Source organism: Heloderma suspectum, chromosome 2 (assembly GCF_057233095.1).
Source record: "Heloderma suspectum isolate Gila_16-S chromosome 2, 16-S_ref, whole genome shotgun sequence".
In the NCBI taxonomy this organism is placed as follows: Eukaryota; Metazoa; Chordata; class Lepidosauria; order Squamata; family Helodermatidae; genus Heloderma; species Heloderma suspectum.
The window spans coordinates 394,284,772-394,571,705 of NC_139459.1; the positions used below are offsets into that span (position 1 = coordinate 394,284,772).

Below are 286,934 nucleotides of genomic sequence, written 5' to 3' on the forward strand. Positions count from 1 at the left end.
AGCTTGGCTATGACACTCCTTTGCTACAACAGATTTGTGAGTTAGTGGCTGCCAGTGTGTTTCTAGGAATGCTTCAGAGTCCTGGTTATGACCTATGAAGCCCTAAATTACTTTAACGTGGTTTCCTTTACTTTAACGTGGTCTCCCCAGTTCAGTGGCATTCAACCTGCCCTGGAGGGGGTTGCATTCCCCCTGAACACAGCTGAAGGCAGGCAGCGTAAGGGTGCTCCTGGATCCATCACTGTCACTTCAGGCCCAGTTAGCCTGTGTGGCCAGGAATGCCTTCTATCAGCTGGGATTGATTCACCAGCTGTGACCCTATCTGGACAGAGATAGGCTGCCGACAGTTATCCACACTCTGGTAATCTCCCGGTTGGATTACTGCAATGTGTCGTACGTGGGGCTAGCTTTGAAGACTGTGCAGGAACTTCAGTTGGTTGAAAATAGAGCTGCTAGGTTAGCAACTGGGATTGGCTGATTCACTCCCTGTTTTGTCAGCTGCACTGGCTTTCAGGCCATTTCCACACCCAATTCAAAGTCTTGGTGTTGAGCCTTAAAGACCTAAATAGCTTGGAACTACAGTAGCGAAAGGCACATCTCCCGCATTGACCTGCTCAGACACTTAGGTCATCATCAGAGGCACTCCTCCAGGTGTCCCCACCAGAGGAAGCAAGGCTGGTGGCCACAAGAGAGGGCCTTCTCAGTGGTGGCACTCCACTTAGGGAATTAACTCCCCAAAGAGGTTCACCTGGCACCTACGTTGTTCTATTCTGGGTGCCAAGCAAAGACTTTCCTCTTCTTCCAGGCAGGTTAGAGACCTCAGTCAAGGTTATTATGGCTGTTTCATTTCTGTGCTCTTTACTGCTTTGCATTATATTGTATTCTTTTAAATACCTGTCTTGTATTTCATATTTCAATCTCTTCTATAGAATTTAGTTTTTTACTATGTTTAGAGAACATTAGTTATGGGGCAGATGAGAAATAGAATGAATCAGTGAATGAATAAAATAAAATGCATGAGACAAAGCGACAGTTCCTTCCCAGTTAGCTTACAGTAAGAAAACACTGGAAGGATGAATACAGGATAGCACAATGGGAGAGATGCACAGAGATGGGTTTGAAACAACTGCTGTTTCTGAAGGTGTGAGCAGTGGAGTGGAGCAGGTTGGAAACACCCAGAAGGCGTGTTTGTGGTCCTGAGGTCCATGGCTTGAGCTGTCGGTTGGAGCAGCTGACGTCTGGATTTCAGCAAGCAAGAGGTCCTGCTCCGATGAAGAGCCAAACACTAACTAACACTTTTTCCTTCATCTTTCTTGAATCTATGCTTAGCCCCTGCCTCATTCTAGGTGTGTGGAAAGCTGTCACCCGGGATTCTTCAAGGTGCTTCAGGAAGGGAAGCCAGTTTGCTGCTATGACTGTTTTCCCTGTGCAGAAGGGACCATCTCCACCAAGGAAGGTCAGTGACTCTCGAGGAAAGAGCGGCCCCTGGGGAAGAGAGCAAAGATTCACCCAGGCATTTTTAGGGGGAGCGTTTTGGCATTTGTTAACTTGGATCCTTTCTTGTTGTGTTTATTTTTTTAATATCCACGATTTATCCCCTCTACTCAGCGCTGGTTAGCCCTCATCTGGAGTATTGTGTCCAGTTCTGGGCACCGCACTTGAAGAAGGATGCAGACAAGCTGGACAGGGCTCAGAGGAGGGCAACAAAGATGATCAGGGGACTGGAAACACAGCCCTCTCAGGAGAGACTGAAAGAACTGGGCATGTTTAGCCTTGAGAAGGGAAGACTGAGGGGAGATAGGATAGCGCTCGCCAAGTACTTCAAAGGTTGTCACAAAGAGGAAGGCCAGGATCTCTTCTCGATCATTGCAGAGTGCAGGACACAGAATACTGGGCACAAGGAATAGGAAGCCAGATTCCGGCTGAACATCAGGAAAACCTCCTGACTGTTAGAGCAATACAACAATGGAACCAATGTTTTATGTTTCCTGTGACTGTGTGCGGTGTGCGGTGTAGTGCAAAAGGAGAAGCATGTTTAGGTATTTGAGTTTTTTGTGTGGACCAGGTATGAATCTTTTGCTTCCACGAAAGCATGGGCATGATTTCCACAGAGATATGGAGTAAGAAAAAGGACTTGGCACTGCTATACCTCAGACAGATTTCTTTGACTGTGCATATGTGTCTACTTGCAAAAATGTCAAGTGCGGGTTCAGTACTGAGGGCAGAGCAGACAGGCAACTACAGACAGTGAGCTTGATGAGGTCTTGTTCTTGGGTATAAGCTTGAAGCCTGGAAAATATATTTGATGAAATGTTAAAAAAGAGAAGAAAAAGACTATGGTTGTCTGAGGTAGTTTTGACACTTGCTCTTTGCAGATGCAGAACATTGCAGCAAGTGTCCAGAGGATCAGCATCCAAATAAGGACCGAGATCAATGTATCCAGAAGATCATAACCTTCCTGTCCAATGAAGAACCTTTGGGGATCATCTTGGCTTCCTTTGCCCTATTCCTCTCCCTAATTACAGGCATTGTGCTAGGAATTTTCATTCAATACCTCAAGACTCCCATAGTCAAAGCCAACAACCGGGACCTCTCCTACATTCTCCTCGTCTCCCTGCTGCTTTCCTTCCTGTCCTCTTTCCTGTTCATTGGGTGGCCAAGGAAGGTGACCTGCCTGCTCCGGCAAACGGCCTTCAGCATCATCTTCTCAGTTGCCGTCTCTTCACTGCTGGCAAAAACAATCACCGTGATACTGGCCTTCTTGGCCACAAAGCCAGGGAACAGGGTGAGGCGATGGCTGGGGAAAACTCTGGCCAACTCCATTGTCATTTCCTCTTCCAGTGTCCAAGTTGTCATCTGCTCCATCTGGCTGGGCATCTCTCCACCCTTCCCAGACTCTGACATGCACTCCCAGCCTGGGCAGATCACCCTGCAATGCAATGAAGGGTCCGTCACCATGTTTTACACTGCCCTTGGCTACATGGGCTTCCTGGCTGCCAGCTGCTTCACGGTGGCTTTCCTAGCCAGGAAGCTGCCCGGAGCTTTCAATGAAGCCAAGCTGATCACCTTCAGCATGCTGGTCTTTTGCAGCGTCTGGGTGTCCTTTGTGCCCACCTATCTGAGCACCAAGGGGAAATACATGGTGGCCGTGCAGGTCTTCTCTATCCTGGCCTCCAGTGCTGGCTTGCTGGGCTGCATCTTTATTCTCAAGTGCTACGTTATTGTATTCAGGCCTGATCTGAATACAAAGGAGCATCTCAGGATGAAAACAGAAGTCGAAATCTGATTCTTATAGCACTGTTTGAGGGGGTTGTCATATAGCATGCATCTGATTTCCCCTCTCCCCCCCCCATGTGTTTCAGATCATATGTCATTATTTCTTGAGAAATCTTTATCTCTTGCTACTTTTCTGTTTCTTGGCACTGAGTAATAGCTATACAGTTCTCTTTTTAATTTACAGTGACAAACAAACACAACAGATTCAAGTTTCGTTGTTGACAGAGGGTAGTGCATTTCACATTTTCCCCCTGTGGGCATTGTGCATCACAGCATACATGCCTGGGCCCAATTCAAGTATTCTCCCCCTGGTGTTTGAGCTCATCGCATCCCATATTGATATGCATGGCAGAGGGAACTTTTCCGTACCCCTCCTCGACATGCAAAGGCAATGGAGAAGTTGAGTGGATAAGTGTATGGACCAGACCTTTTGGCAACCCTGACATTGTGCTCTCAGGTAGTCCAAACGAAGCCTAGGAGCCATGGCCTCTCATTAACTGGAATGGGTAGTCCATCCTACTATATACCTCTGTAATCTTTTTTTCTCCAGACCACCTGATTATTTGATTGTTTGTACCATGTGATACTTAGCCCATTTTATTTTTATTTAGAATACTTCTGTACCGTTGAATATATTAAAATCTCTAAGCAGTTTATATTACAATGCAACATAAACAAAAATACAAATAATTAATGGCAATCAGAGACATCGCATCATCATAAGAGTTGAACAAGGAGGTAACAGAGTCCCTCACAGGTCAAGAAAAGACTTGTGAATAAGTGCATTTTCAAAAGGCGTTGAAAACTTGCCACCATTTCTGCCACTCACATCACATGTGGGAGAGGATTCCAAAGAGTGGGTGCCACCGCTGAGAAGGCCCACTCACATACTGCTTCCTGGTGATTTTCCATTGGCTGCAGAATGACCAGTAAGCTCTCCACAGAAGATCTCAGGGGTTGACTAGGTATAGATAAGGGTAGGTGGTCAGCTGTGTACGCTGGCCCTGAGTCGTTCAGGGGTTTTCTGTCAGCACTGAAACTTTGCATATGGCTCAGGAAGGAAAGGACCTCGGTGCAAATCTTTTAAGATGGGTGTATTATTTGTATAGCTGGGTGCTCCACTGAGGATCCTACCTGCTGCGTTTTGCACAGGCTGCATTCTCAAAACCGGGCACAAGGGCAGCCTGCTGTAGAGCACATTACAGTAGACCACATCATAATAGACTAACCGTGAGGTGAGGGGTATATGGATTACAGTGCCTGGCTATCTCAGGCCAGGAATGGCCATAGTTGGTGCACCAGCCGAAGCTGCAAATGGGTGCCCTGAACTCCCAACTCACAACTCACAGAGTGGTCAATGGTATCCAAAGCCATGGAGAAAACGAAAAAATAAACGGGGGTCGCATGCCCCATGTCCTTCTGCCAAAGAAGGTCTTCCATCAGGGTGACCAAGACCAATTCCATTCCAAGACTGGGCCTCAACCCAGGCAGGAATGGATCAAGATCATCAGTTTCATCCAAGATCACCTGCAGCTGAGATGTCACCAGTCTTTCAGCCTTGCTCAAAATGGGGTATTTCTGAACACGCAATAATATAGTTTTCTGGGTGAAGGGATGTGCTTTTCAGGAGTAGTCACACCACCACTTTCAGCGCAGCAGGGGCTACACCATCCTGCAGCGATATGTTCGCCACTCCCCTAAGCAAACCCGTCAGTCCATCATGGCTCCCTCCATCAAGGTAGTCCACCTTCTCGGGGTTTAAAAAGTGAAACTGATCCCACAGCACAGAACAATGCAATGCACTGGACAATTCAGCAGACGCTGTACTGATTGCGGTGTTCAAGTCAGTATGGAGGTGAGCAATTTTATCCTCAAAACCTTTGGCAAACTCATCACAGCAGGTCTCAGAGGGTGGCAGCCCTGGATTCAGTCCAGTAGATGACAGCGAGCACTGAACCCCTCAAAAGGGGCAGCTGAATGGTTATTCAAGGATGCATTGGAGGCAGCAAAGTAAGCCTTCTTCGCTGCCTTCACCGACACGTGTGATTATGCCCTTTCAGGTGTGTTCCGTCACCCTCATGAAGAGCCTTAGGCCTCTGACATTCCAGCTTGTTTCATTGTTTGAAGCTCCTCAGTAAACCAGGGAGCTGTCCGGATACCATAGGGTCTAAGAGGGCATTCAGGAGCGATTGCGTTGATGGCCAGTCAAACCGATCTACTCCATATCATGACAAGTGCTTCAACAGGATGGCCAGCTTTGGCTACTGGAAAATCTCATTCAGGAATCCCACGGATTCCAGAGGTCTCTGGGGCCAGACTGTCTTAGTGCCTCTGCTGCCTCAACAGGGCACCGCGAGAGCATACTACACCAGGATGTGCGGTCACCATCACAATGGAGTGATGTCCATCCCCCCATATCCAGACCACCCTCCTCACAGCCCTGAGACAAAGGCCAGATCTCTGAGGTGCCCTCCCTATGTGCCACACTGATGACAAACTGAGACCACACCATGGAGGTTGTCATGGAGGCCCTGAAGTCTCCCGGAAACATGGAGCTCCTGTGGTTCATGATGCTATCCCCTGGTCCTTCCAGCCTGGCCTGGTGCTGAACAGGGTATCCAGGTGGACAATGCTGGGTCAGGTCTACACTGCCCAGCTAATCCACCCGGGATGCTGTAACGGACACCAGGTCAGTTCCGTCGTCCAGGATCAAATCATGGATGACTCTGAGTATGAATCGACCTGGTGTTCACCAACAGCACAACCAGACTAGAAGGTACAGTAGCCAGGCCACCGGGAACCTGCAGGAGAGGAGAGGAAGCCATGAGGGGAAATCACATCGCCATCTAGCTCTTCCACCACTTGAAAAGATCCTCTGCCTATAATACTGGACTGTCCCTTACCAGTGACCACCATTATAGGAATGCCCCCCTTCACTGTTTCCAGGAGCCTGGTTCAGCTGCTCCCTCCTGCAATGCAGGTCAAAAAGTTGAGCCCCAACTAGGAGCTTTTGCAAACATCTTTTCTCCAGCTGCACATGCAGCCGCAGAGAGAGTTCAGGATAACGCAGAGGTGAAGCTACTTCACCTCCTTATAATTATAAAATAAATCACAGTGATTGATCCTTCTTCTGCTCTCCAGAGCTCCAGGGATTTTCCACCGAAGAGGGTCTTTGACATAAACATCGGAATAGAGAGCAGCAACAAAGTGCAAGGAGAGGCACATAAATGCCCCCGATGCCACTGGGAGCTCGGGACGAGGCTGAGGGCAGGCAGGGGCTGTACCGCTGTTCTTGCTCTCATCCCCTTTGGATGTGTTGCCACGGCTGGGCTCCACCTGTACAAGGGAAGCTGCTGCACCCGCACTCACAAGGCAGGTGACTTTGCCGGGCACACGGAGGATGACCTTGCTGCTGATCCTTCTGCTGCTGCTGCTGGTGCTGCTGTTGCCCCATGCCAGCTGTGGGATCCTGAGGGAAGAGTGCCCTTTAACTCTGGCAAAGGATGACACATACCCCCTGAATCATTACAGGCCAGGAGACCACCTCATCGCTGGGGTCATCCCTGCCACCGAGGTTCGCTTTGATGGACACAGCTTCACTCTGGCTCCCTCTGTCCGAAGTCGTAACTGGCAAGTCCTTTTGCGGTGATGGAGCTAGCGCTACCTCACACTTTTCTGGTTCTACGAGCTCCAGTCATCCTGCAGTCCCAGGGACTAGGCCTGTTATGTGGTACTGTTGCAGAACCCAGAGTCAGAGAGACCACGGAGTGAAGGAAAAAGAGATTCTTTATTTAACGCGCGGGCTTAAGGCTGGAATCATTTCCAAAGAGCCAGAAGCCCCGAAATACATCAGCACATTGTTTTTATAGACATTGTGACACATATGAAACAGCTCCTCCTCCCCCTCCCGCGTGGGGTTGCAGTCCTCAACATTTCTTCTTCTAGCACCATTGTTTATAATACAAGAACTGGGTTATAGGGTAGCCATGATAAGGAGAGAACAGAAGAGAACAGCAGAGAACAAGATATACAATTGTATGACCTTTGACAAGATAAGGAATTCCTGTGTCTCGTCAGCTTACAACAATATATTCAAGGGAGAAAGAGCTCAGCAAGAACATGAAGCATGAGACTGCATGAGGCTACTTAGTCTGACCCCCGATATGGCTGCTCTTAAATGCATAATTTCCCTCTTAAATGCATAATTTCATTCCAGTTATAGCATTTCTGATAAATGTTGGGCTAAATGGGTTTTATACCATACATGTTACCCATGAGGCAACACAACACTAGCAAGCATTTTTAGCATAGGCTAGAAGTGTTTGGTTCTCAGGCACAGCTTCCTGTAAACAACTTCACTTCCCAAAGTTCTTGATAACACTTTTATTTATTAGTATGGGAAGACAATTTTTTTCTCTTTCTTTTGCTTTCTTTTTCTTTGCTGATCTGCCTGTATTGCAGATCATGTTTCAAACTTTTTATATAAAACTTTCTGCTCCATGCACCAGCCTTGTCTCTTTATTTGTCTTTTTCAAGTTAAACTCACTCACTTAAACCTTTCTGCCTTACACTAGTCCCAATGACACACATTTGGGATAGGCTCTTCTTCTCCTTCTAGTTACATTTTCTTCATCTTAAAGAACTATTACATTATTGTGGCTACTTTACCCCAGGTAATAAGCTCCAGGCACAATCAGCTGCTTTTAATTTACCCTGGGGGCAACTATGGCCACGCTTCTTTTCTACAAATGTTTTTTTTCTTTGCCTCTTGCCTTTTCTTTCTTCTTTTTTTCCTCCCTTCTCTATCTGTCTTCTACTTTCTCTATTTCCTTCTTTTTTACTTGCTTTTGTCTTTCTTTCCTTGTCATCCATTGGGAACCACACTTAGTATTATTTGGAGTTGCAACTAACACTAATCTGCAAATATCACATATATTTTATGATATCTAAGAAATCATAAAATATACACAACAAACTTTTTCCTGCAATTTAACACAATGAATGGAAAACACTTTTTGCATGGTAAGGCATGATGGAGCAGATCCAGCAATCATACTGGTCTTCTGGCTGAAAGCTCAGGGCCCATTAAAATCAAGGGACGGGCATACTTACACACGCAAAGAGTTCTAGGTCACCATTTTTGCATCGGCAACTCTATGCTGCATGAGTTCTGGCAGAAGGAAATCTAAAAGTCATAGATCAAACTCAGCCTGCTGTACACTGAGCTGACTACAAACACAGACACACGGTCCACAGCGATGAGAGTTCAAGTTTATCAAAAGCTTCACAGCACTGTCCATGGCAAGTCTTTGACAATTTAAAATTTTAGTCCATGTGCAGAGTGTCTCTAAAAAGCCCAGACAATGATGGAGGCAAACAGAGAAGGCTCTGGGCAATGAAGATGCGATGTTTCCAGCAAAGGCTCTCCACTTCTGCATCAGTTTAAAAAGGGGAAGTGTGGCCCTACACCCCTTCTGACAGACAAGGGCCTTTAACTTTTTAGCAAGGCCTCTGTCTAAACAGAGCGGCACAGCTCAGCTCTCTAGCCATGACGCTTTAACTTGGGCAACTCCTCTGTAAATTTTATTCTACTTCTGTCAGGTTCTCACAGACATTTTAAAAACTTACTCTTTTTTTTTCTCTTCTAACCAGGTACACGAAAGCACTGAAACACTGAGTGCCGAAACTCAGGACGCTGGGGGGTGATGGGCATCGCCTTATACTTGCATTTTTCAGGCAGCCATTAATCTTCAGGGAGGCGGTGGGGTGATTTGCAGGACTTCAGAGGCAAGCTTCCCAGTTTGTTTGTATTTGTAAATCCCAAGCTTAAAACAGGACATGATGAGGTACAGGGCAGCTAAATCTTTGCTTTGGCACGGGCAACAAATAACTCGGGTCAGCTTTCTTCGCTGGGGTCTCAAACAGGAAAACAGTCTTAATTTAAAGTTGTAACATCACTGACAGCGTCAGCCAGCCAGCTACACAGATCTCATTGTTTTTTAAGACAGTTGCTCCAATATCTTCTTTTCTTCTCAATCAGGTTGGGTCTCCCAGCTTACACAGTTTATTGCAGCTTCCAGGAGCATGGTAGTAGCGTGATTTTGGCTTGGCCAGGAACATGCTGTCTGGTTTTTCGGTCTCTTCAGCACACACACTTAGGCAGTGTAACACTGGACAGTGAGATTTCTTCATTGCAGGGAATCTCACGGCAAAAGCTTAATGGTTACGCTCTTTAGAAATCATATAGCTGATGGTCAGTAGCTACAGGCTCTATGCAATTCTAACACAGTTCAAAGCTAAACACGGTTACCTTGACAGAGATCTTCAACATGGTCTCTCCGCTTCATTCTGCTTTGGGACAGTCTTATGGCACACTTTTCACTCGGAGAGGGGTCTAGCCTGTGCTCTGGGGGCTGATTCTTCACCTTTATTTTCTATTTTGCCTTCATCTTCTGGGTCTTCATTTTCAGTTTCCATTTCTTAGGGAGTTCATCTCAATTAGGCGAGGTGATGATGTTGCACAACTCAGAACGTTGTGGGCAATTTTCCTGCCCCCCCTCTCTCGGCGCGCTAGGCTAACAGCTACTTCTTCGGCCTTACACTCCCACGCTCCCACGCTTTGTTAAAAGCCAGACTGTCCTGCAACATTTTTCTAATTAACAGCCTCAGATCTTGTTCTTTTTTTCTCAGCTCGACCTTGAGCTTTTTGCTGTTTTCTCTCTCTATTCTGAATCTTTTTTAAAAAACCTTTTTCCTTCTTTGTTTGACATACATCTCAAGGGGGTGCAAGGTTTGCTTCCCCCACCACCCATAGCCTCCCTCCTAAATTGAAGACAGACACAATTAGGGAATGGGAATTGGTCAGTGAGTGAGGGGTCTCACTGGCCGACACAAGAGGATTTTTCACACCACGCACTTTGCTACTGGCCTGGGCACCCGGACGGTCAACGGTATGCGTCAGAAACCGCAGTAGCCACTCACACAATCATCATTCTCTCCACTGCATCCATATGTCCCTGCCACCCACTTTTCCCACTTTTTACCAGAGCGGAAAGCGGCTTCCCCAGCTTCCTCAGCTTCCTACTGAGTACTGGCGTGCTGGGTACTGGCGCCCACTCGGGGGTGTGATCAGGCCCCCCTTCTACCCGCAAGGAGTAGGTTCTTTTGTATATGTATACCACCAACCTTCTTCATGAGGCGGGGCCCTCTTTTTTTCTGCCCAGTGGCCTTTCTCCCTAAAGGCAGGGCCCTCTTTTTCCCATATACTTGCCTTTCTCCTGAAGGCTTCCAATGTGGGTTTCAACTCAATTGCAGCTGCGATACAGGCAGGGCTCAAGTTCCTTCCTCCGCTTCCCAGGGTTCTCTTGCTGCTCGCTGCCATTTGGGCGATCCCGGCGCAGGCTTTCTCCCATTCACCCGACAAAAAGGTCGGTGGCGCCAAGAAAGGGAGGCATGCGCCGAGCTCGTCTTCCCGGTGCGGCGATCAAGAGCAGGCAACTGCCACCTGTCTGGCTCAGAGCCTGCCACATCTGAGTCACGGCACCATTTATGTTGCAGAACCCAGAGTCAGAGAGACCACGGAGTGAAGGAAAAAGAGATTCTTTATTTAACGCGCGGGCTTAAGGCTGGAATCATTTCCAAAGAGCCAGAAGCCCCGAAATACATCAGCACATTGTTTTTATAGACATTGTGACACATATGAAACGGCTCCTCCTCCCCCTCCCGCGTGGGGTTGCAGTCCTCAACATTTCTTCTCCTAGCACTATTGTTTATAATACAAGAACTGGGTTATAGGGTAGCCATGATAAGGAGAGAACAGAAGAGAACAGCAGAGAACAAGATATACAATTGTATGACCTTTGACAAGATAAGGAATTCCTGTGTCTCGTCAGCTTACAACAATATATTCAAGGGAGAAAGAGCTCAGCAAGAACATGAAGCATGAGACTGCATGAGGCTACTTAGTCTGACCCCCGATATGGCTGCTACAGTACCTGATCAATCCCTATAACGTTTCACCTTTGGGGGAAGATGCGGGCGATGCAGCAAGGCTAAGGCCTGCTCAGGGACCTTTTGAACTGCAAAAGATCACAACGTATGACAGGCCCATGAGTGCTCTCTGCCCTCCCTTCGGTGTGCAGAAGAAACACCCTCTTCTCCTTAAAACAAAAAACCCTCTGAAAAGAGGCAGGAGGCCTCTGCTAATGTCTCACCCCAACTCCCTTGGTATTCTTCGTGCAACCAGTCAGAGCACTGCTTCTCCCAGCTCTACACCACACACACACACACACACACACACCTGACATCACTCTCTATTGAGACTGGAGATATTAATGACTGTGTTTGATTCGCCCCTTTCCTGTGGCGGAGGAGGACCAAATCCATGGCGAGACTCATCCGCCTGTTTTCCTCTGTTTTCACACAAGGCATCTGTTCTTTCTGGTTTACTCTCAAGCCTGCGCAATCATAGGAGGGCAGGGTTTTGGGGAGCAAATGGCACAGCACAGAATAGACAATCACCAAAGGGATACCAGCAGGAGGGAGGCTGCACGGAGGGGCGGTGAGTCGGTGGTTAGTGCGGCTGGTCCGTCACAGACTCTGAAGGTCCGAATCTTTGGAATCAGGCCTCATTTGAGTCTGCAGCGGATTTCTCCCGCATCCCCAGGCAGAGGAAAGAAGCTGCTATGACTTTACTTGTTCTTCAGTCCATGGGAACACAGCGGATCCCAGCAGCTTACCTAGTGCTGAACTCTGAAACTGCTCTCTCTGCGCCTCTTCCTCGTGCTCCGTCCCATTACGGACTCTTCACTCACCCTCTCCAAGAGGCACAGCAGGGGAAAGCAGAGGGAGCAGCTACAGCAGACAGCACTCTGGCTTGTTTTCTCATGCTGGGCAGCACGGCAGATTCGTAAAAGGCGAGATGACAGAGAACAGGCAATGCCAACACTCGCAAGGAACCAGACCCACTAGCAAGGAACCGGGCATCGTACGCTGGGGCCCCACAGCATCTGGGCAGGGGACTCTGTTCCAGGGAGGTGGCACGTGATTGCATCTCAGCTCTTAACACACGTGTGTCCTCGTGTGTGTGTACATACACATACACACACTCAGAGTCCACGTGCAGAGTCCACACCTGTATGCCTGATACATGTCTCGAACCAGTGGACAAACGATGGATGTAATCATTAAAAGAGGGATAACACCCAGCTGATCATAGCAAATGGGCATATCTGTAATACTTTCCGCATTTCAAAGCACAAATTGAACACTAACAACTACAGATCGGGGATGGAATTGAATTGCCACCCCCCACCCCTACAAGGCTCATGGAAATAAGTTCTTTTCAAAAATGCATACAGACACACACACCTACACACACTGAGATGTGCCAGTTGCAAGCTGCAAAGTCCGTCACAAACCCTGGAACGTAGGGCAGTGCTATTATGACAGAATTCAATTCAAGTGAACAGGACAGAAAACTCAATAACCGCAACAGAAAAGACAGGGCAGATTACTTGAGAAGAAACGGCAAGTGAAGTTATGGTACTCCTCACGTTTCTCTTTTTTTTTCTCTCTCTCTCTCTCCCTCCCTCCCTCTCTCTCTCTCTCTCACACACACACACACACACTCACAAACACATGCCCCGATGGATGTGCACAATAGATGTGTGTCCACTGGGTTACTCACAGCCATACATTACTACTGGGAAAACCATAGCTTTGATTAGACGGACCTTTGTCGGCAAGGTGATGTCTCTGCTTCTTACTATGCTGTCTAGGTTGGCCATAGCTTTCCTCCCAAGGAGCAAGCGTCTTTTAATTTCATGGCTACAGTCACCGTCTGCGGTGATCTTGGAGCCCAAGAAAGTAAAATCTGTCACTGCTTCCATTTCTTCCCCTTCTATATGCCAGGAAGTGATAGGGCCAGATGACATGATCTTAGTTTTTTTAATGTTGAGTTTCAAACCAGCTTTTGCACTCTCCTCTTTCACCCTCAACAAGAGGCTCTTGAGATCCTCTTCGCTTTCTGCCATTAGGGTGGTATCGTCTGCATATCGGAGGTTGTTGATAATTCTCCCGGCAATCTTAATTCCGACCTCTGATTCATCCAACCCGGCATTTCTCATGATGTACTCTGCATATAAGTTAAATAAGCAGGGTGACAATATGCAGCCTTGTCGTACTCCTTTCCCACTTTTGAACCAATCGGTTGTTCCATCTCTGGTTCTTACTGTTGCTTCTTGACCCTCGTACAGGTTTCTCAGGAGACAGGTAAGGTGGTCTGGTACTCCCATCACTTTAAGAATTTGCCACAGTTTGTTGTGATCCACACAATCAAAGGCTTTAGCGTAGTCAATGAAGCAGAAATAGACGTTTTTCTGGAATTCTCTTGCTTTCTCCATGATGCAGCGAATGTTGGCGATTTGATCTCTAGTTCCTCTGCCTCTTCGAAACCCAGCTTGTACTTCCGGTAGTTCTCGGTTCGCATACTGCTGAAGCCTAGCTTGTAGGATTTTGAGCATCACCTTGCTGGCATGTGAAATGAGCGCAATTGTGCGGTAGTTTGAACACTCTTTGGTGTTGCCCTTCTTTGGAATTGGAATGTAAACTGACCTTTTCCAGTCTTGTGGCCACTGTTGAGTGTTCCAGATTTGTTGGCATATTGAATGCAGCACTTTAACAGCATCATCTTTTAGGATTTTAAATAGCTCGGCTGGAATACTGTCATCTCCGCTAGCTTTGTTGTTACTAATGCTTCCTAAGGCCCACTTGACTTCACTCTCTAGGATGTCTGGCTCAAGTTCAGTGACCGCACTATCATGGCTATCAGGGACATTCAGATCTTTCCTGTATAGTTCTTCTGTGTATTCTTGCCACCTCTTCTTAATCTCATCTGCTTCTGTTAGGTCCCTGCCTTCTTTGTCCTTTATCATGCCCGTCTTTGCACAAAACGTTCCCTTGAGATCTCCAATTTTCTTGAAGAGATCTCTAGTCTTTCCCATTCTGTTGTTTTCCTCGATTTCTTTGCATTGTTCATTTAAGAAGGCCTTCTTGTCTCTCCTTGCTATTCTCTGGAACTCTGCATTCAGTTGGGTATATCTTCCCCTTTCTCCTTTGCTTTTCACTTCCCTTCTTTCGTGAGCTACTTGTAAAGCCTCATCAGACAGCCACTTGGCTTTCTTGCATTTCTTTTTCTTTGGGACGGATTTCGTTGCTGCCTCCTGAACAATGTTACGGACCTCCGTCCATAGTTCCTCAGGCACTCTGTCTATCAGGTCTAATCCCTGAAATCTATTCCTCACGTCCACTGTATATTCATCAGGGATATGATTTAGGTCATACCTGAACGGTTTAGTGGTTTTCCCTACGTTCTTCAATTTAAGCCGAAATTTTGTAAGAAGCAGCTCATGATCTGAGCCACAGTCAGCTCCAGGTCTTGTTTTGACTGACTGTATGGAGCTTCTCCATCTTTGGCTGCAAAGGACATAATCAATCTGATTTCGATATTGACCATCTGGTGACGTCCATGTGTAGAGTCGCCTCTTGTGCTGTTGGAAAAGAGTGTTTGCTATGATCAGCGTGTTCTCTTGGCAAAACTCTATTAGCTTTTGTCCTGCTTCATTTTGTACACCAAGGCCATGCCTGCCTGTTATCCCGGTGATTTCTTGACTTCCTACTTTAGCATTCCAATCCCCTATGATGAAGAGGACATCTTTTTTTGGTGTTAGTTCTAGAAGGTGTTGTAGGTCTTCATAGAACCGATCAACCTCAGCTTCTTCGGCCTCAGTGGTTGGGGCATAGACTTGAATTACTGTGATGTTGAATGGTTTGCCTTGGATTCGTACTGAGATCATTCTATCATTTTTAAGATTGTACCCCAGTACTGCTTTTCCCACCCTTTTGTTGACTATGAGTGCTACTCCATTTCTTCTAAGGGATTCTTGCCCACAATAGTAGATATGATGGTCACCTGAATTAAATTCGCCCATGCCTGTCCATTTTAGTTCGCTGATTCCCAAGATGTCGATGTTCAATCTTGCCATCTCATGTTTGACCACCTCCAGCTTACCTTGATTCATTGATCTGACATTCCAGGTTCCTAAACAATATTGTTCTTTACAGCATCGGATTTTCTTTTCACCGCCAGACACATCCACAGCTGAGTGTCCTTTCGGGTTTGGCCCAGCCGCTTCACTCTTTCTGGCGCTACTTGGAAATACCCTCTGCTCTTCCCCAGTAGCATATTGGACACCTTCCGACCTGAGGGGCTCATCTTCCGGCGTCATCTCTTTTAGCCTTGTGATACGTTCCATGGGGTTTTCTTGGCAAGAATACTGGAGTGGGTTGCCATTTCCTTCTCCAACAACAACAACAACAACAACAACAACAACTGGGTTACTTCCAAATTTATCAGCTCAGTGCTCCGTTTTAGCACAGGCACATCTTCTCACTCCTCCCCTTCTGACTAAACCACACAGCACCATGTGGTCCATTTCATGAAACTTTTGAATGCTTACTTTATAAAACAACTTTATTGACACCGGAACAAAACAATTCCCCCATCCCAACACCCCCAACCCATGGGCAGTTCTGTTTTTGGCTATGGCTCCAGATCAGTGCAAACTTGAGAACAGTTCTGGTGCTTAAATTCAGCACTTCGTATTGCCTCAAAAGGCCTGTGGACTCAAACAATCCGGAACGGAATAGGATATTTGCACTCAGATCAGGCTGGTGATGTGCTGCATAAATTTTTACAGGGAAAAAAGTACAAGATACTGGCATATCCTCTCCTTCTTGTTTGCAATTCAAGACATCAACCGGAATCCCCGGCTCTTACCCAACATCACCCTGGGCTACGACATCTATGACAACTACTTTGACGACAGCCTGACTTCTGATGCCTTGATAGACCTCTTCTCTACTGGCCAGGCAAATGTGCCAAACTACAGCTGTGGAAGGCGGAAGCACCTGCTGGCTGTCCTTGAAGGGACCGACTCTGAGAACTCCATCCAGAGTTCGAGCATGTTGGGCATCTACAAAATCCCACAGGTAGGGACGGGGAGGGTGGCGGGTTGCAGACCGAGTCTCATTCCACTTTGCAAAGTCTCAGGAAACTTGTGACAGACACTGGTTTGAAAGAGTGTTGTAGTGATTTGAAATAGATTCCATTTCTCATTGGGGATAAATGCACATCTTTTCTTTTCTAGCCTATCACGGGGGCGTGTTTTTTTTTTTTTTACTTTTTCTTTCGCGGCCGGGCGAGGCGAGGCACCTCCTCCCCGGCCTGAATTTCGGGGGGAGAAGCGAAGCGCCTCCCCCCCCCCACCGCGAAGCAAGCTGCGAGACGAGGTAAGTGACTTTCGAGCACTCCTAGCAATGTCACCAATTGTGCTTGTTCACAAATTGTCCTTCGTAATTTGTAATCTGGGGAGGGTAGAGTGCATGGGACCAGCAAAGATGCCCCAAATTGTCTTAAACCACAGTGTACAAGTTTTATCAGTAGTAATAGTTCTTCTACTCAACATGACTGAAAAAAAGCCGTACATTTTGCTTCCAAAATGAGCTTTCTCCATGAATTGGTTTGTGTTATGATATCCACCCATTTGAATGTCAGCCCAGTTGGAAAAGAGAAGATACTCTGCACATCCTATTTTTTATTTTAGTCTAAGGCAGGGCCAGGACTACTGGTCTATTCAGGAACTGTGATTGCAAAGTGTTCACCAACTTTTTTTCCAAAGGCAGTGTTGACAAAGGGATGCTTTTGTGCATTCCGTTTAAAGTGTTCCTTCTCCCTCAAACTTTCATCAATGCTTCTGAAATTTTCAGGGAATGTAAAGCCTTCACCTCTGTCTGGTACCAGAAAATTTCAGAAGGATTGGTCAAACCATTTTGATTATACAAAGGTTGGCACAACCCATCCCCCAGTCACCAAGTGAGATTTACAAGTGAGATGACCAATACGTGTGTTCGGAATTGCAGTCTTCAGGATTTGTCTTTCCTTCCTTTTTAAAGGGAGGGGTGGTCAGCGAGGCGTCCTGTATGATTCTGTCATTTCCTTTGCGACTGAGAGCAGTATGCGGGGGGGGGGGAGCCACCTTTCCCCCACTTGCCCTGAGCCAGAGCCATCCAATATGGCACTGGTCTTGACTCCTGCCACATCTCCCCACCTACTACCCCCTCTCACAGAGACACACAAATACACAAACTCCACCTGCACTCGGGGCATCATGGGAGGAGCAGCATCAGCCCCTCCCTCCTCGCTCTCTGATACAGCTCATTCAAAACAATACAATCCAAGTTGGGAGAGCATGGCCGTTGCCCCAAGCAACTGCTGGAAGGATTAGCGTCGCCCATTGAAGCCTGCCTGTGAGGCAAAACAAATAAAAACAAACCCAAACAGAAAGAGAAAAAAGGAAAGTGGGGGGATGCAGGTAATGACGGTCTCTAAGAATGAACTTTTTAGAACATTAAAAATTTTAATTGCATGAAAATGAGTGCTGTGCCAAAAATTCTGATTCTTCTTTTTTCAGCATTTTGTGCAGGTGTGTGTGGGGGGGAATAAAAATCTGGCAAAAGAGACTGGAGAGGTCAGAATTTTGAGTAACTTTCTCCTTGAGGAAGAGGACAGGATTTCCCCTTACCTTTTAAACTGTGGTGGCGGCTGAGGATTTTCTTTCTATTTTGTAATTGTTTTCCTTTAAAAAGCCCACACACACACACACACACACACTTGTAGCTCCCCAGCACACTATAGAGAGAGTCTTCTCCAGCCCAGCAGCTCTTTCTGAACTCCAATGAGGCCACATGACTGCACCCTCTCCTACAGGCATTCAGGAAGGGCTCCTGTGCTGTAGAAACTCTGAAAAGCACGAAGAAATGAGACTTTTGGAGGTTTACAAAAAGTCTCTTCTTCCTTGAAACAACATAAAGCAAGCAAGATAAGACTTTTTCTAAAGCTCCAAAAGTCCCATTTGTTCTTGTTTGCAACAGCCTGCGACTCTTTGCAAAGCTTCTACAGACCAGGAATTCTTCCTGAATGCCTATAGGAGAGGGTGAGGCCATGTGGTCCCATGGCAGTTCAACAAGAGCTGCTAGGCTGGACAAGAACAATAGGAGACTGTTTGGCACGGAGCCAAGAAACACAGATTTTTGCTATTAAAATTTGGACTTTGAACTTTTTCACAGGTTCAAAATTTTCTACACATCTACACTGCTCAAGCTTCTGTTTAAATGAAAAAATGAAGAAAATTGGCCTGGTAGATCTCTAGCAATAAGCGTTACACTACCATACACACATATATATATATATATATATATATATATATATATATATCTGTGTGTGTGTGTGTGTGTGTGTGTGCGCGCGCGCGCGCGCCAACATTATGATTATTTGTAATGTTTCTGTTGCATTTTCTTAAAATATTGTTATATCGCAGTTTGATATCTTGTAAATTATCTCTATTGTTTTCCTTTGTTATGTTGTGAGCCACTTTGAACACAATTTTGTGGAAACGCAGCATACAAATAAAAAACAAGATGATGGTGTTTTTCCCCATCATTATGAGCCACTTTAGATTTAACAAATATTTGAGCTTTGATCTGAAACAAAAAAGCCCGCAACTAGTCTCCTCCTTCCCTTGCCAGGTCACCTATGCATTTGTTTCTCATGTTCTAAATGATAAAACACAGTTCCCGTTTTTCTACCGAATGGTGCCCAAAGACGGAATGCTGAATTTGGGGACTGTCAAACTGCTTCTGCATTTCAAATGGATGGCGGTTGGTCTTATTACTCCAGACACGGACATTGGAGAGAGGTTCATGAGCACATTGAAACCTGTGCTCATCAGGAATGGTGTTTGTGTTGTTTTCTCACAAGCCATCAAAGGACTGAAGAAAAATTCCATGACATCCAACTATGGTTCGTTTCAGACTTGGAAACAAGCCAATGTGTTTATTTACTATGCAGAGACTAATATCTTCATACAGGGAATACTCTTCCTACAAAGAGCAACTGAATTATGGATGAAACCCATTTCAGGGAAGGTCTGGATCATAACAGCTTTGTGGGACATCGCTGTCGAGTTGATGTACAATGAATATTTTGCAAAGCACGTCCATGGAATGTTTTCCTTCTTTATCCAGGCAAATACAGGGACAACATATACTGACATTCAAAGATCTTTCTTTACTGCTGAAAACATTTGGAATGAAGCATATCAGTGTTACTGTTCAAAGCATGCATTGCCTGTGTTGTCTGCAAAAGGCTGGAAAAGATGCACAGAGAATCAGAAACGGAGGGCTCTGAGCCAAGAGTACATTGATAAGCTCCTGTCTCTAGACAGCTACATCATTTACAACACTGTCCAAGCCGTGGCCCACGCCTTAGATGCTGCTTATTCATCCAGATCCAAGAGGAGGTGGAGGGAAGGTGGAGAGAGTTCAGAAGTTCAGAGGCTACAGCCATGGCAGGTATTCCATTGTGCAATTCCAGGATAATTGTCTTGGGATTCTGGGAAATCTCAAATGTACTGGTAAGATGAAATTTCGTTTAGCGTATCCAACAGTGAATCTCCCTGTTTTGGTCTCTCTTTTTGTCCCCCTACAACAGTTTCAAAAGACTCAGTCAACCAGATATCAGATCCCATGACTGGCAGAACTCCTCTGGCTCTGCAGAGTCCCATTTCCCATGCTCCACTGCTGTACTACGTCTCCCTGTATGGAGTTGCGTTAGGCAAGGGTTTGGCCCTGACTGTCCCTGAGTGGGCATCTCCTTTGTGGAGATAGCTCCACTGCGGTGATTCATTCCCTCCGTTAAGCTCCCACCTTTTCCTGTGCAAGTGTGTGCATTCCTAGACTCTGAACGAGGGGTCTGGGTGGCTCATGTGATGTTGATCAGAGCATATTCACTTAGCAAAACCTTTTGGTTTAACATGTTGCGTTGAGGGCTTTCCATGTTCACTCAACCTCCAAAAAGCAGCAAAATTGCAGCTGCTAAGGACTAGGGACTTAACCGAAGAGTGACTTTGGCAATGTGCACAATGGCATAATATCGTCTGCTGCGGTGAGTTCCAGCTTCAACATTACCTTAAAGCTGGATGGCTGTCAATAGACTGGTGGACCCAAGGCCCAGATTGGTCTGTTCACTGTGCAACAGACACTTCCATTCCATATTACAAGGACTCAAGTGGCAACCAATACCATCACCATAGAATAAGGGAGATGAAGGTACCTTGAATGTCCGGGTCTAGGACTCAGAAGTACCTGGAGGCCTCCGTAACTGACTGTTGGTTATAGAACTACTGCTCCCTGATAACTGGGAGAAGGACCAGAATGCTGCTGCTCTGTTCTGTGGACTTTAGTCATCCTCCTCAGGACCCCTCTTTTCTGTCTCTGTCTTTCCCTCTTCAGTTTCTTCAGTATCTCTTTCCCCAATCTCTGTCTCTTTCTCTCTCCTGAGAAATCCTCACATTTATTTATTTATTCATTCATTCATTCATTCATTCATTTGATGGATTTGATCTGTACCCGGCCTTTCTACCAAGAAAATGGCAATCAAGGCAGCTTACAACCATAGGAACGAAAAATATTAAAAATAAAGGAAATGGCAACCCACTCCAGTATTCTTGCCAAGAAAACCCCACGGAACGTATCACAAGGCTAAAAGATATGATGCCGGAAGATGAGCCCCTCAGGTCGGAAGATGTCCAATATACTACTGGGGAAGGGAAGAGGGTATTTCCAAGGAGCGCCAGAAAGAGTGAAGCGGCTGGGCCAAAGCCGAAAGGACACTCAGCTGTGGATGTGTCTGGTGGTGAAAAGAAAATCCGATGCTGTAAAGAACAATATTGTTTAGGAACCTGGAATGAAAGATCAATGAATCCAGGTAAGCTGGAGGTGGTCAAACATGAGATGGCAAGACTGAACATCGCCATCTTGGGAATCAGCGAACTAAAATGGACAAGCATGGGCAAATTTAATTCAGGTGACCATCAAATCTACTATTGCAGGCAAGAATCCCTTAGAAGAAATGGAGTAGCACTCATAGTCAACAAAAGGGTGGGTAAAGCAGTACTGGGGTACAATCTTAAAAATGATAGAATGATCTCAGTACGAATCCAAGGCAAACCATTCAACATCACAGTAATTCAAGTCTATGCCCCAACCACTGAGGCCAAAGAAGCTGAGGTTGATCGGTTTTATGAAGACCTACAACACTTTCCAGAACTAACAACAAAAAAAAGATGTCCTCTTCATCATAGGGGATTGGAATGCTAAAGTAGGAAGTCAATAATCACCAGGATAACAGGCAAGCATGGCCTTGGTGTACAAAATGAAGCAGGACAAAGGCTAATAGAGTTTTGCCAAGAGAACGCGCTGATCATAGCAAACACTCTTTTCCAACAGCACAAGAGGCGACTCTACACATGGACATCACCAGATGGTCAGTATCGAAATCAGATTGATTATGTCCTTTGCAGCCAAAGATGGAGAAGCTCTATACAGTCAGTCAAAACAAGACCTGGAGCTGACTGTGGCTCACATCATGAGCTGCTTCTTGCAAAATTTCGGCTGAAATTGAAGAACGTAGGGAAAACCACTAAACCATTCAGGTATGACCTCAATCATATCCCTTATGAATATACAGTGGAGGTGAGGAATAGATTTCAGGGATTAGACCTGATAGACAGAGCGCCTGAGGAACTATGGATGGAGGTCCGTAACATTGTTCAGGAGGCAGCAACTAAATTCATCCCAAAGAAAAAGAAATGCAAGAAAGCAAAGTGGCTGCCAGATGAGGCTTTACAAGTAGCTGAGGAAAGAAGGGAAGCGAAAAGCATAGTAAGAAGCAGAGACATCACCTTGCCGACAAAGGTCCGTCTAATCAAAGCTATGGTTTTCCCAGTAGTAACGTATGGCTGTGAGAGCTGGACTATAAGGAAGGCTGAGCGCCGAAGTATTGATGCTTTCGAACTGTGGTGCTGGAGAAGACTCTTACAAGTCCCCTGGACTGCAAGGAGGTCAAATCAGTCCATCCTAAAGGAAATCAACCCTGAGTGCTCATTGGAAGGACAGATACTGAAGCTGAAGCTCAAATATTTTGGCCACCTAATGTGAAGAGAAAACTCTCTGGAAAAGACCGTGATGCTGGGAAAGACTGAAGGCAAAAGGAGAAGGGGATGGCAGAGGATGAGATGGCTAGATAGCATCACTGATGCAATGAAAATGGACTTGAGCACGCTCCGGGAGAGAGCGCAGGACAGGAAGGCCTGGCGTGCTATGGTCCATGGGGTCACGAAAAGTCGGACACGACTGAACAACTGAACAACAACAACAAAAACAATACTACAACAAATACATTAAAAACACAATTAAAACACAAGAAAGGAATAAACACAGCACTGAATGCAACAGACCAGCTTACATGCCAAAGACTACATGAATAAAAATGTATTTGCCTTCTGGCAGAAAGACAGCAGAAAGGGAGGCAAGCTAAACTCCCTCAGCAGGAAGTTACACAACCTACTAGTAGCCACCAAGAACACCCTCTCCTTTGTCACCAACAAACATACCTCTGAAGGTAGAAGAACCAAAGCAAAGCATCTCCTAAACATATGAAAACCCAAGCTGGTTTGTCTGGGAAAAGGTAGTCTTACAATTAGGGATGGGAGAGAAATCCTTCATGGACCCCAGTGAGGTCGGATTCACAAGAATCCAGCCCCCCGGAGTCCATGGAGGCTCGGAAGGCTTACCTCCACCTCCTGGAGAAATTTTCGCTGGCTAGATCCTCCCTGCCAGCCGGCTCCAGAATGCCAGCGATACGGCCACCAATGCCAACTGTAAATGGCTGCATTTACCTTAAACTGAGGCCTTTAGGCTGCAAATGGCGTCCTGGACACCATTTGCATCCGTGTTTTTAATTAATGCGATAGGTGCTGCATTCAATATGCCAACAAATCTGGAACACTCAACAGTGGCCGCAAGACTGGAAAAGGTCAGTTTACATTCCAATTCCAAAGAAAGGCAACGCCAAAGAGTGTTCAAACTACCGCACAATCGCGCTCATTTCACATGCCAGCAAGGTGATGCTCAAAATCCTACAAGCTAGGCTTCAGCAGTATGTGAACCGAGAACTACCGGAAGTACAAGCTGGGTTTCGAAGAGGCAGAGGAACTAGAGATCAAATCGCCAACGTTCGCTGGATCATGGAGAATGCAAGAGAATTCCAGAAAAACGTCTATTTCTGCTTCATTGACTATGCTAAAGCCTTTGATTGTGTGGATCACAACAAACTGTGGCAAATTCTTAAAGTGATGGGAGCACCAGACCACCTTATCTGTCTCCTGAGAAACCTGTACGAGGGCCAAGAAGCAACAGTAAGAACCACACATGGAACAACCGAGTGGTTCAAAATCGGGAAAGGAGTATGACAAGGCTGCATATTGTCACCCTGCTTATTTAACTTATCTGCAGAGTACATCATGAGAAACGCCGGGTTGGATGAATCACAGGTCGGAATTAAGATTGCCAGGAGAATTATCAACAACCTTCGATATGCAGACGATACCACCCTAATGGCAGAAAGTGAAGAGGATCTCAAGAGCCTCTTGTTGAGGGTGGAAGAGGAGAGTGCAAAAGCTGGTTTGAAACTCAACATTAAAAAAACGAAGATCATGGCATCTGGCCCCATCACTTCCTGGCATATAGAAGGGGAAGAAATGAAGCAGTGACAGATTTTACTTTCTTGGGCTCCAAGATCACCGCAGACGGTGACTGTAGCCATGAAATTAAAAGATGCTTGCTCCTTGGGAGGAAAGCTATGGCAAACCTAGACAGCATAGTAAGAGGCAGAGACATCACCTTGCCGACAAAGGTCCGTCTAATCAAAGCTATGGTATTCCCAGTAGTAACGTATGGCTGTGAGAGCTGGACTATAAGGAAGGCTGAGCGCCGAAGAATTGATGCTTTCGAACTGTGGTGCTGGAGAAGACTCTTACGAGTCCCCTGGACTGCAAGGAGGTCAAATCAGTCCATCCTAAAGGAAATCAACCCTGAGTGCTCATTGGAAGGACAGATAATGAAGCTGAAGCTCAAATATTTTGGCCACCTAATGCGAAGAGAAAACTCTCTGGAAAAGACCCTGATGCTGGGAAAGACTGAAGGCAAAAGGAGAAGGGGACGACAGAGGATGAGATGGCTAGATAGCATCACCGATGCAATGAATATGAACTTGAGCACACTCCGGGAGAGAGCGCAGGACAGGAAGGCCTGGCGTGCTATGGTGCATGGGGTCACGAAGAGTCGGACACGACTGAACAACTGAACAACAACAACAACAACAACAACGCAAATATGCTCCAGGTAAGGGGGTTTCGTGCACCCCTACTTACCACCACCTCTTTGAGGCAAGATGGACTCAAAGCTTGCTATAAAGAGGGGTTCACCACTACCCTTACCCACATACTCATCACCCCTCCCCCTAGCTGCGTTTATATGCCAGGACGGGTCAGGATTCTGCACACAAGGGTTAGGCCTCACCTCTCCAAATATTCTGTCCACAGCTCCTGTACAAATGGAAATGTATCCAGTATAAGTGGACCTAGATAATCCAGCTCATCCAGAAATCCCTAGAATCCAATGCTACAGCACCTTGTTCAAGAATGGGATATTGGCGACTGACCAGAAATTATCAGTCCAGTGGGGTTCAGTGAGCTTCTTTTTCTTTGTTAACAAAGCTCTTACCACCACCTCTTTCAGGCAAGATGGAGTCAGATGAGGAAAGGGCTGGGTGTGCCTGATCTCGTCTTATCTCGGAAGCTAAGCAGGGTCAGCCCTAGTTAGTACTTGGATGGGAGACCACCTGGGAATCAGGCTTCCTGCACTGAGGAGGGGGTTGGACTCGATGGTCTTGTAGGCCCCTTCCGACCCTATGATTCTATGAAACCTTGCTATGAAGAGGTGTTCCCCACTACCCTTACCCACTCAGACAGTGTCCCCCCTCCCCACAACTGCTTTCATAAGTCAGGAAGGGCAAGAATTCAGCACACAAGTGGCAGGCCTCATGCCTCTAAGTATCCTGTCCACTGTCACTGTACACATGGAAAAAGATACATGTTAAGTGGAGACACCGTAGCCAGAGTTACACCCGCAAGATGTTTATCAACACTTGTGTTCCACGTCTGTGCAGATATGATTGCCTTTATCTACAAAGTGTGGCACAAAAAATTTCACAAACAGACTATCAAGTGGTCAACCTCTTCCCATGGGCCTTGGGCCACCCAAATCATCAGTTGACTACCCAACTGATAGGCCTTGGACCACCCACAACATCTCGGTTGGGAGATTCTGTGTAGAAGTGGTGGAGACGTACAATGGCTTTGCCGCTTTCACACCCAACGACTAGGTTTGCAGAGGAGTTTTCCAGCAACATTTCTTTTGGCAACATCATATTTGTTTTACCAACTGCAGTTCCCTGACAGCTGATTTAGCACCAGTACATGGGAACCTTTAGAAAGTGTTTCAAGACACATCTTTACAACTTAGCCTTTTAAAGAGAATTAAACCTGAAATGGTGAGAACTGAGATGTTCACCTAGGTTTCTAAATGCTGGTGTTTCCCCTGTCTTCCTAGCTTCATCCTTTCCTGAGAAACTCCCAGTTCTACAATACTTCTGTGGATGGGGTGTATTTGGACGAGAATGGAGACCTGGCAGCCCACTTTGACATTGTGAACTGGGTGGTGTTCCGCAACAGGTCTGTAATAAGAATGAAATTTGGGAGTTTAGAAAGACGGGGATCTCAAGATCTCAAGATGACCATCAACCAGGATGCGATTGTGTGGCCCAAATGGTTTGGCAAGGTGGGGAAAACCATTTGCTTCGTCTCATTGTATTTACTGCCTCTGAAGCTGTAATCACTGGGACTTGCTGTACGTGGGGATGCCTTTAAAGTGTGTTTGGAAACTTCCACTGCCTAATTACGCTGCAGCCAGCTGAGCAGCTTGGCTATGACACTCCTTTGCTACAACAGATTTGTTAGTTAGTGGCTGCCAGTGTGTTTCTAGGAATGCTTCAGAGTCCTGGTTATGACCTATGAAGCCCCAAATTACTTTAACGTGGTTTCCTGAAGGACTGCCTTCTCGCATGCCTGGGTTTTCATATCCTTGGGAGGGGCCTTTCCGGGGCCAGTGTTAAGGGTAGGCATGGCGGGGCATCTGCAGAGAATCCACAGCCCATCACAGGCCCATCTGCTTCACCACTGCAACCTGTTTGTTCACCTTTTTCTCACACACAGACAATAGTGGTGTCTGGGCCAGAGTAGCGACTTGCTCTCGGTCTCTCCGCTTGCCCAGCAAGCTAGTGGTAGCAATGATGAGAAAGAGGATGAGGAGAATTAGCGGCTGGTGACAATGGTGGTGAGAAGATGATGGAGCGGGCCTAGTGAGGGTGTTTTGCCCGAGGGCCCTCAAAAACCTGGACAGCATAGAGTCATAGACTCATAGAAGAGTCTACACAGCCCAAAAGAGCATTTGCCTATTTGGCAGCCACATCACATTGTTGGCTCATCTTCAGCTTGTGATCGACAACGATTCCAAGATTCTTCTCGCTTGTAGTATTGTTGAACCAAGTATCCCCCATCTTGTAAGTGAGCATTTGGTTTCTTTTTCCTCAGTGCAAAACTTGGCATTTACCCCTATTAAATGTCATGCTGTTGTTTTCAGCCCAGCGCTCCAGTCTATCCAGTTCATTTTGAATTCTGTTTCTGTCCTCCAGGGTATTAGCTATCCCGCCCAATTCTGTGTCATCTGCAAATGTGATCAGCATTCCCTGCACCTCCTCCTCCAAGTCATTCATAAAAATGTCACAGAGCACTGGGCCCATGACTGAGCCCTGCAGTCTCCACTCCTTACCTCTCCCCAGTTTGAGAAGATCCCATTGATAAGCACTTTTTCAGTCCAATTCTGTAGCCAACGGTGGATCCACCTAATAGTTGTTTCATCTAGCCCACTTGGAGCTAGTTTGCTAATCAACTTCTCTTGGGCATGTTCTCGAAAGCTTTGCTGAAGTCGAGGTGTATGATGTCCACAAGGGAGGTGACTTGATCCAAAAATGAGATCAGCTTCGTCTGGCAGGACTTGTTCTTCACAAATCCATGTTGGCTTCGAGTCATCACTGCATTGTTTTCACGGTGCTTACAACTTGAAATGGTACTGGGGCTTTCTCTCTGCCTCATCAACATGCCTCCTTGGGCAAAGCTGTGTGGAAAAGCAGGGTATCCATTTAAATAATACACAAACAAACAAACAATTTCTTGAACACCACCTGAATCACTGTTTGAGCAGGCCAATGGCTGGATGAGGGCTACAAAACCGAACCTCAATTCTGACAAGAAGGAAGTGCTTTTAGCAGGTGGCTTGTCTCCCCAGTTCAGTGGCATCCGACCTGCCCTGGAGGGGATTGCACTCCCCCTGAAGGCACGGAGCGTAAGGGTGCTCCTGGATCCATCACTGTCACTTCAGGCCCAGTTAGCCTGTGTGGCCAGGAACGCCTTCTATCAGCTGGGATTGATTCACCAGCTGTGACCCTATCTGGACAGAGATAGGCTGCCGACAGTTATCCACACTCTGGTAATCTCCCGGTTGGATTACTGCAATGCGTCGTACGTGGGGCTAGCTTTGAAGACTGTGCAGGAACTTCAGTTGGTTGAAAATAGAGCTGCTAGGTTAGCAACTGGGATTGGCCGATTCACTCCCTGTTTTGTCAGCTGCACTGGCTTTCAGGCCATTTCCACACCCAATTCAAAGTCTTGGTGTTGAGCCTTAAAGACTTAAATAGCTTGGAACTACAGTAGCGAAAGGCACATCTCCCGCATTGACCTGCTCAGACACTTAGGTCATCATCAGAGGCACTCCTCCAGGTGTCCCCACCAGAGGAAGCAAGGCTGGTGGCCACAAGAGAGGGCCTTCTCAGTGGTGGCACTCCAATTAGGGAATTAACTAACCAAAGAGGTTCACCTGGCACCTACGTTGTTCTATTCTGGGTGCCAAGCAAAGACTTTCCTCTTCTTCCAGGCAGGTTAGAGACCTCAGTCAAGGTTATTATGGCTGTTTCATTTCTGTGCTCTTTACTGCTTTGCATTATATTGTATTCTTTTAAATACCTGTCTTGTATTTCATATTTCAATCTCTTCTATAGAATTTAGTTTTTTACTATGTTTAGAGAACATTAGTTATGGGGCAGATGAGAAATAGAATGAATCAGTGAATGAATAAAATAAAATGCATGAGACAAAGCGACAGTTCCTTCCCAATTAGCTTACAGTAAGAAAACACTGGAAGGATGAATACAGGATAGCACAATGGGAGAGATGCACAGAGATGGGTTTGAAACAACCGCTGTTTCTGAAGGTGTGAGCAGTGGAGTGGAGCAGGTTGGAAACACCCAGAAGGCGTGTTTGTGGTCCTGAGGTCCATGGCTTGAGCTGTCGGCTGGAGCAGCTGACGTCTGGATTTCAGCAAGCAAGAGGTCCTTCTCCGATGAAGAGCCAAACACTAACTAACACTTTTTTCTTCATCTTTCTTGAATCTATGCTTAGCCCCTGCCTCATTCTAGGTGTGTGGAAAGCTGTCACCCAGGATTCTTCAAGGTGCTTCAGGAAGGGAAGCCAGTTTGCTGCTATGACTGTTTTCCCTGTGCAGAAGGGACCATCTCCACCAAGGAAGGTCAGTGACTCTGGAAGAAAGGGCGGCCCCTGGGGAAGAGAGCAAAGATTCACCCAGGCATTTTTAAGGGGAGTGTTTTGGCATTTGTTAACTTGGATCCTTTCTTGTCGTGTTTATTTTTTTAATATCCACGATTTATCCCCTCTACTCAGCTCTGGTTAGGCCTCATCGGGAGTATTGTGTCCAGTTCTGGGCACCGCACTTGAAGAAGGATGCAGACAAGCTGGACAGGGCTCAGAGGAGGGCAACAAAGATGATCAGGGGACTGGAAACACAGCCCTCTCAGGAGAGACTGAAAGAACTGGGCATGTTTAGCCTTGAGAAGGGAAGACTGAGGGGAGATAGGATAGCGCTCGCCAAGTACTTCAAAGGTTGTCACAAAGAGGAAGGCCAGGATCTCTTCTCGATCATTGCAGAGTGCAGGACACAGAATACTGGGCACAAGGAATAGGAAGCCAGATTCCGGCTGAACATCAGGAAAACCTCCTGACTGTTAGAGCAATACAACAATGGAACCAATGTTTTATGTTTCCTGTGACTGTGTGCGGTGTGCGGTGTAGTGCAAAAGGAGAAGCATGTTTAGGTATTTGAGTTTTTTGTGTGGACCAGGTATGAATCTTTTGCTTCCACGAAAGCATGGGCATGATTTCCACAGAGATATGGAGTAAGAAAAAGGACTTGGCACTGCTATACCTCAGACAGATTTCTTTGACTGTGCATATGTGTCTACTTGCAAAAATGTCAAGTGCGGGTTCAGTACTGAGGGCAGAGCAGACAGGCAACTACAGACAGTGAGCTTGATGAGGTCTTGTTCTTGGGTATAAGCTTGAAGCCTGGAAAATATATTTGATGAAATGTTAAAAAAGAGAAGAAAAAGACTATGGTTGTCTGAGGTAGTTTTGACACTTGCTCTTTGCAGATGCAGAACATTGCAGCAAGTGTCCAGAGGATCAGCATCCAAATAAGGACCGAGATCAATGTATCCAGAAGATCATAACCTTCCTGTCCTATGAAGAACCTTTGGGGATCATCTTGGCTTCCTTTGCCCTATTCCTCTCCCTAATTACAGGCATTGTGTTAGGAATTTTCATTCAATACCTCGAGACTCCCATAGTCAAAGCCAACAACCGGGACCTCTCCTACATTCTCCTCGTCTCCCTTCTGCTTTCCTTCCTGTCCTCTTTCCTGTTCATTGGGCGGCCAAGGAAGGTGACCTGCCTGCTCCGGCAAACGGCCTTCAGCATCATCTTCTCAGTTGCCGTCTCTTCACTGCTGGCAAAAACAATCACCGTGATACTGGCCTTCTTGGCCACAAAGCCAGAGAACAGGGTGAGGCGATGGCTGGGGAAAACTCTGGCCAACTCCATTGTCATTTCCTCTTCCAGTGTCCAAGTTGTCATCTGCTCCATCTGGCTGGGCATCTCTCCACCCTTCCCAGACTCTGACATGCACTCCCAGCCTGGGCAGATCACCCTGCAATGCAATGAAGGGTCCGTCACCATGTTTTACACTGCCCTTGGCTACATGGGCTTCCTGGCTGCCAGCTGCTTCACGGTGGCTTTCCTAGCCAGGAAGCTGCCCGGAGCTTTCAATGAAGCCAAGCTGATCACCTTCAGCATGCTGGTCTTTTGCAGCGTCTGGGTGTCCTTTGTGCCCACCTATCTGAGCACCAAGGGGAAATACATGGTGGCTGTGCAGGTCTTCTCTATCCTGGCCTCCAGTGCTGGCTTGCTGGGCTGCATCTTTATTCCCAAGTGCTACATTATTGTCCTGAGGCCTGATCTGAATACAAAGGAGCATCTCAGGATGAAAACAGAAGTTGAAATCTGATTCTTATAGCACTGTTTGAGGGGGTTGTCATATAGCATGCATCTGATTTCCCCTCTCCCACCCATGTGTTTCAGATCATATGTAATTATTTCTTGAGAAATCTTTATCTCTTGCTACTTTTCTGTTTCTTGGCACTGAGTAATAGCTATACAGTTCTCTTTTTAATTTACAGTGACAAACAAACACAACAGATTCAAGTTTCGTTGTTGACAGAGGGTAGTGCATTTCACATTTTCCCCCTGTGGGCATTGTGCATCACAGCATACATGCCTGGGCCCAATTCAAGTATTCTCCCCCTGGTGTTTGAGCTCATCGCATCCCATATTGATATGCATGGCAGAGGGAACTTTTCCGTACCCCTCCTCGACATGCAAAGGCAATGGAGAAGTTGAGTGGATAAGTGTATGGACCAGACCTTTTGGCAACCCTGACATTGTGCTCTCAGGTAGTCCAAACGAAGCCTAGGAGCCATGGCCTCTCATTAACTGGAATGGGTAGTCCATCCTACTATATACCTCTGTAATCTTTTTTTCTCCAGACCACCTGATTATTTCATTGTTTGTACCATGTGATACTTAGCCCATTTTATTTTTATTTAGAATACTTCTGTACCGCTGAATATATTAAAATCTCTAAGCAGTTTATATTACAATGCAACATAAACAAAAATACAAATAATTAATGGCAATCAAAGACATCGCATCATCATAAGAGTTGAACAAGGAGGTAACAGAGTCCCTCACAGGTCAAGAAAAGACTTGTGAATAAGTGCATTTTCAAAAGGCGTTGAAAACTTGCCACCATTTCTGCCACTCACATCACATGTGGGAGAGGATTCCAAAGAGTGGGTGCCACCGCTGAGAAGGCCCACTCACATACTGCTTCCTGGTGATTTTCCATTGGCTGCAGAATGACCAGTAAGCTCTCCACAGAAGATCTCAGGGGTTGACTAGGTATAGATAAGGGTAGGTGGTCAGCTGTGTACGCTGGCCCTGAGTCGTTCAGGGGTTTTCTGTCAGCACTGAAACTTTGCATATGGCTCAGGAAGGAAAGGCCCTCGGTGCAAATCTTTTAAGATGGGTGTATTATTTGTATAGCTGGGTGCTCCACTGAGGATCCTACCTGCTGCGTTTTGCACAGGCTGCATTCTCAAAACCGGGCACAAGGGCAGCCTGCTGTAGAGCACATTACAGTAGACCACATCATAATAGACTAACCGTGAGGTGAGGGGTATATGGATTACAGTGCCTGGCTATCTCAGGCCAGGAATGGCCATAGTTGGTGCACTAGCCGAAGCTGCAAATGGGTGCCCTGAGCTCCCAACTCACAACTCACAGAGTGGTCAATGGTATCCAAAGCCATGGAGAAAACGAAAAAATAAACGGGGGTCGCATGCCCCATGTCCTTCTGCCAAAGAAGGTCTTCCATCAGGGTGACCAAGACCAATTCCATTCCAAGACTGGGCCTCAACCCAGGCAGGAATGGATCAAGATCATCAGTTTCATCCAAGATCACCTGCAGCTGAGATGTCACCAGTCTTTCAGCCTTGCTCAAAATGGGGTATTTCTGAACACGCAATAATATAGTTTTCTGGGTGAAGGGATGTGCTTTTCAGGAGTAGTCACACCACCACTTTCAGCGCAGCAGGGGCTACACCATCCTGCAGCGATATGTTCGCCACTCCCCTAAGCAAACCCGTCAGTCCATCATGGCTCCCTCCATCAAGGTAGTCCACCTTCTCGGGGTTTAAAAAGTGAAACTGATCCCACAGCACAGAACAATGCAATGCACTGGACAATTCAGCAGACGCTGTACTGATTGCGGTGTTCAAGTCAGTATGGAGGTGAGCAATTTTATCCTCAAAACCTTTGGCAAACTCATCACAGCAGGTCTCAGAGGGTGGCAGCCCTGGATTCAGTCCAGTAGATGACAGCGAGCACTGAACCCCTCAAAAGGGGCAGCTGAATGGTTATTCAAGGATGCATTGGAGGCAGCAAAGTAAGCCTTCTTCGCTGCCTTCACCGACACGTGTGATTATGCCCTTTCAGGTGTGTTCCGTCACCCTCATGAAGAGCCTTAGGCCTCTGACATTCCAGCTTGTTTCATTGTTTGAAGCTCCTCAGTAAACCAGGGAGCTGTCCGGATACCATAGGGTCTAAGAGGGCATTCAGGAGCGATTGCGTTGATGGCCAGTCAAACCGATCTACTCCATATCATGACAAGTGCTTCAACAGGATGGCCAGCTTTGGCTACTGGAAAATCTCATTCAGGAATCCCACGGATTCCAGAGGTCTCTGGGGCCAGACTGTCTTAGTGCCTCTGCTGCCTCAACAGGGCACCGCGAGAGCATACTACACCAGGATGTGCGGTCACCATCACAATGGAGTGATGTCCATCCCCCCATATCCAGACCACCCTCCTCACAGCCCTGAGACAAAGGCCAGATCTCTGAGGTGCCCTCCCTATGTGCCACACTGATGACAAACTGAGACCACACCATGGAGGTTGTCATGGAGGCCCTGAAGTCTCCCGGAAACATGGAGCTCCTGTGGTTCATGATGCTATCCCCTGGTCCTTCCAGCCTGGCCTGGTGCTGAACAGGGTATCCAGGTGGACAATGCTGGGTCAGGTCTACACTGCCCAGCTAATCCACCCGGGATGCTGTAACGGACACCAGGTCAGTTCCGTCGTCCAGGATCAAATCATGGATGACTCTGAGTATGAATCGACCTGGTGTTCACCAACAGCACAACCAGACTAGAAGGTACAGTAGCCAGGCCACCGGGAACCTGCAGGAGAGGAGAGGAAGCCATGAGGGGAAATCACATCGCCATCTAGCTCTTCCACCACTTGAAAAGATCCTCTGCCTATAATACTGGACTGTCCCTTACCAGTGACCACCATTATAGGAATGCCCCCCTTCACTGTTTCCAGGAGCCTGGTTCAGCTGCTCCCTCCTGCAATGCAGGTCAAAAAGTTGAGCCCCAACTAGGAGCTTTTGCAAACATCTTTTCTCCAGCTGCACATGCAGCCGCAGAGAGAGTTCAGGATAACGCAGAGGTGAAGCTACTTCACCTCCTTATAATTATAAAATAAATCACAGTGATTGATCCTTCTTCTGCTCTCCAGAGCTCCAGGGATTTTCCACCGAAGAGGGTCTTTGACATAAACATCGGAATAGAGAGCAGCAACAAAGTGCAAGGAGAGGCACATAAATGCCCCCGATGCCACTGGGAGCTCGGGACGAGGCTGAGGGCAGGCAGGGGCTGTACCGCTGTTCTTGCTCTCATCCCCTTTGGATGTGTTGCCACGGCTGGGCTCCACCTGTACAAGGGAAGCTGCTGCACCCGCACTCACAAGGCAGGTGACTTTGCCGGGCACACGGAGGATGACCTTGCTGCTGATCCTTCTGCTGCTGCTGCTGGTGCTGCTGTTGCCCCATGCCAGCTGTGGGATCCTGAGGGAAGAGTGCCCTTTAACTCTGGCAAAGGATGACACATACCCCCTGAATCATTACAGGCCAGGAGACCACCTCATCGCTGGGGTCATCCCTGCCACCGAGGTTCGCTTTGATGGACACAGCTTCACTCTGGCTCCCTCTGTCCGAAGTCGTAACTGGCAAGTCCTTTTGCGGTGATGGAGCTAGCGCTACCTCACACTTTTCTGGTTCTACGAGCTCCAGTCATCCTGCAGTCCCAGGGACTAGGCCTGTTATGTGGTACTGTTGCAGAACCCAGAGTCAGAGAGACCACGGAGTGAAGGAAAAAGAGATTCTTTATTTAACGCGCGGGCTTAAGGCTGGAATCATTTCCAAAGAGCCAGAAGCCCCGAAATACATCAGCACATTGTTTTTATAGACATTGTGACACATATGAAACAGCTCCTCCTCCCCCTCCCGCGTGGGGTTGCAGTCCTCAACATTTCTTCTTCTAGCACCATTGTTTATAATACAAGAACTGGGTTATAGGGTAGCCATGATAAGGAGAGAACAGAAGAGAACAGCAGAGAACAAGATATACAATTGTATGACCTTTGACAAGATAAGGAATTCCTGTGTCTCGTCAGCTTACAACAATATATTCAAGGGAGAAAGAGCTCAGCAAGAACATGAAGCATGAGACTGCATGAGGCTACTTAGTCTGACCCCCGATATGGCTGCTCTTAAATGCATAATTTCCCTCTTAAATGCATAATTTCATTCCAGTTATAGCATTTCTGATAAATGTTGGGCTAAATGGGTTTTATACCATACATGTTACCCATGAGGCAACACAACACTAGCAAGCATTTTTAGCATAGGCTAGAAGTGTTTGGTTCTCAGGCACAGCTTCCTGTAAACAACTTCACTTCCCAAAGTTCTTGATAACACTTTTATTTATTAGTATGGGAAGACAAATTTTTTCTCTTTCTTTTGCTTTCTTTTTCTTTGCTGATCTGCCTGTATTGCAGATCATGTTTCAAACTTTTTATATAAAACTTTCTGCTCCATGCACCAGCCTTGTCTCTTTATTTGTCTTTTTCAAGTTAAACTCACTCACTTAAACCTTTCTGCCTTACACTAGTCCCAATGACACACATTTGGGATAGGCTCTTCTTCTCCTTCTAGTTACATTTTCTTCATCTTAAAGAACTATTACATTATTGTGGCTACTTTACCCCAGGTAATAAGCTCCAGGCACAATCAGCTGCTTTTAATTTACCCTGGGGGCAACTATGGCCACGCTTCTTTTCTACAAATGTTTTTTTTCTTTGCCTCTTGCCTTTTCTTTCTTCTTTTTTTCCTCCCTTCTCTATCTGTCTTCTACTTTCTCTATTTCCTTCTTTTTTACTTGCTTTTGTCTTTCTTTCCTTGTCATCCATTGGGAACCACACTTAGTATTATTTGGAGTTGCAACTAACACTAATCTGCAAATATCACATATATTTTATATCTAAGAAATCATAAAATATACACAACAAACTTTTTCCTGCAATTTAACACAATGAATGGAAAACACTTTTTGCATGGTAAGGCATGATGGAGCAGATCCAGCAATCATACTGGTCTTCTGGCTGAAAGCTCAGGGCCCATTAAAATCAAGGGACGGGCATACTTACACACGCAAAGAGTTCTAGGTCACCATTTTTGCATCGGCAACTCTATGCTGCATGAGTTCTGGCAGAAGGAAATCTAAAAGTCATAGATCAAACTCAGCCTGCTGTACACTGAGCTGACTACAAACACAGACACACGGTCCACAGCGATGAGAGTTCAAGTTTATCAAAAGCTTCACAGCACTGTCCATGGCAAGTCTTTGACAATTTAAAATTTTAGTCCATGTGCAGAGTGTCTCTAAAAAGCCCAGACAATGATGGAGGCAAACAGAGAAGGCTCTGGGCAATGAAGATGCGATGTTTCCAGCAAAGGCTCTCCACTTCTGCATCAGTTTAAAAAGGGGAAGTGTGGCCCTACACCCCTTCTGACAGACAAGGGCCTTTAACTTTTTAGCAAGGCCTCTGTCTAAACAGAGCGGCACAGCTCAGCTCTCTAGCCATGACGCTTTAACTTGGGCAACTCCTCTGTAAATTTTATTCTACTTCTGTCAGGTTCTCACAGACATTTTAAAAACTTACTCTTTTTTTTTCTCTTCTAACCAGGTACACGAAAGCACTGAAACACTGAGTGCCGAAACTCAGGACGCTGGGGGGTGATGGGCATCGCCTTATACTTGCATTTTTCAGGCAGCCATTAATCTTCAGGGAGGCGGTGGGGTGATTTGCAGGACTTCAGAGGCAAGCTTCCCAGTTTGTTTGTATTTGTAAATCCCAAGCTTAAAACAGGACATGATGAGGTACAGGGCAGCTAAATCTTTGCTTTGGCACGGGCAACAAATAACTCGGGTCAGCTTTCTTCGCTGGGGTCTCAAACAGGAAAACAGTCTTAATTTAAAGTTGTAACATCACTGACAGCGTCAGCCAGCCAGCTACACAGATCTCATTGTTTTTTAAGACAGTTGCTCCAATATCTTCTTTTCTTCTCAATCAGGTTGGGTCTCCCAGCTTACACAGTTTATTGCAGCTTCCAGGAGCATGGTAGTAGCGTGATTTTGGCTTGGCCAGGAACATGCTGTCTGGTTTTTCGGTCTCTTCAGCACACACACTTAGGCAGTGTAACACTGGACAGTGAGATTTCTTCATTGCAGGGAATCTCACGGCAAAAGCTTAATGGTTATGCTCTTTAGAAATCATATAGCTGATGGTCAGTAGCTACAGGCTCTATGCAATTCTAACACAGTTCAAAGCTAAACACGGTTACCTTGACAGAGATCTTCAACATGGTCTTTCCGCTTCTTTCTGCTTTGGGACAGTCTTATGGCACACTTTTCACTCGGAGAGGGGTCTAGCCTGTGCTCTGGGGGCTGATTCTTCACCTTTATTTTCTATTTTGCCTTCATCTTCTGGGTCTTCATTTTCAGTTTCCATTTCTTAGGGAGTTCATCTCAATTAGGCGAGGTGATGATGTTGCACAACTCAGAACGTTGTGGGCAATTTTCCTGCCCCCCCTCTCTCGGCGCGCTAGGCTAACAGCTACTTCTTCGGCCTTACACTCCCACGCTCCCACGCTTTGTTAAAAGCCAGACTGTCCTGCAACATTTTTCTAATTAACAGCCTCAGATCTTGTTCTTTTTTTCTCAGCTCGACCTTGAGCTTTTTGCTGTTTTCTCTCTCTATTCTGAATCTTTTTTAAAAAACCTTTTTCCTTCTTTGTTTGACATACATCTCAAGGGGGTGCAAGGTTTGCTTCCCCCACCACCCATAGCCTCCCTCCTAAATTGAAGACAGACACAATTAGGGAATGGGAATTGGTCAGTGAGTGAGGGGTCTCACTGGCCGACACAAGAGGATTTTACACACCACGCACTTTGCTACTGGCCTGGGCACCCGGACGGTCAACTGTATGCGTCAGAAACCGCAGTAGCCACTCACACAATCATCATTCTCTCCACTGCATCCATATGTCCCTGCCACCCACTTTTCCCACTTTTTACCAGAGCGGAAAGTGGCTTCCCCAGCTTCCTCAGCTTCCTACTGAGTACTGGCGTGCTGGGTACTGGCGCCCACTCGGGGGTGTGATCAGGCCCCCCTTCTACCCGCAAGGAGTAGGTTCTTTTGTATATGTATACCACCAACCTTCTTCATGAGGCGGGGCCCTCTTTTTTTCTGCCCAGTGGCCTTTCTCCCTAAAGGCAGGGCCCTCTTTTTCCCATATACTTGCCTTTCTCCTGAAGGCTTCCAATGTGGGTTTCAACTCAATTGCAGCTGCGATACAGGCAGGGCTCAAGTTCCTTCCTCCGCTTCCCAAGGTTCTCTTGCTGCTCGCTGCCATTTGGGCGATCCCGGCGCAGGCTTTCTCCCATTCACCCGACAAAAAGGTCGGTGGCGCCAAGAAAGGGAGGCATACGCCGAGCTCGTCTTCCCGGTGCGGCGATCAAGAGCAGGCAACTGCCACCTGTCTGGCTCAGAGCCTGCCACATCTGAGTCACGGCACCATTTATGTTGCAGAACCCAGAGTCAGAGAGACCACGGAGTGAAGGAAAAAGAGATTCTTTATTTAACGCGCGGGCTTAAGGCTGGAATCATTTCCAAAGAGCCAGAAGCCCCGAAATACATCAGCACATTGTTTTTATAGACATTGTGACACATATGAAACGGCTCCTCCTCCCCCTCCCGCGTGGGGTTGCAGTCCTCAACATTTCTTCTCCTAGCACTATTGTTTATAATACAAGAACTGGGTTATAGGGTAGCCATGATAAGGAGAGAACAGAAGAGAACAGCAGAGAACAAGATATACAATTGTATGACCTTTGTCAAGATAAGGAATTCCTGTGTCTCGTCAGCTTACAACAATATATTCAAGGGAGAAAGAGCTCAGCAAGAACATGAAGCATGAGACTGCATGAGGCTACTTAGTCTGACCCCCGATATGGCTGCTACAGTACCTGATCAATCCCTATAACCTTTACACTGCTTCCTATGGGGTCTCCAGGCCGGTTCTCTGAAGGTTTCAGAGCCGGTAACCTTTGTACAGAGCCGGTTCTCTGTACAAAGGTTTCACCTTTGGGGGAAGATGCGGGCGATGCAGCAAGGCTAAGGCCTGCTCAGGGACCTTTTGAACTGCAAAAGATCACAACGTATGACAGGCCCATGAGTGCTCTCTGCCCTCCCTTCGGTGTGCAGAAGAAATACCCTCTTCTCCTTAAAACAAAAAACCCTCTGAAAAGAGGCAGGAGGCCTCTGCTAATGTCTCACCCCAACTCCCTTGGTATTCTTCGTGCAACCAGTCAGAGCACTGCTTCTCCCAGCTCTACACCACACACACACACACACACACACCTGACATCACTCTCTATTGAGACTGGAGATATTAATGACTGTGTTTGATTCGCCCCTTTCCTGTGGCGGAGGAGGACCAAATCCATGGCGAGACTCATCCGCCTGTTTTCCTCTGTTTTCACACAAGGCATCTGTTCTTTCTGGTTTACTCTCAAGCCTGTGCAATCATAGGAGGGCAGGGTTTTGGGGAGCAAATGGCACAGCACAGAATAGACAATCACCAAAGGGATACCAGCAGGAGGGAGGCTGCACGGAGAGGCGATGAGTCGGTGGTTAGTGCGGCTGGTCCGTCACAGACTCTGAAGGTCCGAATCTTTGGAATCAGGCCTCATTTGAGCCTGCAGCGGATTTCTCCTGCATCCCCAGGCAGAGAAAAGAAGCTGCTATGACTTTACATGTTCTTCAGTCCATGGGAACACAGCGGATCCCAGCAGCTTACCTAGTGCTGATCACTGAAACTGCTCTCTCTGCGCCTCTTCCTCGTGCTCCGTCCCATTACGGACTCTTCACTCACCCTCTCCAAGAGGCACAGCAGGGGAAAGCAGAGGGAGCAGCTACAGCAGACAGCACTCTGGCTTGTTTTCTCATGCTGGGCAGCACGGCAGATTCGTAAAAGGCGAGATGACAGAGAACAGGCAATGCCAACACTCGCAAGGAACCAGACCCACTAGCAAGGAACTGGGCATCGTACGCTGGGGCCCCACAGCATCTGGAACGGACAGTGCAGCGGACTCTGTTCCAGGGATGTGGCACGTGATTGCATCTCAGCTCTTAACACACGTGTGTCCTCGTGTGTGTGTACATACACATACACACACTCTGAGTCCACGTGCAGAGTCCACACCTGTATGCCTGATACATGTCTCGAACCAGTGGACAAACGATGGATGTAATCATTAAAAGAGGGATAACACCCAGCTGATCATAGCAAATGGGCATATCTGTAATACTTTCCGCATTTCAAAGCACAAATTGAACACTAACAACTACAGATTGGGGATGGAATTGAATTGCCACCCCCCACCCCTACAAGGCTCATGGAAATAAGTTCTTTTCAAAAATGCATACAGACACACACACCTACACACACTGAGATGTGCCAGTTGCAAGCTGCAAAGTCCGTCACAAACCCTGGAACGTAGGGCAGTGCTATTACGTCAGAATTCAATTCAAGTGAACAGGACAGAAAACTCAATAACCGCAACAGAAAAGACAGGGCAGACTACTTGAGAAGAAACGGCAAGTGAAGTTATGGTACTCCTCACGTTTCTCTTTTTTTTTCTCTCTCTCTCTCTCCCTCCCTCCCTCTCTCTCTCTCTCTCTCTCACACACACACACACACACACACACTCACAAACACATGCCCCGATGGATGTGCACAATAGATGTGTCCACTGGGTTACTTCCAAATTTATCAGCTCAGTGCTCCGTTTTAGCACAGGCACATCTTCTCACTCCTCCCCTTCTGACTAAACCACACAGCACCATGTGGTCCATTTCATGAAACTTTTGAATGCTTACTTTATAAAACAACTTTATTGACACCGGAACAAAACAATTCCCCCATCCCAACACCCCCAACCCATGGGCAGTTCTGTTTTTGGCTATGGCTCCAGATCAGTGCAAACTTGAGAACAGTTCTGGTGCTTAAATTCAGCACTTCGTATTGCCTCAAAAGGCCTGTGGACTCAAACAATCCGGAACTGAATAGGATATTTGCACTCAGATCAGGCTGGTGATGTGCTGCATAAATTTTTACAGGGAAAAAAGTACAAGATACTGGCATATCCTCTCCTTCTTGTTTGCAATTCAAGACATCAACCGGAATCCCCGGCTCTTACCCAACATCACCCTGGGCTACGACATCTATGACAACTACTTTGACGACAGCCTGACTTCTGATGCCTTGATAGACCTCTTCTCTACTGGCCAGGCAAATGTGCCAAACTACAGCTGTGGAAGGCGGAAGCACCTGCTGGCTGTCCTTGAAGGGACCGACTCTGAGAACTCCATCCAGAGTTCGAGCATGTTGGGCATCTACAAAATCCCACAGGTAGGGACGGGGAGGGTGGCGGGTTGCAGACCGAGTCTCATTCCACTTTGCAAAGTCTCAGGAAACTTGTGACAGACACTGGTTTGAAAGAGAGTGTTGTAGTGATTTGAAATAGATTTCATTTCTCATGGGGGATAAATGCACATCTTTCTTTTCTCACACTCTCATCTCCACCCAAATGGTTCTTTTGAAATTTCTAGGGATGTATGAAAGTGACTTACCTGTTCGCAGATTCTGTTCACGGTGGGGGGGGGGTGCTCCGTCCTTCCCCCCGGAATCCTTGACGGGGGGGGGAGGCGATCTGGTCCTCCCCCCCAGAATCCTGCCTGGCCAGCTCTGCTCCATGGCGGCTCCACGGAGCAGCCGGTCAGGGGCGTCCGCAGCCAGACTTCTGGCCACAGACGAGCTGCTGTGGACAGAAATGGTGGCTGCCGTAGCGGCCGCCATTTTCGTCCTTTCAGGCTGCCGTGATAGGCTACGTAAGTATTTATGTAGCCTACCACGGCATGCCCCCCCCCAAAAAAAATGGCTTACGCAAATGGCGGCAACTGCGGCAGCCGCCATTTGCGTTCCCTATTTTTCGCCATTCTAGCCTATGTAAATATTTATGTAGGCTATTACAGCGAAAAAGAAAGGGAACTGCAAATAGCATAGTGGGCGCTATTTGTGTTTCTTTTTTTTTCACCGTAATTGCTTACGTAAATATTTACGTAGGCTAGAACGGCGAAAAATAGGGAACACAAATGGCGGCCGCCGTAGCCGCCGCCATTTGCGTACGCTGGTGTTGTTGTTTTTTATTGGTTTGCCGTGATAGGCTTACTATCAGTAATAGTAAGTAGTAAGTAGATAGTAATCTGATAGTATTACTATCAGATAGTAAGTGATAGACTTACGTAGCCTATCATGGCAAAGACCAGAATGCAAATGGCAGCCGCAGCAGCTGGTCAAAAGACCAGCCGCTGAAGCCGCCGCTGGAGCTGCTGCCATCTGGAACATCCTCCCCAGGTACGTCTCATCCCAGGGGGAATCCGCAGGGGGCGGGGGGTGGCAGGCCGTTCCGCCACAGATTTCAGCCTCACTGAAATCCGTGGTGGAATTCTCCGCCATCCCTAGAAATTTCTAAACAATACAAATGATCTGTTTATTAGAGGATGAATGGACTTCACATAAACAGCAATCTGTCGCTTAAACTGGGTTGAACTCAGTGGGAAAAAGCCACCTATCACCTGTGCAGTGCGACCCTAGATATATATTCAGTGGTCCAAAAACCTCCCAGTTTAAAAGACCAGGGTTACGGCTAATTCATGGTGGCTTGAAATCCAAAAAATAGAAGGGCTGATGCCTTAACAGACGTGCCATGTGATCAGCGTTGATGTTGTGCAATGTCACAAGTGAGATTTCCAAGTGAGATGATGAATGCGTGTGTTCGGAATTGCAGTCTTCAGGATTTGTCTTTCCTTCCTTTTTAAAGGGAGGGGTGGTCAGCGAGGTGTCCTGTATGATTCTGTCTCTGTGTATAATAGGGATGTTGGAGAAATCCATGACAGATCCAAATGTATTCAGGTTTCTGTGAATCTGATTTGTGGATTTTACAGTGGACATGTTTTTCTGAGCCTCGCTGATTCTGTGATTTGTGCAAACTTGCCGTTGTGCATGTGGCTATCCTATGGAGGTTGGGTGGAACACAGAGGGTTAGACGCACCATTTCACGTGTCTGGCCAGTGCTTCAGAGAACCGGCCTGGAGACCCCATAGGAAGCAGTGTAAAGGGGCTTCTGTGGTGTTCCTGCCCTGCCCCTGGGAACACCCCGTTTTTGCCCTCTTCACACTCTGTTTTATGGGCACAGACAGGCATCTGCCACTGTTCTCCCCACGCAGGCTATGAGTAGGAGGGGCAGGGGCATGGAGGAGTAACTGGGGCTTGAAGCAGGGCTGGAAATCTCTCCCCCTCCAGGTGCGAGATAGGGAAGGAGCTGTTACGGCACCCACCATGTGGAAAACCCTCCCTCCTGGAGTTCGGGCAGAACATGTGACATCTTTTAAGCGCCTCCTGAAAACACACTTGTTCACCCAGGTTTTCCCTGGGCTGTAAATGAATTATGCCACTCCATTATACAGCTCTGTGATTTTTGTTATTCTAGTTGGTAGTGTTTTTAATGCTGTGTTTTAATGCTGTGTTTTAGTGCTGTGTTTTAAAGCTGCGTTTTTAATATTGCATCTTAATCATGTGAACTGCTGAGAGATTTTATTATATTCAATATTGTATACATACCACAAATAGTTAAATAAATAAATAAATCAGGAACTGTGAGAGACAATGCAGGTGACATCTGAGAGAGACGAAGATTCCCACAAGAGGTGTAACTTCCAACCTGTGCTTGTAGGCTGATTGTGGAGAACCTTCATGGGGAATGTAGATTTATGTATATCGGTTAATATTTTTGCAATGTGCTTTATTCTCTCACCTGTTTAGTGCTCAGTTGTTGGACCAGTTTAGTTTATATGTACTGTTTTGTTGGATACTAGTGTAAAGCCCATGTCACCACGGGCACCAGTAGTCTGAGAATGCTTGGACGTTTGGTCATTTCCTTTGTGACTGAGAGCAGTATGGGGGGGGGCATCTTTTCCTCACCTGCCCTGACCCAGAGCCATCCAATATGGCACTGGTCTTGACTCCTGCCACATCTCCCCACCTACTACCCCCTCTCACAGAGACACACAAATACAAAAACTCCACCTGCACTCGGAGCATCATGGGAGGAGCAGCATCAGCCCCTCCCTCCTCGATCTCTGATACATCTCATTTGAAACAATTCAATCCAAGTTGGGAGAGCATGGCCGTTGCCCCTAGCAACTGCCCCAAGGCCTAGCATCACCCCTTGAAACCTGCCTGTGAGGCAAAACAAATAAAAACAAACCCAAACAGAAAGAGAAAAAAGGAAAGTGGGGGGATGCAGGTAATGAAGGTCAAAAACGTGTGATGTCAGATCAGGCATTGTTTTGGAGGGAGCAAATAAACCATCCTGAACCATAGAGCAAGAGGAGACTATTTGATGCAGAGCCAAGAAACACAGTGTTTTGCTATTAAACTTCGAGATTTGAACTTTTTAGAACATTCAAAATTTTAATTGCATGAAAATGAGTGCTGTGCCGAAAATTCTGATTCTTCTTTTTTCAGCATTTTGTGCAGGTGGGCGGGGGATAAAAATCTGGCAAAAGAGACTGGAGAGGTCAGAATTTTGAGTAACTTTCTCCTTGAGGAAGTGGACAGGATTTCCCCTTACCTTTTAAACTGTGGTGGCAGCTGAGGATTTTCTTTATATTTTGTATTTGTTTTCCTTTAAAAAGCCCACACACACACACACTTGTAGCTCCCCAGCACACTATAGAGAGAGTCTTCTCCAGCCCAGCAGCTCTTTCTGAACTCCAGTGAGGCCACATGACTGCACCCTGTCCTACAGGCATTCAGGAAGGGCTCCTAGGCTGTAGAAACTCTGAAAAGCACGAAGAAATGAGGCTTTTGGAGGTTTACAAAAAGTCTCTTCTTCCTTGAAACAACATAAAGCAAGCAAGATAAGACTTTTTCTAAAGCTCCAAAAGTCCCATTTGTTCCTGTTTGCAACAGCCTGCGACTCTTTGCAAAGCTTCTACAGACCAGGAATTCTTCCTGAATATCTATAGGAGAGGGTGAGGCCATGTGGTCCCATGGCAGTTCAACAAGAGCTGCTAGGCTGGACAAGAACAATAGGAGACTGTTTGGCACGGAGCCAAGAAACACAGATTTTTGCTATTAAAATTTGGACTTTGAACTTTTTCACAGATTCAAAATTTTCTACACATCTACACTGCTCAAGCTTCTGTTTAAATGAAAAAATGAAGAAAATTGGCCTGGTAGATCTCTAGCAATAAGCGTTACACTACCATATATATATATATGTGTGTGTGTGTGTGTGTGTGTGTGTGAACATTATGGTTATTTGTAATGTTTCTGTTGCATTTTCTTAAAATATTGTTATATCGCAGTTTGATATCTTGTAAATTATCTCTACTTTTTTCATTTCTGATGTTGTGAGCCACTTTGAGCACAATTTTGTGGAAACATAGCATACAAATAAAAAACAAGATGATGGTGTTTTTCCCCATCATTATGAGCCACTTCAGATTTAACAAATATTTGAGCTTTGATCTGAAACAAAAAAGCCCGCAACTAGTCTCCTCCTTCCTTTGCCAGGTCACCTATGCATTTGTTTCTCATGTTCTAAATGATAAAACACAGTTCCCGTTTTTCTACCGAATGGTGCCCAAAGAAGGAATGCTGAATTTGGGGACTGTCAAACTGCTTCTGCATTTCAAATGGATGGCGGTTGGTCTTATTACTCCAGACACAGACATTGGAGAGAGGTTCATGAGCACATTGAAACCTGTGCTCATCAGGAATGGTGTTTGTGTTGTTTTCTCACAAGCCATCAAAGGACTGAAGAAAAATTCCATGACATCCAGCTATAGTTCGTTTAAGACTTGGAAACAAGCCAATGTGTTTATTTACTATGCAGAGACTAATGTCTTCATACAGGGAATATTCTTTATACAAACAGCAATTGAATTATGGATAAAACCCATTTCAGGGAAGGTCTGGATCATAACAGCTTTGTGGGACATTGCTGTCGAGTTGATGTATAATGACCATTTTGCAAAGCACATCCATGGAATGTTTTCCTTCTTCATCCAGGCAAATACAGGGACAAAATATATTGACATTCGAAGATCTTACTTTACTATCGAAAACATTTGGAATCAAGCATATCAGTGTTACTGTTCAAAGCATGCATTGCCTGTGTTGTCTGCGAAAGGCTGGAAAAGATGCACAGAGAATCAGAAACTGAGGGCTCTGAGCCAAGAGTACATTGATAAGCTCCTGTCTCTAGACAGCTACATCATTTACAACACTGTCCAAGCCGTGGCCCACGCCTTAGATGCTGCTTATTCATCCAGATCCAAGAGGAGGTGGAGGGAAGGTGGAGAGAGTTCAGAAGTTCAGAGGCTACAGCCATGGCAGGTATTCCATTGTGCGATTCCAGGATAATTGTCTTGGGATTCTGGGAAATCTCAAATGTACTGGTAAGATGAAATGTCGTTTAGCGTATCCAGCAGTGAATCTCCCTGTTTTGGTCTCTCTTTTTGTCCCCCTACAAAAGACTCAGTCAACCAGATACCAGATCCCATGACTGGCAGAACTCCTCTGGCTCTGCAGAGCCCCATTTCCCATGCTCCATCTCTGTACTAAGTCTCCCTGTATGGAGTTGCGTTAGGCAAGGGTTTGGCCCTGACTGTCCATGAGTGGGCATCTCCTTTGTGGAGATCACTCCACTGTGGTGATTCATTCCCTCCGTTAAGCTCCCACCTTTTCCTGTGCAAGTGTGTGCATTCCTAGACTCTGAACGAGGGGTCTGAGTGGCTCATGTGATGTTGATCAGAGCATATTCACTTAGCAAAACCTTTTGGTTTAACATGTTGCATTGAGGGCTTTCCATGTTCACTCAACCTCCAAAAAGCAGCAAAATTGCAGTTGCTAAGGACTAGGGCCTTAACCGAAGAGTGACTTTGGCAATGTGCACAATGGCATAGTATCGTCTGCTGCGGTGAGTTCCAGCTTCAACATTACCTTGAAGCTGGATGGCTGTCAATAGACTGGTGGACCCAAGGCCCAGATTGGTCTGTTCACTGTGCAACAGACACTTCCATTCCATATTACAAGGACTCAAGTGGCAACCAATACCATCACCATAGAATAAGGGAGATGAAGGTACCTTGAATGTCCGGGTCTAGGACTCAGAAGTACCTGGAGGCCTCCGTAACTGACTGTTGGTTATAGAACTACTGCTCCCTGATAACTGGGAGAAGGACCAGAATGCTGCTGCTCTGTTCTGTGGGCTTTAGTCATCCTCCTCAGGACCCCTCTTTTCTGTCTCTGTCTTTCCCTCTTCAGTTTCTTCAGTATCTCTTTCCCCAATCTCTGTCTCTTTCTCTCTCCTGAGAAATCCTCACATTTATTTATTCATTCATTCATTTGATGGATTTGATTTGTACCCGGCCTTTCTACCAAGAAAATGGCAATCAAGGCAGCTTACAACCATAGGAACGAAAAATATTAAAAATAAAGGAAATGGCAACCCACTCCAGTATTCTTGCCAAGAAAACCCCATGGAACGTATCACAAGGCTAAAAGAGATGACACCGGAAAATGAGCCCCTCAGGTCGGAAGGTGTCCAATATACTACTGGGGAAGAGCAGAGGGTATTTCCAAGGAGCGCCAGAAAGAGTGAAGCGGCTGGGCCAAAGCCGAAAGGACACTCAGCTGTGGATGTGTCTGGTGGTGAAAAGAAAATCCGATGCAGTAAAGAACAATATTGTTTAGGAACCTGGAATGAAAGATCAATGAATCCAGGTAAGCTGGAGGTGGTCAAACATGAGATGGCAAGACTGAACATCGCCATCTTGGGAATCAGCGAACTAAAATGGACAAGCATGGGCGAATTTAATTCAGGTGACCATCAAATCTACTATTGCGGGCAAGAATCCCTTAGAAGAAATGGAGTAGCACTCATAGTCAACAAAAGGGTGGGAAAAGCAGTACTGGGGTACAATCTTAAAAAACGATAGAATGATCTCAGTACAAATCCAAGGCAAACCATTCAACATCACCATAATTCAAGTCTATGCCCCAACCACTGAGGCCGAAGAAGCTGAGGTTGATCGGTTCTATGAAGACCTACAACACCTTCTTGAACTAACACCAAAAAAAGATGTCCTCTTCATCATAGGGGATTGGAATGCTAAAGCAGGAAGTCAATAAGCACCGGGATAACAGGCAAGCATGGCCTTGGTGTACAAAATGAACCAGGACAAAGGCTAGTAGAGTTTTGCCAAGAGAACACGCTGATCATAGCAAACACTCTTTTCCAACAGCACAAGAGGTGACTCTACACATGGACATCACCAGATGGTCAGTATCGAAATCAGATTGTTTATGTCCTTTGCAGCCAAAGATGGAGAAGCTCTATACAGTCAGTCAAAACAAGACCTGGAGCTGACTGTGGCTCAGATCATGAGCTGCTTCTTGCAAAATTTCGGCTGAAATTGAAGAACATAGGGAAAACCACTAAACCATTCAGGTCTGACCTAAATCATATCCCTTATGAATATACAGTGGAGGTGAGGAATAGATTTCAGGGATTAGACCTGATAGACAGAGTGCCTGAGGAACTATGGACGGAGGTCCGTAACATTGTTCTGGAGGCAGCAACTAAATTCATCCCAAAGAAAAGAAATGCAAGAAAGCAAAGTGGCTGTCGGATGAGGCTTTACAAGTAGCTGAGGAAAGAAGGGAAGTGAAAAGCATAGTAAGAAACAGAGACATCACCTTGCCAACAAAGGTCCGTCTAATCAAAGCTATGGTTTTCCCAGTAGTAACGTATGGATGTGAGAGCTGGACTATAAGGAAGGCTGAGCGCCGAATAATTGATTCTTTTGAACTGTGGTGCTGCAGAAGACTCTTACAAGTCCTTGGACTGCAAGGAGGTCAAATCAGTCAATCCTAAAGGAAATCAACCCTGAGTGCTCATTGGAAGGACAGGTACTGAAGCTGAAGCTCAAATATTTTGGCCACCTAATGCGAAGAGAAAACTCTCTGGAAAAGACTGTGATGCTGGGAAAGACTGAAGGCAAAAGGAGAAGGGGATGGCAGAGGATGAGATGGCTAGATAGCATCACTGATGCAATGAATATGGACTTGAGCACACTCCGGGAGAGAGCGCAGGACAGGAAGGCCTGGCGAGCTATGGTCCATGGGATGACGAAGAGTCGGACACGACTGAACAACTGAACAACAACAACAACAATAATACAACAAATACATTAAAAACACAATTAAAACACAAGAAAGGAATAAACACAGCACCGAATGCAACAGACCAGCTTACATGCCAAAGACTACATGAATAAAAATGTATTTGCCTTCTGGCAGAAAGACAGCAGAAAGGGAGGCAAGCTAAACTCCCTCAGCAGGGAGTTACACAACCTACTAGTAGCCACCAAGAACGCCCTCTCCTTTGTCACCAACAAACATACCTCTAAAGGTAGAAGAACCAAAGCAAAGCATCTCCTAAACATATGAAAACCCAAGCCGGTTTGTCTGGGAAAAGGTAGTCTTACAATTAGGGATGGGGGAGAAATCCTTCATGGACCCCAGCGAGGCCGGATTCACAAGAATCCACCCCCCGGAGTCCACGGAGGATCGGAAGGCTTACCTCCACCTCCTGAAGAAATCCTCGCTGGCCAGATCCTCCCTGCCACCAATGCCGTATCGCTGGCTGGGCGGATTGACTGAGGCCAGAAATGGCATCTGGGACGCCATTTGCGGCTGTAAAGACCTTAGTTTAAGGTAAATGCAACTGTAAATGGCTGCATTTACCTTAAACTCAGGCCTTTAGGCCGCAAATGGCGTTCTGGACACCATTTGCATCCGTGTTTTTAATTAACGCGATAGATTACGCAAATATTCTCCAGGTAAGGGCGTTTTTTGCCCCCCTACTTACCACCACCTCTTTGAGGCAAGATAGACTCAAAGCTTGCTATAAAGAGGGGTTATTTCAGGCAAGATGGAGTCAGATGAGGAAAGGGCTGGATGTGCCTGATCTCGTCTTATCTCGGAAGCTAAGCAGGGTCAGCCCTAGTTAGTACTTGGATGGGAGACCACCTGGGAATCAGGCTTCCTGCACTGAGGAGGGGGTTGGACTCGATGGTCTTGTAGGCCCCTTCCGACCCTATGATTCTATGAAACCTTGCTATGAAGAGGTGTTCCCCACTACCCTTACCCACTCAGACAGTGTCCCCCCTCCCCACAACTGCTTTCATAAGTCAGGAAGGGCAAGAATTCAGCACACAAGTGGTAGGCCTCATGCCTTCAAGTATCCTGTCCACTGACACTGTATAAATGGGAAAAGATCCATGATAAGTAGAGACACCAGAGCCAGAGTTACACCCGCAAGATGTTTATCAACACTTGCATTCCACGTCTGAGCAGATATGATTGCCTTTATCTACAAAGTGTGGCACAAAAATTTCACAAACAGACTATCAAGTGGTCAACCTCTCCCCATGGGCCTTGGGCCACCCAAATCATCAGCTGAATACCCAGCTGATAGGCCTTGGACCACCCACAACATCTCGGTTGGGAGATTCTGTGTAGAAGTGGTGGAGACGTACAATGGCTTCGCCGGTTTCATACCCAAGGACAAGGTTTGCAGAGGAGTTTTCCAGCAACATTTCTCTTGGCAACATCATATTTGTTTTACCAACTGCAGTTCCCTGACAGCTGATTTGGCTCCAGTCCATGGGAACCTTTAGAAAGTGTTTCAAGACACATCTTTACAACTTAGCCTTTTAAAGAGAATTAAACCTGAAATGGTGAGAATTGAGATGTTCACCCAGGTTTCTAAATGCTGGTGTTTCCCCTGTCTTCCTAGCTTCACCCTTTCCTGAGAAACTCCCAGTTCCACAATTCTTCCATGGATGGGGTGTATTTGGACGAGAATGGAGACCTGGCAGCCCACTTTGACATTGTGAACTGGGTGGTGTTCCGCAACAGGTCTGTAATAAGAATGAAATTTGGGAGTTTAGAAAGACGGGGATCTCAAGATCTCAAGATGACCATCAACCAGGATGCGATTGTGTGGCCCAAATGGTTCGGCAAGGTGGGGGAAACCATTTGCTTCATCTCATTGTATTTACTGCCTCTGAAGCTGTAATAACTGGGACATGCTGTACGTGGGGCTACCTTCAAAGTGTGTTTGGAAACTTCCGCTGCCTTAGAATGCTGCAGCCAGCTGAGCAGCTTGGCTATGACACTCCTTTGCTACAACAGATTTGTTAGTTAGTGGCTGCCAGTGTGTTTCTAGGAATGCTTCAGAGTCCTGGTTATGACCTATGAAGCCCTAAATGACTTTAACGTGGTTTCCTGAAGGACCGCCTTCTCGCATGCCTGGGTTTTCAGATCCCAAGATCCCTTGGGAGGGGCCTTTCCGGGGCCAGTGTCAAGGGTAGGCATGGCGGGGCATCTGCAGAAAATCCACAGCCCATCACGGGCCCATCTGCTTCACCGCTGCAACCTGTTTGTTCACCTTTTTCTCACACACAGACAATAGTGGTGTCTGGGCCAGAGTAGCGACTTGCTCACGGTCTCTCCGCCTGCCCAGCAAGCTAGTGGTAGCAATGATGAGAAAGAGGATGAGGAGAATTAGCGGCTGGTGACAATGGTGGTGAGAAGATGAGGGAGCAGGCCCAGTGAGGGTGTTTTGCCCAAGGGCCCTCAAAAACCTGGACAGCATAGATCCATAGACTCATAGAAGAGTCTACGCAGCCCAAAAGAGCATTTGCCTTTTTGGCAGCCACTTCACATTGTTGGCTGATATTCAGCTTGTGATCGACAACGATTCCAAGATCCTTTTCGTTTGTAGTATTGTTGAACCAAGTATCCCCCATCTTGTAAGTGTGCATTTGGTTTCTTTTTCCTAGGTGCAGAACTTGGCATTTATCCCTATTATTAGGGTATTATCAGGGTATTAGCTATCCCGCCCAATTCTGTGTCATCTGCAAATTTGATCAGCATTCCCTGCACATCCTCCTCCAAGTCATTCATAAAAATGTCACAGAGCACTGGGCCCAGGACTGAGCCCTGCAGTCCCCACTCCTTAAAGGTAAAGGAAAAGGTAAAGGTGTCCCCAACCAGTCGTGTCTGACTCTAGGGTGCAGTGCTCATCCCCGTTTCTAAGCCGAAGAGCCAGCGCTGTCCGAAGGCGCTTCCGTGGTCATGTGGCCGGCATGACTGAACACCAAGGTGCACAGAACACTGTTACCTTTCCCGCCGAGGCGGCACCCATTTATCTACTTGCAATTTCTTCCTTTCAAACTGCTAGGTTGGCAGAAGCTGGGACTGAAAACAGGAGCTCACTCTGTCACGCAGCACTCGGGTCTCGAACTGCTGACCTGCCGACCTTCCAGTCTGCAGTTCAGCGTCTTAACCACTAAGCCACCGCGGTCCCATCCCCACTCCTTACCTCTCCCCAGTTTGAGAAGATCCCATTGATAAGCACTTTTTCAGTCCAATTCTGTAGCCAACAGTGGATCCACCTAATAGTTGTTTCATCTAGCCCACTTGGAGCTAGTTTGCTAATCAAGTTATCTTGGGCATGTTCTCGAAACCTTTGCTGAAGTCAAGGTGTATGATGTCCACAAGGGAGGTGACCTGACCCAAAAATGAGATCAGATTCGTCTGGCAGGACTTGTTCTTCACAAATCCATGTTGGCTTCAAGTCATCACTGCATTGTTTTCACGGTGCTTACACCTTGAAATGGTACTGGGGCTTTCTCTCTGCCACATCAACATGCCTCCTTGGGCAAAGCTGTGTGGAAAAGCAGGGTATCGATTTTAAATATACACAAACAAACAATTTCTTGAACACCACTTGAATCACTGTTTGAGCAGGCCAATGGCTGGATGAGGGCTACAAAACCAAAGCTCAATTCAGACAAGAAGGAAGTGCTTTTAGCAGGTGGCTTGTCTCCCCAGTTCAGTGGCATTCAACCTGCCCTGGAGGGGGTTGCATTCCCCCTGAACACAGCTGAAGGCAGGCAGCGTAAGGGTGCTCCTGGATCCATCACTGTCACTTCAGGCCCAGTTAGCCTGTGTGGCCAGGAACGCCTTCTATCAGCTGGGATTGATTCACCAGCTGTGACCCTATCTGGACAGAGATAGGCTGCCGACAGTTATCCACACTCTGGTAATCTCCCGGTTGGATTACTGCAATGCGTCGTACATGGGGCTAGCTTTGAAGACTGTGCAAGAATTTCAGTTGGTTGAAAATAGAGCTGCTAGGTTAGCAACTGGGATTGGCTGATTCGCTCCCTGTTTTGTCAGCTGCACTGGCTTTCAGGCCATTTCCACACCCAATTCAAAGTCTTGGTGTTGAGCCTTAAAGACCTAAATGGCTTGGGACTACAGTAGCGAAAGGCACATCTCCTGCATCGACCTGCTCAGACCCTTAGGACATCGTCAGAGGCACTCCTCCAGGTGTCCCTACCAGAGGAAGCAAGGCTGGTGGCCACAAGAGAGAGGGCCTTCTCAGTGGTGGCACTCCAATTAGGGAATTAACTCCCCAAAGAGGTTCACCTGGCACCTACGTTGTTCTATTCTGGGTGCCAAGCAAAGACTTTCCTCTTCTCCCAGGCAGGTTAGAGACCTCGTTCAAGGTTATTATGGCTGTTTCATTTCTGTGCTCTTTACTGCTTTGCATTATATTGTACTCTTTTAAATACCTGTCTTGTATTTCATATTTTAATCTCTTCTATAGAATTTAGTTTTTTACTATGTTTAGAGAACATTAGTTATGGGGCAGATGAGAAATAGAATGAATCAGTGAATGAATAAAATAAAATGCATGAGATAAAGTGACAGTTCCTTCCCAATTAGCTTACCGGATGAAAACACTGGAAGGATGAATACAGGATAGTACAATGGGAGAGATGCACAGAGATGGGTTTGAAACAACTGCTGTTTCTGAAGGTGTGAGCAATGGAGTGGAGCAGGTTGGAAACACCCAGAAGGCGTGTTTGTGGTCCTGAGGTCCATGGCTTGAGCTGTCGGCTGGAGCAGCTGACGTCTGCATTTCAGCAAGCAGGAGGTCCCGCTCTGATGAAGAGCCAAACACTAACTAACACTTTTTCCTTCATCTTTCTTGAATCTATGCTTAGCCCCTGCCTCATTCTAGGTGTGTGGAAAGCTGTCACCCAGGATTCTTCAAGGTGCTTCAGGAAGGGAAGCCAGTTTGCTGCTATGACTGTTTTCCCTGTGCAGAAGGGACCATCTCCACCAAGGAAGGTCGGTGACTCTCGAGGAAAGAGCGGCCCCTGGGGAAGACAGCAAAGATTCACCCAGGCATTTTTAGGGGGAGCGTTTTGGCATTTGTTAACTTGGATCCTTTCTTGTTGTGTTTATTTTTTTAATATCCACGATTTATCCCCTCTACTCAGCGCTGGTTAGCCCTCATCTGGAGTATTGTGTCCAGTTCTGGGCACCGCACTTGAAGAAGGATGCAGACAAGCTGGACAGGGCTCAGAGGAGGGCAACAAAGATGATCAGGGGACTGGAAACACAGCCCTCTCAGGAGAGACTGAAAGAACTGGGCATGTTTAGCCTTGAGAAGGGAAGACTGAGGGGAGATAGGATAGTGCTCGCCAAGTACTTCAAAGGTTGTCACAAAGAGGAAGGCCAGGATCTCTTCTCGATCATTGCAGAGTGCAGGACACAGAATACTGGGCACAAGTGACAGGAAGCCAGATTCCGGCCGAACATCAGGAAAACCTCCTGACTGTTAGAGCAATACAACAATGGAATCAATGTTTTATGTTTCCTGTGACTGTGTGCGGTGTAGTGCAAAAGGAGAAGCATGTTTAGGTATTTGAGTTTTTTGTGTGGACCAGGTATGAATCTTTTGCTTCCACGAAAGCATGGGCATGATTTCCACAAAGATATGGAGTAAGAAAAAGGACTTGGCACTGCTATACCTAAGACAGATTTCTTTGACTGTGCATATGTGTCTACTTGCAAAAATGTCAAGTGCGGGTTCAGTACTGAGGGCAGAGCAGACAGGCAACTACAGACAGTGAGCTTGATGAGGTCCTGTTCTTGGGTATAAGCTTGAATCCTGGAAAATATATTTGATGAAATGTTTAAAAAGAGAAGAAAAAGACTATGGTTGTCTGAGGTAGTTTTGACACTTGCTCTTTGCAGATGCAGAACATTGCAGCAAGTGTCCAGAGGATCAGCATCCAAATAAGGACCGAGATCAATGTATCCAGAAGATCATAACCTTCCTGTCCTATGAAGAACCTTTGGGGATCATCTTGGCTTCCTTTGCCCTATTCCTCTCCCTAATTACAGGCATTGTGCTAGGAATTTTCATTCAATACCTCGAGACTCCCATAGTCAAAGCCAACAACCGGGACCTCTCCTACATTCTCCTCGTCTCCCTGCTGCTTTCCTTCCTGTCCTCTTTCCTGTTCATTGGGCGGCCAAGGAAGGTGACCTGCCTGCTCCGGCAAACGGCCTTCAGCATCATCTTCTCAGTTGCCGTCTCTTCACTGCTGGCAAAAACAATCACCGTAATACTGGCCTTCTTGGCCACAAAGCCAGGGAACAGGGTGAGGTGATGGCTGGGGAAAAGTCTGGCCAACTCCATTGTCATTTCCTGTTCCAGTGTCCAAGTTGTCATCTGCTCCATCTGGCTGGGCATCTCTCCACCCTTCCCAGACTCTGACATGCACTCCCAGCCTGGGCAGATCACCCTGCAATGCAATGAGGGGTCCGTCACCATGTTTTACACTGCCCTTGGCTACATGGGCTTCCTGGCTGCCATCTGCTTCACGGTGGCTTTCCTAGCCAGGAAGCTGCCCGGAGCTTTCAATGAAGCCAAACTGATCACCTTCAGCATGCTGGTCTTTTGCAGCGTCTGGATGTCCTTTGTGCCCACCTACCTGAGCACCAAGGGGAAATACATGGTCGCCGTGCAGGTCTTCTCTATCCTGGCCTCCAGTGCTGGCTTGCTGGGCTGCATCTTTATTCTCAAGTGCTACGTTATTGTATTCAGGCCTGATCTGAATACAAAGGAGCATCTCATGATGAAAACAGAAGTCGAAATCTGATTCTTATAGCACTGTTTGGGGGGGTTGTCATATAGCATGCATCTGATTTCCCCTCTCCCCCCCTATGTGTTTCAGATCATATGTAATTATTGCTTGACAAATCTATATCTCTTGCTACTTTTCTGTTTCTTGGCACTAAGTAATAGCTATACCGTTGTCTTTTTTATTTACACTGACAAACAAACACATCACATTCAAATTTCGTTGCTGACAGAGGGTAGTGCATTTCACATTTTCCCCCTGTGGGCATTGTGCATCACAGCATACATGCCTGGGCCCAATTCAAGTATTCTCCCCCTGGTGTTTGAGCTCATCGCATCCCATATTGATATGCATGGCAGAGGGAACTTTTCCGTACCCCTCCTCGACATGCAAAGGCAATGGAGAAGTTGAGTGGATAAGTGTATGGACCAGTCCTTTTGGCAGCCATGACATTGTGCTCTCAGGTAGACCAAACGAAGCCTAGGAGCCATGGCCTCTCATTAACTGGAATGGGTAGTCCATCCTACAATATACCTCTGTAATCTTTTTTTCTCCAGACCACCTGATCATTTGATTGTTTGTGCCATGTGATACTTAGCCCATTTTATTTTTATTTATATTTCTATACCACTGAATATTTTAAAATACCTAAGCTGTTTATATTAAAATACAACATAAAATAAAAAGATAAAATAATAAATACAAACAATTAAAGGCAATCAGAGACATCCCATCATCATAAGAGTTGAACACGGAGGTAACATTGTCCCTCACAGGTCAGGAAAAGACTTGTGAATAACTGCATTTTCAAAAGGCGTTGAAAACATGCCACCATTTCTGCCACTCACATCACACGTGGGAGAGGATTCCAAGGAGTGGGTGCCACTGCTGAGAAGGCCCACTCACATACCGCTTCCTGGTGATTTTCCATTGGCTGCAGAATGATCATTAAGATCTCCTCAGAAGATCTCAGGGGTCGACTAGGTATAGATAAGGGAAGGTGGTCAGCTGTGTAAACTGGCCCCGAGTCATTTAGGGGTTTGTCTGTCAGCACCGAAACTTTGCATATGGCTCAGTAAGGAAAGGCCCCTGGTGCAAATCTTTTAAGACGGGTGTATTATGTGTATAGCTGGGTGCTCCACTGAGGATCCTACCTGCTGCGTTTTGCACAGGCTGCATTCTCAAAACCGGGCACAAGGGCAGCCAGGTCATGATATCATGGGTTTTATTGTCATATTGCTCTAACAGTCTGGATGTTTTTCCTGATGTTCAGCTGGAATCTGGCTTCCTATAACTTGAGCCCATTATTCCGTCTCCTGCATTCTGGGATGATCGAGAAGAGATCCTGGCCTTCCTCTCTCTGACAATCTTTCAAGTACTTGAAGAGCACTATCCTATCTCCCCTCAGTCTTCTCTTCCCAAGGCTAAACATGCCCAGTTCTTTCAGTCTCCCTTCATAGGCTTTGTTTCCAGTCCCCTGATGGCAGGGGTCTATGGCAGGATCAAGACTACTGGTATATTCAGGAATTTGGACTGCAAAATGTTCACCAACATTTTTTCCAAAGACAGTTTTGACAAAGGGATGCTTTTGTGCATTCTGTTTAAAGGCTTCTTTCTCCCTCAGTGGTCCTGAAATTTTCAGAGTATATAACATCATCACTTCTTTCTGGCACCTGAACGTTTCAGAAAGACTTTTGAACCATTTCGATTTTATGAATGCTGAAACAACCCAACCCCCAGTCATCATTTAACATGTTGGAATGCTCAGTTTCTTGAAGCATGTTAACATAACTGTCACTGCTGTAACAGTTATTATACACACACACACGTACTTGGAATTAAGTCAAATTCAGCTGAAGTGAGATTTAGTACCTAATAAATGTGTATAGAATTGCAGCCTTCGAGGTATTTCGTTCTTTCTTTTTTAAAGGGAGGGATGGCCAAGGAGCCTCGCTGGGTGATTCTAAGTCAACTTTCTCTGTGTATAATAAGGATGTTGGAGAAATCCATGAGGGATTCAAATGAGTTCAGGTTTCTATGAATCTGAGCGGCAGAGTTTGCAGTAGACAATCTTTTTCGGAGTCTTGCTGATTCTGTGAACTTGTGGACTGTTTTTTTGCTTTTGCAGGGGATTAATGCTAATGCGCACTTGTGCATATGTGCATTTACACTAATGTGCATTAACACTAATTCACGACTGCACATTTGTCAACAGGAACAAAGCTCCATACGCACCCAAAAAAAAAGCCTGATTCCATCAATGAGCGGACAATGAAACAAAAGACACTTGACAATCTGCAAAACACATAGGCAATAGATTTAACAAAATCCAAACATCTCTAGTGTATAAGAGCATTACAGTCCACTTTGGCTTGGCCACTAAATATCTGTGTTAATGGACAGGATGTCCCCTGCTGGACCATGGACTGCAAAGGAATCATCTGACTACACACCCACCCCAACCTATAGCAGAGAAAGTAAAGAGGGGTGCTCAGGGACCCCAGAGGAGTGGAGGTCGGGAAAGGGAAAAGTAAACTAGTTTGCTGATGTAGGTCAGACTTAATAATCAAGTGTGCTCCTGTTCTGGGTTGTGAGTCATGGTACATTAAATATGGCTGGGATTGTGGGATGAACAGTGGAGAACTGTGCAGAAACAGGCAACTAAAATTATCAAGGGGCTGCAGCATCTCCCCTATGAGAGAAGGTTACCACGGCTGGGATTGTTTAGCTTGGAAAAAAGGGGAGACATGATAGAAGTGTACAAAGTTAGGCATGGGGTAGAGAATGCAGATAGGGAGACATTTTTCTCCCTCTCTCAAAATACTAGAACACCATGGGGTCACCCCACGAAGCTGATTGGTGGGAGATTCAGGACAGATATAAGGAAGGGCTTCTTCACACAGTGCATAGTTCAACTATGGAACTCGCTACCACAGGATGTAGTGATGGCCACCAATTTGGATGGCTTTAAAAGTGGGTTAGATAGATTCCTGGAGGAGAAGGCTATCAATGGCTACTAGTTCTGATGGCTATGTGCTACCTCCCATACCAGTGGCAGTGAGCCTATGTACACCAGTTGCTGGGGAACATGGCTGGGAGGGTGCTGTTGCACTCATGCCCTGTTTGTGGGTTCCTGGTTGACAGCTGGTTGGCCACTGTGTGAACAGAATGCTGGACTAGATGGACCTAGGGTCTGTTCCAGCATGGCTCTTCTTATGTTCTTAACTTGCTTGCAATATAAAGCTACAGGAGAGGCTCTGTAGTTAAGGGCTTCATCATTTTTCAGCGTTCTGTCATTATAAAGCTTGAAAATGTTATTCATTAGAAAATGAAGACATTGCATTCTACCAGTATGAGATTCAGCACAGAGGATTTTCTAGTTCAGAAGCATAATTTGACCACATTTCAGAAATATACCATGAAGAAAGGCTGAGTTATGCAGGCTTGGGCCATTTCCACTGAGGTCTACTGATAGGGGCCCCAATTAGGGATATACGAAAGTCACTTACCTGGTCCCGCAGCTTGCTTCGCGGTGGGGGGGAGGTGCTTCGGTTCTCCCCCTGAAGTTCAGGCTGGGGGGGGGAGGTGCCCCACCTCGCCCGGCCAAAATTCAGGCCCGGGGGGGAGGCGCCCCGCCTCGCCCGGCTGAAATTCAGGCCAAGGAGAAGTGCTTCGTCTCCCCGGCCGCGAAATAAAAAAGTGAATGTAAAAAAAAAACACACACACACGTGATAGGCTATGTAATGATTTACGTAGCCTATCACAGCTAGATTTCCAAAGTCAGCCACGATAGGCTACGTAAATCGTTACGTAGCCTATCACGGGTGACTTTGAAAAAAAAAAGCGCGTACGCAAATGGCGGCGCCCATGGGAGCCGCCATTTGCGTTCCTTATTTGGGCCCGGGTAGTCTACGTAAAGATTTACGTAGACTACGGTGAAAATAAGGGCAACGCAAATAGCAAAAGATGAAATTTTCTGAAGTAAATCCATTTGTGAATCTCCCTTCGTTGGTCCCTCTGTTTGTCCCCTTACACTGGCTTCAAAAGATGCGGTCTGCCAGATATCAGTCACCATCAGTGGCACAACCCCTCTGTCTATGCAGAGGCCCATTTCCCATGCTCCACCACTGCACGAAGACCCCCTGTCTGGAGTTCCCATGGGCAAGGGAGATGGCTCTGAATGTTTGTGACTGGGCAACTACTTTGATGCCATCTGGCTCCACTGTAGCACTTCATTCCCTCTGTCAGGTTCCTACCTTTTTCTGTGCAAGTCTGTGTATTCCTAGACCCCATACTAGGTGTCTGGATGACTCATATAATGATGCTGACCAGAGCATATGCAATTAGCAATAAATATTTGGCTTGACATATTGTGTTAAGAACTTTCCATGTTCACTCAAACTCCAAACTGCAGGGAAATTACAGCGTTTAAAGGCCAGGCCCTTAAAAGATGCATTACTTATGCAATATGCATATGGTATGGAATCCTATGTTGTTGTTAGTACTAGCTGCACCATTACCTTGGAGCTTGGTGGGTGTCAGTGGCAGAGCAGTGGACCGAAGTCCAGATTGGTCAATTCAGTGGAATAGACACAAGGAGTCTATGCAACTGATGCTATCATGCAACTGAAACTTCCATTCCACATTACAAATACTCGATTGGTGACCAATATCATCCACATAGAAGGAGAGCATGGAAGGGACTTTGAAGATCTGTAGTTGTACAGTCCAGGAAACAGAAGTAACTGTGGGCCTCAGTTATAGACCACTGGTTATAGAGCTACTGCTCCCTGATAACTGGGAGAAGGACCAGAATGCTGCTGCTCTGTTTCCTGGTCTTTACTGATCCCCCTCAGGGCCCCTCTTTTCTGTCTCTGTCTTTCCGTCTTCACAGTTTCCTCAGTATCTCTTTCCCCGATCTTTGTCTCTTTTTCTCTCCTGACAGTCCTCAGAGAATCAGTCCTCACATGTATTTATGTATGTATTTATTGATTTGATTTGATTTGATTTGATTTGTATCCAGCCTTTCTACCAAGAAACTGGCGATCAAGATGGCTTACAGCCATAGGAACTAAAATACATCAATAAAACTTTGATCAAAATAATAACACAACAAATAGATTAAAAACACAAATAAAAGCACAACAAGAACAGAATGAAAACAGCACCGAACCCAAACGACCAGCTTATGTTCCAAAGGGCTACAAGAATAACAACATATTTGCCTGCCAGCAGAAGGACATTTATTTATTTATTTATTCATTCATTCATTCATTCATTCTTTCATTTCATTTCTATACCGCCCAATAGCTGAAGCTCGACATCAAAGAGGGACCCAACCTAGCCTCCTTTGGCAGGGAGTTACACAACCTGGGAATAGGGCCTCTTGAAAACAGATTAAAACCCAGGCAGGCTTGTATGGGAGAAGAGTCTTACCACCACCCCTTTGAGGCAAGATGGAATCAAACTTTGCTATAAAGAGGGGTTCACCACTACAATTAAAATGCAATCTAATGGGGATAGTCTACCGCCTCTGAACTCGGAGGTGACCGACTATCCAATGCAGGGTGGGTGGAGCGCTGAGGGGGACTTCTCCACGCTCCAGCTGCCCTGCATTAGCGGCTAGATGGCTGATTTTGGCTGTCTAGCCAGGGCAGGTAGGTAGGAGGAGGGGAGGCCAGATGGCACATAGGAAGCATCGTAATGATGCTTCTGCTGTCCCCTCCCCACCAACCCCAGGAATGCCCCCTTTTTCCTTGCTCCACACTGCTCTTACAAGTGTGGAGCCAGGGATGAACTGCACCTCTTACAACCTGGTGGGGGTGGGGACAGGGAGGCGGTTTTCTGGAAACCAACGTCGGAGAGCTGGCTCCGAGGCCAGTTCCCTTAAACTGAAAACTCCTATGGCCATCTAGCCACTGTCTAGCAGCCATAAGATTGCACCTTTACTCACCTAGTGAGACACACACACCCCAGCTGCTTCTATATGCCAGGAGGAGCAAGGATTCAGCACACAAGTGGTAGGCTTCACCTCTCCAAGGACCCTGTCCACAGCCTCTGGCCATACATATTGAATAGTATCCATTACAAGTGGAGAAGCTGGGGCCAAAGTGACACCAGCAAGATGTGTATCAGCTATGGCATCTGTGTTGACACAGATATGTTCTGCAAAGTGTCACACAAATTGGTCACAACAGGCTATCAAGTGGTCAACTTCTTCTCATGGGCCAGAACATAATAGGCCCTTGACTGCCCAAAAAAGTTCAGTTGGGCAACTCTATGCAGATGCAATGCTGGTGAAGAAGTACAATGGCTTTGCCTCCCTCTATTGCCCCTGCAGTAGGCTCTGAACTCTTAATTTAGAGGTGCCAAGAAAGTGAAAAATCAGATCCAGGTTTACTGATAAAGGAGTACTTTATTGAGTAACTTACAGCACACAGGCATACCCAAAGGTTGGATCAGACAGCTTCTCTGAACCAAGAGCCATGGGGTACAATGGATCTTATACCATACATGTTAGCAATGAGGGAGCAAAATAGCAGCAAGCACCCCCTAGCATTCATTCCCAGCATAGACTAGAAGTGTTTGGTTCTCAGGATAGCCACCTGCAGCTTTAAGATAAACAAACGTTGCTTCCCAGGCACATCTGGATATCGGCCTTTTGACTCATCTCAGCATGCTCAGAGGCCTACTAGCAAGGGAATTGCACCAGTAATGAACTTAAGCAAGGCATTATGGATCTCTAGGCCCCTCTAACACTACAGGTGACTTGGTTACACTCCTGGGGCCAATACACTCCCTCACTGCCATGGAGTAGGCTTTCAAAGGAGTTCTAGCCCACGAGTGAACAGACTGTTCCAAGTTTTCCACCAATGTCGCTCTAATCATTGCATTCCTTTTATTGCCCATGGCTCCCCGGAAAACCAGGCAGCTTATTTGGCTCCAATCCAAGGGAGATGATTCTCAGGAGTGATCATGTCAACCACCTTAGCCATTTCCCCAATTCTGAGGACAACCAGGACTTTGGCAGAAAAGCCTGCTGAGGTGACAAGAATATCTCCTTTTACACAGTCCAGTCAGAATCTCTCTATCTTGGCTCATCAAGATCAAAAAGGGTTGAAATGCTGGCATTTCACCAGGGGGCTGCACTCCCACTCCATTCTTTTCCCTCTCCCATCCCACAAATTTGAGCATATCTACTCCATAGACAGCAGATAGCTTCTTCACACAGAGCTTCTTCACACGGAGCTTTTATCTTGCTGTTGAAACTGGTTACTCACAGAAGTTTGCAGGCCCTTTAGATGACGTCATTAACCTCCAGGACATCTCCTGCACTGAATGACCTTTATTCCATTTTTTAAAAAGATCGGAGATAATGAGCTATCAAATTACCCCACTTGAGTTCCACTTGAGTTCCCTTGTGAAAAGGGAAATGCGGCAATAAGAGGAGCTGGACCACAGCGCCATCTAGTGGCTCTATAGTGAAACACATGGAAGGCTCAGATAAGGGAGGAAAGGAGGGGGGAAAGGTGGTGGGGAGAAAGAAAGCATGTATAAAGGCAGTCCATTGTGATTCTGCATTTAAAATGGAAGCAGAAAGCCCTGTTTTAAATGCAAGATTTCAAGCTGGTGTAGAGATGCTCAAAAATGAGTTGAGAAAACACACATTTTTCGAATCCTACAAATATTATTTTTTATTTTTTTTATTCATTATATTTGTAAACCATCCAATAACCAATGTTCTCTGTGGTGTCCCACAAGGTTCTATCTTGTCTCCCATGTTGTTTAATATCAACATGAAACCACTGGATTTCATGGTGGAGCTTTGGAGAAAAGCGCAACCAATATGCTGATGACACCCAACTCTCTTGCTCTTTGCCACTTGCACCAGTTGCCAGTTCCTTTCCAGGCTCAATTCAAGTGTTGATCATAAGCTTTAGAGCCCAAAATGGCTTAGGACCTGGCTATCTAAGGGACCGCCTGTCTTGCTATGAAGTGCCTGGCGATTAAGATCTGTAGGAGAGGCCCTTTTGAGGGCACGTTTACCCGCAAAGGCCCATCTGATGGTCAAGTCTTGATGTCTTTTTAGCAGATATATAAATAATATAAAAGTTAAAGACCAAAAAGTATTAAAATGTTAAAAATAAATAATAATAAATAAATGTTAAATGACACACACAGCCACTCCAGTCTAGAACCAGCCATGAGCCAAAGAAGATTCAAACCTGAAATGGTCAGAACTGAGATGTCCAGCCTGTTTTCTAAATGCTGATGCTTCCCCTCTCATCCTAGCTTCATCCTTTCTTGAGAAAGTCCCAATTCTACAATACATCTGTGGATGGAGTGTATTTGGATGAGAATGGAGACCTGGTAGCCGACTTTGACATTGTGAATTGGGTGGTGTTTCCCAATAAGTCTATTGTTGGAGTGAAATTTGGGACTTTCGAAAGACAGAGATCTCAAGACTTCAAGACAACAATCAACCAGGATGCCATTGTGTGGCCTGAATTGGTCAACAAGGGGGGAAACCATTTGGTTCATCTCACTGTATTTACTGATTCTGAAGCTGTAATAACTGTAACCCTCCAGGGTCCATAAGGAGCAAAGTAGTTACTTCCCCTTGTGCAAATTTGTAGGACAAGCCTCCCAATGAGCTCCCTTTGTAGCCTGTTGCTGCCCTTGATCGCAGTAACAGAGGGGCGAAAGAAACACACACACACACCAATGTACTCATTTGTAAGACAGGCCTCCCAACAAGCCCCAAGCCTCATTGAACACAGTGGGTGTTACTTCTGAGTAGACACTATTTGGTTTGACTGGGAAACACAGGGACGGGAGACAGGAAACACCCCTTGACTGGGGTCACAGTGAAAGGCACACAGCTGGACAGGGCTAGCAAAGCTGAGCTAAATGCGGGCGTTTGGGCATACAACAACTACACCAAGGAGAACTCGACTTAAGGGAAAGAATCGGACTTTAAGCAGTCTCAGGAAATCCGTTTTTTCCCTGATAAGCTCCAGGGTGGCTGCAGGGTGGCCATGACATCATCTGTCCCTAATGACCTCCACACGTAGCCGGCTCGGAGTAAATCACTGGTGGAAACACCCCCCTCCAGGTGAATCTCAGATACATCTAGCTTGTTAGGGAAACATGCTAGTTGGATGGAGTGAGAATTACTCAGCTCACAGGTGCCTGCCCCAATGAGCTTACAATTTAACATTCCACGCAGGGCAAATAACAGAGGGAGTGGAGACAGGTGTGAACAAGGAGCAATATGCTGTATCAGCAACAAGTGCTCATGCCTGGATACAGACCTCAGCATAAACCAAATTAAAACTGGAGCAAGAGACCCCATAGATCTTTCTAGCTCTCTGTCTCTTCTCCAGAGATAAATTGGGCCTAGCTAACACATGTTCCTTAATCTCTCTTGTCTCTATGCTTAGCCCCTGCCTCATTCTAGGTGTGTGGAAAGCTGTTGCCCTGGATTCTTCAAGGTGCTTCAGGAAGGGAAGCCAGTTTGCTGCTATGACTGTTTTCCCTGGGTGGAAGGGACCATCTCCACCCAGGAAGGTGGGTGACTCTGGAGGAAAGGGTGGCCCCTGGGGAAGAGAAGAAAGATTCACCCAGCCATTTTCAGGGAAAGTGTTTTGGCATGTGTTAACCTGGATCCTTTCTTGTCTTGTTGGTTTGTAATATCCACAATGTATTTCATGAAATGAATCGCTTAATCATATTTAACAGAATAGGGGCAGTCTCATTTTTCACACAAAAGAAGAGTGAGGCCCAGCAGGGATGACTTTTGTCCTGTGTGAAGTGAGTGTGCTTTAGCATATCTCAGAAATGCCGTAGGCAAAACACGGGCAGATGGGAGGAGGCAGCAAGTCAGGAGATTGTGACCTCTCAGTGTGGACACTTGGAAGAAAAGATTCCTAAAAACCAGTGGCTGAATGCCCCCTTTTGATCCCTAGTCCTCAGTTTAAGCATTAAAATACATACACTTGGATTTAAAATATGGACGTATTTTCAAAAGTTGTCTGCGAAACTACGCACTACATTAAATGCATAGTGTCTACATGACCCTAGTATTTATATTAACTCCAGTGTAAGTGTGTGGGGCCCATGTGTGTGTGTGTGTGTTGTGTCTCCTGTTTGACTGTCAGGTCTGAATGAGTCAGTGAGTGAGTCTGTCCCTGTCTTAAGTGAGTGAGTGTTTGTGAGAGAGTTTCCCTGTTTGTTTATGTTTCCTATGACTGTGTGCTGTGTACTATAAATGGAGAAGCATGTGTACATATTTGAGTTCTCCATTTATTTATTTAAAAAAGATTCTTGGCCTCCTTTCAGGGCAGAAGACCTTCCAAGGTGGCTCACAGCAATAAAATGCATAAAAACAGTTAAAATATTAAAAGTGATAAGAGGGGCATGGACCATGTATTAGTCTTTTGCTTCCAGGAAAGCATGGGGCATGATTTCTGCTAAAATATGTAGTAAGAAAAAGATTGTGGCACTGATATACATGAAATAGCTTTCTTTGACTGTGCGTGTATGTCTGAATGCACAAATGTCAAGTGTGGGTTCAGTACTGCAGGCAGAGTAGGCAGGCTACGACAAATGGCTAGTTTGATGTGGTCCTGTTCTTGGGTATGAGCTTGACTCCTTAAAAATATATTTGAGGGAATGTTTAAAAAGAGGAGAAAAAGACTGTTATGGATGTCTGAGGTTGTATTTACACTTGCTCATTGCAGATGCAGACCATTGCCTTAAGTGTCCAGAAGACCAGCATCCAAACAAAGACCGAGATCAATGTGTCTCCAAGATGATAGTCTCCCTGTCCTATGAAGAACCTTTGGTGATCATCTTGGCTTTCTTTGCCCTATTCCTCTCCCTAATTACAGGCTTTGTGTTAGGAATCTTCATTAAATACCTCAAAACGCCCATAGTCAAAGCCAACAACTGGGACCTCTCCTACATTCTCCTCGTCTCCCTCCTGCTTTCCTTCTTGTCCTCCTTCCTCTTCATTGGGAGCCAAGGAAAGTGTCCTGCCTTCTCCGACAAACAGCCTTCAGCATCATCTTCTCAGTTGCTGTCTCGTCACTGTTGGCAAAAACAATCACCGTGATGCTGGCCTTCCTGGCCACGAAGCCAGGGAATAGGGTGAGGAGATGGCTGGGGAAAAGTTTGGCCAATGCCACTGTCATTTCCTGCTCTGGTATTCAAGCTGGTATCTGTACCATCTGGCTGGGAGTCTCTCCACCCTTCCCAAACTCTGACATGCACTCCCAGCCTGGACAGATTGTCCTGCAATGCAATGAAGGATCCATCACCATGTTTTACACTGCCCTCAGCTACATGGGCTTCCTGGCTGCCATCTGCTTTATGGTGGCTTTCCTAGCCAGGAAACTTCCCGGAGCCTTCAATGAAGCCAAGCTGATCACCTTCAGCATGCTGGTCTTTTGCAGTGTTTGGGTGTCCTTTGTGCCCACCTACCTGAGCACCAAGGGGAAATACATGGTAGCCGTTCAGGTCTTCTCTATCCTGGCCTCCAGTGCTGGGTTGCTGGGCTGCATCTTTATTCTCAAGTGCTACATTATTGTACTGAGACCAGATCTGAATACAAAGGAGCATCTCATGATGAAAACAGAAGTAGAAATCTGATTTGTACGGAACTGTTTTTCAGGGTTGTCTGTTGCCAATAGTCAGTGGTTCTTTTTATGATTCAGAAAACAATGAAAATTCTAATGGGTGAAGGCTAAAGATTTTATTAAACAGAAGCAAATTAGCCTAGCAGATTTTATTAAACAGAAGCAAATTAGCCTAGCAGAAGAAGCATAACATAATTGCTACCATCATCATGTTCTGCTTCTTCTGCAAGGCTAATTCTTCTGCTAGATTGCTACAACCTCTTTCAGAGCAAAATTATAGGCTTGCATCCCTACAGTTGACTGAGGATCAAAATATGACAATGGATGTGACTCCCATACCTGCTTCTCCTTATTCAGCACCTTTCTGTATCAGCCTCTGTCAAAATCCTCACACTGGGAGTGACTCACGGATTCAGATACTATTCTGCTCATAATAATCCCGTTCTGGAGCTAGTCAAGTTATTTGGAGAACGTTTGGCAGTAACCCAGCATAGATAACTCCATCTCAGCTACTCTGGCTAATCTTGAGATCTTGCCAGAGGTTTATCTACTAGCTTCTCAAGCTGTACTGTCTCAAACAGATAATTAGCCTTTGGAACTAATGAGAAGAAGAATCAAGGCTAACCAGCAAAAGCAGCAGTCCCTGGAAGTCTAGAATGGAGAAGGAGTGACTTGTTGTACACCACTAATTCATTGAAATAACAACAGTCTCCATCATTTCCAGTACATTCCATCCCTTAGTGTACACCATTCTCCTTCATATGGCTTATTATTCTTTATCATTTCCTTCTGTCATATGAGAGCTCATCTTCCTGCTTCAAAGCTTGGGTCGCTGAAGTAACTGCATTTAGCTATTCACTTTAATAACATCCATATAATTCTTATTAACACTAGGGAACTATTCTTTCTATAATAAAGCTTATCTTTCACAGACAGGCAGACAAATGTGGTGGCTGCATTATCTTTGGCTGGTGCCATATACACTTGGACTCCTGTGTCAAAATCACTTGTTGATAAGACCCTGAGGAAGTAACCAGCAGGTAGGGGTAGGTCTGTACAGGAATAAGGAATAACAACCACAGCCACATCATTCTACCATATACAGGTAGGGATGTTAGAGAAATCCAGCCTCCAGAATCCTCAGTGGGATGGCCCCACTTACCTCCGCTCCAGGAGGATTCCGCGCGGAACAGCTCTCGGCTGCTTGCTTAACCAGAGCCGTTTGCCTCCGCGCCAATCACCATTTTTTTAAAAAAAAATTGTGTCATCTGCAAATGTGATCAGCATTTCCTGCACCTCCTCCTCCAAGTCATTAATAAAAATGTTGAAGAGCACTGGGCCCAGGACTGAGCCCTGCGGTACCCCACTCGTTACCTCTCCCCAGTTTGAGAAGGTCCCACTGACAAGCACTCTTTGAGTCCGATTCTGTAGCCAACTGTGGATCCACCGGATCGTTGTTTCCTCTAGCCCACTTTGAGCTAGTTTGCTCATCAGGATATCATGGGGCACTTTGTCGAAAGTATTGCTGAAATTGAGGTATATGATGTCCACAGCATTCCCACAGTCCACAAGAGAGGTGACCTGATCCAAAAATGAGATCAGAGTAGTCTGGCAGGATTTGTTCTTGACAAATCCATGTTGGCTTCGAGTCATCACTGCATTGTTTTCAAAGTGACCACAGACTGATCGCTTTATCATCTGCTCCAGAATTTTCCCAGGGATTGATGTCAGACTGACTGGTCTGTAGTTCCCAGGTTCCTCCTTTTTACCCTTTTTGAAGAGAGGGACAACGTTAGCCCTCCTCCAGTCATCTGGCACTTCACCCATCCTCCATGATTTCTCAAAGATAATAGACAGTGGTTCTGAGAGCTCTTCTGCCAGTTCCTTTATTACTCTAGGGTGCAGTTCATCTGGCCCTCAAGATTTGAAGTCATTCAAAGTAATGAGGTGTTCCTTGACATTATGCCTATCGATCTCAAGCTGCAATCCTGCCCCTTCTGCCCTCTTTCAGGAGAAGACTGAGCCAAAGTAGGAACTGAGCACCTCTGCCTTTCCTTTGTCATCTGTTATCATTTTGCCATCCTTATTTAATAGCTGAACCACCATTTCTTTCCTCTGTCTTTTACTATGCACGTAGCTGAAGAAAGCCTTTTTGTTGCTTTTAGCATCCCTCGCTAACCTCAGCTCATTCTCAGCTTTAGCCTTCCTGACGCCATCCCTGCAATTCTGTGCTACCTGCCTGTACTCTTCCTCTGTTGCTTGGCCTTCTCTCCACTTCCTATATGTGTACTTTTTTTTTTTTTTCAGGTCATCCCTAAGCTTTTTGTGAAGCCACATTGGCTTCTTCTGTTGTCTTGGACTCCTTTTCTTGTTAGAGTCGCTTGCCATGGGACCTTACTTATCATTGTTCTGAGTTTATTAAAATCAGCTTTCCTAAAATCCAGGGTATGCATTTGGCTACACTCGGCTTTTGCTTTCTTTAGAACCAAGAACTCAAGTATAACGATTGCTTTCCCCCAAAGTTCCTGTAACTGCTACTTTATCCACTAAGTCATCTCTGTTGGTTAGTATCAAGTCAAGGATAGCCAATCCTCTAGTTCCTTCCTCTACTTTCTGTAGGAGAAAGTTATCTGCCATACAAGTCAGGAATTTCCTGGAGGGGCCATGTTTTGCAGAATTTGTCTCCCAACATGTATCAGGGAAATTGAAGTCCCCCATTACTATTACATCATGGTTCCTTGAAACGTTGGCTAATTGCTTTTCAAAAGTTTCATCATTGTCTTCTCCTTGATTGGGCAGCTGGTAGTAGACTCCAACTGCTAGGTTCCTTTTATTCTTTGCTCCACTTATTTTAACCCAGATACTCTCAATGGGGCTACCAAGCTCGTCCTCTGTATTTCTGTGCAGAGATATGTATTTTTCACATATAGTGCAACCCCACCTCCCTTTCTGTTCCTCCTGTTCATTTTGAACAAGTTATATCCTTCTATTGCTGTATTCCAGTCATGAGAGTCATCCCACCAAGTCTCAGTTACACCTATCAAGTCATAATTTCCCTCCTGTATTTAGAGTGCAAGTTCATTCTGTTTGTTTCCAATACTCTGGGCATTAGTATATAGACATCGAAGACCATGTGCTTCATGGTCTGGCTTTCTTCCTACATGTGTCTGAAGACTATTATTGGGTACTATTAGAGCTGTTCTCTCTGTTGCAGTGCATGAGCCTTCGTCCATTGTTACCCCAACTTTACGTCTCCCTTCCCCATAGCCTTCAGTTTAAAGCCCTCCTGATGAAGTACTTCATGCTGTGGCCAAACACATTCTTCCCGGCTCTTGCGAGGTGCAACCTATCCCTTGCCAACAGCCCATCTTCCAGGACGTATAGCCCGTGGTCCCAGAATCCAAATCTCTCTCGTCGGCACCACCTTCGTAGCCAGTCATTCACCCGGAGTATTTTTCGTTCCCTTTCTATCCCTCTTCTAACTACTGGAAGGATGGATGAGAAAACTATCTGGGCCCTAAAGTTCTTGAGCTTCCTTCCCAAAGCTTCAAAGTCTGACGTGATCTCTTCGTAGCTCCGCTTGGTTGTATCATTTGTTCCCACATGGATGAGAAATGATACTATGTTTTATCCTTTTTAATTTGCTTCCTTTTTATTACTATCATTATTATGAGACTTTGATTAGTAACATTTTTGGCTGGCTAAATTGTTAAGCTTTACTATTATATGTTAACTTAAGGGCATTATATAGTTATTGGAAATGAATTGTATGCTTGCTCCCTTGCAATAAGACTGATGATATGATACTGAAATTGATTGCCTATGCTGTACTGAATTGTAATATTGGCAATGTTATAGGTATAATTTTTAAGTAGAATGAGATTTGAAGTTTGTGTGTAATGGAGTTTAAATTTCATCCCTTTAAGTAAATTTTTATATCTTTTTCTTTTTTTGCTTTCTTCTTCCTTTTCCTTCTTCTGCTCTTCCTTTTTTGTTATTGCCGTGTCCTGTTAAGAATACTGTATTGTTGGAAACTGTAGATAATGATTAGATTGTTGGTATTGTTTATTTCCACAAGACTGGAAAAGGTCAGTTTACATTCCAATTCCAAAGAAGGGCAATGCCAAAGAGTGTTCAAACTACCGCACAATTGCGCTCATTTCACATGCCAGCAAGGTGATGCTCAAAATCCTACAAGCTAGGCTTCAGCAGTATGCGAACCGAGAACTACCGGAAGTACAAGCTGGGTTTCGAAGAGGCAGAGGAACTAGAGATCAAATCGCCAACATTCGCTGCATCATGGAGAAAGCAAGAGAATTCCAGAAAAACGTCTATTTCTGCTTCATTGACTACGGTAAAGCCTTTGATTGTGTGGATCACAACAAACTGTGGCAAATTCTTAAAGTGATGGGAGTACCAGACCACCTTACCTGTCTCCTGAGAAACCTGTACGAGGGTCAAGAAGCAACAGTAAGAACCAGACATGGAACAACCGATTGGTTCAAAATTGGGAAAGGAGTACGACAAGGCTGCATATTGTCACCCTGCTTATTTAACTTATATGCAGAGTACATCATGAGAAATGCCGGGTTGGATGAATCAGAGGTCAGAATTAAGATTGCCGGGAGAATTATCAACAACCTCCGATATGCAGACGATACCACCCTAATGGCAGAAAGCGAAGAGGATCTCAAGAGCCTCTTGTTGAGGGTGAAAGAGGAGAGTGCAAAAGCTGGTTTGAAACTCAACATTAAAAAAACTAAGATCATGTCATCTGGCCCTATCACTTCCTGGCATATAGAAGGGGAAGAAATGGAAGCAGTGACAGTTTTTACTTTCTTGGGCTCCAAGATCACCGCAGACGGTGACTGTAGCCATGAAATTAAAAGACGCTTGCTCCTTGGGAGGAAAGCTATGGCCAACCTAGTCAGCATAGTAAGAAGCAGAGACATCACCTTGCCGACAAAGGTCCGTCTAATCAAAGCTATGGTTTTCCCAGTAGTAATGTATGGCTGTGAGAGCTGGACTATAAGGAAGGCTGAGCGCCGAAGAATTGATGCTTTCGAACTGTGGTGCTGGAGAAGACTCTTACGAGTCCCCTGGACTGCAAGGAGGTCCAATCAGTCCATCCTAAAGGAAATCAACCCTGAGTGCTCATTGGAAGGACAGATAATGAAGCTGAAGCTGAAATATTTTGGCCACCTAATGCGAAGAGAAAACTCCCTGGAAAACCCTGATGCTGGGAAAGACTGAAGGCAAAAGGAGAAGGGGACGGCAGAGGATGAGATGGCTAGATAGCATCACGGATGCAATGAATATGAACTTGAGCACGCTCCGGGAGAGAGCGCAGGACAGGAAGGCCTGGCGTGCTATGGTCCATGGGGTCACAAAGAGTCGGACACGACTGAACGACTGAACAACAACAACAATTGTTTATTTCATTTATAAAGATTAAAAAATAGAATAAAAGTATTTTAAAAAAGAAAAGAAATGGAGCATGGAGACAGGGAAAATAGGGAGGGGGAGGGGAAGAGACCGTGGAAGCTGCTTTACACAAATTTGTATCTGGTCTCAGGCCCTTTCCCTCGCCCTCCCCAAAGCCATGCCTCGATGCCTCTGCAGAGGATAAACGGCAGCCTCCGATTTCGGAGGCTGGCCACTATCCAGATAGGATTATCTGGATAATCGCCCCCGCTGGAGGAACTGCACCCCCACAGACATAGTTACATCTTTGGGGTGCTATAAGGTTACTCTACCACTGTCAGGTGTAGCCTTCATTGGCACTGCACCATAAGGTTGGATTTTCCATACCTTAAGATGGTTGTAGGTGCCACTGACACAGTGTGATCGTATTTTTCTATTTTTCTTCAAGTTGTCTTTCGAATGTCTCCTCATATCCACTTATATTTCCTTTATATCTTATATTATGACTTTCATTAATTTCTCTCATTTCTTTAATCCACCTTGACTTGGTTTTTGTCAATGAAAATTGCTTTCCACTATAACTCCCCTTCATGGATCACTGCCTTGTTGTGGCGAAGGGGCTTGCGTAACTCAGTGAAGCCATAAGCTATGCCGTGCAGGGCCACCAAAGACGGACAGGTCATGGCAGAGAGTTCTGACAAAATGTGGTCCACTGGAGAAGGAAATGGCAACCCACTCCAGTATTCTTGCCAAGAAAACCCCATGGAACGTATCACAAGGCTAAAAGAGATGACGCCGGAAGATGAGCCCCTCAGGTCGGAAGGTGTCCAATATGCTACTGGGGAAGAGCAGAGGGTATTTCCAAGTAGCGCCAGAAAGAGTGAAGCGGCTGGGCCAAACCCGAAAGGACACTCAGCTGTGGAGGTGTCTGGTGGTGAAAAGAAAATCCGATGCTGTAAAGAACAATATTGTTTAGGAACCTGGAATGTCAGATCAATGAATCAAGGTAAGCTGGAGGTGGTCAAACATGAGATGGCAAGATTGAACATCGACATCTTGGGAATCAGCGAACTAAAATGGACAGGCATGGGCGAATTTAATTCAGGTGACCATCATATCTACTATTGTGGGCAAGAATCCCTTAGAAGAAATGGAGTAGCACTCATAGTCAACAAAAGGGTGGGAAAAGCAGTACTGGGGTACAATCTTAAAAATGATAGAATGATCTCAGTACGAATCCAAGGCAAACCATTCAACATCACAGTAATTCAAGTCTATGCCCCAACCACTGAGGCCGAAGAAGCTGAGGTTGATCGGTTCTATGAAGACCTACAACACCTTCTAGAACTAACACCAAAAAAAGATGTCCTCTTCATCATAGGGGATTGGAATGCTAAAGTAGGAAGTCAAGAAATCACCGGGATAACAGGCAGGCATGGCCTTGGTGTACAAAATGAAGCAGGACAAAAGCTAATAGAGTTTTGCCAAGAGAACATGCTGATCATAGCAAACACTCTTTTCCAACAGCACAAGAGGCGACTCTACACATGGACGTCACCAGATGGTCAATATCGAAATCAGATTGATTATGTCCTTTGCAGCCAAAGATGGAGAAGCTCTATACAGTCAGTAAAAACAAGACCTGGAGCTGACTGTGGCTCAGATCATGAGCTGCTTCTTGCAAAATTTCGGCTTAAATTGAAGAACGTCGGGAAAACCACTAAACCATTCAGGTCTGACCTAAATCATATCCCTGATGAATATACAGTGGAGGTGAGGAATAGATTTCAGGGATTAGACCTGATAGACAGAGTGCCTGAGGAACTATGGACGGAGGTCCGTAACATTGTTCAGGAGGCAGCAACGAAATCCATCCCAAAGAAAAAGAAATGCAAGAAAGCCAAGTGGCTGTCTGAGGACGCTTTACAAGTAGCTCACAAAAGAAGGGAAGCGAAAAGCAAGGGAGAAAGGGGAAGATATACCCAACTGAATGCAGAGTTCCAGAGAATAGCAAGGAGAGACAAGAAGGCCTTCTTCAATGAACAATGCAAAGAAATCGAGGAAAACAACAGAATGGGAAAGACTAGAGATCTCTTCAAGAAAATTGGAGATCTCAAGGGAACGTTTTGTGCAAAGACGGGCATGATAAAGGACAAAGAAGGCAGGGACCTAACAGAAGCAGATGAGATTAAGAAGAGGTGGCAAGAATACACAGAAGAACTATACAGGAAAGATCTGAATGTCCCTGATAGCCATGATAGTGCGGTCACTGAACTTGAGCCGGACATCCTAGAGAGTGAAGTCAAGTGGGCCTTAGGAAGCATTAGTAACAACAAAGCTAGCGGAAATGACAGTATTCCAGCCGAGCTATTTAAAATCCTAAAAGATGATGCTGTTAAAGTGCTGCATTCAATATGCCAACAAATCTGGAACACTCAACAGTGGCCACAAGACTGGAAAAGGTCAGTTTACATTCCAGTTCCAAAGAAGGGCAACGCCAAAGAGTGTTCAAACTACCGCACAATTGCGCTCATTTCACATGCCAGCAAGGTGATGCTCAAAATCCTACAAGCTAGGCTTCAGCAGTATGTGAACCGAGAACTACCGGAAGTACAAGCTGGGTTTAGAAGAGGCAGAGGAACTAGAGATCAAATCGCCAACATTCGCTGCATCATGGAGAAAGCAAGAGAATTCCAGAAAAACGTCTATTTCTGCTTCATTGACTACGCTAAAGCCTTTGATTGTGTGGATCACAACAAACTGTGGCAAATTCTGAAAGTGATGGGAGTACCAGACCACCTTACCTGTCTCCTGAGAAACCTGTACGAGGGTCAAGAAGCAACAGTAAGAACCAGACATGGAACAACCGATTGGTTCAATATTGGGAAAGGAGTACGACAAGGCTGCATATTGTCACCCTGCTTATTTAACTTATATGCAGAGTACATCATGAGAAATGCCGGGTTGGATGAATCAGAGGTCGGAATTAAGATTGCTGGGAGAATTATCAACAACCTCCGATATGCAGACGATACCACCCTAATGGCAGAAAGCGAAGAGGATCTCAAGAGCCTCTTGTTGAGGGTGAAAGAGGAGAGTGCAAAAGCTGGTTTGAAACTCAACATTAAAAAAACTAAGATCATGGCATCTGGCCCCATCACTTCCTGGCATATAGAAGGGGAAGAAATGGAAGCAGTGACAGATTTTACTTTCTTGGGCTCCAAGATCACCGCAGACGGTGACTGTAGCCATGAAATTAAAAGACGCTTGCTCCTTGGGAGGAAAGCTATGGCCAACCTAGACAGCATAGTAAGAAGCAGAGACATCACCTTGCCGACAAAGGTCCGTCTAATCAAAGCTATGGTTTTCCCAGTAGTAATGTATGGCTGTGAGAGCTGGACTATAAGGAAGGCTGAGCGCCGAAGAATTGATGCTTTCGAACTGTGGTGCTGGAGAAGACTCTTACGAGTCCCCTGGACTGCAAGGAGGTCAAATCAGTCCATCCTAAAGGAAATCAACCCTGAGTGCTCATTGGAAGGACAGATACTGAAGCTGAAGCTGAAATATTTTGGCCACCTAATGCGAAGAGAAAACTCCCTGGAAAACCCTGATGCTGGGAAAGACTGAAGGCAAAAGGAGAAGGGGACGGCAGAGGATGAGATGGCTAGATAGCATCACGGATGCAATGAATATGAACTTGAGCACGCTCCGGGAGAGAGCGCAGGACAGGAAGGCCAGGCGTACTATGGTCCATGGGGTCACGAAGAGTCGGACACGACTGAACGACTGAACAACAACAATAACTCCCCCCCCCCTTGCTTGTAGTAGATAAATCTCCTGGACTCCAAGTGCTACAATGTGCTCTTGTTTTCTTTTGCAATGTAACAAATGTGGTGAGAAAAGAAATAGAATGCCCCCAAAGTTTGACCCTGAATACAAGCCTGAATTGCAAACATCCCGAAATGTATTCTGTGACCCACGGTATCTGAGTGTGAATTTAGAACACTATGAAATGTAAAAAGGTCGACATTCTAAACCGGTCTGTGTCATGCAAATAGCCCAGATCAGGAAGGGGAGGTGTGAATGGAGAATGGATGGTTTTATTGCAGGAGGGCCAGATGGGGGTGCTCGGGTACCTGCTGAAGATTGCCAAAGTATCAGTTACTGGTACTTTGGCAATCCGGAGCAGTGGAAGCTGGTGACTCCAACATCAACGGGGCTTTGAGAGCCAGTGTGGTGTAGTGGCTAGAGTGCTGGACTGGGAGTCGGGAGATCTGGGTTGTAGTCCCCACTCGGCCATGGAAGCTCACCGGGTGACTTTGGGCCAGTCACAGACTCTCATCCCAGCCCACCTCACAGGATTGTTGTGAGGATAAAATGGAGGAGGAGGATTATGGGTTAAGGGTTCCTTCAGGAGGAACAAAAGGTGGAATATGAATGTAATAAATAAAATAATAAAATAATACAGGCTCTGCATTCAGTTGCACCTGAGAATTTCATTGAAGATGTTGACCACGTTTTCCCTTTCATGGAATCATAGAAGTGTAGAATAGTAGGGTTCGAAGGGGCCTACAAGGCCAAGGCCAACCCCCTTTCACACTTATAGTCCCTCATTTTCATGTATTCATGGGATAACTTGGAAGACAAAAGGCGGGATGTAAATGTAATAAATAAATAAATAAATAATATGAATCCGCTCCGGGTTTCCGTCGGAACCAGCCCGAACTCCCACGGAGCTCTCCGGGGTGCTGAACCCGCGTTAGTATTATTTATTGCGTTTCTATACCGCCCCACCAGCCGAACCACTCCGGGCAGCTTGCAGCGATTGACGGGATTGCGTGCAGCACCCTGGAGAGCTCCTTGAGCCTTCTGACTGGTTCTGGCCGAAACCCCGGCCGGGTTCACCGCCCCACTGGCGTGGGAGCCGCCAGCCGCCACTGCTCCAGCTTTCCCGAGAGGTGGGATGGCGGAGAGTGTGTGGGGGGGGGAGAGGGAGAGGAATAGCTCCCCCAGTTCGTCTCCCTTCGCCCCTCTAGGGAGGCAGGCAGGCGGAAGGTATAAAAAGAGAGAGTCAGAAAGACCAGAACAGTAACAGCAGAGTCAGGGAGAATAGAGCCTGAAGGGAGAGCAGGAAAAAGCAGCCTGGAAAAGTCTAAGTACAGCTAGGGTAAAGGAACTTTACCTCCTCCCATATGTGCCTGCCCGGACCTTAAGATCATCATCAGCGGCCCTTCTCCGTGAGCCCCTGCCAAAGGAAGTGAGGCGGGTGGCTACTAGGAGGAGGGCTTTTTCTGTTGTGGCACCCCGGCTCTGGAATGAGCTCCCTAGTGAGGTTCGCCTGGCGCCTACATTGTACTCCTTTCGGCGCCAGATGAAGACCTTTTTATTTTCCCAGGCATTTTAGCTTTCTAAATTTTTATCTTTGCTGTTTGAAATCTGTATTTTAAACTCCTGCACTGCTGCTAGGTTTTATTGTGGTTGTATTGTTACATTGTGGTTTTAATGTTCTGTATATTTTAAATTGTTTTATTGTGTGCTGTTTGGTTTTAGTTTTTGTGAACCGCCCAGAGAGCTTCGGCTATTGGGCGGTATAGAAATGAAATAAATAAATAAACAAACTTGCATTTTGCAACTTTTATTTTCTCCCAGCGCCTTTTGTATCGCTCGGCTCTATGGTGTAAATGCCTCCGTTGTGATTCACTTGCTGTCATTTACCAGCACACTGTTGTGGCTAAACCCTGTGTACAGAGTGTCAGTCACCCCGCTCCTACAGCCTAAAATCCACATTATGAGGAAGGGAAAGGAAGCGCAGCTCAAGGAGGCAAGCGTCCCTTACGGAGTTGTTCAGGAGCTGCGCCCTCTGCAGCAACCCGGTCCCCCCTTCTGCCGGAAGGCCTCCCGCAGCGAGCCGAAGGGTTAAAGCGAGAGAGCGCCCGTTCCTAGAAGGGCCCCTGGAGCGAGAAAGAGCGCAGGCGGCCGCTCACTTCCGGCCCCTCCCCGCCCCGTGGGAAAGTAGGCTGGGATTTTCCCACGCGCGGCCGCCGCTCCGCTGCGCGGCAGCCGGTGAGTTGCGGAGCGCTCTGGGGGCCTCAGGGATGGGAGCGGGGCGGAGGAGCTGAGCCTGGGCGCCCCAAAAGGCGGGCCGGGCGCTGCTCAGCGGGGCGGGAAGCGGGACCCCTCCGCACAGCGGGCCTCGCGGGGGCCGTCAGCCCCCGCTTCAGCCGCCTGGATCGTTTTGCGGTCTGCACGTCGACATTTTGTGGGCCGTGTTTTGCTCCGATGCTGTGTTGTGTGATGGTGTAGCGTGTACTGGCGGGGGGGGGGGGGGAATTGTGACCCGCCCAGAGAACCGCCGGGCAGTATAGAAACGTAATTAATAATAACAGTCATTAATAATTAATTGAATATAATTGATAATTAATTTATATTTATTTATTTATTTATTTATTGCATTTATACCCCGCCTTTCTCCCTCTCGCAAGGAACTCAAGGCGGCTCACATTATCCTCCTCCTCACCGTTGTATCCTCACAACAACAACCCTGTGAGGTAGGTTGGGCTGAGAGTCTGTGACTGGCCCAGAGTCACCCAGTGAGCTTCCATGGCCAAGTGGGGACTAGAACCCGGATCTCCCGGCTCCCAGTCCGTCACTCTCACCACTACACTACACTGGCTCTCTTGAATGCAATTAATAATAACAGTAATTAATAATGAATTAAATGTAACTGATAATGACAGTAATTAATAATGAATTAAATGTAATTAATAATTAATTGGATGCAATTAATAATAACAGTAACACGCAGGCTGGAGACCCAGATGAGCTGGACCAGCGGCACCTTGGCAAATACCGCTGATGCCAGAAACAGTGGGATGTGTTCAAGGCACCGGAGATCGAGAGCCGTATTTTACAAACGAAGCCCCCTGCATTGTTAACGTTCTATTAACGGATTTCCTGCCAAACCACGTTTCTAACGACGACGAACTCAGAAGTTCGTCCGATGCTCCATCTCCCAATTGCTGAACAATTTCGACAAGAAAATGACCCCACCCCCCCACCCCAAATGATACTACTGAAATGAAATGAAGAATCTTGGAGGGGGGTAACCTTGAGTGGATTTTTGCATGGGAGGATTGAGTATTCCATTAAGAACATAAGAAGCGCCCTGATGGATCAGACCAGGGTCCATCTAGTCCAGCTTTCTGTTCGCACAGTGGCCGACCAGCTGTGGACCAGGAACCCACAAGCAGGGCATGAGCGCAACAGCACCCTCCCGCCCATGTTCGACAGCAACTGGTGTACACAGGCTCACCACCTCTGGTCCTGGAGATGGCACATAGCCATCAAGCCTAGTAGCCAGTGATAGCCTTTTCCTCCAGGAATTTGTCCAACACTCTTTTAAAGCCATCCAAATTGGTGGCCATCACTACAACCTGTGGTAGCAAGTTCCATAGTTGAACTATGCACTATGTGAAGGAGTTCCTCCTTTTATCTGTCCTGAATCTCCCACCAATCAGTTTCATAGGATGACCCCATGGGGTTCTAGTATTTTGAGGGAGAAAAATGTCTCCCTATCCACATTCTCCGCACCATCCATACTTTTGTACACCTCTATCATGCCTTCCTGTACCCTCCTTTTTTCCAAGCTAAACTATCCCAGCTTCTGTAACCTTGTAACTTTCCCTCCTAGGGGAGATGCTCCATCCCCTCGATCATTTTAGTTGCCCTGTTCTGCACTTTTTCCAGCCCTGCAATGTCTTTTTTTAGGTATGGTGACCAGAACTGTACACAGTACTTGAAGTGTGGCCACACCATAGGTTTGTATAGGTGCAGTATGATATTGACAGTTTTAGCCTCAATTCCTCTTATCATTATGCCTAACATGGAGCTTGCCTGAGTTGATTGAAAGAAACGTTTAGGTATTTATTGTTAACATTTATATACTGCCTTATCAGCTAAAAAGCCATCAAAGTGGTCTACAAGAGCCTTCCCTGACTTGATGCCCTCCAGGTATTTTGGACTCTTAACTACTACCAGCCCCATGCAGCTGGAATGCTGGGCGTTGTAATCCAAAACATCTGGAGGGCACTGGGTTGTGGGGGGCTGGAGTCTCTTTTTATTTATTTATTTATTTATTTATTTTCTATACCGCCCAATAGCCGAAGCACTCTGGGTGGTCCACGACCATTAAAACCTCAAAGTACATAATAAAATACAATATAAAATGTAAAAAAAAAAAATTAAACTGCAGTCTAACAGCACAAATCCAAATAAGACCTAGCAGCACTGCAGGGATTGAAAATACAATAACAGATTTGAAACAACAGAGCTGAAAGGCTATAGAATCCATGTTCTAGTATCTTTTCTGAGCAATAAACAATATACTGCAAAAGCTGTATATTTGCAATAAACAATATACTGCAAAAGCTGCCCAAAATGCTAATTTCTGAGCTAGCCAAAGCCAACAACATGCACAAGTCATATTGTTCTGGACAGGATTGAGGCAATAAACCACAAAACATCCACAGAAGCCACATTTTGGTACCTATTCCAGGCAATAAACAATATTCTGGGGATTGGGGGGGGGAGCCCTGGAAGTGAACTGGAATGTGGAATCCATGGAAGTTTTGTGGCTTACTAGAACATTCCCATCTGGTCCAGTGGTGAGTTTGGTTGGCTGAGATAGCCAGGAAGGTGCTGTACCTTACCGCTTTTCTGGAATACAGTTTATTGCCTGGAAGAAAGAGAAGATTCTGTAAAATTGTTGTGGCTTACTAGATTTTTCCTATTTAGTCCTGTGTCACCAGTGACATTTTTCTGGAATACTGCTGTTGGCCAGGAACAGAAAGTGGAATGTGGATTCTATGAACACTTTGTGGCTTATTGCATCAGTCTCATCTAGTCCTTTGTGGCAGGTAAATTGGCTTGATTTGACTTTCTCAAAAGATGGTATTCCAGCACATTTTCACAGTATATGGGGTGGGGTTGCTTAGAACAGATAACAGAATGTCATTTTGTGGAGGGTTTTTGGCATATGGCATCAATCCTATCGACTGAGATGGGAATTTGATTGGTTTGGCTAACTCAGACGTTGGCATTCCAAGTTGTTATTATGAAATAGGGTTATCTTCTTTTGAGCTTAAAGCAGGGGTGGGCAACTTGTGGCCCTACATATATTTTGGTCAACAGCTCCCAATGGAGGCAAGTAAATAGTGGGGTCCCACAGGGATCTGTATTGGGACCAAAGCTTTTCAACTTACTCATAAATGATCTGGAATTAGGAGTGAGCAGTGAAGTGGCCAGTTTTGCTGATGACACAAAATTATTTAGGGTGTTTATGGCAAATGCGGTTCTATGTAAGCAAGCATAAAGTGATGCAGTTGGGGCACAAAATCCCAACTTCAAGTATAAGCTGATGGGATCTGAGCTAGCAGCGACCGACCAAGAAAGAGATCTTGGGATTGTGGTGGACAGCTCAATGAAGATGTCAACCCGGTGTGTGGCCGCTGTAAAAAGGGCAAATTCCGTGTTAGGCATAATTAGGAAGGGAACTGAGAATAAAACTGCCAATATTGTACTGCCTTTATACAAATCTATGGTGCGACCACGCTTGGAATATTGTGTACAGTTCTGGTCACTGCACCTAAAAAGGGACATTGTAGAGTAGGAAAAAGTAAAGAGAAGGGCAACTAAAATGGTCAAGGGGCTGGACCATCTCCCCTATGAGGGAAGGTTACAACAGCTGGGTTTGTTTAGCCTGGAAAAAAGGAGCGTAAGGGGGGACATGATAGAGGTATACAGAATTATGCATGGTGTGGAGAATGTGGATAAGGAGACATTTTTCTCCCTCTGTCATAATACTAGAACCCAAGGTGATCCCATGAAGCTGATTTGTGGGAGATTCAGGACAGATAAAAGGAAGGACTTCTTCACATGGCACATAGTTAAGCTACGGAATTTGCTACCACAGGATATAGCGATGGCCACCAATTTGGATGGCTTTAAAAAGGGATTGGACAAATTCATGGAGGATAGGGCTATCAATGGCTACTAGTCCTGGAGGCTATATGCTACCTCCTGAGGCAGTATGCCTATGTACACCAGTTGCTGGGGAACATGGGTGGGAGGGTGCTGTTGCATGCATGCCCTGCTTGTGGGTTCCTGGTCCACAGCTGGTTGGTTGGAACAGAATGCTGGACTAGAGAGACCCTTGGTTCAGTCCAGCAGGGCTCTTCTTATGTTCTTATGATCCCTTACCATTGGCAGTGTTGTCTAGGGCTGATGGGAGTTGTAGGCCAAAACATTTGGAGTGGCACAACCTGCCCACCCCTGGCTGAAATATAGAGTGGAGATTTGAATGTAGGTCGAAAACCAACACTCTACCTGCTATACACACTGCCTGTCTAAAATTAGCATCTGACTTGCGCCCAAGACAGCTGACTCCATTGTTTGTTATTGCTTATGCTCTTTTTCCAGCAGGGATCTCCGGGGAATATAAATTGCTCTCCCTCTCCATTTTATCTTCACGACAGCTTGGTGAGGTAGCTTAGGCTGGGAGGGACTGACTGGCCTAGGTCACCGAGCAAGCTTCACAGCTGAGCAGGGAATTGGACCCGAGTCTTTCCAGTTTAAGTCCTCCATGCTAACCATGATGCCACACAAGGAAATGAAATATAAGATACGTGGAACCCTTTCTCAACTAGTGGAGTGATATCGGTGGAACATCCCAGGTTGTCACGACTTTGCACTGGAATGGAAACAGAAATTATGCAGCGAGCTCAGGTATGGCACAGATTATCTGGGAGGTGAAAGGTGTGTCTTTGTTGTGGGGTTCTTCTTTGGCATGGGCTCAAAGAATGTTCATTTTTTTAAGTGTATGGGTTTTCCAGAAAATTTTGAATTGGATTTTTCTCTTATGGAAAGTAGGGTAATTTGCACTGGCTAATTTGCCTAGGGTAATTTGCGTTGCAAAAATCTTCTGATGTCCCAGAGAGCGACCTACTTATTTTTACTTTTATTTAGTAAACAGCAAAGATTAAAAAGTACTCAGTGTTGTTATTTTTTTTGTTTGTCCCACTACAAGACAAAATATTGGACCTGAAATATATGCAGGAAAAATTAAAGCACATTTTATGAGAATTAATACTATAATTATGCTATGTAGAACATTTCATTGGAGTTTCCAAGATGTACTTCTCTTACATTGTTCAAATTTAAGGAAAAAAGCAAAGGCACTGAAAACTCTTGACACACCGATAAATTTCAGCAGCCCAAAGAACTGTGCATGGTATGTTGACAGCCACGTATCAACCACTTTGAAACCTCCAATGTTGCCTAATATTTTATTTTCAGTTGGCAGCCAGTCATTGTTACTAATGAACTTGGGAAATGGAAAGTTTTCTGCTAAAAATAAAAGCCCTGGAAAATTTTCTGCCCTGTTATCACTGATCTTCTGATTTTCTGCCCCATATCTTCTGGTCTGCCCCTGGATTCAGAAGACTTTGAACTGCTCTGGTGTTGTCATATGATTTGCCTCCTGCAGAAAATCAGCACGTTTCTCCCTTTTCACTGTGACTACTACTACTTTTGGAGTGTAAAATCCGGAGGTGAATTTCCCGGCCCTCCCTGGGCATCTTTGTGAGAAGATAATCTTCTCTTTCAGGATCCCATGTCTTTTGAGGAGGTGGCTGTCCATTTCACCAAGGAGGAGTGGGCTCTGCTGGATCCCAGCCAAAGACACCTGTACAGGGATGTCATGCTGGAGAATTACGGGAACTTGGCATTTCTGGGTAAGGCTCTCCCTTTGATTCCAAGGTGCTCTAGGGAGGAATCGACACAGTAACGTGACCAGGGGTTTTATGGTGAACAGCAATCACGGAGCAAAGCCTTTAGCTCCTCTTGGCTCAGCTGATGTGCCATCTCAAAATACCGATCAGCAATCATTCCATCTGGTGAGGGAGATTGATGGGGGTTCACAAAGTACACCTGGGCTTGGTAGCCAAGCATTCTTTCTACTAGCCAGCTGTGAAGTTCAGTTCTCACATGATAGCTTAATAACACTACATATACATATATTGTCACCTGCAGGGGTGCAAAATTTCAGGCCTGGCGGTGAAATCTGGCTTGCCTGGGACTCCAGTCCTGCCTTCTGGCCCCACCCGTTCCCCCTGGCCCCACCCCTTTTCCTCCAACCACTCATCATTTGGTGGCTTCCTGGGTTATGTGCAGTTCCCCACCACCCCCATTCTGTAAGGTTGGATTCTGTCTTCTAAGGCATAGTTACAGGGCAGTAAGAGCTTTATGCTAAAATATGCTGATATTTTGGACATTTTTACCCCACCCTTTTCGCCTTTGGCCCATCCCCCTTTTATTTATTTATTTATTTCTGTGCCACCCAATAGTCAAAGCTCTCTGGGCTGTTCACAAAAATTAAAAACACAAAGTGCAGCATTATATACATACATACATAACATACATATATATATATATATATATATATATATATATTTGTTGTTGTTCGGTCGTTCAGCCGTGTCCGACTCTTCGTGACCCCATGGACCATAGCACGCCAGGCCTTCCTGTCCTGCGCGCTCTCCCGGAGCGTGCTCAAGTCCATATTCATTGCATCGGTGATGCTATCTAGCCATCTCACCCTCTGCCGTCCCCTTCTCCTTTTGCCTTCAGTCTTTCCCAGCATCAGGGTCTTTTCCAGGGAGTTTTCTCTTCGCATTAAGTGGCCAAAATATTTGAGCTTCAGCTTCAGTATCTGTCCTTCCAATGAGCACTCAGGGTTGATTTCCTTTAGGATGGACTGATTTGACCTCCTTGCAGTCCAGGGGACTCGTAAGAGTCTTCTCCAGCACCACAGTTTGAAAGCATCGATTCTTCGGCGCTCAGCCTTCCTTATAGTCCAACTCTCACAGCCATACGTTACTACTGGGAAAACCATAGATTTGATTAGACGGACCTTTGTCGACAAGGGGATGTCTCTGCCTCTTACTATGCTGTCTAGGTTTGCCATAGCTTTCCTCCCAAGGAGCAAGCGTCTTTTAATTTCATGGCTACAGTCACCGTCTGCGGTGATCTTGGAGCCCAAGAAAGTAAAATCTGTCACTGCTTCCATTTCTTCCCCTTCTATATTCCAGGAAGTGATGGGGCCAGATGCCATGATCTTCGTTTTTTTAATGTTGAGTTTCAAACCAGCTTTTGCACTCTCCTCTTTCACCCTCAACAAGAGGCTCTTGAGATCCTCTTCGCTTTCTGCCATTAGGGTGGTGTCGTCTGCATATCGGAGATTGTTGATAATTCTCCCAGCAATCTTAATTCCAACCTGTGATTCATCCAACCCGGCATTTCTCATGATGTACTCTGCATATAAGTTAAATAAGCAGGGTGACAATATGCAGCCTTGTCGTACTCCTTTCTCAATTTTGAACCACTCGGTTGTTCCATGTCTGGTTCTTACTGTTGCTTCTTGACCCTGGTACAGGTTTCTCAGGAGACAGGTAAGGTGGTCTGGTACTCCCATCACTTTAAGAATTTGCCACAGTTCGTTGTAATCCACACAATCAAAGGCTTTAGCATAGTCAATGAAGCAGAAATAGACATTTTTCTGGAATTCTCTTGCTTTCTCCATGATCCAGCAAATGTTGGCAATTTGATCTCTAGTTCCTCTGCCTCTTCGAAACCCAGCTTGTACTTCCGGTAGTTCTCGGTTCGCATACTGCTGAAGCCTAGCTTGTAGGATTTTGAGCATCACCTTGCTGGCATGTGATATGAGCGCAATTGTGCGGTAGTTTGAACACCCTTCATGGATCACTGCCTTGTTGTGGCGAAGGGGCTTGCGTAACTCAGTGAAGCCATAAGCTATGCCGTGCAGGGCCACCCAAGACGGACAGGTCATGGCAGAGAGTTCTGACAAAATGTGGTCCACTGGAGAAGGAAATGGCAACCCACTCCAGTATTCTTGCCAAGAAAACCCCATGGAACGTATCACAAGGCTAAAAGATACGATGCCGGAAGATGAGCCCCACAGGTCGGAAGGTGTCCAATATGCTACTGGGGAAGAGCAGAGGGTATTTCCAAGTAGCGCCAGAAAGAGTGAAGCGGCTGGGCCAAACCCGAAAGGACACTCAGCTGTGGATGTGTCTGGTGGTGAAAAGAAAATCCGATGCTGTAAAGAACAATATTGTTTAGGAACCTGGAATGTCAGATCAATGAATCAAGGTAAGCTGGAGGTGGTCAAACATGAGATGGCAAGATTGAACATCGACATCTTGGGAATCAGCGAACTAAAATGGACAGGCATGGGCGAATTTAATTCAGGTGACCATCATATCTACTATTGTGGGCAAGAATCCCTTAGAAGAAATGGAGTAGCACTCATAGTCAACAAAAGGGTGGGAAAAGCAGTACTGGGGTACAATCTTAAAAATGACAGAATGATCTCAGTACGAATCCAAGGCAAACCATTCAACATCACAGTAATTCAAGTCTATGCCCCAACCACTGAGGCCGAAGAAGCTGAGGTTGATCGGTTCTATGAAGACCTACAACACCTTCTAGAACTAACACCAAAAAAAGATGTCCTCTTCATCATAGGGGATTGGAGTGCTAATGTTAATTAACTAACATTAGCAATGTTAATGCTAATGAAGAAATGGAAGCAGTGACAGATTTTACTTTCTTGGGCTCCAAGATCACCGCAGACGGTGACTGTAGCCATGAAATTAAAAGACGCTTGCTCCTTGGGAGGAAAGCTATGGCCAACCTAGACAGCATAGTAAGAAGCAGAGACATCACCTTGCCGACAAAGGTCCGTCTAATCAAAGCTATGGTTTTCCCAGTAGTAATGTATGGCTGTGAGAGCTGGACTATAAGGAAGGCTGAGCGCCGAAGAATTGATGCTTTCGAACTGTGGTGCTGGAGAAGACTCTTACGAGTCCCCTGGACTGCAAGGAGGTCAAATCAGTCCATCCTAAAGGAAATCAACCCTGAGTGCTCATTGGAAGGACAGATAATGAAGCTGAAGCTCCAATATTTTGGCCACCTAATGCGAAGAGAAAACTCCCTGGAAAAGACCCTGATGCTGGGAAAGACTGAAGGCAAAAGGAGAAGGGGACGGCAGAGGATGAGATGGCTAGATAGCATCACGGATGCAATGAATATGAACTTGAGCACGCTCCGGGAGAGAGCGCAGGACAGGAAGGCCTGGCGTGCTATGGTCCATGGGGTCACGAAGAGTCGGACACGACTGAACAACAACAACAATTGAACACCCTTTGGCATTGCCTTTCTTTGGAACTGGAATGTAAACTGACCTTTTCCAGTCTTGTGGCCATTGTTGAGTGTTCCAGATTTGTTGGCATATTGAATGCAGCACTTTAACAGCATCATGTTTTAGGATTTTAAATAGCTCGGCTGGAATACTGTCATCTCCACTAGCTTTGTTGTTACTAATGCTTCCTAAGGCCCACTTGACTTCACTCTCAAGGATGTCCGGCTCAAGTTCAGTGACCGCACTATCATGGCTATCAGGGATATTCAGATCTTTCCTGTATAGTTCTTCTGTGTATTCTTTCCACCTCTTCTGAATCTCATCTGCTTATGTTAGGTCCCTGCCTTCTTTGTCCTTTATCATGCCCGTCTTTGCTCAAAACGTTCCCTTGAGATCTCCAGTTTTCTTGAAGAGATCTCTACTCTTTCCCATTCTGTTGTTTTCCTCCATTTCTTTGCATTGTTCATTTAAGAAGGCCTTCTTGTCTCTCCTTGCTATTCTCTGGAACTCTGCATTCAGTTGGGTATATCTTCCCCTTTCTCCCTTGCTTTTCGCTTCCCTTCTTTCCTCAGCTACTTGTAAAGCCTCATCAGACAGCCACTTGGCTTTCTTGCACTTCTTTTTCTTTGGGATGGATTTCGTTGCTGCCTCCTGAACAACGTTACGGACCTCCGTCCATAGTTCCTCAGGCACTCTGTCTATCAGGTCTAATCCCTGAAATCTATTCCTCACCTCCACTGTATATTCATCAGGGATATGATTTAGGTCAGACCTGAATGGTTTAGTGGTTTTCCCTACGTTCTTCAATTTAAGCCGAAATGTTGCAACAAGAAGCTCATGATCTGAGCCACAGTCAGCTCCAGGTCTTGTTTTTACTGACTGTATAGAGCTTCTCCATCTTTGACTGCAAAGGACATAATCAATCTGATTTCGATATTGACCATCTGGTGATGTCCATGTGTAGAGTCGCCTCTTGTGCTGTTGGAAAAGAGTGTTTGCTATGATCAGCGTGTTCTCTTGGCAAAACTCTATTAGCTTTTGTCCTGCTTCATTTTGTACACCAAGGCCATGCCTGCCTGTTATCCCGGTGATTTCTTGACTTCCTACTTTAGCATTCCAATCCCCTATGATGAAGAGGACATCTTTTTTTGGTGATAGTTCTAGAAGGTGTTGTAGGTCTTCATAGAACCGATCAACCTCAGCTTCTTTGGCCTCAGTGGTTGGGGCATAGACTTGAATTACTGTGATGTTGAATGGTTTGCCTTGGATTCGTACTGAGATCATTCTGTCATTTTTAAGATTGTACCCCAGTACTGCTTTTCCTACCCTTTTGTTGACCATGAGTGCTACTCCATTTCTTCTAAGGGATTCTTGCCCACAGTAGTAGATATGGTGGTCACCTGAATTAAATTCGCCCATGCCTGTCCATTTTAGTTCGCTGATTCCCAAGATGTCGATGTTCAATCTTGCCATCTCATGTTTGACCACCTCCAGCTTACCTTGATTCATTGATCTGACATTCCAGGTTCCTGAACAATATTGTTCTTTACAGCATCGGATTTTCTTTTCACCACCAGACACATCCACAGCTGAGTGTCCTTTCGGCTTTGGTCCAGCCGCTTCACTCTTTCTGGCGCTACTTGGAAATTCCCTCTGCTCTTCCCCAGTAGTATATTGGACACCTTCCAACCTGAGGGGCTCATCTTCTGGCGTCATCTCTTTTAGCCTTGTGATACGTTCCATGGGGTTTTCTTGGCAAGAATACTGGAGTGGGTTGCCATTTCCTTCTCCAGTGGACCACATTTTGTCAGAACTCTCCTCCGTGACCTGTCCGTCTTTGGTGGCCCTGCACGGCATAGCTTATGGCTTCACTGAGTTATGCAAGCCCCTTCACCACAACAAGGCAGTGATCCATGAAGGGGACATATATATATAGTGCTGCTAGTGCTGCTAGGTTTTATTCTGGCTGTACTGTTCTATTGTGGTTTTAAGCTATATATATATATATATATATATATATACACACACACACACACACACACATACATACATATATATATACACACACACACACACACATATATATATATATATATATATATAGAAAGCTTAAAACCACAATAGAACAGTACAGCCAGAATAAAACCTAGCATCACTGCAGAGATTTAAAATACAGAGTTAAAACACCAGAGCTAAAAGATTAGGAAGCTAAAATGCTAAAATACTGGGAGAATAAAAGGGTCTTCACCTGGCGCTGGAAGGAATACAACATAAGCGCCAGGTGAACCTCTCGAGGGAGCTCATGCCACAGCCGAGGTGCCACAGCAGAAAAGGCCCTCCTGGTAGCCACCCGCCTCACTTCCTTTGGCGGGGGCTCCCGGAGAAGGACTCCTGAGACTGATCTTCGGGTCTGGGCAGGCACATATGGGAGGAGGCAATTTTTTTGACTTCAGTCCCACCTATCACTGGGATGATGATGATTTGCTAGATTTATATACCACTGTCCATATTCAAAACACATCTCTAAGCAGTTTACAAGAAAATTAAAAATATTAAAACACGATATATAGGCCTTAAAATACAATTAAAAGGCATAATACTACAACATTTATATAAGGCATGAATAGAAGCATTAAAACCACTAGCACACATAATTACAAATAAGCTGACTGGACAGCACACTCACTCAGGGAAGGCCTCTGTAAGGAAGTGGGTTTTTAACTGGGACCTAAAACATGTTATAGTTGGTGCCTCCCACATACCAGTGAGGAGGTCATTCCATAAATTGGTGCCACCATAGAGAAGACCCGCTTCCTGGTTGCTGCAAGATGGCAGTCTGCAGGTCATGGTACCGCTAACAAGATTTCCTCCCCTGATGTTAATGCTCGCACAAGTCTGTATTGGGGAAGGCCAGTGTGGTGTAGTGGCGAGAGTGCTGGACTGGGAGCCGGAAGATCCGGGTTCTGGTCCCCACTCAGCCATGGAAGCTCACTGGGTGACTTTGGGTCAGTCACAGACTCTTGGCCCAGCCTACCTCACAGGGTTGTTTTTGTGAGGATAAAATGGAGAGGAGGAGGATTAGGAATGCCACCTTGAGTTCCTTGCAAGAGGAAAAAAGGCAGGATATAAATGCAATACACAAATAAATGAAAGGCGATGTCCAAACTGTTCAGGGCTTTAGATGCTAACAGCAAGACCTTGTACATGGCTTGGTAGGTAGCCAGAGCAGTTGCACACCTCCCACCTCCCCCACCAGAGCTTCTCCAAAATGGAATTCAGCCCTCGGGATGAATGAGGTTCTACATCTCTGGTCTAATGAAACTGATTAACTTACGTAAGGTTGGGCTTTACCTTCTCAGTGGTACAGCCAGGTAGTTGTAGACTCTGGTCTTACAGCCTCCTCCCCCTCCCCTGCACTTTTGGACAGTCACGTTGTGAGGCGCACAACTAACATTTCCCTTCTTCCTTCCTGCTCACTGGCGTTCCATGTTCTACAAGCGCTGTTACATTCCTTACATGTTAGAGCAAAGAACTAAACAAAAACCTGTTTGCTAACCCGGATAAAAAATAAATAACTTGAGCGTGTGTGCGATTTCGCATTGTAATTAGGGGTGCACGAAAGTCACTTACCTGGTCTCTCAGCTTGCTTCGCGGTGGGGGGGAGGCACTTCGCTGCTCCCCTCAAAGTTCAGGCCGGGGGGGGGGGAGGCTTCCCTCCTCTCCCGGCCGAAATTCAGGCCGGGGAGAAGCGCCCTGTCTCCCCGGCCGCGAACTTCAAAAGAAAAAAAAAGGGAAAAAAACACCCCTGTGATAGGCTACGTAACGATTAACGTAGCCTATCACGGCTAGATCTGCAAAGTCAGCCGTGATAGGCTACGTTAATCGTCATGTAGCCTATCACGGGTGACTTGGGGGGGGGGGGAAGCGCGTACGCAAATGGCGGTCCCCATTTTTTTTTTAAAGTCACCCATGATAGGCTATGTGACGATTGACGTAGCCTATCACGGCTGACTTTGCAAATCTAGCCGTGATAGGCTACGTAACGATTAACGTAACCTATCACAGGGGCGTGGTTTTTTTTTTTACTTTGCTTGTAATGGCGGCGGCGGCAGCCGGTCAAAAGACCAGCTGCCGCCCCTGACGAAGACCCGACAAACCGCCGCTGGGACCCGCCGCCGGGAGGGACGTTCGTGAAAGTTAAGTCCCATCCCGGGGGGGGGGCCGGGGGGGCGGAGAAGTTCTCCCCGAACAACCTTCAGAGGACCGAATGCGTTGGCGCTCGGCTCCCCGAAGTTTCGGGGAGAAATTCTCCCCCATCCCTAATTGTAATTACATTCCCAACGCATTTCGACACTTGGTCTTTATCAAAGGAAAAACCTGTTAGGAATTTAACTGGTGCAGCTGTGCCTTTTTTTACTTTATTTTCCAGCCTTACAGATGTTTTTTTCTGGTCCCTATTGGCACTCTTGTTGGAATACAACGTACCCAACTCACCCTCAACATAGACTCACTACGGTGGTCCTATAATTTATGGATTTAATTTATTACATTTCTGTACCGCCCCACAGCCGAAGCTGTCTGGGCGGTTTACAAAAGTTACAGCGTTAAAGTACAATATAGAAAGTTTAAAAGCCATTTACATAAAAGCACATGGGCAATATGCACAAACAACATATAACCGAAAACAACTTTGAACTAAAAACAAGGTAACTAAAAAAAATCCAACAATAAAACTACACAGCTTAAAAACAGTATACAAAAGTCAGCAAAAGGAAACTGTGGCTGGCCCAAAGACATCCAGTGAGCTTCATGGCTGAATGGAAACTAGAACCCAGGTCTCCCAGGTCCCAGCCCAACACTCTAACCACTACTCCACGGTGGCTCTCTGACCACAGCAGCACACTTAAAACATAGCCCCATCAGGAATGCAGGAGTAAAGTGGACTTTGCTTTTCCTGCCCTGAAGTACTTGGGAGTGTGTACCATTTCATTGTAGAAAATATATTTTCCAAGGAATAATAATAAAATGAGCATCTGTAACCACCCTAGGGAAGTCCGTTGCTGGGAAATACGGTTCTTTTTTGGCTTGACGGAGTTCTGTGGCATGTTTAACTTGCTTTGCATCTGCAAGCCAAGCTGTAGGCTGTTTCCTGAACTCCAGGAACTTTTTCGCATTTGGGGGGAAAGGTGCTGCGATTGGCACAAATGTCTGAGCAGTTTGCACAAATCATGCAACTTCGGCCGTGGTTTGTGCAAATTCGGGTATGATTTGCACAAATTGTAGAACCTTTCCGCCCCCAAAGTGCGCAAAATTCCCAGAAGATCTGAATTAGACCAACTCACCACATATCGCGTTGGGTGCCACAGCAGGAACCAAGACGAAGTCTGGGGGAGCCAAACCTAGGAAAACCAGTCAAACTCCACCCCCCAAATGGATTTCTCCAACATCCCTACCCCATGCACATTCCCAGTTGGCTGCCCCAACTGTAAAACATATTTAAAAATAAGAAAGGATGCTGTGGCAAGCCAGTGCTGGACCAGGAATTGACACTAGGCCTGTTTGCTGCTGCCTGTATCACCTTCCCCTCTCTGGGTGTTTGTTTGGGGGCCTCCTGGGATGAGGGGCCCTGGCCTTCAGGCCCCAAAGTCAGCCCTCGCTGCACCACTGTACCATCTGTACCTTCTAGGTTGATGAACCCAAGATTGGGTTGGGGGCGGGGAGAGACCAACCTTTTAATTTGTGATGCATTTCCACAGTTTGAGGTAGAAAATACATAAGATGCCAATCTGTGGTGGGCCCAGAAAGGCTTTGGAGAAGCAAATTTGGAACAGACTGTTCAAGGTGGGGGAGGGAGAAGAGTGATGGGCAGAGACCGGAAAGCCCATCTGGGCATGATGACAGAGTGTGTGGGGTGGAATTCATGGGGTCGACCTCACTTGAGGATTTCTAGATCTCAGCCAGCTAGGGATGGGCAGATTCCCTACCTGCTGGTCCAGCCAGGAATCCACCCTTGCGGGGAGGCGATCCATCCCCCCCCCCCCCCCCGGAATCCTCTTCGGCCAGCTCCACTCCACAGCAATTCCGCGGAGCCGCCGGCCGGCTCTGAAGTGCCAGTGATACGGCTGCCATTGACATATCGCTGGCTGAGGGGTATTGACTGCGGATGCCATTTGCGTCCCTGCTTTTTTTTCACGCGATAGATGTGTTCACTGAGAATTTGCATCTGTGTTTTCACGTGTTAGATGTGCGTATGAAGGATGAAAGTCTTGCAGTCTGCTTTGTCTCCCTTACAGGCAGCGGAATGGCATTAGCGTCATGTTCTGGATCATCTCCTCCTTGGGGCGGAGTAGAAACCGCTACTCCGCAGCTGGCCAAGGTAAGAGGAGGGGCGAAATCATAAGGATGCTGTGGAAGGGACAGCATAGATGCCTCCATTTCTTTACTAGCCCACTTGAAGGATCTTGCACCTTTCCTGTGGCTGCATGGTATCAAAGCATACCCACCCAGAAGGCTGGGAGCACCACTGACATTCTCGTCAGAACTCAATATTGGCATGGCAATCTAATGTTTGGACCCACCAAATAAGATTGTTAAACTATGGAACTCGCTACCACAGGATGTAGTGGTAGCCGCCCATTTGGATGGCTTTAAAAGGGGGTTGGACAGATTCCTGCAGGAGAAGGCTATCAGTGGCTACTAGGCTTGATGGCTATGGGCTACCTCTGGTACCAGAGGCAGTGAGCCTGTGTACACCAGTTTCTGGGGAACATGGGTGGGAGGGTGCTGTTGCGCTCATGCCCTGCTTGAGCGTTCTAGGCCGACAGCTGGTTGGCCACTGTGTGAACAGAATGCTGGACTAGATGGACCCTGGGTCTACATAGCTGTTCTTATGTTGTTAGGTTCGTGAGGGAGCAAACTCTTGAGTCACCTAGAAGACGGATGTTTTTGTGATGAGCATAATATTGTCTCTTCTTCGTGATGGCTGTAATTAACGAATCCTTTAAATATCTGTCAATATTTGACCAGACAAATGATAGTTGTTGTTTTCCAATGACACAAACAACAATCCCACATGAAACTTTGGCTCCTGCTGAAAAAGATCTAGCTACTTTGCCCACAGTTCTCATTTCTGATTATGAGCAAATGTGATGTATGCTGTGGGTGGAATTACCTGTGTGGAGAGGATATTTTTTTCTTCCTCTTTCAGAGTCCCGTGACTTTCGCGGAGGTGGCTATGCATTTCACCAAGGAGGAGTGGGCTCTGCTGGATCCAGGCCAAAAGGGACTGTACCTGGACGTCATGCTGGAGAATTACAGGAATGTGGCCTCTCTGGGTAAGAGATCCCTTTTGCCCTTATTTGATATTGCTGAAAGTGAGAATGGCCGTTCAACACGGTATCGCGACGGTGGGAAGCTGTGGCCCTCTGGGATATTGGTGAACTCCTGTTCGCATCACGCTACACCACTGACCAGGCTTCCTAGCTCTGCTGTGAGGAATTCCGCTGTGGATGCTGGTGGTCAAGCCGCATGCCCTGACCATCCCTGTGTTCCTTTGTCTTACATAGGAAATTGGATGGCTGATCGGGGGGTTGCACAAGACCCTGCTGGCGGGTGATTGTGTGCGTTCTCTCTGTCCTTCTTTCGACCACTGGGATTCTCAGTTATTTATTTAACTGTGGACTGCTCAGATTGCTTTGGCTATTCAGCAGTATAGAAATGTAATAATTAAATAAGGGCATAATCCTATCGAGATAGTTGGTCGCCTCCGACCTCCTCTGAAGTCTGAGGCAACCGCCTATCCAACGCAGGGCAACTGAAGCATGGAGGAGAGGATTCCCCCTGTGCTCCAGCTTCCCTGCAGGTCGGCTTAGTTGCCCAATTTCGGGCGTCTAAGCATGGCTTCGGGGAGGGGGCGGGAACAGGGCTGGAGGCAGCATAGGAAGCTGTCTAAAACAGCCTCTGCAGTCTCCTCCCCTCCCTGCCCCCAGGAATGCCCCGTTTTCGCCCACTCCATGCTCCGTGTTACAAGCACGGAGAAGCATGGAGGGGCAGCTGGCACGGTTCTCTCTGTGCCGGCTATGAGGGGGAGGGGAGCACGGTTTCCCAGCTCCGGGCTCATCACTTATAAACAGATAGCACACTCGTAGACAACGTATATCTAAAACACTGTTTAAATAATCAACCAAAAACAATCCAGGACCTAAGAACTCACTATATGCCGCCAAGTGCCTGAGAGAAAAGGGCAGTTTTAATCTGGCGATGAAAAGAAGACAATGTTGGCTCCAGGCAGGCCTCAGGGAGATCATTGCATAATTGGGGGGCCACCAACGAGAAGGCCCTCTCCCTTGTTGCCATCCTCCAAGGCTCCCCCAGAGGAGGCTTCTGGAGGAGGCCCTTAGACGCTGAGCATAGTGTATGGGTTGCAGCTTGAGCAGCATTTTGCTCAAGCTGCAGCTTCCGAACCATCTTCAGAGGCAGCCCCGCATAGAGCACGTTGCAGTAATCTAACTTGGAGGTTACCAGGGCATAGACGACTGAAGTTATCAGTGTCCGGATAGGGATATAGCTGGGCCACCAACCAAAGCAAGTAGAAGGCACTCCATGCCACTGAAGCTGCTTGAGCCTCAAGTGAGAAAGATGGCTCCAGGAGGACCCCCAGGCTATGACTGTTGGCTGTCTTTCGCCAAAGGGCTGTCCCTTTAAAGATCTGAATTCTTCAACAAGCGATAGGGGAGGAGTAGGTAGGCTCAGGAACTATGTAAGGGCTCAGTCAGCACCCAGCCCTTGTGGAAACAAGTTCTCTCTTCTTCCCTGGGATGTGTTTCTGACCTGTTTCTTGATTCCTAACCCTTCCACTTAACCTTTGAGCAGATACATAGTCCCTGACTATCTGTTATTTCTGGCTGTACCCGACTGCTGCCTGATCTGCTCCATCCAGAGGCCTCCACAGGCTGACCCTTATTTATTTATTCTGAGTATTTTTATGCCGCTTCTCAGCCAAAAAGACTCCCAGGGTAGGGATGTCAGGGGAAGCCGTCCGGGAAGTGAAGTTCGCTGGGCTTTCATCAGCTCTGCCCCCCACCCCGGTCTTTGGCTCGCTTATGCCACCTGAGTTAAGAGGTGGCTTAACTCAATTTGCGAGTTGGGCCAGCTCATGGATATTCACCCCCCACACACTTAAATAGAGCTTTGTACAAATTGTGCAACTGCAATTTGTGAAATTTGTGCAAATTGCAGCTGTAATTTGTGCAAATTAAGCAAATTGTGGCCACAATTTGCGCAAATGCCTATTTAAGGGGAAAAAACAGAAAAGTTCCCAGATTTCAGGAAAGGCCTACAGCTCGGCTCGCGAATGCAAGCTGAGCCGTGCAGGCAGTGGGGATCCATTGGGTGCAAAAAGAGCCAGATGTAGACATGATAGACATCCCCGTCCCAGGCCACCTTACATATAATCATTTAAAAAAAGAATGTTCCTGTCTGTGGGCTTACCATCAGAAAAGATCTGACTTACAAAGAAGGTGTGGGGAGGGAAGAGAGGGAAATACTAATTCTTTCAGCAGGGCTGGTAAAATGGCCCTGCTTGTCCCTCTCATCTTCCTCAGTACAGCCTGCTGAAACAGACTAAAGTTTCCCACAAAGAGGTTCATTAGCTCTCCTGGGAAGCAGGGAATAAAGACAGGAACCCTCTGCTGTTGTTACCACTGAGTGAGTGGTATGCAGTTGCTGCAACTGAACCTGGAGGCTGTGAACCAGTGGCATTCGTATATGTGGAATTCCCCAGCATGCAATTCACTGGGTCACCTTTTATTATAATTGTTTATTTATTTATTGCATTTATATCCTGCCTTTTTTTCTCTTGCAAGGAACCCAAGGCAGCATTCATAATCCTCCTCTCCATTTTATCCTCACAAAAACAACCTTGTGAGGTAGGGTGGGCTGAGAGTCTGTGACTGGCCCAAAGTCACCCAGTGAGCTTCCGTGGCCAAGTGGGGACTAGAACCTGGATCTCCCAGCCCCCAGTCCAACACTCTTGCCACTGCACCACCCTGGCTTTTACACTGAACTATCCCCAGTGGCCCCCAAGATCTCTTTCCTGCTTTATCATGGCCACTTCAGATCCCATCAGTGTATTCCAGCCTTCCCCAGCCTGGTGCCTTCCAGATGTTTTGGACTACAATTCCCATTAGCCCCAGCCAGCATGGCCAACAGTCAGGAATCCTGGGTTCTGTTATAGTTCAACTCATCTGGAAGGCACCAGGTTGGGGACATCTGGGCTAGAATCCAACATAAGTTCTACTTTGAGTAGACCCATTGACATGAATGGGAATATATTTATTGATTTCATTTCTATACCTCCCAATAGCCAAAGCTCTTTGGAAGGTTCACAAAAATTAAATGCACAAGTACAACATAGAACAATATGAAACAATATAAAATATGAAAGCTTAAAGCTACAGTACAAAAGTACAGCCAGAATAAAACCTAGCAGCAATGCAGAGATTTAAAATACAGATTTAAAACACCAGAGCTAAAAGACTAGAGTGCTAAAATGCTGGGAGAATAGAAAGGTCTTCACCTGGTGCCAAAAGGAGTACAATGTAGGTGCCAGGCGAACCTCTCGAGGGAGCTCATTCCGGGGCGCCACAGCAGAAAAGGCCCTCTTCCTGGTAGCCACCCACCTCACTTCCTTTGGCAGGGGCTCCCCGAGAAGGGTTCCTGAGGATGATCTTAGGGTCTGGGCAGGCACATATGGGATGAGGCGGTCCTTCAGATAACCTGGCCCCAAGCCTTTAAGGGCTTTGAATGTTGATATGAGCACTTTGTATCAGGCCCAGACATGGACTGCCAGCCAGTGCAGCTGGAAATGTACCGGCGTAATGTGATCTCGTTGGCCAGTCCCCGTTAACCGTTAGTCGTGACTTAAGTTAGTCATGACTAAGTGAAATTCTGTTCATTTCAATGGGTCTACTCTAAGTAGGACTTGTGTTGGATTCTATCCGTGGTGTATACAGAGATGAGACTGCCAGAGGTGGAGGAGGACGCATGGCCTCCCAGCTAAGACTTCTTTGTCGTGTGCTGAGACCTGGCTGAAAGAAACTTGACTGGTATCACCTCTGTGACTGATCTCTTATCTTGCATTTCGACCCGAGTTTTGTGACATGTAGACACTGGACGAGACCAGTAGTTCTTATTACACGCCATTTGCAAGATTTTGATAGAAGAACCTATCCTTTCCTCCTATTGCCATCTAGGAGGCCTGGGTATTTTCTGATCAGAAGTAATGCAGCTCATTGTTTTCTCCCAACCTAGCTCCCAAGCCTGGCCTCATCTCCTGGCTGGAAGAAGGGGAAGATACATTTGTCCAGGATTCAGCAGACAGAGAGGGATCAGCTGGTAGCTGCTTAGGTACGTGGTGGGAAGTAAGGGATGGATTCTGGGTTCAGGGATGGCTCCCAGCACAGCCGGGGGATGCTTTTCATTGTATTTTAATTCATCCAGGGTGGGTTTCCCTCTTCTAGTGGCAAGTTCACATCTAGCCCACAGTGTCTCCCTCCTTCCTAGTCCTTCATAGGAAGGAAGGCTGAAACCTTCAGTGGGGCCAGTTCCAAGTTTAAGAGAGGTGTGGGCAAAGTGCCCTTTGCTGGGCACCTTCCTCCTGCCTGCAGCCTCCAAGCATTGCCAGATGGCTGGGAGCTGCCATTTTAAGTCCCCGCAGTGCCCCCTCGTGGTGCAGTGGAGGGGCATTGTGGGAAATTAAAACGGCAGCTAGATCCAGAATTGGAGCCCTGGTTCAGGATGAGGATGACAGGGGCTGGTGCCAGCCCTGTTGATCCAGACTGAAACCAGTGCAAAGAATTAATGCCCCTTTGGGGATTTTAAGGATTAATGCCGCTTCTGGGATTGTAAGGATTAATGCCCCTTCAGGGATTTTCTGCTTTGTTAAAATGGGTGGGGAGTTTCCAGGATTCTGTCCCCAAACTCATATTAACTCATATTTCTCTTCAAAGCTTTATAATTATTTTTTTCTGTTGAGGTCATCTTACTTCCTAATTCCTTCTTTGTCTCTTCCAGTTATTAGCATTTTAACCTTCTAGACTTTTAGCTTTGCTGTTTTAAAACTGTATTTTAAATCCTTGCACAGCTGCTAGATTTTATTCTGGTTTTATTCTGGTTGCATTGTTATACTTTGGTTTTAATGTTTTATATATTTTATATTGTTTTATTGTGTATAGAAATGAAATAAATAAATTTTATTTATTGCATTAATTTATTGCATTCATATCCCGCCTTTTTTCCTCTTGCAAGGAACCCAAGGCGGCTTGCATTATGCTCCTTTTCCTCCACAGGGCAACAGCCCTGTGAAGTGGGTTGGGCTGAGAGTCTGTGACTGGCCCAAAGTCACCCAGTGCACTTCCACGGCTGAGTGGGGACTAGAACCCGAATCTCCTGGCTCCCAGTCCAAAACACACTCACCACTTACATCACACTGGCTCTGATTTGTCAATCCTATCTCAAATTGTTGAGCAAATCCTAGCTGCATATTTGCTGTTGTAAAATAGAATTGTAACACTCATTTTCCCTTTTACTACCTTTTATTCATTCTCTCCTTTAACCTTTACATAACTTACGATGCGATCCCATACCCACTTTCCAGGGAGTAAGCCCTAATAGATTCAGTAGGGCTTAGTTTTGAGTAGACATGTATAGGATTGCACTGTTAATCCCATACATCCATTCCTTCTCACCCTATATAATTCCCCCCACCCCATACACACACGCAGTTCTCACATTCCATCTAAATTATATCAATCCAAACCTTGACTGTCATTTGTTTATTTTATTTATTTATTACATTTCTGTATCGCCCAATGGCTGATGCTCTCTGGGCAGTTCACAACAATACTTACGAATACCTGAGTCTCCCTTGGGAGTCTCTTCATGTCAGGGTTGCCTCTGAGTGCAGGGAGTGGCAGAGTAGTTCAGTTTCTGAAGAAGAACCGCAAAACATGGGAGAGGAAGTTTCCCAAGCTTGTCCAGACATGAATAGGCAAACTCCTCAGGTTTCAAATGCCCAGCTGGTTGGAGAAGGCCCCTCTTCACACACACACACACACACACACACACACACACACCCCATGAGAGATAGCAAACAGGGAGAGGCAGGGCTTGGAGAGCCTGAATTCTTAGACACCAGGCGCAGAGCCAAGAGAGAGATGGCTGGGGTGGAGCTTAGGCAGTGTGCCCGACTGGCCTGGCGTGAACAGCTGCGCCTAGAGGCCTCACGAGAGAGAGGGAGATCTCCCCCACCCCACCCCTTAGGTTAGGATACTGAGCCCGCCTTTTCTTCGAACGGTGGGTGACTTTCTTTTGATCCCCTTGAAGGCATTTCCTTTGTAGACTGAGAGTCACTGAGAATTTGCATCTGTATGACCCATTGAGGCAATGGATTGAAAGCCATGGATTGAAGCCTTCTTGTCTGTGTTTGATTTGGCATTTGAAGTTTGCAGTAGGGGCAAAAGGAATCCTAACACTTCATCTCTTTCCCTCTTTATTTCTTCTTTTAAAGTTTACCACTTTCTGTACTTTTTCCTTCCTTTCCTTTCTTCACAGATCAAGTGCTAGGTTGATGGTAAAAAAAAAAAAAAAAAATTAAGCAGCAGTCAAACGATCTGCGCCCTCTGCTGATGTTCGCACCAAATGGGTGTGCCAGAGAGGTGCGCCCCATCTGTCTTCTTTCTTGCAGTGCCCTGGGACCGGTGTACTCCTCAGCATTGGTGCACTGTATTTATAGATCTTACCTTCTTAATCGGCTCAGTTGCGTGAAGTTGCCCCAGAACACTGGGAAAATGCACACACAAAATGATGCCCCAGCACCTAGAAAATCTCCCATCCCCCTCCAATCATTTTCTTCTCTGTTAAGTCCAAATAACAGTTTATTGAGGTTATTCCCCTGGATTGCGGATCTGTTCTTCCTTGATCAATTTTTTTTTTCTTTTGATCTCTTCAGGTGATGAGAGGGGGAGTAATGAAGAGGGTGAGGAGCAGAGAATGAAAACAGAAGAAAAACCATCATGGGAGAACAAGGCCATTTCTTTTGAAGAGGCTGAATTACTTGTAATTCCAATGGTAGAAGAATGTTGTGAAGAAAGCAAAGTAAACATTCACAGTAACAGGGAGACGCTGCTGATATGCTCTGGGTGTGGAAAAAGCGTAAGTCAGCAGAGTTATCTTACTGAACATCACATAGGAGATAAAATATATAAATGCTGGGAGAGTGAAAACCTGTTTAGTCATACCATAAGCCTTGCCTTATATCAAAGAAATCCTGTAGGGGAGAAGGCCTATAAATGTCTGGAGTGTGGAAAAAGCTTCTGCTGGAACTCAAACCTTAAAAGACATCAAAGAATTCATACAGGGGAGAAGCCCTATAAATGCTCGGAGTGTGGTAAGCAATTCCGCTGCAAATCAGATCTTAATTCGCATCGGAGAATCCACACAGGGGAGAAGCCCTACACATGTTTAGTGTGCGGAAAGAGCTTCCATCAGAACTCATACCTTAAGTCGCATCAAAGAATTCACACAGGGCAGAAGCCTTATAACTGTTCAGAGTGTGGAAAGAGCTTCGGTCGGAGCACATACCTTAAAACGCATCAAAGGATTCACACAGGGGAGAAGCCATACAAATGCTGCGAGTGTGGAAAGAGCTTCAGTCGCAGGTCAGATCTTCGTTCACATAAACGAATTCATACTGGTGAAAAGCCATATAAATGCTCAGAATGTGGAAAGAGCTTCTGTCGGAGCACAGTCCTCAAAGTACATCAAAAAATTCATACGGCAGAGAAAACATATATAGGCTCGGCATATGCAAAGCCATTCGGTCATAGCATAAGTCTTGCCGTATATCAAAGAAGCCACACATGGGAGAGGAACTATAAATGTTCAGAGTGTGGAAAAAGCTTTAACTGGCACTCAAACCTTAAAAGACATCAAATAATTCACACAGGGGAAAAGCCCTATAAGTGCTCTGAGTGCGGAAAGCAATTCAGACGCGGCTCGGACCTTAAATTGCATCAAAGGATTCACACAGGGGAGAAGCCCTTTACATGCTCTGTGTGTGGAAAAAGCTTCAGTGATAGTAGAAGGCTTAAATGGCATCATATAATTCACACAGGTGAGAAGCCCTATAAATGTTTAGAGTGTGGAAAAACCTTTTGTCACCGCCCGTACCTTAAATCCCATCAGAGAATTCACACAGGGGAAAAGCCCTATAAATGTCCTGAGTGTGGAAAGAGTTTCAGTCATACCATAAGCTTTAAATGGCATCAAAGAATTCATACAGGTGAGAAGCCATATAAATGCTTGGAGTGCGGAAAGAGTTTCAGTCATAGCATAAGCCTTACCTTTCATCAAAGAACCCACACAGGGGAGAAGCCCTATAAATGTTTAGAATGTGGAAAAAGCTTCTGCTGGAGCTCGAACCTTAAAAGGCATCAAATAAATCACAAAGAGGAGAAGCCCTATAAATGCTCTGAGTGTGGAAAGCAATTCAGTTCCAAGTCAGATCTTAACTTGCATCAAAGAGTACACACAGGGGAGAAGCCCTATAAATGTTCAGTGTGTGGAAAAAGCTTCTCTCAGAGCACATATCTTAAATCACATCAAAGAATTCACACAGGGCAGAAGCCCTATAAATGCTCAGAGTGTAAAAAGAGTTTCAGTCACAGCTCACACTTTAGTGCACATCAAAGAATCCACACTGGAGTGAAGCCCTATACATGCTCAGTGTGTGGAAAAAGTTTCAGTCAGAGCTCACACTTCAATGCACATCAAAGAATTCACACGGGTGAAAAGCCCTATAAATGCTCAGTGTGTGGAAAGAGCTTCAGTCAGAGCACACACTTTAAAAGACATCAAAGAATTCACACAGGGGAGAAGCCCTATCAATGCTCAGTGTGTGGAAGGCAATTTAGTCGCAAGTCAGACGTCCAGTCGCATCAAAGAATTCATACTGGCGAGAAGCCGTATAAATGCACTGAATGTGGAAAGAGCTTCAATCGCAACACAGATCTTAAATCACATCAACGAATCCACACAGGAGAGAAGCCCTATAAATGCTTAGAGTGTGGACAGAGTTTCCGTCACAGTTCACATTTTAATGCGCATAAAAGAATCCACACAGGGGAGGAGCCCTGTAAATGTTTAGAATGTGGAAAGTGCTTTAGTCGGAGCACACACCTTAAAATGCATCAAAGAATCCACACAGGGGAGAAGCCACATAAATGTTCTGAGTGTGGAAAGCAGTTCCGGCGCATGTCAGACCTTCAGTTACATCATAGAATCCATACTGGCGAGAAGCCATATAAATGCTCAGAGTGTGGAAAGAGCTTCAATCAGAGTACGCTCCTTAAAAGACATCAAAGAACCCATACTGGGGAGAAGCCTTATAAATGTTCAGAGTGTGGAAAAAGCTTCAGTGATAGCAGAATCCTTAAAGTGCATCAAAGAATTCACACAGGGGAGAAGCCATATACATGCTCAGAGTGCGGAAAGAGCTTCAGTCAAAGTGCACCCCTTAAAAGACATCAAAGAATTCACACAGGGGAGAAGCCGTATACGTGCTCAGAGTGTGGAAAGAGCTTCAGTCACAGCGCACCCCTTAAAAGACATCAAAGAATTCACACAGGGGAGAAGCCCTATACATGCTCAGAGTGTGGAAAGAGTTTTGGCCACAGCACACACTTTAAAATACATCAAAGAATTCACACAGGAGAGAAGCCCTACCAATGTTCAGAGTGTGGGAAGAGTTTCAGTCACAGCACACACCTTAAATCGCATCAACGAATTCACACAGGGGAGAATCCATACAAATGCTTAGAGTGTGGAATGAACTTCCGTCATAGCAGGAGTCTTAAATCGCATCAGAGAGTACATGCAGTGGGAAAGCATGCAGATCCTAGCAATGAGTGAAATGTGGGAAGATCTTCAAATGGAATGCAACCCTTTTGAAAGATTCAAACTCAGTTATCTAAATATTTGGGGGAGTGGGTTCTTTTTCCCAGTTGAACCTTAACAAGCAATACAGAAGTCACACACAAGGGACCCACTGTTTAACCGTTCAAACTGCGCTAGAAACTTCTGTCAACATGACATTCAGCTGGAACCAGCATGTTGCAGGAAGTCTTACCTGTCTTGTTACTGAGGAACCCACTGCTCACCTGTGACTAATAAACGTTGACTCCCACTGGTGACTCTGTGAGGCCAAACTGCCACAAAGGTGTGTACAGGGCATATTTTTGTAAACCAATGTGACTTCATTTTGAAACGTATCACTATATTGGGAGTGGGTTTTTCAGTCAAACTCTTGCACTGAGAGCATTTTTTAAGTCTATGCTGCCAGCTTTTTGCAATGATGTTTGTTTAAATGATGTGAGTTCGGCTGCTTCTTCATCTAGTCTTTGTCCAGAATTGCTCCTCGGCCTTTTGAATGCAAGGTTGGCTGAGGCCTCTGGTGCTTTGGCTCCAGGCTGCGCTCTTTGGCTCCGGGCTGCGCTCTTTGGCTCTGGGCTGCGCTCTTTGGCTCCAGCCTCCCAGCCACCCATATAAAAGGAAGCAGGAAGAGGCTGCTGGCAGGCTGATCAGCCACTTCTCCTTGAGGCTTGCTTCCTGTGTATATAAGCGTCTGATTTTGCGTGCTTTGCCTGGCTCTCCCTGATGAGCCATTTGGTCCACTTGTCTGTTTGCCCTTCGCTTGCCCCTCCACTGAGCAAGTCAGATCAGTGTGTGTCCTGAGTAAATGAGATGGGCATAAGTGGAGAAAGGTGTATGCCTCTGAGTTACCGGAGGGTAGTATCCGACAGTGTCATTCCAGAAACTCAAATAGTGCCAGCAGAGCTCCCCGGCATCTTTCTGTTGCGCAAGGGGTTGTCCATTATGCTTGGGCAACCAGTTACATGATGGGTTGTGCAAATGGAATGTGCAACCAGCGTTATCTGCCAGTGTGGTGAGAGCCGGTGTGGTGTAGTGTTGGGCTGGGCCACGGGAGATCCAGGTTCTAATCCCCACTCGGCCATGAAGCTCACTTGGGTGGCTTTGGGGCAGTCACTGACTCTCAGCCTAACCTACCTCACAGGGTTGTGGTGAGGATAAAATGGAGCAGAGGAGGACCATGTAAGCCACCTTGGGTTCCTTGCAAGAGGGAAAAAGGTGGAATATGTTTAGCCTTGAGAAGAGAAGACTGAGGGGGGATAGGATAGCGCTCTTCAAGGGCTTGAAAGGCTGTCACAGAGAGGAAGGCCAGGGTCTCTTCTCGATCATCCCAGAGTGCAGGACACAGAATAATGGGCTCAAGTGACAGGGAGCCAGATTCCGGCTGAACATCAGGAAAAACGTCCTGACGGTTAGAGCAACATGACAATGGAACCGATTCCCTAGGGAGGTGGTGGGCTCTCCCACACTGGAGGCATTCAAGACGAGGCGGGACAGCATCTGTCAGGGATGCTTTGACTTGGATTCCTGCATTGAGCAGGGGGTAGGACTCAATAGTCCTATAGGCCCCTTCCAACCCTACTATGATTCAATGAATATAAGTGTAATAATAAATAATAATAAAATGCAGTAACCAATAACCCAGTCGCACACAGATTGCGTAAGTGTGATGCACAACTGCTTGCAGAACCGCACTTGTGCAAACCTAACTTTAGTTGGATTCTTCTCTTGCGCATAGTTTGGAACATGGTTTCCACTACTGCAGTGTCATTTCTGATAACAGAAAGACCCGGTTGGATACTGCCCAGTAATTAATAAAGTACTTTCTCCCACTTATACGTTTGGTAAATCTGGGTGGGAAAGTGCCTTATAATGTTTCCTCTTTAAATCGGCCTGGAATCCATATGAGGAAAAACAGTATGAAGTGTGCATTGGCTTGCAGCCTTTGTCTTGATCCCCCCCTGCATTCCCAAACAAAAACTCAGTTCAACTATTTTGGACTATTGGGAAAAATCTTCATGATTATACAGGACATAAAAGTAAGATAGAATAATGTTTCCATTTTGTTGACTGAATATAGACAGATAGGTCTAAATATTGCTAATAAACATAGGTTGGGGCAGGCAACATGGCCTTCCAGACATTTTGGACTACAACTCCCATCACCCCTCACTATTGGCTATGCCGGCTAGGGCTGGTGGGAATTTTCGGACAAAATGTCCTCAGGGCCGTAAGTTGCCCACCACTGACATAGGTACATCAGATCTAAATTGGGTTAGAGCAGTGGAAAATCTCCTGGACCACATTTCAATGCAGAATGTTCTGGAGAACCCACATCACTGGTGCTTATGTGCAGAAGTGGATATTTTCTAGAGCTAACAAGGAACTTTGTCAGAAGGCCAGCCTCCTCCCATTTCCTCCCTCCCCACCCCCTTACATGAGTCATCAATATGTCCAAAATGTTCATTCAACAAATACGGGGCAGGAGGGTGGACCCTGATAAACTCCAGCTCCTATTTTCATTTGAACTTTGTTTTCCCCCTCTCTCTGGGCGTTTTCCATAAAATAGCGTGATTTTGGAGAATAGTTTTTCTCTGTTAGTACTTCACACAGCATATAGCGAAGCTAGAGAAGTCACTTCCACAAGATGTACTGATGGCCACCACTTTGGAGGACTTTAAAAGGGAACTGGATGGACATATGCCTGGAGGAGAAGGCTGCTAGTCCTCATGGCTCTATGCTACCTCCAGTATCGGGGCAGTATGCCTATGTATACCAGTTGCTGGAGAACATGCGTGGGAGGGTGCTGTTGCACTCGTGTCCTGCTTGTGGGTTTCCCTTGGGCAGCTGGTTGGCTACTGTGTGAACAGAATGCTAGACTAGATGGACCCTTTGTCTAATCCAGCTTGGCTCTTCTGATGTTCTTACGTTCTGTTTTGATGGTCCAGAGGGATGAGTCCAAGCCCCCTGAGCTGTCTGACAGCTCCAGTTCTGAATCAGAGTTGGAACAGCTAGATCAAAGCCTGCGGGAGGAACTTTCCCCAGAGTCCCAAGGCATTGACAAACAGAGGGCCCAGGCCAAGTCGCTGCCTCCTCCCTCCACTGTGAGAACTCAAGTTTCCAAGGAGGAGGAGGAGGAGGAGGGGCATGACTTGAGAGACACTTGGGAGCATCACAAGGCAAAGTGGGCAAAGTCAGGGATGGGGCTCAGATGCTCCTCCAGAGTATCCACTCTTGGAAGCCAACATAGGAGGCTAAGGGAGGGGTGTCACTGCGAGGCAAGTTTGGCCATGAGGTTGATGGGCAAAGTGTTGGCAACTTCATGACCCTCTGGTTCGTCTTCTCAGTTTGGAGGTCAAAGATTAGTCACTTGGAGGCTGTGGCAGTCTGAGAGCTTCCGTGAATCTGTGTTTGTAGAAAGGCTATTCTTTAGCAAAATTAAGTGATAGCCTGAAGCTTTGATTCTCTGTGGTGTTGATTGTGAAAGGGGAGGACAATCTATTTGTGATAAGGGGCCAGGGCTGCCTGTAATTACTCTAGCTGCCCATTCTTGATAGCTCAGAGGAACACCAGGTTTTTTTACTCTTCTGTTCTACTCATAGAAACAGGCTCTGCCTGTAAGCTGCTCTTATATGTGAGTTGTTAGAAGGATTTTAGGTTTTATGTTAAGTGAGTGCTAGCTAGTAAAATGTGTGTTTAATTTCATTTAAAAGCAGCATCTCATTTTTGAACCTGTATTTGTTTTAGCTCTTTAATAAATGAACTTTAATTGGAGCTCTGCAGTTGACTGAGTTTCTTTGCAAAGCCTCTGGACCAGAGCGTTTTTTGTCATGGGTTGTTTTCTGCAAACAGGCCTCCCTGAGAACCCATGCCTTGTAGTAGGGCGCCTTGTTCTCAGGGTGGATTTGTGACATCTGAACCCAGCAGGTGACTTTATCGTGGGTTGTCAGGAATGGCTTGAGAACCAGCTGGCAAGAGTGGCAAAATCCCCTGCCATTCCTCATGATCTCACTAGTGCTGCCGCCATTCTCCCTCCTCCCTTCTCAGCACCCTCTGCCTCAGGACGGATTTTTAATTCTTTTTTTCACAGAAGAAAGGAACTGGAGTGTGCCCCAAACCCGTTTGCAATTTTTTCCAGTCCTGTGCAAGTGTGCAGGAGGTAATGTCCACTGCTAGGAAATTTGCACAAATTCCCCCTTACTGCTCTGCCATGACGTTTGCACAATTTTCCTCTTAGTTTTACTGCTCTGCCTTGAAATGTCTGCAATTTCCCCCTCAGTTTTACTTCTTACCTTGACATTTGTGTATGTTTAACAATCCCGCTCAGTGCTCTGTAACCCATATGTTAGCTAGCAACGGAGACTAGCAGAGGGAAGCAACAAGCATGAAGTAGAGGCAGGTGTTATTACTTCAGTAGAATGTGAAGCAGCCTTTAAAAAAAACCAGTTGTTTGCTTGCAAGGGAAACACCCAAGTGCAGGATGAAGTTGACAAGGATTTTCAAAGAGGGGGATATTTAACTTAGCTAAACAGTGGTCAGGCGGTCTTGCGCACTTGCTCAAGACACGGGGGTGGGGGATAATTGCAATCACGTTCCCACATTCATAAGGGCTCAGAAATTTACATTCTCTGCGATATCATGCAGGAGTGTGAGCAGGATGAGTTTTATTTGGGAAGTGCTGAAGTGGAGGATGAAACTGAAAAGGACACCGACAAGAGGCGGATATGGCTATGCTGGGCTCAATAGCGGACAACGGTCTTGCAGTCGTGTGCACTTGCATAAGAGCCCAGGGGAAAAAATGCAGACGTGTTCCCGCATTCATAAGGGCTCAGAAACTTAAATCCCGTTGGTGATCTGATGCAGGAAGGGGGGAGTTTCCCTCACGCGCCAGCAACCCCAGTGGACCATGTGCAGAAAGGGTGCTGATGCAGGGAATGAGGAAACAAGGATTTCTGTTGCAAAGGCCCCTGGGATATGTGCCAGCAGTGGCCGCGAGGATGGAGAGGGACTGAGGGAGAAACAAGCCATTCCAAGCCATCAAGTGGACAATTAGCTGAGTGCTAATTAATAGCTGAAACAGCTATGGATCCACCTAATTGTAGCATTGTCCAACGCACATTTTACCATCTTGTCAACAAGGATATCATGAGAAACGTTGTCAAATGCTTTGCTGAAATGAAGATATATTATGTCCAGAGTATTCTCATGATCTACTAAACGAGTAATGTTAAATCATATACAAGAAAATGTAATGAACCTTAACAAACTGAGGGTTTAATGTCTACCTCGTCTCATCGAGCCTCAAAACAGGTAACTATTTTCCATGGCAGGGACTAAGCAATGAGATCTATGAAGAGTAAACTGCTCCTGAGTAGGTGCAGAGTTCATTTTCTTCATCTCTGACTAGCGAGATAGAATCAATGTTCATCAGGGATTAGGGCTGAGCTGGTCAACATGGGACATACACAGCCTTGGACCTTATCCCCTTGGGGTCATCAGTATGGCCCATGGCACCATTTCCTCTGCTCTGCACCATTGAATCCATTTCAAGGCGAAGAAATGGCGCAGCTGGTAGGCTGGTTCACTTACTCATAAGTAGATTTGCTGCTGAAATGACCCCGCTCCCCATTAAAAACCCATCATGTGCTTTTGAGGCAAGCTTGCAGTGAATCAAAGTTCCGAACAGTTCAGATGTGACTTCAGGAAGGGAACTCCGAGCAGGTCAGTGTCTTGGAACATGTTCTCTCCTGCCTTTCCTGTGATCCCATTCCCAGGATATACTCCAGGGAGTAAAATATTTGCAGTCAGAAATGAGCATCAAGATAAGGAGGTGGCAGACTCAGTGTTTAGACTGAAAAGTGAGGAAAGCACCCTCTGGAGGTTCACTATATGGGGAGTGAGTTCCTCCCTCTCATTTGGGTTTCACATCCTCTGGATTATGGGAAAGGACATCTGGATTAGATGCTCCTTCTGGACACTGAAATCCGTTTTCCTACACTGGCCAATTAGGAAGGATGCTTGTACCAACCTCCAGCCCCAAGACAGATGTCAGAAGAGGAAGAGGGGCATTCACAGACTTTGTGGGACTAGCTCCACACCCTCCTACAAATTTGTAGGAACAGTCCTGAGAAACTGGCTTTGACAATGATGGAGGGAAGCCTGGGTACAGGGCCAATAGGGAGAGCAGAAATATCAGTGAGGAGGGGGCTGCATTGAATGCCCTTTTCTGGAGTAATAGCTGGAGAATCAGTCACATAGTAAAGACCAAAGGCAGGTAGAGGCGTGTGGTAGGTAGGGATGTCAGAGAAACTGCAACTAAAAGGTTAGTGAGACAGGCCTTACCTTTGCCAAAGCCATGCTGATACTTCTTCGACAGGACTTGTCCTTTTGTATGCTTGATAATTTTAACTTTAATAAAACTTCCCACCAATTTACCCAGAATAGGCGTTAAGCGATCTGAAGTGTTCCAGGAACTATAGTGCAACCACACTAATGTGCACCAACTAATGCAGCTTAGTGCATTTGCTCAAGTATACATTAGCACTAATGTGCACCTGTAAATTAGTGTTGTTGCACATTAGTGCAAGTAGAACGAAATTCTGCTTTAAAAAAATCCGGTTCCATCAATGAGTGGATGATGGAACGAAACGCACCTGACGATCTGTGAAACAGACAAAATGGGTTTAACCAAATCCATACAACCCCAGTGGTGTGTGTAGAAGTACTTTCTTTTATCTGTCCTAAATCTCTTGCCATTGAGGTTCATGGGATGATGCCAAGTTCTAGTATTATGAGAGAAGGAGAAAATCGTGGTCCTATCCACTTTCTCCACACCATGCATAATTTTCTACACCTCTATCATGTTAACCCCTTACCTTTTCCAAGCTAAACAATCCCAGCTGTTGTAACCTTCCCTCATAGGGGAGATGCTCCAGCACCTTGAACATTGTAGTTGTTCTTTCTGCAGCTTTTCCAATTCCAATTACACTCACCATTTTTCAGTCCTCTGATACACAGGCTAATCATAGGACAGGCTTAAAGGAATAATTTCACATTTGGAAGAATAGAGGAATAATTTCACAGAGGAATAATTTCACATTTGAGTTCTCTAAGAGCTCTTAAATGAATAACATCTGGATCCAATGATTTGTTTGTTTTCAATGTGTCCCCACTAGAAAGGTCTTGAAAGTCTTGAAAGGTCTTAAAATGTGTCCCCGCTAGAAAGGTCTAGAAAGTCATCTCTTGTCACCACTATTTGCCTCAGTCCTTCAGACTCCCTGAAAATATCAGTACGGGCACAGCAATCTGCCCTATGACTTCTGCAGTGAAGACTGATGGAAAGAATTCATTCAGCTTCTCTGCAATCTCCTTATGTTCCTGTAGTACTCCCTTGTTATCGAGCAGTCCAATCACCTCCTTTGCCATTTCCCTGCCTCTGTTGTATATAATTAATTTTGTTGTTATTGTTGCTGTAATTGTTATCAGCAATAAAAGGTAAGAGTGGGGTTACTCACTGGATGCTGTGCTGTACCCATCTTCCTGCCGTTTCTCTGCAGAGACAGAATCAGAGTGTCAGAAGTAGAAAGGTCCTCTGGAGATCATCCAGTACCACGCCCCTAGCTTACGGAAAGCTCTTGAACCCTAAACCCTCATCAGCCGCTTCTACACTCTCCCTTTAACAAGCTCAAGCAAGCAACCTGGGTAAGAATACTTCGGGTGCAATCTTATCGGGATGCCCATCAGCCTCAGAACTCGGAGGCTGACGGGCATCCTATGCAGAGTGGAAGAAGTGCAGAGGCGGTCTTTGCCTCCTTGCTCCTCCCGCTCTGCATTTTTGCTAGATGGGCATTTTTGCCCATCTAGTTTGATATGATAGTTTGGATTCCTGGATCTGCGGTCAGAGACAGCACTCCAACCTCGGACCCAGGAATCCAAGCTCCTTGCCCCCTGCCCCCCCTCACAGCTGGCAAGGAGAGAACCTCACTGGTTGCCTCTCTGAGCTCACAAAAGCGAGGGGTGGGGAAAGGAGCGGTTCTTTGGGTGGGGAGGAGACTGGGAAAATGGGGATACAAGCTATCCCCAGCCCTCCCCATCCTCCTTCCCTCCCCCTCCGCAGAGCCCTAACTAGATGGGCAAAAATGCTCATCATCTCTTGGGGCTGATGAGTAATCGCTGTTCTCTCTGCAGCTGCAATCTGTGTCTATGTGTGCTCCCAAAGAAGGTGCCATGGTGTAGGGTCTTCTCTGTTTTATCCCCCATATTTTTGAATTCCCTCCTGTTATGAGACTGAGAGGGGAGATGACATTCCTCCTGGTGAACCCCTTCTTTGCAAAGGTTCCCCAGGAAAAGAATTACTGATAAGTTGTCACCCATCAGGATGAACCTCCCAATGCACCCTAGTCTGTCCAGCTCCTTGGAGAGTTTCTGAGCATACAGAGAGTTCTGAGAGAGCATGTTGGCCTCCAGATAGATGGTATATGGAAAAGCTCCAGAGCGAGTGAGTTAACCATTCTTTTCTGGGGATCTCGGTTCAATAAAAGCCAATCCCTTAGCAGAGACTGATGGTTGTTTTGTCCAATGATGGGATAGCCACCATTTTTTATGTCAGTGGTTTAGCCAGCCAATTAGAAAACTACTTAGTAGCTGGACCCACCTTCTTAACAACGATAAACTTACATCTCAATAGCCCCGTGTTGTTGGAACTAGTCAGTTTATTCTAAAAAAAAGAGAGCTAAGATTATGAGATAAGCCTATTCCGGTTGCCAGGCAAGGTGTCAACTCACCAGATGCTATAGGGGTTCTCTTGAACGATAGCGAAAGTAAGGGTTTTTTCACACCTCCCCTCCAAGATTCGCCAGCCGCTGGCATTACGCCTCCCTCTTTAAAGAGGTGTTCAAAAAAACTGATCCAGTTCCCTGGTGGAGCATCCGTTCCCAGAAGGAGTGGGATTAGGACTACTGTTCCCAGCACCCCCAGTGCCACTTGTGTTGGCTTCCATCAGAGAGGAGGCCTTCTGAGCCTGACCCCTCTCAGCTTTCCACGTGCAGGGAGACTTTTGTTTCGTTGAAGTGAGGGCCGATTGATACGTTCAGCCCTCTCTTCAGCTGCTGTCTAAAATCAAGTAGTTTAGCAGTCCCCTCACCATGGGAGCCAGCCTGCTTCCTCCCCTGCAGTCTCTCATTGGACTCCTCCCAGGCCACGTCAAGGGACTCCTGCAGGCCGGAATGCTCCAAGTGGCACCAGAAGTGGTCCCTGTCCTTGGGGCTGACCTGGATGCTGAGCCAGGTTTGGTAGGTCCCATCCGAGTTGGGGATAACACCCCCATGGAGGGTCTCCTGCTCCAAGAACTTCCTGTCCTTCCAGATGGTCTTGATCTCCTTGGGGTAGAAACCATCAGCCCGGCAGACAAGGGTCTTCAAGCTGTCGTTGCCCACCTTGTGTGCTGCCTTCACTGCTGGGGGCTCTGTGGAAATAGAAACATTGGTCTGTGTTAAGGCAGTGGCTGGGAGAAGACAGATTTTGCACAATCACAGCATTAAGGGATCCCATGTGATCATCTCGTTCAACCCATGGTTCTGAGATGGGACGGGCTGTTCAGGAGCAGGCTATCCTAAGAAGTGAAAAGCTCCGCAGAAGGGGATCACACAGCCTCCATCAGCATCTCGACAACTAGTGTATCCTCAGCTCACCCAGCGAGCTCTTTCTGGACTTTTGGGAGAACATCACCAGGAATCCTCCCTGGCCGAATTGGTTCAGTTCTCTGCACGCTGAAGGCCATCACAGCTCAACAATGTCAACCAACATCATGTTTGTTTATATAGTACATTTATATCCTCCCCGCCACCCCAAATAGGGAATGGTAGTAGCTGGTAGTAGCTGGGAAAAGACCCTTGTCTAAAACTCTGGACAGCCGCTGCCAATCCGTGTAGACGATACTGAGCTAGATGGACCACTGGGATCATATATGATCCTTTCTTTTGTGATGGATCTCAAAGCAGCATAGATGAGGCTGCCATGTGATCCTGCATCCAAGTTAGAAATGTGAACTGAAATGTAAAATCCAGTGGTGGCCAGTGGCGCCAATTTCGGTGGGGCTGTGAATCCATTCTGGATTTAAAAGCTACGAACCTGGACCTGAACCTTTGATGAAAGACAGCCAACAGTCTGTCCCCACCACCACTACCCACCAGCATTACGGCTCCAGTCCTTGCTTGCTCATACTGGTCCCTTCCCCCTTCTAGAAAGGCTGCTGTGCTCTGCCCTCACCAAGCAACCTCCCCATGACCTTCCCCTAACCCAGAATGAAGCCATATAAGTTGGGGGGTGTTTGGAAGAAAAGGCTTCCCATCTCCTCCTCCTAGCCAACCCCAAGCGGCCTTTCCACTAATTTTCTCCATGGGGCTGATCAGATTCAAGGGGGGCACTGCCGAACATGGCTAACCTCACCGTCCCCAGATGCTGTTGCCTCTACATCTTTGAAAAACATATAGCGGCCCTTTCAGCTTCCTCTTTACCTATTCCCACTTCTTTTAAACGTTTCCTCTTTTGAGGTCAAAGGTGCCTGTTTAGACTTCACTGGCAATTTTCCAGTTACGTATAACTTAAATTTGACAGCACTGTGGTCACTGCTTCTAATCACTTTACTGCGTTTTTCAGAACCACTGAGCTATTGTCCCTCCGTTTCTTAAGGGTGCAATCCTATGCATGTTTAGTCAGAAGAAAAAAAAAAGCCCGAAAACACACAGCATTCCCTGGCCAGCCATGCTGGCTGGTGAATAGTGGGAGTTGTAGGACCTTTTTTTCCTTTTTAAACATCCATAGAATTGAGCCTGAAATCTCAGTAAGTAAATTAAACCTCGGTACATAGGACTTTTTCTGCCTGAACATATATAGAATTGGGCCTGAAATCTCAGTAAGTAAGGAGCTGGGGGGGGGGCACTGCTTTCACCTGTCTGCAAATATATTTTGTTATGTTCATATGCTTTCTGTGACTTCTGTGATGTTAGCATGTAACTGAGGCCAGACCTATGCCTTGCATCATATAATTACGAGCCCATCGAGGTAACGCTATATCCCTCTTGTGCGTTTATACCTCATAGGACACACAATGACATCTTATAATTACGATGGGCTCGTAATTATATGATGCAAGGCGTAGGTCTGGCCTCAGTTACATGCTAGAAAGCATATGAACATAAGAAAATATATTTGTGGTATTTTGGATAATGTGGAATAAAAAGCTGGAAATAACACTACAAAAGTGACATGTCGAATGTGCAAGGTGCCCCAACAGCTATCAGTGCACTTCAATACCGCTATAAAGCAGCAGTGCGGATCTAGCCTGAGTAGGCCAGAAGCCTAGCTTTGTTGCTGTGTGTTCGGCCTAAAACAGTTGGATTGCTTATGAAGGCAAGGCTCCAAGGTTTAAAACAAAAGGAGAGAAACGAGAACTTTGTTTGGATCCCTCGAATGGGTCGGCAAAGGTGACTGGCCTGTTCCATAAGGAACACGATTGGCCAGGAGATTTAGGGCGCGATCCTATGCATGTTTAGGCAGGAAAAATAAGTCCTACAATTCCCAGCAGGCCCCAGCCAGCATCCCTGGCTGGACAGATGCTGAGAACCGGAGGACTTTTTTCAGTCTAAACATGCATAAGATTGCACCCTTACAAAGAGTAGCCTGTTAGGGTCAGCTAGAGTTGGTCAGTGACATGGGGTGGGAGTTATTTATTTCTAACATGTATTATTATTATTATTATTATTATTATTATTATTATTATTATTATTACTTATTGCATTGATACCCCGCCTTTTTTCCTCTTGCAAGGAACCCAAGGCGGCTTACATTATCCTCTTCCTCTCCATTTTATCCTCACAACAACAACCCTGTATGGTAGGTTGGGCTGCGAGTCTGTGACTGGCCCAAAGTCACCCGGTGAGCTTCCGTGGCCGAGTGGGGACTAGAACCCGGATCTCCCGGCTCCCACTCCAACACTTTCGCCACTGCACCACGCTGGGCATTAGTGGTGGCCGGCTGTGCTCTGAGCTGGGAAAAGAGGAAACCAATCTGAGAACATTTTTCTGGAGGGAGACCTCGAATCCAGAGGAGGAAGCCGGGCTGTGCGAGTGATTGTTCAGGCAGACAGCAGAGCCCAGCCGCGGGGGGATTCAGTCGGGGGTCTGACCAGGGGTGACTTCAGCATGAGTCCCACGGAAGCTCACCAGGTGACTGTGGGCCAGTCACAGACTCTCAGCCCAGCCCACCTCACAGGGCTGTTGTTGTGAGGACAAAATGGAGGAGGATTATGTACGCCGCCTTGGGTTCCTCAAGGAGAAAAAAAGGCAGGACATAAACATAATAAATAAGTAACTCCCACCCCATGTCACCGACTGACTCGAGCTGACCCCAACAGGCTATTCTTTTTAAGGGTGCAATCTTATGCATGTTTGGACTGAAAAAAGTTCAGGATCATTATTCCAGAAGCAGCAGGAGATCAGCGCACTGTGCAGAAACTTGAGGTGATTTCTCACCCCCACTTATCACTCAAAGTGCATCTGAGAGCTCCTTGATCTTAGAATTGTCTTCCTGAAATTTCTCATTAGAGGGAACCAGAGTCATGAGTGTTTTTGCTGTAGTATAGATGGATGCTAAAATCTTCTTAAGACCTTCCAGCCTTGAAATTTTTTTAAGGCCTTCCAGCCTCGAAATAAATTTATTTGTTTGTTTATTTATTTATTTGCCACCCATCTGGCTAGCTACCCGGCCACTCTACCCAGTGTACCATACAAGTAACAACACCAAATACAACATAATCGACCAAACAACATTGCTCTTAAAAACCCTGACCCACCACAAATGCCCACCTGAACAGCCAGGTTTTCAAAGCCCGGCAGAAGCTCATCAAGGAGGGGGCATGGCGGAGGTCACTAGGGAAGGAATTCCACAGAGTGGGGGCCACCACAGAAAAGGCCCTCTCCCTAGGCCTCACCAGCCTACCTGTCCTGGCTGATGGGACAGACAGAACGCCTTCCGAGGCCGATCTCATTATATATATTGGATAACATCCACATATTCTTTCTTAGGGAGGGAGTTGAATGAGTTAATCATTTGCACTTCCATTGAGTCATCCAGAGTAGGTGTGACTGTTTACAAGGAGTTGGCTTAGAAGGAGGAGGTAAGTCTGGTGTTTTAGCAGCCAGAGGAGCAGGTGTTACATATTTCTGATGAACACTAGTCCTTTCGAGGTTAACCTTTTGAGTAACTGAAGGGCAAGATGACATATCATAGAAACACCCTCATTATCTACTTGCTTGCCCAATTTATGAGGACTTAAGAACAGCCTTGTTTAGAGATTTAAACCTGCCACTAGGCAGATCTGTTAGGTATTTAATTATTTAATTATTTTTATTGGGGACAGGTCCCCTCATGTTTCTGAAAAGGTGGCCCTGCTTTGCTTTTAAAGCAGCAATTTTAAGGGGGAAAGTTTGTGATAAGTCACAATGTCTTGATGAGCAATCCTTTCTTTCTCAGAACGCTCAGTTTTATTATTATTTTAACTGACCAATGTGTTTTACTCTGTTCTTTGTCTTTGATGTGTTCTGTTTTTGTAATGGCTTCTGCTACACAAAATAAACTATATTTGAAGTACATCATAGAACACCCTCGTAGGCCCTATTTGGATGGTAGAAAGAAAAAAAAGTCATCTTTACCAGCAAAGATGGAAAGGCAGCTTGCTTGCAAGTTAACAAGACACTTGTAGGCTGCAGGGCTTTGTAGCCCTTCATCGGCAGACAAATCATTATAATAAGGGTGGACTCATATAAGTTGGCTCAAAGAGGAATTAATGCCTCTTCCTGGCTCCTGCTGGCCCCTGTTAATGCCATTGACATGACTTGGTTAGTTTTCAGAGTGCAAAAATAATTTACTTTATATTTCATTTCATTTATTAGCCAAAGCTGTCTGGGCAGTTCACAGAAATTAAAAACCATTAAAATACATTATATAAAATATAAAAACCATTCACATAATGACATAAAACAAATAACACATACACAACAACAACATATATTTAAAACAATCAGCCAGAGACAATCAAGAGACTCATTATACGCTGCCAAATGCCTGAGAGAAGAGGGCAGTTTTAACCTGGTGCCGAAAAGATGACATTGTTGGCTCCAGGCGGGCCTCGTCAGGGAGATTATTCCATAAATGGGGAGCCACCACCAAAAAGGCCCACTCCATAGGAATTCAAAAATGAAGCAGCAGGAAAGTTGAACAAAACTTGAATAGCTGTCCCTGTGATTTCAATTTACCCAGGACCACTCAGGTGATCAAGCTGAGAGGTTTGGGATCTTATGAGGAGGAGGAGAACACGCACACAACCAATGTAGATGAAAGAAAAGGAGATTTACTGAAATAAAAGAAATAAGCAAAAGTAGAACCTCCCCAAAGAGTTGCATGCTCTCTGAAGCTTAAGAGGTTGCGCGCCTCTTAGGCAAGAGCTTCACACAAAACAGTCCTCAAGAAGTTGCACCCTTCATGGTCAAAACATTGTTACCCCAATGTAGTGCATTAAATGACTAAATATACAGTTAGTCCCTGTTTGTTGCTCAGCTCCAGATTGGTATATACCAAAACCCACTGAGGCAACAGTGATACAGTGTCAGCCAAGCCCAATCCTAAGCCTGCTGTCTTATATCCCAAACCCAAACGGTTAAGTATGTCAGAACAAAGATAACTGCGCCTTATCTAAGCCCCGGACAGTAAAATCCTTTCCCTGAATTCTACCCAACACATACTCACCACACGCTATCAAGTACTTGGCCAGAGCACTTAATACATGTCCCGTGCATCGAGGGTACTGTTGGTATGTGCACATACAAACAGTCCAGATGCAACCACGCCCCTCCTGAACACTGGCAGATTCAGAGGTTTTATACCCTTTTCCCTTGTTGGGGCTCATGAGATCAAAGACGGGTTCAGTATGATCTGAATACATCATGTTCCTAATTTCCAGGATTGATGTTTGTTGAAGACGGACTGACATCTCCTTCCGACCCCCCAACATTTCTCAAGGTTGCTCCTGTGGTCATAACGTGCCGTCCTCTTTTATTGGCCCATTTCCATCTTCTGTAACTGATACTTTGGCAATCTTCAGCACATATCCGAGCACCCCCATTTGGCCTTCCTGCAATAAAATCATTCATTCTCCATTCACACCTCCCCTTCCTGACCTGGGCTAGAATACTTCATATGCACATGACATGGAATGGTTAAAAGTTAACCTTTCCACATTTCATGATGTTCTCAATGGACCCTTAAATGTTTTGGGATGTTTACAATCCAGGCTTGTATTCAGGGTCAAACGTTGCATTCTATTTCTTTTCACACCACATTTGTTACATTGCAAAGAAAACAAGAGTTCATTGTGGCGCCTGAAGTCCCCAAGGTTATCTACTAGGAGCAGGGAGAGAAGTTATAGAGGGAAGCCATCTTCATTGACAAAAATCAAGTAAAGGTGGATTTAAGAAATGAGAGGAATTAATAAAAGTGATATTAGAAGTAAGATATAAACTTAACTATTTAAGGGAAATATATGTAGATGTAAGGAGATGTAGGGAAGACAACATGAAAAAAATAAAATCACACTGTCATCCCCTCTTCCCAGGAAGAGCTGCCTGCTTTTTCTCCCTCTCTTCCGTTCCCTCTCTCTCTCCCTCCCTCTCTTCTGCCTGCCTGCAGGAGTTTAGCACTGTGGTCCCCAGTGGAGGTTGGTGGCTGGTATTTCAGTGGGGTTATACATCTGCTCTGGGCTTCAGTCAGAACTCTAAAGGAGGCATCCCCAAAATGGGTTCAGCACCTTGGAGAGCTCCTTTAGAGTTCTGGCTGGTTCTGACTGAAACCTAGAGCGGATTCACTGCCCTGCTGGTATCTGTTTGCCTTTCTCCACCCTAGCCCAGCTCGCCCAACCATCAGGGTTAATGGGAGAGAGTCAGGATGCCTAGAAAGGCGCTGAAATGGCCACTTCCTCTTCCATCACTGGGCAGAACCCTCCCCTCCAAAGCATCCTGCGGATGCAAAGTACATTTTTGGTGCAAAGGGAGCCCAAGGACTGGCAGGCAGGGAGATGCGAGGGGAGAGCAGGAGAAATGAAAGGGGACAACAGTCACTGAAAGGGGACAACGAAAAGCAGGAAAGCAGCTGTGGATCAGTGGGAGAGGATGCCTGACGTCCCACCCTTCCAAGAGAAAGCGGCCTTTTTAGGTGACCCACACCTTGTCGTTCTTTTCTTCCTCTCTGCTAAGCCAGAGAGGGTCTTGGCTGCACCGTCTTGGCGACTGTGAACTTGGAAGCGATGAAATGGGCTTCCAACCAGTTTGTGTGGGTAGCCTAGGACTGGAAATGTGAAAGGGATCTGGTAGATGACTTTGGGGTGGGGGGAGAGGGGGAAAGAGACAGCTGTCGTGGGCAGGGGAGGGGCTCGGGAAAGCATCTTGCTGCTTGGGGTGTTTACTACCTGCACAGAGGAGGACGTGAGGCCTTTGCGAGACGTGGTCTCTTTGCCCCAGATTCAGCCAGTCCTTGCTTCGGGGAAGAATTTGGCAGTGGAGGAAGGAGTTCCTTCGAGGCCTGCTGGAGGCTAAGATGGAGCGGGAAGTAAAGATGGAACAGCAACACGTAGCTGGCCATGAGGGAGGAAGTGGCCCCTGTGGCATTTGGACTGGGCGCAGTGCGGATCTCTGGGAAAGAAGAGTGCAGGAGAACCTGGGTGGGAGTAACACCAACTCAGATGCAGAGTGCCGGCGCTTCAGGGGGTTCTGCTCCCAGGAGGCCGAGGGGCCCCGAGAGGCCTGCAGCCGACTCCACCACCTTTGCCGCCAGTGGCTGAAGCCAGAAAGACGCACGAAAGCTCAGATGCTGGACCTGGTGGTCCTGGAGCAGTTCCTGGCCGTCCTGCCCCCGGAGATGGAGAGCTGGGTCAGGGAGTGTGAAGCAGAGACCAGTTCCCAGGCGGTGGCCCTGGCAGAAGGTTTCCTCCTCAGCCAGGCAGAGAAGATGAAGAAGGGAGAGCAGGTGAGAGCATTTCATCCTGATCATTCCCAGGGACTGGATATCATCCAAGGAATCGTTGTCCCAGCCCCTACTCCACTGAGGGCCCTCCTTAGGAGACACTTGACGTGATTTGTGAAGTTCCTGAGAAGGATGGGATTCTCCTTTGAACAGGACAGGATTAACATTTAAGAACACAAGAAGAGCCATACTGTGGGTCCATCTAGTCCAGCATTCTGTTCACACAGTGGCCAACCAGCTGCCCGTGGGAAACCCACAAGCAGGACATGAGCACAACAGCACCCTCCCGCCCATGTTCCCCAGCAACTGGTGTATATAGATAGGCATACTGCCTCTGATACTGGAGGTGGCACATGGCTGTCATGACTAGTAACCTTATCTTCCATGAAGATAGCCTTATCTTCCATGAATTTCTCCAGTCCCCTTTTAAATTTGTCCAGGCTGGTGACCATCACTGTGTCTTGTGGTTGCAAATTCTATAGTTCAGTTAAGTCCTGTGTAAAGAAGTTTTGTGCTGGATTTAATCTCTCCTGCATCTCCCACCATTCAACTTCGTGGGATGGCCCCATTGGGTTCTAGTATTCTGAGGGAGAAAAACGTCTGTCTACCCCTTTTTTCCACGTAGGCATGATTTTATACCTTACTCACCTTTTTCCTAGAGTAAACAGTCCCAGCCATTATCACTATTCCTCATTGGGGAATTGCTCCAGCCCCCTGATCGTTTTAGTTGCCCTTTCTGCACTTTTTCCAGCTCTACAGTGTCTTTTTTTTTAGGTGTGGTGACGAGAACTGTACACATTATTCCAAGTGTGGTCACACTATAGATTTGTATAGGGGCAATATGATGTTGGCTGTCTGCTATACTAACATTAGAACTTGCGGAGACACTGGGAACATCTGGGAGGCAGTTTGAGATGCCCAGTCCTAGTCCTCTTCTAATTCTAGGGTCCAATTCGGCCCAATCCATAGATGTGCTCACCTGCCAAAGACATATCTGCAAGTGTGTTGTGGGGCTTGGGAGGTAGGATAAATTTAGAAGGCAGCCCAAGTTCAAAGAGATTGGGAAATGCTCCCCTTGGCTTTGGCCTGCCCTGTTCCTTTCCTAATCTCTCTTCTACCTTCCCTCCAGGGCACCTCAGTCCTGCTTCAGGTGCAAGAGCCTCCAGACGTGGCCACAGATCTCCCTGCACCAGAGGGCGCTGCGTCAGACCCCAGACAGAGGCCACTGGTCAGCTGGATGGTTCAGGATGGTTACGAAGAGGCCATCTCACTGGGTAAGGAGAAATGGGCCACCTCTCAACAAGGTCTCTCTCTCCCAACTGAGCCTGGAATCTATGGGCTGCTTTGATGTGTCCCTTGGGCCTGTGTGGAAGGAGATATTTCTCTCCAGCCTCTCTAACATATTTAGGGCACAGTCCTATCGAGAGAGACGTCAGCCTCCAAACTTGGAGGCTGACGCCTATCCGATGCAATTCAAGCAGAGCCCAGAGGGGATCCTCTCCTCCGTGCTCCAGCTGCCCTGCTTTTATGGCTAGCATTGTCGGGGAGGGGGAGGGAAGCCGCCCAGAGACCTGATAGGAAGCCATCTAAAGTGGCTTCCACAGTCTCCTCACCTCTTGGCCCCCAGGACCGCCCCCTTTTCACCCCCTCCATGCTCTGTTTATGAGCACAGAGATGCTGGTGGGGCGGAGAGAACCACACCAGCTATGAGGGGGCAGTGGAGGAGGCGGGAAACATGGTTTCTGTAAACTGACGTTGGACGACCTCATTTTCCAAAAACTGAAAAATCCTATGGTTGTCTAGACAGTGTCTGGTGGCCATAGGATTGCTGTCTTAAAAAGGAGTTTTGTTTCAATAGATTAGGACTACAAACATCCAAAGCGGTACTTTGACATTTACTCAGAGACAATGTAGAGAAAGATTGATTAAAACTGTATTTAATCTACCCAGAAATGTTGGTTATTGGGAGGATTAATAATGATGGTAACAACAACAACAACGATTTCACTCAAGGAACTAAACTGTAAAGTGTTCTTGAATTATATAATACTCTCCCACCTTCTTTGTCTTTCTCTTAGGAAATGGAATGACACTCAGAGAGGGTGAAATGATACCAGGGGTTCCTTCTAGGCCTTGTTCCCTTTGGGGTGGCAGACGTACGGTTGCTACGCAATCAGATCAGGTAAGGGAAGGATCATCAAGGGTCCCCTGGAAATCTCCCTGGCCTGGCCTGAAAGGATCTGTTTCTTTCCTTCAGTCTAAGCTGCAGAGTAAGATAGCTTTGCACATTACTGAGGAATCCTTGTATCTGGCACAAGGACCTCCAGCCAATTCACCTTTACTGTCTTCATTTATTGTTATGTCAGCTGCTAGGACAAAATGTCTGTTTCTTCTGTCAGGGTCTGGTGAGCTTTGAAGAGGTGGCTGTGCATTTCACGGAGGAGGAGTGGGTTCTTCTGGATCCAGGCCAGAGGGCTCTGCACAGGGATGTCATGGAGGAAAATTATGGGAATCTGTCTTCTCTGGGTAAGTCTCCCTCTTTCCTTTGGTCGGTACAACCTGGAAGGAGGAATTGCAGCTATACTTTGTCTTCATCGGTGCACTGAGGGGAAGTCATTGAGGACAACAATGATTGTTTGGTGTTCCTGGGAGACTGTGTTACACCTGAAGCCCACAAGGCAATGTATTTAAAACTAGTGGTCATAAAAACATAAGAAGAGCCATGCTGGATCAAATCCAGGGTCCATTTAGTCCAGCATTCTGTTCACACAGTGGCCAACCAGCTGTCGACCAGGAACCCACAAGCAGGGCATGAGCGCAACAGCACCCTCCCGCCCATGTTCCCCAGCAACTGGACTACATAGGCTCACTGCCTCTGGTTCTGGAGGTAGCACACAGCCATCAGGACTAGTAGCCCTTGATAGCCTTTTCTTCCAGGAATTTGTCCAACTCCCTTTTAAAGCCATCCAAATTGGTGGCCATCACTACTTCCTGCGGTAGCGAGTTCTATAGTTTAACTCTGCGCTTTGTGAAGAAGTCCCAAAGGATGGAAAGCCACCTCAGATTGCTCTCTTATTTGACAAAATAATCCCAACATTTGGATCAGATTTGATCTCGCTCCAGTGATCTTATAGTGCTGACCAGTGTCAGGAAACAAACTGGGAAAGTTTGTTTAGGGACGAATGATGAAGCCATGCAGACTCAGCAGTGAGATATGGGAGCTGTGTATAAATGGGAAAATAGTAATGATGGGGTGGGGGGATTTACCAGACAAATGTGGAAATGTAAGTACAGAAACAATGGGATACATTTTTCTCCCTCTCTCAAAATACTAAAATCCATAGGTCATTCCATGAAGATGATTGGTAGGAGATTCAGGACAGATAAAAGGAAGGACTTCTTCACACAGCGCAGAGTTGAACTATGGAACTCACTTCCACAGGATGTAGCGATGGCCACCAATTTGGATGGCTTTAAAAGGGGGGTGGACAAGTTCCTAGTAGAAAAGTCCATCAATGGCTGCTAGTCCTGATGGCTATGCCACCTCCAGGATCAGAGGCAGTATGCACCAGTTGCTGGGGAACATGGGCGGGAGGGTGCAGTTGCACTCATGTCCTGCTTGTGGGTTCCCAGTCGACAGCTGGCTGGCTGCTGTATGAACCGAATGCTGGACTAGATGGACCCTTGGTCTGATCCAGCATGGCTCTTCTTACATTCTTATAAATGACTAGAGAGTACAATGCAGATATAACTGTAGCCGCTATTTACACAAAAATAATTAACTAAAATAATACTTTGCGGGATGGACGGGGGAATAGAATGGAGTGTGAGTGCAGCCCCCTGATAGAATAGTAGCTTCTCAGCCCTTTTTGGCCCTGATAAGCCACTGCAGGGAGATTTTGAGGGACCTAGAAAAAGAAGAAAAGTCCTGAGGAGGCTGAGGGGAGACCAGGAAAGTTACCAGTCAGCAGTGCCTCCATAACCAGTGGTCAATAACTGAGGAGGCCGGTGGCTCCAATGTCTGTGGGGCTGTGAATCCGTTCTGGGTTTCAGTCAGAACCAGTCAGAATGCTAAAGGAGCCATCCAGGGTGCTGAACTCAATCCCGTCGATCTCTGTTTGTTGCCCAGGGAGCTTCAGCTATGGGCAAGTACAGAAATGTAAATGATGATGATGCTGATAACAACACCAACAACAGCAACAACAATAATATGGGTTCAGAGCCTTGGATAGCTCCTTTAGAGTTCTGACTGGTTTTGACTGAACCCCAGAATGGATGCACAGCCCCACTGAAATCAGAGTTGCCGGCCTCCACTGGGGAGAGAGAGAGAAGCTAAGGGCTAATGCCACCGCCTGCCTTCCCAGAGAGGCAAAGGGATGTGAGCGGAGTGGGGGCATTTCCTCTCTCTGTCCCCACCCTGCCATTCCATTTCTTGGGAAAGCTGGAGCAGTGCAGGCAGGTGGTTCCAATTCATTCATTCATTCATTTCATTTCTATACCGCCCAATAGCCGAGGCTCTCCAATGTCAGTGGGGCAGTGAATCCACCCCTTGGCTTCAGTCAGAACCAGTTAGAACTCTAAAGGAGCTCTCCAAGGAGCTGAGCCCTATATATTCTGATATCGTATTTGCTCCTTTATGAAAACTGTGGCTCGGCAGAGCGTATTTATGAAGGTTGGCGCAGGAGTCCCGCATCTGGGAAGCTAAGCAGGGTCAGCCCTGGTTCGTACTTGGATGGGAGACCGCCTGGGCATCGGGCTTCCTGCACTGAGCAGGGGGTTGGACTCAATGGTCTTGTAGGCCCCTTCCGACCCTATGATTCTGTGATTCTAAGAGGCATAAACTAGAATGCGAAGACTTCTGTGGCAAATATTTGTCATAGCATTCTACATTTTGTGAAATGTCCTGCTAAAACAAGATGAAGAGTGGTATATGCATATTTTCAGTACCTAAATAAATAAATATGCTAGTGACTATCCTGGCTAGAAGGGGGAAATCAGTTTTGTTGTTCAGAGTCCCAGTATGATCTCTGATGGTGTGAGTTATGGTTGTGTATAAGCCCCAACCACAAACTATTTTAATTTTTGGAAACTCCCAGAATCTATGTTGATGGCCTCTCTGCTACACTTCAGTAAGACCATTCTGATTCCTCTGCAGCCGGCACTTTTTAAAATGGCACTTATAAGAAATCTAGCTGCTATTTCTTGCCCTTTGCAGTTTTAAGGACCTTGCTGCCACTCATATTAACCTGACTGATCTTGACTCTGCCTTCAGTCTAGACTTAGTCATTCTTACAGAAGACCAACTGAAATTATAGTGAAAGTTTTAATTTAAGCCCCATTTGATTTCAGTGGGTCTACTCTAAACAAGATGAAGTTTGGATCCAATCCATTCTGTTTTAATTGTTGATCCTGTTGATTTTGTAATGCATTTAATGTTTCAGTGGCTGCCTCAAGGCTCTGGAACTCCCTTCCTAGGGAGGTGTGAGCGGTACCCTCCTTGATAGGTACGCGCAGACATGTAAAACCCTTTTTGTTCTGGCAGACCTTTGGGGATAGCTAGTCTGTCTGGACCTATGAGAATACGACGGACAGATACTATGGTTATATTTCTTGTTGTCTTTTAACATTTTGATATTTTATACAATTGTAATACTATTGACAATTTAATTAAATTTTTAGCTTTTAACTTCTGTATACTTTTATTTATAGGTTTTAACTGTACAAGTTTTAATGTTGTAAAGCCGCCTTTGCAACATTAGGTGGGATATAAATATAATAACAACAAAGGCGGGATATAAATATTATAATAATAATAATAATATTATATTTATATCCCACCTTTTCCCCAGTATTGGGGAAAAGGCAGGATATAAATATAATAATAATAATAATAGTTTTCATGTAAAATAATTCAAATGGATTCTTTGTTGTGCCAGCTATATTATGTTTTAGAAACAGTTGCTACTACTCTATTATTGTAATGATGCTTTGATATAGATATAGATATAGATATAGATATAGATAGATATAATTTTTATTTTTTTATTATTACATTTCTATCCTGCCTTTTTTCCTCTTTGAGGAACCCAAGGTGGCGTACATGATCCTCCTCCTCTCCATTTTAGCCTCATAACAACAACCCTGTGAGGTAGGTTGGGCTGAGAGTCTGTGACTGGCCCAAAGTCACCCAGTGAGCTTCCATGGCCAAGTGGGGACTAGAACCCAGATCTCCTGGCTCCCAGTCCAACACTCTCACCAACAGCAGTTCATTGGGTTTATTCTCTGATTTGAAGATCTGTTCTTTCCTGATCAGATTTTTGTTTTGATTCCTTCAGATGATGGGAGGGAGAGCAATAAAGATGGTGAACAACAGAGAACAAAAACTGAAGAAAAACAGACAAAATCCATTGCTTTTGAAGGGGATGAATTCCTTGACATTCCAATACTAGAAGAATATTGTGAAGAAAGCAAAAGCAATATTAACAACAAGGAAAAACGTTTGAAATGTCCTGAGTTTGGACAGCGTTTCAGTCAGCTGATAAACCTTACTAATCCTCAAAGAAATCGCACAGAAGATAAAGCATATAAATGCTTGGACTGTGGAAAGAAATTTAGTCGCAGCTCAGACCTTAACTTGCATCAAAGGTTTCACACAGGAGAGGATCCTTGTAAATGTCTGGTGTGTGGAAAGAGCTTCCGCCAAAGTCAATATCTTAAATTGCATCTAAGGATCCACACAGGGGAGAAGCCCTATAAATGTTCAGAGTGTGGAAAGCAATTCAGTAGAAGGTCACACCTTAACTCCCATCACAGAATCCATAGAGGTGAGAAGCCCTATAAATGTTCTGTATGCGGGAAGAGCTTTCATCGCAACACACACCTCAACTTGCATCAAAGAATCCACACAGGAGAGAAGTCCTACAAATGCTCCGAGTGTGGAAAGAGTTTGATTGATAGCAGAAGCCTAAAATCACACAAAATAATGCACACAGGGGAGAAGCCCTATAAATGCTCAGAGTGTGGTAAGGGTTTCATTCATAGTCAAAGCCTTGCCTTTCATCAAAAAACCCACACAGGGGAAAAGCCCTATAAATGCCTAGACTGTGGAAAAAGTTTCATCCGGAAGTCAGTCCTTAAAACACATCAACGAATTCACACTGGGGAGAAACCTTACAAATGTTTGGAGTGTGGGAAAAGCTTCAGCCAGAGCATAAGTCTTGTCGTACATCAAAGAAACCACACAGGGGAGAAGCCTTATAAATGTGCAGAGTGTGGAAAAAGCTTTAGCCATGGTTCACACCTTAAATCCCATCAAAGAATTCACACAAGGGAGAAGAAGCCCTATAAATGCTCAGAGTGTGGAAAGAGTTTCAGTGACAGGAGAAGCCTAAAATCACATCAGAGTGTACTCAAAGGCAAGGAACCATATAAATGCTCAAGAGTTTGTAATGAGCTTCCAGCTCACATCAGAGTAAACACACAAGGGACACACCTTATTAAATAAACAAAGAAACATTTGATATAACAGGTTGTTTTAAGAGCTTTCCATGTTCACTTAGGGAGCAATCCTATGGCTGCTAGACGGCCATAGGATATCTTGTTTTCTGGGAACTGACCTCAGAACCTGCACTCCAAGATCAGTTCCTGGACAACTGACCTCCCCCCACTTCTGGCAGTGCGGAACAGGCCCGTCCCTCGGGCTCACAAGAGGAGCGTGGAGTGGCCAAAAAGGGGCGTGTCTGCGGGCGTTCCGGGGCAGGGAGGGCAGAAATGCCTGTACGACGTATCCAATGTGTTGTCAGGCAGCGCCCTGCCCCACACCACCCTCCCGTGACTAGACAGCCACACTTGGCAGTCTAACTGAAAATGCAGGGCAGGAGAAGTGTGGAGGGAACGATCCCCTCCGTGCTTCTCCTGCCCTGCATTGGATGGGCGGCCGCCTCCGAGTTTGGAGGCAGCCGCCTATCTGGATAGGATTACGCCCTAACGCACCAAAATGGCAGGAAAGTACAGCTATCAAGGGCTGCACCCTTAAGGGCGCAATCCTATGGCCACTCGTCAGCGGCTAGATGGCCGTAGGATAGGTCGGTTCCTGGAAACCAACCTCAGAGCCCGCACTCCGAGGTCGGTTCCTTGAGAACCGACCTCCACCCCCTCCCGTGCTGCCTCGTAGGCAGCACAGAACGGCCCCGCGCTCAGAGGAGGAGTGTGGAGCAGCAAAAATGGAGCGTTCCTGGGGGTGTGCCGGAGCGGGGAGGGCAGAAGTGCCATTCCGACGCTTCCTATGCATCAGCCAGCGTCTGCCCCCACCCCCAGCCTGCTCTGCCTTCCCGCGGCTAGACAGCCCAAATCGGCTGTCTAGCCATGAATACGGGGCAGCTGAAACACAGAGGGACAGTCCCCAATGCTTTCCTCCTGCCCTGCATTGGATAGGTGGTCGCCTCTGAGTTTGGAGGCGGCCGCCTATCCAAACTCAGGATCACGCCCTAAGAGATGCATTATTTAGTAGTATGTATGTTGCGGTTAGTTCCAGCTTTGCCACTACTTTGGAGTGGATAGCTGTCAGTGGCAGAGCGGTAGGCCCAAGTCCCAGATTTGTCCGTCCGTCAGAATAGAGACATGGAGTCTATGTAACTGAAGCAATCATGGTACTGAAGCCATCAGTGCACCTTACAAGTAACGAACTGGTAACCAACACCATTCAAGACACGGGAAAGATTCAGACTTCGGATTTCGTACGATACTGCCCTGTACTGTATAATCAAATTCCAAACTTAATCCAATGTAAGTCATAGAGAAGGACTGAAGTAACTGGCCATTTACTAAAAGATCTTACCATTTATTAGGTAAGTAATTAGGTCAGGCGATGTGTGTAATGGACTCTGAACAATTGCACGTACTTTATGTAGTATTTCTCTTCTTAATCTCCCATTGAAATCTTGATGTCCATCATAAAGTCACCTGCGTGGGGCGGAGGGTACCTTGAGAGGAAGGGGCCACAGATCTTGGAGAGGAACACATTTCAAGATGAGGTATGACAAAGGAACCAGCAGTACATATAAAAACTGGTTCTCTATTCTTTATTATGGGTCTGCTCTTTAAAAACAAATAATCACATTTGGGGGGCTCAGAACCTGGCAAGGAAATACACTGTCTGGTCTGGAAACCTACTGAACGAAATGTTCTGTTGACTGTTTTAGGAGGAAATTCCATGCTGCACATATTCAAAAGTCTAGAAGTCGAGGTGGGGGAATCACGGGTTGCATATCGCAGAGCTGGGCCCTGGCACAGGTAATGAGTCCTACAATGCTGCTCCAAAGCTGAAGCGCATAATGGTACACAACATCCTGCTACCCCTATGCACCAGGAAGAGCTCAAGATTAGTCTTTGTCCTGCATCCTCAATTGGGTTAAAGGAAAGATGCTTTAAAATGCTTTACCTGTAGCAAGGGATTGGACTAGATAACCTTCAAGTTGCCTTCCAACTCCTATTATTCCACATAAATTGAATTGGTTGGCAGTTGGAAGGTTGTATAGCTTCAGTTGTATGGACTCCATGTGAACAGACAATTCTGGGACTTCGGTCCACCACTCTGCCACTGAGAGCCCTCCAGCTCCAAGGTTGTGATGAAGCTTTAACTAACCACAGCATAGGAGATCGTATCATAAGCATATCGCCTAAACAATGTGTCTGTAAAGGGCGTGGCCTTTATCTGCTGTAATTTCATGGTGTTTTGGAGCAGTACTGAATATGGAAACCCCATAACACATGTTAAAGGTTTTTTGTTTATTGAATTTCATTATGTCTCTAGAAGGCCGTGTCTCCAGTGCTCTGATCAGACAAACTTGACACTGGAAATGAGTAGCTCATTGGAAAGAAATCAGACACCATTTGGAAGGGTAAGAATTCACATATAACTCATCTTATGCCTGCTAAGTGGCTAATTTATGAAGGGCGCAATGCTGTGGCTGCTAGACAGCATCTAGACAGCCATAGGATTTTTCAGTTTCTGGGAACTGAGCTCAGAGCCAGCGCTCTGAGATCAGTTCCCAGAAAACTGACTCCCCACCCCTTCCCCCGCCGCCTTGTAGGAGGCACAGTTTGTCCCCGGCTCTGCGCTTGTAAGAGTGGCTGAAAAGGGGGCGTTCCTGGGGGCAGGGAGGGGACCGTGGAAGCACCATCATGACACTTTCTATGCACTGTCTGGCCTCCCCGCCACCCCCGCCCTCTGAGGCGCCCCAGTTAGCCAGCCGAACACCTAGCTGCAAATGCAGGGTGGCCAGAACACGAAGGAGAGGATCCCCTCTGTGCTGTTCCCACCCTGCATTGTCTAGTCGGCCCACTTTAAGTTTGGAGGCAGCTGACTATCCCCATAGGATTGCACCCTAAGTGGAAAATCAAGAATCCCAAAATCTGATGAAGATGTCCCAGGGAGTTCACAACATATCTGAACGCCCCCCCCCCCGATGTTTTTTGAATTCCTCTTGTTGTTGAATTGGTATAGGAAATAATATCTAAGCCACGCCATATGGGAAGGCAACAGGAGCTTTGAACTCTGCACTCTGAAAGCTATAATAATACGCTGTGGTATCTAAAAAACATAGCCTCTGAGAGTGGAACGTGATTCATTTCTGCAGCAAAACCTACCACACACTCTTAATCCCTTCTCCAAGGATCATTCTTTGGGTCATAGAGGATAACAGAAACATACATCATGTAAGAGAATGCACGGTTAACAGTCACCGGTATATCAGAAATCCTGAAGTTTAACTCGGAGGAAGTACAAGAGAAAATTCGGCTCCTCCCGAGACGTTATAGTTAATGCATACATCGCTGGAGACTGGTGGCTCCAAATTTGGCGAGGCTGTCAATCCATTCTGGGTTTTAGGCAGGGCCGTCCAGAACTATAAAGGAGCTCTCCAAGGTGCTGAGCCCTACCCCCCAAATAGAGCCTTTTAAAGTTCCGGCTGGTTCTGGCTAAAATCCAGAATGGATTCACAGCCCCACCGAAATTGGAGACACCGTCCTCCAGCGGCATACATTCGCTTGTCAGCATTCCAATAGCTGGGTAGGGGAGGAAGCTCCTGCTTGGCATGCAGAATGTCCCAGGTTCGATCCCCAGCTCCTCCAGGTAGGGCGAGGAAAGCACCCTGCCTGAAAGCCTGGAGAGCCGCTGCCAGTCCGTGCTGACAATACTGGGCTCGATGACCCAATGGTCAGTATAAGGCAGCTTCCTAAACCGCCGAACCGAGGCAAACCTGAGGTAAATTTGAGGGCTGAGAGATTCACCCTCACAAATAGATCACTGGTGTGGAGAGGGAGGAAGAGGGAAAAGCTATACTAGAATCCTGTGCGGGTTTACTCAGAAGGAAGTCTTTCCGAACATAGAAGGACATGTCCATTCGTTTACACGCATGTACCCAGCTAATGATGTGTGTGTGTGTGTGTGTGTGTGTGTTTCAGAACCGTCCTGCAAGTTGGAAATACTGCAGGGCTATTGTTATCGGTGTTGTGCCAGTGTTTGTAAGGATCTGTGATAAAGTGCATGCAACAGACTCTGGCGAATGAAGAGTTTTCATAGGAGGGGCCATCTGCCCCTTAAAGATGGTGTGGGAATAAGAAACCCTTCTTCTTGTTGGCTGTTCCTGCCAAGATGGCTGATTGTCGTCAAGAGGCTCTAGGCCTCCGCTGTTTTATGCTCAAATGCATAGCTGAAGTTATTTCCTGTGAGCTGTGTCTTCTCAGGATGGAAGCCAGGGAACACTTGTGGATCTCTCTATCAGTGGGATCCTAAGCACCCATGCTGACAAGGGGGAGATGTGTAAATGTGGAGACAGCATCTCCTTCTCTCTCTTTTTTGCCTGGATCCCATTCCATCTCATCTGTGCTTCTCAGGGATGGGGTGGAACTCTCCATGTTGAGCTTTGGCCTTCTGATGCGTTGGTACCTGCCGCACCACTTTTGCCACACGGTTTATACTCCACTGACATAATCCCAAACATTTTTGGTGGGACAGAAGATGTTTATGCAGCCAGAGAGGTGGAAAATGGCACCTGCTCATTGGTCCCTGACAGACAGAACACTGGAGGTAGGAGAGGGGAAAGGGGAGTCTTGACGTAAGGCATACTCAGAAGTAAATGCTATGCCTGTGGCAGGTTTCTCAGAAGTAAGCCCTGCTGACAGGGCTGGACAAGTTCCTGGAATCGTCTCCCATCCCATGTTTTCTTACTCTGAGTCTAGCACAATTTGGACTTTGTTGAATAGGACTGACTGTCTAGTAAGTCAGGATAGAATTGCAGTCTCCAATTCCAAGTATAAGCTGATGGGATCTGAGCTAGTGGTGACTGACCAAAGCAATCTTGGGGTTGTGGTGGGCAGCTCGATGAAAATGTGAACCCAGAATGTCAGGGTCCCCTTGACCCCTTCCTTCCTCAGGCACTCACAAACACACAAAAAGAGAGGCTTCAGTCTCAGGCCTTTAATTCATTATTCACCGGTTCATTACAGATGCAAATCCTCGAAGACTCTCTGGCTGCAAAGGGATGCCTCCAGGGGATTCAGATGGGATCACCGAAAGTTGCCCGCAGTCTGAAAGGGCGGCTGTCTGGCTAGGCTAACTTAGGTAGGGAGGTCCCACCCTTCCAATGATGGTTCCCTACGTCGCCTCTCACGCATCGCTAACCGGTTTGAATGTCCAAGCTCTGCCCCGATGCTTCCCTTTAAGCTCTGCATCTCCGCCTGCCATCCCTTAGGTCACAGACCTCAAGCCCCGCTTCCTCCTCCCCGCTGCTTCTCACCGAGGGGGGCGAAGGGGGAAGCTTCGTGCCCGGCCATCTGGGAGCTGGTAACCGGAGAAGCTCGCCTGTCCGTAACTGAACTGGCTTGTGAAAAAACCTCCCCCAGGCCTGGCTGCTCCTCTTCTGAATCTGAGCTGCTAACTCTCTCCCTGCGCTCAGAATCAGTCCTGACACAGTGTGCAGCTGCTATGAAAAAACAAATTCCATGTTAGAGAGTGTCGGCTGTTGGGTGGTATAGAAATGAAATGAATTGAATAAATAGGAATAATTAGGAAGGGAATTGAGAATAAAACTGCCAATATCATACCGCCCCTATACAGTTCTATGGTGTGACCACACTTGGAATACTGTGTCCAGTTCTGGTCACCATACCTAAAAAAAGATATTGTAGAGCTGGAAAAAGTGCAGAAAAGGGCAACTAAAATGATCCAGGGGCTGGAGCATTTCCCCAATGAGGAAGGTTGCAACAGTTGGGATTGTTTAGTTTGGAAAAAAAGGAGGGTAAGGGGGGACATGATAGAGGTGTAAAAAATTATGCATTGTGTAGAGAATGTGGATAGGGAGACATTTTTCTCCTTCTGTCATAATACTAGAACCCAAAGGGGTCATCCCATGAACCTGACTGGTGAGAGACTGAGGAGAGATAAAAGGAAGGACTCCTTCCTAGGGGTGTACGAAACCCCGCTTACCTGGCTCCGCCGGGTTCCACAGGTAGGGGGAGGCGATCCGTTCCTCCCCCCAGAATCCTCAACAACGGGGAGGCGATCCGTTCCTCCCCCCCGGAATCCTGACCGGCTGGCTCCGCTCCATGGCCAGGCTGCAGAGCCACCACCCAGGCTAACTGGCAGTGGGGCATCTAGCCGCTGCTGGGCTGGTGCGGACACAAATGGCGTCCTGTGTAGGGGACACCATTTACGTTCCTACACCGGCCCGTGATAGGCTATGTAAATATTTACGTAGCCTATCGCGACTAAAGCAGAGAAGCATATGGTGTCCCCTACGCCATTTGCATTCCCGCTTTAGCCGTGATAGGCTACGTAAATATTTACGTAGCCTATCACGGCAAAAAAAAAGGGAACGCAAATGGCAGCAGCTATGGTGGCCGCCATTTGCGTTCCCTTTTTTAGCTGTGATAGGCTATGTAAATATTTACGTAGCTTATCACGGTGAAAAAGGGAACGCAAATGGCGGCCACAGTAGCCGCTGCCATTTGCGTTCCCTTTTTTTGCCGTGATAGGCTACATAAATATTTATGTAGCCTATCAGAGCCTCCACAGGGATGCAAATGGCGTCCCTGCATTAGCCATGATAGGCTACGTAAGTATTTACGTAGCCTATCACGGCCATTCGAAAGACGCGAATGGCGCCTGCAGACGCGGCTGCCATTCAAGGAGCACCGGAACGGCCGACCAAGGTAGGCTCCATTCCAAGCCCATTTCGTGGGGTGAGGAGGGCAGGGGGCTTCGTTCTGCCATGGATTTCAGGGGATCCGTGGCAGAATTCTCCGCCATGCCTATTCTTCACACAGCACATAAACTGTGGAATTTACTACCAGAAGACATAGTGATGGCCACCAATTTGGATGGCTTTAAAAGGGGGTTAGACAAATTCCTGGAGGATAAAGCTATCAGTGGCTGCTAATTCTAATGGCCATGTACTACCTCCGGTATCAGAGGCAGTATGCCTATGTACACCAGTTGCTGGGGAACATGGGCAGCAGAGTGCTGTTGCACACATGCCCTGCTTGTGGCTTGAGCAGCTGTTTGGCCACTGTGTGAACAAAATGCTGGACTAGATGGACCCTTGGTCTGATCCAGTGTGGCTCTTCTTATGTTCTTATCGAGGTGAAATTAATTTATGGAGAGCAGCTAAGATGTATGTAGCCAATAACTGGGGGGAAAGTAATGCTCCACTCATTTCAGAACACTGTTTAAAGATATGGCATGTTGTGGTCATTTCTAAGATCATTTTTTTCTTTTTGAGAAACCAAAGGAGGGTGGAATTTATGAGGGATTTATGAGAAGGTAGATTTTGTTTTTTAAGGCCGCGGTGGCTTAGTGGTTAAGATGCTGAACTGCAGACCAGAAGGTCGGCAGGACAGCAGTTCGAGGCCCGAATGCCGCGTGACGGAGTGAGCTCCTGTCTTCAGTCCCAGCTCCTGCCAACCTAGCAGTTCGAAAGCAAGAAACTGCAAGTAAATAAATAGGTACCGCCTCAGCGGGAAAGGGAACAGCGTTCCGTGCACCTCGGTGTTCAGTCATTCCGGCCACATGACCACGGAAGCGTCTTCGGACAGCGCTGGTTCTTCGGCTTAGAAACGGGGATGAGCACCGCACCCTAGAGTCGGACACGACTGGTTGGGGACACCTTTACCTTTTTTTTTTTTTTAGATTTTGTTTGTAGCATATTGGAATAACAATGTTCAGGATACTATTCAACGTGTTGTATTTTTTCTTTGCTCTGATTTACTATTCTTTTCATGCAAAGAATTCATATAAAAATAATTTTAAAATGTGGGGTGAAAGAAAATCTGTCAGATTGTTAATCCTGGCCTGTCATTCATGGAATCCACCCCTAAGCAAAATATTCATAGTGAGATTGTGGCTGTGTGCATGTGTGTGTCTAAAGAACAAAATCCCCCAAACAAGTATTTTGTTTCAGTGTTCATTTTGATATTTCAGAATTCAAATAAAGTTCCAAATGTTATTTATAAATGTCTTTGTAACAATCACATTCCCATAAACCCCCTTCCCCCATAGCAATTCCCTTCCTCTCCCCTTTGACTATGCTTCTCCCTATATTGACTTCTCTGCGTGCGCGCGCGCGCACACACATCCACCAGGGAATATCATGAAGAGCCACCTCTCTATTGAGTCCAGCCTCCCTTTCGCCATCTGCAATGCAAAGGAAGAAAAAGTTGTACATGAGATCTTGGGCTATTAGTACTCCTGTTCACTCATCACAACAGACACACATATTTAAAGATTTCAGACCTGTAAATATTTTAGAATTGTGCACTTCCAATGTAAAACCACCAGAACAGGATCTGAATTTCAGGATCTGAAATTTCAGAAACAGGATCGGAATTTCAAGATTTAGGGCTGAAGGACCAAGGCAAAATGTGGGTGCATAAGCAAGCACAGTTTATGACATTGCACAACATCATTACTGATCACAGGACATGTCTGTGATGGCATCAGCCTACAAGCTTTCCTGGCTTTGTAGAGTTTCAGGCAACATAAGATAGCCTTCACTCTGGTCTTAAACTGGCAGGGTTTTTTGCTCATTGACTTAGGGCGCAATCCCATGCATGTTTAGACAGAGAAAAGGCCTACAACTCCTAGCATTCCCCAGCCAGCCATGGGGAATGCTGGTAGCTGTAGGCCTTTTCTCTGTCTAAACATGCATAGGATTGCACCCTTAATCATAGAATCATATAATAGTAGGGCTGGAAGGGGCTTATAAGACCATTGAGTCCAACGCCCTGCTCAGTGCAGGAATCCAAGTCAAAGCATCCCTGACAGATGGCTGTCCAGCCTCATCTTGAATGCCTCCAGTGTGGGAGAGCCCACCACCTCCCTAGGCAATTGGGTCCATTGTCGTATTGCAGTAACAGTCAGGAGGTTTTTCCTGATGTTCAGCCGGAATCTGGCTTCCTTTCACTTGAGCCCATTATTCCATGTCCTGCACTCCGGGATGATCAAGAAGAGACCCTGGCCATCCTGTCTGTGACAACCTTTCAAGTCCTTGAACAGCACTATCCTATCTCACCTTGTCTCTTCTCACTAATGATTTAGTCAGTTCCTGTTCCCTGCTTTGTGGTGGTGCTGCCAATGAAGTTTTATTCACTATTTGCTTGTCACTATTTTATTAGAGCAAAATTGTCCTGTTTCATTATAAAAGGAAATTAAGAAGGAAAAAATGGTAATTAAAGCCCAATCTAATAGGGAAGATGTAGAATCATAGAATAGTAGGGTTGGAAGGGGCCTACAAGACCATCAAGTCCAACCCCCTGCTCAATGCAGGAATCCAAATCAGAGCATCCCCACAGATGGCTGCCTAGCCTCGTCTTGAATGCCTCCAGGGTGGGAGAGCCCACCACCTCCCTAGGTAATTGGTTTCATTGTCGTATTGCTCTAACAGTCAGGAAGTTTCTCCTGATGTTCAGCCAGAATCTGGCTTCCTGTAACTTGAGCCCACGATTCCTTGTCCTGCATTCTGGGATGATAGAGAAGAGATCCTGGCCTTCCTTTCTGTGACAACCTTTCAAGTACTTGAACAGCGCTATCCCTGATCATCTTTGTTGCCCTCCTCTGAACCCTCTCCAGTTTGTCTGCATGTAACTAATGAAGGAGAAATGCAGATTGCAACAGTATATGTGTTTACCAGGGAGTATGTCCCATAGAACTCAGTGAGACTGACATCTCAGTAGGCACATGCAGGTTTGCAAAGCAAGAGGCTGTTCATCAGGAACCCTGCTTCTGTGCTAAATAGGAAGCAACAGAAAGGGCAGAACCTCCTAGCTGCTAATTTATGTTGCTGGAGACATTTACTGAACAGAACTGACTTTGAGTAAACGTAGGAGGATCTTGGACATGGGGGAAGGACACTGCAGGTTCATGCTATATTAATTCACAAATGCCATCAGACAGGGACAATACAGTTCCATATTTATTTAAAGGATTTTCATACTGCCCTTCAACCATATTTCAGGGGTGGTTTACAAAACAATAGAATCACAATAGAATGAAACACCAATGTGTGCATTCAGAAATGAAGCAGCAACAGCAGCAGGGAGTTTAAATAGCTCAATTTAAAAGGTTAGAAGACAAAGTGAGGAATATTTAGGAAGTACCAGGATTAAGAAGGCCCCTCCCATCCCCCTTCCCAACAAGCGATGCCTCTCTCTCTCTCTCTCTCTCTCTCTCTCCCTTTCTGCATGCCCAGAGGAGTTTAGCCTTCATCTCATCTCATCATCACAAAATTTTGATTTGTCAAAAACAAGTCCTGCCAGATGAATCTGATCTCATTTTTTGATCAAGTCACCTCCCTTGTGGACCGTGGGAATGCTGTAGACATCATATACCTCGACTTCAGCAAAGCTTTCGACAAAGTGCCCCATGATATCCTGATGAGCAAACTAGCTCGAAGTGGGCTAGATGAAACAACGATCCGGTGGATCCACAGTTGGCTACAGAATCGGACTCAAAGAGTGCTTGTCAGTGGGACCTTCTCAAACTGGGGAGAGGTAACGAGTGGGGTACCGCAGGGCTCAGTCCTGGGCCCAGTGCTCTTCAACATTTGTATTAATGACTTGGAGGAGGAGGTGCAGGGAATGCTGATCACATCTGCAGATGACACAAAATTGGGAGGGATAGCTAATACTTTGGAAGACAGAAACAGAATTCAAAGTGATCTGGATAGACTGGAGCGCTGGGCAGAAAACAACAGCATGACATTTAATAGGGACAAATGCCAAGTTCTGCAACTAGCAAAAAGAAACCAAATGCACAGTTACAAGATGGGGGATACATGGCTCAACAACACTACAAGCGAGAAGGATCTTGGAATTGTTGTCGATCACAAGCTGAATACGAGCCAACCATGTGATGTGGCTGCAAAAAAGGCAAATGCTCTTTTGGGCTGCATTAATAGAAGCATAGCTTCCAAATCCCGGGAAATACTAGTTCCCCTCTACTCAGCACTGGTTAGGCCTCATCTGGAGTACTGTGTCCAGTTCTGGGCACCTCACTTTAAGAAGGATGCAGACAAACTGGAGAGAGTTCAGAGGAGGGCAACAAAGATGATCAGGGGACTGGAAACGAAGCCCTATGAAGAGAGACTGAAAGAACTGGGCATGTTTAGCCTTGAGAAGAGAAGACTGAGGGGAGATATGATAGCGCTCTTCAAGTACTTGAAAGGTTGTCACAGAGAGGAAGGCCAGGATCTCTTCTTGATCATCCCAGAGTGCAGGACACGGAATCATGGGCTCAAGTTACAGGAAGCCAGATTCTGGCTGAACATCAGGAGAAACGTCCTGACTGTTAGAGCAATACGACAATGGAACCCATGACCCAGGGAGGTGGTGGGCTCTCCCACACTGGAGGCATTCAAGACGAGGCTGGATAGCCATCTGTCAGGGATGCTCTGACTTGGATCCTGCACTGAGCAGGGGGTTGGACTCGATGGCCTTGTAGGCCCCTTCCAACCCTACTATTCCATGATTCTGTGATTCAGTGGAGGCTGAGATGAAGTGGGGCAGTGAACACTGGGTTTCAGCCAGAACACTAAATGAGCCATCCATTTCATTTATTATATTTCTATTCTGCCCCATAGCCGAAGCTCTCTGGGCAGTTCACTAACTTAAAAAACATTAAAATTAGGGATGTCAGAGAATTTCTCCACGAATCTCAGGGAGGCCGAATGCCAGCGCATTTGGCCCCCCGAAATTGGTGGAGAAACAGTCTGCCCCCCCCCCCCGGGACGGGACTTACCTTGCTTGAATGTCCCTGGCGGCGGCGGCTCCAGCGGTGGTTCGGCGGCAGTTCAGTGGCGGCAGCAGCAGCGGCCTGTCTTCTGACTGGCTGCCGCTGCCACCATTTCCAAGTAAAAAAAACAAACGTGATAGGCTACGTAAAGATTTATGTAGCCTATCATGGCTAGATTTTTAAAAAACACCGTGATAGGCTAGGTAAATCTTTACGTAGCCTATCACGGCTGACTTTGGGGGGGGGGGAAGCGCGTACGCAAATGGTGGCGCCCATGGGCACCGCCATTTGCATTCCTTATTTTGGCACGTGTAGTCTACGTAAACATTTACGTAGACTACGGTGAAAATAAGGGGAACACAAATAGCGTTCCCCTTATTTTCGCCGTAGTCTACGTAAATGTTTACGTAGACTAGATGTGCCAAAATAAGGAACGCAAATGGCGGCACCCATGGGCGCCGCCATTTGCGTATGTGCTTTTTTTTTTTTTTTAAGTCAGCCGTGATGGGCTACGTAAAGATTTATGTAGCCTATCACGGCTGACTGCAGGGACGCAAATGGCGGCAGCTACTACGGCCGCCACCATTTGGGTCCCGGCAGGAGATGAGGTTTTGCGGCTGGAGGGACGGGGCGCCTCCCCCCGCCGGCCAGAATTGCAGCAGGGAGGGATGGGGCGCCTCCCCCCCCGGCCAGAATTTCGGGGGGGAGGGACGGAGCGCCTCCCCCCCACCACGAAGCAAGCTTCAGTATCAGGTAAGTGACTTTCGTCCATCCCTAATTAAAATAGAATCACAGAATGGTAGGGTTGGAAGAGGCCTATAAGACCGCTGAGTCCAACCCCCTGCACAATGCAGGAATCCAAGTCAGAATTATTATACAAAATATAAAAAAAACCATTCACATAATGACATAAAACAAATAACACATACACAACAACAACATATATTTAAAACAATCAGCCAGAGACAGTCAAGAGACTCATTATACGCTGCCAAATGCCTGAGAGAAGAGGGCAGTTTTAACCTAGCGCCGAAAAGATGACAATGTTGGTGCCAGGCAGACCTTGTCAGGGAGATTATTCCATAAATGGGGAGCCACCACTGAAAAGGCCCTCTCCCTTGTTGATGCCCTCCAAGCCTCCCTTGGAGGAGGCTCCCTGAGGAGGGCCTTAGATGCAGAGCTTAGTGTATGGGTCAGTTCATGCCGGGAGAGTTGTTCTGTCAGGTACCGTGGTCCCAAGCCATGTAGGGCTTTATGGGTCAAAACCAGCACTTAGAATTGGGCTTGAAAGCATGTAGGCAGCCAGTGCATATAGCATGTAGGCTATCCAAGGTGCTGAATCAAAGGCCCAAATGGGTTCAGCACTTTGGAGAGCTCCTTTAGAGTGCTGGATGGTTCTGACTGAAACCCATAGTGGATTCACCACCCCACTGAAATAGGAGCCACCAGCCTCCACTGCTTGTTCTTTCTTCAGCCAAAGCCAGACCCTGCAGCCTGGAGGGGAGACTCAGAAGTTACTTGGGCTTCAAGGAAGATGGGTGGGGCGGGGGACAGGAAATGGCTTTGGCAGGCCCCCCCCCTCCTTTCCCCACCAGATCCCTCTCTAGGACTTCACATTCCATTTCTTCAACCATTTTTCACTGGAGCTCAGACGTTCAAATAAGCTGCTAGTTCCTGGGAGGGAGGAAACAGCAAAGCCAACATCAGAGCGCCACCACCCCTTGCAGAGTTTCCTGTAGCTGTCCAGTCCTGAAAGAGTGTGTGTGTGTGTGTGTGTTTAGGTTGCCATGTCCTCCATGAAATCTCTGACTCCCAACCCAGTCTTAGCGAAATCATTCCCAAACCTGTAGAAAAAACGTGGGGGGGAGGGGTCTGCTTGGCATTCTAGGAAAAACCCTCTTAGGGTTAAAGGCAGAGAATCAGCATGCCTAGAAAGACACTGAAAAGCCCACTTCCTCTTCCCTCCCTTCCTCTGCAACCTCCCCCCCCATCCCCCAACCCAAGGGATCAGGTGAACTGTGAATTCAAAGTGCCTTTGGGTGCAAGGGAGCCCCCCAGGCCGGAGGGGAGGGAGGCACCCAGGGAGGGAGAAGCCCGGGCGCTGAATGGAGGCAGCAGAAGGCAGGGAGGCAGCTGCGGATGGGAGGGAAGAGAGAACCTGAGATCCCCCCTCCCCAAAAAAAGAGACCAGGCCTTTCCATCCCATGCATGACACCGACATCTTCGAGTTCCTGTCCTCCGCTCTGCCATGCCAGGGGCGCTGGGTAGCATCTTCTTGGGGACAGAACGCTGTGAGTTTGGAAACAGTGAACCCGGCGTCACATCAATTTACATTTGTAGCATAGGATCAGAAAAGTAAAAGGGTAGATGAATCCAGGGGGGCACCAGAGGGGGGAAGCAGACACAGCAGTTGTGGGCAGAGGGCCTTAGCAAAGCATCTTCCAGTTTGGGGTGTTCCGTACTGGCACAGAGAGGGGCTTGAGACCTTTGCACGACTCCTCCTTGCTGCCTGCCACTTCAGCCTGCTCTTCCTCAAGAAAGCACTGGGCAGCAGATCCAGGAGATCCTTTGAGTCCTGACAAAGGCACAGCTGGAGCAGGGAGGAAAGATGGAAGAGGAAGATGCAGCTGACCCTCAGGAAGGAAAAAGTCCTGGGATCCCTGGGGGGTTCTGGGAAAGGACAGTGCAGAAAATCCTGGTTGGGAGAAACACCAGCTTGGACATACAGCCTCAGTCCTTTAGGAAGTTTTGCTGCTGGGAGGCCGAGGGGCCCCGAGAGGTTTGCAGCCAACTCCATTATCTTTACCATCAGTGGCTGAAGCCAGAAAGACACACGAAAGCTCAAATGCTGGACCTGGTGGTCCTGGAGCAGTTCCTGGCTGTCCTGCCCCCAGAGATGCAGAGCTGGGTGAGAGAATGTCGGCCAGAGACCAGTTCCCAGGCAGTGGCCCTGGCAGAAGGTTTCCTCCTGAGCCAGGAGGAAGAGAAGAAGCAGGAAGAGGACGAGGTAAGAGTCTTCTGTTCTGAGACTGCTCAGGGGCCAGATATTATCCAAAGAAGGGATGTCCCACCTACCCCCACCATGCGGGACAGTGGGCTCGAATGTGTGGATCAGGTGGCTGGGTGACCAGCCAGATGGGCGATTAATAAATTTAATAATAAATAAAAATAAATAAAATCAGGTCCTCCTTCGAGGATCAGAAGGCACTTGAAGGGGGCTGTGAAGTTCTAGGGAAGGGGGGGACCCTTCAATCAGCAGAACAGGATCAGCATTTATATGCACCAAAACCGCTGTACTAGATGATGCCACATAGCAGGAAACAGCTGGGAGGGCGTTTGAGATGCCCTTTTCATTTCATTCATTCCATTTATTACATTTCTATACTGCCCCTGGGCCAAAGCTCTCAGGGTGGTTTACACAGATTAAACCATTGAAATACAATATAATAACAATATCAAACCATTCACATGCAAAGATCTATAACAATTTCCCCAAATCAACAATATAAATCCCAGGAGCCCTTAAATAACCTTATCATATGCTGTCAAATGCCTGGGAGAAGAAGAAATTCTTGACCCAGCACCGGAAAGATGACCATGTTGGCACCAGGTCGACCTCAGTTGAGAGAGCATTCCACAATTGGGGGCTGCCACCGAGAAGGCCCTCTGTCTTGTTGCCATCCTCTGAACCTCCCTCGGAGGAGGCATTCTTAGGAGAGCCTCAGTTGTTGATCATAGAGTCTGGGTAGATTCATATCAGGAGAGGAGATCCATCAGGTTTTGCAGTCTGGCATCGTATGAGGCTTTATAAGCCCAAACCAGTACCTTGGATTGGGCTCAGAAACATACACACAGCCAGTGCAAACAGGCCAGAATCAGTGTTATGTGTTCACACTTTCTGGACTCCATTATCAATCTGGCCACCGCATTTTGCCCAAGCTGCAGCTTCTGAACCATCTTCAAAGGCAGGCCCACCTAGAGTGCATTGCGATAATGTATCTTTGAGGTTATTCCTGTCCAGAACGGGGCATAGCTACACCACCAACCGAAGCTGGTCAGCTGAAAAACCAAGACTGGACTATGCCTTGCTACATGCGTTGGCACTGATGAAATGTTGTGACAGCCTGCCAGGGTTCCCCTTATCACCTGGACCCCCTGGGCAACTCCTTAATTACCTCTTGCCCCTTTAAGAGTACCACCTTCCTTCCTTTACTGTCCCCTTTCCAATCATGTGGGGTTTAGGCTGTAGGTGTGGGGTGATTAACACTCTAGACACAGGCTTTAACCACAACAGTTTACTGGTAAATTAAAGCAAGCAAATCACAACTAAAAGTATTTACACAATAGAGCTGAGTGATACAAAAGGCGCTGAGAGAGAATAAAAGTTGCAAAGTGCAAGTTCCTTTACCCTAGCTGTACTTAGACTTCTCAAGGCTGCATCTTCCTGACTCCCTCTTTTTATACCCTCCTCCCTCAAACCCGAAAGTACCGTTTCAACCCTGAAGAAATTAAGCTTAACTGGGGAAATGAAACTGAAACTCAACCAGGGAAATGAAACTACTCTTCTTAGGGATACCCCCACTGAACAAAAAAAAAAACCCAGGCCTCTAAGCCTGACCTTTTCCTCCTTTGCCTCTGTAGGCCTCAAACCTTCACACAGTCCCATGGTCATCAGGGAAGCCATGAACTCCTGAGCTGCCCCAGACAGGATGCCCTCACCATGAATGTTGGGGTCCCCCAGAACCAACAGTCTGGGGGACCTCAACACCGCACACAAGGCAACCTCCCTCAGCTCAGATAGGGCGGGCCTCGGTGAGCACAGCTGGGAGAAACGGATTCCTCCCTCCTCTTCCCACCACTCAGGTCACGGTTAGGCATGCCAGATTGGTTGCCTTGCCCACTCTTAGATGATAAATGAGGGGGATCTTATTTTGAATGGATGTAGCATTGAAAAGCAGCATCTGCAGACCTGAGGGCAGGCCAATAGGGAAACCAGCAAAACTGTGGAGAGGGGAAGGGCCACAACATAGCTCAGTTGTTAACTGTCTGAGCCGTGTTCCCCATACCTGGCTAGCCTTCCTCCCAATGCCATATTTCCCTCTACCCCTAGCCACTCTAATTGGGCGCCACTCAGTTCCCCCACTTGGCCCCATGTCCTCTCTCTCAGGCACATGATCAGGTCCTAAAATGGAAGCCAACCTCTCCTCCCTCACAAAAGCAACAAGAGCCAGTCAACCTGCTGTTGAAGGGGTGGCCCTTGCATCCCCTGAGGCAGCTCCACCCCCCCCCCAAGGTGACCCCTTTTTGATGTTCCCCCTTTGGGGACTCCACCACCATGGCGCCTGGACCCCATGTAATGTCCTGGCAGATCAAGGCCTTCCCAGGAAATGCACACAGATGGCAATTGGCCTGGGAGAGTGTTACTTTTCCCAGCCCTGGCCAGAGACAGCACCATCACTCACAGCAGAAAAGCCGCAAAAAGCAGTCCAGGGCAGGACCTGAGAGACGGTCATTTGCAGACTGCTCCTGCTGCCTGTCTCTGTTGCTCTAGGCCTGTTGCCTGTCGGGGGTTTTTTTCTAGCCCTCTGCTCATGCCTGGTTCCAGTCCACGGATCCTTCTGTTCTCCCCCAGCAAAGACTGGCTGTGAGCATGTTGCAGGACGTGGGAGGTAGGAAAAGCTTAGAAGGCTACAAGAGCGCTGCGAAACTGAGAAGTGCTTCCCTTGGCCTTTGCTTGTTGCCCCGTCATTTTCCTAATCCCTCTTCCCTGCCGGGGATCCTTGCTCCTCGCAGGTGGCATTCGACAACACGGCCACGGATGTCGCTGAGGGAGAGGACACCCTGTCAGACTCAACACAGAGGCCGCTGTTCTGGGGGATTGTTCCGGAGGGTGATGGAGGTACCACCTCGCTGGGTAAGGATCAGGGAGGCCTATGTCAACACGGCCTCCTCTCTCAAATACACCTGAGGGCTAGCAGCCCTTTGGATGTTTCCCTTGGGCCTGTGTGAGGAGGACCCATTTCTCTCCAGCCTCTCTAACTTATTGTTTCACTTGGGCACCCCTGCGTCTGAGCAGTGAGACATTTCAGGGGTCCCAGCACTTACTCAGAGAGTTCAGTTTCCCATAAAGGAGGTCACTGAAGACTTCTGGCAGTTTTGTCATATAAGGATTATTTACACTGAGGCTAAGGTAAGGGTTCACAGCATTACCACACCCCAACTATCTAGAGGAACCCATAGTGCCATTGAGGTTTCCTTCAGAGAATCAAAAACATCTCTCTCCTCCTCTGCCTTGGATCAAATCCCAGCACAGCCTGACTTCCTACTATACACACAGGACTCACTCTCCCCCTCCCCTGGGCCTAGTAAAACAAAAGAGTTACAGAGCCGGTGAGGGGGAGATTCTGATCTCTTTCTAATCAGAGGAGATGAATTGTAATGGCCCCCTGGAAGGTTATTTAGACTGGCCCCAAACAGACAACACTATTTCAAAAGGAGTTTTGTTTCAATAGATTAAATCTTGATCGGTGCTATAAAGAGCTATAAAGACCTCAACGTAGTCCCAACCAGTACCTTGAAATATTTCCAAAGAGAAAGACTGATTTCTTGTAATTCACCCAGGAAATGTTTGTTTTGGAGGAGGAGGAGGAGAATTATTATTATTATTATTATTATTATTATTATTTCACTCAAGGAACAAATTTCCCATGTGTTGAGAAAGTATAAAATACCTTCCCGCCCTTTTTGTCTTCTTCTTAGGAAATGGAAGGACACTCAGAGAGAGTGAAATGACACCGGGGGTTCCTCCTGGGCCTCGTTCTCTTTGGGGTGGCCAACATACTGTTGCTGTGTGGTCAGACCAGGTAGGGGGAGGTTCATCAATGGTCCCCTGCAAATTTACTTGGGCCTTAAAGGGTCTGTCTCTTTGCTTCAGTCTAAACTGCAGAGTAAAAAGTCTTTGCGTGTTGCTGAGTGGTCCTTGGATCCTGCAGGCGAACCTCTGGCCACCTCACCTTTACTGTCTTCTTTGATAGTTACATCATCTGGTCGCACAAAGTGTTTATCTCTTCTTTCAGGGTTTGGTGACTTTTGAGGAGGTGGCTGTGGATTTCACCGAGGAGGAGTGGGCTCTGCTGGATCCGGCCCAGAGGGGTCTGCACAGGGAAGTCATGGAGGAGAATTTTGGGAATCTGTCTTCTGTAGGTAAGGCTCTCTCTTTCCCTTGGCTGATAGATCTTGGAAGAAGGAATTTGGGCTATTCTTTGTTATATGAATACACTGTGGGGAAGTCACTGAAGACTTCAGTGGCTGGCCCATGTTCCTGAGATACTTAATTATTCCCCAAAAGTCTTACTCACTATTCCAGCTGAAGCCCACAAAGAGATGTACAGAAAACTCTAAGATTAATGGTAAAACATTCATGTCCTCCTCTTTTGAGGTTGCAGCATTTTGGAGTCTCTTCAACCTGGTGGCCTTCTTGTAGCCAACGTAGATGGCATCTTCCCCATAATTGCCGTTTTAGTATGATTTCAAAGCATCGTGGCCAAGCCGCAAATGCGTTCTGTTAGGAGACTGATGCGTCTTCTTCCGAGCAGTAATTGTTGCCTCCCTGTTGCATTCCTACATGGAGGAGCGACAAGATCTTGCCCTCCTTTCTTTGACCTTTTTTGGGGTGCTGGGAATGGGGAAAGGATTCAGACAGACTGGTGTCAAAGCTTGAAATGTTTGTTCTAGGCCAAAGTGCCAGAAGTAATTTATCTGCTTCTCTCTTCTTAAAAAGGGCTTCCAGCACCCAGAACTGACCTAATCTCCCAGCAGAAAAAGGGGGAAGATCCATTTATAGAAAACTCTGAGGAAGGAGAGAGATCAGCAGGTAGGTGCTGCTTTTATGTGATAGGACCCTGTGGCAGGCATATCGGGCTATGCCTTTGGGCAGACGTTTCTTCTGGCCAAGTGTCACCCACTTGAGAGACCTGTCAGAGGAACAGCCAGGGAACACCTGGAAGGGCTTTCTCAATTATGAAAGTGGGAGTTTGTGTCCAAAGCAGGAAGAGTGCTCAGAGCTGAGGGGAAGAGACTGAACGCCCACAATGTCCCTGTTACTTTGAGAGGCTTTAAGGACTGTAGAGGAGGAAGAGGTGGGGGTATTTTCCCCCACGTCCAGGAGAACCAGAGGAGGGAGAGTCCTTGTACCAATTAATCCATTCTCATCTGTTGCTTTCATGAGGGGGACAGAGAGATGGGGAAGGTGCAATGAACTTCATTTGAAGGGAGGGGAGAAAGAACACATGAATCTCCCTGAGTCAGCCTGACTGTGCCTTAAGAGCTTTGGGGAGGGGGTGGGGTGTCCTCTCCAAGTAAGTACCCATGGTCCGTTATTTATTTTATTTTATTTATTTACAATATTCATATACCACTCCACACCAGAAGATTTCAGAGCGGTGAACGACAAAGATAAAAGAATAAAATGCCATGTTAAAACAATTAAAGCATTTTCAAAGAAACCAATTCTGAATTTAATAAACGGCGGCTGGTCACTCAAGGAAGCCAGTGTGGTGTAGTGGCTAGAGTGTTGGACCGGGAGCCAGAAGATCTGGGTTCTAGTCCCTACTTGGCCATCTAAGCTCACAGGGTGACTTTGGGCCAGTCACAGACTCTCAGCCCAACCTACCTCACAGGGTTGTTGTCGTAAGGCTAAAATGGAGAGGAGGAGGATTATGTATGCTGCCTTGGGTTCCTCAAAGAGGAAAAAAGGCAGGATATAAATGTAATAAATAAATAAAAAGGAAGGCCTCTCAAAATAATAATGTCTTCAGGAGATGCTGGAAGCAACACAACGTTGGTACCTGCCTGATCTCTGAAGGCAGGGAGTTCCACGGGAAGGGGGGCAGCACGCTGAAGGCTCTTTTTCTGGTGGGCTCCAGCTGGGCCATGGGTCCATGTGGAACCACCAGGAGCAAGCCCTCTGATGACCTCAGCGACTGGGCAGGTTGGTAAAGGAGAAGGCTGTCAGGGTGGACACTGAGCCCACAGAATCCCAGAGTAGTTCTGATTCGGAGGAAGAGCAGTCGCTCCTGGGAGGGGAGCGCGCTCCTTTTCCCAGGGCCAACAGCTGACGGAGATTCCTCCCACCAACATTCCTTGCTTAGATAGCAGTCCAGGGAGTACCGGAGCGCAGATAGCAGACTTGGTGGACGCGCGACGCAGACGCAGAGAGCGGCGCCAGATGGAGGGCGCGGAAAGGAGGCGTAGTGCCCGGTTGGCGCACAAACAACGGCTGCGCCCAGAGGATCCAAGGGAAAAGGGGAGGGACGCTCCCTAGTCCTTAAGTTCAGGGGTCTGCCAGTGATTCCCTTTCAAATGGGGACCAACTGTTCCAACTTAGGGCATTGGTACTGTGCTGCTCAAATCTAGTTGCAAACGGTAGAGTTGTTAAGTTGTAAAAGAAGAATAAAGCTTTGAAAGGAATCCCTTTGTCTGTGTCTGGACTTGGCTACTGGATTAGACTGAGAGAGGCCTCCAAGGAGCCCTTGACAAAGGCGCTCTCTCAGGAATCCTGGTCCCAAGTTGTTTAGGGCTTTGTACACTAGTGTATCTTCATACCTTAAACCTGGCCCGGTAGTGAACAGGGAGCCAGTGCAGTTCCCTCAGCAAAGGAGTTGCAGGTTGGAAAGGGGCAGCTCCTGACAGCAGCTGAGCTGCTGTGTTGTGGACAAGCTCCAGCTTCCAGAGCAGCCTTAAGGCAGCCCCGCATTGAGCGCATCGCAGCAATCCAGCCTGGAGGTTATTAGCACCTGCACCACCATGGCAAGCTATCCCTGTCAAGGAGAGGCTGTAGCTGCGAACCAGCCAAAGCTGGTGAAAGGCACTCCAAGCCGCCGTGGCCACTTGGGCCTCCAGCGACAATGATGGATCTAGGAGTACCCCCAGACCACGATTACGTGATGACAAGGGAGAAGAGTCTTCTCTGTTGTGGCACCCTGATTGTGGAACACTACCCCTATGGAGGTGCCGTAGATGATGTACTTTGGGGTGTTTGTTGGCCCAGGAACTCTAAATTGATTTAGGAAGCCAGACGTTAGAGTTGCTTCTTTCCATTTCTATGCTGCCTTTTTCGTTCGAGTTTGTTGTGGTTTCATGAGGATTTTAAACTATTTTACATTTTGTAAACCATTCTGGTGTCATAAAGTGAAGGGTGGTATAATAAATATTTTTCAGAAAATAAATATTCTACTGAATGTCCTGTTGGGAACGGGACAATCTGTTTGCTTAATTGGAGTCCTGGTATTGGGGTTTAGTTCAATGAAGTCCTAATATGATCTCTGAGAGCGTGAGGCATGTTTGTTTATAGGCCCCAACCCCAATATGTTTTGACTTTTGGAAACTCTCAAACCCTATGTTGATGGCCCCTCTGCTACACTTAAGGAAGACCATTTTGATATCTCTACATTTAGTACTTTTTATACTGGCACGTGTATGGACTCTGGCTGTATTTCCTGCACTTTGCACTTTTGAGGAACTGGCTGCTGATTATATTATGTATAAAATGACTGATCCTATCTAACTCTGGCTTAGGTATTTTAACAATGGGAACACCCCCTTTTCCCATCTCTAGGCTCCATTTCTGAGTGCAGAGATGTAGCCAGAACTGTTGACTACAAGGGGGAGGGGGAGGGGAGCACGGTTTCTGGGCTCTGAGGTTGGAGCCCTGTTTCCGATCTTGGAGCCCAGAAACTAAACAATCCTATGTCCTCCAGAAGCTGTCTAGGGGCCATCAGATTTGTCTCTCAGTCATTCTTGAAGCAGACCCACTGAAATCAGTGTGACAAGTTAAGGCTCCATTGACTGGGCCTATACTCCATTGGTTGGTCTACACTTCATTAATTGGGTCTACACTCCACTGGTTGGATCTATGCTCAAAGTTAAGACTCCATTTATTGGTCTATGCTCCAAGTTAAGGCTCCATTGATTGGGTCGATACTCCATTGATTGGGTCAACACTCCAAGTTAAGGCTCCATTGATTGGTCTATGCTCCATTGATTGTGTCTGCGCTCCAAGTTAAGGCTCCATTGATTGGGTCTACGCTGAGCATGACTAAGTTTTTATCCAGCCCATTTGGTTTTAATGACTGATACTTTTTGGTTTGTAATGAATTTAACATGTTAATATGTTAGTATACTTTACATGAATTGTTTGTTGTGATTGCTATGTTAAGTCTTTTGATTTTTCTTTTGATACCATCAGATGATGGGAGAGAGAGCAATAAAGAGGGGAAACAACAGAGAATGAAAACTGAAGAAAAACAGAAGGGGGAAAACAAATCCATTGCTTTTGAAGGGGATGAATTCCTTGAAATTCCAATACTAGAAAAATGTTGTGAAGAAAGCAATAGAAATATACACACCAAGGAAAAATGTTTGAAATGCTCTGAGTTTGGAGAGAGTTTCCATCAGCTGATAAACCTTACTAATCCTCAAAGAAATCACACAGAAGATAAAGCATATACATGCCTGGAGTGTGGAAAGAAATTTAGTCGCAGCTCAGACCTTAACTTGCATCAAAGATTCCACACAGGAGAGTATCCTTGTAAATGTCTGGTGTGTGGAAAGAGCTTCCGCCAAAGTCAGTATCTTAAATTGCATCTAATAATCCACACAGGGGAGAAGCCCTATAAATGTTCAGAGTGTGGAAAACAATTCAGTCGGAGATCACACCTTGGCTCCCATGAGAGGATCCACAAAGGTGAGAAGCCCTATAAATGCTCTGTATGCGGGAAGAGCTTTCATCGCAACACACACCTTAACATACATCAAAGAATCCACACGGGACAGAAGTCCTACAAATGCACAGAGTGCGGAGAGAGTTTAATTGATAGCAGAAGCCTAAAATCACACAAAATAATGCACACAGGGGAGAAGCCCTATAAATGCTCAGAGTGTGGTAAGGGTTTCATTCATAGTCAAAGCCTTGCCTTCCATCAAAAAACCCACACAGGGGAGAAGCCCCATAAATGTCCAGATTGTGGGAAAAGCTTCATCCGGAAGTCAGTCCTTAAAACACACCAACGAATTCACACAGGGGAGAGGCCTTACAAATGTTTGGAGTGTGGGAAAAGCTTCAGCCAGAGCATAAGTCTTGTTGTACATCAAAGAAACCACACAGGGGAGAAGCCTTATACATGTTTGACATGTGGAAAAAGCTTCAGCCAAAGGTCAAACTTTAAAACTCATGAAAGAATTCACACAAGGGAGAAGAAGCCCTATAAATGCTCAGAGTGTGGGAAGAGTTTCAGTGATAGGAGGAGCCTAAAATTACATCAAAGTGTATGCAAGGAAGCATATAACTGCTCAAGAGTTTGTAATGAGCTTCCAACTCACATCAGAGTAAACACACGGGACAAGCCCTGTTCAAGAAACAAAACAACCCATTTGGTATAACATGTTGTTTTAAGAGCTTTCCATGTTCGCTTAAGCACCAACGTGCCAGGAAGGTACAGCTATCAAGGGCTGCACCCTTAAGAGATGCATTATTTGGTAGTATATATATTGTGGTTAGTTCCAGCTTCAGCACTGTCTTAAAGCTGGATGGCTGTCAGTGGGAAAGTGGACCAAAGTCCTAGATTTGTCTGCACACTGCAACAGAGAGATGGAGTCTATGCAACTGAAGGTATCATGGAAAAGAAGCCACCAGTCCATGTTACAAGTACCCAACCATCAACCAATACAATCCAGATAGAATGATCCAGTTGGAAGGGATCTTGAAGGTCATAGAATCATAGAATAGTAGGGTTGGAAGGGACCTATAAGACCAGTGCAGGAATCCAAGTCAAAGCATCCCTGACAGATGGCTGTCCAGCTTCATCTTGAATGCCTCCAGTGTGGGAGAGCCCACCACCTCCCTAGGTAATTGGCTCCATTGTCATACTGCTCTAACAGTCAGGAAGTTTTTCCTGATGTTCAGCCGGAATCTGGCTTCCTGTCACTTGAGCCCATTATTCCGTGTCCTGCACTCTGGGACAGGACCGAGAAGAGATCCTGGCCTTCCTCTCTGGGACAGCCTTTCAAGTCCGTGAAGAACGCTATCCTATCTCCCCTCAGTCTTCTCTTCTCAAGGCTAAACATGCCCAGTTCCTTCAGTCTCTCCTCATAGGGCTTTGTTTCCAGTCCCCTGATCATCTTCGTTGCCTTCCTCTGAACCCTCTCCAGTTTGTCTGCATCCTTCTTCAAATGTGGCGCCCAGAACTGGACACAGTACTCAAGATGAGGCCTAACCAGTGCTGAGTAGAGGGGAACTATTACTTCACATGATTTGGAAGCTATACTTCTATTAATGCAGCCCAAAAGAGCATTTGCCTTTTTTGCAGCCACATCACATGGTTGGCTCATATTCAGCTTGTGATCGACAACAATTCCAAGATCCTTCTCGCTTGTAGTGTTGTTGAGCCACATATCCCCCATCTTGTAACTGTGCATTTGGTTTCTTTTTCCTAGGTGCAGAACCTGGCATTTATCCCTATTAAATGTCATTCTGTTGTTTTCTGCCCAGCACTCCAGCCTATCAAAATCGCTTTGAATTCTGTTTCTGTCTTCTGTTCTGTTTCTGTCTTCTGTTCTGCCACCTAGCCCTACCCCCAGCTCAGTGCAGAACAAGCCACAGGTGAAGCATTTCTCCTTACTCTTCCTGTACATCTGCCACACAGACTTTTGGCAGTGGCGGCTGGTGGCTTGGATTTGGGTGGGGCTGTAAATCCACTCTGGGTTTCAGTCAGAATCAGCCAGAACTCTAAAGGAGCTACCCAAAGTGCTGAACCCATTTTGGGAACAATGTTCACCAGTTTGGATAGCTGCTTTGGAGTTCTATCTGGTTCTGACTAAAACCCAGAATGGAGTCACAGCCCCACCCCCCAAATCCGAGCCACCAGGTGCTGCTGGCTTTTGGATGGGTTTGTAATCCAGAAACAAAAATCCTGTATAGGTTAGTATTTCCTCATACTGCAGAATAAGCAAAAAAAAAATAAAAAATGAAAGACTGATAGACACTTTAAAGTACTTCTTGATTTATTTATTTATTTATTTATTTACATTTCTAGACCACCCCATAGCCAAAGCTCTCTGGGCAGTTTACAGAAGTTAAAGCATTAAAATACAATATACAAAGTTTAAAAGCTATTTACATGGAAGCATAGGGACAATATATACAAACAACATATAACTAAAACCAAATTTGGACTAAAAACAATTGAACAACAAAATAATCCGCAATAAAACAAGACAGCATAAAACAACACAGCTTAAAAACAGTATACAAGAGTCAGCAAAAGGAACAAGATTTCTCAAAAGGGCAGGCCTGCTGGAATAACAGAGTCTTTAATTCCAGCTTTAAAACCTTCAAAGAGTTCAGCAGGTGCATTTCAGCCAGCATGTCATTCTAGATTTCATGACACCGGAAGGATTCAGACTTTGGATTTCATAGGTTATTGAACTGCATCATATAACGATATTCAAAGTTAATTGAACATCAGCCATATAGAAGGACTGCTGTTAGGGCAGGACAGCTCTCCATAATACTAGAGTATTAGTTTGTGTCTTTGGCCAGTTAGTAAAAATTATTTCCATTCAGGTAAACTCTCCCTAAACTCTCACTGTAATCTTGATGTCCATCATAAAGTCACGCTCGTGGGGCAGGGGGATGCTTGAGAGGAAGGGGCCACAGATCTTGGAGAGGAACAAATTCGCAGACAAAGTATGAGAAATGAACCAGCAGTACATAAAAAAATAGTTTTCTATTCTTTACTACTTGTCTGCTCCTTAAAAACAAATAATCATGCTTGGGGGATCAGAAGCTGGCAAGGAAGTTACACTGTCTGATCTGAAAACCTACTAAACAAAGTGTTCTGGTGACTCATTTAGGAAGAAATTCCATTCTGCACATATTCAAAAGTTTAGGGGGGGGGGGAAATCACGGGTTGCATATTACAGAGCTGGGCCCTGGCACAGAAGACGATTTCTACAATGCTGCTCCAAATCTGGAGCACATAATGGGACACATCACGTTACCCCCATGCATGATGTTGTTTCAGCAGTCATACAACAATAGTCCTTGTCCCATCCATTCTCTCACTTGCAGTGCACTCTTGTACATGCCTACTCAGGAGCAAGACCCATTGAGTTTCGTGTAGCTTGTTCTTTTGTAAGTGAGCATTGTACTGCATCTGCAGTTGGCTAAAAGGAAAGATGTTGGCTGAAAGGAAAGAGGGCCTTCTCTGTGGTGGCCCCCACTCTGTGGAACTCCTTCCCTAGGGAACTCTGCCATGCCCCCTCTTTAATGAGCTTCCGCCACGCATTGAAAATTTGGTTGTTCAGGCAGGCATTTGGGGTGGCTTAGGGTAGTTTTAGAATATGATGTTTTAATGTTTAATTTTATTATTTTAGTTTGTTTGTACTGTTGTATATCGCCCAGAGTGGCCGGGTGACTGGCCAGGTGGGCGATTAAGAAAATAAATAAATAAATAAATAAATAAATGTATGTTTTGAAATGCTTTCCTTGTAGCAAGGGGTTGGACTAGATAACCTTCATGTTGCCTTCCAGCTCTTATTATTCTATATGAATTGAATTGGTTGCCAGTTGGGTACTTTGAACGTGGAAGGGTAGCTTCAGTTGCATAGACTCCATGTGTGTTTTCTAATGAACAGACAAATCCGGGACTTCACTCTGCCGCTGAGAGCCCTCTAGCTCCAAGGTCATGGGGAGGCTTTAACTAATCACAGCATAGGAGATCATACCATAAGCATATTGCCTAAACAAGGTGTCTGTAAAGGGTGTGGCCCTTAACTGCTGTAACTGCCTGGTGTTTTGGAGCAGTAGCAAATATGGAAACCCCGTAACGCATGTTAAAAGTTTTTTTGTTTATTGAATTTCATTATGTTTCTAGAAGGCCGTGTCTCCAGTGCTCTGATCAGACAAACGTGACACTGGACATGTGAAGCTCATTGGAAAAAGAAAGGAATCATGACACAAACAGTATCAGACCCCATTTAGCAGGCTCCGAGTTCACATATAACTTATCTTATGCCTGTCAAGTGGCTAATTTATTAAGTGGAAAATAAAGAGTCCAAAATATATCTCTGTGTGTGTGTGTGTATTGTATGTGTGTGTGTGTGTGTGTGTGTGAGTGCTAGTGCTAAGTCTTCTAAGGATCCTGTGATAAAGTGCATGAGGAGAGCAGGAAGGACATTCTTGATGTAAGCCTTACTCAGAAGTAAGTCCTTTGCCTTTGGCAGATTACTCAGAAGTAAGCCCTACTGACAGTGGCGGACAAGTTCCCAGAGCCATCTCCCATCCCATGTTTTCTTGCTCTAGTGTAAGTTGGATATTGTTTAATTGGACTTAATTGCAGCCTCCATCTGGAATGCACATCCTTTATTATAAATTGCAGGAAGGGGTTCCAATAATAAAAGTATTATCCTGCTGTTATGTTTTTGATTTGTTCTAATTAGCAAACATAGTTACCTACATGCATTGTTTGTTTGAGCTAAAACAGTAATAATAGTAAGTGTGCACCTTGAAATGGAATCGTGTTTACCATTAGATAAGTATCTATAATCCCATATATCATATATATTGACTTGTAAGAAAGCAGATTCAAATACCTTGGGGAGAAATTTCTTTTTCAAAAACCAGGGAAATTCAATGATAAAACCCCCTGCTGGATTAAGACCAGATTTAAGGCTACCTCAGGTTGGCTCAAGCTACACAAAGCCAGGAAACTGGAAGCTCAGGTTGATGCCTTAACTGACATCAGTTAAAATCAGTCATGGTGTTGTACAATGTCACAAATTGTGCTGGCTTACAACTTCCCCTCCACGCACCCACACTTTTCCTGGGGCTTTCAGGCCCATATACAGATGGGGAGGATGGAGTGCCTGGGACCAGCAAAGATGCCCCACATTGTCCCAGTCCTGTATGCAAGTTGGAAGCAAGCACTTTAAGGGGTTGAGGGGATTTGGAGATTGAAGACACAGTTTCTTTACCCAGGAGTAACTTATTGAGAAGTTAAACTGTGGAACTCCCTACCACAGGAAGTAGTGATGGCCACCAACTTGGATGGCTTTAAAAGGGGGTTGGACAAATTCCTGGAGGAAAAGGCTATCAAGGGCTACTAGTCTTGATGGCTATGTGCTACCTCTCGTACCAGAGGCAGTGAGCCTATGTACACCAGTTGCTGGGGAACATGGGTGGGAGGGTGCTGTTGTGCTCATGCTCTGCTTGTGAGTTCCTGGTTGACAGCTGGTTGGCCACTGTGTGAATAGAATGCTGGACTAGATGGACCCTTGGTGTGATCCCGCAGGGCTCTTCTTATGTTCTTAATTAAATCAGACACTCAAAAGATCAGATCATGGCGATAGGCATTTTCTAGGGTCAAATCTCATTGATACAGAGTCCCAGTTCTAATTATTAAGGCAGACACATTGAAAGCAATGGTTCAGTGTCATTGCCTAGTAGGGGTCGGGGAGAAGAAGAATGGGTGTGGGGCTGCCAGGGGAAGGGAAGGAGGCTAGTGGCTGAATTTGTGAGCAAAGGGAGGCAGCAATCACGTTTCCTATCCCTGAATATGTCTGGGGAAGAATTAGGAAAAGGAGCAGGGAAAAGTTGACTGAGTTCTCCAGCAGGGTGGGAATAATGAAGGAAGTGAAGAGAGGGGGGATCTGGTGAGAGAATGGACTTGCTGGGAAGAAGTTAGTAAGGGGTTTGTTACCTCTCCGTATCTGCGCAGTCTGGGGTGTGATAACCTTGGAGACAGTGGGGTGCTCCTGCAGCAACAAAGAGAGGGGAAGGGGAAGGGGGATTCACAAGATCCTTCTAGTGAGAGAGAGAGAGAGAGAGAGAGAGAGACTTCTTTGGGTCAAACAGTCCTAACTATTGGGCTGTCCAAAAGACAGTTATAGCCCCCCAAACTTGAGTTTCATTATTAAAACTCCAACAACGGCCAGCATCCTGTCTCTGCTGACTCATTGAAACCACAGTGTGCACTAGTTAGCAGCCCAACTAATCATCTTTCCTTCCCCTGAGCTCAAATGAGCTGGTAAATATTTATTAATTTATTTATAACTTTCTTGGCCACCTTTCAGAGCAGAAGCCCTCCCAAAGCAGGTGATAGCAATTAAATATATAAAAATATGTCCCCCCCCAAAGAAATTACACAAAATAACCCCACATTAATACTAATTCAAAATCCCTCCCCAATCCCCCCCCCCCAGCTCAAAACAGTTTCTGGATTCTTCTTCACCCTTTATTTTCTGTTTCTGTTCCAGGATAATATATTAATTCATCCTGTTTCATTTCACCGAGGTTGTTCCATTTGACTCTTTTTTCATACAGTCTATATATTTTTGCCAGTCCTTCCTGACAGTGTCCCTTTTCTTTATTCCTCTGTAGACTCTTAGTTTCTGTGTCAACTCTTCATTTATTGCAGTGTCCCAGATTTTCTTTTTCCACATAGATAGTGCAGCATCTGGGCAGTCTTCCAGTTACTTGCAATTAAGTGCCTTGCAATGAATTAATCAATTAATACAATACATAAAAACAGTGAAAAGTGATACAAACATAAACACAATAACAACAATAAAAGCCAACAATAAGATAAGGAACAATGATAACAACAGTAACAGCACCTACAGCAGTCGTGTCAAGAGAAGGCTATGGTAGAGTAATATGTTTTCAAGGCCTTCTTAAAAGCCTGGAAGGACAGAGCATGGCGGACCTCTGATGGCAACTTGTTCCAAAGGTGTGGGGCCACTGCAGAGAAGGCCCTCTCCCATGTGCACAACTGCTGAGTAGATTTTCCAAGTGACTTTCCAGGGCTGACATTTTGGAGCCTGAATATAAACTGAAAATAGAATCAAATGAGGGTAAGCAGTCAAGGGATCAAGTCAGAACTCTAAAGGAGCTATCCAATGTGCGGAACCCATTGCAGCTTCAGGTTGGGCTCAGCACCTTGGATAGAGTTCTGACTGGATCCGACTGACGCCCAGAGCGGATTCACCATCCCACCGATATCACAGTCACCAGCCTCCACTGCTTAGAAGTGACTTGGGCTTCAAGGAAGGGGCAGGCAAGACAAGAAATGGTTTGACAGGTCACACTCACCCCTCCCCACCAGATGCCTCTCTAGGACATCCCGTTCCGTCTCTTCAACCATTTTTCACTGGATCTCAAATGTTCAAATAAGCCGGAGGTTCCTGGGAGGGAAGAAACAGTTAAGTCAACATAAAAGGAAGTATTTCTTCACACACTGCAGAGTTAAACTATGGAACTCACTACTGCAGGATGTAGCGATGGCCACCCATCTGGATGGCTTTAAAAGAGGGTTGGACAAATTCCTGGAGGAGAAGGCTATCAATGGCTACTAGTCCCGATGGCTATGTGCTACCTCCCATAACAGAGGCAGTGAGCCTATGTGCACCAGTTGCTGGGGAACATGGGTGGGAGGGAGCTGTTGTGCTCATGCCCTGCTTGTGGGTTCCTGGTCAACAGCTGGTTGGCCACTGTGTGAACAGAATGCTGGACTAGATGGACCCTTGGTCTGATCCAGCAGGGCTCTTACATTCTTATGTTCTTAACATCAGAGTACCACCACCCCTTGCAGTTTCCTGTAGCTGTCCAGTCCTGAAAGAGTGTGTGTGTGTGTGTGTGTTTAGGTTGCCATGTCGTCCATGAAATCTCTGACTCCCAACCCAGTCTTAGCGAAATCATTCCCAAACCTGTAGAAAAAACGTGGGGGGGAGGGGTCTGCTTGGCATTCTAGGAAAAACCCTCTTAGGGTTAAAGGCAGAGAATCAGCATGCCTAGAAAGACACTGAAAAGCCCACTTCCTCTTCCCTCCCTTCCTCTGCAACCTCCCCCCCCCCATCCCCCAACCCAAGGGATCAGGTGAACTGTGAATTCAAAGTGCCTTTGGGTGCAAGGGAGCCCCCCAGGCCGGAGGGGAGGGAGGCACCCAGGGAGGGAGAAGCCCGGGTGCTGAATGGAGGCAGCAGAAGGCAGGGAGGCAGCTGCGGATGGGAGGGAAGAGAGAACCTGAGATCCCCCCTCCCCAAAAAAAGAGACCAGGCCTTTCCATCCCATGCATGACACCGACATCTTCGAGTTCCTGTCCTCCGCTTTGCCATGCCAGGGGCGCTGGGTAGCATCTTCTTGGGGACAGAACGCTGTGAGTTTGGAAACAGTGAACCCGGCGTCACATCAATTTACATTTGTAGCATAGGATCAAAAAAGTAAAAGGGTAGATGAATCCAGGGGGGCACCAGAGGGGGGAAGCAGACACAGCGGTTGTGGGCGGAGGGCCTTAGCAAAGCATCTTCCGGTTTGGGGTGTTCCGTACTGGCACAGAGAGGGGCTTGAGACCTTTGCACGACTCCTCCTTGCTGCCTGCCACTTCAGCCTGCCCTTCCTCAAGAAAGCGCTGGGCAGCAGATCCAGGAGATCCTTTGAGTCCTGACAAAGGCACAGCTGGAGCAGGGAGGAAAGATGGAAGAGGAAGATGCAGCTGACCCTCAGGAAGGAAAAAGTCCTGGGATCCCTGGGGGGTTCTGGGAAAGGACAGTGCAGAAAATCCTGGTTGGGAGAAACACCAGCTTGGACATACAGCCTCAGTCCTTTAGGAAGTTTTGCTGCTGGGAGGCCGAGGGGCCCCGAGAGGTTTGCAGCCAACTCCACTATCTTTACCATCAGTGGCTGAAGCCAGAAAGACACACGAAAACTCAAATGCTGGACCTGGTGGTCCTGGAGCAGTTCCTGGCTGTCCTGCCCCCAGAGATGCAGAGCTGGGTGAGAGAATGTCGGCCAGAGACCAGTTCCCAGGCAGTGGCCCTAGCAGAAGGTTTCCTCCTGAGCCAGGAGGAAGAGAAGAAGCAGGAAGAGGACGAGGTAAGAGTCTTCTGTTCTGAGACTGCTCAGGGGCCAGATATCATCCAAAGAAGGGATGTCCCACCTACCCCCACCATGTGGGACAGTGGGTTTGAAAGTGTGGATCATGTCCTCCTTCGAGGATCAGAAGGCACTTGAAGGGGGCTGTGAAGTTCTAATTGCCCCCCATTTCCCCAACTTGGCCCAATTCGGGGCACATAATCCTGTCTTAAAAGGGAAACCAACCTCCCTCCTTCACAAAAGCCTGCTGTTGAAGGGGTGGCCCTTGCATCCCCTGAGGCATCTCCACCCCCCCCCCAAGGTGACGCCTTTTTGATGTTCCCCCTTTGGGGACTCCACCACCATGGCGCCTGGACCCCACGTAATGTCCTGGCAGATCAAGGCCTTCCCAGGAAATGCACACAGATGGCAATTGGCCTGGGAGAGTGTTACTTTTCCCAGCCCTGGCCAGAGACAGCACCATCACTCACAGCAGAAAAGCCGCAGGGCAGGACCTGAGAGACGGTCATTTGCAGACTGCTCCTGCTGCCTGTCTCTGTTGCTCTAGGCCTGTTGCCTGTCGGGGGTTTTTTTCTAGCCCTCTGCTCATGCCTGGTTCCAGTCCACGGATCCTTCTGTTCTCCCCCGGCAAAGACTGGCTGTGAGCATGTTGCAGGACGTGGGAGGTAGGAAAAGCTTAGAAGGCTACAAGAGCGCTGCGAAACTGAGAAGTGCTTCCCTTGGCCTTTGCTTGTTGCCCCGTCATTTTCCTAATCCCTCTTCCCTGCCGGGGATCCTTGCTCCTCGCAGGTGGCATTCGACAACACGGCCACGGATGTCGCTGAGGGAGAGGACACCCTGTCAGACTCAACACAGAGGCCGCTGTTCTGGGGGATTGTTCCGGAGGGTGATGGAGGTGCCACCTCGCTGGGTAAGGATCAGGGAGGCCTATGTCAACACGGCCTCCTCTCTCAAATACGCCTGAGGGCTAGCAGCCCCTTGGATGTTTCCCTTGGGCCTGTGTGAGGAGGACCCATTTCTCTCCAGCCTCTCTAACCTGTTGTTTCACTTGGGCACCCCACGTCTGAGCAGTGAGACATTTCAGGGGTCCCAGTACTTACTCAGAGTTCAGTTTCCCATAAAAGAGGTCACTGAAGACTTCTGGCAGTTTTGTCATATAAGGATTATTTACACTGAGGTTAAGATGACAGGTCGCAACAATATTACTGTCTCAGCTGTCCAGGGGAACCCAAGGTGTCTGGGTGGTGGTGGGGAGAGACTGATCTCTTTGTAGTCAGTGGCACTGAGTTTTACTTAACCAGGAGGATAATTTAGACTGGCCCCAAACAGACAACACTATTCAAACAGGAGTTTTGTTTCAAAAGATTAAGTCTTTATAGGTTGTATAAAGACCTATGAAGAGCTCAAGGTACTCGATAGCGGTATAAATATACCCAAAGAAAAAGATTAATTTTGTGTAATCCACCCATCAGCATCATATATATATGTGTGTGTGTGTGTGAGAGAGAGAGAGAGATTCAAAGTTAGAATCATAGAATGGTAGGGCAGGAAGGGGCCTATTGTAGGCTCCTTCCAACCCTACTATTCTGTGAAGACCATTGAGTGCAACCCCCTGCTCGATGCAGGAATCCAAGTCACAGCATCCCTGACAGATGGCTGTCCAGCCTCGTCTTGAATGCCTCCAGGACCTCTTTCACCCATATCAGCCTGCCCATGCTTTAAGATCAGAAAGAGAGGATCTTCTCATCTGCCCACCCGTGAGAGCAGTCAGGTGGGTGATCACATGTGAGAGGGCCTTCTCTACATAGAATCATGGAATGGTAGGGTTGGAAGGGGCCTACAAGAGCATCGAGTCCAACCCCCTGCTTAGTGCAAGAATCCAAGTCAGAGCATCCCTGACAGATGGCTGTCCAGCCTCCTCTTGAATGCCTCCAGCGTGGGAGAGCCCACCACCTCCCTGGGTCATGGGTTCCATTGTCGTATTGCTCTAACAGTCAGGAAGTTTTTCCTGATGTTCAGCCGGAATCTGGCTTCCACAAACTTGAGCCCATTATTCCATGTCCTGCACTCTGGGATGATGATCAAGAAGAGATCCGGGCCTTCCTCTCTGTGACAACCTTTCAAGTCCTTGAGGAGCACTATCCTATCTCCCCTCGGTCTTCCCTTCTCAAGGCTAAACATGGCCAGTTCTTTCAGCCTCTCTTCACTGGGTTTTGTTTCCAGTCCCCTGATCCTCTTCATTGCCGTCCTCTGAAGGAGTTGGTCATCCCTTTGGGATTGACTTCCCACAGACCTATTCTCATGAAATACACCTCCCTGGAAAGCTCTTGATACGCAGATTCCACGAATAACAAGGGTTTTCCCTATAGTTCAAAGTTGGGAGTTTATTTATGGCCATAAAGCTTTCTAAATTGGAGCAAAATGAAATATGAACACAAAAAAGTTCTCTGTACACCTTCAAACACACAGGTGCAGGCCAAAGTACCACGATATGCCAGTAATGTGTAGACTGTAAAGAAATCATGATAGTCATGCTTGTCTACAACCATAATAAAATTGATTGATTGATTGATTGATTGAGATCATTAAGGGATTAAGAGACACTTACACTGTGAATGTTTCAATAAATGCAGTTGGTTAAGTTAAACCTTTCCTTAGATTTGATTTTTCTCCACAAACTGTGTCGCAGGGAACCAACTGGTAATGTAACAACAACAACAACAACAATAATAATAATAGTAACAATGATGATGATAATAATTTTACTCAAGGAACTAAATTGTGAAATGTTGAGAAAGTATAAAATATTTTCTCACCCTTTTTGTCTTCTTAGGAAATGGAGTGACACTCAGGGAGAGTGAAATGACACGGGGGGTTCCTCCTAGGCCTCGTTCTCTTTGGGGTGGCCAACATGCGGTGGCTGTGCAGTCAGACCAGGTAGGGGAAGGTTCATCGATGGTCCCCTGCAAATCTCCTTGGGCCTTAAAGAGTCCGTCTCTGTGCTTCAGTCTAACCTGCCGAGTAAAAAGGCTTTGCACGTTGCTGAGGAGTCCTTGGACCCTGCATGTGAAGCTCTGGCCACCTCACCTTTACTGTCTTTTTTGATAGGTACGTCATCTGGTCGCACAAAGTGTTTACCTCTTCTTTCAGGGTTTGGTGACCTTTGAGGAGGTGGCTGTGCATTTCACGGAGGAGGAGTGGGCTCTGCTGGATCCGGCCCAGAGGGCTCTACACAGGGAAGTCATGGAGGAGAATTTTGGGAATCTGTCTTCTCTAGGTAAAGCTCTCTGTTTCCTTTGGCTGGTACATCTTGGAAGGAGGAGGGATTGTGGCTATTATTTGTTAGGGATGGGCAAACCCCCCTTTTCCGGGTCGTGCACCACATGCTGGACCCCAACCAGCCACCTGATCCTGCTCACCGCATGTTTCATGGATGCCCAGCGAAAGGCATATGGCCTTCTGATCCCTTGCTGAGCTGCCATTTTGGGTAAAAATGGTGGCTCTGCCTTTTCATATACTATCATCGTCATCATCATTATTACTATTATTAACATTTCTATACCGCCCAATAGCCGAAGCTCTCTGGGCAGTTTTCAAAGATTAAAAATATTAGAAATACAATATAGAGAGATTAAAAACCATTTACATAAAAAACACATGAACAGACAATATACACAAAAGAAACATCTAAAACAACTTCAAACAAACAATCTCAAAAACAAACAACCATAACCATAAGACATTCCAGGATCAAGTAAACATTTATCATATACTGTTGAATGCCTGGGAGAGGCTATTTACACAAATGGTGGCTGTAAAGCAGTCATTTACCCAACATCACAGGTGTATATGGACCATTTACTCCTGTAATGTTTCATAAATGGCCACTTTATGGCCACCATTTACATAAATGGCCCTTTATGAAAAATGCAGACGTGAGGGATCAGGGATCCCTGCACTTGCCCGACTTGGCATGTGCAGAGTCGGGCAATCATGGGGATCCATGGACTGGCATCCAGGGGGCTGATCCGGCAAGAAATCACTGGGCCTCAAGCCTCAGCCAGACACCAGCAGCATCCCTATTCTTTGTCTTTATAAATGCACTGTGGGGAAATCACTAAAGACTGCAATGGCCAGTCCATGTTCCTGAGATACTTAATTATTCCAAAAAAGTACTACTATTCCAGCTGAAGCCCACGAAGGGATATGCAGAAAACTCTAAGAGTAATGGTAAAACATTCATGTCCTCCTCTTCTGAGCTTGCAGCATTCTGGAGTCTCTTCAACCCTTTCCTGGGCCGTGTTTCCACGACAATGGAAAGAGAAGGTAATGGAGGAGTAATGGATTTTTTAAATGGGATCAGCTTTGCTGTGAGCAGGGCTCCATGAGCAGATTCTCTGGACCAGTAAAAATCACTTAACATAACATATTTCCTGGTGGGGGTGGGGGTTGGAGTGAACATCATCTGACTGGCAGGGGCTGCTCAACCAATAAGAGAGGCTTCCCCCCTCTCCCCCCTTTATCCCCCCCCCAAAAGCCCAGATGCACCTGCATTTCAGGAGCAAGCCTCATTGAGCACAATGGGAGTTACTTCCGAGTAGACACACATATGCTTGTGCTGGGAAAGGGGGGTGGGGGAGAATGCAATGATGGAAACCAGCCCCCATTTTAACCCACAGGACCTCATTGACCACAATAGGAGTTACTTCTGAGGAAACAGTAATGGGTTTGTTGTGGAAAAGAGAGCAATAAACACAGAGACAGAAACCAGCCCCCATTGTAACCCGCAGGATATTAATTGCACTTAAGGAATTGGGCTTTAAAGTGTGCCATTTCAATTGAGGGGGAATCTCTGTAAGTTCTGATGTGGACATCCAAAGGCAAGCCTCATTGACCACAATGGGAGTTACTTGTGAGGAGAGACTGATAGGTTTTTTGTGGGAAACCAGCTCCCATTTTAATGCACAGGATCTCTATAAAGAAGCTGTGAAGGAGTTACATCCTAAGGCAATGAATGATGACCCTTAATCGCATTTAAGGAATTGGGCTTTGCTATGTGTCAGTGGAGGGGCTTCTCTGTTATTTCTGTGGTCATTGAGAGGGCAAACCTCATTCAGCACAATGGGAGGAAATGCCCCTTCACTGGGGTCACAGTGAAAGGTATGCCCCGGGGCAGGGCTAGCATACCCAAGGTCAATACAGGGGTTGGGGCACACAGCAACTATTCCAGGGAGAACCCAGCTTAAGGAAAAGAATTGGACTTTAAGCAGTCTCAGGAAATCCGGTTTTTCCCTGATAAGCTCCGGGGTGGCTGCCGGATGGCCACGACGTAACAACCTCAACACACAGCCAGCTCAGAGTAAATTGCCGTTGGAGACACACACACACCCTTGTAGCTTTCTTGTGGCCAACACAGATGGCATCTTCCCCACGATTGCCATTTTAGTACGATTTCAAAGCACGGTGGCCAAGCCGCAAATGCGTTCTGTTAGGAGACTGATGCTTCTTCTTCCGAACAGTAATCGTTGCCTCCCTGTTGCATTCCTACATGGAGGAGCGACAAGATCTTGCCCTCCTTTCCTTGACTTGTTTGGGGTGCTGGGAATGGGGAAAGGATTCAGATTGTTTTTGAAGCCCAACATGTTTCCTATAAAAGGCCAAAGTGCCAGAAATACATTCTCTGTCTCTCTCTCCCTTTAAAAAGGGCTTCCAGTTCCCAGACGTGACCTCATCCCCTGGCAGGAAGAACGGGAAGATCCCTTTATGGAAGGCTCTGAGGAACAAGAGAGATCAGCAGGTAGGTGCTGTTTTTATGTCATAGAACCCTTTGGCAAGCATTTCGTGCTATGCCTTCTCTGGGCAGACATTTCTTCTGGCTAGGTGTCACCCCCTTTGAGATCTGTCAGAGGAACAGCAGGGAATACCTGGAAGGGTTCTTTCAAATAGGAAAGTGGTAGTTTGTGTCTACAGCAGCAAGAATGCTCAGAGCTGAGGGGAAGAGACTGAATGCCCACAATGTCTCTGTTGCTTTGAGAGCCTTAAAGAGGAGGGAGAGATGGGGGTATGTTCCCCACATCCAGGAGAACAGAGGAGGAGGGAGAGTCCTTGTACCAACTAATCCCTTCTCATCTGTTGCTGCCACGAGGGGGACAGAGAGATGGTGAAGGTGCAATGAACTTCATTTGAAGGGAGGGCAGAAAGAACACATGAATCTCCCTGAGTCAGCCTGACTGTGCCTTAAGAGCTTCATAGAATCATAGAATAGTAGGGTTGGAAGGAGCCTACAAGGCCATCAAGTCCAACCCCCTGCTCAATGCAGCTTCAGGGAGGGGGGGGGGGTCCTCTGCAAGTAAGTACCCATGATCCACTCTGTGAGAACAAGGGAGAAGGGACTTCTCTGTTGTGGTACCCTGATCGTGAAACACCATCCCCATGGAGGTGTGGCTGGTGCCAATATTATGTACTTTTCAGTCTTTGTTTGCCCAGGCATCTTAAATTGGTTTATGAAGTCAGGGGTGTAGATGCTATTTTAAATGTATCTTCTGCTTATTTTGTTCTGGTTTGTTTTGGTTTTATTAGGATTTTAATTATTTTGCATTTTGTAAACCATCTGGGTGCCATATGATGAATGGTGGTATAATAAATATTTTGAAAACTAAATATACTAGTGGATATCCTGGTGAGAAGGGCAGGGTCACTGGTTAATTGGAGTCCTGGTATTGGAGTTTGTTAACTGGAGCCCTAATATGAACTCTGAGAGTTTCAGGCATGGTTGTTTATAAGCCCCAACTCCAATATGTTTTGATTTGGGGGGTTCCGTGGGAAAAATTAGTGATGACAAGATTAAGCCCTATTTTATTTCATTGGGTCTACTCTAAGCATGACTAAGTTTAGATCCGACCTACTGTGTTTGAATTGTTGATACTGTTTGTTTAGTAATGAATTTAATGTTACGTTGGTAAAATTAAATGAATTGAATATGTTATGTTGGTAAAATTTAAATGAATTCTTTGTTGTGACTGCTGTATTAGGTTTTGATAACAGTTGTTCAGTTCTTAAGTTGTGTCCAACTCTTTGTGACCCCATGGACCATAGCACGCCAGGCCTTCCTGTCCTCCGCTCTCTCTCAGAGTGTGCTCAGGTTCATATTCATTGCTTCGGTGAAGCTATCTAGCCATCTCATCCTCTGCCGTCCCCTTCTCCTTTTGCCTTCAATCTTTCCCAGCATCAGGGTCTTTTCCAGTGAGTTTTCTCTTCGCATTAAGTGGCCAAAATATTTGAGCTTCAGTTTCAGTATCTGTCCTTCCAATGAGCACTCAGGGTTGATTATTTATTTATTCATTCATTCATTCATTCATTTCATTTCTATACCGCCCAATAGCCGAAGCTCTCTGGGCGGTTCACAAAAATTAAAACCAAACAACACACAATAAAACAATTTAAAATATATAGAACATTAAAACCACAATATAACAATACAACCACAATAAAACCTAGCAGCAGTGCAAGAGTTTAAAATACAGATTTAAAACAGCAAAGATAAAAATTTAGAAAGCTAAAATGCTAAAATGCCTGGGAAAATAAAAAGGTCTCCACCTGGCGCTGAAAGGAATACAATGTAGGCGCCAGGCGAACCTCACTAGGAAGCTCATTCCAGAGCCGGGGTGCCACAGCAGAAAAAGCCCTCCTCCTAGTAGCCACCCGCCTCACTTCCTTTGGCAGGGGCTCACGGAGAAGGGCCGCTGATGATGATCTTCAGGTCCGGGCAGGCACATATGGGAGGAGGCGATCCTTCAGGTAACCTACCCAAGCTGTTAAGGGCTTTGAATGTTAAGACCAGCACTTTGAATCGGGCCCAGAAATGGACTGGCAGCCAGTGCAGCTGGAAAAGTACTAGCGTAATATGAGCTCGCAGGCCAGTCCCTGTTAACAATCTTGCTGCCCTATTTTGGACCAGCTGAAGTTTCCGGACTGTTTTCAAAGGCAGCCCCACATATAACGCATTGCAGTAATCCAGACGAGAAGTTATCAGAGCATGGATAACTGTAGCTAGGCTATCTCTGTCCAGATAGGGGCATAGTTGGTATACCAGCCTAAGCTGATAAAAAGTGCTCCGTGCCACTGAGTTCACCTGTGCCTCAAGTGACAGTTCTGGATCCAAGAGCACCCCCAAACTACGAACCTGATCCTTTAGGGGGAGTGCAACCCCCTCCAGAACAGGTTGAATATCACCGAGCCGGGCAGACGAACCACCCACTAACAGTACCTCCGTCTTGTCTGGATTGAGTTTCAGTTTATTAGCCCTCATCCAGTCCATTACCGTGCCCAGGCCGAGATTCAGAACAGCCACTGCCTCCCCTGGTTTTGATGAGAAAGAGAGGTAGAGCTGGGTGTCATCTGCATATTGATGGCACCTCAGCCCACACCTCCGGATAACCTCCCCCAGCGGTTTCATGGAGATGTTAAACAGCATGGGGGATAAAATAGAGCCCTGTGGAACCCCATGGCACAATTGCCATGGCACAGAGCAATAATCCCCCAGCACCACCTTCTGGAATCGGCCATCCAAGTAGGAGCGGAACCACTGTAGCGCAGTGCCTCCAATTCCTAACCCAGACAACCTATCCAGAAGGATACCATGGTCGATGGTATCAAAAGCTGCTGAGAGGTCCAGGAGAGTCAACAGTGTTGCACTCCCCCTGTCCCTCTCCCAGCAGAGGTCATCCCACAGGGCGACCAAGGCAGTTTCCATTCCAAAACCAGGCCTGAAGCCCGATTGAAATGGATCTAGATAATCCGTTTCATTCAAGAGTGCCTGGAGCTGTCCTACAACCACCCGCTCAAGCACCTTGCCCAGGAAGGGGATGATGGCCGCTGGCCTATAATTGTTAACATCCTCTGGGTCCAGGTTAGGCTTTTTCAGGAGTGTCTAATTACCGCCTCTTTTAAAGTGGCAGGCACCACTCCCTCTCTCAAGGAGGAATTTACAACCTCCTGGACCCAGCCGGACAACTCCTCCTTGTTTGATTTAATAAGCCATGAAGGGCAAGGGTCAAGCACACAAGTGGTCGATCGGACTTGGCCAAGCACCTTGTCCACATCCTCAGGCCTCAGTAACTGAAACTCATCCAATAAAACTGGACCAGATGGTGCTCTGAACGCCTCTACCAATGGAACTGCATTAATGGCGGTGTCCAATTCATGACGAATCTGAGTGACTTTATCCTCAAAGTGCCATGCAAACTTGTCACAGCATGCTACCAAGGGTTCCACCATCTCTCTCCCTGGCCCAGAATGTAACAGGCCGCGAACCACTCGGAAAAGCTCCGCCGGACGACACTGAGAAGATGCAATGCTGGTGGAAAAGAACTGCCTCTTTGCCACCCTCACTGCCACAGAGTTGGCTCGATAGTGGGCTCTTACCTGTGTTCGGTCAGACTCAGCACGAGTTTTCCTCCACCTGCGTTCTAGCCGTCTCCCCTCTTGCTTCATTGCCCTCAGCTCAGGTGTATACCAAGGAGCTGGCCGGGCTCTGCTCAGAGGGAGAGGGCGCTTGGGCACGATCGTCCGCCCGAGTCATCTCTGCATTCCACAGAGCGACCTGGGCTTCGACAGGAGCACCAGCCATACCAGCAGCAAAATCCCCCAGAGCCCTCTGGAATCCATCGGAATCCATTAATCTCTGGGGGCGGACCATTTTAATAGGTCCCCCACCCTTGCAGAGGGGAAAGGCCGCCAGAAGTCTAAACCTCAGCAGGAAGTGATCTGACCATGACAAAGGGACAGATGTTAATTCCTCCACTTTCAGATCACCATCCACCTGCCCAGTTGAGAAAACCAGATCAAGCATGTGTCCTTTTATATGCGTTGGGCCGATGACATGTTGGGACAGCCCCATGGTTGTCATGGCGGCCATGAAGTCCTGCGCTGCCCCGGATACAGCGGCCTCGGCATGGAAGTTGAGATCCCCCAGGACCATCATCCTGGGGGTCCTCAACACCAAGTCCGAGACCACCTCCGTCAGCTCAGGCAGGGAGTCTGATGGGCAGCGGGGTGGGTGGTACACCAACAGAATCCCTAATCTGTCCCGGGTACCCAACACAAGGTACAAACACTCAAGATCTGCACTCGAATGAGCAGGAAGCCTGGAGAGGGAGATTGAATTCCTATAGACCACGGCAACCCGCCCTCCCCGACCCTCAAGTCGGTGTTGGTGCTGCACTGAGTACCCAGGAGGGCAAACCTGGGAGAGAGTGACCCCTCCCAGTTCCCCCACCCAGGTCTCAGTAATACATGCCAGGTCAGCCCCCTCATCCACAATCAAATCATGGATGAGGGAGATTTTATTTGGGGCCCACCAGGCATTCAGCCTCAGCACCACCAGACCCAAGGGCAGACTGGTAAGGCTGCCAGGAACCATCAGGTTGGGGGAAGAACCAGAAGAGGGGACAGCTGTAAGGTGTCTAGCCCCTCTTCTCCTCAGCTGGCCTGTTAATCCCCCAACGCCATACCTCCCCCTGCTCGTGACCACAGTTATGGTGGCACCTCCCCCACCCCCTGAGTTGCCCAATAGTCCTCCGAGGCACATATTAAAATGTTAGGATATAAAATGCACAACAGTTTAAAAGAATATAAAAGATAAAAGAGATAAAAGAGAACAACAGCTAAGAAGGAGCAGATAAAGTCCACGTTTGCCCCTTTCCCCTTGTCTTTAAAGCTGCTGCCCTCTGCTGCTGCTATTTGCTGCTGGTATTGTGGCTGCTGGTGTCTCTGGAGAGGCAGGATTGACTGATTTGATTTCCTTTAGGATTGACTGATTTGACCTCCTTGCAGTCCAGGGGACTCGTAAGAGTCTTCTCCAGCACCACAGTTCGAAAGCATCAATTCTTCGGCGCTCAGCCTTCCTTATAGTCCAGCTCTCACAGCCATACGTTACTATTGGGAAAACCATAGCTTTGATTATGCAGACCTTTGTCGGCAAGGTGATGTCTCTGCTTCTTACTATGCTGTCTAGGTTTGCCATAGCTTTCCTCCCAAGGAGCAAGCGTCTTTTAATTTCATGGCTACAGTCACCGTCTGCAGTGATCTTGGAGCCCAAGAAAGTAAAATCTGTCACTGCTTCCATTTCTTCCCCTTCTATATGCCAGGAAGTGATGGGGCCAGATGCCATGATCTTAGTTTTTTTTAATGTTGAGTTTCAAACCGGCTTTTGCACTCTCCACTTTCACCCTCAACAAGAGGCTCTTTAGATCCTCTTCGCTTTCTGCCATTAGGGTGGTATCGTCTGCATATCGGAGGTTGTTGATAATTCTCCCGACAATCTTAATTCTGACCTGTGATTCATCCAACCCAGCATTTCTCATGATGTACTCTGCGTATAAGTTAAATAAGCAGGGTGACAATATGCAGCCTTGTCGTACTCCTTTCCCAATTTTGAACCACTCGGTTGTTCCATGTCTGGTTCTTACTGTTGCTTCTTGACCCTCGTACAGGTTTCTCAGGAGACAGGTAAGGTGGTCTGGTACTCCCATCTCTTTCAGAATTTGCCACAGTTTGTTGTGATCCGCACAACCAAAGGCTTTAGTGCAGTCAATGAAGCAGAAATAGACATTTTTCTGGAATTCTCTTGCTTTCTCCATGATCCAGCGAACGTTGGCAATTTGATCTCTAGTTCCTCTGCCTCTTCAAAACCCAGCTTGTACTTCCGGTAGTTCTCGGTTCGCATACTGCTGAAGCCTAGCTTGTAGGATTTTGAGCATAACCTTGCTGACATGTGAAATGAGTGCAATTGTACAGTAGTTTGAACATTCTTTGGCATTGCCCTTCTTTGGAATTGGAATGTAAACTGACCTTTTCCAGTCTTGTGGCTACTGTTGAGTGTTCCAAATTTGTTGGCATATTGCGTGCAGCACTTTAACAGCATCATCTTTTAGGATTTTAAATAGCTCAGCTGGAATACTGTCATCTCCGCTAGCTTTGTTGTTAGTAATGCTTCCTAAGGCCCACTTGACTTCACTCTCGAGGATGTCCGGCTCGAGAGTGAATGTCATGTCTCGAGGATGTGACTGCACTATCATGGCTATCAGGGACATTAAGATCTTTCCTGTATAGTTCTTCTGTGTATTCTTGCCACCTCTTCTTATTCTCATCTGCTTCTGTTAGGTCCCTGCCTTCTTTGTCCTTTATCATGCCGTCTTTGCACAAAACATTCCCTTGAGATCTCCGATTTTCTTGAAGAGATCTCTAGTCTTTCCCTTTCTGTTGTTTTCCTCGATTTCTTTGCATTGTTCATTTAAGAAGGCCTTCTTCTCTCTCCTTGCTATTCTCTGGAACTCTGCATTCAGTTTGATATATTTTCCCCTTTCTCCCTTGCTTTTCACTTCCCTTCTTTCCTCAGCTACTTGTAAAGCCTCCTCAGACAGCCACTTTGCTTTCTTGCATTTCTTTTTCTTTGGGATGGATTTCGTTGCTGCCTCCTGAACAATCTTACGGACCTCCCCATAGTTCCTCAGGCACTCTATCTATCAGGTCTAATCTCTTAAATCTATTCCTCACCTCCACTGTATATTCATAAGGGATATGATTGAGGTCATACCTGAATGGTTTAGTGGTTTTCCCTACGTTCTTCAATTTAAGCCGAAATCTTGCAACAAGAAGCTCATGATCTGAGCCACAGTCAGCTCCACGTCTTGTTTTTACTGACTGTATAGAGCTTCTCCATCTTTGGCTGCAAAGGACATAATCAATCTGATTTCGATATTGACCATCTGGTGATGTCCATGTGTAAAGTCGCCTCTTGTGCTGTTGGAAAAGAGTGTTTGCTACGATCAGCGTGTTGTCTTGGCAAAACTCATTTTGTTGTCCTGCTTCATTTTGTACACCAAGGCCATGCCTGCCTGTTATCCCTGTGATTTCTTGACTTCCTACTTTGGCATTCCAATCCCCTATGATGAAGAGCACATCTTTTGTTGGTGTTAGTTCTAGAAGGTGTTGTAGATGTTCATAGAACCGATCAACCTCAGCTTCTTCAGCCTCAGTGGCTGGAGCATAGACTTGAATTATTGTGATGTCGAATGGTTTGCCTTGGATTTGATAACAGTTGCTACTACACTATTATTGTAGTGATGCTTTCATACATATATCCCTGTACTTATATTGCTAATGGCAGTTCACTGAGTTTCTTCCATGATCTGAAGATCTGTTCTTTGCTGATCAGATTTGTCTTCTCATTCTTTCAGATGATGGGAAGGAGAGCAATAAAGAGGGGAAACAACAGAGAATGAAAACTGAAGAAAAACAGAAGTGGGGAAACAAATCCATTGCTTTAGAAGGGGATGAATTCCTTGAAATTCCAATACTAGAAGAAAGTTGTGAAAGAAACCACAGGGAGAAACTGTTGAAATGTTCTGAGTTTGGAGAAAGTTTCTGTCAGCTGATAAACCTTACTAATCCTCAAAGAAATCGCACAGAAGAGAAAGCATATACATGCCTGGAGTGTGGAAAGAAATTTAGTCACAGCTCAGACCTTAACTTGCATCAAAGATTCCACATAGGAGAGAATCCTTGTAAATGCTTGGTATGTGGAAAGAGCTTCCATCAAAGTCAATATCTGAAACTGCATCAAAGAATTCACACAGGGGAGAAGCCCTATGAATGCGCAGACTGTGGAAAGCAATTCAGTCAGAGATCACACCTTAATTCCCATCAAAGGATCCACAGAGGTGAGAAGCCCTATAAATGCTCTGTATGCGGGAAGAGCTTTCATCGCAACACACACCTTAACTTACATCAAAGAATCCACATAGGACAGAAGGCTTACCAATGCTCAGAGTGCGGAAAGAGTTTAATTGACAGCAGAAGCCTAAAATCACACAAAGTAATGCACACAGGGGAGAAGCCCTATAAATGCTCAGAGTGTGGTAAGGGTTTCATTCATAGTCAAAGCCTTGCCTTTCATAAAAAAAACCACACAGGGGAGAAGCCCTATATATGTCCAGACTGTGGAAAAGGCTTCATCCGGAACTCAGTCCTTAAAACACATCAGCGAATTCACACAGGGGAGAAGCCTTACAAATGTTTGGAGTGTGGAAAAAGTTTCAGCCAGAGCATAAGTCTTGCTGTACATCAAAGAAACCACACAGGGGAAAAGCCTTATAAATGTGCAGTGTGTGGAAAAAGCTTCCGCCAGAGTTCAAACTTTAAATCACATGAAAGAATTCACACAAAGGAGAAGCCCTATAGATGTTCAGAGTGTGGAAAGAGTTTCAGTGACAGGCGGAGCCTAAAATCACATCAAAGTATACTCAAAGGCAAGGAAGCATATAACTGCTCAATTGTTTGTAATGAGCTCCCAGCTCACATCAAAGTAAATAGATGAGACATAAGAACAAGAAGAGCCCTGCTGGATCAGACCAAGGGTCCATCTAGTCCAGCATTCTGTTCACACAGTGGCCAGCCAGCTGTCAACCAGGAACCCACAAGCAGGACATGAGTGCAAGAGCACCCTCCTGCCCATGTTCCCCAGCAACTGGTGTACAAAGGATTACTGCCTCTGGTACTGGAAGTAGCACATAACCATCAAGACTAGTAGCCATTGATAGACTTCTCTTCCAAGAGTTTGTCCAACCCCCTTTTGAAACCATCCAAGTTGGTGGCCATCACTACCTCCTGTGATAGCTAATTCCATAGTTGAACTATGAGCTGTGTGAAGACATCCTTCCTTTTATCCGTCCTGTACCTCCCACCAATCAGCTTTATAGGATGACCCCATTGTGTTCTAATATTATGAGAGAGGGAGAAAAATGTCTCCCTATCTACTTTCTCCATACGCCAAGCATTATTCAAGAAATAGAACAAGAAAAGAAAAAATAAACATTTGGTATAACACATTTTAAGAGCTTTCCATGTTCACTCAAGCTCCAAAATTCCAGGAAAGTACAGCTATTAATGGCCACACCCTCAAGAGATGCATTATTTAGGAAATAAGCATATGATACATTATCCTATGCTGTGGTTCCAGCTTCACCACTACCCTGGAGCTAGATGGCTGTCAGTGGGAGAATGGTGAACCTAAGTCCCAGATTTATAGCTTCAGTTACATAGATGCCATGTGCTTAGTCCAGTGAACAAACTGATCTGGGACTGTTTCCCGCCTCCCAGCTGAGCAGAGCAGAGCAGAGCAAGCTGCTCCAGCTGGTCCAGGGACTACAGAAGCAGGCAAGCTCCCAGAGAGCGAGCGAACAGAGCGAGCGAACAGGGGGAGCAAACAGGAGTTGGCCAGGGGAGTTGCAGTGGTTGAAGAGACAAAGGAGACAAAGGAGACAGAGGCTAAGAGGTAAGTGGGTTGCAGGAAGCCCAGGGCGCTGCCCTTTATCCTTCTGACTGGCTGTGAGCTCACCAGGAGCTTCTGAGAGCTCCAACTGAATTGGAGGGGTGTGGCCTGAGTACTCCCAGCAGCTGACTGGGCGGGAAGCTTCAGTCTGTTTCCCGCCTCCCAGCTGAGCAGAGCAGAGCAGAGCAAGCTGCTCCAGCTGGTCCAGGGACTACAGAAGCAGGCAAGCTCCCAGAGAGCGAGCGAACAGGGGGAGCAAACAGGAGTTGGCCAGGGGAGTTCGGCAGGGGAGGTCAAGGGGGAGGCCCCTAACATTTTTTTTATTTTATTTTATTTTATTTTACTAACTTTTTTTCATTTATTTGTCTTGTAACACACACTTCCACACCAGTGGGACTCTGCTTTTAACCTCTACTGAGTAGAGGAGCAGGCACAGGCTAGTCTAGAACAATCACAAAGCTAGACACAAAAAGGGAAAAGAGGCTATGGAAGGACAAGACTCTCCAGTGGTGGTGACCTGCAAGGTGTGTGCAATGTTTGTTTTCTTGCCTGAGAACAACATGGCCTACACCTGCAACAAGTGCAAGTTGATCACGCTGCTGGAGGAAAAAGTAAGTGGACTGGAGCGGCGACTGTCAACCCTCCGGGGAATAAGAGAACACGAAGAGTTCTTGGACAGAATGGGGGAACTACAGCAGCAAAGGGCAGACCACAAGCTTGAAGAGCAACAGCAAGATGAGGCAGTGGGAAATGCTGAGGTGAAGAAAAATGGAGTAGAGGATACTCCTTGGAAAACGGTGACAGTTAGGAGAAGAAGAACTAGACGACACTCTGCACCAGTGGAAGCGGTGGAGCTGTGGAACCGATTCCAGGTACTTGCAGATGAGACTGGAGGACAGCCTGCAGAGGAAGAATCACAGGGGAACCTGCATGAGAGTGAGCAAGAGGCTAAAGGTCAGTCAAACAGAGGCGATGAAACCCAGGCCTACAAGAAGAAGAAGAGAAGAGTGGTAGTAGTGGGAGACTCCTTGCTGCGTGGGATCGAGACCCAAGTATGTCGCGAAGACCCGTGGACTCGCCAGGTATGTTGTCTCCCGGGAGGACAGATTAGAGACGTGACTGAAAGGTTGCCTGCACTCATAAAGCCCACTGACAGGTATCCCTTTCTTCTCATCCATGTGGGAACAAATGATACCGCCAAGCGGAGCTACGAAGAGATCACGTCAGACTTTGAAGCTTTGGGAAGGAAACTCAAGAACTTTGGGGCCCAGATAGTTTTCTCATCCATCCTTCCAGTAGTTAGAAGAGGGATAGAAAGGGAACGAAAAATACTCCGGGTGAATGACTGGCTACGAAGGTGGTGCCGACGAGAGAGATTTGGATTCTGGGACCACGGGCTATACTTCCTGGAAGATGGGCTGTTGGCTAGGGATGGGTTGCACCTCACAAAGGCTGGGAAGAATGTGTTTCGCCACAGCATGAAGAACTTCATCAGGAGGGCTTTAAACTGAATCCTACGGGGAAGGGAGATGTAATGTTGGGGGTAACAATGGACGTAGGCGCATGCACTGCAATGGAGAGAACAGCTCTGATAGCGTCCAATAATAGTCTTCAGACACAGGTAGGAAGAAAGCCAGACTATGAAGCACATGGTCTTCGATGTCTATATACTAATGCCCAGAGTATGGGAAACAAACAGAACGAACTTGAACTCTTAATACAGGAGGGAAATTATGACTTGATAGGTATAACTGAGACTTGGTGGGATGACTCTCATGACTGGAATACAGCAGTTGAAGGATATAACTTGTTCAAAAAGAACAGGAGGAACAGAAAGGGAGGCGGGGTTGCACTGTATGTGAAAAATACATATCTCTGCACAGAAATACAGGAGGAGGAGCTTGGTAGCCCCATCGAGAGCATCTGGGTTAAAATAAATGGAGCAAAGAATAAAAGGAACCTGGTGGTCGGAGTCTACTACCGGCCACCCAATCAAGGAGAAGACAAGGATGAAACTTTTGAAAAGCAAATAGCCAATGTTTTAAGGAAGCATGATGTAGTAGTAATGGGGGACTTCAATTTCCCCGATATTTGTTGGGAGACAAGTTCTGCAAAACATGGCCCCTCCAGGAAATTCCTGACTTGTGTGGCGGATAACTTCCTCCTACAGAAAGTAGAGGAAGGAACTAGAGGATCGGCTATCCTTGACTTGATCCTAACCAACAGAGATGACTTAGTGGATAAAGTAGCAGTTACAGGAACTCTGGGGGAAAGCGACCATGTTGTACTTGAGTTCTTGGTTCTAAGGGAAGCAAAAGCCGAGTGTACTCAAACGCGTACCCTGGATTTTAGGAAAGCTGATTTTAATAAACTCAGAACAATGATCAGTAAGGTCCCATGGCAAGCAATGCTAGCGAGAAAAGGAGTCCAAGATGGGTGGGAACTTTTAAAAAAGGAAATTCTCAATGCACAATCACAAACAATTCCAACAAGAAGAAAAGGTGGAAGACAACAGAAGAAGCCAATGTGGCTTCACAAAAAGCTTAGGGATGACCTGAAAACAAAAAAGGACACATATAGGAAGTGGAAAGAAGGCCAAGTAACAAAGGAAGAGTACAGGCAGGTAGCACAGAATTGCAGGGATGGCGTCAGGAAGGCTAAAGCGGAGAACGAGTTGAGGTTAGCGAGGGATGCTAAAAACAACAAAAAGGCTTTCTTCAGCTACGTGCATAGTAAAAGGCAGAGGAAAGAAATGGTTGTTCAGCTATTAAATAAGGATGGCAAAATGATAACAGATGACAAAGAAAAGGCAGAGGTGCTCAATTCCTACTTTGGCTCAGTCTTCTCCCAAAAGAGGGTCTATGACCCCCCTGGCAAAGGCGAAGTACAGGCTGAAGGGGCAGGATTGCAGCTTGAGATCGACAGGCATATGGTCAAGGAACACCTCATTACTTTGAATGAGTTCAAATCTCCAGGGCCAGATGAACTGCATCCTAGAGTCATAAAGGAACTGGCAGAAGAACTCTCAGAACCGCTGTCTATTCTCTTTGAGAAATCATGGAGGACCGGGGAAGTGCCAGATGACTGGAGGAGGGCTAACGTTGTCCCTATCTTCAAAAAGGGTAAAAAGGAGGAACCTGGGAACTACAGACCAGTCAGTCTGACATCAATCCCTGGGAAAATTCTGGAGCAGATCATAAAGCAATCCATCTGGAAGCACCTTGACAACAATGCCGTGATTACTCGAAGCCAACATGGATTTGTCAAAAACAAGTCCTGCCAGACAAATCTGATCTCATTTTTTGATCAAGTCACCTCCCTTGTAGACCGTGGGAATGCTGTAGACATCATATACCTCGACTTCAGCAAAGCTTTCGACAAAGTGCCCCATGATATCCTGATGAGCAAACTAGCTCGAAGTGGGCTAGATGAAACAACGATCCGGTGGATCCACAGTTGGCTACAGAATCGGACTCAAAGAGTGCTTATCAATGGGACCTTCTCAAGCTGGGGAGAGGTAACGAGTGGGGTACCGCAGGGCTCAGTCCTGGGCCCAGTGCTCTTCAACATTTTTATTAATGACTTGGAGGAGGAGGTGCAGGGAATGCTGATCAGATTTGCAGATGACACAAAATTGGGAGGGATAGCTAATACTTTGGAAGACAGAAACAAAATTCAAAGTGATCTGGATAGACTGGAGTGCTGGGCAGAAAACAACAGAATGGCATTTAATAGGGACAAATGCCAAGTTCTGCACCTAGGAAAAAGAAACCAAATGCACAGTTACAAGATGGGGGATACGTGGCTCAACCACACTACGAGCGAGAAGGATCTTGGAATTGTCGTCGATCACAAGCTGAATATGAGCCAACAATGTGATGTGGCTGCAAAAAAGGCAAATGCTATTTTGGGCTGCATTCATAGAAGCATCGCTTCCAAATCCCGGGAAGTACTAGTTCCCCTCTACTCAGCACTGGTTAGGCCTCATCTGGAGTACTGTGTCCAGTTCTGGGCACCACACTTTAAGAAGGATGCAGACAAGCTGGAGAGGGTTCAAAGGAGGGCAACAAAGATGATCAGGGGACTGGAAACAAAGCCCTATGAAGAGAGACTGAAAGAACTGGGCATGTTTAGCCTTGAGAAGAGAAGACTGAGGGGAGATATGATAGCACTCTTCAAGTACTTGAAAGGTTGTCACAGAGAAGAAGGCCAGGATCTCTTCTTGATCATCCCAGAGTGCAGGACACGGAATAATGGGCTCAAGTTACAGGAAGCCAGATTCCGACTGAACATCAGGAAAAACTTCCTGAGTGTCAGAGCAATACGGCAATGGAACCAATTACCTGGGGAGGTGGTGGGCTCTCCCACACTGGAGGCCTTCAAGACGAGGCTGGACAGCCATTTGTCAGGGATGCTCTGACTTGGATTCCTGCATTGAGCTACTTTCTTTTAAAGAAGGCAGCATAATACTACAGTTTTCAGAGTGTCTGGTGTCTGATTTCTTCTGTATTGATCATGATGTGACTAACTTTCTTTTTCCATTGAAGTTCTCATTTTCAATTTCAAGTTTGTCAGATCAGAGCATTGGAGACATTGCCTTCTCCATAAACAAAAGACCTTTGATGGCCTTGTAGGCCCCTTCCAACCCTACTATTCTATGATTCTATGATTCTATGACCACTCTGCAACTGACAGCCATTCAGCTCCAAGATAGTGGGGAAGCTGGAACTTTGCACAGCATTGGACACCACACCATATCCATAATGCCTAAATAATGTATTTATTAAGGGTGTGTCCTTGAACTGCTGTGATTTCCTGGCATTTTGGAGCTTCAGTGAACATGGAAAGCCATCAACACGTGTTAAACCAAAAGGTCTTTTGTTTATGGAGAAGGCAATGTCTCCAATGCTCTGATCTGACAAACTTGAAATTGAAAATGAGAACTTCAATGGAAAAAGAAAGTTAGTCACATCATGATCAATACAGAAGAAATCAGACACCAGACACTCTGAAAACTGTAGTATTATGCTGCCTTCTTTAAAAGAAAGTAGCTTCTGAGAATGGAATGTGATTCATTCTGTAGCAAAGCCTGCTACACACTTTTAATCCCCTGTCCAAGGGTATCTCTACACCAGCCTAAAATCCTGCTTTTAAAACAGGGCTTTCTGCTTCCATTTTAAATGCAAGATGGCAGTGACTCCCTTTTTCACCTGCTTCCTTTCCCCCCTCCCCTTTCCCCCTCCTTCTCCCCTGTATCTGAGTCTTCCATTATCTTTCACTGATCTCGCTCCTCTTCTTGCCAGTTTTCCTCTTTTCACGGAAGAAACTGAAGCGGAACACAACGGGATAATTTGATAGCTCATCTGCAATCTGTTTGAAAATAGAACAAAGGACATTTCATGCAGGAGACGCCCTGGAGGTTCACGATGTCATGTAAAGAGCCTGCAAACTTCTGTGAGGGATCAATCTCAATCGCAGGATAAGAGCTCCATGTGAAGAAAGCCCAAGAATCACTCCTTGGGTCGCAGGCTAACGAGACAAAGAAACACGTGTACAACATGTCAGTGAATGTGCTGTAAGTCACCAATACATCAGAAGTCCTGAAGTGTAATGCCACGGAAGTACAAGAGAAAGGTTAAGCTCCTCCCTAGACATTATAGTTAATACATATATTCAGTTCAAAATGCTTATCTACTCCGAACCTACATAACCTTACATTAAAAATGCATTTTAAATATTTGCACCTTATACCCAAAAGTCAGTATAAAATTTGAGAGGAAATGAACTTGGAAAAGTGAAATTGTTACATTTGTACAAGGCTTACAGATAACAGTTGCTGTCTTCTAACTGTTGTCTACCTTTGAGTGTGCCTCCAACTTTCAGACAATAAAAGACTTCCTTATGAGAGAGAGAGAGAGAGAGAGAGAGAGAGAGAGAGAGAAAGGACATTGGTGGTTTCCCTGAACCATTTAAACATCCATCCCAAAGCAAAGTATTGACTGTGAGAGGGTAGTTTTTGTGCATGTGTGTGCATAAAGACAAGATCCGCAAAACAAATGTTCTGTTTCAATGTTCTTTTTAGTACTGCACAATTCAAATAAAGTTCCAAACGTTATTTACAAATGGCTTCATAACAACCACAATCCCCATAAAGCTCCCCTTCCCCCATAACACGTCCCTTCCCCTCCCCTTTGACTATGTTTCTCCCAATATTGATTCCTGGTCTTCAGCCCCAGCCCCTGAACAGGAATGTTGTTATGATGCTCTACCATGGAGAGGTGTTTCCGCTGCAGCCCATCGCCATCTGCTCTGCAAAGGAGGAAAAAGTCTTATGTTAGAACTTGGGGTATTAGTTCTTGTGTTCACTTATCAATATAGACATGCGTATTTAAATATATTTCTTGATTTCAAAAGTTTTGGAATTGTGCACTTCTACAGTAGAACAACCAGAATGGGATTTGGATTTCAGGATTTGGGCCAGAAAGACCTAGACAAACAGTGGATGCATGGAGGGTAAGTTGTAAGCAAGCACAATTTGTGACATTGCACAACAACATTACTGATCACAGGGCGCATTTGTTAAAGGCATCAGCATTCGCTTACAGCTTCCTGGCTTTGTGTAGCTTGAGCCAACCTGAGGTAGCCTTAACGCTGGTCTTAAACTGGCAGGGTTTTTTGCTCACCGAAGAACTGATTGAGTCAGTTCCTGTTCCCTGCTTTTGTGGTGCAAAGTTTTATGTGAAAAGTTGCTTTTCACTATTTTATTAGAGCAAAATTGTCCTGTTTCATTATAAAAGAAAAATAAGAAGGAAAAGCCTGCAATTACAGCCCTATCTAATAGGGAAGAAGACATGACTAGTGAAGGAGAAATTTAGACTGCAATAGTATATGCCCTTACCAGGGGGTAAGTCCCATAGAATTCAGTGAGACTTACTTCTCAGTAGGCATGCACAGGTTTGCACTGTAACAGGCTGTTCATCAGGAATTATTACTGCTGCTGTTGTTGTTGTTATAGTTATATCCTGCCTTTTCCCCAATACTCAAGGCAGCTTTACAACATTAAATACATAGTTAAAACAGAAATATACAAAAGTTAAAAATATTATTAAATCATCAATAATATTAAAACTGTATAAAAATCCAAATTTCAAAAACAACAACAAAATAAACAATAGAACCAATCCATCACATTCTCACAGGTCCAGACTATCCCCAAAGGCCTGCCAAAACAAAGATGTTTTTGTCTGCCTGTGGAAAAATACCAAGGAGGGTGCCATTCTCGCCTCCCTGGGAAGGGAATTCCAGAGCCTGGGGCAGCCACCAAGAAGGCCCTCTCCTGCTTTCCCACCAGGCCAGCCTGTGATGGTGGCAGGAGCATGAGAACGGCCTCCCTTAAAGATATCAGGACATGAACAGGCTCATAGGGGAGAATATGGTCATTCAGATAAACTGGATCTGAGCAGGAACCCTGCTTCTCTGCTAAACAGGAAGCAACAGAAAGGGCAGAACCTGCTAGCTGCTAATTTATGTTGCTGGGGACCTTTGCTGAACAGAACTGACTTTTGAGTAAACATTGTAGGAGGATCTTGGCTCTGTGGAAGGACACTGCAGGATCATGCTGTATTAAGTGCCATATGAATGAGCATTTGGGCTTTGATCCAGATGAAGACATCCTTAGAGTAGACCCACTGAAATCAAAGGTAGTTCGATTATTCATGGACCCCATCAGAAAGGGAAGGTACATTTCTGTCTTTATTTAAAAGATTTTCCTACCAGCCTTCAACCCTGTTTCTGAGGTGGTTTACAGAACAATAAAACCCCAGTTGAATGAACTACAAAAATAGGAATTTAAAAATAAAGCGGCAGGAGAGTTCAAAGAGCTAAACTTGAAAAGCCTGGGGAAATTGCATTCTCATCTGGAGGCAAAGTGAGAGCATTATTTTGGCAGGGAGCCCCAGAAATGGAGGGCCAGGCTTGGGAAGGCCTCCTGTCCTCTCTTCCCAGCAAGACCTGCCTGCCTTTTCTCACTTCTGAGAAAAGTGCCTTTTCTCACTGCCTTTTCTCACATTCTCTCTCTCTCTTTCTTCCTTCTGCCTGGCCAAAGGAATGTAGCCTGTCTGCTTCCTCTCCTTCTCCAAAACCCACTTGGAATTCACCTTCCCTTCGAAGCTGCACCAGGCAAATGTAGATGGGGCCCTGCAACTGGGCTGGGGACACTCAGTAGCTACTTGGGCTTCACAGACACCCTGCACTGCTCCCTGTCCCAATCTCACTGGGACTCTTTCCTGCCTCAAGGCCAGCTGAGCCTGGCTCCATCGGAGGGGAGGAGATCATGGCTTTCACAGGTCACCTCCTCCCCTTGCCTCCAGTTCCCTCTCTGGGACTTCAGATTCAGCCTCTTTAACCTTTTTTGACTGGAGCTCGGAAAAATCAAAGCGGCGTTAGAGCTCCGGCAGGCCTTCTCGTAGCTGTCCAGTGCTGAAATTCTGTTTGCGTGTTTGTGTGAGAGAGTGTGTGTGTGTGTGTGTGTGTGCGCGCGCGCATGCAGGAGGGTGGGGAGGTTTGGATGCCCTTCATGCAATCCCTGACTCCACCCACTCTTAGTCAAATCATACCCCATCGTGTAAAAACGAGGGGGTGGGGTACCCAACTGGTTCAGCACCTTGGATAGCTCCTGTAGAGTTTTGACTGAAACCCAGAGCCAATTCACTGCCCTGCTGAAACTGGAGCCACCAGCCGCCACTGGGTGCAATCCCTGACTCCTCCCAATCTTGGTCATATCATGCACCATGGCATAAAAAGAGGGAGGTGTCTGCTTCGCATCCCAGGTAACTCCGAGTCAGGGTTAAAGGGAGGGAGTCAGGATGCCTAGAAAGGCTCTGGACCACCCACTTCCTCTTCCATCCATTCCAGCAGCAGCAGCCTCCCCCCCTCCCCAAGGGATCCAGGGAATGAAAAAATGAATTTGGGTGCAGGGGACCGGAAGGAGAGAGATGCAAAGGCAGGGGTGGGGGGGGAGCCCAGACAATGAATGGAGGCAACAAAGGGCAGGAAGGTCACTGAGAATCAGTGGGAAAGATAGCTTGAGATCTCCCCGCCCCCTTCCTACACACAAACACAAACCGCACAGAGAAGCACGCAACGCAGGGACTGGGCCTTTCTTGCTTCCCCATGCTTATGGGAGTCAATTTCCTCCCCTCTGCTCTGCTAGAGGGTCTTGTCAGCCCCTTCCCAGGGACAGAACTCTGAGTGTGGAAGCAATGAAACAGGCTTCGGACTGACCTTCATTTCCTGGAAAAGGGATAGGGATCTGGCCGTTGACTTTGGGGTCGGGGGAGAGGGGGAAAGAGGACGCAGCTGCTGTGGGCAGGGGAAGGGGGCTCGCTGAAAGGTTCTTCCTGCTTGGGGTGTTTAATATATCCTCACCAAGAGAAGTAAGAGCTTTAGAAGACGTGGTCTCCTCCTCGCCACCAATCCAGCCAGCCCTTCCCTCAAGAACGAAATTGGTAGCAGAGCCAGGAGATCTGAGTCCTGGTGGAGCTGAAGATGGAGAAGGAGGTGAAGATGGGAGAGAGAGACGTAGTTGGCCTTCAGGCAGGAAATGGCCCCTGGGACCTGGGGACTGGGAGCAGTGCAGAGTGCTGGGAAACCAGGGCGCAGACGCTGCTGGCGGAGGACAACTCTGCCTCCAATGAACAGCACCAGAGCTTCAGGACATTTTGCTACCGGGAGGCCGAGGGGCCCCGCGAGGCCTGCAGCCGACTCCACAAGCTTTGCCATCAGTGGCTGAAGCCAGAAAGGCACACGAAAGCTCAGATGCTGGACCTGGTGGTCCTGGAGCAGTTCCTGGCTGTCCTGCCCGCGGAGATGGAGAGCTGGGTCAGGGAGTGTGGAGCGGAGACCAGTTCCCAGGCGGTGGCCCTGGCGGAAGGTTTCCTCCTCAGCCAGGCAGAGGAGAAGGAGCAGGAAGAGATGCAGGTGAGGAGCTTTTATCCTGAGCAATCCCAGGGGATGGATAGGATCCAAAGATGGGATAGCCTAGCCCACCCCGCCCCCCAGGCCCCACTCCAGAAGACAGCGGTTTTGAATGTGTGGATCAGGCCCTCCTTAGGGGATCACAAGATGGCTGAAAGGAGTTTTCAAGTTCCAGGGAATGAGGGGATCCTTCTTCAACCAGCAGAACTGGACTAGCATTTCTATATACCAAAGCTGTTCTGCTAATAGTGGACGTTGCCAATACAGAGGGAAACTCTGGGAGGTAGTTTGAGATGCCCAGTTCTAGTCATCTTCTAACACCAGGGTTGAATTCTCAGTGCCAGTCTACAGATCCTTATGAGCTCCCCTGGCAAGGACCCATCTGTGAGTGTGTTGCAGGTCTTGGAAAGCAGGATAAGTTTGGAAGGCAGCCCAAGTTCAAGGAGATTGAGAAATGCTCCCCTTGGCCTTGGCCTGCCCCGTTCCTTTCCTGATCTCTCTCCCATCTTCCCGCCAGGGCCCCTCAGTCCTGCTTCAGGTGCAGGAGCCTCCAAACATGGCCACGGATCTCCCTGTGCCGAAAGAGGCTGCGTCAGACCCCAGACACAGGCTGCTGGTCAGATGGATGGTTCAGGAGGGTGATGCAGAGGCCATCTCACTGGGTAAGGAGAAATGGGCCACATATCCACAAGGTCTCTCTCTCCCAAATGAGCCTGGAACCTATGGGCTGCTGTGAAGTTTCCCTTGGGCCTGTGTGGAGAGGAGACATTTCCCTCCAACCTTGCTAACATATTTAAAAGAGGAGTTTTCTTTCAATAGATTATGGCTGTAATCATCCAAAGCAGTATGCTGAAATACGCCTAAAGGCAATGTGGAAAAGGTTTGGTTCTGACTGCTTGTAATCCGCCTGCAGAACTTTGGTAATTGGGTGGGTTAAAAATAGGAGGAGCTAAACTGCAAAGTATCTTCCCACCTTCCTTGTCTTCCTCACAGGAAATGGAACAGCGCTCAGAGGGACTGAAATGGCCCTGGGGCTTCCTTTTGGGCCTCCTTCTCTTTGTGGTGTCAGACATACCGTGGCTGTGCTGTCAGGTCCAGTCGGGGGAGGATCAGCAGGGATCCCCTGGATCTCTCCCTGGGCCATAAAGGATCTGCCTTTTTGCTTCAGTCAGAATTGCATGGTAAGAAAGCATTGCACACTACTCAGGAATCTCTAGATCCTACAGGAGAACTTCCAAACATCTAATTTCTACTGTCTTTTTAGATTGTTGCATCATCTGCAAGTACAAAATGTTTACTCCTTCTTTCAGGGTTGGGGGGCCTTCGAGGAGGTGGCTGTGCATTTCTCGGAAGAGGAGTGGGCTCTCCTGGATCCAAGACAGAAGGCTCTGCACCAGGAAGTCATGGAGGAAAACTATGGGAATCTGGCCTCTCTGGGTAAGGATCCCTCTTTCCCTTGGGCAATGTATACTGTAAGCAAGAATTGCTGTCCTCATCAGTGCCCTGTGGGGATGTCCTTGAGGACAACAATGGCTAGTCCATCTTCCTGGGATGCTCATTAAAAAAATGCATTAGTCACTGTAACGGAAGAGCGAGTGGAGGAATGATTGACGGCTGAGTCCAGAATGGTATTTTGGGTGGCAGTTGGAGGATGCCACTTAGAAGGAGGACAGGGACAGTTCAGGAGATGTCAGAGGGAGAGGGAGTTGAATCATGATGGAGAGAGACAGTGAGAGGAATTAGGGGCCAAAGTAGTTCATTAGACTCAGAGATGGGGTGTGACTGAGAAGGGAGGGGGAGAAGCTATTGAAAGCAGAGAAGTGGGTGTTAGGCTTTTGAACACCAATATTACCACTCATCATGTATTCTTTCTTCTGAATGTTGATCCATTAAATTAATAGATGTATGTGTTTTAAAAACCTATTTCTCTGTTTCGCCCCTCTTAAGCAGAGCTTCCTGTTCCCAGACCTGACCTCATTTCCTGGCAGGAAGAAGTGGAAAATCCATTTGTACTTGGCTCTGAGGAGGGAGAGAGAACAGCAGGTAGGTGCTGCTTATGTGTCATGGGGCTCTCTGGCAGTTGTATCAGTCTATGACGGGGTTCGCACAGCATTCTAACCCACACTCTGTGGGTTGACTGTGGCTTGTTGCTGAACCGTGAATTGTTTGTTGAACTTTGAGGCTATATTTGAGAATGGCAATAGACATGTAGACAGGGGTGATCCAGTGGATGTTGTCTACTTGGATTTCCAAAAGGCTTTTGACAGAGTCCCTCACCAAAGTCTCCTGAGCAAGGTTAGCAGTCATGGTATAAGAAGAGAGGTCCTCTTATGGATCAGTAACTGGTTAAAGAACAGAAAGCAGAGAGTAGGAATAAATGGGAAATTCTCCCAATGGGGGGAAGTAAATAGTGAGGTCCCACAGGGATCTGTATTGGGACCAGTGCTTTTAAACTTCTTCATAAATGATCAGGAATTAGGAGTGAGCAGTGAAGTGGCCAGTTTTGCTGATGACACAAAATTATTTAGGGTGTTTAAAACAAAAAGGGATTGTGAGGAGCTCCAAAAGGATGTATCCAAACTGGGAGAATGGGCATCCAAATAGCAAATGGGGTTCAATGTAAGCAAGTGTGAAGTGATGCACATTGTAACAAAAAATCCCATCTTCAAGTATACCCTGATGGGATCTGAGCTAGCTGTGACCAACCAAGAAAGAGATCTTGGGGTTGTGGTGGACAGTTCAGTGAAAAAGTCAGCCCAGTATGTGGCAGCTGTGAAAAAAGCAAACTCCATGTTGGGAATAATTAGAAAAAAATTGAGAATAATATCACGAATATCATACTCCCTTTATACAAATCTATGGTGTGTCCTCACTTAGAATATTGTATACAGTTCTGGTAACTGCATCTAAAAAAGGATATTGTAGAGCTGGAAAAAGGGCAGAGAAGGGAGCATCTCCCCTAGGAGAGAAGGTTACAACAGCTGGGATTGTTTAGCTTGGAAAAAAGAAGGGTAAGGGGAGACATGACAGAGGTGTACAAAATTATGCATTGAGTGGAGAATATGGATAGGGAGGCATTTTCCTCCCTCTCTCATAAATTCCTGGAGGAGAAGGCTATCAATGGCTACTAGTCCACTCCCTTTCTCATAATACTAGAACCCAATGGGGTCATCCCACAAAGCTGATTGGTGGGAGTTGCAGGACAGATAAAAGGAAGTACTTCACACAGCACATGGTTAAACTATGGAACTCGCTACCACAGGATGTAGTGATGGCCACCAATCTGGATGGCTTTAAAAGGGGGTTGGACAAATTCCTGGAGGAGAAGGCTATCAATGGCTACTAGTCCTGATGGCTATGTGCTACCTCCAGTATCAGAGGCAGTATGCCTATGTACACCAGTTGCCGGGGAACATGGGCAGGAGGGTGCTGTTGCACTCATGTCCTGCTTGTGGGTTTCATGTGGGCAGCTGGTTGGCCACTGTGTGAACAGAATGCTGGACTAGATGGACCCTTGGTCTGATCCAGCATGGCTCTTCTTACATTCTTATGTTCTTAACTGTGGGTTAGTGCATTGTCTGAATCCAGGACATTTTCCACAGGGTGGCCTGTTAACCATGCAGTGTGGATTACTGTTCTTGAACAAGCCAACTTGAGAACCATTGGTTTGTTGTTGGGTTGTTCAGGGTAGTTAACAAACCAGACTGCATGGTTAACAAGCCACCCTGAAGAAAACACACTGCATTCAGACAACACGCTAACCCATGGTTCAACAAAAAACCCACAGTTCAGCAACAACCCACACTCAGCCACCTAGTGTGAGTTAGCAGGTTGTGTGAACAGCCCACAGTTCTCCAGCAGACTTTTCTTCTGGCCAAGTGTCACCCATCTGATCTGTTGGAGGAAAGGCCCAGGAATAGCTAGAGGGCTTCTGGGGACTAGGAAAAGGGGTAGTTTGTGTTTAAACCGGTGAGAACCTCAAGAGCTGAGGGGAAGAGATGGAACCACCCAGGTCTCTGTTGGAGCCTTTAAGGATTGCAACAGAGTAAATCGGGGGGGGGGGATGTCCCCTGGAGCCAGGAGAGCAGGGAAGGAGGAAGAGTCTTTGCACCTTAATGTTGCGTCCTTGACAGCTTGACGGTCGTCATTTGAGCAAGATCTATTTCTGGAAATACAGAAGTTGCCATTTTAAAAATGGCGACGCCCTGGAAGAAGCGGAGGGCCCAGGTCAAGAGCTGGGGGCTCGCATACCTGGTGGGAGTGCCCGCGGGGTGGCCAAAGTGGGATTCAGACATCTGAACCCCGCTTTGCCTCCAAAGGCCGAAGTGGGTCAGGGGGGCAAATCAGCCCGGAGCAGGTTGTGCCCCCCTTGGAAGCCCCAAAGCACCCCCCGAGGCCGGTTGTGGGTTCCTGCACAGCCTTACGTTTTGCTGTAGTTTGTGGTGGTTTATTAGGATTTAAAAATTATTTTACATTTAGAATAAGATGAAGGGTGGTATGGACTTATTTCCAATAAATAAAGATGCTAGTGACTATCCTGGTGAGAAGCAGAGAATCGGTTTGGTCAACTGGAGTCCTGGTACTGGCGTTTGCTTCATGGGAGACCCGGTAGGATCTCTGACGGTGTGAGGCTGGGTTGTTTATGAGCAGGTATTTTTTTATTTTTAGAACTCCCAGACCCTATGTTGATGGCCTGTCTGCTACACCTAAGTAAGCCTTTTTGAGACCTCTGCATTTAGAACTTTTTATAGTGCCAGTTGTGAGACATCTGGCTGCTATTTCCTGGACTTTGCAGTTGTGAGGAACTGGCTGCTGCTTTTACTATTTATAATCTGACTGCTTTGGAAAGTTTGATCCTATCTGACTCTGGCTTAAGTATTTAACCCAAATGATATTGAGTTGGATCCAGACTTATTGAGTTCCCCAGTATACCTATTTGTTCCCTTTACCCAACCAGGAGAAGTACCCAGGAAATATGAATGCTATTGGGGGGTGTCTGGGGGGAGGCCAAAGTGGGATTCAGACATCTGAACCCCACTCTGGCTCTGAAGGCCAAAGTGGGTCAGGGGGGCAAATTGGCCCGAAGCAGGTTGTGCCCACTTTGGAAGCCCCAAAGCACCCTCTGAGGTGGGTTGGGGGGACCATAGAGTCCAAGACCTGCATTGAGCAGGGGGTTGGTCTCGATGATCTTATAGGCCCCTTCCAACCCTACTATTCTATGATTCTATGGTAGTGCAGGAAGATGATCAAGATGTGGGATTCTATAATTGAAAAAGAAACAAATTGAAGTTCATGTAATACAAGATATGGTATATCTTCTAATTTATCATTCCGCTCTCGATCTTACCCTGGTTACTCTACCCCTTCTAACTCTTATTTTTAGAACCCCACTATCTAGATGTAGCTTCATCAAAACCTAAGGCCCTGTCTCAATCTAGCCAACTAACTGTCTGCTTCTGCCTTTTATAAACTCAGATTCCTCACACACACTTGAGTCCCTCCTGCCTTTCACTCACTTTCTACCAAACACTTAACACATATAAACATGAATATAAGCTCCACATGGCAAACACTGTGATGTTGTCCCCATCATGCTTAAAGTAGACCCAGTGTAGCAAGTTAGTGATCATTAACTTAAGCTCCATTGATTTCAATGGGTCTGTTCAGTTTGGATCCAAGACGTTGTGTTTTATTGATTTGTATGTTTTGCTTCATGATGAATTTTAAATGTTATAATATTGCAATACTTGAAAAGAATTGTTTATCTTGGCTTTAATATTATATTTTGGAAGAAGTTAGTACTGGACTGTTTAATTTTGTAAAGACCCTTTGATATATACTCCCTCTGGGTTTCATATTACTAACAGTGGTTCAATGTATTTGTTCCCTTGAATTGTGGAGAAATTCCTCCCTGGTCACATTTCTTTTTTGATTCCTTCAGATGATAGAGGAGAGAGCAATAAAGAAGGTGAACAGCACAGCATGAGAACTGAAGAAAAACAGAACATCAACGCCATTGCTTTTGAAAGGGCTGACTTCCATGAAATTCCAATGCTAAAGGAACATTATGAAGGAAGCAAAAGGAATTTTCACAACACAGAGAACCCGTTAACATTCTTAGAGTTTGAAAAGAGTTTTAGCCAGCGAATATATCTTACGAATCATCAAAGATATTACACAGAAAAGAAAACATATAATTGCTTGGAGTGTGGAAATCAATTTTGTTGCAGCTCAGACCTTAACTTGCACCAGAAGTTCCACACGGGGGAGAATCCTTGTAAATGTTCAGTGTGTGGAAAGAGCTTCCGTCAGAGGAAATATCTTAAATCACATCAAAGAATCCACACAGGGGAGAAGCCATATAAATGCTCAGAATGTGGAAAGAGCTTCAGTCACAGCAAAAACCTGAACCTACATCAGAGAAACCACAAAATGGAGAGGCCTTATAAATGTTTAGAGTGTGGGAAAAGTTTCAGCCAGAGCTCAGTCCTTAAAACACATCAAAGAATTCACACAGGGGAGAAGCCTTACAAATGTTTGCAGTGTGGAAAAAGCTTCAGCCAGAGTATAAGCCTGATTTTACATCAAAGAAACCATACAGGGGAGAGGCCCTATAAATGCCCCGAGTGCGGAAAAAGCTTCAGTCAGACTTCAAATCTTAAAACACATCAAAGAATTCACACAGGGGAGAAGCCCTATAAATGTCCAGAGTGTGGAAAGTGTTTTAGCGATAGCAGAAGCCTCAATTCGCATGAAAGAATTCACACAGGGGAGAAGCCCTACAAATGTTTGGAATGTGGAAAGAGTTTCAGTCATGGCAAAAGCTTGATCTTACATCAGATAATCCACACAGGGGAGAAGCCCTACAAATGTTCAGAGTGTGGAAAAAGCTTCAGCCAGAGCTCAAACCTAAAAACACACCAAAGAATTCACACAGGGGAGAAGCCCTATAAATGCTCAGAGTGTGAAAAGAGTTTCAATGATAGCAGAAGCCTCAATTCACATCAAAGAATTCACACTGGGGAGAAGCCCTACAAATGTTCAGAGTGTGGGAAAAGCTTCAGCCAGAGTATCAGCCTTACCTTACACCAAAGAAACCACACAGGGGAGAAGCCCTATAAATGTTCAGAATGTGGGAAAAGTTTCAGCCAGAGCTCAAACCTTAAATCACATGAACGAATTCACAGAGGGGAGAAGCCCTACAAATGCTCAGAATGTAACAAGGGTTTCAGTGATAGCAGAAGCCTAAAATCCCATGAAAGAATTCACACAGGGGAGAAGCCCTATAAATGTTCAGAGTGTGGAAAGAGTTTAAGTGATAGCAGAAGTCTAAAATCCCATGAAAGAATTCACACAGGGGAGAAGCCCTATAAATGTTCAGAGTGTGGAAAGAGCTTCATACATAGTAAAAGCCTTACCTTTCATCAAACAAATCACACAGGGGAGAAGCCCTTTAAATGTCAAGACTGTGGAAAAAGCTTCAGCCAGAGTTCAGTCCTTAAAACTCATCAAAGAATTCATACAGGGGAAAAGCCCTACATATGTTCAGAATGTGGGAAAAGCTTCAGCCAGAGCATAAGCCTTACCTTACATCAAAGAAACCACACAGGTGAGAAGCCTTATAAATGTCCAGAGTGTGGAAAAACCTTCAGCCAGAGCTCAAACCTTAAATCACATCAAAGAATTCACACCGGAGAGAAGCCCTATAAATGCTCAGAGTGTGGAAAGAGTTTCAGTGATAGCAGAAGCCTAAAGTCGCATCAAAATATACACACAGCTGAGAAGCCATATAAATGTTCAAGGGAATGGAATGAGCTTCCAGCTCCCATTGAATTAAATACACAGGGGACAAGCCCTCGAAGTGTTCTGAATGTGGAAAGCAGTTCTGACAAAGCACAGACCTCAAGTCCCATTGAAGAATTCACCCTGGGGAGAAGCCACATAAATGCTCAGAGTGTGGAATGAACTTCCATTAGAGTCATAAGATTAGGTCACATCAAACAGTACAAAAAGGGATGAGCTGGGAGACCCATTCCCGCTCCCTCCGACTAGCTGGTTTCTCTTCTTTGAACCAATGTCTGTGAGTCATCTGACCAGGAGAGAAAACAGCCGCCATACGGACAGACCCCACTCTGCAATAGATGTAGGAATTCCAGCGGAGTGTTCTTTGCCTTCACGTCATAGCCCTCAGCCCCATAGTATGCCACAGCGCCGAAGGCAAAGGAAAGAAAGTGCTCATGAACTATTGTGTTAACTGTTGTGGTCATCACTGAATTCTCCAAGAGACCCAGGTGCTGACAGAAGTGCCTGCCATATCAGCAGGAAATTATCCCGAGCCCTCTGGAATCCATCGGGTTCCATCATTCTTGAAGAGTGGACTGTTCTAATAGGTCCTCCACCCCTTGCAGAGGGAGAATGGAGCTAGATGCCTGAACCTCAATAGAGCATGATCTGAACAAGACAGAATCACAGAATCACAGAATCATAGAATAGTAGGGTTGGAAGGGGCCTATAAGACCATCGAGTCCAACCCCCTGCTCAATGCAGGAATCCAAGTCAGAGCATCCCTGACAGATGGCTGTCCATCTTCTCCTGTGTTACGTCTCCTATTTCTAGATCACCATCCTCCTGCCCAGTGGTGAAGACCACACCAAGAGTGTGTCCCGCCACATGCCGTCGGCCAGTGACATGTTGAAACAGCCTGACAGTTGTCGTGGCATCCATGAAGTCCTGAACCTTATACTGGTGGAATGCAGATCCGCCAACTCACCCTTGAGATTGGGCCAAGACTGCGGACCTGTAATCAATGCTCTAAGTTTGGAAAGAGGTTCTGACACAGCACAGGCCTCATCAAAGAATTCACAAAGAATGCTCAGTGTGAAATGAACTTCCATCAGAGTCATCAGATTAGGTTACAGTAAGGAATACAATAAAGGGAGACCCTCAATAAACGCTCTGAGTGTGGAAATAGGTTCAGCTAGAGTACACACCTTAGAAGTCATAAAAGAATGCACACAGGGGGGAAGCAATACAAATCCCCTAAGTGTGGAAACAATTCCATCACAGCACATAGCTTAGATTATAGCAAAGGATCCACATGAAGAAATACTGTAAATCTGAGCAATTACTGGAATGTGGGAAGATCTCCATGTGCAGCACATCCCTTTCCTTTTAGAAAGATTCAAACTTGGGAGAAAGAGTACAAATAGTTAAGAGTAAAGTTTATTTGGCCCACCAAAACTGAATATCCAATGGGAAATTCACGCAAGGGACCATCTATATAAATGCTGAAAAGATGGCAGATACTTCCATCAACATGCCCGAATGTAGCCACTGAAGCCCTGTTGGAGCCAGCTTCTTCCCCGGTGACAGTAGTCTTGCCAGTGGCCACCCACTTTGTTACCTGGAGTGAATAAACGTTGCCTCACACTGTGAGAGTCCAAACTGCCACGTGGAAAGACGCCTGTCTACAGACACCTGGCCAAGAGACATTCTGTGTGAGACAAGACTCCATATGGGAGCGGAATTCTGTATTTTGTTCCTTAAAATTCTGCACTGAGAGGGTTTTGTAATGTCCCCATGCTGTCAGCTTTGTGCAAGACTGTTTAAAGGAAGGCTCTGTGGCTGGATGCTTCCGTGCCTACTCCTTCTGTTCCCCTGCCACCTTCTTTTCTCTGTCGTACGAGCGGAATCAGACCGGCAGCTTCTCCCATCCAGCTTTCTGATTTGGGGAGGTGCATTTTCACCCAGCAAGGAGGAGATGGTGATTCACAGACTCCAAGAGCATCACTCAGTGTGTCAGTTTGGGGGTTGCAGATCAGGTGCTGTGAGGGCATGGTCCTTAAAAGCAGCTTAATGGGGGGGCTGAATGAATGAATGAACGAATGAACGAACGAACGAAGTACTGTAAGTATGAGGAGGGGATATGGCCAGGATAAGCGGAGTTACAGCCAGAAACTCACTAATAGCCATATGAAGATGTGTGCTGTAAGGTCACTAAAGGCACAATCCTATGCAGGTTTCGAGAGAGAGAAAATCCTCCAACTCCCAGCATTCTCTAGCCAGCCATGGCTCTATCTAAGCCATGCTGGCTGGGGAATGCTGGGAGTTGTAAGCCTTTTTTCTGTCGAAACGTGCACAGGATTGCGCCCTTAAGGCCTTTTCACATAGAAAAGGGCTAGGAAGCTTCTCTCGCCTTCGTGCAAAGCATGACACTAAGTGGGCACAGCGGAATCCCCACCCCACCCCCACCCTGGAAGACAGCAAAAACAACAGCAGGAACACTTACTCCTGGGGGGAGGCACTACCACCTAACCTCCTCCAGTGTGCCCATTTGTCATACGGGAGAGCAACATCAGTTAACCCTAACCTGGAATGTGGTTTTAGCCGGCCCGAAATGTGTTTACCGGTGGAGGCCATTACAGATGTAGTGATGGGCAGAGGGTGTTATGGTGGTGGGAGATGATGACATTGGGAGAGGGGAAAGCAACTGAGACACCTGTGTGCTCTCTCCCCTTCTGGTCCGCCTTCCAGCCTCAGCAACTTCGGTGGCTTACCTGCAGCCCCCTCTAGCCTGAAGGTGCTGCTGCTGAATGCCAGGTTGGCTACTGAATAAGGGAATATCATTTCTGACCGTATAGCTGAAGAACATGCCGATTGGCTTGTGTTACCAAAACCTGGTTTGATGAACAGAGAGAGGTCAGTCTCTCAAATGTGTCCACCAGGATTTCTTGTGCAGCACCAAGCCTGACTGGAGCGGCGGGGGGCAGGGGTACCCTTGGTCTATAGGGATTCTATCCCGCTGGTTAGGTACCCTATCCAGCTGTCAGCCAGTTTTAAGTGTCTGTGCCTGGTACTGGGCACCTGAGACAGGATAGGAATTCTGTTGACGTACCGCCCACCCCACTGCCCAACAGTCTCCCTGACAGAGATGGTCTTGAGCGTGATGTTGAAAACCCCAAAGCTTATAGTCTTGGGGGACCTTAATATTCATGCTGAGGCTACTTTGTCAGGAGTGGCTCAGGACTTCATGACCGCCATGTCAACCATGGGCCTGTCTCAAATGATATCTTGCCCAGCACATGCGGCAGGACACACTTTGGACCTATGTGTCACCCCGGCCGTGGGCGCTGAACTCTTAGGTTAGAAGTGCCAAGATAGTGATAAATCAGACTCAAAGGTTTGCTTACCAGGAGACTTTATTGGGTAACTTACAGCACACAGGCGTACTCTTATACCATACATGTTAGCAATAGGCAGCATAACAGCAGCAAGCGCCCCCTAGCGTGCATTCCCAGCATGGACTAACAGCACTTGGTTCTCAAGCACAGCCACCTGCAGCTTTAAGGTGAACAAACCCTGCTTCTCAGGCTCATCAGTGATAAGACATTCTCCTCATTAGCGAGGAATGCTTCTCACCCTTTTGACTCATCTGGCTACATCAGAAGGCTGGTTAAGGGAAAACAGCAGCCCTCGGACCAAAGGCAGAGAGCATTAGGGATCGAAGCCACTCTAAAACTACTAATAGCTTGGTTCAGGCCTGGGGCCTTGCATTCTTGTTTTCTGTGCTGGATTGGGAGAAAATGATCTGTGGGTGGGGGAGCCAACAGTGACTCCTGTGGCACGGACGGATCATTATCTGATTACTTTTGACCTTCAGGCCACCTGTAACCTCTTGCAGGGGTGGGGGACCAAATTTGATGGACCACCCCTGGAGACTGATGAATCTGGATGGATTTTTGAGGTCTCATGGGGATTTTCCTGCAGGCATAGGCAGTGGTCCTGCCAAGGTCCTGGTCACCGCTTGGAATGAGGAGATGACCCAGGCTATTGATATGATCGCTCCCAAACATCCTCAACCTAGTCATAGAACTGTGTCAGCTCCTTGGTATTCTGAGGAGCTGAGGGCAATGAAACAACTGCGTCGATGATTAGAGCGCAAAAAGCAGAAGACTTGGAACAAATACGATGGAACACAAGTAAGAATCCATTTGCGATCCTATTCTGTGGCGGCGATGGCGGCAAAGAAATCCTACTTCTCCACCACCATTCCATCTGCTCAGTGTCGTCCAGCAGAGCTCTTTCATGTGGTTAAAGGCCTTTTGGGTGTAAGCCTTGGAACACAAGAACTTGAACCCTCAAAGGCCCACTGTGAACAATTTGCCAGACACTTTGCAGATAAAATCGCTCGTATTTGCACTGACTTGGATGGCATTGTTTTGACAAAGTCTGATATGGACAGGGCAGGTGCACCATCTAGTCATGTTATGGATACCTTTCGGCTTATGCAACCTGAGGATGTGGTCAAACTGCTTGGAGGACTGAGGCCTACTACTTGCCCTTTAGATCCTTGCCCATCCTGGCTTGTGAAATCTGCCAGAGCGGGGTTGGATATCTGGACCTCGGAGGTGGTAAATGCCTCCTTGAGGGACGGCGAGGTCCCCGCAGCTTTGAAAGAAGCTGTGGTGAGGCCCTTGCTGAAGAAACCAAGAGATCTTATGATCCTATGACTTCAGATAACTACCTCCCTGTGTCAAATTAGCCATTCTTGGGCAAGGTACCGGAGCGTGTGGTGGCCTCACAACTCCAAGCCGTTTTGGGTGAAACCGATTACTTAGTTCCATTCCAATCAGGTTTCAGGGCTGGTTATGGGATGGAAACAGCCTTGGTCGCCCTGGTAGATGACTTACACTGGGGAATGGACAGGGGAGTGCAACCCTGTTGGTTCTTCTGGACCTCTCAGTGGCTTTTGATACCATTGACCATGGTAACCTTCTGGATCATTTATCTGGATTGGGCTTGGGAGGTATGGTTTTAAAGTGGTTCTGGTCCTTCCTGGAGGAGAGGTCTCAGAAGGTGGTGCTGGGACTTCTGTTCCACCCCATGGCCGTTAGCCTGTGGGGTGCCGCAAGGTTCCATCTTTTCCCCCATGCTTTTTAACATCTACATGAAACCACTGGGGGAAGTTATCTGAGGTTTGGGCTGAAATGCCATCAGTACGCAGAGGATACTCAGCTCTGCCTCTCGTTTCCATCTGTACATCCCAGGGAGGCTGCGGAACTCCTGAACCAGTGTCCGGAGGCTGTTTTGGAATGGATGAGGGCAGTAGTGTAGTGGCGAATTCAGAAGTGCAGGGTCCCTTTGCGACAGTCGCAGCCACGCCCCCTTGCAGCCACGCCCCCTTCTAAGATTGTACAACTTCGTAAGATATACAGCCTTCAACTGGGATCCAAAAACAGTGCAGCTGAGAGTAAGGCAAGGGTATTTCCATTGGACGTCTGAGAAAAAAATGCAGGGGTGTTACTCTTTCACTCACTCACTCAAACAAACCTTTTAGGTTTTCAAAATATGATTCTCTATGGAAGCTTCACCCTCTCCACTCAGCCCTCATGGACAGATCCCTTCTCCTGTAAACAGCCCCCTGGCACACTCCCTTAGCGCCCCAACATTGCCCATTAGCCTTCCCTAAGCTCCTTCATTATATCTCTCCCATCCCGCAACAGAAACGTCCACACACCCAGCGGGATTGAAACACACACACCTTCTTTCTCCTCTCCCTCCAACTGGTTTTTCCCTGTTTCCCTTCCCTCCACCAGGGTTTGTGTGCCCAGGTACACGCCAACCTTGTGCCAAAAAGCATAGCTGACACAGCAGGTTGCATTTGTCAGTTCCGCTCACTGTAGAAATTAGTGTTCGAGAATTAATAGTGCGATCCAATGGGTCTTTATTTCGAAAGCAATTTACAGAGACCTTGGGAAGGCAGCGAAGGCTGCAGTCCGAGGCATGCTTCCCTGGGAGAACGCCCAATTGGCTGTTGAACATAGTGGGACGGACGTCTGAGTAAACATGCATAGGATTGTGTGATAAATCCTAAAAACTGGCACAAACCAGCCACCTGCCCTGCCCCATAAGTAAATAATGGTGGCAGCACACACACCCCACCCTACTCTCCTGCTGCTGCCGTGGTCAGCAGCAGTAGCCCTGAATGGGTGGCCAATGTTGCAGGAGACAGGGCAGCGCTGGGCATGCAGGCAGGGTGCAGGGACGGGCAGAGAAGCCAAGAGCTGAGGAGGAGAAGGGGGGCGCTTGCTTGCTCCCTTTGTCTGGCCAAGAGGCAGCCGCCTGCACTCCCTCTGCTGCCTCCTCCTTCCCTAGCAGACTGTGACCCGGCTGGAGGCTGGCTTCAAAAAAAGTGCCGGAGCGACGACCCGGCGTGACCCACCACCACTACACTGCTGGATGAGGGTGAACAAGCTGAAACTTAATCCAGACAAGACGGGGGTACTGTGGGTTCGGAAACCAGCTCCTTCGGATGGGGGTTTACAACTGGCCTTAGATGGGGTTGCACTCCCCCTGAAAGACCAAGTGCGCAGTCTGGGGGTCCTCCTGGACTCTGAGCTAACTGGGAAAGCCCAGGTAGTGGCGGTGTCCAGGAGTACTTTTTACCAGCTTAGGCTGGAACGCCAACTGAGGCCTTCCCTAAGCTCCTTCATTATATCTCTCCCATCCCGCAACAGAAACGGCCACACACCCACCTGGATTGAAGCACACACACACCCCTTCTTTCTCCTCTCCCTGCAACTGATTTTTCCCTATTTCCCTTCCCTCCACCAGGGTTTGTTTGAAGGCTGCAGTCGGTGGCACGCTTACCTGGGAGAAAGCCCAATTGGTAACTGAACATAGTGGGACTGACTTGGAGAGGACGGACCTTGCCTCAGTTATCCACGCATGAGTCACATCCAAGCTGGACTTCTGTAATGCACTATACGTGGGGCTGCCTTTGAAGACGGTTCAGAAACTCCAGCTTGTGCAGAATGAGGCTGCCCAAGTATTGGTGGGTGATTCGAACACGTAATGCCTATACTGCGCCAGCTGCACTGGTCACCGGTGTGTTTCCAAGCCCAATTCAAAGTGCTGGTTTTGACCTTTAAAGCCTTAAATGGTTTGGGACCAAGTTACTTGAAGGACCGCTTTCACCCATATCAGCCTGCCCATGCTTTAAGATCAGAAAGAGAGGGTCTTCTCATCTGCCCACCCGTGAGAGCAGTCAGGTGGGTGATCACATGTGAGAGGGCCTTCTCTACATAGAATCACAGAATGGTAGGGTTGGAAGGGGCCTACAAGAGCATCGAGTCCAACCCCCTGCTTAGTGCAGGAATCCAAGTCAGAGCATCCCTGACAGATAGCTGTCCAGCCTCCTCTTGAATGCCTCCAGCGTGGGAGAGCCCACCACCTCCCTAGGTCATCGGTTCCGTTGTCATATTGCTCTTAACAGTCAGGACGTTTCTCTTGATGCTCAGCCAAAATCTGGCTTCCTGTCACTTGAGCCCATGATTCCATGTCCTGCATCCTGGGATGATCGAGAAGAGATCCTGGCCTCCCTCTCTGTGACAACCTTTCAAGTACTTGAAGAGCGCTATCCTGTCTCCGCTCAGTCTTCTCTTCTCAAGGCTAAACATGCCCAGTTCTTTCAGTCTCTCCTCATAGGGCTTTGTTTCCAGTCCCCTGATCATCTCCTTTGCCCTCCTATGAACCCTCTCCAGCTTGTCTGCATCCTTCTTAAAGTGCACTGCCCAGAACTGGACACAGTACTCCAGATGAGGCCTAACCAGTGCTGAGCAGAGGGGAACTAGTACTTCCCGGGATTTGGAAGCTATGCTTCTATTAATGCAGCCCAAAAGAGCATTTGCCTTTTTTGCAGCCACATCACATGGTTGGCTCATATTCAGCTTGTGAGCAACAACAATTCCAGGATCCTTCTCGCTTGTAGTGTTGTTGAGCCACGAATCCCCCATCTTGTAACTGTGCATTTGGTTTCTTTTTCCTAGGTGCAGAATTTGGCATTTATCCCTATTAAATGTCATGCTGTTGTTTTCTGCCCAGCGCTCCAGTCTATCAAGATCACTTTGAATTTTGTTTCTGTCTACAGTGGCCCCACACCTCTGGAACAAGTTGCCATCAGAGGTCCGCCATGCTCTGTCATTGCAGGCTTTTAAGAAGGTCTTGAAAACGTATTATTTTACTGTGGCCTTCTCTTGATGAGAGTGTGATTGCTGTTACTGCCTTTATCATTGTTGCTGGTTTTATAGTTGGCTGTTATTGTTGTTTTTATGTTTTTATTGCTTTTAATATTTAAACTGTTTTAATGTATTTTATTGCTGTAAGCCGCCTTGGGAGGGCTCCTGTCCAGAAAGGTGGCCAACAAATGTTTTAAATAAAATTAATAATAAATAATGCTAGGTTGTGGCGGGCCTCAACGAGGAGAGAAATTGTGTCAGTTCTTTGGGTATTTTTGTTACATGCATGTACTATGGAAACGTGGGATATACATTGTGTAAATACATACATCTGGGGTCTCCAAGATATGTCTGCCAGGCTCCCTCCATCTCATGATCTTTATTTTCTTTCTAAAAAAAATTAAAATTAATATTTATTTAAGTAAGAGGCTGGCATGCAGCCAAGTGAAAGGTTTGTCATCCAGAGCCATCTTTATTTGGGTTCAGAGTGGATTTGTGTTTTAGAGCTCAGGCCCAAATTCTACCTTGTACTTAGATTCTTGGACAAGACAGCTTTCTTCTAGTCTCACCAGCTTGTCTTCTGGGAAATGGGTGTTTTGTGACCGGCCATGCCCACCACAGCAGCCATTTTATGAACGGGCAAACCCCATTCCATTTCAGCCATTTTGTGAGAGTGCCTATGTCACTCTCTCTAAATTTCAAATGTGCCCACCGTCCGAAAAAGGCCTGAGGACCCCTGACACAAATAAATATCAGAGTATTGCAGAGATTAAAGTCCTGCGTCTCACCCTCCAGTTTCATAAAGGTGATTTTTTTTCTGGCCACCTGCTGTTAGAAGAGACGCACAGCCCACACCAGCCCTCAGGGAACACTTCCAAATCTTTCATGAGAACATAAGGAGAGGCCTGCTTGACCATGACTAAGGGTCCATCTAGTCCAGTATTCTGTTTACACAGTGGCCAACCAGCTGCCCATGTGAAATCCACAAGCAAGAGATGAATGCAACAGCACCCTCCCACCCATGTTCCCCAGCAACTGGTGTATATAGGCATATTGTCTTTGATACTGGAGGCAGCATATAATCATCAGGACTTGTAGCCATTGATAGCCTTCTCCTCCGGGAATTTGTCCAACCCCCTTTTAAAGCTGGGGCCTTGAAGAGGCAATGAAGGGATGAGGGGGCCATTCCTAAGATATCCCCTACCTCACTTCAGCCTGTCTTAACTCTGAGTGTGCCTCCAACTTTCAGACAATAAAAGACTTCCTTATTAAAGAGAGAGAGAGAACATCAGTAGTTTCCCTCAACCATTTGAACACCCACCCCAATGCAAAGTATTCCCTCTGAGACTTTGTCTTTGTGCATGTGTGCACATGAAGAAAGAATCCCCACAAAAAGTGTTGTATTGCCATGTTCTTTTTAATATTTCCAAATTCAAATAAAGTTGCAAACGGTATTTACTGTTGCAGAATCGTACCCTTCAGCCTGGCTCGGCCAGAGAACAGACACCGGCTTTTTGTTTGAGCAGATGTTTCTTACCAGAACACCAAGGCGTGGTGTGGTCAGAGTTGCCAACGTGGCCCCTCAGGCCTGGACCCAGAACAATAGGCGACTTTGATATTGATACAGACATGTAAACAAGGCACATGACCTAAGGTCTGGTCAGCATTTGGTGCAGCGCTGAGTCAAGGGGCTACAAACTTCCTCCAGAAGAAGTTTTCCAGGCTCTGATAGGCCTTGTGACTCACGCTGGTAAGTAAATCAGGCACCATACTCTTCCCTACATGACTCTCAGCATGCAGTAGACCCAAAGGCATTTCTTTAAAGGCATTTTTTTCTACTTTATTACAAATGTCCGTGTAGCAACCACAATCCCCATAAAGCCCCCCCTTCCCCCAAACAGTTGCCCTCCCCTTTGATAAAAAGAGCTTCGTGTGGCGCAGAGTGGTAGGCGGCAGTATTGCAACGGAAACTCCCCACGACCTGAGTTCGATCCCAGCAGAAGCCGGGTCCTGGGTAGCCGGCTCCGGTCGACTCAGCCCTCCATCCTTCCGAGGTCGGTAAAATGAGTACCCAGCTTGCTGGGGGAAAGGTAGTCATGACAGGGGAAGGCAATGGCGAACCACCCCGCTACAGTCTGCCACGAAAACGCCAGCAAAAGCGGCGTCCCTCTAGGAGTCAGCAATGACTCGGTGCTTGCACAGGAGGAATGCTTCTCCCTATATTGATTCCTGGTCTTCACCCCCAGCCCCTAAACAGGAATGTTGTTATGATGCTCTACCATGGAGAGGTGTTTCCGCTGCAGCCCATCGCCATCTGCTCTGCAAAGGAGGAAAAGGGTCGTATGTTAGATCTCGGGGTAATGGTACTCAGGCTCACTCATCAATATTTATTGATTTCAAATATTTTGGACTTGTGCACTAACACGGTAATACAACCAGAACAGGATTTGGATTTCAGGATTTGGGCCAGAAAAACCTAGGGAAAATGTGGATGCATGGAAAGTAAGTTGTAAGCAAGCACAATTTGTGACATTGCACAACAAATTACTGATCACAGGGCGCATTTAAGGCATCAGCATTCGCTTACAGCTTCCTGGCTTTGTGTAGCTTGAGCCAACCTGAGATAGCCTTAACGCTGGTCTTAAACTGGCTCACCGAAGAACTGATTGAGTCAGTTCCTGTTCCCTGCTTTTGTGGTGGGGGTGGCATTTGCGAAGTTTTATTTACTATTTACTATTTGCTTTTCCTGGTTTGAAACTCAACATTAAAAAAATGAAGATCATGGCATCTGGCCCCATCACGTCCTGGCATATAGAAGGGGAAGAAATGGAAGCAGTGACAGATTTTATTTTCTTGGGCTCCAAGATCACTGCAGATGGTGACTGTAGCCACGAAATTAAAAGACGCTTGCTCCTTGGGAGGAAAGCTATGGCAAACCTAGGCAGCATAGTAAGAAGCAGAGACATCACCTTGCCGACAAAGGTCCGTCTTATCAAAGCTATGGTTTTCCCAGTAGTAATGTATGGCTGTGAGAGCTGGACTATAAGGAAGGCGGAGCGCCGAAGAACTGATGCCTTCGAACTGTGGTGCTGGAGAAGACTCTTACGAGTCCCCTGGACTGCAAGGTCAAATCAGTCCATCCTAAAGGAAATCAACCCTGAGTGCTCATTGGAAGGACAGATACTGAAGCTGAAGCTCAAATATTTTGGCCACCAAATGCGAAGAGAAAAGTCACTGGAAAAGACCCTGATGCTGGGAAAGACTGAAGGCAAAAGGAGAAGGGGACGGCAGAGGATGAGATGGCTAGATAGCATCACCGATGCAATGAATATGAACTTGGGCACACTCCGGGAGAGAGCGGGGGACAGGAAGGCCTGGCCCTATGGTCCATGGGGTCACGAAGAGTCGGACACGACTGAACAATAACAACAATTTGCTTTTCACTATTTTCTTAGAGCAAAATTGTTCTGTTTTATTATAAAAGGAAAATAAGAAGGAAAAGCCTGCAATTAAAACCCTACCTAATAGGGAAGAAGACCTGACTAATAAAGGAGAAATTCAGACTGCAGGAGTATATGCGTTTACCAGGGAGTAAGTCCCACAGAACTCAGTGAGGCTGACTTCTCAGTAGGCATGCATGTGTAGGTTTGCACAAGAGGCTGTTCATCAGGAACCCTGCTTCTGTGCTAAAGATGAAGCAACAGAAAGGGCAGAATCTGCTAGCTGCTAATTTATGTTGCTGGGGGCCTTTGCTGAACAGAACTGACTTTGGAGTAAACGTTGTAGGAGGATCTTGGACACGGGGGAAGGACACTGCAGGTTCATGCTGTATTAAGCACCATGTCAATGACCATTTGGGCTTGGATCCAGATGAAATCATCCTTAGAGTAGACCCACTGAAATCAAAGGCCGTTCAATTACTCATGGGCCCCGTCAGAAAAAGAAGGTGCATTTCCATCTTTATTTAAAGGATTTTCTGACCAGCCTTCACCCCTGTTTCTGGGGTGGGTTACAGAACAATAAAACCCCAATCGCATGAACTACAAAAATAGGAATTTAAAAATAAAGCGGCAGGAGAGTTCAAAGAGCTAAACTTGAAAAGCCTGGGGAAATTGCATTCTCATCTGGAGGCAAAGTGAGAGCATTATTTTGGCAGGGAGCCCCAGAAATGGAGGGCCAGGCTTGGGAAGGCCTTTGCTGTCCCCTCTTCCCTTCTGCAGGCCTGTTCCCCATCCCTTCTGCCTGCATTCTCTCCCCCTCTCTCTCTTCAGCCTGAATGTTTCCTCTCCTTCTCCCAAACCCACTTGGAATTCACCAGAACCTGCAACCAGGCCGGGACCCTCAGAAGCTCTGTGGGCTTCACAGATGCCCCTCTGTTCCCCGTCAAAGCCTCACAGGGGGAAGTTCCTGCCTCAAGGCCGGCTGAGCCTTTCTCCATCGTAGGGGAGAAGAACACGGCTTTGGCAGGTCACCTCCTCCCCTTTCCTCCAGTTCCCTCTCTTGGACTTCAGATTCAGCCTTTTTTGACCAAGCTCTGAAGTTCAAATATGCTGCATGTTCTGGGCCATTTTGCAGAATACAGACTATGGTCCGGAGTGGGTATTGGAACGTGGTTTCTATGGACATTTTGTGGCCATTTGCGTCCCTGCCATGGCGTTATGTGTAGCTGGCGAGTTTGGCTCGTTTGGCTCGCTTGGAAGTTGCCGTCCTGGCCTGTTTTGCAGAATACGGACGACGGCCCACAACCGGTATCAGAGCGTGGTTTGTGTGGACGTTTTGTGGCCAATTGCGTCCCTGCCATGGTGTTATGTGTAGCTGGCGAGTTTGGTTCATTTCGCTCACTTGGAAGCTGCCGTCCTGGCCTGTTCTGCAGAAATCGGATGATGGCCCAGAACTGGTATCGGAACATGGTTTGTGTGGACGTTTTGTGGCCAATTGCGTCCCTGCCAAGGAGTTACGTGTGACTGGTGAGTTTGCTTGATTCGGCTCGCTTGGAAGTGGCCGTCCTGGCAGGTTTTGCAGAATACACACGATGGCCCAGAACCGGTATCGGAACGTGGTTTGTGTGGACGTTTTGTGGCCAATTGCATCCCTGCCAAGGAGTTACGTGTGACTGGTGAGTTTGCTTGATTCGGCTCGCTTGGAAGTGTCTGTCCTGGCAGGTTTTGCAGAATACACACGATGGCCCAGAGCCGTTATCGGAACGTGGTTTGTGTGGACGTTTTGTGGCTTGTTGCGTCCCTGCCACGGAGTTACGTGTGACTGGTGAGTTTGCTTGATTCGGCACGCTTGGAAGTGTCTGTCCTGGCAGGTTTTGCAGAATACAAACGATGGCCCAGAGCCGGTATCGGAACGTGGTTTGTGTGGGCGTTTTGTGGCTTGTTGCGTCCCTGCCACGGAGTTACGTGTGACTGGTGAGTTTGGTTGATTCGGCTCGCTTGGAAGTGTCTGTCCCGGCAGGTTTTGCAGAATACACACGATGGCCCAGAGCCGGTATCGGAACGTGGTTTGTGTGGGCGTTTTGTGGCTTGTTGCGTCCCTGCCACGGAGTTACGTGTGACTGGTGAGTTTGCTTGATTCGGCTCGCTTGGAAGTGGCCGTCCTGGCAGGTTTTGCAGAATACACACGATGGCCCAGAGCAGGTATCGGAACGTGGTTTGTGTGGACGTTTTGTGGCTTGTTGCGTCCCTGCCAAGGAGTTACGTGTGACTGGTGAGTTTGCTTGATTCGGCTCGCTTGGAAGTGTCTGTCCTGGCAGGTTTTGCAGAATACACACGATGGCCCAGAGCCGGTATCGGAACGTGGTTTGTGTGGGCGTTTTGTGGCTTGTTGCATCCCTGCCAAGGAGTTAGTTGTGACTGGTGAGTTTGCTTGATTCGGCTCGCTTGGAAGTGTCTGTCCTGGCAGGTTTTGCAGAATACACACGATGGCCCAGAGCCGGTATCGGAACGTGGTTTGTGTGGGCGTTTTGTGGCTTGTTGCGTCCCTGCCACGGAGTTACGTGTGACTGGTGAGTTTGCTTGACTCGGCTCGCTTGGAAGTGTCTGTCCTGGCAGGTTTTGCAGAATACACACGATGGCCCAGAACCGGTATCGGAACGTGGTTTGTGTGGGCGTTTTGTGGCTTGTTGCGTCCCTGCCACGGAGTTACATGTGACTGGTGAGTTTGGTTGATTCGGCTCGCTTGGAAGTGGCCGTCCCGGCCCGTTCTGCAGAACACGGACGATGGCCCAGAGCCAGTATCGGAACGTGGTTTGTGTGGACGTTTTGTGGCCAATCGCATCCCTGCCACGGAGTTACGTGTGACTGGTGAGTTTGCTTGATTCGGCTCGCTTGGAAGTGTCTGTCCTGGCAGGTTTTGCAGAATACACACGATGGCCCAGAGCCGGTATCGGAACGTGGTTTGTGTGGGCGTTTTGTGGCTTGTTGCGTCCCTGCCACGGAGTTACGTGTGACTGGTGAGTTTGGTTGATTCGGCTCGCTTGGAAGTGTCTGTCCCGGCAGGTTTTGCAGAATACACACGATGGCCCAGAGCCGGTATCGGAACGTGGTTTGTGTGGACGTTTTGTGGCTTGTTGCGTCCCTGCCAAGGAGTTACGTGTGACTGGTGAGTTTGGTTGATTCGGCTCGCTTGGAAGTGGCCATCCTGGCCTGTTCTGCAGAAGACGGACGATGGCCCAGAGCCGGTATCGGAACGTGGTTTGTGTGGGCGTTTTGTGGCTTGTTGCGTCCCTGCCACGGAGTTACGTGTGACTGGTGAGTTTGCTTGACTCGGCTCGCTTGGAAGTGTCTGTCCTGGCAGGTTTTGCAGAATACACACGATGGCCCAGAACCGGTATCGGAACGTGGTTTGTGTGGGCGTTTTGTGGCTTGTTGCGTCCCTGCCACGGAGTTACGTGTGACTGGTGAGTTTGGTTGATTCGGCTCGCTTGGAAGTGGCCGTCCCGGCCCGTTCTGCAGAACACGGACGATGGCCCAGAGCCAGTATCGGAACGTGGTTTGTGTGGACGTTTTGTGGCCAATCGCATCCCTGCCACGGAGTTACGTGTGACTGGTGAGTTTGCTTGATTCGGCTCGCTTGGAAGTGTCTGTCCTGGCAGGTTTTGCAGAATACACACGATGGCCCAGAGCCGGTATCGGAACGTGGTTTGTGTGGGCGTTTTGTGGCTTGTTGCGTCCCTGCCACGGAGTTACGTGTGACTGGTGAGTTTGGTTGATTCGGCTCGCTTGGAAGTGTCTGTCCCGGCAGGTTTTGCAGAATACACACGATGGCCCAGAGCCGGTATCGGAACGTGGTTTGTGTGGACGTTTTGTGGCTTGTTGCGTCCCTGCCAAGGAGTTACGTGTGACTGGTGAGTTTGGTTGATTCGGCTCGCTTGGAAGTGGCCATCCTGGCCTGTTCTGCAGAAGACGGACGATGGCCCAGAGCCGGTATCGGAACGTGGTTTGTGTGGGCGTTTTGTGGCTTGTTGCGTCCCTGCCACGGAGTTACGTGTGACTGGTGAGTTTGCTTGATTCGGCTCGCTTGGAAGTGGCCATCCTGGCCTGTTCTGCAGAAGACGGACGATGGCCCAGAACCGGTATCGGAACGTGGTTTGTGTGGGCGTTTTGTGGCTTGTTGCGTCCCTGCCACGGAGTTACGTGTGACTGGTGAGTTTGCTTGATTCGGCTCGCTTGGAAGTGGCCATCCTGGCCTGTTCTGCAGAAGACGGACGATGGCCCAGAACCGGTATCGGAACGTGGTTTGTGTGGGCGTTTTGTGGCTTGTTGCGTCCCTGCCACGGAGTTACGTGTGACTGGTGAGTTTGCTTGATTCGGCTCGCTTGGAAGTGGCCATCCTGGCCTGTTCTGCAGAAGACGGACGATGACCCAGAACCGGTATCGGAACGTGGTTTGTGTGGACGTTTTGTGGCCAATTGCGTCCCTGCCACGGAGTTACGTGTGACTGGTGAGTTTGGTTGATTCGGCTCGCTTGGAAGTGGCCATCCTGGCCTGTTCTGCAGAAGACGGACGATGGCCCAGAACCGGTATCGGATCGTGGTTTGTGTGGGCGTTTTGTGGCTTGTTGCGTCCCTGCCACGGAGTTACGTGTAACTGGTGAGTTTGCTTGATTCAGCTCGCTTGGAAGTGGCCATCCTGGCCTGTTCTGCAGAAGACGGACGATGGCCCAGAACCGGTATCGGATCGTGGTTTGTGTGGGCGTTTTGTGGCCAATTGCGTCCCTGCCACGGAGTTAGGTGTGACTGGTGAGTTTGCTTGATTCGGCTCGCTTGGAAGTGGCCGTTCTGCTCCCGCTGTGTTGTGGGCAATAAAAGCTTACTAATAACAGAATGTTATTAATAGAATATTAATATTAGTAATTACTAATGGACTATCGCGAGGGTTCCGGCCTCCAGCGCTCCCGTTCCTGGCGGGCTTTTCCAGTACAAGGGGCCGCTCCGGCCTGCTCCGCTGCGCCCCGCGCCGGCCCCGCGGCCCCCTGCGGGCGCGCCTCCCTCCGCTCCGCGCGGCAGCTGCTTCCCGGGGGCTCCAGCCTGGGAACGCGCGACAGGCGCGGCGACCGCGGCTCGCGGCCCGGGGCAGGGCGGGGCGAGCGGGAGGGGCCCGGCCGCTGGCGTCGGGGCGGGGGCGCGGCTGCGGCGGGCGGGGCTGCGGGGAAGGGTCTCCTGCTGGGGCGCGTCCCCGTCGCGCGCCCGGAGACCTCCCCAGGACGCCCCGGAGTCCCGGCGGGGGCGAAGGGAAGACGGGCGAGCGGGGCGAGGCAGGGAAGGGCCCCCGGGAGCGCGAGCAGCGCGGCGCGCCGGGAAGCCGCCCGCTGCTGGCGGAGGGCAGCGGGAAGGTCACTGAGAATCAGTGGGAAAGATAGCTTGAGATCTCCCCGCCCCCGTCCTACACACACACACACACCGCACAGAGAAGCACGCAACGCAGGCACTGGGCCTGTCTTGCTTCCCCATGCTTGTGGGAGTCAATTTCCTCCCCTCTGCTCTGCTAGAGGGTCTTGTCAGCCCCTTCCCAGGGACAGAACTCTGAGTGTGGAAGCAATGAAACAGGCTTCGGACTGACCTTCATTTCCTGGAAAAGGGATAGGGATCTGGCCGTTGACTTTGGGGTCGGGGGAGAGGGGGAAAGAGGACGCAGCTGCTGTGGGCAGGGGAAGGGGGCTCGCTGAAAGGTTCTTCCTGCTTGGGGTGTTTAATATATCCTCACCAAGAGAAGTAAGAGCTTTAGAAGACGTGGTCTCCTCCTCGCCACCAATCCAGCCAGCCCTTCCCTCAAGAACGAAATTGGTAGCAGAGCCAGGAGATCTGAGTCCTGGTGGAGCTGAAGATGGAGAAGGAGGTGAAGATGGGAGAGAGAGACGTAGTTGGCCTTCAGGCAGGAAATGGCCCCTGGGACCTGGGGACTGGGAGCAGTGCAGAGTGCTGGGAAACCAGGGCGCAGACGCTGCTGGCGGAGGACAACTCTGCCTCCAATGAACTGCACCAGAGCTTCAGGACATTTTGCTACCGGGAGGCCGAGGGGCCCCGCGAGGCCTGCAGCCGACTCCACAAGCTTTGCCATCAGTGGCTGAAGCCAGAAAGGCACACGAAAGCTCAGGTGCTGGACCTGGTGGTCCTGGAGCAGTTCCTGGCCGTCCTGCCCCCGGAGATGGAGAGCTGGGTCAGGGAGTGTGGAGCGGAGACCAGTTCCCAGGCGGTGGCCCTGGCGGAAGGTTTCCTCCTCAGCCAGGCAGAGGAGAAGGAGCAGGAAGAGATGCAGGTGAGGAGCTTTTATCCTGAGAAATCCCAGGGGCGGGGCGGGATCCAAAGAAGGGATAGCCACCACCCCCCACTCCAGAAGTCAGTGGTTTTGAATGTGTGGATCAGGCCTCCTTAGTGGATCACAAGACCCCTGAAGGGAGGGTTGAAGTTCCAGGGAAGGAGGGGATCCTTCTTCAACCAGCAGAACAGGACTAGCACTTCTGTATTCCAAAACTGTTCTGCTAGTAATGGACATTGTCAAGACACAGGGAAACTCTGGGAGGTAGTTTGAGATGCCCAGTTCTAGTCATCTTCTGATGCCAGGGTTGAATCATCAGTGCTAGTCCACAGATCCTTATGTGCTCCCCTGGCAAGGACCCGTCTGTGAGTGTGTTGCAGGTCTTGGAAGGCAGGATAAGTTTGGAAGGCAGCCCAAGTTCAAGGAGATTGAGAAATGCTCCCCTCGGCCTTGGCCTGCCCTGTTCCTTTCCTGATCTCTCTCCCACCTTCCCGCCAGAGCCCCTCAGCCCTGCTTCAGGTGCAGGAGCCTCCAGACGTGGCCACGGATCTCCCTGCACCGAAAGAGGCTGCGTCAGACCCCAGACACAGGCCACTGGTCAGCGGGATGGTTCAGGAGGGTGACGCAGGGGCCATCTCACTGGGTAAGGAGAAATGGGCCGCGTATCAACAAGGGCTCTCTCTCCCAAATGAGCCTGGAACCTGTGGGCTGCTGTGATGTTTCCCTTGGGCCTGTGTGGGGAGGAGAGATTTCCCTCCAGCCTTGCTAACATATTTAAAAGAGGAGTTTTCTTTCAATAGATTATGGCTGTAATCATCCAAAGCAGTACGCTGAAATACGCCTAAAGGCAATGTGGAAAAGGTTTGGTTCAGACTCCTTGTAATCCGCCCGCAGAACTTTGGTAATTGGGTGGATTAAAATTAGGAGGAGCTAAACTGCAAAGTTTCTGCCAACCTAGCAGTTCGAAAGCAAGAAATTGCAAGTAGATAAATAGGTACCGCCTCGGCAGGAAAGGTAACAGCGTTCCGTGCACCTCGGTGTTCAGTCATGCCGGCCACATGACCACGGAAGCGTCTTCGGACAGCGCTGGCTCTTCAGCTTAGAAACAGGGATGAACACCGCACGCTAGAGTCAGACACGACTGGTTGGGGACACCTTTACCTTTTTTTAAACTGCAAAGTATTTTCCCACCTTCCTTGTCTTCCTCACAGGAAATGGAACAGCACTCAGAGGGACTGAAATGGCCCTGGGGCTTCCTTTGGGGCCTCCTTCCCTTTGTGGTGTCAGACATACCGTGGCTGTGCTGTCAGGTCAGGCCAGGCGAGGATCAGCGGGGATCCCCTGGATCTCTCCCTGGGCCGCTAAGGATCCGCCTTTTTGCTTCAGTCGGAATTGCATGGTAAGAAAGCATTGCAAACTACTGAGGAACCTCCAGTGAGCAGCCCCCATGAAAAGGGCAAACTCCATTTTAGGCATAATTAGAAGAGGAACTGAGAATAAAACAGCGAATATCATACTGCCCGTATACGGATCTGTGGTGAGACCACACATGGAATACTGTGTACAGTTCTGGTCACCACACTTAAAAAGGGATATTGTAGAGCTGGAAAAGGTGCAGAAAATGATCAAGGGGCTGGAGCATCTCCCCAATGAAGAAAAGCTACAACACCTTGGATAGTTTAGCTTGGAAAAATGGAGGGTAAGGGGAGGTGCATGATTTGATGTTGTTGTTCAGTCGTTAAGTCGTGTCCGACTCTTCGTGACCCCATGAACCATAGCACGCCAGGCCTTCCTGCCCTCTGCTCTCTGCCGGAGCGTGCTCAAGTTCATATTCATTGCATCGGTGATGCTATCTAGCCATCACATCCTCTGCCGTCCCCTTCTCCTTTTGCCTTCAATCTTTCCCTGTATCAGGGTCTTTTTCAGGGAGTTTTCTCTTCGCATTAGGTGGCCAAAGTATTTGAGCTTCAGCTTCAGTATCTGTCCTTCCAATGAGCACTCAGGGTTGATTTCCTTTAGGATGGACTGATTTGACCTCCTTGCAGTCCATGGGACTCGTAAGAGTCTTCTCCAGCACCACAGTTTGAAAGCATTGATTCTTCGGCGCTCAGCCTTCCCTATAGTCCAGCTCTCACAGCCATACATTACTACTGGGAAAACCATAGCTTTGATTATACGAACCTTTGTCGGCAAGGTGATGTCTCTGCTTCTTACTGTGCTGTCTAGGTTTGCCATAGATTTCCTCCCAAAGAGCAAGCATCTTTTAATTTCATGGCTACAGTCACCATCTGCGGTGAACTTGGAGCCCAAGAAAATAAAATCTGTCACTGCTTCCATTTCTTCCCCTTCTATATGCCAGGAAGTGATGGGGCCAGATGCCATGATCTTCGTTTTTTTAATGTTGAGTTTCAAACCAACTTTTGCACTCTCCACTTTCACCCTCAACAAGAGGCTCTTGAGATCCTCTTCGCTTTCTGCCATTAGGGTGGTATCGTCTGCGTATCTGAGGTTGTTGATATTTCTCCCGGCAATCTTAATTCCGACCTGTGATTCATCCAACCCGGCGTTTCTCATGATGTAATCTGCATATAAATTAAATAAGCAGGCCGACAATATGCAGCCTTGTCGTACTCCTTTCCCAATTTTGAACCAATCAGTTGTTCAATGTCCGGTTCTTACTGTTGCTTCTTGACCCTCATACAGGGTTCTCAGGAGACAGGTAAGGTGATCTGGTACTCCCATCTCTTTCAGAATTTGCCACAGTTTGTTGTGATCCACACAATCAATGGCTTTAGCGTAGTCAATGAAGCAGAAATAGATGTTTTTCTGGAATTCTCTTGCTTTCTCCATGATCCAGCAAATGTTGGCAATTTGATCTCTAGTTCCTCTGCCTCTTCGAAGGCCAGCTTGTACTTCCAGCTTGTACTTCCAGTAGTTCTTGGTTCACATACTGCTGAAGCCTAGCTTGTAGGATTTTGAGCATAACCTTGCTGGCATGTGAAATGAGCGCAATTGTACGGTAGTTTGAACACTCTTTGACATTGCACTTCTTTGGAATTGGAATGTAAACTGACCTTTTCCAGTCTTGTGGCTGCTGTTGAGTGTTCCAAATTTGTTGGCATATTGCGTGCAGCACTTTAACAGCATTATCTTTTAGGATTTTAAATAGCTCAGCTGGAATACTGTCATCTCCACTAGCTTTGTTGTTAATAATGCTTCCTAAGGCCCACTTGACTTCAGTCTCTAGGATGTCCGGCTCAAGTTCAGTGACTGCACTATCATGGCTATCAGGGACATTCAGATCTTTCCTGTATAGTTCTTCTGTGTATTCTTTCCACCTCTTCTTAATCTCATCTGCTTCTGTTAGGTCCCTGCCTTCTTTGTCCTTTATCATGCCCGTCTTTGCACAAAACGTTCCCTTGAGATCTCCAATTTTCTTGAAACGTTCTCTAGTCTTCCCCATTCTATTGTTTTCCTCAATTTCTCTGCATTGTTCATTTAAGAAGGCCTTCTTGTCTCTCCTTGCTATTCTCTGGAAGTCTGCGTTCATTTGGATATATCTTCCCCTTTCTCCCTTGCTTTTCGCTTCCCTTCTTTTGTGAGCTACTTGTAAAGCCTCAGACAGCCACTTTGCTTTCTTGCATTTTTTCTTTTTCTTTGGGAGGGATTGAGTTGCTGCCTCCTGAACAATGTTACAGACCTCTGTCCATAGTTCCTCAGGCACTCTATCAGGTCTAATCCCTTAAATCTATTCCTCACCTCCACTGTATATTCATAAGGGATATGATTAGGTCATACCTGAATGGTTTAGTGGTTTTCCCTACGTTCTTCAATTTCAGCTGAAATTTTGCAATAAGAAGCTCATGATCTGAGCCACAGTCAGCTCCTGGCCTTGTTTTTACTGACTGTGTGGAGCTTCTGCATCTTTGGCTGCAAAGTACATAATCAATCTGATTTCGATATTGATCATCTGGTGATGTCCATGTGTAGAGTCGCCTCTTGTGCTGTTGGAAAAGAGTGTTTGCTATGATCAGCATGTTCTCTTGGCAAACCTCTATTAGCCTTTGTCCTGCTTCATTTTGTATACCAAGGCCATGCTTGCCTGTTATCCCGGTTATTTCTTGACTTCCTACTTTGGCATTCCAATCCCCTATGATGAAGAGGACATCTTTTTTTGGTGTTAGTTCTAGAAGGTGTTGTAGGTCTTCACAGAACCGATCAACCTCAGCTTCTTCAGCCTCAGTGGTTGGGGCATAGACTTGATTTACTGTGATGTTGAATGGTTTGCCTTGGATTCGTACTGAGATCATTCTATCATTTTTAAGATTGTACCCCAGGACTGCTTTTCCCACCCTTTTGTTGACTATGAGTGCTACTCCATTTCTTCTAAGGGATTCTTGCCCACAGTAGTAGATATGATGGCCACCTGAATTAAATTCGCCCATGCCTGTCCATTTTAGATGGCTGATTCCCAAGATGCCGATGTTCAATCTTGCCATCTCATGTTTGACCACCTCCAGCTTACCTTGATTCATTGATCTTACATTCCAGGTTCCTGAACAATATTGTTCTTTACAGCATCGGATTTTCTTTTCACCACCAGACACATCCACAGCTGAGCGTCCTTTCGGCTTTGGCCCAGCTGCTTCACTCTTTCTGGTGCTACTTGGAAATACCCTCTGCTCTTCCCCAGTAGTATATTGGGCACCTTCTGACCTGAGGGGCTGGTCTTCCGGCATCATAAGTTTTAGCCTTGTGATAAATTCCGTGGGGTTTTCTTGGCAGGAATACAGGAGTGGGTTGCCATTTCCTTCTCCAGTGGACCACATTTTGTCAGAACTCTCCGCCATGACCTGTCCATCTTGGGTAGCCCTGCACGGCATAACTTATGTCTTCACTGAGTTACGCATGCCCCTTCGCCACAACAAGGCAGGGATGGGGAATCACGAAGGGGAGGTGCATGATAGAGTTGCACAAAATTATGCATGGTGTGGAGAATGTGGAGAGGGAGACATTTTTCTCCCCCTCTCATAATAGTACCTAGGGTCATCCCATAAAGCTGATTGGTGGGAGATGCAGGACAGATAAAAGGAAGGATTTCTTCACACAGCACAGAGTGAAACTATGGAACTCACTTCCAGAAGATGTAGTGATGGCAACCAATTCGGGTGGCTTTAAAAGGGGGTTGGACAAATTCTTGGAGGAGAAGGCTTTCAGTGGCTACGAGTCCTGATGGCTTTGTGCTACCTCCAGTATTAGAGGTAGTAATCCTATGTACACCAGTTGCTGTGGAACATGGGCAGGAGAGTGCTATTGCACTTGGATCCTGCTTGTGGGTTCCCAGTCAACAGCTGGTTGGCTACTGTGTGAACAGAATGCTAGACTAAATGGACCCTTGGTCTGATCCAGCATGGCTCTTCTTATGTTCTCCAACCATCTCACCTCTACAGTTTTTTTAGGTAGTTGCATCATCTGCTCATACTAAATGTTTACTCCTTCTTGCAGGGTCTGGGGGCCTTCGAGGAGGTGGCAGTACATTTCTCGGAAGAGGAGTGGGCTCTCCTGGATCCAAGACAGAAGGCTCTGCACCGGGAAGTCATGGAGGAAAACTATGGGAATCTGGCCTCTCTGGGTAAGGATCCCTCTTTCCCTTGGGCGATATATACAATAAGCAAGAATTGCTGTCCTCATCAGTGCCCTGTGGGGATGTCCTTGAGGACAACAATGGCTGGTCCATCTTCCTGGGATGCTCATTCAAAAAATGCATTAGTCACTGTAACGGAAGAGCGAGTGGAGGAAGGATTGACAGCTGAGTCCAGAATGGTATTTTGGGTGGCAGTTGGAGGACGCCACTTAGAAGGAGGACAGAGACAGTTCGGGAGACATCAGAGAGAGGAGTTGCATCAGGATGGAGAGAGACAGTGAGAGGAATTAGGGGCCAAAGTAGTTCATTAGTGAGTAGACTCAGAGATGGGGTGTGACTGAGAAGGCAGGGGCGAAGCTATTGAAAGCAGAGATGTGGGTGTTAGGCTTGTGAACATCATTGTTACCACTCATCATGTATTCTTTCTTCTGAATGTTGATCCATTAAATGAATAAATGTATGTGTTTAGATACCTATTTCTCTGTTTCTCCCGTCTTAAGCAGGGCTTCCTGTTGCCAGGCCTGGCTTCATCTCCTGGCAGGAAAACGTGGACAATCCCATGTGGTGGCGGCATGTCCCCTGCAGCCAGGAGAGCACAGGAGGGACAGTCTTTGCACCATTTAGTCCAGGTGTGGGCAACACCCAGTCCCTGAACCACATGCAGCCCCCCCGCCCACCTGTTACCCTAATAAAAAAAAGGTTTCTGAGGGGAAAAAGGCAGCTCTAGCAGGTATGGAGCACCCACACAGCCAGGTTTAGCTTGTTTCCAAACAGGCTGGATGCAACCGTGGTAGCGGTTGTAGAGCCACAGAGAGTTTACCACTGGATTTCAGTGGCAAACTGGCGATCTTGGCCTTTTATTCCAGCCACCCCATAGCGCCCCACAGACTGCAGCCCACGCCAGGGGTTTTGGGGGCCAAATTGGCCCCCAGGCCCCCGGATGCTGCCCACTCCTGATCTCGGCCCTGGCCATTTACTGCTGCTGCGGTGTGAAGGAGAGGGGGCCCAGCTCTCATCTTTTGAGGAGAGGGGAGAAGAGGCTTCTCTGCTGTGGCCCCGTGACTGTGGAACACTCTCACTACCCAGATCTGCTGACTCTTGCTGGCGTTCGTTGGCCCAGGCACTTTGGATTGGTTTATGAACCCAGGTGGCATAGCTGCTTCTTTTAGCATCTTCTGCCTTTGTTGTTGTAGTTTCTGGTGGCTTTATTAGGATTTTAAAATCATTTTAAATTTAAAATATGCTGAAGTGCAGGCATATTTTCAATGAATAGAGATGCTAGCAACTATCCTGTTGAGAAGAGGAGAATCAGTTCCATCAGTTGGAGTCCTGGTACCGGTATTTGGTTCATGGGAGTCCCGGTATGATCTCTGAGGATATGAGGCATAAGCCATGGTGTACCTAGGCTCACTGCCTCTGGTACTGGAGATAGCACATAGCCATCAAGACTAGCAGCCATTGATCGCCTTTTCTGCCTGGAATTTGTCCAGCCCCCTTTTAAAGCTGTCCAACTTGGTGGCCATCACTACATCTTGTGGAAGTGAGTTCCGTAGTTTAACTCTGCGCTGTGTGAAGAAGTCCTTCCTTTGATCTGTCCTGTTTCTCCCACCAATCAGCTCTTGGGATTTTTTTGCAATGATCCTTTGATATATACTCTCCCTGGATTTTGTATTACTAACAGTGTTTCATTGCATTTGTTCCCTTAATTGTGGAGAAATTCCTCCCTGATCATGTTTCTTTTTTGCTTCTTTCAGATGATGGGAGGGAGAGCAATAAAGAGGGTGAAAAGCACAGTGTGAAAACTGAAGAAAAACAGAACATCAAAGCCATTGCTTTTGAAAGGGCTGACTTCCATGAAATTCCAGTGCTAAAGGAATGTTATGAAGGAAGCAAAAGGAATATTCACAACACAGAGAACCTGTTAACATCCTTGGAGTGTGAAATGAGTTCTAGCCAGCAGATATATCTTATGAATCATCAGAGATATCACACAGAAGAGAAAACATATAATTGCTTGGAGTGTGGAAAGCAATTCTTTTGCAGCTCAGACCTTAACTTGCACCACAAGTTCCACAAAGGAGAGAATCCTTGTAAGTGTTCAGTGTGTGGAAAGAGCTTCCGTCAGAGGAAATATCTTAAGTCACATCAAAGAATCCACAAAACGGAGAGACCCTATAAATGTCTAGAGTGTGGAAAAAGTTTCAGCCAGAGCTCAGTCCTTAAAACACATCAAATCATCCACACAGGAGAGAAGCCCTACAGATGTTTGGTGTGTGGGAAAAGCTTCAACCACAGCTCAAACCTTAAAGCCCATCAAAAAATTCACACAAGAGAGAAGCCCTACAAATGTTTGGAGTGTGGAAAAAGCTTCAGACATAGCATAACCTTTACCTTACATCAAATAATCCACACAGGGGAGAAGCCCTACAAATGTTCAGTGTGTGGAAAAAGCTTCAGCCAGAGCTCAAATCTTAAAGTACATCAAAGAATTCACACAGGGGATAAGCCCTTCAAATGCTCAGAGTGTGAAAAGAGTTTCAATAATAGCAGAAGCCTCAATTCACATCAAAGAATTCACACAGGAGAGAGGCCTTACAAATGCTTGGAGTGTGGAAAGAGTTTCAGTCATAGCATAAGCCTTACCTTACATCACAGAAACCACAGAGGGGAGAAGCCCTATAAGTGTTCAGAATGTGGGAAAAGCTTCAGCCAGAGCTCAAACCTTAAATCCCATGAACGAATACACAGAGGGGAGAAGCCCTACAAATGCTCAGTGTGTGGCAAAGCTTTCCGTGATAAGAGAAGCCTAAAATCCCATGAAAGAATTCACACAGGGGAGAAGCCCTATAAATGTTTAGAATGTGGAAAGTGTTTCAGTGCTAGCAGAAGCCTAAAATCCCATGAAAGAATTCACACAGGGGAAAAGCCATATAAATGTTTAGTATGTGGAAAGAGTTTCAGTGCTAGCAGAAGCCTAAAATGCCATGAAAGAAGGCACACAGGAGAAAAGCCCTATAAATGTTTAGAATGTGGAAAGAGTTTCAGTGACAGCAGAAGCCTAAAATCCCATGAAAGAATTCATGCAGGGGAACAGCCCTATAAATGTTAAGAATGTGGAAAGAATTTAAGTGATAGCAGAAGCCTAAAGTCGCATCAAAATATATAAACAGGTGAGAAGCCATATAAATGTTCAAGGGACAGGAATGAGCTTCCAGCTCCCATTGAATTATATCAACAGGGGACGAGCCCTCTAAGGGAACAATCCTGTGGCCACTAGACAATGTCTAGAGGGCCATAAGATATGCTTATTTCCGGGAAATGACGTCGGAGCCTGCTCTCCAAGGTCGGTTCCCAGAAAATCGACCTCCCCCCTCGTCCGTGCTGCCCCTTAGGCAGCGCGGAGAAGCATCAGCCTCTGCGATTGGAAGAGGAACGCAGAGTGACTGAACAGGGGCGTTCCGGGGGGCATTCCGGGGCGGGGAGAGCAGTGCTGCACATACAACACATCCACTATGTCGTACAGCAGCTTCCTCTCCTGGTCGGCCCCCCCACGACTAGACAGCCATTTTCGGCTATCTAATCGGGGGCGGGGGGCCAACCGGGAGGAAGCTGCCGTACGACACATTGGATGTGTTGTATGCGCAGCAAAAAATTGCAAGGCAGGAGAGGCGAGGAGGGAACGATCCCCCTCGTGCCTCTCCCGCCTTGCTTTGGCTAGGCGTCCGCCTCCGAAGTTCAGAGGCGGCCTCCTATCTTGAAAGGATCGCGCTCTAAATGTGGAAAGAGGTTCTGACAGAGCACAGACCTCAACTCTCATCAAAGAATTTACCCTGGGGAGAAGCCACATAAATGTGTGGAATAAATTTCCATCAGGGTGGTCAGATTCGGTTACATTAAAGGATACAATAACACTCAAGAAACTCCCTGAGTGTGGAAATAGGTTCAATTAGAGCACAGAGCTTAAAAGTCATAAAAGAATTCACACCAGGGAGAAGCAGTGCAAATCCCCTAAGTGTGGAAAGCAATTCCATCGCAGCGCATACCTCAAATTATAGCAAAGGATCCACACGGAGAAATACAGTAAATTTGAGCAATTACTCGAATATGCAGTACATCTCCATGTGCAGCACATCCCTTTCCTTTTAGAAATATGCAAACTTGGGAGAAAGGGTATAAATAGTTAAGAGTAAAGTGTATTTGACCCACCAGAACTGAATATCCAATGGGAAATTCACGCAAGGGACCATCTATATAAATGCTGAAAAGATGGCAGATACTTCCATCAACATGCCTGAATGTAGCCACTGAAGCCCTGTTGGAGCCAGCTTCTTCCCCGGTGACTGAGTAGTCTTGCCAGTGGCCACCCACTTTGTAACCTGGACTGAATAAACGTTGCCTCACACTGTGATAGTCCAAACTGCCACGTGGAAAGACGCCTGTCTACAGACACCTGGCCAAGAGACATTCTGTGTGAGACAAGACTCCATATGGGAGCGGAATTCTGTATTTTGTTCCTTTAAATTTTGCACTGAGAGGGTTTTGTAATGTCCCCATGCTGTCAGCTTTGTGCAAGACTGTTTAAAGGAAGGCTCTGCAGCTGGATGCTTCCGTGCCTACTCCTTCTGTCCCCCTGCCACCTTCTTTTCTCTGTCGTACGAGCGGAATCAGACCGGCAGCTTCTCCCATCCAGCTTTCTGATTTGGGGAGGTGCATTTTCACCCAGCAAGGAGGAGATGGTGATTCACAGACTCCAAGAGCATCACTCAGTGTGTCAGTTTGGGGGTTGCAAATCAGGTGCTGTGAGGGCATGGTCCTTAAAAGCAGCTTAGGGTGCAACCCTATGCATATTTAGACAGAAAGAAGCCCTACAGCTTCCAGCATTCCCCACTCGGCATGGCTGACTGGGGAAAGCTGGGAGTTTTCGGCCTTTTTTGTGTCGAAACCTGCATAGGGTTGCACCCTTAATGTTTGCTTATTTATTTATATAAAGTACTGTCAGTATGAGGAGGCAATATGTTACAGCCAGAAATTCGCTAATAGCAATATGGAGATGTGGCAAAATCAAACTGCTGTAAGGTCACTAAAAGGCGCAGTCCTATGCAAGTTTAGACAGAAGAAAGGCCTACAGCTCCCAGCCTGCACCAGCCAGCCATGGCTCTGACTAAACCATGCTGGCTGGGGAATGCTGGGAGTTGTAGGACTTTTTTCTGTTGCAACCTGCATAAGAGTGCGCCCTTAAGGTCTTTTAATATAGTAAAAGGCTAGGAAGCTTGTCTCAAGGCCTGTAATGTTATGTTGTAGAGGGCCTCTATGAGGAGAGAAATATCAGTTCTTTGGGTATTTTTGTTAACATGCACCTACGATGGGAAGGTGGGATTTCCATTTTGTAAATACATAAATCTGGGGCCTCCAAGAGATGCCTGACAGGCTCCCCCCATCTCATTATTTTTATTTTAAATTAATACTTTTTAAAGTGAGATATTGGCATGCTGCCAAGTGATCGGGCTGTCCTGCAGCTCCATCTTTATTTGGGTTCAGAGTGGTTTTGTGTTTTAGAGCTTAGGCCAGATTCTACCGTATACTTAGGTTCTTGGACAAGACAGCTTTCTTCTAGTCTCACCAGTTTGTCTTCTGGGAAATGAGTGTTTTATGACCGGCCATGTCCATCGCAGCAGCTATTTTATGAATGAGCAAACCACATTCCATGCCAGCCATTTTGTGAGAGTGCCCATGCCACTCTAAACTTCAAATGTGCCCCCCCCCCAAAAAAAAAAGCCTGGGGAGCCTGACATAAATAAATACCAGGGTACCGCAGAGATTAAATTCCTGCTTCACACCCTCATCAGTTTCATAAAGCTGATCTTTCTGGCCACCCGCTGTAGGAAGAGACCCACAGCCCACACCCTTCAGGGAACTCTTCCTAATCTTTCAGAAGAACATAAGAAGAGCCATGCTGGACCAGACCAAGGATCCATCTAGTCCAGCGTTCTGTTCACATGGTGGCCAACCAGCTGCCCATGGGAAACCCACAAGCAGGAGATGAGTGCAACCCTCCCTCCCATATTCCTCCTGAACTGGTCTAAATAGCTATATTGTCCCTGATGCTGAAGGTAGCATATAGCCTTCAGGACCAGTAGCTATTGTTAGTCCTCTCCAGGCATTTGTCCAATCCCTTTTTAAAGCTGGGGCCTTGAAGAGGTGATGAAGGGAAGAGGGGGCTCTCCCTAAGATAACCCCTACCTCACCTCAGCCTGTCTTAACTCTGAGGGCACCTCCAACTTTCAGACAATAAAAGACTTCTTTAGAGAGAAAGACAACACTGGCGGTTTCCCTCAGCCATTTGAACATCCACCCCAATGCAAAGTTTTCTCTGTGAGAGTGTGGCTGTGTGTGTGTGTGTGTGTGTGGAAAAAATCCCCCCCAAAAGTGTTTTGTTTCCATGTTCCTTTTAATATTTTGAAATTCAAATAAAGTTCCAAATGTTATTTGCAAACGTCTTTGTAAGAACCACAATCCCCATAAAGCCCCCCATAACACTTCCCCTCCCCTTTGACTGTGTTTTTCCCAATATTGATTCCTGGTCTTCACCCCCAGCCCCTAAATAGGAATGTTGTTATGATGCTCTACCATGGAGAGGTGTTTCTGCTGCAGCCCATCGCCATCTGCTCTGCAAAGGAGGAAAAGTGTCGTACGTTAGACCTCGGGGTAATGGTACTCAGGCTCACTCATCGGTATACACGTGCATATTTAAAGATATTTAATGATTTCAGATGTTTCGGCATTGCGTACTTCCATGGTAAAACAACCAGAACAGGATTTGGATTTCAGGATTTGGGCCGGAGGACCCGGGCAAGGTGTGGAGAGTAGGTTGTAAGCAAGGACAATTTGTGACATTGCACAACATGATTACTGGTCATGGGGGCGCATTTGGTAAGGCATCGACATTCGCTTCCAGTTTCCTGGCTTGGTGGACTTAGGGGCAATATGAGATAGCCTTAACGCTCTCGTCTTAAACTGGCAGGTTTTTTTGCTCATTGATGATTGAGTCAGTTTGTGTTCCCTGCTTTTGTGGTGGTGAGGCACTTGTGAAGTTTTATTTACTATTTGTGTTTCACTATTTCATTAGAGCAAAATTGTCCCGTTACATTATAAAAGCGATAAAAGAAAAATGAGGAAAATCATGATGTTCTCACCTGGAGACAAAGTGAGAGCGTTATTTAGGCGGGGGGGCCAGAAATGGAGGGCCAGGATTGGGAAGGCCTCTTCTGTCCCCTCTTCCCAGCGAGACCTGCCAGCCTTTTCTCCCTCGCTTCTGCCCACATTCTCTCCCCCTCTCTTTCCCTTCTGCCTGGCCAGAGGAAGGCAGCCTGCGTGTTTCCTCTCCTTCTCCCAAACCCACTTGGAATTCACCAGAACCTGCAACCGAGCTGAGACCCTCAGAAGCTACTTGGGCTTCACAGATGCCCCTCACTGTTCCCTGTCCGTGCCTCACAGGGGCAATTCCCTGCCTCAAGGCCTGCTGAGCCTTGCTCCATCAGAGGTGAGGAGCAAATGGCTTTGGCAGGTCACTTCCTCCCCTTTCCTCCAGTTCCCTCTCTAGGACTTCAGATTCAGCCTATTATTATTATTATTATTATTACTACTACTACTACAACTACTAATCTCGCCTTCTTCCCAATACTGGGACTCAAAGTGGCTTTACAACATTAAAATTTGTACAGTTAAAACCTATTGATAGAAGTATACAGAAGTTAAAAAATATAATTAAATCATCAATAATATTAAAATTATATAAAATACCAAATGTTAAAAGACAACAAGAAATATAACCATAGTATCCATCCACCATATTCTCACAGGTCCAGACTAGCTATCCCCAAAGGCCTGCTGGAACAAAACAGTTTTTACATGCCTGCGAAAGCATATCAAGGAGGGTGCCACTCTCGCCTCCCTGGGAAGGGAGTTCTAGAGCCTTGGGGCAGCCACTGAGAAGGCCCTTTCCCACGTTCCCCCCAGACGTGCCTATGATGGTGGCAGGACCGTGAGAAGGGCCTCCCCTCAAGATCTCAGGGCACGAGATCTCGGGCTCTCAGGGGAGAATACGGTCTTTCAAATAACCTGGACCCGAGCTGTATAGAGCTTTATAGGACAGGACCAGCGCTGTTAGCCTTTTTTGACTGCGGCTCAGAAGTTCAAATATGCTGCATGTTCCTGGGATGGAGGAAAAATCAAAGCAGCCATTAGACCAGGCAGGGATTTGTGTGTGTGCGCGCGCGCCCTCAGTGCCATCCTGGACTCTGAGAAGAATCATTTTTGTTTCGCTAAAGATCATTTTTAGCTTGTCTGCTATAACTAAGAGCAAGGGTCAGATGCACCCTAGCAACGGGCCTGAAGAAAAGGGGAACCTAAGCAAAGGAACTTGGAATGCTTCCATAATGTGCCAGACGTTTCCTGGAACATATTCGCTCACTTTGCCAACGGTTGCTTTCTAACTTTGCTGGTTGTGGAGTCTGCGAAAGCTTTGCAATAAAGCAGTCCTAATTTAGAATAATCATATGATTAAGAAACTGCTGTGCATAGCAGATATTCTATGGTTTTAATGTTCTATATATTTTAAATTGTTTTATTGTGTGTTGTTTGGTTTTAATTTTTGTGAACCGCCCAGAGAGCTTCGGCTATTGGGGGGTATAGAAATTAAATAAATAAATAAATAAATAATATTAGATGCCATAGCTGCTGATATACTGTGATTGGTCCTCAGGCCGTTTTTTCCCTCAGGTATATGAATGTGTTGTTCCGGAAGGAGGGTTGTGGTTTCCCCTTTGCTGGTGGCCAACCTTCATGCATGAATAAAGGATTTGTGTGGCCTCCAGCCTCATTCCTTATTGAGCAGAGAACCCGACAGAGAATACGGTCTTTCAGATAAGCTGGCCCCGAGCCCAGCCGTATAGGGCTTTATAGGACAGGACCAGCGCTTTTAACCTTTTTTGACTGTGGCTCAGAAGTTCAAATATGCTGCATGTTCCTGGGAGGGAGGAAAAATCAAAGCAGCCATTAGACCAGGCAGGGATTCGCACGCGCGCGTGTGTGTGTGTGTCCGTGTCTCCATGCGCAGGAAGGTGGGGAGGTTTGGATGCCCTCAGTGCCATCCTGGACTCTTTCCAATCTTAGTGAAATCATGTACCACAGTGCGAAAAAGGGGGCGTTGGGCAATGGAGGCTGGTAGCTCCTATTTCAGTGGGGCAGTGAATCTGCTCTGGGTCTCAGCCAGAACTCTAAAGGAGCTCTCCAAAGTGCTGAACCCAACGCCCACGGTGGGTTCAGCACCTTGTAGCGCTCCTTCAGAGTTCTGGCTGAAGTCCAGGGAGGATGCACCGCCCCACTGAAATAGGAGCCACCAACCTCCACTGGCTGAAATTAACTTTTTTTTTAAAGCCTGGGAGAATAAACATCACTTACCTAGTGCCCCCCAAATTACATTTATGGGAACTGGAGACAGCCCTATGGGGAAGCCTCCTGCCTCCCCATTCCAGGCAAGAGCTGCCTGTCTTTAGTCTCCGCCTGCCTGCCTGCCCCTGCCCCTTCTTACACGCCTCCCCAAATCCGTCCTCTCTCGCTTTAACCCTTCATCTCTCCGGGCAGCAAAGAGGACGCCCCGTCGTTCACCGCTAAAGCAAGAGAGAATCCTAGAATCAGACTAGTATGGTTGGAAGGGGCCCACAAGGCCATCGAGTCCAGCCCTTTGCTCAATGCAGGAATCCAAGTCAGAGCATCCCTGACAAGTGGCTGTCCAGCCTGGTCTTGAATGCTTCCAGTGTGGGAGAGCCCACCACCTCCCTAGGTCATTGGCTCCATTGTCGTATTGCTCTAAAGGACAGGAAGTTTTTCCTGATGTTCAGCCGGAATCTGGCTTCCTGTCACTTGAGCCCATTATTCCGTGTCCTGCACTCTGGGATGATCGACCTTAGATGGCTCTTTTAGAGTTCTGACCGGTTCTGATTGGAACCCAGAGCGGGTTCACTGCCCCACTGGCATCGGAGCCTCCAGCTGCCACTGGATGCAACCCCTCACTCCACTCACTCATAGTCAAGTCAGGCACCACCACGTAAAAGGGGAGGGGGCGTCTGCTTTGCATCCCAGGTAAATCCGAACTGGGGATTAAGGGGGGGGGGAGTCCGGATGCCTAAAATGGCGCTGGGAAACAGCAGCCCCCCCTCCAAGGGATCCAGGGAATGAAAAAAATGCATTGGGGTGCAGTGGGGGGGGGGCGGAGGAGAGGGAGATGCAGGTGGGGCGTGGGAGGGAATTGTGGGGGTGGAGAAGCTCAGACAATGAATGGAGGCTGCGGTGGATCAATGGAAGAGAGAGCTGCTCTCTTTTGCACTCTCGCTCTCTCTCACACACACACACACACACACACACACTTTGGTTACCCATGCTTCGTGGAAGGACAGTGTGAAAGCCGGAACAGAATTTCACAGAATAGGCCAGAACAGCCCCTTCATATGGAAAAACCATGCCACAAATACCGGCATGGGTTAGAAACACTCGAAAACAATATTTTAGGACCAAAACCCTAGCAATATTGTACTATTATTAACCCCATGATGCCCGGAACACGCCTGGAACAGAAGGGAATGGTCCGGAACGGCCACGTCCCAACGGGCCGAATCAACCAAACTCACCAGACACACATTGCTTCAAGGGACTGAGGCGATAAGCCACAAAATGTCCACAGAAACTACTTTCCCGGGGCATAATCCGCATTCCGTGAAACAGGCCGGAAAATGACAGTGGCGAACCGAATTTGGCTCAGTTCGCTCACTCAGAAGCTGCCATTCCGGGCTATATCCCTACAACAGTTTGTGGCTTGTTTTGCAAACTCGGAAGTTGCTGTTCTGGGCCGTTTGGGCGGATGTGGACGATGGTCCAGAACGAGGATTGGAACGTGGTTTCTGTGGCTGATTGCATCAGTCCCTTGTTGCAGTGAGGTGCGGCTGGTGAGTTGGGTTCCTTTGGCTCGCTTGGAAGTGGCCGTCCCGGCCCATTCTGCAGAACACGGACGATGGCCCAGAACCGGTATCGGAACGTGGTTTTTGTGGACGTTTTGTGGCTTGTTGCGTCCCTGCCACGGAGTTACGTGTGACTGGTGAGTTTGCTTGACTCAGCTCGCTTGGAAGTGTCTGTCCTGGCAGGTTTTGCAGAATACACACGATGGCCCAGAGCCGGTATCGGAACGTGGTTTGTGTGGGCGTTTTGTGGCTTGTTGCGTCCCTGCCACGGAGTTACGTGTGACTGGTGAGTTTGCTTGATTCGGCTCGCTTGGAAGTGTCTGTCCTGGCAGGTTTTGCAGAATACACACGATGGCCCAGAGCCGGTATCGGAACGTGGTTTGTGTGGGCGTTTTGTGGCTTGTTGCGTCCCTGCCACGGAGTTACGTGTGACTGGTGAGTTTGGTTGATTCAGCTCGCTTGGAAGTGTCTGTCCCGGCAGGTTTTGCAGAATACACACGATGGCCCAGAGCCGGTATCGGAACGTGGTTTGTGTGGACGTTTTGTGGCTTGTTGCGTCCCTGCCAAGGAGTTACGTGTGACTGGTGAGTTTGCTTGATTCGGCTCGCTTGGAAGTGTCTGTCCCGGCAGGTTTTGCAGAATACACACGATGGCCCAGAGCCGGTATCGGAACGTGGTTTGTGTGGACGTTTTGTGGCTTGTTGCGTCCCTGCCAAGGAGTTACGTGTGACTGGTGAGTTTGCTTGACTCGGCTTGCTTGGAAGTGTCTGTCCCGGCAGGTTTTGCAGAATACACACGATGGCCCAGAGCCGGTATCGGAACGTGGTTTGTGTGGACGTTTTGTGGCCAATTGCGTCCCTGCCAAGGAGTTACGTGTGACTGGTGAGTTTGCTTGATTCGGCTCGCTTGGAAGTGGCCATCCTGGCCTGTTCTGCAGAAGACGGACGATGGCCCAGAACCGGTATCGGATCGTGGTTTGTGTGGGCGTTTTGTGGCTTGTTGCGTCCCTGCCACGGAGTTACGTGTGACTGGTGAGTTTGCTTGATTCGGCTCGCTTGGAAGTGGCCATCCTGGCCTGTTCTGCAGAAGACGGACGATGGCCCAGAACCGGTATCGGATCGTGGTTTGTGTGGGCGTTTTGTGGCTTGTTGCGTCCCTGCCACGGAGTTACGTGTGACTGGTGAGTTTGCTTGATTCGGCTCGCTTGGAAGTGGCCGTTCTGCTCCCGCTGTGTTGTGGGCAATAAAAGCTTACTAATAACAGAATGTTATTAACAGAATATTAACATTAGTAATTACTAATGGACTATCGCGAGGGTTCCGGCCTCCAGCGCTCCCGTTCCTGGCGGGCTTTTCCAGTACAAGGGGCCGCTCCGGCCTGCTCCGCTGCGCCCCGCGCCGGCCCGCGGCCCCTGCGGGCGCGCCTCCCTCCGCTCCGCGCGGCAGCTGCTTCCCGGGGGCTCCGGCCCGGGAACGCGCGACAGGCGCGGCGACCGCGGCTCGCGGCCCGGGGCGGGGCGGGGCGGGGCGAGCGGGCGGGGCCCGGCCGCTGGCGTCGGGGCGGGGGCGCGGCTGCGGCGGGCGGGGCTGCGGGGAAGGGTCTCCGGCTGGGGCGCGTCCCCGTCGCGCGCCCGGAGACCTCCCCAGGACGCCCCGCCCGCCAGACCGGGGCAGCGCAGCCGGGAGGCCCGGAGCCCCGGCGGGGGCGAAGGGGAGATGGGCGCGGCGGGGAAGGGCCCCCGGGCCCCCGGGAGCGCGAGCAGCGCGGCGCGCCGGGAAGCCGGGGCGCAGACGCTGCTGGCGGAGGGCAGCTCTGCCTCCCGTGAACAGCACCAGAGCTTCAGGGGGTTCCGCTACCGGGAGGCCGAGGGGCCCCGGGGGGTGTGCAGCCGACTCCACAAGCTTTGCCGCCAGTGGCTGAAGCCAGAACAGCGCACCAAGGCTCAGATGCTGGACCTGGTGGTCCTGGAGCAGTTCCTGGCCGTCCTGCCCGCGGAGATGGAGAGCTGGGTCAGGGAGTGTGGGGCGGAGACCAGTTCCCAGGCCGTGGCCCTGGCGGAAGGGTTCCTCCTGAGCCAGGCGGAGGAGCAGGAAGAGATGCAGGTGAGGAGCTTTTATCCTGCGCAGTCCCAGGGGCGGGGCGGGATCCAAAGAAGGGACAGCCACCCCCACCCCACCCCACTCCAGAAGTCAGTGGTTTTGAATATCGTTGAATCTGACTTGGATTCCTGCACTGAGCAGGGGGTTGGGCGCGATGGCCTTGTAGGCCCCTTCCAAGCCTGCTATTCTGTGATTCTCTGAATGTGTGGATCAGGCCCTCCTCGGAGGGAAACAAGACCCCTCAAGGGGAGTTTGAAGTTCCAGGAAAGGAGGAGATCCTTCTTCGACAGGATTAGCGTTTGTATGTACGAAACCTGTTCTGCTAATACTGGATGTTGCCAAGACACAGGGAACCTCTGGGAGGTAGTTTCAGATGCCCAGTTCTAGATGGCTTCCAGCGCCAGGGTTGAAATCTCCAACGTCTCGCGCCAGGGTTGAATCATCAGTGCCAGTCCACAGATCCTTATGTGCTCCCCTGGCAAGGACCCGTCTGTGAGTGTGTTGCAGGTCTTGGAAGTTTAGAAGTTCAAGGAGGCTGAGAAGTGCCCCCTTGGCCTGCCCCGCTCTTTTCCTGATCTCTCTCCCACCTTCCCGCCAGGGCCCCTCAGTCCTGCTTCAGGTACAGGAGCCTCCAGACGTGGCCACGGATCTCCCTGCGCCGAAAGAGGCTGCGTCAGACCCCAGACACAGACCACTGGTCAGCTGGATGGTTCAGGAGGGTGACACAGGGGCCATCTCACTGGGTAAGGAGAAATGGGCCGCCTATCAACAAGGGCTCTCTCTCCCAAATGACTGGAACCTATGGGCTGCTTTGATGTTCCCTTTTGAACCTGTTTGTGTGTGGGGGGAGACATTTTGCTCCAGCCTCAGCAACATATTTAAATGAGGAGTTATCTTTCAATATGAGCCAACAATGTGATGTGGCTGCAAAAAAGGCAAATGCTATTTTGGGCTGCATTAATAGAAGCATACCTTCCAAATCCTGGCAAATACTAGTTCCCCTCTACTGAGCACTGGTTGGGCCTCATCTGGAGTACTGTGTCCAGTTCTGGGCACCACATTTTAAGAAGGATGCAGACAAACTGGAGAGGGTTCAGAGGAGGGCAACAAAGATGATCAGGGGACTGGAAACAAAGCCCTATGAGGAGAGACTGAAAGAACTGGGCATGTTTAGCCTTGAGAAGAGAAGACTGAGGGGAGATAGGATGGTGCTCTTCAAGTACTTGAAAGGTTTTCACAAAGAGGAAGGCCAGGATCTCTTCTCGATCATCCCAGAGTGCAGGACACGGAATGGGCTCAAGTGACAGGAAGCCAGATTCCGGCTGAACATCAGGAGAAACGTCCTGACTGTTAGAGCAATATGACAATGGAACCAGTGACCTAGGGAGGTGGTGGGCTCTCCCACACTGGAGGCATTCAAGACGAGGCTGGGCAGCCATCTGTCAGGGATGCTCTGACTTGGATTCCTGCATTGAGCAGGGGGTTGGACTCAATAACCTTGTAGGCCCCTTCCAACCCTGCTGTTATATGATTCTATGAGATTATGACTGTATGTTGAAATATGCTGAAAGGTAAAATGGAAAACGATTGGGTCAGACTGCTTGTAATACACCTGGAGAACTTTGGTAATTGGGAGGATTAAAAATTTTGTTTATTCGCTCAGTCGCTTCCAACTCTTCATGGACCAGCCCACGCCAGAGCTTCCTGTTGACCGTTGCCACTCCCAGCTCCCCCAAGGTCGAGTCCATCACCTCCCGAATATCATCCATCCATCTTGCCCTTGGTCGGCCCCTCTTCCTTTTGCCTTCCACTTTCCCTAGCATCGGCATCTTCTCCAGGGTGTCCTGTCTTCTCATTATGTGGCCAAAGTACTTCAGTTTTGCCTTTCATATCATTCCCTCAAGTGAGCAGTCTGGCTTTATTTCCTGGGGTACAGACTGGTTTGATGTTCTTCTAGTCCAAGGCACTCTCAGGATTTTCTTCCAACACCACAGCTCAAAAATCAACGATTAAAATCAAGGATTAAAAATAGGAGGAGCTAAACTGCAAAGTGGGCCGCGGTGGCTTAGTGGATAAGACGCTGAACTGCAGACCGGAAGGTCGGCAGGACAGCAGTTTGAGACCCGAGTGCTGCGTGACGGAGTGAGCTCCCGTCTTCAGTCCCAGCTTCTGCCAACCTAGCAGTTCGAAAGCAAGAAATTGCAAGTAGATAAATTAAGTACCACTTCAGCGGGAAAGGTAACAGCGTTCCGTGCACCTCGGTGTTCAGTCATGCCGGCCACATGACCACGGAAGCGTCTTCGGACAGCGCTGGCTCTTCGGCTTAGAAATGGAGAAGAGCACCACACCCTAGAGTCGGACACGACTGGTTGGGGACACCTTTACCTTTTTTTTTAAACTGCAAAGTATCTTCCCACCCGCTTTGTCTTCCTCACAGGAAATGGAACAGCGCTCAGAGGGACTGAAATGGCACTGGGGCTTCCTTCTCTTTGTGGTGTCAGACATACCGTGGCTGTACAGGTCGGGGGAGGATCAGCAGGGATCCCCTGGATCTCTCCCTGGGCCATAAAGGATCTGCCTTTTTGCTTCAGTCAGAATTGCATGGTAAGAAAGCATTGCACGCTACTGAGGAACCTCTGGATCCTACAGGAGAACTTCCAAACATCTCACCTACTGTCTTTTTCATTGTTGCATCATCTGCTCATACTAAATGTTTACTCCTTCTTGCAGGGTCTGGGGGCCTTTGAGGAGGTGGCTGTGCATTTCTCGAAAGAGGAGTGGGCTCTCCTGGATACAAGACAGAAGGCTCTGCACCGGGAAGTCATGGAGGAAAACTATGGGAATCTGGCCTCTCTGGGTAAAGATCCCTCTTTCCCTTGGGCGATATATACCGTAAGCAAGAATTGCTGTCCTCATCAGTGCCCTGTGGGGATGTCCTTGAGGACAACAATGGCTGGTCCATCTTCCTGGGATGCTCATTCAAAAAATGCTTCAGTCACTGTAACGGAAGAGCGAGTGGAGGAATGATTGACAGCTGAGTCCAGAATGGTATTTTGGGTGGCAGTTGGAGGACGCCACTTAGAAGGAGGACAGGGACAGTTCAGGAGATGTCAGAGGGAGAGGGAGTTGCATCAGGATGGAGAGAGACAGTGAGAGGAATTAAGGGCCAAAGTAGTTCATTAGTGAGTAGACTCAGAGATGGGGTGTGACTGAGAAGGCAGGGGGGAAGGTATTGAAAGCAGAGAAGTGGGTGTTAGGCTTTTGAACATCATTATTACCACTCATCATGTATTCTTTCTTCTGAATGTTGATCACTAAATGAATAAATGTATGTGTTTAGATACCTATTTCTCTGTTTCTCCCCTCTTAAACAGAGCTTCCTGTTCCCAGACCTGACCTCATCTCCTGGCAGGAAGAAGTGGAAAATCCATGTGTACATGGCTCTGAGGAAGGAGAGAGAACAGCAGGTAGGTTCTGGCAATGTGTCATGGGGCCCTCTGGCAGGCGTATCAGTCTATGACTGGGTTCACACCACACGCTAACCCACCCTCAGTGGTTGACTGTGGCTTGTTGTTGAACTGTGGGTTAGTGTGCTGTCTGAATCCAAGACATATTCCTTATAAGCTGTGTGGCTTATTTTTCTTGAACAAGCCCCCTTGAGAACCCATGTTGGGTCATTCAGGGTGGTTAACAAGCTACACTGCATGGTTAACAAGCGACCGACAACATGCTACCCCATGGTTCAACCACACCCCACACTCAACCACTGAGCATGGGTTAGCGTCTTGTGTGAACAGCCCCTGGGTGTTCTCCAGGCAATTTACTTCTGGACAAATGCCACCCATTGAGAGATCTGTTGGGGAAACGGCCAGGGAATAGCTGGGGGGCCTCTGGTGGCTGGGGAAAAAGGGGGTAGTTTGTGTTTAAAGCATCAAAAACATCCAGAGCGGAGTGAAAGCAACTGAATTGCCATCACCACCCATAATCCCACCCCCCCAAGGCAGACTCTATGTTCGGCATAATTAGAAAAGGAATTGAGAATAAAAATGCCAATATCATACTGCCCCTGTACAAATCTATGGTGTGACCACACTCAGAATATTGTGTACACTTCTGGTCACCACACCTAAAAAAGATATTGTAGAGCTGGAAAAAGGGCAGAAAAGGGCAACTAAAATGATCAAGGGGCTGGAGCATCTCCCCTGTGAGAGACGGTTACAACAGCTGGGTGTTTAGCTTGGAAAAAAAGGAGGGTAAGGGGAGGCATGATCGAGGTCTACAAAATTAGGCATGGTGTGGAGAATGTGGATAGAGAGACATTTTTCTCCATCTCTCACAATACCAGAACCCAAAGGGGTCATCCCATGAAGCTGATTGGTGGGAGATTCAGGACAGATAAAAGGAAGGACTTCAGACAGCACGGAGTTAAACAATGGATGTGTAAGTGTGGTGCAGACATATTTTCAATGAATAAAGATGCTAGCGACTATCCTGTTGAGAAGAGGAGAATCAGTTCCGTCAATTGGAGTCCTGGTACCGGTGTTTGGTTCATAGGAGTCCCGGTAGGATCTATGAGGATGTGAGGCATAAGCCATAGTGTACCTAGGCTCACTGCCTCTGGTATTGGAGGTGGCACATGGCCATCAGGACTACTAGCCATTGATCGCTTTCTCCTCCAGGAATTTGTCCAGTCCCCTTTTAAAGCCATTCAAATGGGTGGCCATCTCTACATCTTGTGGAAGTGAGTTCCATAGTTTAACTCTGCGCTGTGTGAAGAAGTCCTTCCTTTGATCTGTCCTGAACCTCCCACCAGTCAGCTTCATGGGATGACCCCTTTGGGTTCTAGTATTGTGAGAGATGGAGAAAAATGTCTCTCTATCCACATTCTCCACACCATGCATTATTTTATAGACCTCTGTCATGTCTCCCCTGACCCTCCTTTTCTCCAAGCTAAAGGCATGGCTGTTGATGAGCCCCAACCCCAATTACATTTTGATTTTTGTGAACTCTCAGGCCCTATGTTGATGGGCCCTCTGCTACACCTAAGTAAGCCTTTTGGATACCTCTGCGTTTAGCACTTTTAACAGGGCCATTTGTGAGATGTCTGGCTGCTATTTCCTACACTATGCAGCTGTGAGGAACTGGCTGCTGATGGTGTTATCTCTACTCTGATTGCATTGGAAAATTTGATCCTATCCAACTCTGGCTTCAGTGTTTAACCCAGTTGATACTAAGTTGGATCCAGACTTAGTCAGGCTTAAAGCAGACCTAGTGTAGCAAGTAAGTGATGCTTAACTTAAGCCCCCTTGATTTCAATGGGACTATTAAGGTTTGATCCAATTTAAGACATTGGATCCAATTTAAAATGTTATAATATTTAAAATGTCACATTTAAAATGTTATAATAGTTAAAATGTTATATTTAAAATGTTACAATTTAACAGTTAAATTTATAATGTTATAATCTTACATTTAAAATATTTATTTTAAAATGTTACAATATTACAATAATTTAATAGTATTGTTTGTCATGGCTGCAATATTATATTTTGGAAGAAGTTAGTACTGGATTGTTTTTGCAATGATCCTTTGATATATACTCCGTCTGGATTTTGTATTACTGACAGTGTTTCATTGCATTAGTTCCCTTGAATTGTGGAGAAATTCCTCCCTGGTCATGTTTCCTTTTTGCTTCCCTCAGATGATGGGAGGGAGAGCAATGAAGAAGGTGAAAGGCACAGTGTGAAAACTGAAGAAAAACAGAACATCAAAGCCATTGCTTTTGAAAGGGCTGACTTCCATGAAATTCCAATGCTCAAGGAATGTTATGAAGGAAGCAAAAGGAATATTCACAACACAGAGAACCTGTTAACATCCTTGGAGTTTGAAAAGGATTTTAGCCAGCCGATATATCTTACGAAACATCAAAGATATCACACAGAAGAGAAAACATATAATTGCTTGGAGTGTGGGAAGCAATTCTGTTGCAGCTCAGACCTTAACTTGCACCAGAAGTTCCACACAGGAGAGAATCCTTGTAAATGCTCAGTGTGTGGAAAGAGCTTCCGTCAGAGGAAATACCTTAAATCACATCAGAGAAACCACAAAATGGAGAGGCCCTATAAATGCCTAGAGTGTGGAAAAAGTTTCAGCCAGAGCTCAGTCCTTAAAACACATCAAAGAATTCACACAGGGGAGAAGCCCTACAAATGTTTGCAGTGTGGAAAGAGTTTCAGTCATAGCAAAAGCTTGATCTTACATCAAATAATCCACACAGGGGAGAAGCCCTACAAATGTTCAGAGTGTGGAAAAAGCTTCAGCCAGAGCTCAAATCTTAAAGCACATCAAAGAATTCATACTGGGGTGAAGCCCTTTAAATGCTCAGTGTGCAGCAAGGGTTTCAGTGATAAGAGAAGCCTAAAATCCCATGAAAGAATTCACACAGGGGAAAAGCCCTATAAATGTTCAGAGTGTGGAAAGAGCTTCATTCACAGTAAAAGCCTTACCTTTCATCAAACATATCACACAGGTGAGAAGCCCTTTAAATGTGAAGAATGTGGGAAAAGCTTCACTCAGAGCTCAGTCCTTAAAACTCACCAAAGAATTCACACTGGGGAGAAGCCATACAAATGTTCAGAGTGTGGGAAAAGCTTTAGCCAGAGGATAAGCCTTACCTTACATCAAAGGAACCACACTGGAGAGAAGCCCTATAAATGTTCAGAGTGTGAAAAAAGCTTCAGCCAGCACTCAAACCTTAAATCACATCAAAGAGTTCACACAGGATTGAAGCCCTACAAATGTTTGGAGTGTGGAAAGAGTTTCATTCATAGTAAAAGCTTGATCTTACATCAAATAATCCACACAGGGGAGAAGCCCTACAAATGTTCAGAGTGCGGAAAAAGCTTCAGCCAGAGCTCAAATCTTAAAGCACATCAAAGAATACACACAGGGGAGAAGCCCTTTAAATGCTCAGAGTGTGAAAAGAGTTTCAACGATAGTAGAAGCCTCAATTCACATCAAAGAATTCACACAGGAGAGAAGCCCTACAAATGTTTGGAGTGTGGAAAAACCTTCAGTCATAGCATAAGCCTTACCTTACACCACAGAAACCACAGAGGGGAGAAGCCCTATAAATGTTCAGAATGTGGGAAAAGTTTCAGCCAGAGCTCAAACCTTAAATCACATGAACGAATTCACAGAGGGGAGAAGCCCTACAAATGCTCAGAATGTGACAAGGTTTTCAGTGATAAGAGAAGCCTAAAATCCCATGAAAGAATTCACACAGGGGAGAAGCCCTATAAATGTTTAGAATGTGGAAAGAGTTTAAGTGATAGTAGAAGCCTAAAATCCCATGAAAGAATTCACACAGGGGAAAAGCCCTATAAATGTTTAGAATGTGGCAAGGGTTTCAGTGATAGCAGAAGCCTAAAATCCCATGAAAGAATTCACACAGGGGAGAAGCCCTATAAATGTTTAGAATGTGGAAAGAGTTTCAGTGATAGCAGAAGCCTAAAATCCCATGAAAGAATTCACACAGGGGAGAAGCCGTATAAATGTTTAGAATGTGGAAAGAGTTTAAGTGATAGCAGAAGCCTAAAATCCCATGAAAGAATTCACACAGGGGAGAAGCCCTATAAATGTTCAGAATGCGGAAAGAGCTTCATTCATAGTAAAAGCCTTAGCTTTCATCAAACATATCACACAGGTGAGAAGCCCTATAAATGTCAAGATTGTGGAAAAAGCTTCAGCCAGAGCTCAGTCCTTAAAACTCATCAAAGAATTCACACTGGGGAAAAGCCCTACAGCTGTTCAGAGTGTGGGAAAAGCTTCAGCCAGAGCATAAGCCTTACCTTGCATCAAAGAAACCACACAGGGGAGAAGCCCTATAAATGTTCAGAGTGTGGGAAAAGCTTCAGCCAGACTTCAAACCTTAAATCACATCAAAGAATTCACACCAGAGAGAAGCCCTGTACATGCTCAGAGTGTGGAAATAGTTTCCGTGACAGCAGAAGTCTAAAGTCGCATCAAAATATACACACAGGTGAGAAGCCATATAAACGTTCAAGGGAATGGAATGAGTTTCCAGCTGCCGTTGAATTATGCACATAGGGAACAGGTCCTCAGAGTGCTGCTAAGTGTGGAAAGAGGTTCTGAGAGAACACAGACCTCAAGTCTCATCAAAGAATTCACCCTCGGGAGAAGCCACATAAATGCTCAGAGTGTGGAATGAAGTTCTGTCAGAGTCATCAGACTAGGTTACGTCAAACAATACAAAAAAGGGATGAGCTGGGAGACCCATTCCCGCTCCATCCGACTAGCTCGTTTCTCTTCTTTGAGCCAGTGTGTCTGTGAGTCTCCTGAATTCCAGCTGAGTGTTCTGGGTGTCAAGAAGTAATTTATATGGGTTGTGGTCCCTGAAACCCCTCTCAAGCTAAGTAACATGAAGTGGTGCCACAAAATACATATTTATTGCTTCGACAGTATTTGAGAATGACACATCTTTGAAATGACGAAACAAGCAAAACGCATTATTACCTTCAATGCAATTTGGAAGAATAGAAGCACAACAGAAATAGTGGCTAGCGCATTTCTTAATAAGATTAAAGCTCTATTTCTCTCAACTAACAAAGCAGTCATTATTAAGATGACTTAAGATAAAAAAGATTAAAATAAGGTTAAAAAGTGCAGAAAGGGGCAACTAAAATGATCAAGGGGCTGGAGCATCTCTCCCATGAGGGAAGGCTGCAACAGCAGGGATTGTTTAGCTTGGAAAAAAGGAGAGAAAGGGGAGACATGATAGAGGAGTAAAGAATTATGCCTGGTGTGGAGAATGTGGATAGGGAGACATTTTTCTCCATCTCTCAAAATACTAGAACCTGGGTCATCCTATAAAGCTGATTGGCAGGACATTCAGGACATGGTGTGGAGAACCTGGAGAGGAAGACAGTTTTCTCTGTTTCTCAGAATAGTACCTAATGCCACCATAACCAGAGACCCTCCAAAACTAATGCCACCATAACCAGAGACCCTCCAAAACTAATGCCACCATAACCAGAGACCCTCCAAAACTAATGCCACCATAACCAGAGACCCTCCAAAACTAATGCCACCACAGTCAGAGACCCTCCAAAACTAATGCCACCACAGTCACAGACCCTCCAAAACTAATGCCACCACAGTCACAGACCCTCCAAAACTAATGCCACCACAAGCAGGGACCCTCCAAAACTAATGCCACCACAAGCAGGGACCCTCCAAAACAAACGCCACCACAAGCAGGGACCCTCCAAAACAAACGCCACCACAAGCAGGGACCCTCCAAAACAAACGCCACCACAAGCAGGGACCCTCCAAAACAAACGCCACCACAAGCAGGGACCCTCCAAAACTAATGCCACCACAAGCAGGGACCCTCCAAAACTAACGCCACCACAAGCAGGGACCCTCCAAAACTAACGCCACCACAAGCAGGGACCCTCCAAAACTAACGCCACCACAGTCAGGGACCCTCCAAAACTAATGCCACCACAAGCAGGGACCCTCCAAAACTAACGCCACCACAGTCAGGGACCCTCCAAAACTAACGCCACCACAGTCAGGGACCCTCCAAAACTAACGCCACCACAGTCAGGGACCCTCCAAAACTAATGCCATCATGGTCCGAGACCCTCCAAAACTAATGCCATCATGGTCCGAGACCCTCCAAGATTGATACCCCTGAGCCCAAATCCCCAGCAATCAGGACCTTGAGCTTAATTCCATCGAGGGCCTGGCACCTTCACCTCACCCTTGTACACCACAGAGCCAGCACAGGCAACACACCTGGTGAGAGATCAGGGAGAGGCAGCCCCGTGGCAGGCCAGTTTCATGTCCCACCACCTTCCTGGCAGGACCAGCACAGGACTAGATGAATGTATTCCATTTCCTGAAGAGAAAAAGGAGGACCTTATTATCAACCCTAGTATTTGGAGGGTTCAAGGGGAGTCAGGAGAGCTCAATCCCCCCAAAAAAAAAACCACCATCCAGGAAGTTACCCTGATGGAGGAGTCTGCAGTCCACCCTGGTTGGTCCTGGTCCCACCCCTACTCCAGACCTACCGAGATCAGCCCGAGGATCCCATGAGCTGAGGCGGTGGTGTGTCTGAGCGGAAGTTGAGAAATGATGGCACAAGGCCCATCTGGCACCGTGAGGCCCGCCAGCCCTGAGCCCTGCTCACGAGGGGGGAGCCGGAGGCCTCACGTGCTCCACCTCGGGGCCCTGAAGACGTGTCGGGAAGAGGTGGGGCTGCAGAGCCAGTCCTAAAGCTGCTCCGTTGGGGCCTAGACAGTGCAGGCACAACACTTTCTGCTGCTGTGCTCTCTTGCTAGGCGGCTCCTCTGCTCGGGGGAACAGCGGCATCTCTGACCTATTGGACGGCTCCTTGGCCTTGAGATGAGGGACGATTTGAGCCGCGCTGCAGGGGTGGAAGGAACAGGAGAGCCAGAGGGCTGCCTCTTTGATGTTCTTCGTTCCTCAGGGGTAATCGGGGCCCAGGAAACCGAGCAAAGGCTCAGCCAGGCGCCTAAGCCCAGGGCCTGGTCTGAAGGCACAGGAGACGGCCTCCTTGCTGAAGCTAAGCAGGTCTGGCTCTGGTCAGTGGTTGGAGGGGAGACTAGCTGGGACCCCATGAAGCCACCTTGAGTTCCACGACGGAAGAAAGGTGGGATATAAAGGTAATAAATAAAAATAAATAAAATACGTTAATGCTAAGCATGCTTTGATTTTCTAGGAAAGGCAGCAGCAGTCGCTGATGAGGACCAAGAGTAAATTGCAGCCTTTCCTCCTTTCCCCTGCCCTTCCCCTAAGGCTGGAAAGGAGCGGAGGAGGGGCAACTAAAAGGGGCGACTCAAGTGATCCAGGGGCTGGAGCATCTCCCCTATGAGGGAAGGTTGCAACAGCTGGGCTTGCGTAGCTTGGCCAAAAGGAGGGTGAGGGAAGGCATGATAGAGGTCTGCAAAATTATGCATGGCGGGGAGGATGTGGAGAGGGAGACATTTGTCTCCCTCCCTCAAAAGACTAGAACCCAAAGGGATCATCCCATGAAGCTGATTGGTGGGAGATTCAGGACAGATCAAAGGAAGGACTTCTTCACACAGCGCAGCGTTAAACTGTGGAACTCGCTACCACAGGATGTAGTGATGGCCGCCAACTTGGATGGCTTCAAAAGGGGTTGGACACATTCCTGGAGGAGAAAGCTATCAATGGCTACTAGTCCTGATGGCTATGTGCTGCCTCCAGGACCAGAGGCGGTGAGCCCATGTACACCAGTTGCTGTGGAACATGGGTGGGAGGGTGCTGTTGCACCAATGCCCTGCTGGTGGGTTCCCAGTCGACGGGTGGCCACTGCGTGAACAGAATGCTGGATGAGATGGGCCCTGGGTCTGATCCAGCACGGCTCTTCTGATGTTCTTAGGGGAAGCATGAGGATCTCGCCCCCTGCCAGTAAGCCCCCTGAAACACACAGACCCCGATGTGCTCACTCCTTTGAACTCTGCCACTTGACCAGTGTGACATGTGCATGTAAGAGAAGGCAATGGTTGGTCCTAGCTCTCTGTCTGTCTTGCCCAGTGGAGACTGGTAGCTCCAGTGCCGGCAGGCTATGCATCCTCTCTAGGTTTCAGCCAGAACTCTAAAGGGGCTATCCAAGGCTCTGAACCTCTTTTGGGGGTTGAGCTCAGCACCTCAGATAGCTCCTTGAGAGTTCTGGCTGAAACCCAGAGAGGATGCATAGCCTGCTGGTTTTGCCCACCCTCAAAAGAACATCAGAAGAGCCTTGCTGGATTCTGTTCACACAGTGGCCAACCAGCTGTCGACCAGGAACCCAAAAGCAGGACATGAGTGCAAGAGCACCCTCCTGCCCATGTTCCCCAGCAACCCTCTCTGGGCTGTACTGCACGAGCACATTGAGCTTTCCAGAGGAAGCAGCAGCCATCGCTTGGCAAATACTTGCGGCCTAGAGAAAGGCTACGAGGCTGTGTGGAGGCAGGGGCTGCTCCCACCAGGTAACCGGCTCTCCCACTTTCTCCCCCAAGGAGTCAGCCGAAGAGCCCTAATTGCCATGTTTCATTTCCCCACAACGTGGAAAGGAAGAGCAGGGACTTCTGCAAACCTCAGGGCTTCCCCACACATGCGGATTCCTCCCTCTTGTTTCTTGGTGGGCCCGTCTGACTTTTCTCAGGAGATGCTGGGTGAACCACTGAACTGCAGGTGGCAGCCTTCTCCACGAAGAACCTTCTGGCGCTGCGTTGACTCTGCCACCCAGGGTGCCATTCGATCCTGGGCAGGAAGACTTATAAAAAGGGCTTCCTGTTCCAGTTAAGATTTGCTTGAGTAGATGGTTCTCCTCAGCTTTGGTGGGTCCCTGTATCCTCAGTTAGCCTTCAGCCCTGCCTTCTACATGGCCCCAGTCCTGCCTGGGGCCATGTTGAGTCCTGTGCTAAGACCACCGTTCTTGAAGCTCAGGATGTGCTGTGCTTGGTGTGGCGGGAGCATAGAGACTAATCGCCAGAGATGATGGCCTCATTCCTCATCCTTCCCAGTGTTTCGTCTTCAGTGGCCCCTGATGGGGTTGGACTTGATGGTCTTATAGGCCCCTTCCAACCCTACTATTCTATGATAGCACACCACGCCTTCTGTGTGGCCATGGGCTGAGGAGGGAGAATTCAAGACAGGGCCCACCTGCTACTTAGTAAGTAGCATACTTAGTTATGCTACTAACACGCATAGTGACGGGATGCCTTGCTCAAACCGACGCTCATTAATAAACTATATTCTCTTGTTGGCATTGCCCCACCTAAGATTAGAAGGAAAGTAGAAGCAGATATGGAAAGAACTAAGCAAGAGACTGATTCTCGTCAGCCTTTGAGCGGATATATGCCCCCAATTCATCGACTTAGATCTAGAAAGAGTTTTATGTCAAGAACTAATATCCTAGAGGGGACCAAAGAACAGAATCAAATAAGTAAATGGAGGAATGAGATTCCCGACTTGAGTATTTTAACGAAGGAAGAAATGGCCGCTGGAAATAGTCTCCCTTATATAGTTTGGAGGACAATGAACAGGATGAGGGTAGGGGTACCAAGGTGTAAGACGAATTTATTTAAGTGGGGGCTGCTGGCTGACAATACATTATGTGAATGTGGAGAAATCCAAGACCCAGCGCATCTGATGGTGTGTCAGTTACTGCCGGAGTCTTGTACTGTTGACGATCTGCAGCAAGCTAATGACAAAGCTGTGGCAGTGGCTACATTTTGGCAGAGCAAAGTTTGGTCTGGATATGAAATAAATCACCTCTCCCTTGGAGAACAAAGGATGTCCTCTGCAAAGAGGCCTTGGGACGCTTCAGATAGCTTTTCAGCACCTTGGATAGCTCCTTCAGCATTCTGCGTGAGGCCCAGAGCGGATGCGCCGCCCCACTGAAACCGGAGCCACCAGCTTCCACTGTGTGGCGTAGTGGAAACTTTAACGCATGTTTTCCTTGTATGTAATTCCTATAAAAGATGAGCAAAATTGATTACTCACTCCTGTTTTATTAAGACATCCAGGAAGGACTCTTGAGTAGTATTTGGGTCGTCTTCTTGTTGACGGTTTCCCTCAAAACAGTAACAGCAACAGTTGCCATATTTCTCTTCTCTGCTGTAAAGACTTGTAAAAGATTTTTTTTTCAGCTTAAGTGTAGTTTGGCCTTCTTTTGTCCATGTTTTTATCTTCTCTCCTTTCACTGTGCTTATCTATTTATATTTCAACGTTTTTTATATACAGTATATGTCAAAGAATTATGTCTTTTGGTGCTGTGCTTTGTCTTCTGATGGGTCTGTGAATGTACAATAAACTTGGCTTTTTTTTTTCTTTTTTTGCTATGTGCATTCCAATAGTTGTGAGAAACCGCTTTATTGAACACAATACAGATACTAACAACCCTTGACCAAATGTCTTCCTTGGGTTAATAATATTTTAGGAAATTCTGGCTGCTCCATCATGAGTTGCATTTGGAAAGGATTAGTAGCCCTTAATGGCTTGGGGTCAGGTTATCTGAAGGATCATCTCTTCCCATGCATGCCTGCCCAGACCTTAAGATCATCCGCAGCGGCCCTTCTCTGTGAGCCCCCACCAAAGGAAGTGAGGCAGGTGGCTACCAGGAGGAGGGCCTTTTCTGCTGTGGCACCCTGGCTGTGGAATAAGCTCCATAGTGAGGTTCTCCTGGCACCTACATTGTATTGCTTCCAGCGCCAGGTGAAGACCTTTTTATTTTCCCAGGCATTTAGGTATTTTAGCTTTTTAGTATTCTAGTTTTTTAGCTTTGCTGTTCTGAATCTGTATTTTAAATCTCTGCATTGCGGCTAGGTTTTATTCTAGTTTTATTCTGGTTGTTTTGTTATATTGTGGTTTTAATGCTTTAATGTTTCATATTGTTTTACTGTGTGCTTTTTGGTTTTAATTTTTGTGAACCGCCCAGAGAGCTTTGGCTATTGGGTGGTATAGAAATGAAATAAATAAAAATAAATAATGTCCATTCCATATCCTTCACTTTAGTATGTCCCAATGTTGTGCAAAAATTGTGTTTCAACTCTAAACTGTCCCCTCCCTCTGTGTTCTACTGTGGGCTCCATGTTCCCAGCTTCTTCTTTCTCCTCCTTAGGAATTCCTGCATCCCACTAACTGCTTCCATCAACCTCTGACTTCTGCACGCCACAAATGCTCTCCTGGACTGTGTCTCCACAACAAAGGAAGGAGAAGCAAATGGAGGAGTCCTGGATTTTTTTTTAAAAGGAAACAGCTTTGCTGCACTTTGGTCCATGCAGGGCTTCATGAGTGAGTGCTCCGCACCAGTAAAAATCACTTCACAGAACATACTTCTTGGTGGGGGTGGGGGTTGGAGTACACATCTGACTGGCAGGGGCTGCTCAACCAATAAGAGAGGCTCCCCCCCACTCTCCCCCCCTTTCTCCTCTCCCCTGAAACTCCAGATACACCTGCATTTCAGGAGCAAGCCTCACTGAGCACAATGGGAGTTACTTCCAAGTAGACACACACATGCATGTGCTGGGAAAAAGTTGGGGGACACAGGGATGGGAAACCAGCCCCCTTTCTAACCACAGGATCTCTATAACAAAGGTGTGAAGTGGTTACTTCTGAAGGCAATAGACCAAGCCAGATAGGCTTTCTTCACATGGAGCTTTTGTCCTGCGATGGAGATTGCTCCTTCACAGAAGTTTGCGGGCTCTTTACGTGATGCCGTGAACCTCCAGGGCATCTCCTGCACTAAATGCCCTTTGTTCCATTTTTAAATAGATCTCAGATAATGAGCTATCAAATCACCAACTTGAGTTTCCTCCATGAAAAGAGGAAAAGCGACAAGAAGAGGAGCGAGATCAATGAAAGATAAAGGAAGACTCAGATACGGGGAGAAGGGGGGGAAGGGGGAGATAAAAGGAAGCGGGTGAAAAAGGGAGTCCTTGTGATCCTGCATTTAAAACAGAAGCAGAAAGCCCTGTTTTAAATGCAGGATTTTAGGCTGGTGTAGAGATGCCCGGAGAATTGCAGGTTTGGTAAAGCACTTTACAGGCTTCAGGGAATAAGTGCTTTAAAATCTGCATTTCAATTCAGGGGGATCTTCTGTAAATTCTGATGTGCACAGGCCTCATTGAGCACAATGGGAGTTACTCCTGAGTAGACACTAATTGGCTTGTGCTGGGAAACACAAGGTACAGGAAACACCCCTTGACCAGGGTCAAGGCACACCCCTGGCATACCCGAGGTCAGTGCAGGGGCTGGGGCACACAGCAACTATACCGGGGAGAACCCAACTTAAGGAAAAGAAATGGACTTTAAGCAGTCTCAGGAAATCCGGTTTTTCCCTGATAAGCTCCAGGGTGGCTGTGGGATGGCCACAGCGTCATCTATCCCTAACGACCTCAACACACATCCAGCTCAGAGTAAATTGCTGGTGAAGACACACACACACACACACACACACATACACCCAGTGAGTATCTGCAAACCATCTTCCATCCCTATCCTCTTTCACAAAAGGACATAAAACGTCTGCTTTTAAAAGTTTTGTTGTTGTTCAGTCATTCAGTCGTGTCCGACTCCTCATGACCCCATGGACCATAGCACGCCAGGCCTTCCAGTCCTGCGCTCTCTCCCAGAGTGTGCTCAAGTTCATATTCATTGCATCGGTGATGCTATCTAGCCATCTCATCCTCTGCCGTCCCCTTGTCCTTTTGCCTTCAGTCTTTCCCAGCATCAGGGTCTTTTCCAGGGAGTTTTCTCTTCGCATTAGGTGGCCAAAATATTTCAGCTTCAGCTTCAGTATCTGTCCTTCCAAGGAGCACTCAGGGTTGATTTCCTTTAGGATTGACTCATTGGACCTCCTTGCAGTCCAGGGGACTCGTAAGAGTCTTCTCCAGCACCACAGTTCGAAAGCATCAATTCTTCGGCGCTCAGCCTTCCTTATAGTCCAGCTCTCACAGCCATACATTACTACTGGGAAAACCATAGCTTTGATTAGACGGACCTTTGTCGGCAAGGTGATGTCTCTGCTTCTTACTATGCTGTCTAGGTTTGCCATAGCTTTCCTCCCAAGGAGCAAGCGTCTTTTAATTTCACGGCTACAGTCACCGTCTGCGGTGATCTTGGAGCCCAAGAAAGTAAAATCTGTCACTGCTTCCATTTCTTCCCCTTCTGTATGCCAGGAAGTGATGGGGCCAGATACCATGATCTTAGTTTTTTTAATGCTGAGTTTCAAACCAGCTTTTGCACTCTCCTCTTTCACACTCAACAAGAGGCTCTTCAGATCCTCTTCGCTTTCTGCCATTAGGGTGGTATCGTCTGCATATCGGAGGTTGTTGATAATTCTCCCAGCAATCTTAATTCCGACCTGTGATTCATCCAACCCGGCATTTCTCATGATGTACTCTGCATATAAGTTAAATAAGCAGGGCGACAATATGCAGCCTTGTCATACTCCTTTCCCAATTTTGAACCACTCGGTTGTTCCATGTCCAATTCTTACTGTTGCTTCTTGACCCTCATACAGGTTTCTCAGGAGACAGGTAAGGTGGTCTGGTACTCCCATCACTTTAAGAATTTGCCACAGTTTGTTGTGATCCACACAATCAAAGGCTTTAGCATAGTCAATGAAGCAGAAATAGACGTTTTTCTGGAATTCTCTTGCTTTCTCCATGATGCAGCGAATGTTGGCGATTTGATCTCTAGTTCCTCTGCCTCTTCGAAACCCAGCTTGTACTTCTGGTAGTTCTCGGTTTGCATACTGCTGAAGCCTATCTTGTAGGATTTTGAGCATCACCTTGCTGGCATGTGATGGTTATAAAAATTTATCAAGTAACCATGAAAAGAGTGTCAAGTTGCACAATCCCACATCTATGTCCCTTACACAGCACCGCTTTTCTCTGTCTTGGGTTTTTTTTTGTGTTTTTTTTTTTGGCTTTTAGTTAGTAATCTATTCAGGGGGTGGGATAACATGTAATAAAATGAAATAAATCCAAACCTTCCCCCCATCAGGTCACACCAAGGAACGAAGGGAGTTGCCTTATATTGAGCCAGACCATTGGTTGAGATTCGTCTTTACTGGTCTAAGGTAGGATTCTTTCCCAGCTCTACCTGGAGATACCATGGAACCAAGACTTCCCCAAATGATTGTGCTTTGTTAGTCTGCTTATTAATTATTGTGCTTTTTACCTTGGTTTTAAATATTTAACCAAACACTTTGTAGAAAACCGCATACTTTGGTTTTAAGTAGGTTTTTGAGAGTAGGGGTGTTGGAGGAATCCATTTGGGAGGGAGCTCGCCACCGCCCCGGACACTGGCGTGAGTCTGTCCACAGCAAGCTGGACCAGCTAACGGATTTTCTGCCTTTGCATGGTGGTAGCAGCAGGATGGCAGAGATTCGCTGTGGCGCTCTGCTCGCGCCCTGTCGCCGCTGCGGCCACACCACCACTACGGAGCAACTCTCCCTCTCTCCCTGCCAGTGCCAGGGATACTGCAGTATTCTGTCTGTATTTAGGGTATCTACATACCATAAATAAAATTCTCAGGGTCCTTTGCAATACAATTCAGTATTTTTTTAAAAAAAAAACGAATTTCGCTGAAATAACAATATGGAACAACTAACCATATAGGACAAACCATTGAATCTCTACACAGAAAGAATAAAAGGATGCAAGTCTGACATTTTTTTTAAAAGGCAAGATTCAGAAACCAGTCAGAGGATTTCAGTGTATCACCATTCAGTGTATCACACTCACCATTAGTCAATGAAAAACCTTCAGAGGAACCAACTACCTAGGGAGGTAGTGGGCTCTCCCACACTGGAGGCATTCAAGGTGAAGCTGGACAGCCATCTGTCAGGGATGTTCTGACTTGGATTTCTGCATTGAGCAGGGGTTGGACTCGATGGTCTTATAGGCCCCTTCCAACCCTACCATACTATTCTATGATTCTATGAATGGAGTAGAGGCAGGAGAAAGCATGTGAGACTTATTTATTTATTTATTTATTATTTAAAACATTTATATCCTGCCCTATATCATTTGGATCTCAGGCGTACAGATAAAATCAATGTAAACAGTGTAAAACAATAAATAATTTAAATAGCTAAAAAAATATTAAATCACTAAGCTAGCTAATACCAGTTCGGAAATCTAAAACAATAAAACATAAAACAGAGTGCAGCTTTAGGGAATTCAAATAGCCATCAAAGGCTTTGGTAAAAAGCCATGTTTTAACTTGGCACCAAAATGGAACCAGTGTCTGAGCCACTTGGGCCTCCAAGGGGAGGGCATTCCACAACCAGGATGCCACCGCAGAGAAGGCCCTCTCCCACGTCCCACCGTAGCGTATGTCTCGCACTGATGGGACGCAGAAGAGGGTTCCTCCAACAGATCTCAATCCTTGGACAGGCATATATAGGTGGAGGCGCTCCCTCAAATATCGAGCTCCCAAACCGCTTAGGGCTTTAAATGTCATCACTAGCACCTTGAATTCTGCCATAGCTGGTGGATCAGCCCAAGAATGTGCCATAACACTGCACCATGACAAGCATTCATTGTTATGAGGGATTGCTGGGACTGGAGCCAACCACCCTGCAAGGTAGGACAGGCCAAACCTGGCCACACATCCCCACAATAACCGAGTAGCCTTCCACCCTGGCCAATAGGCACTGAAATTAGCACTGAAGTTATGCAGAACACACGCCCCGACTAAAAGTTGGGAAAAGTTTACTAAGGGAAGGAACAATGGGGAAGAGGAGGGGCGAGGTGGTAGGTTGTACAGGACATTCCAAGCAAGGCTACAAGTACAAAACATACTCAAGAATGCTGAGAGCCTTTATACGCACCCCCAAGAACAAAACAATAAAACTAGGTAGTCTATCCTATACATACCAAAGTATGGGCCTTCCGGGATAGTCTCCAGACTGCAACGCACTCCGAAAACCATCAAGAAGACAGCCGGCCTCTTCCTGAGCCCCCTATTTAAGGCCCGGCCCTAGCAATTCAAGGTGGGATTCAGATGGCCAATCAGAGCTCAGCCCCAGGGCGGGCCACGCTCACCTCAGAAGAGGTAGGATCTTCCCACCAAACCCAGCTGCTATCTCTTCCCCAGTTAACAGGGACTGAGCCTGGCCTTGAGCTGCACAGCTGAGAAACGGTTAGATAACACTGAACTCCAGGTGGTTAATTCGGATGTGACCGCCTGGCCTATTCCCATGGAAGAAAGTGGGCCTCCCTTCTCGACAATTGTATTTTATAGAAGGGGTTAATGTATTTTATTCATTCATTCATTCATTCCATTTTTCTACCACCCAATAGCCAAAGCTCTCTGGGTTGGGTGGTTCACAACAATTAAAGCCATAAAATACCAGACAAGAAAATACAGATGACAAAATACAATATAAACTTTTAAAAGTTTAAAACGACAATATAAAAATACAAATCACCAAACGGAAGCCGGCTGGACCAGCAGTTGAAGCTTACTTTAATACTGTGGATGGGACCACGTCCTCCACTGCACCTGAAGGCAGCAGGCCAGCTCTGGGGCCGCATGGCCCACAGCTCTCTCCTCAATACCTTTCTGCTGCCTCCCAGCATCTGCCACCTGAAGCGACTGCCTCGTTCTGCCTAATGGTAGGGCCAGCCCTGAGGACTTGAAACAGGTCACTCAGACTCTTTACGGAAACAGCTCTGTCTACGAGGAACCCTGAGCTTGGGTCCTCTGCAGAGCTGGGCTCGTGTCTTAGTCCCTGATGTGTCACAGCCCTCAAAAAAGGAGGTCGAGGTCAACTAGGACTGAAACCAAGCCTGGGACCAGAGATCCACCAGTCAGTGTGTTTCCAACATCGTGATGTATTTCCACAGGCAGTAAGGCCTGTAACACTTTTTCTGTTTGATGCTCTTTGCCTTTATGGTTAGACTCTGCCCCGCTTGAGGTGCTCCCAAAGCTGCCCCTGTGGATACACCAAAGAAGTCGTTGAAGGAAGGCCTTTTTGCTGCTATGGCTGTGCTCCCTGCCCAGAAGGGACCATCTCCACTCAGGAAGGTGGGTGACTCCAGAGGAAAAGGGCAACTCTTGGGGAAGAGGGCAACGATGAACCCAGAAAAATATCAATGGAAGGCGTCTTCTCTTTTTCCAAAAGACATTTTGGAAAATGGTTTGCATATGTTTAATTTTCTAAAATATTTCAAAACAATGCACTTTGCAAGATAGACAATGGGGAGAGGGAGGGAGAAAGGTTCCCCACCAGCAGCCCATGTGCACCATTTGTTTGTTTGTTTGTTTATTTGTTCGTTGCATTTATATCCCGCCTTTTCTCCTCCTTAAGGAACCCAAGGCGGCACACATAATCCTCCTCTCCATGTTATCCTCACAACAACAATCCTGCGAAGTGGGTTGGGCTGAGAGTGTGACTGGCCCAAAGTCACCCAGTGAGCTTCCATGGCTGAGTGGGGGCTAGAACCCAGATCTCCTGACTCCCAGTCCAACACTCCAGCCATTACACCACGCTGGCTTTTTACATTCAACGATGCCTCACACATCCACTCCACTCTATCACAGTCTCAGGTCCTTTGGCCATTTGCTCACAGGGAGCCCAGCCAGCCTGATTACTGCCCTTTATATATGTTCCTCTATATATCTTGAGAGTCAACCTAAATGTTGCAGTATTCACGCCATAGCATCTTGGTTGGCTCTGAGACATTTGGAGGACCATGGATGGTCAGGCTGCTTGGGCTCCCTATGAACTAACAGCCAAATGACATGTGATGACGGTAGAGACATGGCTGAACATTGGTGGGCCTTGTGCCAAAGGAAACTTTCCTCCCATTCCAAAGAGTAGGGGCAGAGTGGGACCCCAGCAATTCTGACTGGGACCATATGTGGGGGGAGCAAAGGTTTAAAGCCCACCCCACCACAGTTCTGATCTGGCTAACCACCACCACCACCCAGTTTTGCCTGCTTGAAAAACAAAATACTCAGGAAGGCCAAATGATGAGAATAACATTCCATCTAGTCTGGCCCTCAGAACCCTCGGCAATTAGGGATGTCTGTCACTGGGAAATCCGGTTCTTTTTCAGCTTGAAGGAGTTCCGCAGTGTGTATGATTCACTTTCCACCTGCGAGCCAAATTGTGGGCTGTTTCCCAAACGCTGGGAAGATTTTTGCACATTTGGAGGGAAGGTTCAGCAATTCGTGCAAATTATGGCCAAATCTGCACTAATTACGGCTGAATTTGCACTAATTACGGCTGAATTTGCACTAATTATGACTGAATTTGCACAAACCACACAAATTTAGCTGTAATTTGTGCAAATTTGGCCAGAATTAGCACAAGGTGCTCAGAAATTTGCATAAATTGCAGAACCATCTCCCCACACCCACACCCAAATGTCCAGAATTCCTGGAAAATCCATGAGCTGCCCAACTCGCTGCAAATCAGTTTGCCACTGTGGGAACTGAAACGAAGCGATGAAACGATTCTGGGAATACTTTTTGCTTTTTGCTTTGTTTTGGAATATTACAAATGTAATGTTGATGTTCATGATGTCAAAATAATTTTTGTTTTCAGATGCAGACCTTGGCAGCTCCTGTGGAACTGGGAGTAGCAACAGTGGATGGCGCTTCTGCCAAGTTCTTCACTTCTGTGTGTGCTGAATAAAGAACAGTTGTGTTTGAGGCCTAGTGATTCCTGCAGTCATTCCTACTACCAATACAACAGTTTTATTGCCATTGTGCTGGACATTCAATTGTCAAAACGTTTAAAAAATACTTTAAAAATCAGATGCCACCTTCTGTTTTAATCATGAGATGCTCCTTTGTATTCAGATTAGGCCACAATAGAATAATGTAGCACTTGGGAAGGAAGATGCAGCCCAGTAGCCCAGCACTGGAGGCCAAGATAGAGAAGACCTGCACCGCCACCATGGACTTCCCCTTGGTGGTCAGGTAGGTGGGCACAAAGGACACCCAAACACTGCAGAAGACCAGCATGCTGAAGGTGATCAGCTTGGCTTCATTGAAGGCCCCAGATGGCTTCCTGGCTAGGAAAGCCACCATGAAGCGGATGGCAGCCAAGAAGCCCATGTAGCCAAGGACAGTATAAAACATGGTGACAGACCCTTTGTTGCATTGCAGAACAATCTGTCCAGGCTGGGAGTGCATGTCAGAATCCGGGAAGGGTGGAGAAATCCCCAGCCAGATGGTGCAGATGACAACTTGGACACCGGAACAAGAAATAACAATAGAATTCGCAAGACTCTTTCCCAGCCATCTTCTCATCTTGTTCCCTGGCTTTGCAGCCAGGAAAGCAATCACCACAGTGATTGTTTTGGCCAACACAGAAGAGACAGCAACTGCGAAGATGATGCTGAAGGCCATTTGTCGGAGAGGGCAAGCCACTTTCCTTGGCTGGCCAATGAACAGGAAAGAGGTCAAGAAGGAAAGCAGAAGGGAGACAAGGAGAATGTAAGAGAGGTCCCTGTTGTTGACTTTGACTATTGGAGTTTCAAGGTTTTTAGTGAAGATTCCTAACACAAAGCCAGTACTTGAAGACAAGAAGAGGGCAAAGGAAACCAGGATAATCCCTAAAGGTTCTGCATAGGAGAGGAAGGTTATATGCTTGGGAACAACTAATCTTGGGCCTTGTTTGGATGCTGATCTTCCGGACACTTAGTACAAAGGTCTGCATCTGAAAACAAAAACTATTTTGACATTGTGAACATCAACATTACATTTGTAATATTCCAAAACAAAACAAAAAGCAAAAAGTATTCCCAGAATCAATTCTGGACATTACCACCTAAACATAATTTTATGTAGCAGGGATGGGAAGGTCCCCCACCAGAGATATTCAGAACATCAGAAGAGTTATGCTGGATCAGACCAAGGGTCCATTAGTCCAGCATTCTGTTCACACAGTGGCCAGCCAGCTGCCCACAGGAAACCCACGAGGAGGACATGAGTGCAACAGCATCCTCCCGTCCATGTTCCTTTTCAACTGGAGTACATAGGCATACTGCCTCTGATACTGGAGGTAGCGCATAGCCATCAGCACTAGTAGCCATTGATAGCCTTCTCCTCCAGGAATTTGTCTAACCCCCAATTAAAGCCATCCAAATTGGTGGCTATCACTACATCTTGTGGTAGCGAATTCCATAGTTTAACTATGCGCTGTGAGAAGAAGTATTTCCTTTTATCTGTCCTGACTCTCCAACCAATCAGCTTCATGGGATGACCCCTTTGGCTTCTAGAATTATGGGGGAGGGAGTGTGTGTGTGTGGGTGTGGGGGGGGTACTGCCAGTCAGAGCAGGTATAGCCAGGCTAGAGCAGTTACACACGCTTTGGTCACATCCAGATTAGACTGCTGCAATGCCTTCTGCATGGGTTTGCCTTTGAAGACTCTTTGGAAACTTCTGTTGGTGGAGAATGCAGCAGTTCAGGTGCTAACTTGTGCTTGGCCTTCTGACAACATCACCAACATGTTATGTCATATTCACTGGCCGCCTGTCAGTTTTCAGCTCAATTCAGACCTTAGAGCCCTTAATAGTAAGGAACCTGGATGTCTCAAGGACTGCCTTCTCCCTATGGACTCATACCGTAACCTCCTCACATCTTAAGGAGGGTATCTACTTTTTATTCCATCCGCTTTAGCAGGTGGCGGGTGGGGACATGGGACTGGGCTTTCTTGGTGGTGGTACCCAGTCTCTGGAATTCTTTAACCTTTTAATATGTTAACTGTTTTTATGACTTGTATTGCTTTAAGCTGCCTTGGGAGGGCTTCTGCCCCAAAAGGCAGCCAAGACATCTTTTAAATAAATAAAATACATAAATAACCTCTAATATCCATTTGGCTCCTTCCTTTTAGTGTCAGGCCAAGATGCTTATATTTCAATGTGCTTGGGATTTGGTATCTTTTATCACAGTCTGTTTCCCCCCCAACACACACACACACACACACACACACAAACGGTTTTGCATTTATAATGATGGTGAAGGTATTTTCTTTAAATCTCTTTTTATGTCACAGAGTTTTATGATTGACAGTTCTTTGAGGGTTCTATATGTATGGGAAGGCAGGGTAAAATTAATTAAAAATGTTCAGTCATCTGGCTTAGCATAAGGTGGCTTTCGGTTTTGTTCAAATGGTCATGCAATGACAAGCTAAGTTTACCCAACATTCTTTCAGATGGGGTCAGCGTGGGCAGTGGAGGTTGGTGGCTCCAATGTTAGTGAGGCTGTGCATCTGATCTGGGCTTCAGTCAGAACACAAAAGTGCTATCCAAGGTGCTGCCCCTTATTTCTTCCTTTTGTTACCCACTGAGTTTCTCATTTTCAGTTTCAAGTTTGCCTGATCAGAGTATTGTACGCATAGCCTTCTCAAAACATAATGCAATTCAATAAGAAAAAAACTTTCCGTTTGACATGTTTTGTTAAGGGCTTTCCATGTTCACTCAGGCTCTAAAATGCTGCAAAATTACAGCAGTTAAGGGGCCACAAAAATTGCTCCATTCTATTACCCCCTCCCATCCTGCAAATATGAACTTATCAAACTTTGATAAGTTTGAGCAGGGGGTTGGACTCGATGGCCTTGTAAGCCCCTTCCAACCCTTCCAACCCTACTATTCTATGATTCTATGAACTACATAGGCTAAAATGGGGTGACAAATCACACTCCCCCCAACCTCCCCCCCCCCAACAACAAATACTTGTTACTTCTGGGACACAGTATGTACTACACCTTCTCCCTTACCTAAGATGACAAACTGTTTTCCAAAAGGCACTATACAAATGAAGACATGTTACTACAAATTAAATCCCATGTAAGTCTATGGGGGAGGGGGGAACAGAGATAATACATTTCAGACTGTGGCCCTATAATATTGCTTGGAAAGATGCAGCACAGAAAAAAAAATCTAATATTCTAATTTTCACTGAATGTATATATTCGGATAAGAAAATAGAAATGCGGGCAGTGAATTAAGGTACAAGGAAAATAAAAGGTTGACTAGTAATCATTGCAAAGTGATGGCAGGAGTCAGTAAGGCACAATACATACACATTATACAGGAGGTTACAAAAGATTACACATTGTAGGTCATGAGACTTGGGCCCTACTCTTTTTTTGGAAGGGAGGGTGGTTGCAATAAGCACCAGGTAAGAATTGCATTGAAGTTTGGTTCTGTGCAGACTCTGTTACTGTGAGTTGATATACAGTAGTTGATGCTGACAGAAGCTCTTTCCACAGCTGTAGTAGTCATAGAAGAAGGGACAAGGTGTTTTTTCCCTGTGCATTACCCAATGTTCATGAGGTCTGATGGAGACGAGGTCATAATTGTGCTTATTGTGTGGCAGTGTGGACAGCAAAGGCTTATTTTGCTGCCTCCATTTCGTCCTCCAGTAGCCGTCCAGCGGAGCTCTTCTGGGTGGTCCGGAGGCTGTTACCCTTTCCCCAGCAAATGGGGCCCTGGTCCCCTCAAGGACCTGCTGTGACCTTTTGCTTTGCACTTTGAGAATGAAATCACTTGTCTATGCAGTGAATTTGATGCTGTTCTTAGTGCACTTCCAGTCGAAGTCTGACGCCACCATCTGCCTGATTTTGTGGAACCAGCTTCAGCTGTTGCAGCGTGTTGACTGGACAAGGTGCTTGCAGCAATATGACCAACCATGTGCCCTCTCGATCCCTGCCCCTCCTGGACACAGGCACAGCACAAAAACATGGTTAGGAATTTGATATGGGATCCACCACTCCTGGCTAATAAAAGCTAGCCGAGGGAGTATGACCGGGTGGGACCAGGGAGTGATGAAAACTTCCCTTTGGGAAGGGGTGGTCCCTGCTGTCCTTAAGGAGGCAGTAGTGTGACCACTCCTGAAGAAGCCTACTGTGGACCCAATGGTTCTAGACAACTACCACCCAGTTGCAAATACCTCTTTCTGAGGGAAGGTACTGGAGAGGATCATGGCAGAACAACTCCAGACACTCTTGGAGGATACTGATTATTGACACTCATTCCAGTATGGGTTTCGATCTGGTTACGGGACTGAATCAGCCTTGGTTGCCCTGAAGGATGACCTTTATTGAGTGAGGGACAGGGGGAGTGCAACCCTGTTAATTCTGCTCGGCCTCTCATCAGCTTTTGATACTATCGACCGTAGTCTCCTCCTGGATCAACTCCGTGGGATGGGTATTGGAGGCACTGTGTCCTGCCTACGGGGCCAATTTCAGAGAGTAACATTGGGTGATTATTCCTCAGCCACTTTGGCAACTGTGCTATGGGGTTCCACAGGGGACCATCTTTTCCCCAGTGTTGTTTAACATCTATATGAAGCCGTTGGGAGCAGTCATTAGGGGATTTGGAGCCAAATGCCATCAGTATGTTGATGACATGCAGCTCTGTCTCCTTGTGACATCTGAATCGGGTGAGGCTGTGCAAGTCCTGGATCAGTTCCTAGACTCAGTCATGGGCTGGATGAGGGCCAATAAACTGAAGCTGAATCCTGGCAAGATGGAAGCCCTGTGGGGGAGCAGTTCCCGAGTCTGGGAGATGGGCTCATTGTCTGTTCCTGATGGGATTGCACTCCCCTTGAAAGATCAGGTTCGTAGTCTGGGGGTACTCCGAGATCCATAACTGTCCCTGGAGGCCCAAGTGGCCACGGCGGCTTGGAGTGCCTTTTACCAGCTTTGGCTGGTTCACCAGCTACGGCTGCCATTTATTAGAACTTGGTTTGATTAGAACTCAGTTTCTTTTTTAAAATAGTAATTATTTCAACATGGTGTTTTTATTCTTTTATCCTATCTGCTGTTCTAGCTGGATCTGACTGAAACCCAGAATGGATTCACAGCCCCACGAACCTCGGAGCATAGTCACTATATTTATATTTATTCTACTGATGATGCATGTGTAGTTACTAATATGGTATTCTCATGAGTATACATTTATAGAGTCTCCATATTGGTATGGAGGCTCCGATGTCTGTGGGACTGTGATTCCACTCCGGGTTTCAGTCAGAACTCCAAAGTTGCTATCCAAGGAGCTGGACTCAATCCTCCAAATTGGTTCAGCACCTTTAGCGTTCTGGCTGGTTCTGACTGAACCCCAGAGCGGATTCACTGCCCCACGGACAATAGAGCCGGCAGCCTCCAGAGATCTATATCTATTTCATTGCATTCAGTGGAGCAGTTTATAAGAATTAAAAACAAAAACCAAAACCAAGGCTAATAAACAAATGAAGACATAACAATTTATTTTATTTTATTTTATTTATTTCATTTCTATACCGCCCAATAGCCGAAGCTCTCTGGGCGGTTCACAAAAATTAAAACCAAACAGCACACAATAAAACAATTTAAAATATATAGAACATTAAAACCACACTATAACAATGCAACCAAACCTAGCAGCAGTGCAGGAGTTTAAAATACGGATTTCAAACAGCAAAGCTAAAAGTCTAGAAAGCTAAAATGCTAAAATGCCTGAGAAACAGGTTTAAAACATTAACAACATAAACGACAGGTTTAAAACATTAAAAGCCATAAAAAGCAAATTTTAAAGATGTGTCTTGACCCCCATCCTGACAGCAGAGACAATGTGGACCAGTCGTAACTCCAGAGGGAGGCATTCCAGAGTTTGGGAGCTAGGCAGGAGAAAGCTCTTTTCGGCATGCCCGACAAGTGGGCCGCTGCAAGGGAGGATGTCTTTGAAAGGACCTTTCCTGCTGATCTTCATAACTGAGCAGGTTCATCCTGAGACAGGTGGTTCCTCAAATAGCCAGTTGTTGTTGTTCAGTCATTAAGTGGTGTCCAACTCTTCGTGTCCCCATGGACCATAGCACGCCAGGCCTTCCTGTCCTGCGCTTTCTCCTGGAGTGTGCTCAAGTTCATATTCATTGCATCGGTGATGCTATCTAGCCATCTCATCCTCTGCCGTCCCCTTCTCCTTTTGCCTTCAATTGCCATTTAGGGATTTGGTTCCCCCATTCTGCTCACCAGACCTCTCCCAGCTTTCCCAAGAAATTGAGTGGGTGGGGAGGAAAGAGGAAGTCTAACACACACACCCTCTCTTTCTCTCTCTCTCTCTCTCTCTCTCTCACACACACACACACACAGCTTCTCTAGAAATACATGACTTTAACACTTGGAGAATCTGTCCCTGCTCAGCCCCAAATAAAACCAGAGTGGAGATTTCTCTCTATTGCCTGGTGTGTGAGGACAGCCTGCAGGGTGGGCTTCAGATGGGCAAAAGGAATAAAGCTCTGCTCGAGGTTCTCTGTTCTGGGGCAAGCACCAGGGCCTCGGGGCACACCCCATGAACCAGAAGGAGCATAAGATGAGCCATGCTGGAGCAGACCAGGGGTCCATCTAGTCCAGCATTCTGTTCACACAGTGGCCAACCAGCTGCCCATGGGAAACCCACAAGCAGGACACGAGTGCAACAGCACCCTCCCTCCCATGTTCCGCAGCAACTGGTGTTCACAGGCATCCTGCCTCTGATACTGGAGGTAGCACATAGCCATCAAGACTCATGGCCATTATAGCCTTCTCTTCCAGGAATCTGTCCAATCCCCTTTTAAAGCCATCCAAATTGGTGGCCATCATTACATCTTGTGGTTAGCGAATTCCATAGATTAACTATGTGCTGTGTGAAGGAGTGACCTGGGAGTTTTGGTTAGACTTCAAACCTTGTCAGTCCTACCTTGCAGGGTGGTGGTGATGGTGGTGGTGATCTCTTCCCAGCCTCTGCTGCAGAGCAACAAAGGAGGGAGGGAGGAAAGGAGGGAGGGAGGGAGGGAAAAAGAACTTGTGCTGAGTTCCTGTGCTGTTTATTGCTTTGCATTGTGTTGCATTTCATTCTTTTAAATATTTGGATTGTATTTTATATTTGTAACTGTGTCTTAAACTGCCATTTTTGTTTTTCTTTACTGGTTTTATTTTATTTATTAATTTCATTTCTATACCATCTGTACTAAATGAACAGATAAAATAAATAAAATAGATAAAATAAAATATATGCAAGACTCACCCCAGTGAAAAATGTAAAGCAGCCTTCCCCCAACCGGGTGCCATGCAGATGTCTTTTAAATGTATTTATGATGTTTCTACACTGTCCAATGGCCAAAGACATCAACTCCCAGCAGCCCCAGGCATGCAGCCAATGGTCAGGCATGCTGGGGGTTGTAGTCCAAAATATCCCGAGGGCACCAGGTTGGGGAAGGGGAAACTGCAAAGTTTCCTATCCCCGAAATATGTTCAGCCCCTTGGATGACTCCTTTTGAGTTCTGGCTGGTTCTGACCGAAACCCAGAGTGGATTTACTGCCCCACTGAAACCGGAGACACCAGCCTCCACTGCTTGGAGCAAGTTCCAAGCAGGTATCTTGGCTTTTCCACACATCCCTGTTTTGCTTTAAAATGAACAGAGAGAGAGAAATCGCACACCTCTTTTTCTGTGCCCCCCTCCTTTCAAAAACAACAATCTCTGAGGCGGACGGGTTATATCATCTGAATCATGGACATAAGAACATGGATCAGACCCAGGATCCATCCAGTCCAGCATTGTGTTCACGCAGTGGTCAAACAGCTGTTGATCAGGAACCCACAAGCAGGGCATGAGTGCAACAGCACCCTCCCGTCCACGTTCCCCAGCAACTGGTGTGCACAGGCTCACCGCCTCTGGTACAGGAGGTAGCACACAGCCATGAGGACTAGTAGACACACACATGTTTGTGCTGGGAAAGTCAGAGGGGAAACAAAGGGATGGGAAACCAGCCCCCTTTCTCACCTGATGCTGCACAGGATCCAGGAATCGAAGGTGGAAACCACATTTCTAACAACGAAGAACTCAGAAGAACATCAGAAGAGCCCTGCTGGATCAGGCCAAGGGTCCATCTAGTCCAGCATCCTGTTCACCAACCGGGAACCAGCGGCTAACCGGGAACTCGCCAGCAGGACAGGAGCGCAGCTGCACCCTCCCACCCATGTTCCCCAGCAACTGCTGTACATAGGCTCACTGCCTCTGGGACGGGAGGTAGCTCATAGCCATCAGGACTAGGAGCCATTGATAGCCTTCTCCTCCAGGAATGTGTCCAACCCCCTTTTAATGCCATCCAAATGGGTGGCCTTCACGACATCCTGCGGAAGTGAGTTCCACAGTTCAACTCTGCGCTGTGTGAAGAAGGACTGCCCGTTCTCTGTCCTGAATCTCCCACCAGTCAGCAGCTGGGGCACGTAGGCCGGCTGCCTCCGGTACCGGAGGCAGCATGTAGCCATTGGGAGCAGTGCCTACCTCACAGGGTTGTTGTTGTTGTTGTAGTGAGGATAAAATGGAGAGGGGGGGGGAGGATGGCGTCGGCGCCGCTTGAGGTGCCGAGCCCTATCCTCAAAAGACGCCCCGCCCCTTGGAGGGCTCCTTTAGAGTTCTGGCTGGTTCCGGCCGAGACCCAGGGTGGATGCGCTGCCCCACCGAAACAGGAGTCACCAGCCTCCACTGGAAGGGAGGGAGCCCAGATGCCTAGAGCGGCATCTGAGGAGGGGGGGTCTGTCTGCTGCAACACCCACTTCCGGGCCCGCCCCCTGGGAAAGGGCCTGGGGATCCCCCCCAGACCCCTGGCGGTGGCGCCTGCAGCCCGCCACGCAGAGGGCCCCTGTCGAGTGAGTGCAAAGCACCCTGGGGTGCAGGGAGCCAAGGGTGGGGTGGGGGGAGAGCTGGGGAAAATGCAAGGCTGCTGCAGCAGCGGGGGGGGGGGGCTTTGCAATGGTCTGGGGCAGCCTTCCCCAATCTGCCGCCCTGCAGGCGTTTTGGACTACAACCCCCAGCATCCCTGGCCATTGGCCAGGCTGCCTGGAGCTGGTGGGAGCGGAAGGATCCCCCCACCCCAAAAAGATATCTGGTGGGCACCAGGTTGGGGAAGGGGCTCCAGAGGCTCATGCAGGGAATGGAAGGAAAAGGCCGGGAGGCAACTCCGTGTTTTGGGGGGCGGCGGGGGGGGGGAGGACAGCCTCCCCTTCCCCTCAAATCATAAATACATCAAGGGAGGTGGGCTGTTTCCCTGTGAATCAGGAAATGGTGAAGCACGCTTCATGCTAGGTTTTGTTTGCAGAGGAGAGGAGATAAAGGGGGGGCAGAGGGGAGAAAGGGAGAGCCCCCCACCTCCCAAATTGGCCCCCAAGGGGGGGGGACAGGCAGAGCAGCCGACCCATCTGGGAGCCCCTCCGGGACAGCCACCGTTGGGACTGCTTTCCTCCCCCTCCTCGCTGCGCCGAACCCCGACGGTCGCTATAGCAGATTTTTTTAACGAAGATTTTACTAGTTTTCCGAAACGAGATGAAACAAACCAACAAAAAGAAAAGAAAAAGTAATACACTGGGTTTAAACTAGTTATGGACAGAGGCAGGACGTGTTTGACGTATATGTATATTTTCCCCCATGAACTTGAGCACGCTCCGGGAGAGAGCGCAGGACAGGAAGGCCTGGCGTGCTACGGTCCATGGGGTCACGAAGAGTCGGACGCGACTGAACGACTGAACAACAACAAAAATATTTTCCCCCTGTACCTTACAACCCAAGATATGGATAGAATCCATAGGCTGCTTGGAGGTTTTCTTCTATATCAAATATATTGATCTATTTCACTATATCAAACTATGTCCTGCTTGTGGGTTCCTGGTCGACAGCTGGTTGGCCGCTGTGTGAACAGAATGCTGGACTAGATGGACCCTGGGTCTGTTCCGGCACGGCTCTTCTTATGTTCTTCTATTTAGGGTGCAATCCTATGCATGTTTAGACAGAAAAACGTCCTGCAAGTCCCAGCATTCCCCAGCCAGCATGGCTGGCTGGGGAATGCTGGGAGTTGCAGAACGTTTTTCTGTCTAAACACGCATAGGATTGTGCCCTTCGCCTCTTTCCCGTAGTCTGAGGAAAGGCTTTGACAAATACTGCTCTGTATGCCCCCGATCAGTATATAAAATAAAATCCTGCCATATGTTATAAAAGTCTGATGTCTTGACCCGATAGCAGATTTTTGTACATTGCTTAGAAAGTGTTTTTTTTTTAATGTCTTTTGATTTCTTTTAATGTATTCATGAAGATCATTAACGAAATAGTATTGTGCCTTGTAAATCCGGATGCACTGAAACAGAGATCAGGCCACTTTTCATTTGCAAAGTGGGAGCTGGAAAGAAGCAGAAGTCTGTATGAAGGGGTTGTTGGGGGAGGAAAGAGGGTGAAAGACACAGCTGATGGCGGGAGGGGGAGCTCAGGGAAAGACACACCGAGAATGCCTACATATTTGGAAAGCTGTGCGGTTTAAGGCTTGGCCTCTATATGTTCACTAGAAACGGCTTCTGTTCCACCTGGCCCGCCTCCTTTCTTGTATATAAGAGGACTAGCCACTTGACATGAGCACAGAGGTAGTTAAGCACATGATCTTGTGCTGCCGTCCCAGAATGGTGTTCTAGTGCTATCCTTGTAACAAAACAGCAGCTGTTACATCTTCCAACCCTGAGAAGCAACCCCAGAGATGATTCTCTGCTTGTACTGCAACTTGTGCAAAAGATCAGACTGCCAAAGAAAGAAAGAATTATCTTCATTAAGAGGTCTCAAGGGGAGGGAGAGAGTGTGGTAGGAGAAACTCCCCGAAGGAGCGCCCCCACTCCGCTGTTCCTAAGGTCCTCTCTTCCAGTTGCTGCCACCCACAACGGTGCAAACAGCGGCCACCAGAGAAAGAGCCTTCTCTGCAGTGGCCCCCTCATCTGTGGAATGCCAGGGAGATCCACCTGGCGTCTTCACTGTATATGTTCAGACACCAGGTCCAGACCTTCTTCTTCTAGCAGGCATTTAATTTCTCATCTGCTGTTCCGATTCTTTCTTGCTGGCCATGTAATATTTTTAGGGCACAATCCTATGCACACTTAGACCAAAAAAGGTCCTACAATTCTCAGCATCCCTCCAGGCGAGGATGCCAGCTCGTAAACGCTGGAATTTGTAGGACTTTTTCCTGTCTGAACACGCAAAGGACTGTGCCCTTCAGTGTTTTAATATTTTGATGTTTTCATTGTTGTATGTATTGTTTTCTTTGTTCTTTTATTGTCACGTTGCTTTTTTAAGACTGTAAATGACCCCGAAGGCATCTGCAAGTTGATCAGTATATAAATGTAATAAATAAATAAAATAAATGTGGCTGGGGTTGGTGCAGTAATGAAGATGCCCCGCTGCCACGTGTCATTGTGAATCAGAGGAAGGTTTTGGCCTTGGACTCTTAGATGGAGGAGGGTCTCGCCTCTACCCCCCTGCCATTTTGTAGTGTCTCCCTGAGTCTTGGTGTTCATCTGTCTTCCTTGCAGGGAGCAGCCCCAGTCACTAGCCATAATCAGCCTGTGCTTTTTGTAAAAAAGCATCGCTCCACTTGGTCACGTCCATACGGAAGACTTGTGACCTTTGCACGATGCAGTCCCTGGATTCAGGCAACCCGTGCCTCAAGAAATAAATTAGGAGCAGAGCAAGCGGATCCGTCAAGGCCTACTGGAGGCTGAGCTGAGTTCGAAAATGGAAGAGCAAAACTCAGCTGGTCCTGAAGTAGGAAGCAGCCCGGAGGTTAGGAGGAGTGGGGGATTCTGGGAAAGGACAGTGCAGGAGAACCTGGGTGGGAGGAACACCAACTCAGATGCAGGGTGCCGGCATTTCAGGGGGTTCTGCTACCGGGAGGCCGAGGGGCCCCGAGAGGCCTGCAGCCGACTCCACCACCTTTGCCGCCAGTGGCTGAAGCCAGAAAGACGCACGAAAGCTCAGGTGCTGGACCTGGTGGTCCTGGAGCAGTTCCTGGCCGTCCTGCCCCCGGAGATGGAGAGCTGGGTCAGGGAGTGTGGAGCGGAGACCAGTTCCCAGGCGGTGGCCCTGGCGGAAGGTTTCCTCCTGAGCCAGGCAGAGGAGAAGGAGCAGGTGAGAGCATTTCATCCAGATAACTCCAAGGGACTGAGAATGAGTGGAACAGTATCCTAGAAATCCCAACGTGTTGCCTGGCGTTTCTTTTTTCTGGAAATCATCCAAAGAAGGGAGACCTGTGAGAGGCAGTGTGGTGTAGTGGTTAAGAGTGTTTGGGGAGATCTGGGTTCAAGTCCCCACTCAGCCATGAAGATCACTGGGTGACGTTGGGCCAGTCGCAGACTCTCAGCCTAACTTACCTCACAGGGTTGTTGTGAGGATAAAACGGAGGAGGATCACGGATGCCGCCTTGAGTTCCTTGGAAGGAAAAAAAAAAGCGGGTTAGAAGTATAACAAATAAATAAATCAAACATCCAAAACCGGTTAGATTGGTAGATCTGAGTGACTGGGGCACAACCTCCTTGGGGAAGACAAGACACTTTGAAGGGATTGTGAACGCCAGGGCGGGAGAGGATCCTTCCGCAAGTATAGAGGACAAGCTTTTGCAGCCATCAAAAGTGATCTGCTAATAAAGGAAGCTTTGGAGAGACAGGAGGGGACATCTGGGAATTTCTGGCTACAGCAGTTCACTCCCCCTCCCCCCCGCAAGTCCTTCTTTTGTGGCTGGTTTGTTTCAGGGAGGAATGTGAACGGCTCCATTTTAGTCCTCCCATAACAGCAGTATTAGGGTTGTAGGAAGCAGCCTTAGATGAGCTCAAACTCTTTGACTATCTAGCCCGGTTTCGTTGACACTGACGGCAGCAGGTCTCCAGGGTTTCAGGGAGGAGTTTTTCCAGCCCTACCTGGAGATCCCGGGGGTTGAACCTGGGACCTGCGTGCAAAGCAGGTGCTTTGCCAACTGAGCCATGGCCCCACTGAATTGCCCCCGTGGCTGCCACTGGGGTTGTGGGAAGGCAGAATACGTTTAGAAGGAGCCCTGTGTTCAAAGAGACTCAGGATGCAATCCTATGCATGTTTTGACGAAACAAAGCCCTACAACTCCCAGCATGCCCCAGCCAGCCACACTGGCTCGGGGATGTTGGAAGTTGTAGGACTTTTTCTGCCTGAATATGCATAGGATGATGCACCCTGAGAAATGCTGCCCTGGGCCTTTGCCTGCACCATACATTTCCTTTCCTAATCCTCCCCATTTCCTGCCTATGGGATCTTCCCTTGTCTTCCAGGTGAAGGGGGAATTAGCCAAAGCACTCACTGAGTCCCCAGACGTAGAGCAGACTCCGTTGGATGCCAGTCAGAACCTCATGGTCCATGGGATTGTGGAGAAGGAAGACAGAGATTCCACCTCACCAGGTAAGGGCTAAGGGGGTGGTCTCCGTCAGCTTTCAACTTGGCCCCCTTATCTTGATAATGTCCCAAATTCATGGGCTGTTTTAATGTTCCCCTTTAAATTTCATAGAATCATAGAATAGTAGGGTTGGGAGGGTCCTACAAGGCCATCGAGTCCAACCCCCTGCTCAGTGCAGGAATCTAAGTCAGAGCATCCCTGACAGGTGGCTGTCCAGCTTCATCTTGAATGCCTCCAGGGTGGGAGAGCCCACCACCTCCCTATGTTCCCCGTGTGTGGAGGAGGGACTTCTCTCTAGCCTCTTCCACATATCTAAAAAGGAGTTTTGTTTCAGTAGATTAAGGGGGCAGTCCTATCCAGATGCCCCTCAGCCTCCGAACTCGGAGTCCGACGGGCATCCTGTGCAAAGCGGGAGGAGCGTGGAGGTGATCGTCCCCTCCGCACTCCTCTCGCCCGGCATTTTTGCTAGAGAGGCAGTTTTACCCATCTAGCAGGGGCTTTGTGGAGTGGGAAGGAAGGAGGATGGGGTGACTGGAGGGTTCTTCGCAACCTGGCTGCCCCAGTCTTCTCCCTTCCCCACCCACAGACCCGCCCCCTTTCCTTCCTCTCCGAGCTTGTGTTTGCGAGCTCATGGAGGCATCCGGCTCGATTCTCTCTGCCCCAGCTGCAAGGGGGAGGGGGCAGGGAGCTCCGACTCCTGGGTCCGAGGTCGGGGCACTGACTCCAACCGCGGATCCAAGAATCCGAAAAATCCTATGGCCCCCCCGGATGCTGTCTAGGGGTCATAGGGTTGCTCTCAAAGACATTATATAGATAAAACAACAGCACTTTCAACTGTGCCTAGGAGCAAACTTGGGGGAGGAAAGGATTGATTTTAGCCTGGGGACTGAAACGCAAAGTGCTTGCAGAAAGTAAAGTCATTTGCCACCACCTTTGTCTCCCTTACAGGCAGCGGGCTAACACTGCTGCTTTGTTCCAGGCCGTCTCATCTTCGTGGTGGAGTGGAAACCCTTGCTCTGCAGCCAGATCAGGTAGGAGAAGAATTTTTGCAGACCCAGGCGGGGGATATCCTGGGTGCCACTATCCCAGAGATGGGGAACCTGCAGGGCCTGATAAGGTCTGCAGGAGTTCCCCGTCCATCCTGGCAGCTTCTTCCCCTGGTCTCGCCCCCTCTGCCATGGAGGGGAAAGCTCTTCTCTCCGATCAGCAGCTGATCAGAGATGAGCACTTTCCCTCTTGAGCACAGAAAAAGGCTCCGGTTTTCAGTGCTGCAGTCCTGCTTACTACTGAGCAGACCTGCAAAGGCATGTCCTGCTTATTTGTGAGTAGTCATGCTTCTCATGCTTACTTCTGAGTGGACATCGTTCCTACTGTGAATTGATAACAATGCAATTGGGGAGGGGAGGGGATGGATTTTTCAGCCCCACCCACAAAAATGGAATTTGGACCTTGGGCTGTAAAGTTTCCCCACATCTGCTGTATACATCTGCTGCGCAACGCTCTTGACTTGAAACGATCCATCTCCTTCCCTTTGGTTCTGTCAAAGCTACTCTGCAGGAAAGCTTTTAATGCCACCTTCAAACCTTTGGGACCTGATGGATACCTCCACGGCCATCTCACTTTCACTGTCTTTTGGGATTACTAGATTACTTCTGTGGGGAGGAAATGCTTACTACCACTTCTTCTTCCAGCGTCTGGTGACTTTTGAGGAGGTGGCTGTGCGTTTCACGGAGGAGGAGTGGGCCCTGCTGGATCCAGGCCAGAGGGCTCTGCACAGGGACGTCATGGAGGAGAATTCTGGGACCCTGGCTGCTCTGGGTAAGGATCCCTCTTTCCCTGTGTTTATAGTTGTAGAGATCAGGAATTGCTGCTATTTTAATGCACTTTACGGACGTCGTTCAGGACAACATTGGCTAGTCCATGCTCTTTGGTAGCTCTTGTTTTATTTTTTATTCTTCTTTATGGAACATGGATACCCTTTCTTAATAGTAAGGCATACATTTTGCTTCTCAGACCGCTGACGTCGGTCACCTCTAAAATTGATGCATAGTTTCATTGTCCAATTATTATTAATTTAGTTTCATTATTAGTTTGGTTGTTAATTATTATTAATTTGTACTTTTGAAAAGTGCCAAAAGAGAATGCATGAAAGATTGTGACTATCCCACGCTCTCCCAAGATGAAGGAGGTGAGAGCCAGTGTGGTGTAGTGGCGAGAGTCTTGGACTGGGAGCCGGGAGATCTGGGTTCTAGTCCCCACTCAGCCATGGAAGCTCACCGGGTGACTTTGGGCCAGTCACAGACTCTCAGCCCGACCTACCTCACAGGGTTGTTGTTGTGAGGATAAAATGGAGAGGAGGATTATGTGTGCCGCCTTGGGCTCCTGAAAGAGGAAAAAAGGTGGGATATAAATGTAATAAATAAGTAAGTAAGTAAGTATATTTAGCGGTATAGAAGTGTCACAAATGCTAGACACAAATACCCTAGCCCTAGACAGCGGCTAGACGGCCATAGGATATTTTGTTTTCCGGGAACTGACCTCGGAGTGTGGGCTCCCCTCACTTCCACGCACGGGGAAGCCCCGTCCTCCACACTCACAAGAGGTGCACGGAGCGGCCAAAAAGGGGCGTGTCTGGGGGTGTTCCGGGGTGGGGAAGGCGGAAATGCCTGTACATCCAATGTGTCGTATAGCACCCACCCCCCGGCGTGGCTAGACAGCCGAGAATGATCCCCTCCGTGCTTCTCCTGCCCGGCACTGGATAGGCAGTCGCCTCCGAGTTCGGAGGCCGCCACCTATCTGAATAGGATTGCACCCTAAACAAACTATGAGGCATCCTCTGACGCCCAAGCAAATGCCACCTAACGTGGCTCTAAAAAAGGGCCACCAAGTAAGGGTTCTGTGGTAAGGGTCCCACAACCCTATCCTCCTCAAAGAGTGTTTCACTAGTGGTTTTACACGTCAGCTTATGAGCTCTGACTGGAAGAGCAACTTTTTTTAAGGTGTTGACTAAGAATATTTACTTAAAAATTTGCTGAATTAAGAAAGAAGGCTATTTTATCTATTTATTTGATTTATACCTCACCCGCCGACAAAGGAAATAGTGCTCAGGGTAGCTCAAGCTAACAAAAAACTTCTAAATAAATACATCTTTCTGAACAAAGGCATAAAACATATCCGACATAAGCTGGACTCGCTGGTCTATAGGCCCCTTCCAACCCTACTATTCTATGATATCCGAGAGGAACACCGGCATAATAAATTAAGGCTACTTAAGGACAGCTTAAACTAAAATGGACAAAGAGATGGCAATTCCTTGAAGCAAGCTTGGCAATCCATCATCAAAGATGTTAATAATTTTGCTAATAAGAGTATTTACTTAAAAATCTGCATATAATTATGAAGTATAATTATTTGAGAGAAACTTTTCTGGAGCGTTTATTTTATTTATTTATTACATGTCTATTCCGCCCCATAGCCAAAGGGCGGTTCACGGCAATTAAAACCACAAAATCCATTGTGAAATGCAGTGTAAAATGTAAAAACTTAAAACTACAATATAAACGTACAAACCTCAATAAAACCTAGCAGCAACGCAGAGATTTAAAAGACCGTAACAGATTTAAAACCGTAGGGCTAAAAGACTGAAATGCTTGGGAAAATGAGAAGGTCGTCAGCCGCCAGCGGAAAGGGTGCAACCGAGTCACCAGGCATTTGAAACTCTTCTTTCCATTATTGTAATACTGCCAACAGTATTTTCACTCATAATTAACTGTTTACTATAGAAAATTGGCATGAGTGTAGCTAGACGTGTGTTTCGTGTTCTTTTAAACTGATATCACGTTAACAAGGAGGAACTGACTGACCTCATTTCATTCCTCTTGTTTCTAGACTGATACCAAATTAAATCTCATTGTCCGACTCCCAAGTCCTCTTAGAAATCAATCCTATGCTGCCTGAGCAGAGCCTCTGATATTGGTGCCTCCGCTCCTTCCTGTGCCTTTACCAAAGCCTTCAAGGTGTGGTGTATGGCGAGAGTGTTGGACTGGGAGCTGGGAGATCCGGGTTCTAGTCCCCACTCAGCCATGGAAGCTCACTGGATGACTTTGGGCCAGTCACAGAGTCTCAGCCCAACCCACCTCACAGGGTTGTTGTTGTGAGGATAAAATGGAGAGGAGGAGGATAATGTAAGCCGCCTTGGGTTCCTTCAGGAGGAAAAAAGGCGGGATATAAGTCTAATAAATAAATAGGTAAATAAAAGCAGGACATGAGCACAACAGCACCCTCCCGCCCATGTTCCCCAGCAACTGGTGTACATCAGCTTCTTGAGAATGATTCTTTTCTTTTTTTAATGGAAGATCAGCCGAGCTCAACTGCTCCCTCCTGTAATCCATGGCTAGATCTACACTACTGCTTTATTGTTGTTGTTGTTGTTCTTCAGTCGTGTCCGACTCTTTGTTACCCAGTGGACCATAGCACGCCAGGCCTTCCAGTCCTGCGCTCTCTCCCAGAGTGTGCTCAAATTCATATTTGTTGCATCGGGGATGCTATCTAGCCATCTCATCCTCTGCCAGCCCCTTCTCCTTTTGCCTTCAGTCTTTCCCAGCATCAGGGTCTATTCCAGGGAGTTTTCTCTTCGCATTAGGTGGCCAAAATATTGGAGCTTCAGCTTCAGTATCTGTCCTTCCAATGAGCAGTCAGGGTTGATTTCCTTTAGGATGGACTGATTTGACCTCCTTGCAGTCCAGGGGACTCGTAAGAGTCTTCTCCAGCACCACAGTTCGAAAGCATCAATTCTTCGGCGCTCAGCCTTCCTTACAGTCCAGCTCTCACAGCCATACGTTGCTCCTGGGAAAACCATAGCTTTGATTATACGAACCTTTGTCGGCAAGGGGATGTCTCTGCTTCTTACTATGCTGTCTAGGTTTGCCATAGCTTTCCTCCCAAGGAGCAAGCGTCTTTTAATTTCATGGCTACAGTCACCGTCTGCGGTGATCTTGGAGCCCAAGAAAATAAAATCTGTCACTGCTTCCATTTCTTCCCCTTCTATATGCCAGGAAGTGATGGGGCCGGATGCCATGATCTTCATTTTTTTAATGTTGAGTTTCAAACCAGCTTTTGCACTCTCCACTTTCACCCTCAACAAGAGGCTTTTTACTGCTGAAGCCTAGCTTGTAGGATTTTGAGCATAGCCTTGCTGGCATGTGAAATGAGCGCAATTGTACGGTAGTTTGAACACTCTTTGGCGTTGCCCTTCTTTGGAATTGGAATGTAAACTGACCTTTTCCAGTCTTGTGGCTACTGTTGAGTGTTCCAAATTTGTTGGCATATTGCGTGCAGCACTTTAACAGCATCATCTTTTAGGATCTTAAATAGCTCAGCTGGAATACTGTCATCTCCGCTAGCTTTGTTGTTAGTAATGCTTCCTAAGGCCCTCTTGACTTCACTCTCTAGGACGTCCGGCTCAAGTTCAGTGACTGCACTGAACATCCAGATCTTTCCTGTATAGTTCTTCTGTGTATTCTTTCCACCTCTTCTTAATCTCATCTGCTTCTGTTAGGACCCTGCCTTCTTTGTCCTTTATCATGCCCGTCTTTGCACAAAACGTTCCCTTGAGATCTCCAATTTTCTTGAAGAGATCTCTAGTCTTTCCCATTCTATTGTTTTCCTCAACTTCTTTGCATTGTTCATTTAAGAAGGCCGTCTTGTCTATCCTTGCTATTCTCTGGAACTCTGCATTCAGTTGGGTATATCTTCCCCCTTTCTCCCTTGCTTTTCGCTTCCCTTCTTTCCTCAGCTACTTGTAAAGCCTCATCAGACAGCCGTTTTGCTTTCTTGCATTTCATTTTCTTTGGGATGGATTGAGTTGCTGCCTCCTGAACAATGTTACGGACCTCCGTCCATAGTTCCTCAGGCACTCTGTCTGTCAGGTCTAATCCCTGAAATCTATTCCTCACCTCCACTGTATATTCATAAGGGATATGATTTAGGTCATACCTGAATGGTTTAGTGGTTTTCCCTATGTTCTTCAATTTAAGCCGAAATCTTGCAACAAGAAGCTCATGATCTGAGCCACAGTCAGCTCCAGGTCTTGTTTTTACTGACTGTATGGAGCTTCTCCATCTGTGGCTGCAAAGTACATAATCTGATTTCAGTATTGACCATCTGGTGATGTCCATGTGTAGAGTCGCCTCTTGTGCTGTTGGAAAAGAGTGTTTGCTATGATCAGCGTGTTCTCTTGGCAAAACTCTATTAGCTTTTGTCCTGCTTCATTTTGTACACCAAGGCCGTGCCTGCCTGTTATCCCGGTGATTTCTTGACTTCCTGCTTTAGCATTCCAATCCCCTATGATGAAGAGGACATCTTTTTTTGGTGTTAGTTCTAGAAGGTGTTGTAGGTCTTCATAGAACCGATCAACCTCAGCTTCTTCGGCCTCAGTGGTTGGGGCATAGACTTGAATTACTGTGATGTTGAATGGTTTGCCTTGGATTCATACTGAGATCATTCTATTTGATCCCTCCTCACTTCTCCTGCCCTGCATTTGCAGCTAGACAGCCGATTTCAGAGCTGGGGAGGAGGCTGCCGGATAACACATCGGATGCGTCGTACTGGCATTTCTGCCTTCCGTGCCCCGGAAGCCCCGTTTTGGCAACTCCACGCTCCTCTTGTGAGTGCGGGGTTGTCCGAGGGAGCGCGGAAGGGGGGAAGGTCAGTTCTCCGGGAACCGACCTCAGAGCGTGGGCTCTGAGGTTGGTTCCCGGAAAACCACATATCGTATGGCCGTCTAGCCGCTGACTAGCAGCCATAGGATTGCTCCCTAAATAAATTAATAAATAAAATATGTCCCGTTGGCCAGCTCTTAAGCTGGTCTAAAAGTCATCAAGGATAGAGCTGTGGTTGAGGAGGTTGACCTTGAGGTTGAGGTTGACCTTGGGAGAGGGAGCCACCACGGAAGTTCCTGTGGTGGCTGGACACAGCCAGGAGGGGGGCCCTGACATTGAAAAAAGCCCCTCCATGGTGAGAATTTTTGACAAAGACCTTGGAGAGGTTTTCCGCAGAGCCCTATGGCTCCGGGGACGCTATCTAGGGATCATAGGATCGTTGCCTGACTTAGCTAGAGTAGCTTTTTCTAGCCTAATCCATTCATTAAGGCAACAGTCCTAAACACGCCGACAAGGGAATAGGTCTCATAGAACACAGCGGGACGAACGTCTGAGCAGATCTTCATACGATTGCTCGTATGTTAAGCAAGTTTAACTGTGTGGTAGTTCTTTATTTTAGGTATGCCTGATTCCTCCTCTAACACTTTGCTGCTAAAAATATGCATCCTTGCAGATGCGAACCAACCCACTCAGGAAAGTTATAGTGTTGATCATGATGATAGTACAATTACTGTCAATAGCAGATCATAGAATCATAGAATAGTAGGGTTGGAAGGGGCCTACAAGGCCATTGAGTCCAACCCCCTGCTGAATGCAGGAATCCAAGTCAGAGCATCCCTGACAGGTGGCTGTCCAGCCTCAGCTTGAATGCCTCCAGGGTGGGAGAGCCCACCACCTCCCTAGGTAATCGGTTCCATTGTCGTATTGCTCTAACAGTCAGGAAGTTTTTCCTGATGTTCAGCTGGAATCTGACTTCCTGTAACTTGAACCCATTATTCTGTGTCCTGCACTCTGGGATGATCAAGAAGAGATCCTGGCCTTCCTCTCTGTGACAGCCTTTCACGTCCTTGAAGAGCGCTATCCTATCTCCCCTCAGTCTTCTCTTCTCAAGGCTAAACATGCCCAGTTCCTTCAGTCTCTCCTCATATGGCTTTGTTTCCAGTCCCCTGTCATCTTCGCTGCCCTCCTCTGAACCCTGTCCAGTTTGTCTGCATCCTTCTTAAAATGTGGCGCCCAGAACTGGACACAGTACTCAAGATGAGGCCTAACCAGTGCTGAGTTGAGGGGAACTAGTACTCACATGATTTGGAAGCTAGACTTCTATTCATGCAGCCAAACATAGCATTGGCCTTTTTTGCAGCCCCATCACGCTGTTGGCTCATATTCAGCTTGTGATCGACAACAATTCCAAGATCCTTCTCGCTTGTAGTGTTGTTGAGCCAAGTATCCCCCATCTTGTAACTGTGCATTTGGTTTCTTTTTCCTAGGTGCAGAACTTGGCCTTTATTCCTATTAAATGTCATTGTGTTGTTTTCTACCCAGCACTCCAGCCTATCAAGATGTCTTTGAATTCTTTTTCTGTCTTCCAGGGTATTAGCTACCCCACCCAATTTTGTGTCATCTGCAAATCTGAAAAGCATTCCCTGCACTTCCTCCTCCAAGTCATTAATTAAAATGTTGAAGAGCACTGGGCCCAGGACTGAGCCCTGCGGTACCCTGCTCTTTACCTCTCCCCAGTTTGCGAAGATCCCATTGATAAGCACTCTTTGAGTCCGACTCTGTAGCCATCTGTGCATCCACCTGATAGTTGTTTCATCTAACCCACCTTTAGCTAGTTTGCTAATCTGGATATCATGACGCACTTTGTTGAAAGCTTTGCTGAAGTCAAGGTATATTATGTCCACAGCATTCCCATAGTCCACAAGGGAGGTGACCTGATCCAAAAATGAGATTCGTCTGGCAGGATTTGTTCTTGACAAATCCATGTTGGCTTCAAGTAATCACTGCATTGTTTTCAAGGTGCTTACAGATGGATTGCTTTATAATCTGCTCTGGTCACCCTGGTTGATGACTTATGCCGGGGAATGGATGGGGGGAGTACTACTCTGTTGGTTCTTTTGGACCTCTCAGCGACTTTCACTACCATTGACTATGGTATCCTTCTGGATCGTTTATCTGGATAGGGCTTGGGAGGCATGGTTTTAAAGTGGCTCTGGTCCTTCCTGGAGGAGCGGTCTCAGAAGGTGGTGCTGGGGGATTTCTGTTCCACCGCATGGCCATTAGCCTGTGGGGTGCCGCAAAGTTCTATCTTAGAATCATAGAATAGTAGGGTTGGAAGGGGCCTACAAGACCATTGAGTCCAATCCTCTGCTCAGTGCAGGAATCTAAGTCAGAGCATCCCTGACAGATGGCTGTCCAGCCTCGTCTTGAATGCCTCCAGTGTGGGAGAGCCCACCACCACCCTAGGGAATCTTGTCCCCCATGCTTTTTAACATCTACATGAAACCGCTGGGGGAAGTTTTCAGGGGTTTGGGCTGAAATGTCATCAGTATGCGATGATACTCAGCTCTGCCTCTCGTTTCCATCTGCACATCCCAGGGAGGCTGTGGAACACTTGAACCGGTGTCTGGAGGCTGTTTTGGAACGGATGAGGGTGAACAAGCTGAAACTTAATCCAGACAAGGCGGAGGTACTGTGGGTTCGGAAACCAGCTCCTTCGGATGGGGGTTTACAACTGGCCTTAGATGGGGTTGCACTCCCCCTGAAAGACCAAGTGAGCAGTCTGTGGGTCCTCCTGGACTCTGAGCTAACTGGGGAAGCCCAGGTGGCTGCCATGTCCAGGAGTGCTTTTTACCAGCTTAGGCTGGCCCCATCTGGAGAGGACGGACCTTGCCTCAGTTATCCACGCACTAGTCACATCCAGGCTGGACTACTGTAATGCGCTATACGTGGGGCTGCCTTTGAAGGCGGTTCAGAAACTCCAGGTGGTACAGAATTTATTTTATTTATTTATTATTAAATTTATTAATTGCCCATCTGGCTGGTCACCCAGCCACTCTGGGCGATGTACAACATACAATAAAACAGTTTAAAACAATAAAATTCTACAATAAAAACATTTTCTAAAATACCCTAACCCACCCCAAATGCCTGCCTGAACAACCACATTTTTAATGCACGACGGAAGCTTATTAAAGAGGGGGCATGACGGAGTTCCCTAGGGAGGGAGTTCCACAGAGTGGGGGCCACCACAGAAAAGGCCCTCTCCCTCATCCCCACCAGTCTAGCTGTCCTGGCTGATGGGACAGAGAGAAGGCCATCCGAGGCTGATCTTGTTAAGCGGCCTGTCTGGTGCTGCTGGAGGCGCTCCTTAAGATAGGCTGGGCCGGAACCATATAGGGTTTTATAGGGTTTTATAGAATGCAGCCGCCTTAGTATTGGTGGGGGTGAGGCGATTCTATCACATAACGCCTATCCTTTGCCAGCCGCACTGGTCACCGGTGTGTTTCTGAGCCCAATTCAAAGTGCTGGTTTTGACCTTTAAAACCTTCAATGGTTTGGGACCAAGTTACTTGCAGGGCCGCCTTCACCCATATCAGCCTGCCCATGCTTTAAGATCAGAACGAGAGGCTCTTCTCATCTGCCCACCCGTGAGAGCAATCACTTGGGTGATCTCACATCAGAGGGCCTTCTCTGCAGTGGCCCTACACCTTTGGAACAAGTTGCCATTGGAGGTCCGCCATGCTCTGTCATTGCAGACTTTTAAGAAGGCCTTGAAAACGTATTATTTTACCGTGGCCTTCTACTGATATGACTGCTATTGTTGCTGTTGCTGCTGTTAACATTGTTGCTGGTTTTAATGTTGGCTTGTATTGTTTTTATATTTTTACCACTTTTAATATTTCTATTGTTTTTTAATGTATTATTGTTGTAAGCTGCCTTGGGAAGGCTTCTGCCCTGAAAGGCGGCCAAGAAATATTTTTAATAAATAAAATAAATAAAAATAAAGCGTCCCTGACAGATGCCTGTCCAGCTTCACCTTGAATGCCTCCAGTGTGGGACAGCCCACCACCTCCCTAGGTAATAGGTTCCATTGACGTATTGCTCTAACAGGCAGGAGGTTTTCCTGATGTTCAGCCGGAATCTGGCTTCCTGTCACTTGAGCCCATTATTCCGTCTCCTGCATTCTGGGATGATCGAGAAGAGATCCTGGCCTTCCTCTCTGTGACAACCTTTCAAGTACTTGAAGAGGGCTATCATATCTCCCCTCAGTCTTCTCTTCTCAAGGCTAAACATGCCCAGTTCTTTCAGTCTCTCCTCATATGGCTTTGTTTCCAGTCCCCTGATCATCTTCCTTGCCCTCCTCTGAACCCTCTCCAGTTTGGTGCCCAGAACTGGATACAGTACTCCAGATGAGGCCTAACCAGTGCTGAGTAGAAGGGAACTAGTACTTCCCGGGATTTGGAACATATGCTTCTATTAATGCAGCCCAAAATAGCATTGGCCTTTTTTGCAGCCACATCACATTGTTGGCTCATATTCAGCTTGTGATCTACAAAAATGCCAAGATCCTTCTTGCTTGTAGTATTGATGAGCCAAGTCTCCCCCACCTTGTAACTGTGCATTTGGTTTCTTTTTCCTAGGTGCAGAACTTGGCCTTTATCCCTGTTAAATTTCATTCTGTTGTTTTCAGCCCTATCAACAGAGACTATTTAACAAATGGCATGATCTGCCTCTTTACCAAATCTTGTTTTAGTGTTTTGTGTATGCATTTTTGTGAGAGTATTCACCCAGCAGTTAATTGGGTTCCTTCTCTGATTTCAAACCCTTCCTGATCAGTTTTCTCTCTTTATTCCTCTAGGAGATGGGAGCGAGAGCAATAAAGAGCGTGAACAGCCAAGAAGGCACAAAGTAGAGAAACCGTTTAAATGCCCGGAGTGCGGGAAGAGCTTCAGCCAGAGAATGCATCTTACTAACCATCGAAGAATACACACAGGGGAGAAACCATTTACGTGTTCAGATTGCGGAAAGAGCTTCAATCAGAGCAACACCCTGATTTATCATCAGAGAATCCACACCGGGGAAAAGCCATTTAAATGCTCAGAGTGCGGAAAGAGCTTCAGTCGGAGCAGTATCCTCATTTATCATCAAAGGATCCACACAGGAGAGAAACCATTTAAATGTTCGGTATGTGGAAAGAGTTTCGGTTGCAGTCGGACTCTTGGCTTGCATCACAGGACCCATACTGGGGAGAGGCCCTATAAATGCTCAGAGTGTGGAAAGAGCTTCAGTCAGAGCAGTACACTTACTTCCCATCAAAGAATCCACACAGGGGAGAAGCCGTATACATGCTCAGAGTGTGGGAGGACATTCAGTCACAGCAGTAACCTTACTTACCATCAAAGAACCCACACAGGGGAGAAGCCGTTCACATGTTCCGTATGCGGGAAGAGTTTCAGTTGCAGCCGAACCCGTGGTTTACACTACAGAACCCATACAGGGGAGAAGCCGTATGTCTGCTTGGAGTGTGGAAAGAGCTTCAGTCACAGCAGTACGCTTACTAATCATGAAAGAATCCATACAGGGGAGAAGCCCTATAAATGCTCAGAGTGTGGAAAAGGCTTCAGTCAAAGAAGTAGCCTTACTTATCATCAAAGAATCCACACTGAGACACCACATAAAAGTGCTCAGAGGGTGGAAGGGGCTTCCATAACAAAAGAAATGTTTGATGAAAGCAAAGGAGAGCAGTGTGGTGTAGTGGTTAGAGTGTTGGACTGGGACTCAGGAGACGGGGGTCCAAGTCCCCAGTTGGTCGTGAAGCTCACTGGGTGACTTTGGGCCAGTCACTGACTCTCGGCCTAACCTACCTCACAGGGTTGTTGTGAGGATAAGATGGAGAGAAGGAGGAGGATAATTACACTACCTTGGGTTCCTTGGAGGTATAAATGTAACAAATAAATACATAAATATTTCACACAAGTATCCTGTGAATCCTTTTCCCTAGTGGGGGGGAAAACTGGAGCACAGATTTTCACATCAAATGATTTTGACACCCCATCACAGAGAGAATCTATCACAGGGAGAAACCATATAAATGCTTAAAATGTGCCCCAAAGTCTTGCTGAGCGTGTTATACGAGAGGGAGTAAGTGAATGTGAGAAAGAGACTTCCGTTGCGGCCAGCATCTCCCAAGGTGGCTGAATAGTCTTTTTATAAGCACTCACCTGGTAGGCTGGGACACAGAAATCATACTTCTGGTGACAGAGCACTACAACAGGAATAGATCCAGCCTGCCATATAGAAGGAAGGAGACCAGATAAACCTGCAAGCCACACACATTTGTACTGATTCCACCATTTGGTGGCATTCCACGTGGCATCCTCATTCTACTATGTTCTGCCCCTCTCCACTTCCTGCCTGATCCGAAGCTCTGAGGGCTGCCCTAAAAGGTTCCATTTCAACTTGTCACTGGAGACATCTGGCATGTTTTGAAACAATATGACAGATAAATGACATGTATGGAGGATTTTATGGGAAGAAAAGTGATAGCCTTCTCCCCCATGCATTTCTGTAATCCCCTTTTAAAGCCATCCAAATTGGTGGCCATCCCTACATCTCGTAGTAAATTCCATCGTTTATACATGTTGTGAAGAAGCCCTTCCTTTTATCTGTCCTGAATCTCCAACCATTCAGCTTCATGGGATGACCAATGTAAGAGAGAGGGAGAAAAATGTCTCCCTATCCACTTTTTCCACACCAGGCATACTTTTATGCTCCTGTATCATGTCTCCCAAGGCACACCATTTTTCTAAGCTGTTTTTTTCTTCTAACAGTTGCAGCCTTCCTTCATGGGGGAGTTGTTCCTGCCTCTTGATCATTTTAGTTGCCCTTTTCTCCACATTTTCCAGCTCTACAATATCTTTTTTTAAAAGTGTGGTGACCAGAACTGTATACGATATTCCAAATGTGGCCACAACATAGATGTGTATAAGGGTAGTATGATATTGGCAGTTTTTTATTTTCAATGCCTTTCCTAATTATGCCTAACTTGGAATCTGCCCTTTTCACCTTCCCTGGGACAACTTAAATCCTGTGTGCCCTGAGGGAAGGCAGAAGATGGGACGCTCAGGCCAGAAAAATTATGCCAATTAGCTCCTTAAAGAGACTTTTGATCAGCCTGAGAGAACGATATTATGATGTGTGTGTTTTTATTTGGTTGTGGGAGTTTTGTTTGTTCATTCATTTTTTGTTGGTAACATTTGCTTCTTTGTTTCCGTATTTGAAAATCGTAAACTGCCTTGATAGAAAGGTGGCATAGAAATGTAATAAATAAATAAATGAATTGGCAGAAGCGAGTCTTTTCTTTCTAATTATTAAAACCACAGTAATTCTGTTTAAAAGTTAAGGCATGTTTCCAAGGGTTAAGGGGTGTTTCTGAAGACGGAAGAAGCACTGAGAAAACATTGGAGAGTTACAAATAAGCCCTGTAACATTTTATGAATGAGACCAAGTGCATAATGAAACCTAGCATAGTCTTCAATTTGTAACCCTCCCATGTTTTCCCACTGCTTCTTCCACCTGTCTCCTTATCACGGAGAATCCATTAAGGAAGGAAAGATGGAATAGCTGCACAGGGTTTTTTGACTGGCAGGACCAGGAGACCTCTTTCTGGACACACCTCCAGTCCAGTGCTCAGTTACAGGCATAAGTCCTGGTGATCCGTGGACTTGCAGGCAGACACATTGCCCCTTCAATGTTTAAAAATTCAAAACTTCCATTTTCACACAAAAGAAGAGCTAAAACAAGTACGGACTGCCATTTTGCTACTTTCTTTTGACACGCTGTTGCCTATGGTAGGAAGAGACGCTGTCGTGGAAGAGAAACCTGGGGCTCTACCAATTCTAATGAAATGACGACTGCTTTTCATGCTGTGCCTAGAAACGCTTGTGGTTTACACGTTCCCTTGCCTTGCCCCATGGATTGCTCAGATTGCCTGTTCTGGGGCTTCTCTAAAAACTAACCCCCCCCCCCCAAACTATGGAAACAAGCCTCACAACGTGCCAAAGGGAAAAAGTGAAAGCGCTACAATGTACAATTGTTAACGCTAACCCATCTGGAGTGAAACCACGGCCCAGAAGTCAAAGGAACTCCATATTCTGGAGGCCAGGGGGGTGCTATTGTCTGTGATGAACAGCAAACATAGAAAGAGGCCTGTTCCCAGGCCAAAGATCCTTCTAGTCCAGGGGTGTCGACCCTCAGGGGCCCAGGCCAAATCCTGCCTGCCTATGGTCCCATTCCAGGCCTCTGACGTTCCCATGATGGCCACACTCGCCACGGCCCTGCCCCCTTTCCCCTGACCACCATTTCGTGGTTTCCCATTTCTTGTGCATGGTTCTGAATAAAAGGCTGTATTAAATAGGAACATAGGAAGCTGCCTTATACTGAATCAGACCTAGGATTCTCAACACTGACTGGCAGCAACGGCTCTCCGGGGAGTCGACCAGGAGGTTTTCCAGCCCTGCCTGGAGATGCCGGGGATCGAACTTGGGGCTCTACCACTGAGCCACGGTCTCACACAGGACCTCCCCCCGCCCCTTAACAGAGGACGGTCCGTTAGGGTTCCCTTCAGCCATTTTCCTTCTTTAATTTCAGCCTCAGTGGTACCCATTGTGGGGGCTATCTTGGGGGCCATGCTTACTGCCTTCCTGCTGGTGGTTGGAACTATTATATATATATCAGTAAGTAAAGTTTGGACACATGTTGGTGAGGGGTGTGCATGTGTGTGTGTGTGAGAGAGAGCGAGAGAGAGACTGCATTCGTTCTGCTGTTTTAGCGTCTGACTGAACACGTTTATTTACAATATTTATATACCATTCCGTATCTAGAACAGATTTCGGAGCAGTGAACGCAAGAGATAAAACAGTAAGAGCATAAAAAGATTAAAACGCCGCATTAAAATTACACTTATAGAATCATAGAATGGTAGGGTTGGAAGGGGACTATAAGACCATCACATCCAACCCCCTGCTCAATGCAGGAATCCAAGTCAAAGCATGTATCTGTGTATTTCTAGATGTTACCCACAAGAAACCTTTGAGGATAGGAAGAACTAAAACTGCAAAGTTATTCCTCCAAAGAAGGGGCATCTTGATTTTAACCCAGGACCTCATGATCTTTAGTCAAGTGCTCCACCACTGAGCTGTAACTCCAGCACACATGCACACATCAGTAAGAATGTAAGAACTTCAGCTTAGGATATGGGGTCTGTCCTATCCTTCCTTCTCATAGTCTTCTGCTAACAGGAATTTCTAGACTTTATCCACTCTGTGTCTCCAGGGACGGGGAAGGCTAAAGACCCAAATAAATTCCTCTAAAAAGAGGGGGCACCCGGACTTGAACCAGGGACCTCTTGATCTGCAGTCAAATGCTCTACCGCTGAGCTATACCCCCGACATAATTATTCTTTCCCAAGAAGTCTAGTTATAGATACTGGTTCATTCACTTAGTCCACTTTGATCTGCTGCCAGTAACAGGTTTATTAAGCACTTACCACCCACAAAATTATAATTATACTTCATTTTACATCATGCAGCTCAACTAGTTATTTGTTTGGATAAACTTCTCTCTAATTATAGTTACTCAACCTGAAGCATTTGGGTGACAAGCTGGATGCACTGTTTTAAAAACACACACAATGCCAATAAAAACCGTGACTGGTCCATTAAAGAATGCCTCCTGGAAGAGCGCTGTTTTCAGGAGGTGCCAGAAACAATGCAGTGTTGGTGCCTGCCTGACCACCAGGGGCAGGGAGTTCCAAAGAAAGGGGGCCACCACACTGAAGGCTCTTCTCCTGGCGGACTACAACCGGGCCATAGGTCCATGTGGAACCACCAGAAGCAAGCCCTCCGATGACCTCAGTGACTGGGAAGGTTGGTAAAGAAGAAGATGCTCTCTCCGGTATCCTGGTCCCAAGTTGTTTAGGGCTTTGTACACTAGTACTAAAACCTTAAACCAGGCCTGGTAGCAAACAGGCAGCCAGTGCTGTTCCCTCAGCAAAGGAGTTGCACGCTGAAAAGGGGCAGCTCCCGACAACAACATGTTGAGGGCTTCCTGGCAGTTGCCCCAGAGGGCCCTAAATTGCCATGGTGCCTGCAAGCCCCCTCTCTGTCTCCTCCCCCACTTAAGTCGCTCTTTAAATTGCATTTTTGCCATCAAGATCAAAGGACTAGGAAGTGATGGTTTCATACCCAGAAAGCCTGTCTTACTGTAAGAACAGCTGCCTGGGGACTCTGCGGGATTTTGTTTCCTGGAGGCTGTTAGAAGGAGACTTGACAGAGCCCCTGGTGCTAGGGAGGCTTCAGAGTTTGAGAGCGCTGCCTAAGGTACGTGCGTAGGGGGGCGGGGATGATATTGGAACTGGATGACCTCTGGAGGTCCTTCCACTGCTGATGCTTTGGTTCTGTCTCTGCAGAAAAACGGCATGAAGATGGCTAATGAGGAATGCCAAGTGAGTGACCCCCGGCTTCCCTCTTTGAAATGTTTCTCCAAAACACAGCAGCCCCCTTGGGTGGGGTGGATGTGCCGGCCAGGTATGATTAGGCTGGGTGTCATGCCCCTGCTGGGAGACTTCTCCTTGGAGGATTAGCTGGAGGACCATGAACCACACGCCAGATGCATCAGGAGGCCAGGAGGAGCCTGGGTCCTTAGAGATGACTACCAGGAAGGCGTCACCTGTGGAAGCCAAAGACTCTGTCTCAGAGGTGGAGGCAGAGAAACCCCCAAGCCCATGGGAGAGACATTGCCTGAAAAGACAGGATCTCAAAAAGAATTTGTCTGCTGTGTTGCCTTGGGACCTCGTTGCCTGTGACCTGCTGGAGAATTCTGGACCCTTGAACCTTTCAACCTGCAACTGCTAGGCTCAGACCCTAGCAACGTGACACTGGGCCTGAAACTACAGAGGGGTGCAACCTAGTCTCTGTCCCACCACATTTGAAGTGATTGGAGAAGGCAGGTCTCTTACAGTGGCAGTGCAAGTGGGAGGCTGTGCACTGTAGTGGGAGGATATGTGCACGGCTCCCCCCACCTTATTGCCACTGCCACACCTGCCCCCTGTTGCCACCACCACTACGCCCCCCCCCTCTCACTCTGAAGGCACCCTCAAAATGAGAAACTGGTTGGGTGGGCTCTTTGGAGAGCCACCCACACCCCAGAAGCCTTGTTCTGAGGAGGAGGCAACACACCTTCCCAGCGCTGAGGGCGATTCACCAGCCCTCCCATTCTGCTGCCTGAATCAGGGGATTCGCGCACGCGCGCACATACGCCCAACGGGAGGGCCCTGGTAGTGTGGCTGATGCAACCAGCCTGCTCATGTCTACAATGAGACTCCACTGGTCCAGGAAATACCCTTTGAAAAAGCCAAGCTGGGGATCAGACTGGACGTTCTCTGGCAGCTCTGGGCTTGGATGCCCCAGGGTTATTTTTATTTCCACATTCATTTTTATTTATCGCATTTATATCCCGCCTTTTTTCCTCTAAGGAACCCAAGGCGGCTTACATCATCCACCTCCTCCTCCGTTTTATCCTCACAACAACCCTGTGAGGTGGGTTGGGCTGAGAGTCTGTGACTGGCCCAAAGTCACCCAGTGAGCTTCCATGGCCGAGTGGGGACTAGAACCCGGATCTCCCGGCTCCCAGTCCAGTACTCTAGCCACTACACCACACCTTATACTGAGTCAGGCCCTAGGTCCATCTAGCCCAGGATCATCAATGCTGACCGGCAGCAGTGGCTCTCCAGGATTTCAGGAAGGAGTTTTTCCAGCCCTGCCTGGAGATGCTGGGGATCGAACCTGGGACCTTCTACAAAGCATGGGCTTTACCACTGAGCTATGGCTCGGTGTGGGGCTACACTTGGATAGGGTTCCAGGGCATAGTCTGAAGGCACATGAGGCTGCCACCCTGCTGAAGCTAAGCAGGGCTGGGTCTGGTCAGTGTTTGGAGGGGAGACCACCTGGGAGCTGCATGTAGCCACCTTGAGTTCCACCATGGAAGAAAGGTGGGATGTAAGTGGAAT

At 47.1% G+C, this 286,934-nt stretch overlaps 7 protein-coding genes, 1 non-coding gene and 1 pseudogene across 14 annotated transcripts in view; 7 read left to right on the plus strand and 2 right to left on the minus strand.

Annotated features, from left to right (window-relative positions):
* The window catches only part of LOC146356484 (vomeronasal type-2 receptor 26-like), a 14,120-nt gene extending 10,834 nt beyond the window's left edge, over nucleotides 1-3,286 (plus strand). The window contains exon 4 of the mRNA XM_084830145.1: nucleotides 2,472-3,286. Coding sequence (XP_084686271.1) covers nucleotides 2,472-3,286 — 815 coding nt within the window. The remainder of the gene's footprint in view (nucleotides 1-2,471) is intronic.
* Nucleotides 3,287-28,631: 25,345 nt separating this feature from the next.
* On the plus strand, nucleotides 28,632-30,825 carry LOC146356485 (vomeronasal type-2 receptor 26-like). Its single transcript, XM_084830146.1, has 3 exons — nucleotides 28,632-28,703; nucleotides 28,886-28,919; nucleotides 30,011-30,825. The coding sequence occupies exons 1-3, from the start codon at nucleotides 28,632-28,634 to the stop codon at nucleotides 30,823-30,825; spliced, it is 921 nt and encodes a 306-aa protein (XP_084686272.1).
* A 22,466-nt stretch (nucleotides 30,826-53,291) lies between these two features.
* Nucleotides 53,292-56,007, plus strand: LOC146356486 (vomeronasal type-2 receptor 26-like; annotated as a pseudogene).
* Nucleotides 56,008-79,051: 23,044 nt separating this feature from the next.
* On the plus strand, nucleotides 79,052-123,600 carry LOC146356487 (uncharacterized). Of its 4 annotated transcripts, none has more exons than XR_014788655.1 (8): nucleotides 79,052-79,115; nucleotides 83,529-83,834; nucleotides 84,715-84,841; nucleotides 94,623-94,705; nucleotides 95,537-95,663; nucleotides 99,640-99,735; nucleotides 102,338-105,604; nucleotides 123,515-123,600. XR_014788655.1 is itself a non-coding variant. In XM_084841121.1 (8 exons), exons 3-8 carry the CDS (start codon nucleotides 83,805-83,807, stop codon nucleotides 105,295-105,297), a joined length of 3,423 nt encoding a protein of 1,140 aa, XP_084697247.1. In that variant the 5' UTR covers nucleotides 79,070-79,115; nucleotides 81,846-81,967; nucleotides 83,529-83,804; the 3' UTR covers nucleotides 105,298-112,618. The 4 variants fall into 4 exon arrangements, 3 of the variants coding, with proteins under 3 accessions (XP_084697248.1, XP_084697245.1, XP_084697247.1); XM_084841121.1 differs by lacking the exon at nucleotides 123,515-123,600 and adding an exon at nucleotides 81,846-81,967 and having other exon boundaries at nucleotides 79,070-79,115; nucleotides 102,338-112,618; XM_084841122.1 differs by lacking the exon at nucleotides 123,515-123,600 and having other exon boundaries at nucleotides 102,338-112,619.
* Nucleotides 90,917-120,517, minus strand: LOC146356488 (major histocompatibility complex class I-related protein 1-like). Of its 2 annotated transcripts, XM_084841252.1 has the most exons (4): nucleotides 120,118-120,204; nucleotides 114,458-114,778; nucleotides 112,830-112,865; nucleotides 90,917-91,429 (listed from the first exon to the last, which is right to left on the minus strand). In XM_084841252.1, exons 1-4 carry the CDS (start codon nucleotides 120,191-120,193, stop codon nucleotides 91,365-91,367), a joined length of 498 nt encoding a protein of 165 aa, XP_084697378.1. In that variant the 5' UTR covers nucleotides 120,194-120,204; the 3' UTR covers nucleotides 90,917-91,364. The 2 variants fall into 2 exon arrangements, with proteins under 2 accessions (XP_084697378.1, XP_084697377.1); XM_084841251.1 differs by lacking the exons at nucleotides 90,917-91,429; nucleotides 112,830-112,865 and having other exon boundaries at nucleotides 114,014-114,778; nucleotides 120,118-120,517.
* LOC146356489 (uncharacterized) lies at nucleotides 121,398-201,089 on the plus strand. The gene is given in 22 exon segments (XM_084830147.1): nucleotides 121,398-122,388; nucleotides 123,515-123,659; nucleotides 124,464-124,567; nucleotides 124,785-124,911; nucleotides 128,721-129,510; nucleotides 133,990-134,111; nucleotides 135,138-135,253; nucleotides 144,255-144,578; nucleotides 147,464-147,584; nucleotides 148,430-148,533; nucleotides 148,747-148,873; nucleotides 149,451-149,543; nucleotides 152,916-154,054; nucleotides 162,174-162,497; nucleotides 163,386-163,506; nucleotides 165,430-165,533; nucleotides 165,747-165,873; nucleotides 175,835-176,931; nucleotides 194,026-195,724; nucleotides 195,727-195,905; nucleotides 196,519-196,701; nucleotides 200,949-201,089. Coding segments are annotated over 22 exon segments (7,716 nt in total). The 5' UTR covers nucleotides 121,398-121,959.
* An 11,859-nt stretch (nucleotides 201,090-212,948) lies between these two features.
* On the plus strand, nucleotides 212,949-240,786 carry LOC146356490 (uncharacterized). Its single transcript, XM_084830148.1, is given in 9 exon segments — nucleotides 212,949-213,679; nucleotides 214,178-214,322; nucleotides 214,891-215,078; nucleotides 219,185-219,311; nucleotides 219,824-219,952; nucleotides 221,078-222,511; nucleotides 223,091-223,176; nucleotides 223,241-223,371; nucleotides 238,353-240,786. Coding segments are annotated over 9 exon segments (5,106 nt in total). The 5' UTR covers nucleotides 212,949-213,247.
* A 22,756-nt stretch (nucleotides 240,787-263,542) lies between these two features.
* Nucleotides 263,543-282,218, plus strand: LOC146356491 (uncharacterized). 3 transcript variants are annotated; one of them, XM_084841182.1, is made up of 7 exons: nucleotides 263,543-263,631; nucleotides 266,323-266,572; nucleotides 266,665-266,917; nucleotides 268,084-268,210; nucleotides 269,154-269,236; nucleotides 269,897-270,023; nucleotides 279,726-282,218. In XM_084841182.1, the coding sequence occupies exons 3-7, from the start codon at nucleotides 266,819-266,821 to the stop codon at nucleotides 280,694-280,696; spliced, it is 1,407 nt and encodes a 468-aa protein (XP_084697308.1). In that variant the 5' UTR covers nucleotides 263,543-263,631; nucleotides 266,323-266,572; nucleotides 266,665-266,818; the 3' UTR covers nucleotides 280,697-282,218. The 3 variants fall into 3 exon arrangements, with proteins under 3 accessions (XP_084697308.1, XP_084697307.1, XP_084697309.1); XM_084841181.1 differs by having other exon boundaries at nucleotides 266,323-266,917; XM_084841183.1 differs by lacking the exon at nucleotides 266,665-266,917.
* Nucleotides 282,219-284,242: 2,024 nt separating this feature from the next.
* Nucleotides 284,243-284,314, minus strand: TRNAC-GCA (transfer RNA cysteine (anticodon GCA)). Its single transcript has one exon. It is a non-coding gene; the product is annotated as a tRNA-Cys (tRNA).
* Between the last annotated feature and the right edge of the window lie 2,620 nt (nucleotides 284,315-286,934).

What these genes read in the sequence shown, in the direction of transcription:
- LOC146356491 (XM_084841181.1), top strand. Translation starts at nt 266,525, where the DNA reads ATGGAAGAGCAAAACTCAGCTGGTCCTGAAGTAGGAAGCAGCCCGGAG. An exon ending in CAGAGATTCCACCTCACCAG is followed by an intron (nt 268,211 to 269,153) that starts GTAAGGGCTAAG and finishes TCTCCCTTACAG; the next exon opens with GCAGCGGGCTAACACTGCTG. An exon ending in TGGGACCCTGGCTGCTCTGG is followed by an intron (nt 270,024 to 279,725) that starts GTAAGGATCCCT and finishes TTATTCCTCTAG; the next exon opens with GAGATGGGAGCGAGAGCAAT.
- LOC146356485 (XM_084830146.1), top strand. Translation starts at nt 28,632, where the DNA reads ATGGGAGAGATGCACAGAGATGGGTTTGAAACAACCGCTGTTTCTGAA. An exon ending in TGAGCAGTGGAGTGGAGCAG is followed by an intron (nt 28,704 to 28,885) that starts GTTGGAAACACC and finishes GCCTCATTCTAG; the next exon opens with GTGTGTGGAAAGCTGTCACC. An exon ending in GTCACCCAGGATTCTTCAAG is followed by an intron (nt 28,920 to 30,010) that starts GTGCTTCAGGAA and finishes TGTCCTATGAAG; the next exon opens with AACCTTTGGGGATCATCTTG.
- LOC146356487 (XM_084841122.1), top strand. Translation starts at nt 83,805, where the DNA reads ATGGAAACAGAAATTATGCAGCGAGCTCAG. An exon ending in CTACTCCGCAGCTGGCCAAG is followed by an intron (nt 94,706 to 95,536) that starts GTAAGAGGAGGG and finishes TTCCTCTTTCAG; the next exon opens with AGTCCCGTGACTTTCGCGGA. An exon ending in ATCAGCTGGTAGCTGCTTAG is followed by an intron (nt 99,736 to 102,337) that starts GTACGTGGTGGG and finishes TGATCTCTTCAG; the next exon opens with GTGATGAGAGGGGGAGTAAT.
- LOC146356488 (XM_084841251.1), bottom strand. Translation starts at nt 120,382, where the DNA reads ATGTTGGGGGGTCGGAAGGAGATGTCAGTCCGTCTTCAACAAACATCA. An exon ending in CAAGTACTTGATAGCGTGTG is followed by an intron (nt 114,779 to 120,117) that starts GTGAGTATGTGT and finishes CTATTTCCACAG; the next exon opens with AGCCCCCAGCAGTGAAGGCA.